Here is a 288,358-nt window from a genome sequence, read left to right as displayed (position 1 = left end):
AGATCAAGGAAGCTTTGGTTGCATAGAAATATCCAGTGAATTTTGGGACACACATGATCTGGTGAGCATTGCAGAAATGCCAGGCATAAGTAACACTCCGAGACAGAAAGTAAACTAAAGCGAACTGTGTGTTTACATTTTAAATTCTTGCGACTGTTTGGAGTAGAACATAAAGAGAAGAAAACAGAACAATATTGGAATATTGTTTAGAATGCACTCGTTAATTGCATCCAAATGAATATTAAAAATCTAGTTCGCATGTTAGAAAGAGACCGAATCTTCGATTTCTTAAAAAGACATGCTTAAAAATATATAATTAAATTAACACTATAACTTATGTATCATCAGTTTCTTTTATGCAAACATAAAAACAGAGAGTTTGAATGTAAATACACGAGCTTTTGGTATCAAAATGTGTTTTATTACTGTCGGTCAATAAAATTTTCCCTGAAATTTACTTGGGAGTAAAGTTTTTTTTTCACCCCATTAAGTAGAATATAAGAAAACGGGACCTTTGCTGGTCCAAAACATATGTTCCATTTGAGAAGTAAGGAAAGAGGTTGCTTGCATTTGACTGCAGATTAAATTAATTCCTATGTCCCATACAGCATCCATAAATCCATATGTGCCATACAGCATTTTAAATTCATTCCTATGTCCCATACAACATTTTAAATTCATTCCTATGTCCCATACAGCATCCATAAATCCATATGTCCCATACAGCATTTTAAATTCATTCCTATGTCCCATACAGCATTTTAAATTCATTTATATGTCCCATACAGCATTTTAAATTCATTCCTATGTCCCATACAGCATCCATAAATCCATATGTCCCATACAGCATTTTAAATTCATTCCTATGTCCCATACAGCATCCATAAATCCATATGTCCCATACAGCATTTTAAATTCATTCCTATGTCCCATACAGCACCCATAAATCCATATGTCCCATACAGCATCTATAAATCCATATGTGCCATACAGCATTTTAAATTCATTCCTATGTCCCATACAGCATTTTAAATTCATTCCTATGTCCCATACAGCATCCACAAATCCATATGTCCCATACAGCAATTTAAATTCATTCCTATGTCCCATACAACATCCATAAATCCATATGTCCCATACAGCATTTTAAATTCATTCCTATGTCCCATACAGCATCCATAAATCCATATGTCCCATACAGAATTTTAAATTCATTCCTATGTTCCATACAGCACCCATAAATCCATATGTCCCATACAGCATCCATAAATCCATATGTGCCATACAGCATTTTAAATTCATTCCTATGTCCCATACAGCATTTTAAATTCATTCCTATGTCCCATACAGCATTTTAAATTCATTCCTATGTCCCATACAGCATCCATAAATCCATGTCCCATACAGCATCCATAAATCCATATGTGCCATACAGCATTTTAAATTCATTCCTATGTCCCATACAGCATTTTAAATTCATTCCTATGTCCCATACAGCATCCATAAATCCATATGTGCCATACAGCATTTTAAATTCATTCCTATGTCCCATACAGCATTTTTAAAAATTCAAAGCTGAAACGTAAATCTATATTTGAACTACTGACAGACCGATTGTCCCATGCAGCATCTTTAAAAATTCAAAGCTAATCACCATAGCTGCAATGCAGCCAGACCGATGACGCAACTGCACAGTAGATATTTAGGCATATTCCCAGGTACCTACATGGGGATGGGTTGTACAATATCTTTCATAAAACGCCCAAAGTCTAATTCATTTTTTTAAATATACATTAATAAACTTTTAAACAATGTTTAAATAACAAGTGGATATGTCAAAAATACAAAACCAGCTAAATGTTTTCTTACGAGCCAAGTGAGAGAAAACAATAATTTGATACGGTGTAGGAACTATTTCTCGGCCTGACTGCCTCAATATTCCTACGCAGTATCAAAATCCTTCTTTCCAATCGCTCGTAAAAAACACGTATGTGGTTTTCTGTCTATGTATCGAGTGTAGCCAACGTCATAAGCAAGTCGATAAAGCTGTATCGGGTATAACGAACGTCATAAATGAATACAAGCCTGTATCGGGTTTAACTAACGTCATAAATGAATACATAAAGCTGTATCGGGTATAATGAACGTCATAAATTAATAATTCCAATTTGTATGAATTGACCGCGTTTTCTACAGTTTGCTTCGTTGTAAGCTGTCACGTGGTACTGATCTGTACATTTTTACACATCGATAAATTCTGTAGACTACTTTGGTTCCCTATTTCCAGGTCATTTAATGTGAAGTTTTATCTATGTCAACACCTTACACCATAACAACAACAAGCGACACCCACTCCTGTGATTTCCTAGCAAAATTTACAAACCCCAGGTTAAAATCGACTATTGAAGGTTAAAACAATGTAACTGCACAAATCTTCCTGCACTCCAACACTCACCCCTTTTTGCCGAAGAAGGCATATGGCAGGCTTTACGAGCCAATCTTCAGGAATTATTGCATTTTGCTTCGACAACATATTCCAGCAGCTGTTATTAAAGGTCAGGGTCATATGTCAAGCAAAGGATCTCACTAAAAATAGACACAATTTTGGTTTGTAAAGATCGAAATGCGTAGAAAATAACAACAACGGATGCAATAACAACACCTGCAACACGCAAACGCAATTTTAGAAACAAAGGAATAGCCTGGTTTAAATAGCATCAACCATTTTTTATATACTAAAATAATGATCATAAAAATATATGACTGGTATGACCCGCTATAACACTCTAACCTACATTACAGTATAAAGGATCGACGACTCTTGACTAGCGAAGATAGGTTTATGTATTCTGTAGCAGTTAAGAGGCTAATGAAAGAAAACTTCAGTCTACATAAAATTGAAGGTTATAGCCTGTATCGGGTATAGCGTGATCGGGTATAGCCTGTATCGGGTATAGCTGGTATCGGGTATAGCCTGATCGGGTAAAGCCTGTATCGGGTATAGCCTGTACCTGGTATAGCCTATATCGGGTAAAGCCTGTATAGGGTATAGCCTGTACCGGGTATAGCCTGTATCGGATAAAGCCTGTATCGGGTATAGCCTGTACCGGGTATAGCCTGTATCGGGTAAAACCTGTACCGGGTATAGCCTGTATCGGGTATAGCCGGTATCGGGTATAGCCTGATCGGGTAAAGCCTGTATCGGGTAAAGCCTGTACCGGGTATAGCCTGTACCGGATATAGCCTGTATCGGGTAAAGCCTGCACCGGGTATTGCCTGTATCGGGCATATCCTGTACCGGGTATAGCCTGTATCGGGTATAGCCTGTATCGGGCATATCCTGCACCGGGTATATCCTGTATAGGGTATAGCCCACATCATAAATAAGTACATAACATCCTCTTAAGCTATTTGTCTACGTCTATATTCTCCCTTTATAAATCTTGTTTTAGACTGTGGTATTGTCCTAACATCTTGGGTTATCAGCTTAAAACAACCAATGTATAAAAATAAGGATAATACAAATCTTAACTTGAGATGCTCACCCATCGAGTGCTTTTATTACAATAATTTTTTTTTTGTAGTTCTATTTGAGATGGAAGATTTTCTGACTCTTTTGAGGTGATGAGTATTTTATAGGAAAATCAGCCTGGTTTTAGAAAAGAATATTCCACTTTATAAAACATTTCTTACTCTTCGTGCATTTGTAGAAATTTTAAAAGCAAAAAAAAAAAAGAAGAATTATTTAACAATTGGACAAAACGCATTGTAATGACATATTGCTAATTAGAAATATGAATTATAAATATAATTAGAAATACGAATTATAGATGTAATTAGAAACATGAATTATAAATGTAATTAGAAATATGAATTATAAATATAATTAGAAATATGAATTATAAAATTAAGACGTGTATTTAAAAATAATCCGATTTATTTCCCATGCCATCTGTTTTTTTTTTTCGCTTTAAGATAATGATTTAGAAGAATTTTTGCCAGCAAAATGTTGTAATAGTGTGAATTGCAATGACAGGCACATGTTATATTTGATGATGTATTTAAAGGAACACGTTATACTTTATATTATATTTAAAGGTACATGTAATACTTTATGTTGTATTGAAGGTAAATGTTATACTTTATGTTGTATTTAAAGGTACCTGTTATACTTTCTGTTATATTAAAGGTAAATGTTATACTTTATGTTGTATTTAAAGGTACATGTTATACTTTCTGTTATATTGAAACGTACATGTTATACTTTCTGTTGTATTTAAAGGTACATGTTACACTTTATGTTATATTTAAAGGTACATGTTATACTTTCTGTTGTATTTAAAGGTACATGTTACACTTTATGTTGTATTTAAAGGTACATGTTATACTTTCTGTTGTATTTAAAGGTACATGTTACACTTTATGTTGTATTTAAAGGTACATGTTACACTTTATGTTGTATTTAAAGGTACATGTAATACTTTATGTTGTATTTAAAGGTACATGTTACACTTTATGTTATATTTAAAGGAACATGGTATACTTTATGTTATATTTAAAGGTACATGGTATATTTTATGTTATATTTAAAGGTACATGTAATACTTTATGTTGTATTTAAAAGTACATGTTATACTTTCTGTTGTATTTAAAGGTACATGTTACACTTTATGTTGTATTTAAAGGTACATGTTACACTTTATGTTGTATTTAAAGGTACATGTAATACTTTATGTTGTATTTAAAGGTACATGTTACACTTTATGTTATATTTAAAGGAACATGGTATACTTTATGTTATATTTAAAGGTACATGTTACACTTTATGTTGTATTTAAAGGTACATGTAATACTTTATGTTGTATTTAAAGGTACATGTAATACTTTATGTTGTATTTAAAGGTACATGTAATACTTTATGTTATATTTAAAGGTACATGTTATACTTTATGTTATATTTAAAGGTACATGGTATATTTTATGTTATATTTAAAGGTACATGTAATACTTTATGTTATATTTAAAGGTAAATGTTATACTTTCTGTTATATTTAAAGGTAAATGTTATACTTCATGTTTGTTTTTAAAGGTACATGTTATACTTTATGTTTGTTTTTAAAGGTACATGTTATACTTTATGTTATATTTAAACGTACATGTTATACCTTATGTTGTTTACGATAAATCAGTTTGCTCTTTTCTTTCTTTCTCTATTCGCTAATCAATCACCGTTCATAATTTGCTTACTATTCTACATGTAGAAAACTAGGATGCATTTTGCCAACTTCATTCGTTCAATTATCAAAATGAATTGACACTTGTTCTGGCAAAAATGCTCTTGTGTAACTGTTAAAAGGCATGGTTCCGTTTGCTTTCATGTATGTAATGGATGCAGAGAAGACATGCTTCCTTTTGCTGTCATGTATTTAATGGATGCAGAGAAACCATGCTTCCTTTTCCTTTCATGTATTTAATGGATGCAGAGAAACCATGCTTCCTTTTCCTTTCATGTATTTAATGGATGCAGAGAAACCATGCTTCCTTTTCCTTTCATGTATTTAATGGATGCAGAGAAACCATGCTTCCTTTTCCTTTCATGTATTTAATGGATGCAGAGAAGACATGCTTCCTTTTCTTTTCATGTATTTAATGGATGCAGAGATCACATGGTTCCTTTTGCTGTCATGTATTTAATGGATGCAGAGATAACATGGTTCCTTTTGGTTTCATGTATTTAATGGATGCAGATAAAACATAGTTCATTTTGCATTCATGTATTTAATAGATGCAGAGAAGACATGTTTCCCTTTGCTGTCATGTATTTAATGGATGCAAAGAAGACATGCTTCCCTTTGCTGTCATGTATTTAATGGATGCAGAGATAAAATGGTTCCGTTTGCTTTCATGCAACTAATGGATGCAGAAAAGACGGTTCCTCCTCACCCTTGTTTTTACTCTTCAGAGACACGTTATTTTTTTGGGAAAGAAAATAAAGATATTAATGATATTAATATAGATAGAAGTTAGGTCTAATATCACAATATGCTGACGACACAACGTAGTTTCAGCATGGATTTGAAAAGTTCTCAATAGTACAATGCTCACATTAAAATTCAATGCAAAGATTCCCAACATAAATTCTAAATTGGAAGAAAAAGAAATCTGGATAGGAAGGACGAAACACGGTAATCACTGCTTGTGTATCGTGTATCGACTGGGTGGATTACTCTTCCGCAGTATTAGGCATTATCTCGTGTACAGATTTAAGTCACAACCCAAAGGTTACAGGAAAAGTACGTGACTGCGACTGTGCCAAAAAAAAACAGCAAAAAGTTAATTATTTCCAACGTACAGTACAAAATAAAATGGTTCTTTTAATCGAGCGGTGCTAGTGGTAGGAGTGTACTAATAGAGTGGTAGGAGTGTACTAATGGAGTGGTGGGAGTGTGCTAAGGGAAGGGGGAATGAAACGTGTCTTTGAACTTTATTCTACTTTCAATAAGGCGAGTCATTAAGTGGTCACTATAAGTTATTCTGGAGAAGCACCGAATTCTGTAACGATTACGGCTTCATTATAGGTAAATGGAAATCTTAATCAATCTATCTCATTAAGATGAGGGCATGATTAATGGCATATTAACAACCCAGGCTTTGAGTTTACATTTGAGAATGTTATCTTGTATTGAAATATAAAATTGCATTATCAGTGGCCATTATTTACCACTAACAAATAATTCAACACCTCGTCGTCGCCTGTGTTCGTCGAACAATAAACAAGCCATACGAAAGTATGCTTGTATATATCTATGGATGGATGGTAGATGGATGCATGCATGGATGTCGCTTTATGGTGTGAAATATATATATATATATATATATATATATATATATATATATATATATATATATATATATATATATATATATATATATATATATATATGTGTGTGTGTGTGTGTGTGTGTGTGTGTGTGTGTCTAGCTAACTATATTGTTCTGGATCACAGTGCATGCAACATCGTGACATCTGGGTAAAAATTCAGTGTTCAAGTTGAACGACTGAGCTGAAACTTTGGCATAATGTTAAAATGGGACTCAGGGTCGCCAGCAGAAATATTTTTGTAAGGGGGAGGACATGTAGTGGTCAACTATTATGTTTTACAGATGTAGGCCAAAAGAGGTTTATAGGTGAAATACGGGAGGGGCGCACTTTGCGGGCATCCGTGCTGAGACTAACATACACATACACATTATCTATGATACTGTAACACTGTTGTCAGATGTAATCTTGGACTCAGTGACGTACCTAAAGTATTTGACCTCCGGGGCGGATCCTTCCTCTGGCACCCCCACAAATAATTTAAAATGTAAACACACTGAAAAAAAATATTGTTTGCAAGCAAATTTTTAAACAGTTCAGTGCTGTCAAAAGCAAATTTAAATTTTACCTTGGCGAATTTTTCATTTGGTTTGAAAAATTGTACTGGTATTTCAATTCTCCCGATGGCACTCTCCACCCCCTTCTGGATGTGACCTGGGGCAGACCGCACCCCTCGCACCCCCCCCCCTTAGTACACCACTGCTTGTACTAGATATACTAACAGTTCCAGTCTTGCCAGCTCAAACAGAGCGATAAACCAACCATACATGCGCGATACACCTTATTGCGCATAACACAGGTTTCCATACACATCACTAATGTTTACAGTAATATTTCTTAAACAATACAGTGTTTCCATTGCACGAAGTAGCCATAGTCCATTAAATTGGACTCCCATTATTATCCACAAGGAATACATGTAGCTAACATTCAAGCACATGTACGTTGTCAACCGTAAATTAGCATTGAAACTAAATCTACTGTAATTTGAGCGGATCGCTAGTCACAGGTTGACTGTTACTTATTGTGTGTAGTAAATGATGCGAGGGTAACTAATTGGTATATTTGACTGATGTCATACCGTTTGTTCAGTATTTGGGATTACTGTAAGGTTGTATGAAAGTGAGGCGTTATCTATCGTCGTCTGTTATTAGCATATTTGATTTTGACCGTGTTTCAATTCAAACATGGATTATTGGCTGATTATATGAAAGTGACGTGTGCTTAATATTCCACCTGACTACACTATGTGTACAGTCAACATTGGAGTTCGCGGACAAAATATTAGGTGGGTCAATTCTCTCTGTCTCTGTCTCTCTCCCCCCCCCCCCACTCTCTCTCTCTCTCATATTTTCGAACAAAGCATTTGGTCAATCCAGTCTTTCAGGTTTGAACAGTCGCGGCATTCGATCAATTCAAGTCAAACAAAACTACCAGATTTGTACACCTGAAAAGGGAAAATTAGAAAATAGAGATTGTTTATATCATCTTGTATACACCATTATCATAAGCTATAATCTAGATCAGATAACTTAAAGAATATTGTGATCTTGCCATCAACTAAACGAGACGATAGTTATGTTTGATACCGTGTTTAAGAGTGGGAGTTCATAACGGCCAAGGTCCGGGCTGGCTATCTCTTCGGCTTGTATTTTTATTTGTTCAGGTAAGGTAAGTTGTTGCTAAGCAACTTATGGCAGATAGAGGATAATGATAAATGTATGGAATCCTGTTAGGGCTAATCACTCCATCACACATTCGTGTAATATTCCAATGTGCAATGGAGCCATAGACCCTAGCTGGATTCCATGTAAATGGGCATTAGAAAAAGCTGGCTTGGTAGAATGGAGACTCTTATTTATTTTCTATATTAAAATATTATTTTAAGAACTGCAGCAAGTCTAGCTAAAATCCTAAACAAGATAAATAAAGACCTTCAGAGCGGAATTGTATCACATACACATATGAAAACATGCAGTGGAAAACGAGTAATTTGAAATTATCTCCTTTTGTATGTGAACGAAACGTTTGTTTTCTTGTTCTTGCTTTTATTTTATTTTCTTTTGAGAATTTCTCAGTAATTCTTTACGAGTAACACTATTTAATGCAATTAAGACCACAACCTTGCTTTATGAATCAAACGATAGGCAATAAGGATCATAGTCATGCTTTATGAATCAAACGATAGGCAGCGAGGATCCTAATCATACTTTATGAATCAAACGATAGGCAATGAGGATCAAAATCATGCTTTATGAATCAAACGATAGGCAACGACGATCATAATCATGCTTTGTGAATCAAACGATAGGCACTGAGGATCATAGTCATTCTTTATGAATCAAACGATAGGCAATGAGGATCATAGTCATTCTTTATGAATCAAACGATAGGCAATGGCGATCATAGTCATGCTTTATGAATCAAACGATAGGCAGTGAGGATCATAATCATGCTTTATGAATCAAACGATAGGCAATGAGGATCAAAATCATGCTTTATGAATCAAACGATAGGCAACGACGATCATAATCATGCTTTGTGAATCAAACGATAGGCAGTGAGGATCATAGTCATGCTTTATGAATCAAACGATAGGCAGTGAGGATCATAGTCATGCTTTATGAATCAAACGATAGGCAATGAGGATCATAGTCATGCTTTATGAATCAAACGATAGGCAATGAGGATCATAATTATGCTTTATGATTCAAACGAATGGCAATGAGGATCATAGTCATGCTTTATGAATCAAACGATAGGCAATGGCGATCATAGTCATGCTTTATGAATCAAACGATAGGCAACGACGGTCATAATCATGCTTTATGAATCAAACGATAGACAACGACGATCATAATCATGCTTTATGAATCAAACGATAGGCAATGAGGTTCAAAATCATGTTTTATGAATCAACCGATAGGCAATGGCGATCATAATTATGCTTTATGAATCAAACGATAGGCAAAGAGGATGATAATTATGCTTTTTTAAACAAACGATAGGCAGTGAGGATCATAATCATGATTTATGAATCGTCATGATAAACAATAAGGATTATAATTGTGCTTTAGCAATCACACGATAATTAATGGGGATCATAATCATGCCTTATCATCCTCACGATAAACAACGAGGATCATAATCATGCTTTATCAATTACACAATAGGCAACGAGGATCGTAATCGTGCCTTATCAATCGCACGATAACCAATGAGGATCATAATCAGATTTTATCAATCAAACGATAGACAATGAAGATCAGAGACAATGATGTTCAGAATCATGATTTATGAATTGCCACAATAGGCAATGATGATTATAATCGAGCTTTATGAATCACGCGATAGGCAAAGAGGATCATAATTATGCTTTATCAACCACACGATACACAATGGGGATCATAATCATGCTTTATGAATCACTCGATAGGCAGTGAGGATCATAATCGTGCTTTATAATACGATACGAAGTCAGGATCATAATCACGTTTTATCAGTCACACGATAAGTAATGAAAATCACAATCATATTATATCAATCACACGATATTTGAGGCAACGAGGATAATAACAATGCTTTGTCAATCACAGGCTGTTTGAGGCAATAAGGATCATAGTCCGAGTTTCCTCTGACCCTTGTCACCCCAATTTTGAGATTTGGATATGTATATTGGTGTGTAGGGTCAGGCTCAGCAAACTTGAACGACCTTTCATCGAGATATACCTGCATGAAATCGACAGGAATATGATTTATTTTCTCAAAAATCGTGAGCATTGCATTCGTCATGTCTTTAATCCGCTCACAGACCAGACGAAAGACCGTCGTTGCTGAAATTTGACCTGGATCTGGCCATTTGCATCCCAAGTCACATGACTATACAAATCTCGCAACCAACATGTCAATGACATCAGATGTCATATAGTCACGTGATATCGACAAATTTCCAAAGTTGTTGCACATAGAATTTGGACATTTTATTTAGAAGTCACTTAATGTTTGCAAATAAATATAATGCACACTTAATTCTCAACATATTGATTCTGAGAACAACGACCAGAAACATGTCGGTATCGCAGCAGGGAGGAGAAAACCATTTTCAAGAAGTACAGAGCACGTGTCAGCGATGTTTTTGTTGGTGTCACGTGACTACCACATTGACATGTGCTCTCTGCGTAATGAATCTGGTTTTCTTCAAATTGCTGCACCATTTACAGATTTTCGGCCGTTGTTTTCACAAAAATATTTTGAGAAAATTATGGGTTTTTTTTTCATTTGTCTTTATAAATTACGTGACTTTCATTTATATGTTCAATTTGTTTTCCTACAGCAACACTAGAAATTGTTTGTTCTTGATATAATGTGACTGTATGACCTCTGATGTCATTGACATGTAGGTTGCGAGATTTGTGTAGTCACGTGACTAGGAATGCAAATGGACAGATCCAGATCAAATTTCATCAACGATGTACTTTCGTCTCGGCAATGATAATCATAAACATGCTTTATAAGTAATACAATATTTAAGACAATTAATAACACAAGCAGTGTAGCAACAAAGGTGTAATGGCGATGAGTTCTTGAATATAAAAAAAACCACCACAAACAAAGGATTTTCTCTTTGCAAATGGCATTTGGTGTTTTACAGCACAGCAACAAAAGTAGATTATTTAGTGCCTTGGAAACCTTTAGTAAAGTTAATTAAGCAAAGGTCACATGATTTTAGCAGACACAGACTGATGTTATTGTAGGATTCAAACCATTCGGTCTCCAGTCCTGCACACTAAACGTTGAGCCTGATGTCTTGAGGTGCGATCCTGTTTCCACTAAGTGTTTTTAGCCATGCACAGGAGGGCGCATTAAACGTATTTTTTATTTCTGGGTTTCTCTCTTTGCAAAAGTTGTGTATATGGTTATTGCTGAGTTTACTTTGGGACTGTTTCGAAAATTGGCCGCTAAAAGACAACAGATATATCGGTATGAATGTTCCGCGAAATTGATTCACACATAGCACTCAATGACAGAACAATGTCCTGATATTCTTCAGCTTCTGAACGAAGCTACTCGATTTCTTTCTGAAGAAACCAAAAGGAGAGATCCTCCACTTTGTTCTGAACGGTTGATGGCTTCTAATACTTGCACGCTTTCTTATTGTATGCACGGTACACCTGATGATAACACCTAGAGTCAAAATGGCACATTATCAACAGATACCGATTCACAGTCTGGGGATAATTATTATGTACAACATTCCCAATCAGGAGGCTGTATAAGTATTTTGACAGGGAATCAAAGGATTTGCATGTTGAACATGCAACAGTAACGAAGACTTAATGCGTTGGAAACATCCTGACAAGCAATGCTCTATCCTTGCCCAGTTACCATCAAGGTGCCCTAATTATGCGAAGGAACTACAGCAAATTGCTATACTCGGTACAGATCATGCAAAGCCTGGGAAAACCATAGAAAGCAGGGTAGTCTGGTAAACAAATTAAAGAATAAGTTCATGAGAACATACATGTTTACAAAGATTTGATGGGGTCACTCAATTTATGGTCAACGATTAGGACTTATTTGTCTAATAAATGCTATGAATGTCAAAATAAGAACATCCTTTTAAAAGGCACGGAAATTGTAAACAATGCCAGAAATATCTATGCAATCTACCGTAACTTTTATTTAAATGTGGCACCATACATTTTGGCAAGGATGTTCATTTTGACCCTTTAACTTCTCAAAGTATGAAGGCTGTCGAGGACACTAAAAACACAGATGCAGCTTTAGAATTTAAGCAGGTTAACCGTGATAAAGATTATAAGGATAAAACACTACAGTATGGGATAAAACACTAAAGTATAGGGATAAAACAGTAACGTATAGGGATAAAACAGTAAAGTACAGGGTTAAAACACTACAGCATATGGATAAAACACTACAGTAAAGCGATAAAACACTTTCCTGACATCACTGAAGCACAAGGAATTCTGAATTTCAGAAAGAACAAAATGTTTGAGAAATCAATTGATACCCAGTTGGCTTCCATTTTTTAGAACATTTTTAACAAATATTTTGGAGCTTTTGGAAAAGTTCTTGGATGTCAGACTACTCTTTAAGGTTTACTTGAAGACTAGATGAAGATTATTGATGAAAAGAAATATAAATATGGAGTTCTGATGAAACAGTCAAACAGATCGGAACGTATATTAACCACCTACTGCAGTTCGATGTACAGGTAAAAACATTCTACAGCAGTTCGATGTACAGGTAAAAAAACATTCTACTGCAGTTCGATGTACAGGTAAAAACATTCTACTGCAGTTCGATGTACAGGTAAAAACATTCTTGTTAGGAAAGCTTGAGGACAACTGTTTTTAAAGGTATAGGTCAGAAATTAATAATACTCAACAAACTGTCAATCTTACAAAAATTTATCCATGCCACTTTTAATTTCTGACCCTTTGCTGGGCACTTTTGCATTGATAAGAACACAATTAAGCTTGGAAAAATGCAAGACTATGCTCTAATATTTGCATACGACGATTACACCAGCAGTTGCCATCAGTTCATACTTCAGATAAAAATGCCAACCCTAAAGGTACATACACTCTAGGTTATGGCTCCACACATCTTTAAAACTCTGAATAAGCGTGCTTTCAAATATTTTTGGGTGATTATATATATTTTAAACACAACACGTGGATATTCAAATATTTTAGATGTCGTAAGAATGCAATACCCATCAGTTGGCAAGAAATATTTCACATATGCTGCTGTCATTTTATGGAATGAATGAACACATCACTCTAGAGAGAACTAAGTGTTAATGTTTATAATTTTATCCTGGAATGTTAAGTTAAGTGTCCTACTGTTACACCAACCCCTTCTTATGTAGTGCTTAATTTGTATATGTGCATGCTTGTATTTAATTTAGACCACTCCGGTGGCCGAATTTGGCTAGAACGTCCGCCTTGGATGCAGGTTCGAGCCCCGGCCGAGTCATACCATAGACTTATAAAATTGTATTAACAGCTGTCTCGCTTGGTGCTCAACATTATGAGGTTAGTGTTAGGACGGGTCGGCCTGGTATCACGATGGGTGGGACATAATGCTACATGTCTGCAGCATGATGCCCCAGTGCTAGACGTCACTATAAATTGCCACATTGCAGACATCATAGCGATATGACTAAAATTGTTAAAGGTACGTTAAAAATCTAAATCACACAGACGCTGTAGTTAATTTAATTTATATTTCAAGTTTTCTAGAATTTTAAATGTTTGCCTTTCTTAGATTTGTGTTATTAGCCTCCTTCCAGTTTTAAACTGTGCCTTTTTGTTACCTAAACAATAAATTCACTTTTAATAGTGGCGCTTGTAAAATAACTTTGCTTCACTTGCTTACATTTTAAGTTATGTAAGTAAGAATCATCGAACGATGGGAAGCTACTGGCACTTTTCTCACGTACCCGTCATTTTGTAACCTGATTTTCATTTTCCTGTTAATCCAGTGTCTAAGTTACTGTAACTCGGAAAACTTTGTGTTATATATTGGTCCAGAGGATCATTTACACAATTGCTTTGCTTGCTAGTACCACCACAAGCGCAAATACTATTTCTACAATCGCCGTTGCTATTGTCGCCATCATCATGATCATCAACACTGACGCAGCCACCGCCACCACGGCTACCACTAGTGTACCCTCTGTACTATTTTTGTTGTCACTGCCATGCATTACATGAAGTTGCTATTTGCTACACTCGTTTTTATGTACAACCACTTTTCTTACAACTTTTGAAGCTATCCTATCGAGGCATCTGGTCGATTCTTTTTTCTTCTTATGATGATGAGGATGTTGCTCCACTAAAAAGCTGAACTCCTTTTCTTTTCCAGATAGACGAATATTAGCACTGAAAAACATGTGCTGCAGCAATTGGATGAAGTTCCGGTCTAGTCGGTTCCGGAAGTGCTTTATGTCCATCACAGTGATCTGTTTGCTAATGCTGGGAACCAGTAAGTGTCCGTCATGTCATAGCCTATGTTTAACCTTGTTGTATTTTCAATGTATCCCAGGAGCCATTGTGGCAAAGTGGTTAGCTTGCCAGACTAGCAACCAAACATGTGCAGGTCGAATCCTACCATGGGACCAACCTGGATGACAGAGGCTGGTTACAAAGAAAATTAAGAGTATACGCGAATAGATAGGGGTTGGGGTATTTTGTACAGGTTGAACACCCGCCATCTCCTTATCCATTTAAGTATACTCTTAATTTTCTTTGTAACAAACTCCTGTGGCCAGGGTCAGCTACGGTGGTGTGTCTTTGGGCAAGGGAACTTACTCCTACTTCCCTACTTGTTTTGTTGTGCCATAAAGCACCAAAGCAAGTTTACATATTGTTTCACCTGATGTGTATGCAAAATAGGACTCTATCTCATTGTAATAAAATTATATGCCAGACTGTGATAGTTTCTAGGTAAAAGATCAAATCATGAAAGCAAATGAGCGGTGCTTAGGGTAAGACTATGGACTCAGTTTTACAAGTCACAAAATTCTGCGTGAGGATTTTTTGTTCATTTTAAATCTTTTTCCTAGAATTCTGCTTGCCACTTTTGTCTGAGATTTGTTTTCCCGGAGCATTCTGCCTGTCATTTTTGTTCATTTACCTATCATTCTGCATGCCACTTTTTTCGTTTACTGAGCATTCTTTAGGCTACTATTGCCTTTTTCCGAGAATTCAGTGTGCGGTTTTTTTCTTTACCGATTATTATATGTGTCACTTATCTACATGCCGCGTTTCTTTTACTGAGAAATTTCCAATATTGTAATAACAATGTTGAAATGTTAATAAAAAATTAAAATGTGCGTTTAAGCAACATCTGGAAAGTGTGATAATGCAAACATGGTCATCATCACTCCCATAATATTCGGGGGCGTTTGGTTGGAATATAGCTGAGTACTCTAATCATCATCACACGTTGCGTCATTTACTAAAACAGCTTGTGAATAGTATGGTAAGAGTCCCGCTAATCACCACATGTTGCGTCATTTACTAAAACAGCTTGTGAATAGTATGGTAAGAGTCCCGCTAATCACCACACGTTGTGTCATTTACTAAAACAGCTTGTGAATAGTATGGTAAGAGTCCCACTAATCACCACACGTTGCATCATTTACTAAAACAGCTTGTGAATAGTATGGTAAGAGTCCCGCTAATCACCACACGTTGTGTCATTTACTAAAACAGCTTGTGAATAGGATGGTAAAGAAAGCATTAAACATTAACCATCGACGTTCTCATTTTTTGTACTTATTACATAAAACGGTGCAGAACTAGAGACATAAAAAGATGATGGATTTGCATGGATGAATGGATTTGCAGACTTATGATCATTAAATGGGTTTAGAAGGTCATTTGTCTTGAAGTTTTAAGTATCAAAGGGAATTTTGTCATATTTTTCTCACAGTAAATCGCAGAATCCACCCATCTATCCAGTGCCTATCTATAAATCAGTCAACCACAGAATCCACCCTTCCATCCATTGCATATCTATAAATCAGTCAACCACAGAATCCACCCATTCATTCATTCAGTGCCTATCTATAAATCAGTCAACCACAGAATCCATCCATCTATCTAGTGCCTATCTATAAATCAGTCAACCACAGAAACCATCCATCTATCCAGTGCCTATCTATAAATCAGTCAACCACAGAATCCACCCATCCATCCATTGCCTATCTATAAATCAGTCAACCACAGAATCCACCCATTGCTATCTATAAATCAGCCAACCACAGAATCCACCCATCCATCCATTAGCTATCAATAAATGTTTATTCTGCCAATTCAAGACAAAACTGCTTTTCTCCTGAAATTTATGATTTATTATTCTATTATGTGACTTGTACCAGTCAAAATACATGAATAAATTAAATATGACTTGTACTGTTCCAAAGACATTAATGAATTAAATATGACTCTGAAAATGCTCTGCAGTAGGAACTGAGATAAAACCTTAACTTGTACTGTAGTTATCTCATGCTGAAAGCCAGTATACTGATATCAAACTTTAATTTATACGGTGGTTATCTCATGCTGAAAGCTCATATACTGATATCAAACTTCAACTTGTACCGTAGTTATCTCATGCTGAAAGCCAATATACTGATATCAAACTTTAATGTATACGGTAGTTATCTCATTCTGAAACTCATATACTGATAACCATGATTGGCATTGACTGTTGCTCTGAAAGCATAAGGCCTACTACAAACTAGACTGCCACACACTCTGAAAGGCATAAGGCCTACCACAAAACTTGACTGCCACACGCTCCGAAAGGCATAAGGACTACCACAAAATTTGAAAGCCACACAATCTGAAAGGTATAGTGCCAACCACAAACTAGACTGCCACACACTCTGAAAGCATAAGGCCTACCACAAAATAGACTGCCACATACTCTGAAAAATGTAAGTCCTACCACAAATTAAACTGCCACACTCTGAAAGGCATAAGGCCTGCCACAAAACTTGACTGCCACACAGTCTGACAGGCATAAGGCCTACTACAAAACTTGACTGCCACTCTCTCCGAAAGGCATAAGGCCTACCACAAAACTTGACTGCCACACAGTCTGAGAGGCATAAGGCCTACTACAAAACTTGACTGCCACACACTCTGAAAGGCATTAGGTCTTCTCCAAAACTTGACTGTCACACATTCTGAAAGGCACAAGGCTTACCACAAGACTTGACTCTCACACACACAAGTACTGATGGTAATGTTTTGCTTTATTAGTTCTAATGCTTGTCCACCTACCTTGTGCCTACCTACTTTCCTACATCCGTACGATGTATATTTTTGATGAGGTCAAACAATTTAAATTGTAGGAGGGCTTGACAAATAAAAACCACAAACTTATCATAAGATTTGCTATTTCTGACTTAAAAGTCCTCTTGAAGACGCAATAAATGTTTTGGGCCCGGTTGCTTAACACCAAGCAGCTTCCTTAGCATGTTTTTTTCTCCTAATATGTCCACTGGTATCTGTCATAACTACAAAATTAAACTTCTGTCGATATTGCCACATGCCATCTATTACCTTCACAACATAAATTCTTTACTTTTTCTGTCCCTATTTCCACATGCCGTGTATTAATTTCACAACATAAATCCCTTACTTTTTCTGTCCCTTTTTCCATAAGGCATCTATTACCTTTACAACTTAAAGCCATTATGTTTTCTGTCCCTATTTCCATATGCCATCTGTTACCTTCACAACATAAATCCTTTACTTGTTCTGTCCCTATTTCCACATACCGTCTGTTATCTTCACAAAATAGTTTCTTTTCTTTTTCTGTCACTATTTTCTTTCCTTTCATTTTCAAATGTTGGTGTTGTATATTCTATAATATTTGTTTTTTATCTCCCTATTTCAACATGCCGTCTATTACCTTCACAAGATAAATCCTTTACTTTTTCTTTACAGCCATATGGACTACGCAGACAGGTAATTTTCCTCCTTTTCTACATTACAAGCGATGTGTAACATTCTTTTTCAGAATTATATTGTGGTGAGTGGAAGAAGCAAATGATATACAATTCTTTAATTTCTCTGAGTTTTGTTTTTGTAGCAATACGACCAGAAAAGCCATCCAATTCTTTACATTCTTAAATAGTAGAATTATAAGTAAAAGTCTTTGTTATTTTCATTCATAACGAGACTCATGAACGTGACCACTTTGGTTATATGTTGTACACAATTTGTTAACTTCGATTGATAAACTTTTAATTGGAAATTTAGCATAGGGATTAACAGTCCTTCAGGTAGACATGTTTTACATTTGACTCTGAAACGAGATTTGTGACATTAATGTGTTTCATTTTGTTTCAGTCTTTCAATATGAGAGAGTTAAATATCTAGATTCCTGTGATGCAGAGTTTGGAAAAACTTTAAAGGAAGACGAAGCAGTTGTTGCCAGATATTCAAAAGGAAATGTTGACCCCTACAAGGAATTTCTGCAGCTTGAGTACACTAAAACACGCATGTCCAACCGGACAGTTCCTGTTATTGGTACAGCTGCGTCAGCAAATCATTTTGAAGAATCAATGTATATGATGCGGAACGTGCAAAAGATGGTGTTGCCCTTTTCTAAGGATATGATTGTCCTATATTACGACTTGGGACTTACAGAAAAGCAACGCCTTGAGGTACGTTCTCGCTACAGTCGCGTTCTCGCTAAAGTCCCATGTTCTTGTTTCATAACGTTTCGTATTACAATGGATTTTCAAACATCTCATGTTTTAGACATATTTAATTAAACTGCATACAGTTCTAATTACCTTTGACAAGAAAAAATATCAAACAATAATATGTCCCCGTTAATTCAGGGATGATTGCTTATAGAGACCTCAGGAGTATACAAGAGAAAAATATCAAAAGACATTGATAGAACATTGCAGATAATAGTTGAATAAGTGATTATAGTTAGAGATGCTACAGCAAAGTGGTACCAGCTTTGTCAGTAAGTAGTGTTATTGAGTGTTTTGTCAATAAATAGTGTTATTGAGTGTTTTGTCAATAAATAGTGTTATTGAGTGTTTTGTCAATAAATAGTGTTATTGAGTGTTTTGTCAATAAATAGTGTTATTGAGTGTTTTGTCAATAAATAGTGTTATTGAGTGTTTTGTCAATAAATAGTGTTATTGAGTGTTTTGTCAATACATAGTGTTATTGAGTGTTTTGTCAATAAATAGTGTTATTGAGTGTTTTTTCAATAAGTATTGTTTCTGTGTGTTTTTTTCAATTAGTCATGTTTCTGTGTTTTTTTCCCAATACGTCGTGGTTCTTTGTTTTTTTTCAATAAGTAGTGTTTCTGGGTTTTTTGTCAATAAGTAGTGTTTCTGAGGGTTTATCAGTAAGTTGTGTCTTTGAATTTTTTTCTTTAAGTAGTGTTTCTGGGGGTTGGGTCAATAAAGTGTTTTTGAGTTTTTTCTTCAACAAATAGTGTTATTGAATGTTTAGTCAATAAGTAGTGTTTCTGGGAGTTTGTCAATAAGTAGTGTTTCTGGGAGTTTTGTCAATAAGTAGAGTTTATGAGGGTTTTCTCAGTAAGTAGTGTATATGAGGGTTTTGTCAGTGAGTAGTGTTTTTGAGTTATTTTTCATTAAGTGGTGTTCTTGAGGTTTTTATCAATAAGCAGTGTTTCTAAGGGTTTTGTCAATAAGTAGTGTTTCTGGGCTTTTTGTCAATAAGTTGAGTTTCTGTTATTATTTTTTTTTTGTCAATAAATCTTTCTGAGCATTTTTTCAATAGGTAGTGTTACTGAGGGTTTGTCAGTAAGTGGTAATTTTGAGGTTTTCATTCTCCATAAGTAGTGTTTCTGGGGTTTTTGTCAACAAGTAGTGTTTCTGAGAGTTTTTTCAAAAAGTAGTGTTTCTGAGTGTTTTGTAAATAAGTGGTGATTCTGCGGGTTTTGTCAATAAGTAGTGTTTCTGCAGGTTTTCTCAAAAAGTGGTGTTTATGTTTTTTCTCTCCCAGTAAGTAGTGTTTCTGAAAGGTTTGTCCATAATTAGTGTTTCTAAGGGTTTATCAATAAGTAGTGCTTCTGAGGGTTTTGTCAGTAGGTAGTGTTTCTGAGGGTTTGTCAATAAGTAGTGTTTCTGAGGGTTTGTCAATAAGTAGTGTTTCTGAGGGTTTGTCAATAAGTAGTGTTTCTGAGGGTTTGTCAATAAGTAGTGTTTCTGAGGGTTTGTCAATAAGTAGTGTTTCTGAGGGTTTGTCAATAAGTAGTGTTTCTGAGGGTTTGTCAATAAGTAGTGTTTCTGAGGGTTTGTCAATAAGTAGTGTTTCTGAGGGTTTGTCAATAAGTAGTGTTTCTGAGGGTTTGTCAATAAGTAGTGTTTCTGAATGTTTTGTTAATAAAAAGTTGTCTTTGAGGGTTTGTCAGTATGTAGTGTTTATTAGGGCTTTGTCAGTAAGAAGAGGTTTTAGAGTTTTATCGATGAATCGGGTTTTGTAGGGTTTAGTCAAGAAGTTGGTTTCTGAGGGGGGTGTCAATAAATAGGGTTTATGACAGAGTTGTCCAATACAACATGTTCATCTATCCGTCATCCAACATCCAACATAACATGTTCATCTATCAGTCATCCAACATAACATGTTCATCTATCAGTCATCCAGCATAACATGTTCATCTATCAGTCATCCAACATAACAATGATAACATGTTCATCTGTCAGTCATCCAGCACAACATGTTCTGTGAGATATCAGTGATCCACCTCAACATTTTCATCTATCAGTAATCCAACACAACATGTTCATCTATCAGTCATCCAACATAACATGTTCATCTATCAGTCGTCCAACACATGTTCATCTATCAGTTATCCAAGATAACATGTTCATCTATCAGTCATCCAGCTCAACATGTTCTGTGAGATATCAGTGATCCACCTCAACATTTTCATCTATCAGTCATCCAACACAACATGTTCATCTATCAGTCATCCAACACAACATGTTCATCTGTCAGTCATCCAACACAACACGTTCATCTATCCGTCATCCAACATAACAATGATAACATGTTCATCTATCCATCATCCAACATAACATGTTCATCTATCCGTCATCCAACACAACATGTTCATCTGTCAGTCATCCAACATAACATGTTCATCTATCTGTCATCCAACATAACATGTTCATCTATCCGTCATCCAACATAACATGTTCATCTATCAGTCATCCAACATAACAATGATAACATGGTCATCTGTCAGTCATCCAGCACAACATGTTCTGTGAGATATCAGTGATCCACCTCAACATTTTCATCTATCAGTCATCCAACACAACATGTTCATCTATCAGTCATCCAACATAACATGTTCATCTATCAGTCGTCCAACACATGTTCATCTATCAGTTATCCAAGATAACATGTTCATCTATCAGTCATCCAGCTCAACATGTTCTGTGAGATATCAGTGATCCACCTCAACATTTTCATCTATCAGTCATCCAACACAACATGTTCATCTATCAGTCATCCAACATAACATGTTCATCTATCAGTCATCCAACATAACATGTTCATCTATCAGTCATCCAACATAACATGTTCATCTATCAGTCATCCAACATAACATGTTCATCTATCAGTCGTCCAACACATGTTCATCTATCAGTCATCCAACACCTGTTCATCTATCATTCATCCAGCATAAAATGTTCATCTATCTGTCATCAAACTCAACATGTTCTGTGAGATATCAGTGGTCCATCACAACATGTTCATCTATTAGTCATCCAGCATAAAATGTTCATCTATCAGTCATCGAACATAACATGTTCATCTATCCGTCATCCAACACAACATGTTCATCTATCTGTCATCCATCACAACATGTTCATCTATCCGTCATCCAACATAACATGTTCATCTATCCGTCATCCAACACAACATGTTCATCTGTCAGTCATCCAACATAACATGTTCATCTATCCGTCATCCAACATAACATGTTCATCTATCCGTCATCCAACATAACATGTTCATCTATCCGTCATCCAACATAACATGTTCATCTATCAGTCATCCAAGAGAACATGTTCATCTATCAGTCATCCAACATAACATGTTCATCTCTCAGTCATCCAACATAACATGTTCATCTATCAGTCATCCAACATAACAATGATAACATGTTCATCTGTCAGTCATCCAGCTCAACATGTTCTGTGAGATATCAGTGATCCACCTCAACATTTTCATCTATCAGTCATCCAACACATGTTCATCTATCATTCATCCAGCATAAAATGTTCATCTATCCATCATCAAACTCAACATGTTCTGTGAGATATCAGTGGTCCATCACAACATGTTCATCTATTAGTCATCCAACATAACATGTTCATCTATCTGTCATCCAACACAACATGTTCATCTATCCATCATCCAACATAACATGTTCATCTGTCCGTCATCCAACATACCATGTTCATCTATTAGTCATCCAACATAACATGTTCATCTATTAGTCATCCAACATAACATGTTCATCTATCAGTCATCCAACACAACATGTTCATCTGTCCGTCATCCAACACAACATGTTCATCTATCTGTCATCCAACACAACATGTTCATCTATCATTCATCCAGCATAACATGTTCATCTATCCGTCATCAAACTCAACATGTTCTGTGAGATATCAGTGGTCCACCACAACATGTTCATCTATTAGTCATCCAACACAGCATGTTCTGTTAGATATCAGTGGTCTACCATAACATGTTTAGCTTTATGTTGTCCACCACATGTTATTAAAGGAGGGAATGGGTTGTAGATGAGTAGAACAAGTAATTTGATTAGCTGTTGGTCTTCTGACACAGCATGCTCTTCAAAATGTAATAGATGAGTAGAAAAAGTAGTTTATACTTGGTCAATGCTTTTGCAAACATTTTTTTACACAAAGAAAGGGAATGAGTTTTTATTTTTGTATGAAAGAAGCATCTTTTTTCTTTCTTTTTTAAGAGGAAGGTGGAATTTCCAATTATATGTCTCTTTTGCATCCTTATTTTAACTTTTAAAGATTGTTAAACACTCTAATTAACACTGTCACTAAATCAATAAAAACATTTAGTGTATTAATTTTGAATGACGGTTTTCATATATTTTTTTACTAACAAATGGCATGTCTGGGTTGAGGGGAAAAAGAACAGAGGTGGGGTCGAGGAGGAGGGGTGCAGGGACTAACCCTAACTGCCATTTGTCGGAAAACTTTATTATTAAACACGAAAAAATGTTAAACACTGTAGGGTTTGACAAATTTCAAACTCAGATGAAAGTCCATATGGTCAATCAAGCAAAAACCTGCTGTCCCTACTTTAATTTAGTATCCCAAAGAAAGGCAAGAATGCAATGTAACTTGAATATGGAAACTGTTATCTTTCAGGTTCTTAGTTATCCATCCACACAGCTTCGGACTTTCCCATTTGACAGATTTCCAGACCATGTGAAGGATTTATTCGGTTACACCTGGAAACCGTTGATTATACAGGTGAGTGGGTTTAAAACATCAAAATCTTACAACAATTCTCATTTTCCAACTTTAAAATAGTCAACCTAACAATCTGAAGGGGCTGGGGGTGGTATCCCTTGTTGTCACGTGACATTCAAACATGTGCACTTCCTTTCTGCTATTTTGATTCCCTAGCCATGCAAACCGGCACATAACAACATTATTCTTCCCAGAAAATTATGAAGTCACATCTCGTTTTATGCGTAAGGATATCCTAATACATCTTATTCTATTAGGCATGTCACCGCATGAGACTGAATTCATGACGTTTTGCTTTTTTCTTCAAATAAAACAACATTGAAATCAATAACAACAGCATGAACAAATGGATTCACAAACAAGTAGAAACATATAATGATTTTCAATGTTCATGGGCTGAAATCAATCATTTAGATATACTACAGCTTAAAAAGCCAATCAATAATATATAATTGTTTAATTTCTGAAAGCATTTCAAGAATAATCGGTTTTGACATCTGACACAAAGTCATATTCCATTAGGCACATGTTTCATTGTAATACACTGAAGATGTAACATATTTGAGCAGTTCTCACTTTCATGCATTACATCCTATTTCCATCAACACCACCACAAATACAGTATTTGACTTACTAATTAAAATTGGTTTTTCAGCTGTCTTTGGCACAAGCACTTGCTTTTGCCAAAAATATTTGTACAAAACAGTTTTGGCATAATACACATGCTATGAAATTTTAATTCTGTAACTGATATTGTATCCTGAAGATCATTGCCCAGAAATACTCATTCAAGATGACTATCTTTGGGACATCATAATTTTTTTTTTTTTTAACTCCATAATATTGTCCATTTGTCAGAAATAACCACATTCATATTTAATATCAGAATGCATGATTGTGCTGCAACTTTACTAATCCATCTTCGGAAATAAGCCAGGAAATTTCCACCTTTATTTTGTCTTTCATGCTATAGGGCAATTGTGTGTGTGTGTGTGTGTGTGTGTGTGTGCGTGTGTGTGATTAGGATTTTTAACGTAGCTTTAACAATGTTTCAGTCATATCGCTACGATGTCTGCAGTGTGGCAGTTTATAGTGATGTCTAGCACTGGGGCATCATGCCGCAGACATGTAGGATGATGTCCCATCCAGTCACATTATCCTGACACCAAGCCGACCAGTCCTAACACTAACCTCTTAGTGCTGAGCGCCTAGTGAGGTAGCTGTTAGAACCATTTTTGTAAGTCTTTGGTATGACTCAGCTGGGGTTCAAACCCACGACCTCCTGCTTCCTAGGAGGACGCTCTAGCCACTATAGGGCAATTCATTTCCTGTGTAATTCTGATGAAGTAAATATCCTTTTAAAGCATTAAATCAGATTTTTATCTTGAATATTGCGATTGTTGCTGTGACGTCATTGGGCATGGTCACGTGGGGGATTTCCTGATCTGGTTGATGACTAATTACGATGTTGTTGAAAGAATTATATCGCTCCTTTTGTATCATTCAAGCTGACTCCATACTTTGGTTTAAAGTCAATTAAACTGGTTCTGAAACTGAAGATGACGTTTAATTTGGAGACTTCGATGTTTCTCCAGATTAAAGTTTTTATAATAAAGATGAAATTGATATGTTTGAATCCTAAATTACGATCGAGTGTACTTTTGAACACACTTGTGTCTTTAATGGGAGATTTTAATTCCAGAACTCTTAAAGTCTGTAATTTTTTAATAAAGTTCCTTCTCGATTTTGGTGCCAATTACGTAAAGATTTTTTTAATGATACCGCGAAAATTCTTGATGAGTATAAATTGCCTACAAAACGAATAACACTAGATCAAGAAATTAATACCAGTGTGAAAATACTGATAGGAATATGTAAAAGAAAATAATAATCATCATAATTATCTGAATCAAATGTTGTTGACTATTCAGAAGTTTCTAGCAACTCTCTGAAATATAATTTCTGCACACATGAATTTGACCAACTTTTTCAGAGTTGATCACTTCTTGTTAATTTACTACTTTTAGTTTCTACCAAAAAACTAAGCAAATTTTACCTGTTTGTAACAAAACACTATCACAGAATCTGAGATGGCAAGAAAATAAGAAAGCAGATTTCATTAAAAATATTGATACCAGTAAACTAGAAGAGATATTAAAGAAAACTCTGAATGCACATAATCATATATAATCCATATATTAGAATCTTATACCTATCATCATTATTTAATGACACTGCTTCAAAATGTTAATAATAATAATAATAATAATAATAATAATAATGATAATAATTAAAACAGCAACAACAATAACATGGTTTGGAACTAAGTGCCAAAAAAGCACTCAGAAAATGTCACTGTGAAAGAAATATACATGAGAATAACCAAACAAATGAATAGGAAAAAAATTACCATCTTGATTTGCAATCATGTATAATCTTTAACGCCATTTAATTTTTGCATACAGCGAGTACTTTATTTGGCAACACATCTGCATCATATCTCATTCTCGTCTCATTCCTTTGTGGTTCTGCCAACCAGACCTCTGCATACGCTAATAGTGACATCATACAGAGTTTCTCTGATCATCCCTATCTGTGATGCTGACAAAGGAGTTTGGGAATCAAAATGGTGGCACAAAGTGCACGCGCGTTGCACTGTGGATATTTGCATACACAATCGTGATGTTTGTGAAAATTTTGGAAATTGAAAATGATGTTTAGTATGGTAAAAACATAGGTCACCAGAATATGACCCTTAAGCGGTAGCTGTCAGGGATTCACATAGGACAGTGGATATCTGATTTTAACCAGATTGCTATTACTAGCACTCAGAAAATATCACTGTTACTAGCAGTCTGGTTAAAATCGGATATCCACTGTCCTATGTGAAGACCTGACACCTACCACGTAAGGGTCATATTCTGGTGACCTATGTTTTTAACATAATCGCCAATTTTATCAGCCAGTCATATGAAGTCCTTAGTGTTTGGTAGACTGAACAGTATGGCTGAAGAGTATCAATGTGTGCCAAACAATTTGGTTCACTTTCAAATTTCTGAGAGCTGGATTTCCATTACCTAATTTAAAGGACACCATAACGTGACCCCTGAGCGGTAACTGTAAGATTTTCATGTAGGCCAGTGGAGATCTGAATTTAATCAGATTGGGGTTACTATATGTCATGTTTAAGATTGATATAGAGATAAAGGGAATTTAAGATGATATTAGGGATGGCTTAGAATCTAAAAGAGAAAAATATTCAAGAGAAATTACCTCGCAGCTAATAGCAAACCAAACTATTTGCCCTTGTATTAATTGAAATGTTACTGTGTAATGAGGTCATGAACACACAGACATTACAAATACTTTAACTGGTGTTACAACAGTTTCCTGATAGCAAAAAAAAATGTTTCCGAGAGTAAATATGATTTTGATATATCATAACTATTTTTTCCAGATGTGTTTTGGATCTAACTACCATTGAAGTTGAATTTAAGTATTGACTCATTTACTGCTAGCTTGAAATATGAATGTGTTGTGTGATGTGATTTGGATTTTTAACATAGCTTTAACAATTTTTCAGTCATTTCACTATGATGTCTGCATTGTGGCAGTTTATAGTGATGTCTAGCACTGGGGCATCAAGCCACAGACATGTAGCATGATGTCCCACCCAATCACATTATCCTGACACCGGGCCAACCAGTCCTAACACTAACCTCTTAATGCTGAGTGCCAAGCGAGGCAGCTGTTAGTACCATTTTTGTAAGTCTTTGGCATGACTTGGCCGGGGATCAAACCCATGATCTCCCGCATCCAAGGCAGACGCTCTAACCACTAGGCCACCGGAGCTGTACGAAATATGAATGTCTTTTGCCACTGAATATTACAAGCTTTCTTCTCTTCGTGTATTTATGTCTTTGTTGATGCCTTGTTTTTGGTTTATTTGTTCATTTGTTTGTATCATAAATTGTTGCTGTGTTTGCAAATCCAAATAAAAATTGTGGGTGTTTGATAATATTGAATAAAATTAGAATTACAAGTTTCAGAGAATAAAGCCTATACTTATTGACTTGATCATTCCCGAAATTAAATTGCCATGTACATTTTTACTGCCCAGTGTATAATCACTTGGTTGATTTATTTATTTATTTGTACTGAACACTGTTGAAACAGCTTGTTTGGTTAATGTCTTTATTTATTTCTATTGACCATTGTATATTTGGTTGGTTTATTCCTAAGTGTATGTAAGCCATCATAAAATAAGATACCCTCCCTGTTCCCTTTTCTTTTTAATGTACTGTGTTAGTTATCCTATTGTTATGGCATATCCTTTATGCATTGATGATGGATTCTAAGTATGTGAGCTGGTTGACATAGGATATGCTCTTCCCTTTCCCATATCATGTAAGTAAACCTGTGTTAGATTTTGTGTGTGTGTTTGTGACTGAGTTTTAACGTAGTTTTAGTCGTATTGCTACGATGTCTGCAATGTGGCAGTTTATAGTGATGTCTAGCACTGGGGCATCATGCCATGGACATGTAGCATGATGTCCCACCCAGTCACATTATCCTGACACCAAGCCGACCAGTCCTAACACTAACCTCTTAATGTTGAGCGCCATACGAGGCAACTGCTAGTCTTTGGTATGACTTGGCTGAGATTCAAATCACACACAATTGAACCACTTCCTTCTCTGTGTGTGATGGTGTGCTTTTGTGAAAGTCTCTTATCACCTCCATCTTAATTTGTAGTGGTTTGTTGGATTGTAAGTAATAAGTATATATGCTATTTCCTCCCTTAGTATATGTAGCCCAGTCTGGGACAGTGTTCTCTATGTTTCTTTAAAACAGGCATGTAATTCCTTGGTATACCAGTCTGCTGAAATGACCACTGACAGATCCCCTCAGTATTCTAAATAGGGCAGTATAATAATAATAATAATAAAAATAATAATAATAATAATAATAATATCCTTTGTTTATCTGGGATGACATAAATAGCTAATAGCTGGTTTACATTATGATCCTGCAGTTAAATTAAATATACAAAAGATATATGGCTGTGTAATTAGTCAAATCTTCAAGGTTAACATCAACTGCATGAAAGAAAACAGATACAAGAGAATATAAGTTATATGGGATAAACATAGCATATAAGTTATATGGGGTAAAAATAGCATATAAGTTATACGGGGTAAACATAGCATATAAATTATATGGGGTAAACATAGCATATAAGTTATATGGGGTAAAAATAGCATATAAGTTATACGGGGTAAACATAGCATATAAATTATATGGGGTAAACATAGCATATAAGTTATATGGGGTAAACATAGCATATAAGTTATACGGGGTAAACATAGCATATAAGTTATATGGAGTAAACATAGCATATAAATTATATGGGGTAAACATAGCATATAAGTTATATGGGGTAAACATAGCATATAAGTTATACGGGGTAAACATAGCATATAAGTTATATAGAGTAAACATAGCATATAAGTTATACAGGGTAAACATAGCATATAAGTTATATGGAGTAAACATAGGATATAAGTTATACTGGGTAAACAGCAATATAAGTTATATGGGGTAAACATAGCATATAAGTTATACTGGGTAAACAGCAATATAAGTTATACAGGGTAAACATAGCATATAAGTTATACTGGGTAAACAGCAATATAAGTTATATGGGGTAAACATAGCATATAAGTTATACTGGGTAAACAGCAATAGAAGTTATACGGGGTAAACATAGCATTAAAAGAGTATCAAATTAAACAAGATTGACATAGTTTTATAAGAGAATTCAAACTATATAGGGTTAAAAATATGTGATCAATTGTATGTATGTATGTGTATAAAATATAGACATAACCCCCTCCATTTGTATGCATGTTTATATTTCTGCCTGTATATGAAAAAGGACCACCTTCCTTTAAATGTGTGATGGTATGTGTTTCTGTATGATATATTATGATATGTGTGTCTATGTTTGAAAACAAATAGACTTCCTTCCTTTGTATGTATATGTATGATGGTATGTGGGTTTATGAATGGAAACAATAACAGAACCATCACTTTTACATTTGAATCTTTCCATATATAAATCAGATAATATTTCATTCCTTTGCATATGTGTGTTTGTATGTACAAAAACCAAATAATATACTTTCTGTTTGTATGTATGTTTGTAATGTTACATTCCCATTAGAGTCTGTAGTGTATGTTTGTAATGTTACATTCCCATTAGAGTCTGTAGTGTATGTTTGTAATGTTACATTCCCATTGGAGTCTGTAGTGTATGTTTGTAATGTTACATTCCCATTAGAGTCTGTAGTGAGTCCAAATGTAATATTAAGCTCCTATAAGAGTCTCTATAGGCCCCAACATCATGCTAAATTCCTATAACATGTATGTAGGCCCCAACATCATGCTAAATTCCTATAACATGTATGTAGGCCCCAACATCATGCTAAATTCCTATAACATGTATGTAGTCCCCAATGTCATGTTAAATTCCCATAACCTGTATGTAGGCCCCAACATCATGCTAAATTCCTATAACAGGTATGTAGTCCCCAATGTTATGTTAAATTCCTATAACCTGTATGTAGGCCCCAACATCATGCTAAATTCCTATAACATGTATGTAGTCCCCAATGTCATGTTAAATTCCCATAACCTGTGTGTAGTCCCCAATGTCATGTTAAATTCCCATAACCTGTATGTAGGCCCCAACATCATGCTAAATTCCTATAACATGTATGTAGTCCCCAATGTCATGTTAAATTCCAATAACCTGTGTGTAGTCCCCAATGTCATGTTAAATTCCCATAACCTGTATGTAGGCCCCAGCATCATGCTAAATTCTTATAACATGTATGTAGGCCCCAATGTCATGTTAAATTCCCATAACCTGTATGTAGGCCCCAACATCATGCTAAATTCCTATGACATGTATGTAGTCCCCAATGTCATGTTAAATTCCCATAACCTGTGTGTAGTCCCCAATGTCATGTTAAATTCCCATATACTGTATGTAGGCCCCAACATCATGCTAAATTCCTATAACACGTATGTAGTCCCCAATGTCATGTTAAATTCCAATAACCTGTGTGTAGTCCCCAATGTCATGTTAAATTCCCATAACCTGTATGTAGGCCCCAGCATCATGCTAAATTCTTATAACATGTATGTAGTCCCCAATGTCATGTTAAATTCCCATAACCTGTATGTAGGCCCCAACATCATGCTAAATTCCTATAACATGTATGTAGTCCCCAATGTCATGTTAAATTCCTATAACATGTGTGTAGTCCCGAATGTCATGTTAAATTCCCATAACCTGTATGTAGGCCCCAACATCATGCTAAATTCTTATAACATGTATGTAGGCCCCATGTCATGTTAAATTCCCATAACCTGTATGTAGGCCGCAACATCATGCTAAATTCCTATAACATGTATGTAGTCCCCAATGTCATGTTAAATTCCCATAACCTGTATGTAGGCCCCAACATCATGCTAAATTGTTATAACATGTATGTAGTCCCCAATGTCATGTTAAATTCCCATAACCTGTATGTAGTCCCCAACATCATGCTAAATTCCTATAATGTGTATGTAGTCCCCAATGTCATGTTAAATTCCTATAGCCTGTATACAGGCCCCAACATCATATTAAATTCCTATAACCTATATGTAGGCCCCATTGTCATGTTAAATTTCTATAACCTGTATGTAGGCCCCAATGTCATGTTAAATTCCCATAACCTGTATGTAGACCCCAATGTCATGTTAAATTCCCATAACCTGTATGTAGGCCCCAATGTCATGTTAAATTCCCATAACCTGTATGTAGGCCCCAATGTCATGTTAAATACCCAAATATCTGAATACTCACAACTCTCACCAACACCGCATTTACTTATTTGAAAGTGTTGAAGCTCAGAATCAGATGCTTAAGTCTTCTTTTTGCAGATTCTTCTAAATGAGTTCGGTTTTGTTATGTGGATTGATGCCTCAGTGAGATTCAGGACAAGTAACCTAGATGCGTTGTTTTCTGAAGCAAAAGAAACGGGTATAAAGGTGCGCCTTGGAGGATACCCCATAGCTATGCACACTGACCAAGACACTTTCGACTACCTCGAAGAGGCGCCATGTTTATTTCAGGACAGGATGGAGGTGGAAGCAAATTTTATGGTCTTTTTTAGGACACCATTTCTAATGACAAACATCATAAAACCTCTTGTGTCATGTGCCTTGTCTCATGGCTGTATGGTCACAAAGAACTCAGCATCTAAGTTGCGCAGCTGTAGTCGCCATTTGGAATACTTTGAATGTCATCGTTTTGACCAGTCTGTACTCAGCATCATTCTGACTAGGCTGTATCATAACAACATGAATATCATTAAACCACCACACGATATTATCTATCTGTGTAGGGCATTTGAAATTTCCTTTGCTCCAAAAATCATAAACCAATTGTTGGTTAAATTTGCTTACACATTTGTTAGTTCAGAATGTCATGACAAAGTTTGAATACTTGTGTTATCTCATGGTTTATGGCAGTATTATTTAGTCATTTGCTACCAAATAGTCTTCCCTTTTAACTGCTAACTCTGTAAAATTTCACATGGATACTTATTATCACTTCCAACCAGATTATATATACCCATATGCTCTGGGAACAGGTCATCAACTCATTCTTTGAAATGCACACAGGTCATTGACTTATTCTTTACAATGCACACAGGTCATTGACTCATTCTTTGCAATGCAGACAGGTTGTTGACTCAGTCTGCAATGCAAATAGGTCATTACTCATCCTTTGCAATACTTATTCTTGTCTAATTTTGAATGTTTCATCTGCTTGTATATATGCTGGGACCTCACTGATAGTTATAAGCATGTGCATATATGTTTAACATCACTTAACATTCAGTGTGCGTCAGATATAGATAACTTGTACCTAATCTAGTTGTCAGTCCAGAACATGTTGCTAAGGAAGCTGACTTCATATTTTGTTACACGATGTACATTTGATTCTAAAACGGGTACAAATCATGAATATATTGCTCTCAGTTTTTTAATGATGTTTATATTTACTCATTGACACTTTTCAATAGTTTTGGTGTTATTTTGATGTTTATAAAGTTTCCCTTTCAGTAATTTGGGTGTTATTTTGATGTTTATAACGTTTCCCTTTCAATGAGCTGTCCCACATTTTTAGGAGTCAAACCTCTGAGAAGTCGAGAGACAGAGGATGTCAAATGTTTTGTTAGTTTTCATCTGGTCAGGCTTTATTACACTTGCCCATGAGGCCCGCATTTTCAAGAATACAACTTCAGTACATTTGCATGGCAAATGAAAGATACATAGTTTTGACTATGTAATTACTTTTCACAGTGTTGGCAACTTACATCAGAAATAGTTATTTTATGTGTCTCATCCAGTGGCTGCCAATCAAATTTCACATTCTGTTGTTTATAATGTACATAATATTGAAACAAGAATGGATTTAATTGACCTAATTTTTCTGACATTCCGATTCTTTTGGCCTATCAGCGATCCTGTGACTGGCTCTCTAAAATGGAGGCTTCACAGAAGTGTCAAATTTTGTTAAAGAGGTGGAAATTGAGATGGTTTAAATTCTTTCATATGCAAGTTACCAAACATTTTTGTTGTGAAAAGTAGTTGCATAATATCTGCTACATCATTGTTTGGTATGACAGTGTATTAACGAGCTGCATTGTTGTTTGCTATGACATTGTATTAACGAGCTGCATCGTTGTTTGCTATGACATTGTATTAACGAGCTGCATCATTGTTTGGTATGACAGTGTATTAACAAGATGCATCGTTGTTTGGTATGACAGTGTATTAACAAGCTGCATCATTGTTTGGTATGACAGTGTATTAACAAGCTGCATCGTTGTTTGGTATGACAGTGTATTAACAAGCTGCATCATTGTTTGGTATGACAGTGTATTAACAAGCTGCATCATTGTTTGGTGTGACAGTGTATTAACAAGCTGCATCATTGTTTGGTATGACAGTGTATTAACAAGCTGCATCGTTGTTTGCTATGACAGTGTATTAACAAGCTGCATCGTTGTTTGGTATGACAGTGTATTAACAAGCTGCATCATTGTTTGGTATGACAGTGTATTAACAAGCTGCATCGTTGTTTGGTATGACAGTGTATTAACAAGCTGCATCATTGTTTGGTGTGACAGTGTATTAACAAGCTGCATCATTGTTTGGTGTGACAGTGTATTAACAAGCTGCATCATTGTTTGGTATGACAGTGTATTAACAAGCTGCATCATTGTTTGGTATGACAGTGTATTAACAAGCTGCATCATTGTTTGGTGTGACAGTGTATTAACGAGCTGCATCATTGTTTGGTGTGACAGTGTATTAACAAGCTGCATCGTTGTTTGGTATGACAGTGTATTAACAAGCTGCATCATTGTTTGGTATGACAGTGTATTAACAAGCTGCGTCATTGTTTGGTATGACAGTGTATTAACAAGCTGCGTCATTGTTTGGTATGACAGTGTATTAACAAGCTGCATCATTGTTTGGTGTGACAGTGTATTAACAAGCTGCATCATTGTTTGGTGTGACAGTGTATTAACAAGCTGCATCATTGTTTGGTGTGACAGTGTATTAACAAGCTGCGTCATTGTTTGGTATGACAGTGTATTAACAAGCTGCATCATTGTTTGGTGTGACAGTGTATTAACAAGCTGCATCATTGTTTGGTGTGACAGTGTATTAACAAGCTGCATCATTGTTTGGTGTGACAGTGTATTAACGAGCTGCATCATTGTTTGGTATGACAGTGTATTAACAAGCTGCATCGTTGTTTGGTATGACAGTGTATTAACAAGCTGCATCGTTGTTTGGTATGACAGTATTAACAAGCTGCATCGTTGTTTGGTATGACAGTGTATTAACAAGCTGCATCGTTGTTTGGTATGACAGTGTATTAACAAGCTGCATCGTTGTTTGGTATGACAGTGTATTAACAAGCTGCATCATTGTTTGGTATGACAGTGTATTAACAAGCTGCATCGTTGTTTGGTGTGACAGTGTATTAACAAGCTGCATCATTGTTTGGTATGACAGTATTAACAAGCTGCATCGTTGTTTGGTATGACAGTGTATTAACAAGCTGCATCGTTGTTTGGTATGACAGTGTATTAACAAGCTGCATCGTTGTTTGGTATGACAGTGTATTAACAAGCTGCATCATTGTTTGGTGTGACAGTGTATTAACAAGCTGCGTCATTGTTTGGTATGACAGTGTATTAACAAGCTGCATCATTGTTTGGTATGACAGTGTATTAACAAGCTGCATCGTTGTTTGGTATGACAGTGTATTAACAAGCTGCATCATTGTTTGGTATGACAGTATTAACAAGCTGCATCATTGTTTGGTATGACAGTGTATTAACAAGCTGCGTCATTGTTTGGTATGACAGTGTATTAACAAGCTGCATCATTGTTTGGTATGACAGTGTATTAACAAGCTGCATCATTGTTTGGTATGACAGTGTATTAACAAGCTGCATCATTGTTTGGCTTGACAGTGTATTAACGAGCTGCATCACTGTTTGGTATGACAGTGTATTAACGAGCTGCATCATTGTTTGGTATGACAGTGTATTAACGAGCTGCAAAGCCTTGAAAATACCACTGATCTGGGCCAAGCGGAACAGACCCGACAAAAAGCAACATTTTGCCATATTATCCATTAACTTCTTCCTTATCTAACTAATAATTATGTACAATAGGTCAATGAAGGGAAAATTTATCGACATTAAAATGCCTTGTAGAATACAGAATGGTATTGTTGTAAATGTGAATAATACCACTTAGAAATCTAGAACCATCTATGGAATTGCAATTTCTTGAGTGACAAACCTTGTCTCTTATTATATTTTCATCAAAGGGGCCATTTATAGGAATAGAATATTGTCATGGTTTTCACCAATGTTTGCACCAAACATGCCTCAGATGTGTGCATGTGTTCCAAGTTTACTGTTTTGAGTATAATGATGACAAGGACTACTAACTATTAAAACTCACTTGTCTCAGGGATGGGTGCCTGGAAAATCATTTTGATGCATCATCCATACTTGTCTTTGTATATGGCAGACTTTTAAAAGTGTTTATTTTAGTGATGTTTATATTTTGAAATGCTCTGTTGATCTAAGTTGTTAGAGCATCCACCATGGATGCAGGAGGTCATGGGTTCGAACCCCAGCTGAGTCATACCAGTGACTTATAAAAAGGGTACTAGCAACTGCCTCACTTTGCACTCAGTATTAAGTGGTTAATGTTAGGACTGGTTGGCCTATTGTCAGGATAATGTGACTGGGTGGGACATGATGATGCTTCAGTGCTAGACATCACTATAAACTGCCACATTGCACACATCATAGCGATATGGCTGGAATATTGTTAACAGTATCTTAAAAAAATACAAATCGCACACATGCACACACATATATATTTTCAAATACAGCATGGACTTTTGTCATTGATGTCTTGAACTTCATAAATTGTTACGTTCAGTCCTGTATTAATTGCACATAATTTGGTAAAGTTCTGTATACATTACATTTAAATTTATTCTGCTATTTATTGCATACAGTTAGGGTTTGTCCGGTATATATTGTATACAGTTAGGGTTTTTCTGGTATTTTTTGTATACAGTTAGGATTTGTCCAGTTTTATTGCATACAGTTAGGGTTTGTCCAGTATTTATTGCATACAGTTAGGGTTTGTCCAGTATTTATTGCATACGGTTAGGGTTTGTCCAGTATATATTGCATGCAGTAAGGATTTGTCTGGTATTTATTGCATATAGTTAGGATTTGTCCAGTATTTATTGAATACAGTTAGAGTTTGTCCAGTATTTATTGCATACAGTTAGGATTTGTCCAGTATTTATTGCATACAGTTAGGATTTGTCTGGTATTTATTGCATACAGTTAGGATTTGTCCAGTATTTATTGAATACAGTTAGGGTTTGTCCAGTATTTATTGCATACAGTTAGGATTTGTCCAGTATTTATTGCATACAGTTAGGGTTTGTCTGGTATTTATTGCATATAGTTAGGATTTGTCCAGTATTTATTGAATACAGTTAGGGTTTGTCCAGTATTTATTGCATACAGTTAGGATTTGTCCAGTATTTATTGTATACAGTTAGGGTTTGTCTGGTATTTATTGCATACAGTTAGGATTTGTCCAGTATTTATTGCATACAGTTAGGGTTTGTCTGGTATTCAATGATAACAGTTAGGATTTGTCCAGTATTTATTGCATACAGTTAGGGTTTGTCTGGTATTTATTGCATACAGTTAGGATTTGTCCAGTATTTATTGCATACAGTTAGGATTTGTCCAATATTTATTGCATACAGTTAGGATTTTTCCAGTATTTATTGCATACAGTTAGGATTTGTCCAGTATTTATTGCATACAGTTAGGCTTTGTCATGTGTTTATTAATTCCTACCATATTTAAGGAGGCAGTGTAACTGGTATTAGGAGTTATAACAGTGCCTTGCAAACAAATGATGTCACAGTGCTAATGATGTCACAGTGCTAATGATGTCACAGTGCTAATGTTGTGATGCTACGGTAATGGGCACAAACAGAAAAGTTTTTAAAAGTAGTAATAAAGAAAACTTTAAAAATGTTACAATTAATTAAAAATTTTCACATCCAGTAAAGGAATTTCTGCAAAGGAAGCTTTTATAAATATTGTTGTCGATCAAAACAAAATTATTGTTATTTTTGACAAATAGTAGCAAATATGTTTATAGTCAACACTGATGGCTGGTGTTTCTGCCCACCACTTGCATATTCAAATGACCATTCTTGTGACTTCATGTAGTAGTCTTTCATTTTTATGTATCAGTCTTCCATGCTGAACACAATCAGTACTGGCAATTTTATGTGCCAGTCTTCCATGCTGAACAGTCTATTGACATGCAAAGGAACTATGCATTAAAACACATATTGCAACTTAAAAGTATTGTAAGTGACACTGGAAGTAGTCATTAGTGTATCACATAAGTATCCATATCAGTACAGGTATAAACACATGTAAATACAAGGAGGTAATCATATCAGTACAGGTATAAACACATGTAAATACTAGGAGGTAATAATATCAGTACAGGTATAAACACATGTAAATACCAGGAGGTAATAATATCAGTACAGGTATAAACACATGTAAATACTAGGAGGTAATCATATCAGTACAGGTATAAACACATGTAAATACTAGGAGGTAATAATATCAGTACAGGTATAAACACATGTAAATACAAAGAGGTAATCATATCAGTACAGGTATAAACACATGTAAATACTAGGAGGTAATAATATCAGTACAGGTATAAACACATGTAAATACTACGAGGTAATCATATCAGTACAGGTATAAACACATGTAAATACTAGGAGGTAATCATATCAGTACAGGTATAAACACATGTAAATACCAGGAGGTAATAATATCAGTACAGGTATAAACACATGTAAATACTAGGAGGTAATCATATCAGCACAGGTATAAACACATGTAAATACTAGGAGGTAATAATATCAGTACAGGTATAAACACATGTAAATACAAAGAGGTAATCATATCAGTACAGGTATAAACACATGTAAATACCAGGAGGTAATAATATCAGTACAGGTATAAACACATGTAAATACTAGGAGGCAATCATATCAGTACAGGTATAAACACATGTAAATACCAGGAGGTAATAATATCAGTACAGGTATAAACACATGTAAATACTAGGAGGCAATCATATCAGTACAGGTATAAACACAGGTAAATACTAGGAGGTGGAGGTAATCATATCAGTACAAGTATAAATATATGTAAATGCTAGGAGGCAATCATATCAGTACAGGTATAAACACATGTAAATACCAGGAGGTAATAATATCAGTACAGGTATAAACACATGTAAATACTAGGAGGCAATCATATCAGTACAAGTATAAACACATGTAAATACTAGGAGGCAATCACATCAGTACAGGTATAAACACATGTAAATACTAGGAGGCAATCATATCATTACAGGTATAAACACATGTACATACTTGGAAGTAGCTAGCAGACATGCAGCCAGAAATACTAGGAAGCAAAAATGAAACTTAAGTAACCCATATACTTTCACAAGTTCCATTATCAAAGTATTTAAATATCCCCCTTACTTATCAATTGTATTTCTTCCGTTACATGCATGAGTCTCTTTTGCATGGTTCATCTCTGTCCATATCGATTTAAGCTACTGAATCCTTAAGATGAAAGAGGGAGAGAGAGAGTCAAGGATGTTAGAATGGAATCTCGAGTAAGGCAGCTCTTTCAGAGCAAAGGTAAGTATGAAATGAGTCATTTGGCAAGAAAATATGTGGGACATATCAAATGAGTCATTTGGCAAGAAAATATGTGGGACATCCCTGATTCGTCTGGTTGCCTAGTTTGCAGCACCCCTGCAACTAATCATTGCTATTTTTTTTCAAAATATTTCATCATATCTTAAACACTCGGCAATGTATTTTCCAGTTATATATTCAAACTTTTTACCTTATAGCTTCAATTTTATTTATTAGTTGTTTTTTATAGCAATATTTGTATTATTTCTGTAAATGACCCCTGAAAAATAGGCATTAATGGACATTGTGAGGTATTCCACCTTTCACCCATTGACATTTTAAGGTATTCCACCTCTCCAACCATGGACATTGTGAGGTATTCCAACTCCCCACCCATGGACATTGTAAGGTATTCCATCTTTCCACCGTGGGAACCTCTTACTTCAGAAGAGAAGTGGGTGAAGTACATATCTAATTTTGAAACCCACATGCTACCAGGGTGGAGATACAAATAACTACTTCAAATGCAAATTTACAACTTACTTTGGGTCTTTTTTTAATAATTGACATGATGAAACAACTGACATGATGTGACTTAATTGACATGATGTGGCTTAATTGACATGATGTGACTTAATTGACATGATGTGACATAATTTACATGATGTGACTTAAATGACATAATAAGATAGTGAAATCTTCCAGATGCTCAAATTCAGCCAACGTGGGTATGTGAGAAAGCTTGCCAGTAACTTCTCGTGGGTCAGTGGTTCTTTCCGGGGGTTTTCCCAGGTTCTTCCTCCACCATTATTACTGGCTGCCATGTATAGCCTATCGTGTGCTGAAAAATGGCGTTAAACCCTACAACAACCAGATGCTCAAACATTAATACAAATTACACTTTACAAAGCATCAGTGAAATCTTGAATTGGATTATATATGTATTGTCTTGAATTTGATTATGTATTCTCTTGAATTTAATTATGTATGTATTGTCTTGAACTGGATTATATATGTATTGTCTTGAATTTGATTATGTATTCTCTTGAATTTGATTATGTATGTATTGTCTTGAATTGGATTATATATGTATTGTCTTGAATTTGATTATGTATTCTCTTGAATTTGATCATGTATTCTCTTGAATTTGATTATGTATGTAATGTCTTGAATTGGATCATATATGTATTGTCTTGAATTTCATTATGTATTCTCTTGAATTTGATTATGTATGTATTGTCTTGAATTGGATTATATATGTATTGTCTTGAATTTGATCATGTATTCTCTTGAATTTAATTATGTATGTAATGTCTTGAATTGGATTATATATGTATTGTCTTGAATTGGATTATATATGTATTGTCTTGAATTTGATTATGTATGTATTGTCTTGAATTGAATTATTTATGTATTGTCTTGAATTTGATTATATATTGTCTTGAATTTGATTATTTATGTATTGTCTTAAATTGGATTATATATGTATAGCCAGTACTGTTTAGAAATACAATAAATCTAATAATGTCCAGGAAATTTGAAACATTCTTTAATGCTCAAACCTTTTATTCCAACTTTTATTTTATATTTTATTTTTTGTTATCAATATTGTTGGTGGTAATATAAATTAATGTATGTTATACATTGGAAACCTTTAAACTTTTTGAAGTAAATATAAGAGTCCTATTGTTTACAGATAATAAATACTCAATATTACTTGATATGTCAATGATTTGGATTGTCTTACCGTGATGCAATATGAACGATGTACCAGTGCTACTCATGTTCAGGGTTAAACATGCTGAAGACAAATAAAGAAATAGCCATCAGTTTTGAAGGCTGACATTTGTTCTTTCTCTCTTCCTTAAACTTAGTTGCAAACTTGATTTATGTTTCTCACCTTTGTCTGTCAGTTCAGCTTTAGCTTCACCATCCTGTTTCTACACCTTTGTCTGTCTGTTCAGCATTGACCTTTCTACTGGTGCCTGTTATTTCCAATCAGACTTTGAAAATGTGTTCTCTGATGGGAGCATAAAATTTTCAATATGCTCCATAGACAGTCAGGCCAAAGGTCAAGGCCATGCTTGTGCATTTCTCTGTCAAAGTAGATGTACTATACTGTGTTGATAAAAACGACATGGGCATGAGCTACAATAAGTATCTAACCCATGTCAATAAAATATAAAATGTAGGCCACAGTTACCATCCTTGGATGGAATAGTGTAGTACTCTCCTTGGATGGAAAAACATAGTAGAATCCTTGGATGGAATAGTGTAGTACAGTCCTTGGATGGAATAGTGTAGTACAGTCTTTGTATGGAATAGTGTAGTATGGTCCTCACATGGAATAGTGTAGAACAGTCCTTGGACGGAATAGTGTAGTACAGTCCTTGGATGGAATAGTGTAGTACAGTCCTTGGTTGGAATAGTGTAGTACAGCCCTTGAATGGAATAGTGTTGTACATTCCTTTGATGGAATAGTATAGTACCATCCATGGATGGAATAGTGTAGTACAGTCTTTGAATGGAATAGTGTAGTTCAGTCCTTAGAGTAGTGTAGTATAGTCCTTGGATGGAATACTGAAGTACAGTCCATAGATGGAATAGTGTAGTACAGTCCTTGTATGGAATAGTATAGTAAAGTCCTTGGATGGAATAGTGTAGTACAGTCCTTGAATGGAATAGTATATCACAATCCTTGGATGAAATAGTATAGTATGGTCCTTGTATGGAATAGTGTAGTAGAGTGCTTGGATGATATAGTGTAGTATAACCCTTGACTGGAATAGTGTAGTACCACCCTTCAATAGAATAGTGTAGTACAGTCCTTGGATAGAATAGTGTAGTTCAGTCCTTGAATGGAATAGTATATCACAATCCTTGGATGAAATAGTATAGTATGGTCCTTGTATGGAATAGTGTAGTAGAGTGCTTGGATGATATAGTGTAGTATAACCCTTGACTGGAATAGTGTTGTTGTTGTTGTTGTTGTTGTGGGGTTTAACGCCATTTTTCAGCATGATAGGCTATACATGGCGGCCAGTATTAATGGTGGAGGAAGAACCCGGAAAACCCCGGAAAGAACCACCGACCCACGAGAAGCTACTGGCAAGCTTTCTCACATGCCCACAAGGCTGAATCTTAGACTCAAACCGCCGCAGACAGAGGTGAGATGGCAGTGATCCGTAACGAAGAGCGCTTTAGACCACTCGGCCACTCGGGGCCCCGACTGGAATAGTGTAGTACAGTCCTTGGATAGAATAGTGTAGTACAGTCCTTGGATAGAATAGTGTAGTACAGTCCTTGAATGGAATAGTATATCACAATCCTTGGATGAAATAGTATAGTATGGTCCTTGTATGGAATAGTGTAGTACCACCCTTCAATGGAATAGTGTAGTACAGTCCTTGGATGGAAGTGTATTACTTTTGGTGGATAAAATAGTGTAGTACCCTCCTTGGATGGAATAGTGTAGTACCACCCTTCAATGGAATAGTGTAGTACAGTCCTTGGTTGGAAGTGTATTACTTTTGGTGGATAAAATAGTGTAGTACCCTCCTTGGATGGAATAGTGTAGTAGTGTCCTTGGATGGACAGGTGCAGTGCAGTCCTTGGATGGAATAGTGTAGTACCACCCTTCAGTGGAATAGTGTAGTACAGTCCTTGGTTGGAAGTGTATTACTTTTGGTGGATAAAATAGTGTAGTACCCTCCTTGGATGGAATAGTGTAGTAGTGTCCTTGGATGGACAGGTGCAGTGCAGTCCTTGGATGGAATAGTGTAGTACCACCCTTCAGTGGAATAGTGTAGTACAGTCCTTGGTTGGAAGTGTTGTACTGTCCTTGGATGGAATAGTATAGTACAGTCCTTCAATGGAATAGTGTAGTACCATTATTGGATGGCATAGTGTAGTACAGTCCTTAGATGTAATACTGTAGTACAGTTCTTGGATGGAATAGTGTAGTACAGTCCTTGGATGGAATAGTGTAGTACCATCCTTGGATGGGGTAGTGTAGTACAGTCCTTGGATGATTAGTGTTGTTTAGCTCTTGGTTGGAACAGTGTAGTACAGTCCTTGGTTGAAATTGAGTAGTACGGTCCTTTGTTGGAATAGTGTAGTTCAGTCCTTGGATGGAATAGTCTAGTACAGTCTTTGGATGTAATAGTGTAGTACAGTCCTTGGATGGAATAGTGTAGCACAGTCCTTGGAGTAGTGTAGTATAGTCCTTGGATGGAATACTGAAGTACAGTACTTGGAAGGAATGGTATAGTAATAGCCTTTGATTGGAATAGTGTAGTACTTATCAAGATACATCCCCCTCCCCACCAAGTTTCATGATTCTAGCAAGGATAACATGCATCAAGCAGGTGATAATGAGCTAATTTCCAAACCAGTCAAATATGAAATATTAGTCATAATGACCTTCTTTGGTTGCAAGGGTGTGGTGTACTAACAGTTGATTAATTTCATGATTCAAGTATCAATAGTACCTGAGAAAAGAACATAAAACACAAAATTTAACCAAAGTCAGTGATGCATAAAATGTGGGCTATAATGAACTAATACAGAGAGAGCCCTCAATATGTGTCATTATTCTAAATAGGTCAGTATTATAATAATAATAATAATAATAATAATAATGATAATTTATAATTATTATTATTATTATTATTTTTATTTTTATTATTATTATTATTATTATTATTATTATTATTATTCTGAATACAATTCAGTAGAAGTCCAGAATAAATCCAAAAACTGAAGGTGATGATGTGTCTGTGGTAGCTTATAGAGTGTTGAAGTACCAACAGTCTTTTATTGAATCCCAGTAATATAATTCCAGGTTTGAATTCACTATAAATTCCATTGAAAGTCTCTAAGAATTTTATCAGAACACTCTTTTATTTCCAGAGAAAATAATCATTTGTATTCAATAATTTGAATTTAAGAAATAAAATTTCCAGCCCAAAAATGAAATACTGGACACAACATACAATCTGAAAGTGCTAGAATTTAAAGAACGACTGAAAAAATCCTCTCGGTTATAAGATTATATAGTTCTCTACTTGATGTCAGGTCACAACTGTAAGAAGATAACCAGGTTGGATTTCGGACTTGCAACAGAACACTTTTGATGGTGATACAAATACATTGTTTAATGATGAATGACTTGAATGAGAAAAGAATTATGATTAATACGTGCATGTATAAAATCCAAATATTGGACAAATTAACATAATCCACATGAACCTAATAATGCAACAAATGAAAATACAAATAAATGACCTTATAAAGTACAAGGACAAGGGTGAATGATTCACAATAATTTCACATGATGAAAAAATAATGTTTTACTCAAATAGCAAAAATGAATTCACTCAAATAGTAAAAATGAGATATTTTACTCAAATAATACAATGATGAAAACAAAGGGACAGATATCATACAAAATATCTTTACAATCCCAAAACACTGGGTATTACAAACCACAAAATTAGTCCATGGCTAAAAGATTATGTGTATTGGGTTACAGACTCCCACACCAGCACACTTGGCTACAAGTCACACTGGTCAGTCAAGCAGTCAGTATTCCAGGTAGTCACTGACCACCATTCAATTCCTTGGTCAATCAGGCAATCAGCACCCACCAATTGGTCATCAATGCCCAATCACCTGCAACTCAACAGCAACACTCAGCTCTACAGCTGCTATGGTCAACTTCTATGGTTAGCTCTACAGCTAGTACCACATCAACTCCGATCAGCTGAAACTACATCTAACACCGTGTACTATGCATGACATGGGCATATATGATAAAACATAATGATGTTATATACAGTAAGCTATACAGATTACATTATCGCCACAATAATTACAAAGCAATAAACAGGTTTAGAAGCTAACCTACCACTGTGCAGTAACAATCCTATGGTACTAAACATTTCTTAAAAATGCAACCTTTTGTTGCTGATGTAAATCTCTTGCCAAGTCACAAACAAGAATATCAATATTTTCATTGTACTATGTAAGCCGAAACTATGTAGAAAATATGCAAAACTAAACATAGTAGTACAATAGTTGTAACTTATAATATACATAAGAAATTAATAACTCACATACCTCTGCAGCTGAAGATGTGCAAGTCCTTAAAGTAGACCACTCACTGACAAGACATTCCGTAATGTAAAGATTTAGCCTTACGGTGAGGTATTTATAACAGACAATGCCGCAATACATCATCTGTGCGCTGGAAGTTGGTTTTTCCCATCAAAAGCACTTCACACATGTGGCATAGGATGAACCAAACTCACTATTTTGAAATATTGTACAATATACATAAATCACCCTTGGGTATCGCTGTACACAAAATAAAGAAACCCGAGTACATCTATTTAATAAAAAAGGGATTTATACAATTCTGTGACAACAATTAGAATTATCTAAACAAAACTATTACCAATGGAAAAGAACCTTCTAGGATGATCCTGATAAAAATATTAGGTATTATTAGAAACCAGAACCTGGACTATGACAAATACACTAAGGAAATTCCAAAACCTAGACCTACACCCAAATAAACACATTTACTTCTATTAATAATAATTCTGATATTAAACCCATACAATAGCGAAAAATTTAGCTTTATGCTAAATTTGATATTTGAAAAGTTCACATGCCAGTACTTTATGTTAAATTTCATACTTGAAAACTTCACATGCCAGTACTTTATGTTAAATTTCATACTTGAAAACTTCACATGCTAGTACTTTATGTTAAATTTGATATTTGAAAACTTCACTTGCCAGTACTTTATGTTAAATTTGGTATTTGAAAACTTCACATGGCACTTCTTTATTTTAAATTTGGCATTTGAAAACTTCACATGGCACTTCTTTATGTTAAATTTTGTATTGGAAAACTTTACATGGCACTTCTTTATTTTAAATTTGGTATTTGAAAACTTCACATAGCAGTTTTTTATGTTAAATTTGGTCAATGGAGAATGTAGTTTTTTCATGTTTTAGCAGGTAACAATTTTGATCCTTCATCAGGTAAAAAACTATTAACAAATGTATTTTGTGTTCTACGAGTGAAGTATTAGCTTGCCAGATACATTAAAATTAATAGAAAGTAGACACATTTAACAAGGAGGCCAGTTATTGTGTATATAAACAGCTGCATGTTAGCACCAACATCCTTCCATTAATCAGTTGGAATAGAATATACTTCCATTAATCAATTGAAATAGAATATACTTCCATTAATCAATTGGAATAGAATATACTTCCATTAATTAATTGAGATAGAATATACTTCCATCAATCAATTGAAATAGAATATACTTCCATTAATCAACTGGAATAGAATATACTTCCATTAATCAATTGGAATAGAATATACTTCCATTAATCAATTGAAATAGAATATACTTCCATTAATTAATTGAAACAGAATATACTTCCATTAATTAATTGAAATAGAATATACTTCCATTAATCAATTGAAATAGAATATACTTCCATTAATCAATTGAAATAGAATATACTTCCATTAATTAATTGAAATAGAATATACTTTCATTAATCAATTGAAATAGAATATACTTCCATCAATCAATTGAAATAGAATATACTTCCATTAATTAATTGAAATAGAATATACTTCCATTAATCAATTGAAATAGAATATACTTCCATCAATCAATTGGAATAGAATATACTTCCATTAATTAATTGAAATAGAATATACTTCCATTAATTAATTGAAATAGAATATACTTCCATTAATCAATTGAAATAGAATATACTTCCATTAATCAATTGGAATAGTATATACTTCCATCAATCAATTGGAATACACATTTTACTGCAGTTTTTTAAGACCATTCTACAGCAGTAAAAGAAGTTAATAACAAGAAAATGTAGGAAAATGGCTTTAGTGTAGTGTTAGCCAGAGAAATCCAAAACAAATTTCAAAATACATACATGCCCAAATATATAATCATAAGGAAAAGTATCTCAGTGTGACTGTATCCAAATATATAATCATAAGGAAAGTATCTCAGTGTGACTGTATTCAAATATATAATCATAAGGGAAAGTATCTCAGTGTGACTGTATTCAAATATATAATCATAAGGGAAAGTATCTCAGTGTGACTGTATTCAAATATATAATCATAAGGGAAAGTATCTCAGTGTGACAGTATTCAAATATATAATCATAAGGGAAAGTATCTCAGTGTGACTGTATTCAAATATATAATCATAAGGGAAAGTATCTCAGAGTGACAGTATTAAAATATATAATCATAAGGAAAGTATCTCAGTGTGACTGTATTCAAATATATAATCATAAGGGAAAGTATCTTAGTGTGACTGTATTCAAATATATAATCATAAGGGAAAGTATCTCAGTGTGACTGTATTCAAATATATAATCATAAGGGAAAGTATCTCAGTGTAACTGTATTCTGTAGCAAATGAAAGTAAATAATCCACTGAACTGTGATTGTAGGTCACTGTGTCAAAAATATGAGAAAATGATGCTGTGCTACTCAAGCTACTGAATAATTTTGCCTGAGTCAAGCAATGAGTTTATTCATTTTAGTATTGCATTGGATGTTGCCACCATTAACATCCAATTATTGATGAATGAAGGAATCCTCTATGAAAATAGCTATAGGAAACATCTGCCTTGATGGAATTTGATTATAATAGGTAATTATTGGTTTTGGGGTTTGTTTTGGGACTTATGACATGTATCAATAGGACAATGGTTTTCTATAATGCTAATTGACCTGGTATATCAATAGGACAATGGCTATCTATAATGCAAAATGAACACTTGTATCAATAGGACAATGGCTTTCTGTAATGCTAATTGAACACATATATCAATAGGAAAATGGCTTTCTGTAATGCTAATTGAACACATGTATCAATAGGAAAATGGCTTTCTCTAATGTTAATTGAATATGTGTATCAATACAACAATGGCTATCTGTAATGCTAATTGAACACATGTATCATTTGGAAATGGCTTTCTGCAGTGCTAATTGAACACATGTATCAATAGGACAATCGTTTTCTATAATGCTAATTGAACACATGTATCATTAGGAAATGGCTATCTGTAATGCCAATTGAATATGTGTATCAATACGACAATGGCTATCTGTAATGCTAATTGAACACATGTATCAATAGGACAATGGATTTCTGTAATGCTAATTGAACATGTGTATCAACAGGACAATGGCTTTCTGTAATGCTAATTGAACATGTGTATCAATAGGACAATGGCTTTCTGTAGTGCTAATTGAACACATGTATCAATAGGAAAATGGCTTCCTCTAATGCTAACTGAACATGTGTATTAATAGGACAATGGCTATCTGTAATGCTAATTGAACACATATATCAATAGGACAATGACTATCTGTAATGCTAATTGAACATGTGTATCAATAGGACAATGACTATCTATAATGCTAATTGAACACATGTATCAATAGGACAATGACTATCTATAATGCTAATTGAACACATGTATCAATAGGACAATGACTATCTGCAATGCTAACTGAACATGTGTATAAACAGGACAATGGCTTTCTGAATTGCTACTTGAACATATGTATAAACAGGACAATAGCCATCTGTAATGCTAATTGAACATGTATATAAATAGGACAATGGCTATTTGTAATGCTAATTGAACATGTGTATCAATAGGACAATGACTTTCTGCAATGCTAATTGAATACTTGTATCAGCAGGAAAATGGCTTTCTGTAATGCTAATTGAATACTTGTATCTTCAGGACAATGGTTTTCTGTAATGCTAATTGAATATTTGTATCAACAGGACAATGGCTTTCTGTAATGCTAATTGAATACTTGTATAAACAGGAAAATGGCTTTCTGTAATGCTAAACGAATACTTGTATCAATAGGACAATGGCTTTCTGTAATGCTAATTCAATACTTGTATCAACAGGAAAATGGCTTTCTGCAATGCTAATTGAATACTTGTATAAACAGGAAAATGGCTTTCTGTAATGCTAAACGAATACTTGTATCAATAGGACAATGGCTTTCTGTAATGCTAATTCAATACTTGTATCAACAGGAAAATGGCTTTCTGCAATGCTAATTGAATACTTGTATAAACAGGAAAATGGCTTTCTGTAATGCTAAACGAATACTTGTATCAATAGGACAATGGCTTTCTGTAATGCTAATTCAATACTTGTATCAACAGGAAAATGGCTTTCTGCAATGCTAATTGACTACTTGTATCAAGAGGACAATGGCTTTCTGCAAAGTTAATTGAACACATGTATCAATAGGACAATGACTTTCTGCAACGCTAATTGAATACTTGTATCAACAGGACAATGGCTTTCTGCAAAGTTAATTGAACCCATGTATCAATAGGACAATGGCTATCTGTATTGCTAATTGAACACATGTATCATTAGGACAATGCCTATTTGTAATGCTAATTGAACACATGTATCAATAGGACAATGGCTTTCTGCAGTACTAATTGAACATGTGTATCAATAGGACAATGGCTCTTTGCAATGCTTATTGAACATGTGTAACAATAGGACAATGGTGATCTCTAATGCTAATTGAACATGTGTATCAACAGGACAATGGCTTTCTGTAATGCTAATTGAACATGTGTATCAATCGGGCAATGTCTTTCTGTAATGCTAATTGAATATGTGTAACAATAGGACAATAGCTTTCTATAATGCTAATTGAACAGATCTATCAATAGGACAATGGCGTTCTGCAAAGTTACTTCAACACATGTATCAATGGGACAATGGCTATCTGTAATGATAATTGAACATGTTATCAATAGGACAATGGCTTTCTGAAATGCTAATTGAACATGTGTATCAATAGGACAATGGCTATCAGTAATGCTAATTGAACACATGTATCATTAGGAAATGGCTTTTTGCAGTGCTAATTGAATATGTGTATCAATAGGACAATGGCTATCTGTAATGCTAATTGAACATGTGTATCAATAGAAAATGGCTTTCTGCAGTGCTAATTGAATATGTATATCAATAGGACAATGGCTTTCTGTAATGCTAATTGAACATATGTATCAATAGCACAATGGCTTTCTGTAATACTAATTGAACATGTGTATCAATAGGACAATGACTTTCTGGAATGCTAATTGAACATGTGTATCAATAGGACAATGGCTATCTGTGATGCTAATTGAACATATGTATCATTAGGAAATGGCTTTCTGCAGTGCTAATTGAACATGTGTATCGATAGGACAATGGCTATCTGTAATGCAATTTGAACAAATGTATCATTAGGAAATGGCTTTTTGTAATGCTAATTGAACACATGTATCAATAGGACAATGGTTTTCTGTAATGCAAATTGAACACATGTATCATTAGGAAATGGCTTTCTGCAGTGCTAATTGAACATGTGCATCATTAGAACAATGGCTTTCTGTAATGCTAATTGAACATGTGTTTCAATAGGAAATGGCTTTCTGCAGTGCTAATTGAAGATTTTTTTCAATAGGGTAATGGCTATCTGTAATGCTAATTGAACACATGTGTCAATAGGACAATGGCTTTCTATAATGCTGATTGAACATCTGTATCGATAGGACAATGGCTATCTGTAATGCTAATTGAACACATGTATCATTAGGAAATGGCTTTCTGCAGTGCTAATTGAACATGTGTATCAATAGGACAATGGCTATCTGTAATGGTAATTGAACACATGTATCAATAGGACAATGGCTATCTGTAATGCTAATTGACCTGGTATTTCAATAGGACAGTTACAATCTGTAATGCTAATTGTGCACATGTACCAATAGGAAAATGGCTTTCTGTAATGCTACCTGAACACAGGTACCAATAGGAAATTGGATATCTGTAATGCTAATTGAACACATGTATCAATAGGACAATGGCTTTTTGCAAAGTTAATTGAACACATGTATCAACAGGACAATGGCTTTTTGCAAAGTTAATTGAACACATGTATCAATAGGACAATGGCTTTCTGCAAAGTTAATTGAACACATGTATCAACAGGACAATGGCTTTTTGCAAAGTTAATTGAACACATGTATCAATAGGACAATGGCTTTCTGCAAAGTTAATTGAACACATGTATCAACAGGACAATGGCTTTCTGCAAAGTTAATTGAACACATGTATCAATAGGACAATGGCTTTCTGCAATGCTAATTGAATACTTGTATCAACAGGAAAATGGCTTTCTGCAAAGTTAATTGAACACATGTATCAATAGGACAATGGCTTTCTGCAATGCTAATTGAATACTTGTATCAACAGGAAAATGGCTTTCTGCAAAGTTAATTGAACACATGTATCAATAGGACAATGGCTTTCTGTAATGCTAATTGAATACTTGTATCAACAGGAAAATGGCTTTCTGCAAAGTTAATTGAACACATGTATCAATAGGACAATGATTTTCTGTAATGCTAATTGAATACATGTATCAACAGGAAAATGGCTTTCTTTGATGCTAATTGAATACTTTTATCAACAGGAAAATGGCTTTCTGCAATGCTAATTGAATACTTGTATCAATAGGACAATGGCTTTCTGCAAAGTTAATTGAACACATGTATAAACAGGACAATGGCTTTCTACAATGCTAATTGAATACATGTATCAATAGGACAATGTCTTTCTGCAAAGTTAATTGAACACATGTATCAATAGGACAATGACTTTCTGCAATGCTAATTGAATATTTGTATCAACAGGACAATGGCTTTCTGCAAAGTTAATTCAATACATCTATCAATAGGATGATGGCTTTCTGTAATGCTAATTGAACACATGTATCAATAGGACAATGGCTTTCTGTAATGCTAATTGAACACATGTATCAATAGGACAATGGCTTTCTGTAATGCTAATTGAATACTGGTATCAACAGGAAAATGGCTTTCTGCAATGCTAATTGAATACTTGTATCAACAGGAAAATGGCTTTCTGTAAAGTTAATTGAACACATGTATCAATAGGACAATGCTTTTCTGTAATGCTAATTGAATACTTGTATCAACAGGAAAATGGCCTTCTGCAATGCTAATTGAATGCTTGTATCAATAGGACAATGTCTTTCTGTAATGCTAATTGAATACTTTTATCAACTGGAAAATGGCTTTCTTTGATGCTAATTGAATACTTTTATCAACAGGAAAATTGCTTTCTGCAATTCTAATTGAATACTTGTATCAATAGGACAATGGCTTTCTGCAATTCTAACTGAATACTTGTATCAATAGGACAATGGCTTTCTGCAAAGTTATTTGAACACATGTATCAATAGGACAATGAGTTTCTGCAATGCTAATTGAATACTTGTATCAATAGGACAATAGCTTTCTGTGATACTATTTGAATACTTGTATCAACAGGAAAATGGTTTTCTGCAATGCTAATTGAATACTTGTATCAATATGACAATAGCTTTCTGTGATACTATTTGAATACTTGTATCAACAGGAAAATGGCTTTCTGTAATGCTAATTGAATACTTGTGTCAACAGGAAAAGGGCTTTCTTCAATGCTAATTAATACTCGTATCAACAGGACAATGGCTTTCTGCAAAGTTAATTGAACACATGTATCAATAGGACAATGGCTATCTGTAATGTTTATTGAACATGTGTATCAATAGGACAATGACTTTCTGCAATGCTAATTGAATGCTTGTATCAATAGGACAATGGCTTTCTGTGATGCTAATTGAATACTTGTATCAACAGGAAAATGGTTTTCTGCAATGCTAATTGAATACTTGTATCAATATGACAATGGCTTTCTGTAATGCTAATTGAATACTTGTATCAACAGGAAAATGGCTTTCTTCAATGCTAATTAATACTCGTATCAACAGGAAAATGGCTTTCTGCAAAGTTAATTGAACACATGTATCAATAGGACAATGGCTTTCTGCAAAGTTTTTTGAACACATGTATCAATTGGACAATGGCTATCTGTAATGCTAATTGAACATGTGTTTGAATAAGACAATGGCTTTCTGTAATGCTAATTGAATATGTGTATCAATAGGACAATGGGGTATCTGTAATGCTAACTGAACATGTGTATCAATAGGACAATGACTTTCTGTAATGCTAATTGAACATGTGTATGAATAAGACAATGGCTTTCTGTAATGATAATTGAACATGTGTATCAATAGGACAATGACTATCTGCAATGCTAATTGAACACATGTATCAATAGGACAATGGCTTTCTGTAATGCTAATTGAATATGTGTATCAATAGGACAATGGGGTATCTGTAATGCTAACTGAACATGTGTATCAATAGGACAATGACTTTCTGTAATGCTAACTGAACATGTGTATCAATAGGACAATGACTTTCTGTAATGCTAATTGAACATGTGTATGAATAAGACAATGGCTTTCTGTAATGATAATTGAACATGTGTATCAATAGGACAATGACTATCTGCAATGCTAATTGAACACATGTATCAATAGGACAATGGCTTTCTGTAATGCTAATTTAAGACATGTATCAATAGGACAATGGCTTTCTGTAGTGCTTATTGAACTTGTGTATGAATAAGACAATGGCTTTCTGTAATGCTAATTGAACACATGTATCAATAGGACAATGACTTTCTGCAATGCTAATTGAATGCTTGTATCAATAGGACAATGGCTTTCTGTGATGCTAATTGAATACTTGTATCAACAGGAAAATGGCTTTCTGCAATGCTAATTGAATGCTTGTATCAATAGGACAATGGCTTTCTGTGATGCTAATTGAATACTTGTATCAACAGGAAAATGGCTTTCTGCAATGCTAATTGAATGCTTGTATCAATAGGACAATGGCTTTCTGTAATGCTAATTGAATACTTGTATCAACAGGAAAATGGCTTTCTTCAATGCTAATTAATACTCGTATCAACAGGACAATGGCTTTCTGCAAAGTTAATTGAACACATGTATCAATAGGACAATGGCTTTTTGCAAAGTTAATTGAACACATGTATCAATTGGACAATGGCTATCTGTAATGCTAATTGAACATGTGTTTGAATAAGACAATGGCTTTCTGTAATGCTAATTGAACACATGTATCAATAGGACAATGGCTTTCTGTAATGCTAATTGAATATGTGTATCAATAGGACAATGGGGTATCTGTAATGCTAACTGAACATGTGTATCAATAGGACAATGACTTTCTGTAATGCTAATTGAACATGTGTATGAATAAGACAATGGCTTTCTGTAATGCTAATTGAACATGTGTATCAATAGGACAATGGCTTTCTGTAATGCTAATTTAAGACATGTATCAATAGGACAATGGCTTTCTGTAGTGCTTATTGAACTTGTGTATGAATAAGACAATGGCTTTCTGTAATGCTAATTGAATACTTTTATCAACAGGAAAATTGCTTTCTGCAATTCTAATTGAATACTTGTATCAATAGGACAATGGCTTTCTGCAATTCTAACTGAATACTTGTATCAATAGGACAATGGCTTTCTGCAAAGTTATTTGAACACATGTATCAATAGGACAATGACTTTCTGTAATGCTAATTGAACATGTGTATCAATAGGTCAATGGCTTTCTGTAATGCTAATTGAACACATGTATCAATAGGACAATGGCTTTCTGTAATGGTAATTGAATATGTGTATCAAGAGGACAATGGCTTTCTGTAATGCTAATTGAACATGTGTATCAATAGGACAATGGCTTTCTGTAATGCTAATTGAACATGTGTATCAATAAGACAATGGCTTTCTTTAATGCTAATTGAATACTTGTATTCATATCTCAGTGTTTTATGCTCTATACATTGAATCTCTTGTAAAACAGCAGAACATGTGTTATGGCAAAAGATTTGTTTAATTTACTGCCTTAATCATAATGCCAAGAATTATGAGTAGAAATTGCAATTTTCCTGGCATATTGGGAATTATGAGGAGAAATCAGATTTTTTCTGGACTATTTGGAATTATGAATAGAATTTCAGATTTCCCTGGGCTATTGGGAATTATAAGTAGAAGTTGGGATTTTAAACTGTTATGTTGGGAGTTATTACGTTTAAGTCTTTATGCCAAATCAAATTTAGTCAAACATTTGGTTGAATGGTTTTTGAGAAGTCATTTCAAGATTATTTTTTTTCTTCTTATTTGTTCACAATGGTTGCTGTCTTTTATGGTGAATTATCATCAAATGGTGATTGTGCCATGAAATGAAATTATTATTAAAATTACTTTAAAACTAATGAAACATAAAATATTCATTTTAATTTGACATCTGACTGTGTTCTTTGTATTCATCTGAAAATATCCATCTTAATTTGACATCTGTTTTTATTGTATTAATCTTTAAATATCCATCTTAATTTGACACCTGTGTTCATTGTAATAATCTTAAAATATCCATCTTAATTTGACACCTGACTGTGTTCTTTGTATTCATCTTAAAATATCCATCTTAATTTGACACCTGTGTTGTTTGCATTCTTCTTAAAATATCCGTCTTAATTTGACATCTGACTGTGTTATTTGTATTCTTCTCAAAATATCCATCTTAATTTGACACCTGTATTCATTATATTCATCTTAAAATATCCATCTTAATTTGACACCTGTATTCATTATATTCATCTTAAAATATCCATCTTAATTTGACACCTGTGCTCATTGTATTCATCTCAAAATATCCATCTTAATTTGACACCTGTGTTCATTATATTCATCTTAAAATATCCATCTTAATTTGACACCTGTGTTCATTGTATTCATCTCAAAATATCCATCTTAATTTGACACCTGATTGTGTTCTTTGTATTCATCTTATGCCTAACCTATAGGAATCTCAGTTTTACCAACCTAGTATTGCAATATCCATGACCTAGTATTGCATTATCCATTACCCAGTATTGCATTATCCATGACCTAGTATTGCATTATCCATTACCCAGTATTGCAATATCCATTACCCAGTATTGCATTATCCATGACCTAGTATTGCAATATCCATGACCTAGTATTGCAATATCCATTACCTAGTATTGCATTATCCATGACCCAGGATTGCATTATCCATGACATAGTACTCCATTATCCATAAACAAGTAATGCATTATCGATGATCTACTATTGCATGATCCATGAACCAGTAATACATTATCCATTACCCAGTATTGCAATATCCATTACCCAGTATTGCATTATCCATGACCTAGTATTGCAATATCCATGACCTAGTATTGCAATATCCATTACCCAGTATTGCATTATCCATGACCTAGATTGCATTATCCATGGCCTAGTATTGCAATATCCATTACCTAGTATTGCATTATCCATGACCCAGGATTGCATTATCCATGACATAGTACTCCATTATCCATAAACAAGTAATGCATTATCGATGATCTACTATTGCATGATCCATGAACCAGTAATACATTATCCATTACCCAGTATTGCAATATCCATTACCCAGTATTGCATTATCCATGACCTAGTATTGCAATATCCATGACCTAGTATTGCAATATCCATGACCTAGTATTGCATTATCCATTACCCAGTATTGCATTATCCATGACCCAGTATTGCATTATCCATTACCCAGTATTGCAATATCCATTACCCAGTATTGCATTATCCATGACCTAGTATTGCAATATCCATGACCTAGTATTGCATTATCCATTACCCAGTATTGCATTATCCATTAACGAGTATTGCAATATCCATTACCCAGTATTGCATTATCCATGACCTAGTATTGCAATATCCATGACCTAGTATTGCAATATCCATTACCTAGTATTGCATTATCCATGACCCAGGATTGCATTATCCATGACATAGTACTCCATTATCCATAAACAAGTAATGCATTATCGATGATCTAGTATTGCATGATCCATGAACCAGTAATACATTATCCATTACCCAGTATTGCAATATCCATTACCCAGTATTGCATTATCCATGACCTAGTATTGCAATATCCATGACCTAGTATTGCAATATCCATGACCTAGTATTGCATTATCCATTACCCAGTATTGCATTATCCATGACCTAGTACTGCATTATATATGACCTAGTACTGCATTAACGATGACCTAGTATTGCATTATCTATGACCCAGTATTGCATTATTCATGACATAGCATTCCATTATCCATAAGCCAGTAATTCATTATTGTGGATCTAGTATTGCATTATCCATAACCAGTAATGCATTATCCACTACCCAGTATTGCATCATCCATGACCTAGTATAGCAATATCCATGACCTAGTATTGCAATATCCATGACCTAGTATTGCATTATTCATTACCCAGTATTGCATCATCCATGACCTAGTATAGCAATATCCATGACCTAGTAATGCAACATCCATGACCCAGTATTGCAATATCCATGACCTAGTATTGCAATATCCATGACCTAGTATTGCAATATCCATGACCTAGTATTGCATTATTCATTACCCAGTATTGCATCATCCATGACCTAGTATAGCAATATCCATGACCTAGTATTGTAACATCCATGACCCAGTATTGCAATATCCATGACCTAGTATAGCAATATCCATGACCTAGTATTGCAACATCCATTACCCAGTATTGCATTATCCATGACCTAGTATTGCAATATCCATGACCTAGTATTGCAATATCCATGACCTAGTATTGCATTATCCATTACCCAGTATTGCATTATCCATGACCTAGTATTGCATTATCCATTACCCAGTATTGCAATATCCATTACCCAGTATTGCATTATCCATGACCTAGTATTGCAATATCCATTACCTAGCATTGCATTATCCATGACCCAGGATTGCATTATCCATGACATAGTACTCCATTATCCATAAACAAGTAATGCATTATCGATGATCTAGTATTGCATGATCCATGAACCAGTAATACATTATCCATTACCCAGTATTGCAATATCCATTACCCAGTATTGCATTATCCATGACCTAGTATTGCAATATCCATGACCTAGTATTGCAATATCCATTACCCAGTATTGCATTATCCATGACCTAGTATTGCAATATCCATGACCTAGTATTGCAATATTCATGACCTAGTATTGCATTATCCATTACCCAGTATTGTATTATCCATGACCTAGTATTGCATTATATATGACCTAGTACTGCATTATATATGACCTAGTATTGCATTATCTATGACCCAGGATTGCATTATTCATGACATAGCATTCCATTATCCATAAACCAGTAATGCATTATTGTGGATCTAGTATTGCATTATCCATAACCAGTAATGCATTATCCATTACCCAGTATTGCATCATCCATGACCTAGTATAGCAATATCCATGACCTAGTATTGCAACATCCATGACCCAGTATTGCAATATCCATGACCTAGTATTGCATTATCCATGACCTAATATTGCATTATCCATTACCCAGTATTGCATTATCCATGACCTAGTATTGCATTATTCATGACCTAGTATTGCATTATCCATAAGAAATTTGTGGCTGTGAACTAGGTCATGGATAATGCAGTCCAGTTCTATGTAGTATTCACAACAATAAAATATGGCTTTTACTGTAATGTCTCAGAACAGTAATGGATACTGATATATGAAAGTGATCTACATTTATAAACCAAAATCATTCTTCACAATAGTGTTTACAGTGGGTTTTTTTGTGTATGTATATTTATAAGGATTCCAATTCATCTCATTACATTAAGATCGGATTTGTTCTATTTATTTAACTCACTACATTAAGATCAGAGTTGTTCTATTTATTTAACTCACTACATTAAGATCAGATTCTATTTATTTAACTCACTACATTAAGATCAGATTTGTTCTATTTATTTAACTCACTACATTAAGATCGGATTTGTTCTATTTATTTAACTCACTACATTAAGATCGGATTTGTTCTATTTATTTAACTCACTACATTAAGATCAGATTTGTTCTATTTATTTAACTCACTACATTAAGATCAGATTTGTTCTATTTATTTAACTCACTACATTAAGATCAGATTTGTTCTATTTATTTAACTCACTACATTAAGATCGGATTTGTTCTATTTATTTAACTCACTACATTAAGATCGGATTTGTTCTATTTATTTAACTCACTACATTAAGATCAGATTTGTTCTATTTATTTAACTCACTACATTAAGATCGGATTTGTTCTATTTATTTAACTCACTACATTAAGATCAGATTTGTTCTATTTATTTAACTCACTACATTAAGATCAGATTTGTTCTATTTATTTAACTCACTACATTAAGATCAGATTTGTTCTATTTATTTAACTCACTACATTAAGATCAGATTTGTTCTATTTATTTAACTCACTACATTAAGATCAGATTTGTTCTATTTAACTCACTACATTAAGATCAGAGTTGTTCTATTTATTTAACTCACTACATTAAGATCAGAGTTGTTCTATTTATTTAACTCACTACATTAAGATCAGATTTGTTCATTACAGTAAGATCCAATACTGTTCTATTTACATAACTGATTACACTAAGGACTGATATTATTCTAATTTATATCATTTGTTACAGTAAAATCAGATATTGTTCTATTTATATCACTTATTACATTAAGATCAGATATTTCAAATTTTAAGGGGTAATCTTTTTATGTCTCTGTCAGATTCAATGACTGTAATTATTATTATTTATTGCAAGAAATATGTAGGAAACAAACATTTGGATCCAAATCAGAGAATCTCTGTTCTTGTGTTTGGCTAATGTACATAAAGTCCAATGGCAGGTTGTTTACTGTAGGAGAAACTTTGAAAATACAATGAACCCTACTATTAGACTGCCAATTATTACCTTTGTGCAATACATTGTATTGATGATTTGTGTAACAGTGTCAGTCCTGATTATCATTCCTTGTCACACTCCATTCAGAGAACACAGTCTCATGCCTTTTGTTCTAAACTCCTACAACAAATGATACTACTGAACTTTATAAAGCTGTCATCTACATTCTGCTGGAAATATGATAACATATCCTAAAGAAATAAACTTTGCCATTAATTTTCCATTGGAAGACTCTATCAGTCTATTGTGATTCATTCAATATATCTGACAAGAAAGTCAGCAGCTTCTCAGGATTCTCTAGAAATGAAATGTACACTACTCACACAAAGCAATTGTCAGGTGTTGATGATGATAATTACAGTATAAAGTACAACACAAACTCTGTAACTCTTTGTAATATAAAGCTTACATCAGAATGGCAGAACAAGTTGACCTCAAGATATAGTCAAGGAACTGATAACAAGCATAATGGTTTGATCTTCAAAATTCTGAATTCACCAGAAAACCTGCAGTCCTACAAAGTTACAGTGACTCTTTTTACTGACACTTTACTTATTCAGGGGACTTAACTCTAAAGAATGGACTGAAACTAATTTTCATATAGGTGCAGAACTTTATTCTGAAATAAGTTATCATGGAAACAATCAGAATATGTTGCATGCCAGTAGCACCCCAAACCAGTCTTTGCTAACGTCTAGTGAGTCTACTGTTCATTTAACAGAGGGCTATGCACAACTCTGTCCTACTGGGAATTCAGACACAGAAATAAGTGCTTTTACACCAATTAACTATGGTAAAATTCACCTAAGATCTTCCTCCCTTCAGGAACCAGAAACTGAAAACCACAGTGGTAAGGAAATTTCAGCTGAGCTAGCTAGAGAAAGTAATAATAATAAATTGTTTCCCAAGGACATGACAAAGGCTGATCACACTCAGTCAGATAAAGTTTCTGAACTGCGGGAAGTAATTAAAGGCAGTGAAAAAGACAACACAGCCGTAATGGGGCAAAACAAATTGCTACAACAAGAACTTGCCAAAATGACAGAAAAATCCAATAAACTGTCAAAGGAATGTGAGTCTTTAAAAACCAAATTTCAAGACTAAATTTATGAGTCTTAAAAAACAAATAAAACAATCAGATGTGACCTAAGTAAGACATCAAGCCATTGCCTTATTCTGGAAGAGGACAACACAAACATGAACGAAAAAGTAAAACAGTTATATAAAAGATAAAGATTCATTCCTGTCAGAAATTATGCAGCTTAAATATGGCTATGCTGCTTCCAACAGCATACATCCAGACATTTTATCAGCATGCATCCTGACATTTTAATAGCATGCATCCTGACATTTTAGTAGCATGCATCCTGACATTTTAACAACATGCATCCTGACATTTTAACAACATGCATCCTGACATTTTAGTAGCATGCATCCTGACATTTTAGCAGCATGCATCCAGACATTTTATCAGCATGCATCCTGACATTTTAGTAGCATGCATCCTGACATTTTAGTAGCATGCATACTGACATTTTATCAGCATGCATCCTGACATTTTAGTAGCATGCATCCTGACATTTTAGTAGCATGCATCCTGACATTTTAGTAGCATGCATCCTGACATTTTAGCAGCATGCATCCTGACATTTTAGTAGCATGCATCATGACATTTTAGTAGCATGCATCCTGACATTTTAGTGGCATGCATACTGACATTTTAGCAGCATGCATCATGACATTTTAGTAACATGCATCCTGACATTTTAGCAGCATGCATCCTGACATTTTAACAGCGGGCATCCTGACATTTTAGTAGCATGCATCATGACATTTTAGTAGTGAGCATCCTGACATTTTAGTAGCATGCATCCTGACATTTTAGTAGCATGCATCCTGACATTTTAGTGGCATGCATCATGACATTTTAGTAACATGCATCCTGACATTTTAGCAGCATGCATCCTGACATTTTAACAGCGGGCATCCTGACATTTTAGTAGCATGCATCATGACATTTTAGTAGTGAGCATCCTGACATTTTAGTAGCATGCATCATGACATTTTAGTAGCATGCATCCTGACATTTTAGCAGCATGCATCCTGACATTTTAACAGCAGGCATCCTGACATTTTAGTAGCATGCATCCTGACATTTTAGTAGCATGCATCCTGACATTTTAGCAGCATGCATCCTGACATTTTAGTAGCATGCATCCTGACATTTTAGTAGCATGCATCCTGACATTTTAGTAGCATGCATCCTGACATTTTAACAGCAGGCATCCTGACATTTTAGTAGCATGCATCCTGACATTTTAGTAGCATGCATCCTGACATTTTAGTAGCATGCGTCCTGACATTTTAGCAGCATGCATCCTGACATTTTAGTAGCATGCATCCTGACATTTTAACAGCAGGCATCCTGACATTTTAGTAGCATGCATCCTGACATTTTAGCAGCATGCATCCTGACATTTTAGTAGCATGCATCCTGACATTTTAACAGCATGCATCCTGACATTTTAGTAGCATGCATCCTGACATTTTAGTAGCATGCATCCTGACATTTTAACAGCGGGCATCCTGACATTTTAGTAGCATGCATCCTGACATTTTAGTAGCAGTGCTGGAAGACATTATAAATATGACAACATAAATTGTTAGTACTCTCGAAGAAAAATTAAACAAACATATCAGTGAAATAAACTGGCTTATGTAAATAAAAGAAAATGCCTGGAGAGAAAATAATAATTTCAAACCCACCCAGAATATAGGGTAAAACCCTAGAGTTCCTCAAGCTACAGTGGAAAACTCTCCACCACACAATGTCACAAATAGCAATAAAGTGTCTTCCTATCTTAGACATAACAGCTTTATATTTCATACTACAGTGGATTCTACCCAAGACAGAGAAGACAATTTCTTGCTTAGCACAGAGAGAAGACAAGAACCTGATAATTCTAGAAGAAAAAAAATATTCATAATTGGAACTTCCATTATTAAATATGTTAATGACAGAGGTCTGAAACCTTGGGTTTGAGTTAAGTGTTTACCTGGGTCAGAAACTGGTTATATATCTAATACCATGAGAACAATTAACCTTTCTCAATATGACACCATTATAATCAGTGTTGGTGGCAATGATGAAAGTAACAATGTTCATATTGACCAAACTGAACACATTTGGAAAACATCCTAAACAACATATACATGGAAAACCCTAACTGCTCAGTCTTTTTATGCAGTGCATGCCCAAGAATTGACACAGACATTCATGAGTTGAATGCTCTAATTGAACATCTATGTCAGGAGTGGAATCACAAAATGACAGACATTAAACATGGATTCGTGACCAAGTCTGGATTAGTTCTGGAACACTTAATGGCAAAAGACAAAATTCATCTGAATCAAATGGGTTTATCTCACTTTCGTAATGCAGTATATGAGATTTTCACAATAATAAAGGACAGCTATGATGCCTCTAAAAGGCACAGAAATATAGATCACAAACATAATTGGGACCATTCAAACTGTTCATTAGAAATCAAGATGTCTCCACTGCTTTCAGAATGAGGGCATAATGTGCAATCATGCAGACACACAAGCAAATTACAGTGCCATGACTGTCAACAATGTGGGCACAAGGCAAAACACTGTGAAATGTTCCAATCAAATATGCTGTTTTAGCAAAATGGCAATGAAGATGGGGCCATAAGTTAAAAAACAAAACACATTTTTTCCAGAAACTTCAAAACATCCTATAAGATCTATTAAACGTAATTCTTCTTGTGATGACAGAAAACAAACTACATATACCCCATTGAGTGATGATGGAATTACCTCTGATGCAATCCCATTAAGTGCCTACAGATACCCCACTGTGTGATGATGTCCATGGAATTACCTATGATGCAATCGCATTAAGTGCCTCCATCAACAAAAGTGACCATAATGTGTTAACTGCCATGGACATAACTGTTGAATGTGTTAATGTTTCAAAGACTCATTGAAAAATCTTTTGAAGAAAACAATTGATAGTCATGATTTGGGACATTGAAAATTTAGAGGAATACATGTATATGCATGGGTATTTTACCTTGACTATTACTCAGATAGTAAAAATATTAATTCAGATATTTCATCTCAAAATCAACAAAACATAGAATTCTCTCAAAATCAGTGGCTTCAGCAAAAAGGTCTCAAAATTTACCACCTGAACATCCCTTATCTTTTTCCAAAACTAGATGTAGTCAAATTACTTCTTCCAGGTAATAATTCAGTAATTGATATTTTTGCATTCAGTGAAACTATCTTACATGAATTTTTCATGATGATGAACTTAAAATTCCACTCTTCAGTTTTCAAAGAAAAGACATACATTTCCAAAAGGTGGTGAACTTCTTGTTTACCTCTGAACACTGACAATGGTATACCATATTTCAACATAAGTTGAAACTTTGTACATAGAAAACCAGGAAGTCTATTTAGTAAGCGACTTCAATTACAATTTGCTTTATGATGCCAATTAACCCTGAATTATCAACAGCTAGTTCATGTACCCACTAGGATAACAGAGGTATCTGAAACACTTATTGATCACATCTATACTATCAATGCTGACACTTCACCAATATTCCATGAGTGATCATTATTCTATATGCTGTACATGAAAAGTAAGTCAAAAATGTTAAACTTATCACAAATATATCAGGTATCGAATAATGAAAGGATTCAATTCACAAATATTCCTTAAAGAACTGAAAGATATCCCTTGGTCAGTAATTGAATCTTTTGATGACCTATCAGATGCTCTTGACCTCTGGATAAACATGTTTACTGACACGTTTAATACTCATGCTCATTTTAATTTTAAGACAGTCAAGCAACAAAATCAACCAAATTGGTCATATACTGAATGCTATTAAGACAAGGAATAGATTTCACAAATTAAAAGATACTGACAATTACCGATTATCAAGAAACACAGTCAAGTCACTATGGTAGATGCAAATGTAAATGGATTTTCAGGGTTTGTATGTGACTTTGAAGATGCTAATATATATGAACAATTAAATATAGAAATAGGATGTAAGAATGATAAAAATAGTATGGAGACAATCTCAGTGAGTACCCCATTGCATGATGACATACATATAATTGATATGAAACTAAATACAAAAGGTTTTAACATAGGTCACTTACATGTACAAGGTATAGTGGGAAAGATAGACCAGATTAAGTTAATGTTGTCTTCCAAGGAAAATAATATATATATTTTAGGACTCACTGAAACCAAATTAAATGCTAACCACAATAATAATCTATTTCACTGTCAAGGCTACAATAAACCATTATGTAGTGACAGAGAGACAGCAGGAGGGGGGTGTCTTGTTGTATGCATTAGGGAAGATGTAACTGTAAAAAGGCGACTTGACTTGGAGTCACATGAAATTGAGAGTATCTGGGTGGAAATTTTTCAAAATAATGCAAAATCTTTCCTAACTGGTTTCATTTATAGACCACCTTCCTCCAAAGCATTTTGGAATGATAACTTTTTGAAACAAATGGAAAATGTTCTAGCACAGGTGAAAGAAACATATATACTCGGAGATATAAATAAGGACCTTCTCAATACTCAAATAAGGAACAACTGGATGGAATTTATTGAATCATTAGGCCTAGACCAGCTGGTAAATGAGCCTACAAGTGTAACAGAAAAATTGAGCACTCTTATTGATCACATTTATACCAACCTACCAGACAATGTGGCTTATGTTAATGTACAGAATGTTGGTCTTAGTGACCACTATCCTACTTTTTTGACAAGAAAGGTTAAATGCAAGAAAAATAAGAAAAATACACATAAAATGATCACTTACAGATCGTTCAAAAATTTTAATGAAGAACAATTTCTCAGTGACCTATATAAAGTTCCATGGAATATGATCCAAAATTTGGATGACATAGATGAAGCCATGAGGGTGTGGACTGACTTATTCATGGATGTAGTATCTAAGCATGCACCACTGAAAGTACATCGAGTAAAGACTGAAATTCAACCTAATTGGCTTACTACTGAAATCCTAGATGCTATGAAAACATGAGACAAATTCAATGCTATGGAAAACCATGCACAATATAAAGTATGGAGAAATATAATAACAAGTATGATTAAAAAAGCTAAAAAAATACTTATTATCAATCATTGCTTGAAAACAAAAAGAGCAACACAAACTCCATTTGGAAAGTCTTCAATGAACTCACTGGAGGAACACAAAAAGATCAGACAAATAAAATTCACTCACTTCTGGTAAATGACACCATAGTCACTGATGAAACTGACATTGCAAATGTTTTCAATGATTTTTTCATCAACATTACCACAAAGTTAAAAGAACCAGTGATAGAAAAAAAACTTTAATGAACTGAAAAAGTTCTGCAGCAGCAAAATCTCTAAAGAGGTATGTTTCTCTATCCCACCAGTGTCAAAAAACTTTGTTAAAAAATGTCTCAGTGAACTTGATACCAAGAAAGCTACAGGACTTGATCAGATTGGTCCACGACTCATTAAATCTTCTGCCTTTGCTATTGTAGATAGCATAACATTCAAAATTAATTTAAGTATTGCAACCTCATCTGTCCCCAAAATATGGAAAACTGCAAAAGTAACTCCTATTCACAAATCTGGTTCTAAGGATGATGCTGATAACTACCGACCAATCTCAATACTACCAATCTTGTCAAAATTGATTGAAAAACATGTCCATGACTCATTCATGTCATATTTAACCAAACACTTGCTGTTACACCCTAATCAATCAGGCTTTAGACAGAACCATTCCTGTGAGACTGCCTTGATCTCCCTAACTGATAAATGGCTTCAAGCACTTGACCAAGGTAGAATAATAGGAACTGTATTTGTAAATTTCAAGAAAGCTTTTGACATGGTGGATCATGATATCTTTTTGAAGAAACAGAAAATCTACCAGTGTGATGAAACTTGTTAGATGGTTTACTTCGTACATAAATGAGAGAACACAACATGTTTATATAAATAATGTTCTGTCTGAACCTGAAACAATTAGATATAGAGTACCACAAGGCTCAATTCTAGGTCCATTACTATTCATTTTATTTATTAATGACCTATCACTTTTACTAAGAGACTCAATATCATCTACAGATCTCTATGCAGATGACACAACATTGTCAGACATCCAAAACACAAAGCATGAACTTCAAATTTCTTTACAGAATGCACTAAACAAACTGGAAAACTGGTGCACATGTAATGACATGGTGGTAAATACTAGTAAAACTAAAATATTACTTATCTCAACACGGCAAAGAAGGACAAATCTTGATAGTGATGAACTATGTCTGACATGGAAGGATACAAATCTGCAAATGGTCTGTCATGATAGACTACTTGGTGTTCTGGTAGATAATAACCTATCATGGACTGAACATATCAAACATATCAGTAAAAAAGTCAATTCAAGTTTATGGCCTCTCAGTAGGATAAGACATTTTCTCCCTGAAAGGCACAGAAAACTATTTTATAACAGTTACATACAACCCTATTTGGACTACTGTAACACAGTATGGGGTAATTCAAATGATAAAAACATAGCAAAGCTGACACATCTTCAAAAAAGAGCATTTGGGCTAATATCAATCCAGAAAGAGAGCAAGGAAAGTTTAGCTGGTAGGTTAAAAATATTACCTATTAAAGACCAAATCTGTTTGAGAAAAGCCAAACTAATGTACAGGATATCCCATAATAGTGCTCCTGAATATTTACAATCACTATTCCAGTATAGGCTACCTGGTAATACTCCCCACCTGCGATCCATGTCTACCAAACAGTATAAAATTCCCAAACCAAATAAGGAGTTATTTAAAAAAGTTTCCAATAATCTGGAACTCTGCTCTGGAATAGTATTCCAGTTGAGTTTAGAAATGCCCACTCTATTTCCTTCTTCCAAACCCAATATATCCAGTGGCTTCAGAGATGCAGCTTAAATAAATAAATTCCTTTGTATGAGGGCCTCAAGGTAGATTAGTTTTTAGCTAATTGTGTTACCCTCTTTAAATAAGGTCATTATTATTATTATTATTATTATTATTATTCAAAAGGAAAAGAAAACTTATTATTCCACTGAAATATCAAATAGTATTATTAAAAAAATGTTAGAAATCTCTGGAAAACCTTTAATGGTTTGAGGGGCATATCTGTCAGTAACCTGCCATTTACATGTATTAGTGATGAAAATTTTAAGCAAGAACCTCTTGAAACTGCAAATGCACTCAATGATTTCTTTGTGAATATAAATGAAAAACTTGTGGATTTCACAGCTCATGCAAAATTTATTGATGAATTAAATGAACACATTTCCTCAAAATGTAGCAAAGAAGAAACACAGTGCTTCCAAATCCCTAAAATAAGCCTTGAATTCATTTTAAATAAATTAGACCAACTTGAAGTCAGAACAGCTACAAGGCTAGATAATATAAGTGCTAAATTCCTAAAACTCTCATATCAATTTATTGCACCTTCAGTCTAAGTATTCCACATATATTTTTCCAAACAGGCTAAAGGTGGCCAAAGTAACTCCAGTACATAAGAAGGGAGATCTTTCTGACATGAATAACTAGAGACCTATATCAGTTTTATCATCACTTTCAAAGATATTAAAAAGACATGTTTGTAATGAATTTAGAAACTATCGGGAATCATTACATTCAGGCTTATGTGAAGGTCATTCATGCAAGACTACACTTACTAGTATGGTGAATGATAAACTGGTCAATCTTATGAAAAAAATCAACTGCCTTACTGAGACAGACTTGTCAGGGTTGGCAGGTCTGGGTAACCTTGTAGGCACAGTATTTCTTGACCTTTCAACGGCTTTTTGATGTTGTAAATCACATATCCCGCTGGAAAAGCTTAGCATATATCTTGTTAACCATGAAAGTTTAACTTGGTTTTGATCCTATCTTGAAGGCAGACAACAAGAAGTTTCTATTTTAAATAAACTTTTAAATAAGAAACTAATTAATTCAGGGTAAATTCCACAAGGATCAGTTTTTGGACCATTACTCTTTCTGCTGTATATCAAATGATTAAAAAACCACACTAAGCTATCTGCCACCAGCATGTTCACAAATGACATGACATTATATAACATTGGATCAACAAGGCCATGAGATTAACACTAAATTAAATAAAGACTTGGTAAAAGTAAAAAACTGGTCTGATGAGCACAATGGAATGAAGATAAATGCAGCCAGATCCAAAGCCATGAATATAGATAGTCAAGCAAGAGTAAAAACTGAGAAAAATGATTTCAAAGTAATCATGAAAGGAATAGATATACAACAGTCTGAAAATGAAAAACTACTTGGCATCATGATAGACAATATCTTGTGCTGGAAAATACAAGTTGTTAAGGTCATTAAAAAAGTTAATTCACTGCCTTATCTTTTGAACAGAGTAAAATCTTATCTCACTCAAGAACAGAGAAAGATATTCTACAATGCATACATCATGCCACACCTAGTGCAGAAATCAAGAAAGATCACTTAAATTTCAAAAAAGAGCAGCTAGAGTTATTCTTGAATCTGATTTAGATACACAATAAACAAATATTTTTAAAACCCTCAGGTACCTTCCATTTCAGTAGAGAACTCAGTTTCAAAAAGATTTACTAGTCATAAATCCTTACATGAATGTCTCCTGATTACCTTTAACATTAAATTTGTTGAAAACATACATATGTATGAACTAAGATCCGTCTCATACAACAAGTTATATTTACCTAAACCAAATTCAGAATTTTATAACAAGGGTTTAGCTTTTTCTAGAGCCAAACTATGGAATTCCATACCACCTTATATAAAGTCAGCTGACACATGCCAAGCTTTCAAAATCTACAGAAACAACAATTTGTATGATTTTGTTTGCCTAGTGGTTAGAGCGTCTGCCTCGGATGCGGGAGGTCGTGGGTTTGATCCCCGGCCAAGTCATACCAAAGACTTACAAAAATGGTACTAACAGCTGCCTCGCTTGGCACTCAGCATTAAGAGGTTAGTGTTAGGACTGGTCGGCCTGGTGTCAGGATAATATGACTGGGTGGGACATCATGCTATATGTCTGCGGCAAGATGCCCCAGTGCTAGACATCACTATAAACTGCCACACTGCAGATATTGTAGCAATATGACTGAAAAATTGTTAAAGCTAAGTTAAAAATCCAAATCACACACACACACACATGATTTTTTTTTAATTCAGTACTTCTACTTTTTACAACATTGTTATATCATGTACTCACCTATAATGTTTTACACATATTCGCTATAATTCTTTTTATGAATTCTGTAACTCATCCTTAAAGACTTGTGCATGTTTTATTGTAGCAATAGATCAATTGTCTAACAAACCCATGATGTAAAAATTGTGCATATATATATATATATATGTATGTATATATATATATATATATATATATATATATATATATATAAAATTGTAGAAGGCATCATGGAAGATTGGTCAGTAGATCAAATGAGCTTCTGTAAATAAAGTTAATAATAATATTAATAATAATAATAACAAAAATAATAATATTGTTACTATTATTATTACTATTTATATCACTCATTACATTAACATTACATACTGCTCTGTTCAGATTAATAAACTTTATTAATTTCCAAACGAGTTTCTATGTACTGTTACACTATTATTGGTTTGAATATCACTAGCCTCTTGTTACAAAGTCTGAAAATACACGATGAGTATATGTAAAGTGCTCTCAAATCAAATAAAAAAGAACACAGGTGTACACATAAAATTTCTTTATTAAATACATTTAAATTTATTAAATGGCATTTATAAAATCAAATCAATAACCAACTTCGTTATTTGAAAGATTCATGTCAACTTAAATTTCATGTTTGGATCCAAAATGAAAAGATTGTTTAATTAATAACTGTTGAAAAATATAAATAAAAATGTTTGAACAAAATTCTACTCATAAACACAATTTACTGCAGCCATTTAAAAGAATGGTGTAATTGTTCATATTTATGAAAGGAAAACACCATCAAATAATACATACTGTATATACTCGTGTATAAGCCAAATAATTAGGAAAAAAATAAAGGCCTGGAAGAGAAGGGGGGTTGGCTTATCCGTGGGCCAATGTATAAACTTTACAGTTTTTATGTTTTTTTGTTGACTACTGTAATGGCTGTAAATCTTGGGACAAGAAACAACAATTTATTCTGTATCTTAAGACATAGGCATGTAAAAAGAGTAACTTTCGTTGACCTGACAATTCTTAAACTGTTATAAAGTACTATGATCGATTTTGTTATTATTCTGCATGTGCATTTTTTCTGATTTCTCCAACATGAAGTTAAATAAAGGTAAATACAGACTTCATAATTCGCAGGCCAGTTGAGTTTACCAGGGAGACCATGCTGAATTATAATGTACAGTACTTACACAGCGCAAAGCACGCATAGTGTCACTTAAATCCTTACTTATTCCCATATTTATTAGTTGCAGATTTTGCTTTATTCATTGTTTTGACCAAATTGCATTCTTCCAGATAACATTTCAGCTAGTCCTTAATAGCTGTTTCATTTACGTTGACTCACGCGCTGACGAATGACTCATTTTCAATGATATAAGCAATCCTACAAATTGAGGTAATATTTTTAAAAAGGTATGTACGTTAATTGTAAAAGGCACATAACCATTATAATTTACATGTACACGAAGAATGGTAATAATGAAGACTAATATTCTCATATAGATCAACTAAGATCAGCATCAATCAATTTTAGTTTCGTGTTTTAGCTGAACAAACATCATAACTTTCCACACAATGGAAAGCTTGATGTCTCGGCATCTCCTATGTTGATAGTCCGTGAATTTGTCTTTCGTTTTGCGACAGCAGTGCAGGCCAGTTAATCATTAAAACCCTGGAAGTGGCTTGCGATAAGAGGGAGTTTTGACCGGTAACTATACCAGTACATTGATGTGTAATTGCCTTTTATTCCATAATATTAGCACGATTACCATAGTTTTGTAAAACGGGGTGTAAGGCATACCTATGAAATTTTTAAAAGCCAAGTAGGGAAACTGAGTAAAGAAAATAGAAATTGGGAACCTAAAATCAGGAGGTTTTTCATGGCATTTTTAAAGCCTTGTTTTCACAAAATATTGATCGTTCTTCCTGGCCCAACATGCATGAAATTCGCAAAAAGACTCGCTGTTCTTCCTGTGACGTGCTCTATTTTCCACCAGGACCTGCTCTATTTTCATATTCTGGTCAGCTGTGGTCAAACTGCACAATAGCTCAAGATTAGTCTTAAATAAACAAGCAGGAAATTCAGTGCGACTAATTAAAAGTTAATCCTTATCCAGGCAACTATTTTGTGAAAACGATTGGCCCTCCGTCGTAATTCAAGGAAACCACGTTCTACACTATTGTGTGTTATGCAAGCACCAACAATTGATTGGCAAATAAAGGATTCACAATTTTGTTGAACTAAAGGTACCAAAATAGCCAGCATCATGGTACTGTACATGTGGAGACTATTTTGCCCTTTTTGTATACCCAACCTTATTCCCTTATTGTCAACTTGTAAAGCATTTAGTATTGTTTACTAAAAAACATGTATTCTGAATTAGTTTTTTGAGGATACATGTTCTGCATGGTATGCATTTTCATTCCTTTTAATTTAACGGTGGTAATTAACATTGGTATATACAGTAAAAAAAAATGCCAGGTGTTCACTTGTGTAAGTTTCTTTCATGGGAATCGCGCTATAGCATATGGAGTTACAGCATTCATAGTGATCATTCTTGGGACTGAAATTACTTGTGGACGATTTTATTTTTGTGGGTTTTTTTTAATTATTATTGTAGAGGTAAAAAAAATCATTAATTTACTTCAATAATGTTTAAACTTAACATTCTATTTAGTGAAGAAGCAAATTCTTTATAGTAAAATAATTATTTCATCACAACAATAATTCACAGGTGATACAAAAAAACATGTAGGACTTTTCTTGTTTAGAAGAAATGAAAATCTAAGACATGATGTAACTTGGGAGTTCTCTGCAAAAAACTGGATGATATTATGAAAACAGGAGGTAGGCATGGAGCAACCCCGAAAATCTGGAATTTTTTATTCTTCCAGCTTGAAAATTGACTTGCATAGTGTAAAGTCGCTTACATCAAAGCAAACTACAGCTCAGCTTTTACGGTATTAGCATAATTTTTTAAGCATTATTTCTGAAACTTTATTATTATATTTTGGAGATATCATTAAAGTTTAGCGCAATGGTGCCCATGATTCGATTCCAAGGGATGTACTTAATTCAGCGCATAATCAAACCTACAATGTACATGTGGTGGCACCACCATGTAAATATGTTCAGTAGCCTAATTGTGAGCATTGAATTGAACCATATTGTTTGTTTGTTGTGTTGTCATACTGGGATTATGTTTTAATCAGTTAGGTATTTACAATTTCAAAGCAAAGTAAAAATGCAATTATCAGTACACTGATATAAAGTGTCCAATGCAATAATGCATAAACAAACAATAATCGAGTCAAAACGAGAGGTAGTGTTACAGTAACTCACGATTGCTAAATTCTTGTCATCATCTGATCAAATTATACACAAATTTAAATAAGGCAGAAACAATGGGAAAACAGAAAATTAAATAAATTACTTTTCAAACAAGTTTATACCATTTCTTTTTAGTAATCACACTTTGAGGGCCTCAAGGTAGATTAGTTTTTAGCTAATTGTGTTACCCTCTTTAAATAAGGTCATTATCATGCACTTGAGATAAGTGTAATATTTTATATATAAGTTTGCCTAAATAGATGCATTTAGAACTTACCTCGTACATCTTGAGATGTCTTGGAGTTGTAGGTTGGCTTATACGTGGGTCATGCACTTTTTAGCATTTATACCTGTTCAGTTTGGGGGTGGGCTTATACACAAATGGGCTTATATGCGAGTATATATGGTAACTACGAATCTCATACAACAAATTACATAAAAGACTTTTAATTACACAACTATTGCTGTATCATTTTACATAATTGTTATAAAAACCTTCAACATTTTTTCATACAAATACAAGATATATTAAAAATCCATTTTATTAAAACTAAATTTAATAAATAAATACAAATTCATTTGATACAGATCTTATTACTAATCTCTGCTCCCTTAATCCTTTACAAACATAATCGTAAAAAGCAAAAACAATACAATGGAACTAACTTATTAACAATAAATTCAATAAATTACAAAATAATACTTAAAATTTTAATATCTTAGGTCTTTGAGATGCTACATTATTCCAAACAACACTTCAACAATATTCTGTTAATACTCTTGATGAAAAAAACATACACAACAATAGGTGTTACTGTAAGTTATCTGGACAAAATTATAATATAAATAAGGATTGGTAACAGTGCATTTTATTTGGATAAGATTATTAACATAAATACATACTGACAGTAATATTGTATGTTATTTGGATATGATTATCTGTACAAAGTGTAACTCTTACATAAAGTAATATTTTTGAGTTCAGCAATTCAGCAGTTCAATAGTGTCAAACATAACAGTTCTATTCACTAATCTGAAAAAGAGGTAAAACAACAATGTCAATGCTTGTATCGTGAGATATTTGAAGTTCTGTGAAGGATCAAACCTGAAGGAGAAGAGCCACACCTCCAAGGATCCACTTGGATGGCTTCTCTTTGGTCTTGAGGTTAAAGGTCCAGACAAAGGTTGGGCCACGCTGCTTGGTCTTGTACACAGGGCATTCATAAATGTTCCGTACATCCTGTCGGTCTACCGGGATGGCCTTGATAAAGATTACTGGGACTGCTGGTGCAAGCTCCTTTAGCCTGGCCTCCGTGATCATGCCAGACTGCATGTCCCAGCGTGCTCCCTCCATGAACAGGCCATGGACATATGCACCTTCACGTGGTGGGCCTGCCATGTCCTCACGACTCTTCTTGGTCACATCACACTGTAGGCACATACGGTCCAGTGGCCACTCATTCTTTCTGGCCATTTGCTGCATGATAGCAGTGAGGAAGGACTGAGGATTGAAGAAACCAGCCAACCACACTGCAGCAGGGAGTTGGAAGTCAGAGGTCCATGTCTCAAGCTCTTTAATACGTTGAATAAGATCTGCATACCAGGCTGTCAGACCATATAAGGATGGGTAGGCTTTCTTTTCCCATGATGCTGGTACAACATCTAAGAACAGGGAATTACCAAGGTCCTCCATGTCTGCCGTAATAGTCAGTTCACCCTGAAAAAAGCCCCAAAACATTGGAAGAATTATTATTTCGTCTGACTAACCACAGCTATTATAAACGTAATCTTGATACAATTTTGCAATTTCTTGTTCAATGACCTTGACCTTTGATCTCTTGATCAAAGATTCACTAGGGAGCTGCAATGTGTGATGGGACCAGGTGTGTTTGCCCCACTGTAGACTTACCTATGAAGTCTGGTGAAAATTGGTTTCAAGAAAGTTGAGTTACAAAGCAAAAACCCCTAAAAAAGCAATGTAGGCACTCATGATTTTGACTTTTATTTCTTGGCCTCAAAATCAATAAGGAGTTGCCTCTGTCCAAGTGTAGTCCCCTTTTTTGAAGTCTGATAAAAATTTGGAAACTACTATTCATGCTGGAAAGAAAATCAGATTTTAAGCTCCAGTGATCTTGAACTTGAACCTGCTAATCTCAATACCAACAGGCTTCTGTTTCTACTAGTCCCAAAACCAACAGGCTTTTGCTTCTACCAGTAGGAACTTGAACCTATCAGTCCCAAAATCAACAGGCTTTTGCTTCTACTCATGGGAATTTTAATGTGCCAGTCCCAAATCAACAAGCTTCTGTTTCTACCTATGAGAATTTTAACGTGTCAGTCCCAAAACCAACAGGCTTTTGCTTCTACCAGTCAGAATTTGAACCTATCAGTCCCAAATCCAACAGGCTTTTGCTCTACCAGTAGGAATTTGAACCTATCAGTCCCAAAATCAACAGGCTTCTGTTTCTACCTATGGAAACATGAACCTGAACATGTGAGATATATATTTTGCCTTACTGGCACTGATTTGCTTTCATCCAAGTCAGACAAAGTATTTAGGTTTAAAACATTCACCCTGACATTCTTCTATAACAATATAGTCTCTGTAAATGCCTCAGATTTAAACCTGCAAAATGCAAGCAAAGTTGTCAACAGGTCTAAAATATTGTGGATCATTGCAAGAAATTTCCAAATTTGATTAAAGGCTTAGGGAAAACAAAATGGTTCTATAAGATAACTCTGAATAAAAATGCCAAACCTTATGCTATATTTACCCTATGAAAGGTCCCTATCCCTTATGCCATCTCTACCCTATGAAAGGTCCCTATCCCTCATGCCATATCTATCCTATGAAAGGTCCCTATCCCTTATGCCATATCTACCCTATGAAAGGTCCCTATCCCTTATGCCATATCTACCCTATGAAAGGTCCCTATCCCTTATGCCATATCTACCCTATGAAAGGTCCCTATCCCTTATGCCATATCTACCCTATGAAGGTCCCTATCCCTTTACTGGATAAAGTTCAATCCTGAGAATGTGCCAAAATGTCAGTTTTGGTGGAACGGTCTTAGTACTCAGCTAGAACACTTGGTAAAAATCTGCCAAAATTGCATTGATAACTCAAGAGCTGAACCAATGATACCTAATGAATTTCCATGTTGACCTTGGCGATGAGTCATTTCAGACTTGTTTCAACCGAATGATCAAACGTATCTCTTGGTGATATTGATTACTGATTATTTTTCACAATAATAGCAAAATTGTGAGGCACAGGTTCAAAAGGAATTGTCCATCAACTCAATCTTTGCATGACATGTTATAATAGAAGAACTGGTTACTGATAATGGTCTGCAATAGACATCTGCATCACTCAAATAATTTGCAAAAAATTATAGCATATTACATGTAACCAAAAATATCCACAGAGTAATTGTCTCACCAAAAGAGCTGTTCCACAATCCTTATATAGCTCTTTTGACATATCACACAACACCATTACCAAATGAATGCAGCCCTGCCAATTTACTGATGGGAAGAAAATGACAAACTACTTTGCCAAAGGCACCAGAAAACTTACAGCCAAAATGGCCAGATTTAGAAAAAAAACTTGAAGAAATCAGACAACTATCAAAAACAAATTTAATAGAGAAATTATGATTGTCAACATTGTGCCCAAAATATGAAAAAACTTCAGGTAGGGAATAAAGTTGGGATTAAAGATTATTTTTCTTCAGGCATTGTTAAATCTGAGGCATCTACACCTCATTCATACATGGTAGTAACTGACTAGAGAGAGATACAGTGTAATAGGAGAAATATAATTCCCTGCAATCACACTAACGGAGCCTCTCGGAGTATATCTTTCAAACCCGGATACTTTATCTAACTTCGATGAAAGCAAAGCAGTGCTAATCAGGAAAAATTAATCTTTCACAAGTTCAGGAAGATTGTCAAAACTACCTGAGAGACTGAACTTGTAAAAATCAAGCTGTGAATAGCTTGTTTAGAAATGCAGTAATCAGATCACATTTCATTTTAATGTTAACTTTCTCAGGAGGGGAGATGTAGAGTAAGCCTTAATCTAATTAGCTTTGAAACATCACTTGACAGTAAAAGTAATCAGATATTCCACACTGGATTAGAACTGATACACACTAACAGCTGGTTTATGTTATACATTCACTAGGGTTTATGTTCCATGGGAAAAATACTTTCAAATCAGCATTGTCTCCTCCTGTAAAGATGTCTTGTATTTAATAAATAGTATAGATCACCTTCTGGAGTTATTCTTCAATAGCAAATAACATTACACTCCCAAAATCAATAGGCTTTTGCTTCTACCCATTGGAATTTTATCCTGCCAGTCCCAAATCAACAGGCTTTTGCTTCTACCCATGGGAATTTTAACCTGCCAGTCCAAAATTAACAAGCTTCTGTTTTTACCCATGGGAACTGTAACCTGCCAGTCCCAAATCAAAAGGCTTTTTTTTCTACCAATAGGAATTTTAACCTATGAGTCCCAAAATCAGCAGGCTTCTGTTTCTACCCATGGGAACTTGTACCTGCCAGTCACAAAACAACAGGCTTTTGCTTCTACCCATGGGAAAGGCACACAAGTTTTGAGAAAAAAAGACTTCAGTAAACTTAAATAATGTTGCACAAATCACCTTGTCTACAGATGGACACTGCTTTTGCAATGGTCCCTCATACATTGAGTTCTGTCAGGAGGGTACAAAGAAGATAGGGTACTATGACAATTTTGTAATTATGCCTGAAGCCAAAAAGAAAGAAAGAAAATCAATGCAATATATTTTATCAAGGAAAAACAAACACAGATGTAATAAACTATATTGTGTTATTTCACTTTTTATGAATTTCGCATGTCCGATCAAATTTATTACCTTCAAGCCTAGATTTAATTCCTTGAGTGATCTTCTGATTTCATTAGTCAACATGTTCATGCGTTCACACTCCTGGAAGGCAACAACCACATATGGCGTTCTCTCTTCTGGTGGCACCTTGGCCATCAATTCCAGCATGTTGAACTCATCTGGAAGTTTTTCCACTATTTCATCCAGGATTGATTTGATCTAGGAATACATGAATAGTTTCTTTAAATGTGACATCAGATTGTTCATCTTTAACAAAATAATGAATGATAGCTTTATTCTGCAGTCAATTTCTGCTTTTAGGCAATACTGGTATTTAATTATTTTACTAAAAATTTCCAATTTTAGGCAATATTGGTATTTAATTATTCTACTAAAAGTTTCCAATTTTAGGCAATATTGTATTTAATTTTTCTATTGATGCAATTAATGCATTATAAATTGTTACATGATTTTATCATTTTTGGGTAAAGGAGTAATGAAATCAAGCCTGATAGAACTTAATATATCCATTTTATGTGAGGAGATGGAATGAGCTCAAGTTCTAGTCTAAACTCCTTAATCAAAATACTTTGATCAAATCCATGTCATGAAAAATTAGCATGAAAGGCAAAAGCTCTGAAATTAGGAAAATACCTAAAAATTCATGCCAAACCTGAAAATTCTATCCAAAGCCTTTCTCTGCCCATACAAAATATTTAGGCAGATTCTGCCTGGATTTTAGTGGATTCAGGGTGTGATTCACCTAAAAGCTCAAAATTTCAGACAGACTTTAGGTGGACTGGGAAGACAGCTAAGGTGACAGACTGAAACTGTCTAATAGTTAAGCATACTATTTCTCATATTCCTCCTAAAGGATAACTGTTAGATGGAAAATTTCTGATTGTCTAGTTCATTTTCTTCCTGTAGAGTTTGGACTTAGACTGATTTTAGCAGAAATGTCAGGCAGAAATTTGAACTTTATCAAAAAGAACTACAAGCACAAGTGAATCTTTGGACTTTGCGCATGCCATGCACCAAATTTTGGATTTGATCTGATGTTTACTCTGGAAAAAAAAATATGCTCAACAAAAATCACTCTAGTAAAAATATGACTGAAATTTCAGTGAAATCGCAGTGAAAATTTTGTGACATTCACTCAAATGTGCTTTTTTCACTAAAATTTTGCTATTTTGCCAACATTTCTGAAAATAAAACGATATTTTGTGATTATAATATCACTGACATTTCAATAGAAAATATCAACAAGATATAATAAAATTTATTTTTTTGTTTATTGTACAATTTGAATGATTTTCAGCAACATTTATATTTCCTGTTTCTGATTGCTGTAATTTTATTGTTCTTTTTTGGAACAATAACTTCTTTCCACATCTTTACTTGTAATGTTTCTTTATCACATTTTGTTGTTGTTGTTGTTGTAATTTTGTTGAACTTCATTGGGTTTAACTGCCCTCGAACAAGACTGTTTTCTTGTTTTCCATTTTAAAGCAGAATTTCACATTTTTCCTGACCTGAACCTGATTTTCCTCTATATGGACCCTTTTTTAATATCGTCACTGAAGCTGTTGTTTTTTTGTGGAAATTCTCTATCCAGTCCCATTCTGCAACGAGCTTTCTAATAAGTATTTGTTCCATATTTTATTTAACAGATGATTGCTGTAAAGAGCTTTCTGATTGGTCAAAAGTTTGATCTTGCCCAATGAATCTTCATGTACCGGAAACTGATGGAAATGAGCATGCTTGCCAAACATGGTAATTTTAATTTTCAAGTGGGATTTGAGTTTGAATAACCATTTGAAAAATGTGCAGCATTGAGAATATCTTGAATGCAAAATCAACGGGAATGTAATTGGTCAATCTGTATGAAAAATGAACGCCAGGATCAGTATTTTGCTTTTTTGCCATAAAGAGCTTCACAGTAGCAGCTAACATGCTAAATATGACATTGAATTGAACCAGGATGATTTAAAAGTTATATAACTCCAAAATGATTAACTGACAGAATTTAAAGAGGGACAACATATAGATCACTGGTAATAATTGTTCATATTGTTGCCAGACACCCATGTCTCTGAAAGACAGTCATATCTTTGTGAAATTTTCTTGGCCCACAAGTAGAATCATCCTTCAGTATTCTGAGTGGTATTATTGTTTATATTATCAAAATATTCTAGGTGTGTTAGAATTCATTGTAAAATAAGAGTACTCATATCATGATAAACGTTTATTACGGCTGCTTATGGAACAAGGACTAATTCAAGAGACCACGTCAGCATCATAGTTTGTACATTAATCAAAAATCAAGTCTGCAGTACAACTCCCATATCTCTTGGATGTCATATAATTACATCTATATAATTTTGTTTCATGTACACTGAAATATTATCCAAGTTAATAAAGTCATGTTTAATTCATATCCATTATTTATTTGAAACCTTTTGAAATGACTGAAAAATTACTGAAACTTCAGTAAAATACTATATGATGGTCAAAATTTTAGTGATATCTCACCAAAATTTTATTAAGCCCTCACAAAACATTCAATGAAATGTTAGAATCTCGCCAAAACTTCAGCAGAATTTCAGCAAAAGTTTTCATCAGAACTTTTGTGATATCTCTTAAATATTTTAGTGAGATCTCGCCAAAATTTCAATGAAAGTTTTTTCTCACCAAACTTTCAATGAAATGAAAAGACTTAAATGATGCCATCATGGATTAAGTTTTGTATGCAGGAAAGAACATGAGGACAAAACAAACATAAATCTTGTTTGATAATGTCTGTCAAAATAAAATTTGTTAAACACATTCAAAATTATTGTGAATGTTTATCATTGATTGCCAATAATGTCAAAGCATCATTAGGAAGTTTAATAGAAATCTGAAGCAGATTTTGTATTGGACGATTTTTATGTAGACATTTTAGACAACCTTTCTTAAGACAGAAACCTTAGGTGGATTTTTATTTCGGGTAGAAATTTCAGGCGGGATTTTCTTGAGGTAGAATTTTATTTCAGGCGGAAATCTTAGATGAATATTTTTGTTTAAGTGGAATCTTAGGACAACTAATTTGCATACTTTGCCTAAAATTCCGCCAGAAATCCACCAAAAGTCTGCTTGAAATTCGCCTGAGCTTCTTTAAGATTATGGCTAGGAAGACAACACTTAAGAAACCCATCTAAAATCTGCCTGGAAAAGTTTGTACAAAATTTTCAGGTGGATTTTCATTTCAGGTGGAAGTCTTGGATTCTTTTTATTTAATCAGAATATTAGGACAACTAATTTCCGTATTTCACCTAAACTTCCACCCTGAATCCACCTGAATTCCACTTGAAATTTGCCTAAGCTCCCTTAATATAAGCAGTTATGGCTTAGGCAGAAAGCGCTTAAAAAACCCTTCTGAAATCTGCCTTAAGTCTGCCTGGAAAATTTCATAGCGGTGGCCAATTAAGGAAATAATGGAACATGATGAATTTTCATGGTAGGAAAGATTACCTTTTCTTCTCTACTAACACCTGCGCCAGCCCCTGCACCACTGTCCCGTGGCTGCATTTCAAAAACAATTCTGAACAAACTGTCCGATGTTTTGGTTAGGAACTCAATCTCCGCATTGGGATGAAGTCCATACAGATATGGACTTTCAGGTGGTAACACTTCATCAATGTAATTATGGTATCCCTTGTAGTCTGAGTTTGGAGGGATGGGGAAGCCAGGTGCTAAATACAATTCTCCATCCAACTGAAATTCAACAACATGTCTTTTATTCCTCACACAACTATTTACTTTGAAAGTAACTGAGAAACAGGTTTTGATTTAGAAGATAAGCCTTCTAAAATGCGTGACAGTCCTTAAAAACCTACATGTTATACAGGGAAGATAGTTTTGCAGTTTGAGCTTGAAGTGTCAACAATGAATGAAATTACTGAATGAGAAAAAAATATGTATACAATTTTTTCATGATACAACTAACCAAAAAATTTAAAATATTAAATCTTAGTTTCTGTTCCCCTATCCAAAGTATAAATTTGTATAAATGTTCCCCCAACCAAAGTATGAATTTGATGTTTAAAGCAGAAAGCATGCTCCAATTTAAGATTTTTTTTTAAAGATCTGCAGAAAATCACAGGCAGGTTCACTGAATGAAGGCACAGATTTATTGTTGTTTACGAACTTCTTTATGATTAAAAACTCACCATATCTGGGTGCATGTACACTTCCAGGTAAGTCCTGCAGAGCTTTCTGTCCCAGTCATCTGTGATGTGGCCTCCATACATGATTTCCCCAAACAAATATCTCAGATCTTCCCATGGGACCTTGGCATTGGCCTCTAAGTAGTTGTATAAGACATTGACACTGATGGTCAGGTCCCCAGTGTTATAGGGATAGACTCTGTTCCAACCCTGGGCTCCAAACTTTCTCCTCTCGCACACAACGGCATGGAAATAGCACAGGGAAAACAGAATGCTCTTAAACTCAGCCTCTCTAGCACACATTTCTAGGGTTTCCTTTTAGTCGAAAAGAAATAAAGTATATGAATGTCAATCAATCAAAGAAATGAAGTATCTGAATGTCAACCAGTCAAAGTAATGAAGTATCTGAATGTCAACCAATCAAAGTAATGAAGTATCTGAATGTCAACCAAAGTAATGAAGTATCTGAATGTCAACCAACCAAAGTAATGAAGTATCTGAATGTCAACCAGTCAAAGTAATAAAGTATCTGAATGTCAACCAATCAAAGCAGACTAAATGAAGATGCAGATTAAGTTGTGTTATTGAGTTAAAACATAAAGATGAGAAATATATACAAGTGACTACTGTGAGGTCTTAACACAGAGTTTTATCAAAGAGGCCTGCAGGTAGTACAAATGCAACTATGACTCATGCACAGAGGGTTCTGATTGGTCAGTTACGCATGTAAAATGTTACCGATTATGTGTTATTATTCATATGAACACATTTACAACATAATAAAACATTGAAAACAATTGCTGGAAAGACTCTGCATAGAAGCATACATTTGGAAAGTTCATGTCAAATTTTTAATGAAAAAGAACAATAAGACAAATGAACAAAGAGATCTTCCATGAAATTCAAATTTTTTATGCAATTCCAATTTATAACAAAAATATATCAACATTCTGAATTCTTGGATTCTAGTCTCTGTTCAGTTTTATAAAATGACACTTCAGCTCTTAGATTTTTATAGTCTCTGCACAGTGTTATGAAATGACTCAACAGCTATCAGATTACTGTAATCTCTGTACAGTGTTATGAAATGACTCAACAGCTATCAGATTACTGTAGTCTCTGTACAGTGTTATGAAATGACTCAACAGCTATCAGATTATTGTAGTGTCTGTACAGTGTTATGAAATGACTCAACATCAGATTATTGTAGTCTCTGTACAGGTTGTTGAAAATTATATAAAGGTTTTTCTGATTACTGAAAAGATGTTCAGAGAAATATAAAACAAGAGTCCCTCGAAGGGAATGATGCTCTTCTGGGCTAAATTAATTTTCAGGAATTTATGATAAGACATTTTCTTTTTAACTGTCTAGTGTTGACACCATCTCTGATATTCTTCAGTGACAAGATTTTAAAATTAGTTGCTGTGGTACAAATGCTGGATGCCAGTTTGGTGCCATTTTCATTTAGGTCAAAGTAGATACTACTAGAAGCCTTTGGGTGAAAACCCCATATCATATGATGATTCAGGAGGAGTGATGAGAAAGAGATTGTTAAGATAGTGTTTGTGGCAGCAATATGTACAACTGGCACCATTTCTGTTTAAGACCTGATGGAAGCTCCGTTATAATGATCATCCATTTGAGGGGATTAGTGACCACAACATATTTAAAACAGTCTTTTAATGGAAGCCCATCTGAATGTATGACTGACACCATTTTCATTTAGGACCAACTGGATATCATAAAAAGTTTATAGGTGAAAACCCCATGTTGATACAGTCATCCATTTGGAGAGGAGTAGAAATAACAATATTTTTAATACATGACTTTATATTCAAGAGGAGTAGCAATAATACAATTTTCAAGATGGCTGCCATGGTGGCAATATTTGACATCAGACTGGCTCCATTTTCATTCAGGACCAACTCGGCATCATAGAAAGTCTTCTAGTAAACCCACAGGTCAATATGACTTTCTCTTCATGCATAGTTGTGATAACAAGAGTTTTAAGATGGCTGCCATACTGAATGTCGGATCAGCACCATTTTTATTTAGTACTTGCTAGACATCATAAAAGTGAAAAAGCCTATTTTGATATGATGTGGTGACCATATTGGATGTCAGATTGGCACCATTTAGACAGCACATATAGTCATTTAGTGAAAATCCCAAGTTGATATGACCGTATATTTAGGAGGAGTAGCAAATACAAGATTTTTAAGATGGCTGCCATGGTGGCCATACTGTATGTCAGATCTGGGACCAAATAGACTTCAAAAGGATTTTTTGTGAGAAATCCTGTATTGACATGACAAGACATTCACGAGGAGTACTTACAGTGAATTTCAAAATGGTTGCTTTGGTGGCCATATTATATATCCATTTAGGACCAACAAAGTCTTGGGATGAATGTGTGTGTAAAGCCATATTATATATCCATTTAGGACTAACAAGATCTTGGGATGAATGTGTGTGTAAAGTTTCAAGGCAAATCCTCCAAGAAGTTTAGGGGGAGTATGCATAACAAACTTGTACAAATGGATGGATGGATGGATGGATGTTTTTTATGTTGTCTTATCTTTGACTGGCTACTTAGAATTCATCTTGCCTAGGGAGCTCATTTGGTAGAGTGTCAGACTCCTAATCTATGGGTCATAGATTCGATACCCACCTGAGCCAGCATTTAGCAACCTCCAGAAAGACTGTTTTACTAATAGGGAAAATCCTACCACATGATGATGTGAATTACCTTAAAACTGGTAGTTGTTTATCACAAGTACATGCTTCTATTGAGGTATGGTAGCACATCCAAATGTACTTATATTGAAATGAGGTTCAGGTTTCAAAAGACACTTGCACTGAAACATGATAGAGGCTTCCAGATGTGCTTGCACTGAAACATGATAAAGGCTTCCAGATGTGCTTGCAATGAAACATGATAGAGGCTTCCAGATGTGCTTGCAAAGAAACATGATAGAGGCTTCCAGATGTGCTTGTTTCTGGGAGAGGTTTAACCACCTCAGACATCAAGGGCAACATCACCATTCTTTACTCACCTGGTTAAAATTGTCCAGTGCTTTGTGCAGATTGGCATACATTCCAGTAGGAGGTTCATTGGTAATCTTGATGGCTGCTTCCAGGATTCCCTGAGGAATAATGTGTGACTCAGGAGTTGGTGCAGGTTCAGCGCTAATATACACACGGTATGCTTCATGGCTGTCTGAACTGTACTGCTCAAGTTTCTTCTCAAGGGTTGGAAGCCATTTTGCCACCAAGTGAACATTCTGTCAAGAACAAAAACAACTGAAATTATTCATATGACAGAATCTGAGAGAAGGCTTAAAAGTGACACTTATTAATATCCATCTGTTTTTCCTGTAGTATCTTAAATGAGCTGCTAGTCTTTAAGATGTAATATTTACACATCCACTGTTAGAATGTTTCTCCTTGTAAACATGACATCTGAAAGTGATGTAATATGGAATACTGTCTGAAAATAACATGAACTCTTTACTATCAAAGTCAACTCAGGTGTATATTAACATGTCTGTCATGGTGTAATCAAGACTTATTAAGTTGTATTTTTGTATTTTTCTTTCTTTCATTTAAATGCAAAGATAAAAACTGGCTGTATCAATAAATAAACACATCCTTACCTGTAAGACAACCCAGTGTCCTTCTTTGGCAGCAAGATCCATTTTCTGTTCTGCCACCACCTCCTGCCCCTGGCCAAGGGACACATTATGGAAGTTGTTGTTGTCTTCCTTAAAACCAATCTTTTTCCCCAAGGCCTCCACATCTTTAAGGGGATCTACACCAGGTGACAGGATGAAAAAGATTGGAGTTGCTGGGCCAGATTCCTCATAGGACTTGGCAAATTCCACTGAACGACCCTCAACAAACTTTGTGCCCATTTTTTCTTCAATAAAGTTCCTATAACAGTATACACAAGACATGCTTTAAGGCTGTTATTTATTTTACAAAATAAACCATCCTTTCTACTCTTTCAGTTTTCATGATATTAAATAATCAAATTAAAGGTTATAGATAAATCATAGGCATATATGATAATAACAAACAGAACACAGCAGGAAATCCAGGTTTTTATTTAAAGGTTTAAAACTGCAGATAAATGACCTGATCATTTGCTTTCTAAGCTTGCATTTCTGAAAGAAATATTTCAGAAATATTTTTCAGAAATTTATCACAGACCTCTTAATCTAAAATATCTGCAGAGCCTTACATATAATTTCAAACAAGAAAACCCCTAGGGCAGTATGACCTGATTGCAGGGCCTTACATATAATTTCAAACTAGAAAAACCCTAAGGCAGTATGACCTGATTGCAAACTATGAAATATATGTAGCTTTGATGAAGATGTTACTAATGAGTGTAATACTGTTCATAACAAAATCAGTCATTAAGTAATATGAATCCATAAGCAACAGTGCCTGAAAAAAATAAGATAAACCCGAAGGTTGGAAAAAAGGTCATTGTGGCCTAATTTTCATTAAAATGTGCAGTGCTCTACATGACACATCTAAAAACCAACAGTACATGCAATAGTGTCTAGAAGACATAATCACAAACCCTATCTAAGGGAAATTAAGCTTAATTCCATGATAAACATTACTCAACCATCAAATACAAGCCATAGTGACCTAGTTTTTGCAGATGACTGTGGTACTCCTCATGGTGCAAACAACTATTAAGTTATATGACTCCTCAATCAACTCTACCTGAGAAAAAAAACTAAATGCAAAAGTTAACACAAATCATAGAACCAAGATATATAGGTTGCAGGGACCTAATTTTCACAGAAAAATGTAGTACTTTATATGACATATAAATAGCAATGTATGTGACTCTATAAGTGACAATGTCTAAGAAAATGAATTCAATGCAATGTTTATGCCAGATGGATGTCTGGATGGATGGATTTCCAGGCTGATATCATCATTCCATAATCCAGAATTACTTTACATATTTACCTAACAGCATATGTCATTCTGTCCGGTCTAAGGGCCCTCATCATACAAAGTTTCTGGAGGGATGACTTATTCTTCCATTCCTGGGGGAATTTTTCTTTCTCTGGACATTCACTTTCAACAAACTTCTTCCAGCGTTTGGCAGATCCTTCAATGTCCCTGTCAAGGTTGCGGAACTCCTCCATGGCTGCAAGTGCCTGCAAACCATTAAAAGATGAAATTGTTTTATATTCTCATTATGGAACAAGAAAAATGATACACATGAATCCTGTCAAAGTAAAAACTAAAAACATCATTTTCAATGATGGACAAAATTTTAAGTCTTGAATAATACAAATTACATTTTTATCACTGACAGCAAAATGTAATGTGTAAACATCCCTAAGCAATGCATATATCATAACTCCAAGTATAGAGGATGCCAAATCTTTCCAAGGATTCTTTGATAATACTTACATGATAATACCTATGTGATCAAAATACATCAGAAGTACAGCCAATAGTTCACATATCATGCTCTCCCAGCAACAAAAATTCTATTTTAAGGTTGTTGTTTCTTTGCAAAGGTGGAATTCAAATGAGTGATCTCCCCTGTGGAAAATGGTAAGATTCAGAATGAGTTGCATCCCTTTCTCCATGAGTTGGCCATGACTCCTAATACATGTGTAGCTTTTCTGTCACATGGGAGATACAGATTAGGGTTAGCACATGGTTTATACATGGATGAGATGTGACAAAGAAAGTCAGAATACTACTCATTAAGCACATGACACTGACAAGAAATTTAGAATACTACTCAGGGAGCACAGGACCTTGACAAGAAATATAGAATACTACTCACTGAGCACAGGACCTTGACAAGAAATTTAGAATACTACTCATTCAGCACATGACAATGACAAGAAATTTAGAAAACTACTTACTGAGCACAGGACCTTGACAAAGAAAGTTAGAATTCTACACATTAAGCACATGACCTTGACAATAAATTTAAAATACTACTCACTGAGCACAAGACCTTGACAAAGAAAGTTTGAATTCTACGCACTGAGCACATGACCTTGACAAGAAATTTAAAATACTAGTCACTGAGCACAGGACCCTGAAAAAGAAATGTAGAATAATACTCATTGACAAAGAAGTTTAGAATTCTACTCATTTAGTACCAGAAAGTGACAAAGAACTTTAGAATTCTATTCAATGAACATGTGACCTTGACAAAGAAATTTAGAATTCTACTCACTAAGCATATGACCTTGACAAAGAAATTTAGAATACTACTCATCTAGTAACCTGACCTGTTTTATACCATAGAGTACTTTAAGGATATGATCATTCAAAGGTACCTTGATGCCACCCCAACTGTTATTGTTCATAAAGTCCACAGGACTAGTGACATTTTGCTGTGCTGGGAATCTCAGTAAGAAGTCCAGTTCCACTGGATTGATGTCTTTGGCCATCAGCAGGATCTGTAAAACAAAGATAGAGCTTAAGCTTAATTTTGTGTATCTCATAATCAACTAACTTTCAGTACACAGGATTACCAAGATTAACCCAAGGCACAAGCACTTAATTAAAAAAAGTAATAAGATACTGCATATGAAGTTTAACAACCTGTCAATTGTTGAATAGTCCTCTATGCAGACACTAGCATACTGAATAGTCTGATATGCAAGCAGTAGCACACTGAATAGTCCTCTATGCAGGTGCTAACACATTGAATATTCCTCTATGCAGGCAAGTAGCACACTGAATAGTCCTCTATGCAAGCAGTAGCCCACTGGATAGTCCTATATGCAGGCACTATCACATTGAATACTCCTCTATGCAGGCACTAGCATGTTGAATAGTCCTATATGCAGGCACTAGCACATTGAATAGTCTTCTATGCAGGTAGTAGCACATTTTATAGTCCTCTATGCCATCACTATCACATTGAATAGTCCTCTATGCAGGCACTAGCATGTTGAATACTCCTCTATACAGGCAGTAGCACATTAAATAGTCCTATATGCCATCACTATCACATTGAATAGTGCTCTATGCAGGCACTAGCATGTTGATTAGTCCCCTGCAGACACTAGCACATTTAATTGTCCTCTATGCAGGCACTAGCAGAGCATGGTAGACTCTTGCTGGTCAAGGTATGCAGTATTGAACTAAATCTAATGTCATTTTTGATTTAATACCAAACATGGTGGCCAGTATAACTGGTGGAGAAAGGACCGGGAAAAATCCTGGCAAGAACCACCAACCCACGGGAAGCTACTGGTAGCTTTCTCACATGTCCACATTGGCCAAGCCTGAGACTTGAACCCATGCAGACAGAGGTGAGATGGCAGTAATTTGTAAAGACAAGTGCTTGAGACCACTCAGACACCTGGGGCCCCAAAATGTGGAAAAATCTTTATTTTATTCTTGGACTCACCATGACTGTGTTATTTGAACTTTAGACCCCACAATCTACAGGTTTCATAGATAACCTAAGTGCAAACAAATCAACACATTTATTTTTTTTAAAGAAATGTACTCTAGAACAAAATTTATTCTGAAAATGTCAATTTAATTTTGAGCCATAATAACTCTGACTTTGACCATTTTATTACAAACCAATAGGCTTCTCCCTTACCTGAAATGCAAGTCATTAACAAACTTTAGTTAGGTCTGTGGTGCAGAACTAATGTTATTGTGCGAGAAACCATTCTGCTTGCTTAGTCAAAGTGACCTTTACCATTGACCTTTTGACCCAATATCAATAGGTTTCTTTCTTACCCAAGTGCAACTCATTCACTAACTATAGCTTAGGGAGAATATGATTATTGTATAAAAGCCATTTGTCTTCATTCAGGCTCAGTAACCTTGACCTCAAACCTTTTGATCCCAAAATCCATTGGGTTTTTTCTTACCCCTATTGCAATCCATTCACTAAGTTTGGTAACTGTGGATTTTGGAGAATATGATTATTGTATAAAAGCCATTTGTCTTCATTCAGGCTCAGTAACCTTGACCTCAAACCTTTTGATCCCAAAATAATTAGGGTTCTTTCCTCAACTCAAACCCTCCACAAAATCTGGTAAATGCTGGTAGTGAATATCCTAAGTTAATGTACAGACAGACAGACAGACATCCTAAGTTACTGTACAGACAGACAGACAGTCATCCTAAGTTAATGTACAGAAGAAAAGTTAGTAACAGACAGACATCCTAACATAAATCTCCACCTTATCATAGGTGTTTCAGAACATAATGGGGACAATTTATAAAAATGTTTTAAAATGATTATTAACAGCAAACTTTTATCTGTATTTTTCTTAAACTTAAGAATCAATATTGACTCAATGGATAATCAGACACTTTTTAAATGGGCAGTTAATTTCTTTTCAAGAACCCACAAGGAATGCCGGATTTTTATAGAATATATTTGTTCCTCAAGCATATAGTCAAAATGGAAGTTACAAATGTGTTCCAACTAGGATAAAAAATAAGAGGTCAAAAGTATAAATAATAATAATAATAATAATAATAATAATAATAATAATAATGTTTTTATTTCATAAGGGTCAGCCAATTAATGTAAAATAACCCCCCTTTCCTTTGTGACCAATATTATACAAATCTGTTGATTTGTTCAATGATTATATTATACAAGATATGCAATAAACAATAACCAATGCAATTAATAGTAACCAATGCAATAAATAACAACCAATGGAATTAATAATAACCAATGAAATAAATAACAACCAATGGAATTAATAATAACCAATGCAATAAATAATAACCATTGCAATTAATAATAACCAATGAAATAAATAATAACCATTGCAATTAATAATAAACAATGAAATAAATAATAACCAATGCAATTAATAATAACCAATGCAATAAATAATAACCATTGCAATTAATAATAACCAATGCAATAAATAATAACCACTGCAATTAATAATAACCAATGCAATAAATAATAACCATTGCAATTAATAATAACCAATGCAATAAATAATAACCAATGCAATTAATAATAACCAATGCAATAAATAATAACCATTGCAATTAATAATAACCAATGAAATAAATAATAACCAATACAATTAATAATAACCAATGCAATAAATAATAACCATTGCAATTAATAATAACCAATGAAATAAATAATAACCAATACAATTAATAATAACCAATGCAATAAATAATAACCACTGCAATTAATAATAACCAATGCAATAAATAATAACCATTGCAATTAATAATAACCAATGAAATAAATAATAACCAATGCAATTAATAATAACCAATGCAATAAATAATAACCATTGCAATTAATAATAACCAATGAAATAAATAATAACCAATACAATTAATAATAACCAATGCAATAAATAATAACCATTGCAATTAATAATAACCAATGAAATAAATAATAACCAATACAATTAATAATAACCAATGCAGTAAATAATAACCAATGCAATTAATAATAACCAATGCAATAAATAATAACCAATGCAATAAATAATAACCATTGCAATAAATAATAACCAATGAAATAAATAATAACCAATTGCAATTGAGCTCAAATAATGTAATTAATATTTAAAAAACAGAAGGAAAAGCACAGAGTGGAGGAATACAACTATGGTATTGTGTATCTGATGATCACCTGTCATACAAATAAAACCATACCTGGAAGGAAAAGCACAGAGTGGAGGAATAAAACTATGGTATTATGTTTCTAATGATTACCTGTCATACAAATAAAACCATACCTGGAAGATCATTTGAGTCATAAATATAAGCTTGTCCTTCTCAAAAAGACCCCTTGTGGTGTAAACGAAGACAGAGTAGGTGATGCAGTCAATTAAGTTAAGGACCCTCTGTTTAACATCCTCTGCTGCCTCAGCTCTGTCTATGGCCTTTTCAAACACCACGCTGAATGCCTGCAGGATAATAAACCCAGAATGCTTTCAGTCTATTCTAAAAATAGCAACAAATGCCTTGTCAGAGACAACATTATGTTAATGATCTGCACCAACACGTTGATCACTGAAATTCCTGTACTCTCAGTAGATTTACATGATGATTGAAATTCCTATCCTCTCAGTAGATTTACATGATCATTGGAATTCCTATGCTCTCAGTAGATTTACATGATCATTGGAATTCCTATGCTCTCAGCAGATTTACATGATCAATGAGATTCCTATGCTCTAAATAGATTTACATGATCATTAAAATTCCTATGCTCTCAGTAGATGTACATGATCATTGGAATTCCTATGCTCTCAATAGATTTACATGATCATTGGAATTCCTATGCTCTCAAAAGATTTACATGATCATTGAAATTCCTATGCTGTCAGTAGATTTACATGATCATTGAAATTCCTGTACTCTCAATATATTTATGTGATCATTGGAATTCCTATGCTCTCAATAGATTTACATGACCATTAAAATTCCTATACTCTCAGTATATTTACATGATCATTGAAATTCCTATGCTCTCAATAGATTTACATGATCATTGGAATTCCTATGCTCTCCGTAGATTTACGTGATCATTGAAGTTCCTATGCTCTCAGTAGATTTACATGATCATTGAAATTCCTATGCTCTCAATAGATTCACATGATCATTGAAATTCCTATGCTCTCAATAGATTCACATGATCATTGAAATTCCTATGCTCTCAATAGATTCACATAATCATTGAAATTCCTATGCTCTCAATAGATTCACATAATCATTGAGACTCTAGTGCTCTCAGTAGATTCACATGATCATTGAAATTCCTATGCTCTCAATAGATTCACATAATCATTGAGACTCTAGTGCTCTCAGTAGATTCACATAGACTAACAGTTAATACAATCTTTGTGATAACTTGTAATCTGTATAATAAAAAAACATTCTGAGGGAACAAAATCCATAAGAAATTCAAAGGAATTTATATCGCACATACTCCTTGCTTGATACAGATATGTTGTCACTTTTAAATTACCTTGACATAGCATAAGGTCAGAGGGATGATAGGGGTACATAAATATGATATGGCAGAGCATCCTGAATATACTACAGTCCATGTGTGAAACCTATCCCTCCTATGGTTTGAGACTTATGACCACTCAGAAAAATTCAAATTTAGCAAAGACCTTCAAATGACCTTGACATTGCATGAAGTCAGAATGATGATAAAGGTGCATCAGTACCAATTGGCACAGCTTAATAATACATTCCAGGTATAGCTATTCCTCCCAGGGTTTGGGTTCTATGACCACACTGAAAAACATTATTTCCAAAAATAACCAACATGATCAAATGACCTTGACCCTTGCATGTGGATCAGATGGAGGGTATTCTCTAACTATGGCAACTATCCTCCCAGTATTTCTGACTTATGACCCTATAAAAAGAAAAATGCAAGTAGAGGGTGGGTGTGTTTAGAGCTGAAAGGCAAATGCTACCTAATTATATGGACCAAGTAGGAAAGCAATCCTCAAAATACAAAGGGAAGTCTCAACTATTTTCTTAATACTTGAAATAAAATAGTGCCAGTCAAACATGGGCAGATAACTAGTGGCAGTCAAACATGGGCAGATAACTAGCGGCAATAAATGCAACAGAATACTGAATAAACTATTCTTTTCAAATAGGCTACAGTGGAACTTCAGTCATCCATATGGAAATAGATTTAGACTGTCTTAGTTAATTTGAATAATCTAGACTGTATATATATCAGAAAAATCTGTGGAAAATATTGTTGGCTCAGTACAAACAAATATCTGAACAATGAAGATATGAATAATTAATGCCCTATTATAAATAGGAAATAGGTATTAAAGGAACATTCTGTATCCCTACCTTAAGTGAAAACTGGTATATTCGGTTGATTTTGTTCAGGTCATTGAGGATGAAGTATAGAAGAGATGCCCTGGCAGCTGCTGGTCTGTAGTGTTCTCGGGCTTGGTTGATCTCTACCTCTGTGGTCTTAGCTTCTGCTGACTTCACCTCAATCTCAGCAGCTGTCCTCTTTGTGGTCTCCAGGTTTTCCACAAGGGCGTAGTCACCCAAGAAGTTACCCTCTGCAGCTGATAAACGAGCCAGTAAATTGTCCTCCAGTTCCTTCAGGGTGATCTTGAACTCATTCTGCTTGCGGGTCAAGTCTGATTTTAGTTTCTCCAAGTCTGGTCTTTCTTTGCTGACCACAGCTGCAAGCAACTGGTCCTCTAAACCATCCCTGGTGACAGTGAAGTTAATCAGTGTGGTCTGAGCCTGCATTTCTGGTTTGTAGTGGGGATTGGCAAGCTTGGTCTGCAGAATCAAACGGAAGTCCATGTTATACTCCACTTCCTTGTCACCGATCTTGATGGCTCTGCCTTTTTTTATTGTGTTTCTCCCAAGAAGAGCATCCAGAACTGGATCAATGCTCTCTCCAATGTTTTCAATAAGAACTGTATCACCAGAGGAAACAGCTCTTTCAATGGCATCCAGGTAACCCTTTGATCCTAATCTGATAACCTTCAGGTTAGCCCCATGTCTAGTCTTGATCCACTTGACTCCCTGCAGTTGTGGGTCTATCATCAGAGGCCATCTTTCACAGTTTGTCAAGATGGTAGCATTTTCTGCAGACATCCGATCACTTGGCAGGTTTTCATTGCTCCAAGATGCTATGGTGGCATTGTCTGTGAGTAGAGTAAGAGGATCCAGACCTTCTGATACTGGGATGGGATTTTTTAAGGTGGACAAGAATGGCAACCAATATTTCTCCATCAGATCAACTCGATACTGCTTGGTAAAGCAACCAACATATGATACGAAAGCAGTAATCATCAACACATCTCCTGGGAGTGTCTTTTCCTGTTCACGGAAGGACTTGACAGACTCTGCCCAACGTACATTTTCAGAAGCAAGGCCCCCGACCAAGCGATTTGCCAGTTCAATAGTCTTCGCTGTCATATCAGCCTCCTCCTGGCACTTAAGTTTTTCTTGTGTTGCTTTTTCAAATTTCGCTGTCAATTCAGCCAAGTCTGCTTCAAGAGTAGCAATCTTGTTTCTGATGATTCTCAGTTTTTCTCGAGCTGCATCTAGCTCAGCATTAGCTGCAGCAAGTGCTTTTCTCTTCGGCTCAACTTCACAGAAGACTTCATAGTATTTGACAATGTTGATAACCCAGGATGCTAAACCTGCAGCTGCCAAAGATTTGCTACGGATGAACTCTGGATCAAATTCAGGGTCCTTAAGGTATGGTTCTACCGCTTTTAGACAGTTATCATGAATGTTGTCCTTGTCATAGTTTACAAGGCTGTCAAGGAAGACATCAACCTGAAGTAAATTAAGGACAAATTTAAATATGGGTATCAATGCACTTTTCAAACCTTTACCTACAGTCCACCAAATTTCTGCTTACCAAATATTAAAAGCTTTGATACACACGACTATATTTTATTTTATAAAAATTCAAGGCATTATTTAAAATTTCCAATGCACCAAAACCTTCTTACTAAAGTTAATAAGGCTGTCAAGAAAGACATCAACCTGTAGTAGAAAGACAGATTCATTTTGTAGTGCAAACGTTTTTGCATAAATTTCCAACAGTAATGCAAAATATTTGAAATGCTTACAATTCACTTTGATTTTTACAATCTTATGGCAAACAATTTCCAGTATTATGTAATGATGGAGAAGATGTTGAAATGTTTCAGTATTATGTAATGATGGAGATGTTGAAATGTTTCAGCATTATGTAATGTTGGAAAAGATGTTGAAATGTTTCAGTATTATGTAATGATGGAGAAGATGTTGAAATGTTTCAGTATTATGTAATGTTGGAAAAGATGTTGAAATGTTTCAGTATTATGTAATGTTGGAGATGTTGAAATGTTCCAGTATTATGTAATGATGGAGAAGATGTTGAAATGTTTCAGTATTATGTAATGTTGGAAAAGATGTTGAAATGTTTCAGTATTATGTAATGATGGAAAAGATGTCGAAATGTTCCAGTATTATGTAATGATGGAAAAGATGTTGAAATGTTCCAGTATTATGTAATGATGGAAAAGATGTTGAAATGTTCCAGTATTATGTAATGATGGAGAAGATGTTGAAATGTTTCAGTATTATGTAATGATGGAAAAGATGTTGAAATGTTCCAGTATTATGTAATGATGGAAAAGATGTTGAAATGTTCCAGTATTATGTAATGCTGGAGAAGATGTTGAAATGTTTCAGTATTATGTAATGTTGGAAAAGATGTTGAAATGTTTCAGTATTATGTAATGTTGGAAAAGATGTTGAAATGTTTCAGTATTATGTAATGATGGAGAAGATGTTGAAATGTTCCAGTATTATGTAATGTTGGAAAAGATGTTGAAATGTTCCAGTATTATGTAATGTTGGAAAAGATGTTGAAATGTTTCAGTATTATGTAATGTTGGAGATGTTGAAATGTTTCAGTATTATGTAATGTTGGAAAAGATGTTGAAATGTTCCAGTATTATGTAATGATGGAGAAGATGTTGAAATGTTCCAGTATTATGTAATGTTGGAAAAGATGTTGAAATGTTCCAGTATTATGTAATGTTAGAAAAGATGTTGAAATGTTTCAGTATTATGTAATGTTGGAAAAGATGTTGAAATGTTTCAGTATTATGTAATGTTGGAGATGTTAAAATGTTTCAGTATTATGTAATGATGGAGAAGATGTTGAAATGTTTCAGTATTATGTAATGTTGGAAAAGATGTTGAAATGTTTCAGTATTATGTAATGTTGGAAATGTTGAAATGTTTCAGTATTATGTAATGATGGAAAAGATGTTGAAATGTTTCAGCATTATGTAATGTTGGAAAAGATGTTGAAATGTTTCAGTATTATGTAATGTTGGAGATGTTGAAATGTTTCAGTATTATGTAATGTTGGAGATGTTGAAATGTTTCAGTATTATGTAATGATGGAAAAGATGTTGAAATGTTTCAGTATTATGTAATGTTGGAAAAGATGTTGAAATGTTTCAGTATTATGTAATGTTGGAAAAGATGTTGAAATGTTTCAGTATTATGTAATGATGGAGAAGATGTTGAAATGTTTCAGTTATAAAAGGATCTCACTACACTCTTAATGTTTTAAAAACAGTTCAGGAAGGATATCATTATACTTTTCCTCCTGACTGTCTGCAATATAAGATGACAGGCATTATCTTTTATTACTATTTCTGCCAAAAGTTTAAAAATGGGATAAAATGTTCATAAATGATTTTGTTATAGATGATAAATAAATAATACAAAAGTAATAACAATTTAGGCGAAACCACTTGTGGTATGAATAGGGGAAAACAACCTGGCAGTTACATTTCCTGCACCAAATCTAACTTGCTCTTTCCACTAATTTGTTACAAACTATATACAGTTTTATTTCCCTTATAAGTGGCTTGAGGTCATATGAAATGGAACTGGTCATGTGATGAATCAGTGAGTTGGTTCTGCATCAGTGAGTTGGTTCTGCATCAGTGAGTCAGTACTTGGACTTTATCAAATATTTTTAGTTTTTGTGATTATAGTAATTTTATGACAAAACTTTGATGCAAATTTGTAGTTACGCTAGGTATGAACTTCCTATATTGTTTAGAAAATTTTCTCGCCTTTGCTGTACACAAACTTCATTGATTTATTGAATCCAAGGAGCATTTAGCTCATAAGTCCTAAAGTTTCTCCAGTACTGATGCGACGGAATGCCATCATTTCCAAGGTGGAACAACCATGCAAGCTTGGTAGCTCTGTAGTGGTGTTAATGACATCATCAACTGCATGTGTCACATGACTGTACACTTTCATCTGAATTCTTATAAGACTGTGAGAAAAACAGAACACTAAGACAACAACAGTGGTGTCCAGATGACCAGATGCCTGAATGACATAGCCAGATGATGTCCATTAGGGATGCTATAGTGCTTTATTCCAGTAATGATGCAATTGATAATAAAGCAGGTGATGTTGATAATAAAGTAGATGATTTTGAGCATGGACTAAGCACACTGGTGACATTACAACCAAATTTGATTTTGAAAGCTGAAGGAAACTATATTTTGAAAGAGCTTTCTGAATCTGATAAGCTGCAAGAATGATGTGTGCAACTGACAGGAGGGCCCAGGTTTTTCAAGATAAATTATTTAACATTTTGTGTGAAAACCATTTAAGACCATAAAATTGCCAAAATTTAGGAGTACCTTGATATTTTGATCAAAAGTTATAAAACCCACCAAACAAACAGTTACAAAACAAAATCAATCTAAAAATCTGAATTGGCTGCTTAATGCTAATGTTCATGATAAGCTGCAATCCTTTGATGTATTGTGAAATGTCTCAGAAAAGGAAAGAATTTGTCAAAACTGATCTCCATTTCAGTTATTATATGGATCTCAAAATAACTTCAATAACTTCTGGAAATGAGTGCCTAAAGTGAAGAATATTGTAGATGCACAGCAGCTGAGGAATAAAGTGTTAGGAAAGTCTCATTTTTCTAACAGTGGAAGAAATACCAATTACAAAGGCATTCAAGCTGGAGCCCATAATTTTTAATTTATTTGAGATGGGGGGCCAGGTGTCAGCCCTATCAATGGTTATCAACAGGGGTCACAATACCTCAAAAAGAGGAGAAATCACAACAATGAAGAATGAATAAAAGAATGCAATAAAAAAAACAATGCCAAAATAACTACATGATTCCCATGTAATCTCAACAAATACATGATTCCAGTGTACTGGCAAAATAACTACACAATTCCCATGTCCTGCCAAAATAACTACATTATTCCCATGTAGTGCCAAATAAAACTACATGATTCCCATGCACTGCCAGATAACTACATGATTCCCATGTATTGCCAAATAATTACATGATTCCCATGTACTGCCAAAAAACTACATGATTCCCATGTACTGAAAAATAACTACATGATTCCCATATAGTGACAAATAACTACATGATTCTCATGTACTACCAAATAACTACATGATTCCCATGCACTGCCAAATAACTATATGATTCCCATGTATTGCCCAATAATTACATGATTCCCATTTACTGCCAAAAAACTACATGATTCCCATGTACTGAAAAATAACTACATGATTGCCATGTACTGCCAAATAACTACATGATTGCCATGTACTGAATTTATATGACATTAAATGCTCAATATTCTGTATCTTGTAGAGTTTTTACAGTAAGTGACTTAATAAAGGACACTCATTAATGATATACACTTCTTACAGTAAGTGACTAATAAAGGACACTCATTAATGATATACACTTCTTACAGTAAGTGACTAATAAAGGACACTCATTAATGATATACACTTCTTACAGTAAGTAACTAATAAAGGACACTCATCAATGATATACACTTCTTACAGTAAGTGACTTAATAAAGGACACTCATTAATGATATACACGTCTTACAGTGACTGACTTAATAAAGGTCACTCATTAATGATATACACTTCGTACAGTAAGTGACTAATAAAGAACACTCATTAATGATGTACACTTCTTACAGTAAGTGACTAATAAAGGACACTCATTAATGATATACATGTCTTACAGTGACTGACTTAATAAAAGTCACTCATTAATGATATACACTTCTTACAGTAAGTGACTAATAAAGGACACTCATTAATGATATACACTTCTTACAGTGACTTAACAAAGGACATTCATTAATGATATACACTTCTTACAGTGACTGACTTAATAAAAGTAACTCATTAATGATATTAGAGAGTTCTTACAGTGACAGGCTTAATAAAGGGAACTCATTAATGATATTGCAGAGTTACTGCAGCAACTGACTTAATAAAGGACACTCATTAATGATACTGTTGTAGAGTTATTACAGTGACTGGCTTAATAAAGGGAACTCATTAATGATATTGTCGTAGAGTTATTACAGTGACTGGCTTAATAAAGGACACTCATTAATGATAATGTTGTAGAGTTATTACACTGACTGGCTTAATAAAGGGAACTCGTTCATCATATTGTTGCTGTAAAGGCCATTATTTGATTGTTAATGAACAGTAGTAGATACCGTAATGATGACAAGAGATGATATGCAGCAGTCAGTATAGTTTATAAAGCTAATGTAATGATGACAAGAGATCCTGTGCATCAATCAGTAGTTTATAAAGATACTGTAATGATGACAAGAGATCCTGCATCAATCAGTATAGTTTATAAAGATAAAAAGTGAAAGTCTCATAGGTAACTAAACAATCAGACCTTCCTGCAGGATTATTTCTTTGATGTCTATGCAAGGTATTACCACACTTAGCTCCCTTTGCATGATATTACCAATGTGTTGAAAGTGCCATTGAAACAAACAAACTAACAAACTTTTCAAATTTTGAAATATATTTTCTTAATTAATATATACTGTGTACCCTATTTAATGATATACATTCAAGGCTTCCATAAATACACTAGAACAACTTTGAAGGAAACAATATGGATGTAAAATTTGTATACTGTAATGTCATCACATATCACAAAGAGTCTGTACACTGTAATGTCAATATCTGTCATGTAGGATCTGTAGACTATAATGTCAGCATATGTCAGGTAGAATCTGCAGGCTACAATGTCAACATGTCATGTAGAATCTGTACACTGTAATGTCAACACATGTCATGGAGAAACTGTACACTGTAATGTCAGCATATGTCATGTAGAATCTGTACACTGTAATGTCAACATGCTAGGTAGAATCTGCAGACTATAATGGCAATATGTGTCATGCTGACTCTGTACACTGTAATGTCAACATGCCATGTAAAATCTGTACACTTTAATGTTAACATATGTCATTTAGAATCTGCATACTGTAATGTCAACATCTGTCATGTAGAATCTGTACACTGTAATGTCAACATATCTCATGTAGAATCTGTAAACTATAATGTCAACATATGTCATTTAGAATCTGCATACTGTAATGTCAACATCTGTCATATAGAATCTGTACACTGTAATGTCAACATATGTCATTTAGAATCTGTACACTGTAATGTCAACATCTGTCATTTAGAATCTGTACACTGTAATGTCAACATCTGTCATATAGAATCTGTACACTGTAATGTCAACATATCTCATGTAGAATCTGTAAACTATAATGTCAACATATGTCATTTAGAATCTGCATACTGTAATGTCAACATCTGTCATATAGAATCTGTACACTGTAATGTCAACATATGTCATTTAGAATCTGTACACTGTAATGTCAACATCTGTCATATAGAATCTGTACACTGTAATGTCAACATCTGTCATGTAGAATCTGTACACTGTAATGTCAACATGTGTCATGTAGAATCTGTACACTGTAATGTCAACATATGTCATATAGAATCTGTACACTGTAATGTCAACATATCTCATGTAGAATCTGTAAACTATAATGTCAACATATGTCATTTAGAATCTGCATACTGTAATGTCAACATCTGTCATATAGAATCTGTACACTGTAATGTCAACATATGTCATTTAGAATCTGTACACTGTAATGTCAACATCTGTCATATAGAATCTGTACACTGTAATGTCAACATCTGTCATGTAGAATCTGTACACTGTAATGTCAACATGTGTCATGTAGAATCTGTACACTGTAATGTCAACATATGTCATATAGAATATGTACACTATAATGTCACCATATGTCATATAAAGTCTGTACACTGTAATGTCAACACCTGTCATGCAGAATCAGCAGACTAAAATGTCAACATATATCATATAGAATATGTTGAGAATAATGTCAAGATATGTCATGTAGATTCTGAACACTTTAATGTCAAGATATGTCATGTAGAATCTGTAGACTAAAATTTCAACATATGTCATTGCTAGGCCGGATAAAGTGGAGGTTAATAGAAAGAAAATGGGACTGAGGGATAAGAATGTGTAAAAAGTTGCAAATTTTGAAACTGGCACTTTACAATTATAAGATTATGATAGTGCTTTGTTGTCATTAATAGGTAATTTATAATAATATTAGGAGCAATTCTTCCACCATTGTAGGTTAAAAAGTATAAACAATGTGAATGGTTCTGTCTTCAAGTCCAGAATTAAACTAGATGAACTGTCCGTACCGTTGTGTTGTAAGTTTCAGCTGTTTCTTTAACTATGGATTGCCAATAGAATTTAAAAACAAAAAATAATTACAATTGAAAATAACATTCACACAAATTAATTGAATTAAAATATTTGATATTGTGTCAATGAAAAAATGTATCCTCATGAGTTTTACCTAAATAATAAGAGAGACAAAGAAAATGTATCACATAGGTCAAGAAAATGTATCAAATAGGCCAAGAAAATGTATCACATAGGTCAAGAAAATGTATCAAATAGGCCAAGAAAATGTATCACATAGGTCAAGAAAATGTATCACATAGGCCAAGAAAATGTATCACATAGGTCAAGAAAATGTATACATAGGTCAAGAAAATGTATCACATAGGTCAAGAATATGTGTCATAGAGGCCAATAAAATGTATCACAGCAGCAAAGAAAATGTATCACAAGCTTACTTTGCTCATCACAGTTGCTTTTGCTGCCTTCCAACTTCTGTCTTTGGCTACCTTTCCACCTGGTGCCAGGAGGCACATTACAGCAGCACACACATTGATTACAGCAGGAGGAGGAGAACCAAAGGATTTCAACTCTGTCAAGTTGTTCTGGAATTAAAACCATTTAATGCACATTAGAAGATTCAATTTCTATTGTTTATCTAAATCTGAGACAGGAATTAAAAGAAAACCTTTTGCAACTCTTTCAAAATTTAGAAGTGCTATATCTGTTGTTCAAAAATTTAAATAGAGTGCTTTATGTTTTTTTTTAAAAAGTTGCAAGCTAGAGAGCAAGCTGGCTATAAATAAATGTTTTTGTCTTGTACCTTACCTTATTAAGAGTATTCAGAGCTTCCACAGCGGCTTTCAGGGCTGGTTCTGCCTTGGCCAAATCTTGCTCACAATCTTTCTGCTTTTTGGATACTTCCTCATTGATCTTTGTCACTTTCTTTTCTTCTTCATCTGCTATCGCTTTTTCTTTAGACACCTTTTCTGTTTCCGCTCCAACGATTTGGATGAGTTTGTTGGCATCCTCATTTTTCTGGGCTAATTCTACTTCCTGGGCAGCTAGTTTAGCCTTCAGGTCATCAACCTGGCAAACAGAATGATGCCGATATGATGTCTTTAATCCTAAGTTAAATAACATTTTCTGTATACTGAATTTATATCCTAAAGGCAGGAATACAATTTGAATTTCTGTTTTTTTAACAAAAAACCATGTATGAGAGATGTCCCACATTTTTGTTCATTCATGCCCCAAAAAGTTCCAAATTCAGTGTTGCAATTTTAAGGTCAGAATCACAAGCTCCTGCAACTCTTGACCTCTATGTGCCCATTGGGCATCCTGCAACTCTTGACCTCTATGTGCCCAGTGGGCATCCTGCAACTCTTGACCTCTATGTGCCCAGTGGGCATCCTTTTTCATCAGAAAAAGAAAATAAATATGCCAACAATTTGTTTGCTAGTGCACATTCATGTCTGTATTTGATGATAGCAATGGAGTCCAAAGTAAGTTACACATGTAGTCCTAAATAAGTTATGCATATAGTCCAAAGTAAGTTACGCATGTAGTCCAAAGTAAGTTACACATGTAGTCCAAAGTAAGTTATGCATGTAGTCCAAAGTAAGTTACGCATGTAGTCCAAAGTAAGTTACACATGTAGTCCTAAATAAGTTATGCATGTAGTCCAAAGTAAGTTACGCATGTAGTCCAAAGTAAGTTACACATGTAGTCCAAAGTAAGTTACGCATGTAGTCCAAAGTAAGTTACACATGTAGTCCAAAGTAAGTTATGCATGTAGTCCAAAGTAAGTTACACATGTAGTCCAAAGTAAATTACACATGTAGTCCTAAATAAGTTATGCATGTAGTCCAAGGTAAGTTACACATGTAGTCCTAAATAAGTTATGCATGTAGTCCAAAGTAAGTTATGCATGTAGTCCAAAGTAAGTTACACATGTAGTCCTAAATAAGTTATGCATGTAGTCCAAGGTAAGTTACGCATGTAGTCCAAAGTAAGTTACACATGTAGTCCAAAGTAAGTTATGCATGTAGTCCAAAGTAAGTTACGCATGTAGTCCAAAGTAAGTTACACATGTAGTCCTAAATAAGTTATGCATGTAGTCCAAAGTAAGTTACGCATGTAGTCCAAAGTAAGTTACACATGTAGTCCAAAGTAAGTTATGCATGTAGTCCAAAGTAAGTTATGCATGCAGTCCTAAATAAGTTATGCATGTAGTCCAAAGTAAGTTATGCATGTAGTCCAAAGTAAGTTACACATGTAGTCCTAAATAAGTTATGCATGTAGTCCAAAGTAAGTTATACATGTAGTCCAAAGTTATGTATATAGTCCAAAGTAAGTTATGCATGTAGTCCAAAGTAAGTTATGCATGTAGTCCAAAGTAAGTTACACATGTAGTCCTAAATAAGTTACGCATGTAGTCCAAAGTAAGTTACACATGTAGTCCTAAAAGATATCAGGTAAACACATAGATTCTTTAAAAGGTGCCTAAAATAAAAGATAAATGTAAATAAAATAAACCCTTAGCTACACTTGTCCTATCAGCCACATGCTTTTACAAGATTTTCTCTAGTGGCACATCATCAAAAAAACTTTAACTGAGTTCACATCAAAAACTTCTGTCTCACAGGGATGATAAATGTGTCAGTGGATGCTAGCTGGGTATGCATTCTAGTCAAGGAATACATGGTTACGGTATGTGTGTCAGGAGGTATGCATAGTTATGGTGTGTGTACCAGCAGGTATGCATAGTTATGGTGCATGTACCAGCAAGTATGCATGGTTACAGTATGTGTGTCAGGAGGTACGCATGGTTATGGTGTGTGTACCAGCAGGTATGCAAAGTTATGGTGAGGTATGCATGGTTACAGAGTGTGTGCCAGGAGGTATGCATGGGTCAGGTGTGTGTGTCAGGGGGTATGCATTGGTCAGGTGTGTGTGTCAGGAGGTATGCATGGGCAGGTGTGCATCCCTTTTGTGAGTGGCACAATATCACAGCATCTCTGCAATTTTTTCTCAATGTATGGGGAGTTTTCTTTCCGCATATTTTATCAGATAGACACAGCATGACAATTTATATGGCATTTCATGTCACCATAAGGAACCGACCAATCAGAAATATGTGACTGCAGGGCAGTTTTGGCTGCTTTGTCTGCCCTTGTATTAGTTTTGGTATCAATGTGATTAGGCAGTCAACTCAACAGGATACTTTTTCTAGCTTTTATGAGCGATTTATGTTCAAAGATTTCAGTATGGCTTTAATTTCTCATTAAATATGAAGTCTTTATCCAGCATGGCTTTAATTTCTCAATAAATATGAAGTCTTTATCCAGGATGGCTTTAATTTCTCATTAAATATGAAGTCTTTATCCAGGATGGCTTTAATTTCTCATTAAATATGAAGTCTTTATCCAGCATGACTTTAATTTCTCATTCAATATGAAGTCTTTATCCAGTATGGCTTTAATTTCTCATTAAATATGAAGTCTTTATCCAGTATGGCTTTAATTTCTCATGAAATATGAAGTCTTTATCCAGCATGGCTTTACTTTCTCATTAAATATGAAGTCTTTATCCAGTATGTCTTTAATTTATCATTAAATATGAAGTATTTATCCAGCATGGCTTTAATTTCTCAATAAATATGAAGTCTTTATCCAGTATGGCTTTAATTTCTCATGAAATATGAAGTCTTTATCCTGCAAATGACTCAAGATGGTGCACTAAGGTTTTACACCTTGTCTCTATCTCTCTTTTAACCATCTATAAAATGGAAAATATGGTCACAACATGAAGATCTGTTTTAATTTAATTTCCTCAAAAAGATGACTGGATTGGTGGAGAACATTCTGTGATGGCAAAGATCAAATATAATGGCGGATTCGTAGCAGAAGAGTATAATAACCACAGTGACAATTTGGGGATAAAGAATTTTTTGCTGTATCCCAAGATTGAGTTTTTGCTGCTTCTGGGTAATTTCATATTCAATTGCTGAAAGATGGATGAAAATTGGTTTCTGAGTGAATAAGGTTTGCTATGTGGACCTAAAGACAATATCAATTTCAGCGTTAGATGGAGGAGAAGATAGTTTGAGTGATTTAATGAGTTATTTAATGAGAAGATAGAGTGATGGTTTATTTGCCTGAGATAAAGTGATGGTTTATTTGCCTCTATATATGAGATAAAGTGATGGTTTACTTGCCTCTACATATGAGTTAGATGGTTTATATGCCTTTGCATATGAGAGAGAGAGAGAGAGTGATGGTTTATTTGTCTCTACATACGAGATAAAGTGATGGTTTATTTGTCTCTACATATGAGATAGAGTGATGATTTTTTGCCTCTATATATGAGATAAAGTGATGGTTAATTTACCTCTACATATGAGATAGAGTGATGGTTTATTTGCCAATACACATGAGATAAAGTGATGGTTTATTGTCTCTACATATGAGATTGGGCAAGTATTATCGAATAAACATTTTTTACTATAAAAAATTGGTTTCTTCTTCAAAATATGTTACCCAATCATAATACCTAAGGAGACTAGGTCAGAGGTTGTGGGCGACACATGCTTTTACCCAAGAGAGACTATCTTCAGTCCCCTAAGGTATGTGATACAAGATAATCCAACTGAAAATAGACTCCACATGTCAGGGAGTGGCTTAAAATGAAAAAGAAAACATTCTCTAAAAAATCCAGTATATGTCATGAAGCCACATCTTTATGAAGCTGTTGAACAACCCAGAAAGGTAACCTTTTGCACCATGGGTAAAGGTTCCTCCCACTCAAACTTAGTCTTTTAGGATGAAAGACCTCTGAAAAGATTGGAGAAGTGCACTCAACTCTCCATCCCATGGCATCGACAATTACAGTTAGTAAACAGCTTTGCTTATATGTGGTGACTGTCCCAACACTGTGAGACAATATGCTTAGTAAATTCACTGGTGTAGGTTTAGTCCAGTATGTGGAACAGATGTCTTACTTTATTCAAAATGAAAGTGTCTGCTTTGATACATCTTCGTTCTCTCTTTGAAGTCAAAATGATCTCCCTCAATGCAAATGGCTTGGTTTTCCTGAATGCCACTTCAGAGATTACAATGTGTCATGTAGATGACCTTAAGATGAAATGTCCAGAATTGATAGGACTGGTCACTTATGAAATGTCCAGAATAGATAGGAATTATTACCAAAATCTGGTCACCTATGAACAGTAGCTTGTTCTTAGCAATGATAGGATTCATGAGTGATCCACATTTGTCTGAAATGCATGTAGATGGGTCCATTACTAGGAAATATATTTGCTGATTTTTCCTGCCAAACCAGGTAGGACTTGAATGAGAGGTTAACTGATTAAGCCCTTCAAATGATATATTGTTCAGCCATGTAAATATCCATCATTAATTCCACCTGGACATGGATACACTGTCATTGTCCAGGTGAATCTAAAATGAACAAAAGAGCAGATCGGTATTTGATTTGTCTGATATCCTCTCTACTACGATAACACAGTGATTGTGGAACAGCAGCTTTAATTGTGATTGGTGCTAACTATTTCTCATCGAAGAGCCATAAGAAGTTAGCTTTTGAGGTATGGATGTCCACATTGATCATGTGTGAACACTGAGATTATATTCCATGCCTTTGTATGCCTCTAAGGTGGATGGCCATCTCACTTGAGGGATTCTCCACCACTTACTGTCATTATTGTTATTCTTAAGTATATTTAACAACATCCAGATGTACATATTCAGTAACTTGAAAATAATTTGGGGGGGAGGGTTAATCCACGAGTAAATAGGCTTGTGGGGTTTGAGTGGCATCGTGTCGTACGCATGAGTCAGACAAAGCATTCCTAACTGTTTAGCAAAGACTTGCACTTGTGATTTATTTGTAGGGATTTTAAACATGACCACCTAATGAGCATTGTGACTGAGGGTGCGACGGGCTTTACTTTGTTGAAACGTATTTTGAGGAATGTAAATGATACTGGCATTACGATGATGTCCTTTGTGAGTAAACCACAGTTTAATTTCTTCTTCTTCTTCTCCGAATTAGTCATCGAAAATGATCAGATGGGTTTGACTAGGGTCGTCCTCACTAGGAATGCCTTCTACAAACACAATGGAATCGCCTTGACTTTTTCGCAAGAGGCTGTATGCCGATTGCCACTCTTTGTAACACCACACAATCCCTTGAGGTGGATGATCGATCAAAAGATGTTTATGTTCAATCAAAGGTTTGACAAATTCGGTTTTGCCTGAACCACTAGGTCCAGCAATCAACATGTAATAGGGATGGCAAAGATACAAGCCCCCCCCCCACCGATTTTGTCTAAGAGCATTAAAATTTCTCCAGCAGAAAGGTCATATGTAGAAGCAAATAAACCATCACTCTGTCTCAGGCAAACAAAAAAAATCACTCTATCTCATATGTAGAGACAAGTAAACCATCACTTTATCTCATATGTAGAGGCAAATAAACCATCACTCTATCTCCAGCAAATCAACCATCACTCTATCTCATATGTAGAGACAAATAAACCATCACTTTATCTCATATGTAGAGGCAAATAAACCATCACTTTGTCTCATATGTAGAGGCAAATAAGCCATCACTTTATCTCATATGTAGAGGCAATAAACCATCACTTTATCTCATATGTAGAGGTAAATAAACCATCACTCTATCTCATACATAGAGGTAAATTAACCATCACTTTATCTCATATGTAGAGGCAAAAATCATCACTCTATCTCATATGTAGAGGCAAATAAAACATCACTTTATCTCATATGTAGAGGCAGAAAACATCACTCTATCTCATATGTAGAGACAAATAAACCATCACTCTCTCATATGAAGAGACAAATAAACCATTACTCTATCTCATATGTAGAGGCAAATAAACCATCATTTTATCTCATATGTAGAAGCAAATAAACCATCACTCTATCTCCAGTAAATCAACCATCACTCTATCTCATATGTAGAGACAAATAAACCATCACTTTATCTCATATGTAGAGGCAAATAAACCATCACTCTATCTCATATGTAGAGGTAAATTAACCATCACTTTATCTCATATGTAGAGGCAAAACTCATCACTATATCTCATATGTAGAGGCAAATAAAACATCACTTTATCTCATATGTAGAGGCAGAAAACATCACTCTATCTCATATGTAGAGATAAATAAACCATCACTCTCTCTCTCTCTCTCTCTCATATGCAGAGGCAAATAAATCATTACTCTGTCTCATATGTAGAGGCAAATAAACCATCGTTTTATCTCATATGTAGAGGCAAGTAAACCTTCAATTTATCTCATATATAGAGGCAAATAAACCATCACTTTATCTCAGGCAAATAAACCATCACTTTATCTCATATGTAGAGGCAAATAAACCATCACTCTATTTCAGGCAAATAAACCATCACTCTATCGCATATGTAAAGGCAAACAAACCATCACTCTATCTTCTCATTAAATAACTCATTAAATCACTCAAACTATCTTCTCCTCCATTTAACACTGAAATTGATATTGTCTTTAGGCCCACATACCAAACCTTATTCACTCAGAAACCAATTTTCATCCATCTTTCAGCAATTGAATATGTTGTTACCCAGAAGCAGCAAAAACTCAATCTTGAGATAAAGCAAAAATTCTTTATCCCCAAATTGTCACTGTGGTTATTATACTCTTCTGCTACGAATCCCCCATTATATTTGATCTTTGCCATCACAGAATGTTCTCCACCAATCCAGTCATCTTTTTGAGGAAATTAAATTAAAACAGATCTTCATGTTGTGACCATATTTTCCATTTTATAGATGGTTAAAAGAGAGATAGAGACAATGTGTAAAACCTTAGTGCACCATCTTGAGTCATTTGCAGGATAAAGACTTCATATTTCATGAGAAATTAAAGCCATACTGGATAAATTCTTCATATTTGATGATAAATTAAATCCACACTGGATAAAGACTTCATATTTGATGATAAATTAAAGACATACTGGATAAAGACTTCATATTTGATGATAAATTAAAAGCCATACTGGATAAAGACTTCATATTCAATGATAAATTAAATCCATACTGGTTAAATACTTCATATTGAATGAGAAATTAAAGCCATACTGGATAAATTCTTCATATTTGATGATAAATTAAAGCCATGCTGGATAAAGACTTCATATTAAATGATAAATTAAAGCCATGCTGAAATCTTTGAACATAAATCGCTCATAATAGCTAGAAAAAGTATCCTGTTGAGTTGACTGCCTAATCACATTGATACCAAAACTAATACAAGGGCAGACAAAGCAGCCAAAACTGCCCTGCAGTCACATATTTCTGATTGGATGGTTCCTTATGCTGACATGAAATGCCATATAAATTGTCATGCTGTGTCTATCTGACAAAATATGTGGAAAGAAAACTCCACATACATTGAGAAACAATTGCAGAGATGCTGTGATATTGTGCCTCTCACAAAAAGGATGCACACCTGACCCATGCAAACCTCCTGACACACACACCTGACCCATGCAGACTGCCTGACACACTCACTGATTAACCTGGGAGATCTATATCATAACACTGATTACCTGGGAGAGCTGTATCATAACACTGATTACCTGGAAGATCTGGAGTCATAACACTGATTAACCTGGGAGATCTGTATCATAACACTGATTACCTGGAAGATCTGGAGTCATAACACTGATAACCTGGGAGATCTATAGTCATAACACTGATTATCTGGGAGATCTATAGTCATAACATTGATTACCTGGGAGATCTATAGTCATAACACTGATTAACCTGGGAGATCTGTATCATAACACTGATTACCTGGAAGATCTGGAGTCATAACACTGATTACCTGGGAGATCTATAGTCATAACACTGATTACATGGGAGATCTATAGTCATAACACTGATTACCTGGGAGATCTATAGTCATAACACTGATTACCTGGGAGATCTATAGTCATAACACTGATTACCTGGGAGATCTAGTCATAACACTGATTACCTGGGAGATCTATAGTCATAACACTGATTACCTGGGAGATCTGGAGTCATAACACTGATTACCTGGGAGATCTATAGTCATAACACTGATTACTCAGGAGATCTATAGTCATAACACAGATTATCTGGGAGATCTGGAGTCACAACACTGATTACCTGGGAGATCTAGTCATAACACTGATTACCTGGGAGATCTATAGTCATAATACTAATTACCTGGGAGATCTGGAGTCATAACACTGATTACCTGGGAGATCTAGAGTCATAACACTGATTACTCAGGAGATCTGGAGTCATAACACTGATTACCTGGGAGATCTGGAGTCATAACGCTGATTACCTGGGATATTTATAGTCATAACACTGATTACCTGGGAGATCTGGAGTCATAACACTGATTACCTGGGAGACCTAGAGTCATAACACTGATTACCTGGGAGATCTTGAGTCATAACTCTGATTACCTGGAAGATCTGGAGTCATAACACTGATTACCTGGAAGATCTATAGTCATAACACTAATTACCTGGGAGATCTGGAGTCATAACACTGATTACCTGGGAGATCTAGAGTCATAGCACTGATTACCTGGGAGATCTAGAGTCATAACACTGATTACCTGGGAGATCTATAGTCATAACACTGATTACCTGGGAGATCTAGAGTCATAACACTGATTACCTGGGAGATCTAGAGTCATAACACTGATTACCTGGGAGATCTGGAGTCATAACACTGATTACCTGGGAGATCTATAGTCATAACACTGATTACCTGGGAGATCTATAGTCATAACACTGATTAACCTGGGAGATCTGTATCATAACACTGATTACCTGGAAGATCTGGAGTCATAACACTGATTACCTGGGAGATCTATAGTCATAACACTGATTACCTGGAAGATCTGGAGTCATAACACTGATTACCTGGGAGATCTTGAGTCATAACTCTGATTACCTGGAAGATCTGGAGTCATAACACTGATTACCTGGAAGATCTATAGTCATAACACTAATTACCTGGGAGATCTGGAGTCATAACACTGATTACCTGGGAGATCTAGAGTCATAGCACTGATTACCTGGGAGATCTAGAGTCATAACACTAATTACCTGGGAGATCTATAGTCATAACACTGATTACCTGGGAGATCTAGAGTCATAACACTGATTACCTGGGAGATCTAGAGTCATAGCACTGATTACCTGGGAGATCTAGAGTCATAACACTGATTACCTGGGAGATCTGGAGTCATAACACTGATTACCTGGGAGATCTATAGTCATAACACTGATTACCTGGGAGATCTATAGTCATAACACTGATTAACCTGGGAGATCTGTATCATAACACTGATTACCTGGAAGATCTGGAGTCATAACACTGATTACCTGGGAGATCTATAGTCATAACACTGATTACCTGGAAGATCTGGAGTCATAACATTGATTACCTGGGAGATCTATAGTCATAACACTGATTACCTGGGAGATCTATAGTCATAACACTGATTACCTGGGAGATCTATAGTCATAACACTGATTACCTGGGAGATCTATAGTCATAACACTGATTACCTGGGAGATCTAGTCATAACACTGATTACCTGGGAGATCTATAGTCATAACACTGATTACCTGGGAGATCTGGAGTCATAACACTGATTACCTGGGAGATCTATAGTCATAACACTGATTACTCAGGAGATCTATAGTCATAACACTGATTACCTGGGAGATCTGGAGTCATAACACTGATTACCTGGGAGATCTATAGTCATAATACTAATTACCTGGGAGATCTGGAGTCATAACACTGATTACCTGGGAAATCTAGAGGCATAACACTGATTACTCAGGAGATCTGGAGTCATAACACTGAATACCTGGGAGATCTGGAGTCATAACACTGATTACCTGGGATATTTATAGTCATAACACTGATTACCTGAGAGATCTAGAGTCATAACACTGATTACCTGGGAGATCTAGAGTCATAACACTGATTACCTGGGAGATCTAGAGTCATAACACTGATTACCTGGAAGATCTGGAGTCATAACACTGATTACCTGGGAGATCTATAGTCATAACACTAATTACCTGGGAGATCTGGAGTCATAACACTGATTACCTGGGAGATCTAGAGTCATAGCACTGATTACCTGGCAGATCTATAGTCATAACACTGATTACCTGGGAGATCTAGAGTCATAACACTGATTACCTGGGAGATCTAGAGTCATAGCACTGATTACCTGGGAGATCTAGAGTCATAACACTGATTACCTGGGAGATCTAGAGTCATAACACTGATTACCTGGGAGATCTATAGTCATAACACTGATTACCTGAGAGATCTAGAGTCATAACACTGATTACCTGGGAGATCTAGAGTCATAACACTGATTACCTGGGAGGCTGTGCTCTTAAGCTTCTCAAGACCATTTTCCAGACGAAGAATCTTTGCCTGTAGGTCAGTGTTATTTTTGGTGAGGAGATTCTGATACAATGTAATCTGTTCCAAGAAAGACTTGGGTGTGGTGTAATTGTAGCGCCGCTCATTTTGCAGATAGAGAGTATTCATCTCATTCACAGACTTGTGAACGTTGGCCATAAATTTGGAGATTGACTCACGCAGCTCAGGCTGGAAAAAAGAAAATATTCTTGCAGGCAAGTCATACTTATCTGGACTAACATGTAAACAATCAATAACAAGAATACCATAAATGACACCACCAAAATCAAATAGGCCTCTGCCATACCTTAAGCGCAAGCACTTCACAAAAAAATAGTCAAAATACATGGTTTAGAACTAAAGACATTACAAGAAAAAACAATTTTCTACTGTTAATCACAGTGACCTTGACCTTTTTATCCCCAAATTAATAGACTTCTTCCTAACCCAAAGTCATACACAAATTTTTAGTGAAGTTGTAGAGTCAATACAAAAAATTGTTGTGGAAAACCATTTTTCTTCTTTCAGTCACATTTCCCTTGACCTTTCATCTTTTGATACCAAAAGATATAGCATTCTTCCTTGCCCCAAGTACAAGTCAGCTACAAAATTTGGCTCATGTTTGTTGTATTGAAATAATGTTATTGTCTGGAAACCATTTATCATTTTTGAGTGAGTGACCTTGACCTTTAACCTTTTGAACAAAATATAAATAGGCTTCTTCCTTACCTCATGTGTAAACCATACATAAAATTTAATCCAGGTACATTGTTTATAAGTTATGGTATTATGCAGAAACCATTTTTTTTTCTCTCAGTCAGTGGCCTTTACCTTCTGACAGCACTAAAATCAACAGGTTTCTTCCTCACCCAGAAAGTTTGGTAACTGTAGATAGTATAGAACTCAAGTTATTGTACAGAAAGCACTTATTTTTAGTCACAGTGACCTGTACTATTTACTCCCAAACTGATAGGTTTCTTCCTTACTGCAAGTACAAGCTATATGCAAAAGTGGTAACTGTAGCTGGGGCAGAATTCTAGTGGGAATGAAATGTGTTACAGACAGATGGATAGATCGATGAAATGTGTTACGGACAGATGGACAGATGGAATGAAATGTGTTACAGACAGATGGACAGATGGAATGAACTGTGTTACAGACAGATGGACAGATGGAATGAAATGTGTTACAGACAGATGGACAGATGGAGTGAAATGTGTTACAGACAGATGGACTAATATTCTCAGCTTATTGCCAGCAAATAAAAATAGGTCTCTAATAGCTGTTTTCAAGGTGCTGCTTACAGTATTTAGCATGAAATAGAAGGGATCTGCCGAGTCTGCCTTATATATGTTATAACTAGGTGCAAAGCTGAGGGCCTGAGCCTATATTGAAATAATGGATTCTTCCAAAAAATCTACCATCATTTTGTAAAGAAAGAAGATGAGCCTATCAAGATCAAGATTAGTAAAGGTGACAGGTAAGCATGGACTGACATTCCCAATAGCATAAGGTGACAGGTAAGCGTGGACTGATATTCCCAATAGCATATGGTAACAGGTAAGCATGGACTGATATTCCCAATAGCATAATGTGACAGGTAAGCATGGACTGATATTCCCAATAGCATAATGTGACAGGTAAGCATGGACTGATATTCCCAATAGCATACAGTAACAGGTAAGCATGGACTGATATTCCCAATAGCATACGGTGACAGGTAAGCATGGACTGATATTCCCAATAGCATACGGTAACAGGTAAGCATGGACTGATATTCCCAATAGCATAATGTGACAGGTAAGCATGGACTGATATTCCCAATAGCATACAGTAACAGGTAAGCATGGACTGATATTCCCAATAGCATACGGTGACAGGTAAGCATGGACTGATATTCCCAATAGCATACGGTAACAGGTAAGCATGGACTGATATTCCCAATAGCATAATGTGACAGGTAAGCATGGACTGATATTCCCAATAGCATACAGTAACAGGTAAGCATGGACTGATATTCCCAATAGCATACGGTGACAGGTAAGCATGGACTGATATTCCCAATAGCAAATGGTGACAGGTAAGCATGGACTGATATTCCCAATAGCATACAGTGACAGGTAAGCATGGACTGATATTCCCAATAGCATACGGTGACAGGTAAGCATGGACTGATATTCCTAATAGCATACGGTGACAGGTAAGCATGGACTGATATTCCCAATAGCAAATGGTGACAGGTAAGCATGGACTGATATTCCAAATAGTATACAGTGACAGGTAAGCATGTAGTAATATTCCAGATATACAATGAACTGAGTAAGGCTTAAAACTTAAAAGAAATGAAAGAAAAAAATGGATACATGAAGAAGTGTTCTATTTCTTCACCTCACGATCCCAACAAAGGGCAATCTGAAAGAGGTAATGACAGAAAGGCAAATATGGGATCATATACATTGCACACATTTTAAGCTCATGTTGATATGGCCATCTCTTTCATATCAAAATTTGTCCATATGTGTGTGTGTGTTTGTTTTGGATTTTTAGCACAGCTTCAACAATTTTTCAGTCGTATCGCAATGATGTCTGTAGTGTGGTAGTTTATAGTGATATTTAACAGTGGAGCATCATGCTGCAGATATGTAGCATGATGTCCCACCCAGACACATTACCCTGACACCAGGCCAACCAGTCCTAACTCTAACCTTCTAATGCTGAGTGCCAAGCGAGGCAGCTGTTAGTACCATCTTTACATGCCATTGGTATGACTCAGCCGGGCTTCGAACCTGCAACCTCCCACATCCATTCCCAGATGGGGTTAAATTTGGGTTTTTTAAGATGATAATTATAAAGTACCATAGATAAATGTTTTCAAGTCAAATCCAATGACAAACTGCATAGACCCATATTTACCATTGCATAATGCACTGGCAGATCTGGGTCTATGCAATTTGTTAGGACTAATCAGCAGAACAAGCAACATAGACCTTGGACTGCTGGCCAATTATACATACTTCAAAGGGGAAACCAAAATGGACAGTTGACTAGATTCATGGAAGTTAAACTTACAAATCAGTAGCCTTCATTGTACAAGGAGAAGCCCTTCATGCCAGGATGTTGTGTTTTTTTGACAGGACATTTAAATCATTTTCTATTTATGTTGCAGTGGCCATATTTTTTGGCAAATCCAGATGACATTTATAAATCTCGAAGCTCTTAATAAATTGTCAAATTAGAGAAGATGTAGACTTTCTATTTTAGGCAGTCAACATTTCTGATGGTGAATTGACTTAATTTGTATAAAACTGAAATACCAGTATGCAAGGATGCTTTTCCTTCAATTTGGTCAAATTCTGTTGAGCTGTTTTTAAAAGAAATTGTTTAAAGGTTTTTCTATCTTTAAGTAACAGTGGTCATATCTGGTGTCCGACTGGTTCAAAGCTCCAAATTCCTTCTGTCATATCTAGTGGCATCTACTGAACCAGTCTGAGAGACCTTGATGCCAGAATACTCCCCTTTAAAATCACGCGTAAACTTGTCACGTAAGTTGTCAATGACAGACAATGCATCAGTGACAAAGGAAAATATCATAAGCTCACTTTGCTATGAGAGCTAAAAACAAGAGAATGCAACTTTTATCCAATGCAAAAATGAACATTTTACTGTCAGCTGCTCGGAGTCCTCGAGGAACCTTGCTGATACTGAAATGAGAGCCTCCTCTGGCCATTCATGGAACCAGTCAATGCTGGTGCAGTTGGTCACAGCTGGGAATTTTCTGCTCCTCACTCGCAATGTTGAACCAACTGGGGAAAAGCACAATACAACCTAGAAATGGTAAAAGAGAGTTCAAAGTATTACATAATACAAGAAGGTAATACATGAGAAAGGTTTAATTCATTCAGCCCTAATCCCACCTATAGGTGTGATGAGGCTGTACCCTAATTCCAAGCTCTGTAGCGTCAAGGTCATCTGAGAGACACCAAAGTGGGTAGTTTTATGAAAAAGTAGATAGATGTAGCTCTACAATGATACCAAATAATCTGGACTTTCTACTCACATTACAAAATGCTGTAACATATTGTTTTAGACCCATTTTTTTACACCAAAATTTCAGCTTTAGGCCCTCTCCTCTCCCTTACCTATATCAATGATCTACCATTCAGGGGTCCCTCAAGGCTCAGCTTTAGGCCCTCTCCTCTCCCTTACCTATATCAATGATCTACCATTCAGAGGTCCCTCAAGGCTCAGCTTTAGGCCTTCTCCTCTCCCTTACCTATATCAATGATCTACCATTCAGGGGTCCCTCAAGGCTCAGCTTTAGGCCCTCTCCTCTCCCTTACCTATATCAATGATCTACCATTCAGGGGTCCCTCAAGGCTCAGCTTTAGGCCCTCTCCTCTCCCTTACCTATATCAATGATCTACCATTCAGAGGTCCCTCAAGGCTCAGTTTTAGGCCCTCTCCTCTCCCTTACCTATATCAATGATCTACCATTCAGAGGTCCCTCAAGGCTCAGTTTTAGGCCCTCTCCTCTCCCTTACCTATATCAATGATCTACCATTCAGAGGTCCCTCAAGGCTCAGCTTTAGGCCCTCTCCTCTCCCTTACCTATATCAATGATCTACCATTCAGAGGTCCCTCAAGGCTCAGCTTTAGGCCTCTCCTCTCCCTTACCTATATCAATGATTTACCATTCAGAGGTCCCTCAAGGCTCAGCTTTAGGCCCTCTCCTCTCCCTTACCTATATCAATGATCTACCATTCAGAGGTCCCTCAAGGCTCAGCCATTCAGAGGTCCCTCAAGGCTCAGCTTTAGGCCCTCTCCTCTCCCTTATCTATATCAATGATCTACCATTCAGAGGTCCCTCAAGGCTCAGCCATTCAGAGGTCCCTCAAGGCTCAGCTTTAGGCCCTCTCCTCTCCCTTACCTATATCAATGATCTACCATTCAGAGGTCCCTCAAGGCTCAGCCATTCAAAGGTCCCTCAAGGCTCAGCTTTAGGCCCTCTCCTCTTCCTTACCTATATCAATGATCTACCATTCAGAGGTCACTCAAGGCTCAGCTTTAGGCCCTCTCCTCTTCCTTACCTATATCAATGATCTACCATTCAGGGGTCCCTCAAGGCTCAGTTTTAGGCCATCTCCTCTTCCTTACCTATATCAATGATCTACCATTAAATAATGAATCCACAAATATAGATACATTTGCAGGAAAAGCAACCTTGTACACATCTAGTTCTGATACTGAAGTTATACAAGCAAGATTAAACTCAGACCTCATTAGAGTCCAAAACTGGGCACAACAACATACAAAGTTAATTAATGAAGGTAAATAAAATGTATGACTTTGGGGACATCACAAAAGGTACACAAGTCGGAGAACCCAGAACTATCTCTTGCAATAAATAATCATCGTTGAGAAATGACAAATATGAAAAGCTTGTAGGTGTGTCCGTATATAATAATTTATTATGGAATGACCATATTGATAAGCTTAGTAAAACACTGTCATCCAAAATTGCCCTACTCAGCAGAATCAAGAAATATTTACCTATGGAAATTTTGCAATCTATACTACAAGTCATATATTCTTCCAACAATGGATTATTGTTCTAACGTTTGGGAAAACTGCTAAATCTGAGCTTGACAGGATTTATAAACTTCGGAAACAAGCAGCACACATAATTTTAGATGCATCTATTGATCATCCCTCAAAAGCATTATTTACATAATAAACTCAAATGGTTCACAATATATGACAAAAGAGATTTTCAAAAGGCAGGTCTTTTATGTAAATGTCTACATGTAACTGCACCAGAGTATCTTCAGGACTTATTCAGGCCTTTTTCAACACAATACCAGTTGTGATCAACATAACATGGAAACCTTCTAGCACCAACGCAAGAACAGAACAATTTAAAAAGCTTCCAATACTCTGGTACCATTCTGTGGAACAAGCTTCCACTACATGTAAAATCTGCTGAAAATATTAGAGTATTTAAGAAGAGATAACATAAGCATGTATATGTTTCTAATAGATAATGGAATTTAGTATTTTAATATTAAACATGTTAAAATAAACAGTAATTATTACTATCCTCATATAATGTGCATTGTTATACTCTCCTTAAGATGGCCTCAAGGGAGAACAGTCCTTGACTAATGATTCACCCTCTATAAATAAAGCATTATTATTATTATTATTATCATTATTAAGGCAGACTGGTCTGAATGCACACAGACAGGTGAACCTTTGCATAAAGTAGGATAAGCTGGGGATTGGGAATAAGAAGTGGCTTGGAGATGAAAATGAAGGGTCCAATAAGCAAAAGAAAAAAAGAACTCTATTTTTTATCCTTCTGCACCTGCGCAAGCCAAATAGCCAATCAAAAACAATGTTTCTAGTACGTCAAGGCTCCCAGCTATACAAACATCTCTTGGAAGCAGATGTATTTGGATGTATTCAGAATTAACCGCCAAAGTGCATTTCCTACTCCCATTTCAGGCGAAAATGACAAAACTCTCCAGGGCCGAATGATTTAAGATGTTTAAAGAAGAAGCCAATTATTCACCCGAACTCTGCGACTGATCAGAGAAAGCTGGCTATTCACCCCCAGCTCTGTCATCCCCAGCACAGTAATGGATTACAGAAAGCCGGCTATTCACCCAAACTCTGTAATGGATCAGAGAAAACTGGCTATTCATAAAAAATCTGTAATGGATCAGAGAAAGACAGCTATTCACACCCAACTCTGTAGTGGATCAGAGAAAGCAAACTATTCACCCCAGCTCAGTAACGGATCAGAGAAAGCCAGCTATTCATTCCAGCTCAGTAATGGATCAGAGAAAGCCAGCTATTCACCTGAACACTGTAATGGATCAGAGAAAGCTGGCTATTCATAAAAAATCTGTAATGGATCAGAGAAAGCCAGCTATTCATCCCAACTCTGTAATGGATCAGAGAAAGCGAGCTATTCACCCCAACTCTGTAATGGATCAGAGAAAGCCAGCTATTCATCCCAACTCTGTAATGGATCAGAGAAAGCCGGCTATTCACCTGAACTCTGTAATGGATCAGTGAAAGCCAGCTATTCACCCAAACTCTGTAATGGATCAGAGAGTTTTTGATGTTTAAAGTAAAAGCCATCTATTAACACCCCAATTCTGTCAGCCCTATATACATGATGCAAGTCATTTTTTATAAACTTTAAGATACTTTTACACAATCATTTTTCTATGGAGGGTTTCATTTCATATTGCAATGCAAACTGTATGAAATATAAAAAATATTTATGTTGATAAACTAAAAACTATATCTTTATGCTGATAATAAATTAAAAGCTATATTTGTATGAATTAGTAATAAAAAAGTGACTACTAAGAAGATGCTGAATCATCATTTTTTGATTGGATAAAATAACAAGTATTCATTCTAATTAAAGTTAAAAAACTTTGATAAGATTACTCATATAATTCAATCTCAGTTCTATAATTGGTGATCTTAAATCACAGTAAAGTATTTTTAATGTCTGAATACACTTCAATGAAATAACAAACCTTGAGAAGCCTTCTGACTTTATCAATGAAGAAGGACCAGCAATTGTCTCTGCTATCTTCCATTCCAAGTCCTTTCACCTCGTTTCTGACTCCATTGATGATGTTATCTACCTCGTCATCTGGGAACAGGTCAGGGATTTCTCCTGAAGCCAATAAATCATTGATCAACACAAGGAATTTCTCATCAGAAACTTGGGCATCTGTCATTAGAAACATCATGCCAATACTTTTCAATCCAGTCTTTATATATAGATTGGCCAGGTCTGTTTTCAAATCTCCAATGGCATAGCCTTTCCTGAGTGTAATTTGGAAGACTTCTAAGCCACTAATGGAAGCTGAAAGGCGAGACAAGCTCTGTTTCCCACTGCCACCAACACCAATAAGAAGAGCATTTCCACGAGGAAATTCCAGGATTCTGTTGATTCTGCAGATATGCATCATTGCATCCTCAAAAAGTACCAGGTTCATTGCTGCATTCAGTTCATTGTAGTTGTCCAATGCTTCAACAAGAATCTTGTTCAGTGATGCCCAGCTATCTGTTGGCATATATTTGCTCTCACCAATTCCAGTAGCAAAATGACAATATATCAATGGCTTTACTGACAGGGCATTTTCATCTATGTCCTGAAATAGACATCATAAAACAAGCCTAGCAAAAACAATTGTACAAAATTTCTACAAAAGTTGCCCTCACTAATATAAAAACACTAGCACTGAATAAGCAAAAGCAATCTTCCCATTAAGCCTAATTGAAGGGATTACCTCCAATGATAAAACAAAGATAAAAAATTGTTTTTTTTGTATGTCCACATATTAAACTGTACATGTGTGTACTGATATTTCAGGCATGTAATCATTTTTTTCCAAAGAACAATGTGTCAAGCCCACTCTAGTGCCGGATGGAAATCTTAAACAAGCAGATCTTACAGAAAGGTACAGAGTCCCCCTCATGAATGGCCCCCTTGACCAGTGGCCACCCATTCTTTACAGCCAGAATCCTTTGGCACCAACAAGTTTGTGTTCAGAAGTACCCCTCAAGAAAGGCCACCCCTCTAACGCGACCAGCAGCCATCATATTAGTGCCCAAATGTAAAATGTACCCTCACAAGCAGCCACATTTTATTAATATTTGTCCAGAACCAATATTTAACCATGGTAAGGTAAGTAATCTGATTATCTTTCCTGATGTCTGTTTCTGGATGTCAGGTTTTTGTTACTGAAATAAGTGTTGGCTAAAGTATATGTACCACTAAGGTTATTATTATATCATTAACACCAACGTTTGCAAGAAATGGGGTCAGCAATGTTTTGATAGAGCTTAGGGCTTCATACGGTGGATTTTTTAAAATAATTAACAATTACGACCTGATGTAATTGTCATGATCATAATGTGGTCAGATAGAAATAGAGTCAGCATTGTTTCGATTGAGCTTTGGGCTTCGCACAGCGGATTTTTTTCTTTCTTTTAATTGATGAGTTCAACCAACATAATTGTCAAGATCACAGCATGGTCAGATAGGCTAAAAATAGATTTTGTGGATTAATACATACACACAGAAACAATTAACTTTGAACAAAATAGGGTACCAGACAAAGACGAAAAATCATGTGACAGTACATGCATCACTTTCTTTATAAAAAGGTTTTTCGTGTACAAACATTTGTCTGCAAAATTAAATGGAGTACTGTACAATTAGCAACATAGGAATAAATCATTACAAAACTTTAACATGTCATCATGTAAATGAAGAAATAATACTTTAGAAGAAAAAGTACTTGTTATTCAACATGATGACAATGGGAAGAGTTCACTTGCTGTAAGATTTTATGTTGGGGAAGACTCAAATAAACAAGATCGCAAAAGATAAGGAGAATATTCTGTCGCAGTGGGAAAATAGAGTAAATGGAAAGAGAATTAATTTAAATATGAAACGACATATTTACCAAGATTTAAATAATGTTTTTCAGTGGTTTCATAATGTGCATGCCAATAATATCCCACTCACATTTCACACCTAAAAATAAGAACTATTCATTTATGTTACCTTTAAATAACTGTTTTTAAGACAAGAAGAACAGTTTAATAATTAATACTATTTTTAAATAAAGATATTAGCTGCTTTAAGTTATATGTAGCTTTCCTACTATATACACATATACATACACATCTCACAAATAAAATCCCCTTCTGGAAAGGCCACCCATCTTATAAGGCCACTTTTTCGGTGCAAGGGGGTGGCTATATAAGAGGGGGACCACTGTATATCTAAACATGTACATTTTAAAAGAGTGAAACACATGTCAACATTGTCATCAGCATCATGGCTGTAGAAAAAAAACAATTACATCTGTAATATCAGTAAAATCAATAACACCTGTCATATCAGAAAAATCACAACACCTGTAATATCAGGAAAATCAATAACACCTATAACATAAGAAAAATGAATCAAGAAAAGCAATGAAGACACAATATATTGACGAATACAAGGACTAACCTCAAAGGACTTTTTGATGACATCCTTTGCAACTTTATCATAGCTATCCATGTCATCTTTGTCCACAAGTTTATCTTTGTATACTCTCTCAGATTCATGTATCCAAATTCGAACAAGTTCCACTGGTGACCTAATACACTCTGGCAAGGTAAACAACATGCCCTGTACAAAAGAAATAGCAAAAAAAAATTGGTTAAAAATTTGTAATTTTACTTTTTAGTTTTATTTTCAACTTCAATACTTGCATGTAAATTCAGCTAAATTACTACACAATTACCAAAGGTAATAACATTCCCTCAACCAGAACAGGGCAGGTCATGTGCTACGTAAGACTAAAAAAAGACCATGTTCCTATAGGATATTTAATGAGAACCAAACCTGACTATCATGTGATTGATACAAATCTACACAGAATGTATTCCCATTTCATCAAGTCATTATCAAGAATCAAGTAGTAAAAAAAAGGTTCTCTTGGTACATGTGCCCAAGTCAAGCAGGGGCAATAACTCTTATCCAACAGAAGTTGAAAACAGCATAAATATTACTCCAGGCAACCCATGCATGAACACTATACAGTTTGTATAAAAATACTGATACATACAGAAAGATGGAGGGATTTATTTATGGCTGGAAATGGATAACACAATTGGTCCAATTGATGGAATATGTAAATAAATTCTTAGTATCAGCCGTATTTAATTTTATAAATGAGATGTAGACATGCAAGTTAAATGTTTAGGAAAAGGTATACATAAAACTTGTACTAATACAAACCTGAAAAATATTTGAAAGGTCCCGAAGATTGAAGACATAGTGGAATTTGATGGCTGTAGGCAGGAATGAGGCAGTCACTTTAGTGTGTAGGGCCAGGGCACCATTTACCAAAGCTGTGACATACTTTTGCACCTGGCCACTGAAGTTGTTCATTGCCAAGTGCTGGGAAAGAATACTAGTGTAGATTGTAGTCAATGCCTCCAGTGTAGGGAAGTTCACAGCAAACACACAGAAGTGTCGCTGTAAAAACAAATGTATCCTTTTTGTAATCTAAGCAACAATTCTATAAAGTGTTGATAAACTTTAAAACTATAATGCTACATAAAAAAAGACTAACAGGACATAATGATGATTCTTAAGATATATGGCATATCTCTACAGCTTATAATGAAGATTCTGAAGATAGATGGCATATCTCTACAGAAGGAACATGATCATGGTACACTTGTTGCTTAAAATCATGTCTACCAATCTATCAAACCATTATCAATCTATCAAACCATTATCAATCTATCAAACCATTATCAATCTATCAAAACATTATTAATCTATCAAACCATTATCAATCTATCAAACCATCATCAATCTATCAAATCATTATCAATCTATCAAACCATTATCAATATATCAGATCATTATCAATATATCAAACCATTATCAATCTATCAAATCATTATCAATCTATCAAACCATTATCAATATATCAAATCATTATTAATCTATCAAATCATTATCAATCTATCAAACCATTATCAATATATCAAATCATTATCAATCTATCAAACCATCATCAATCTATCAAATCATTATCAATCTATCAAACCATTATCAATATATCAAATCATTATCAATATATTAAAATCATTATCAATCTATCAAATCATTATCAATCTATCAAACCATTATCAATCTATCAAATCATTATCAATATATTAAATCATTATCAATCTATCAAATCATTATCAATCTATCAAACCATTATCAATCTATCAAACCATTATCAATATATCAAACCATTATCAATATATCAAATCATTATCAATATATTAAATCATTATCAATCTATCAAATCATTATCAATATATCAAATCATTATCAATATATTAATATCATTATCAATCTATCAAACCATCATCAATCTATCAAATCATTATCAACCTATCAAACCATTATCAATATATCAAATCATTATCAATATATTAAATCATTATCAATCTATCAAATCATTATCAATAAATATCAAACCATTATCAATCTATCAAACCATTATCAATATATCAAATCATTATCAATATATCAAATCATTATCAATATATTAATATCATTATCAATCTATCAAACCATCATCAACCTATCAAACCATTATCAATCTATTAAACCATTATCAATATATCAAATCATTATCAATATATTAAATCATTATCAATCTATCAAATCATTATCAATCTATCAAATCATTATCAATCTATCAAACCATTATCAATCTATCAAACCATTATCAATATATCAAATCATTATCAATATATTAAATCATTATCAATCTATCAAATCATTATCAATAAATATCAAACCATTATCAATCTATCAAACCATTATCAATCTATCAAATCATTATCAATATATCAAACCATTATCAATCTATTAAACCATTATCAATCTATCAAATCATGAACATATAATATGCACAAAACAGCTACTGCAGCAATAATTTTAAACTCATTCTGCCATGTTTACATCACTAGTTCTTGTGAATAATACCTTTAAAATTTCTGTTCTTCCAACAAAATATTTCTTTTTAATCAAGATAAAACTCATTGAAATGATGCTAATTTATGGACTAAAGTTACTGTAAAAGTTGAGGTATATTTACCTGCAGGCGAGAGTCAATGGTGAAGCTACCAGCAGTTGGGTTCATGCAGGCAATATACTGAGTGTTGTGGATATCCTTGAGGGTCAGTTTGGACCGGTCATACCAGTGACCATGGTCAATATGCTGTCGGATCAGAGTGTGTGGTTGTACTGTGAAATATTTGTCCACCTGAAAAGGATTATTACTTGCTAATTATGCAAAAGCACATGGGTAATTAAACACAAAGTCCAAGTGGTATTGATATCACTTGCTTGCCTTACCTAATCTAATTGATATCACTTGCTTGCCTTACCTAGCCTAAATGATATGACTTGCTTGCCTTACCTAATCTGATATCACTTGCTTGCCTTACCTAGCCTAACTGATATTGCTTGCTTGCCTTACCTAACCTAAATGATATTGCTTGCTTACCTTACCTAATCTAACTGATATCACCTGCTTACCTTACCTAAGCTAACTGATATCACTTTGTTGCCTTACCTAACCTAACTGATATCACTTCATTGCTTTACCTATGGGTAATTAAACACAAAGTCCAAGTGGTACTGATATCACTTCATTGTCTTATCTAACCTAACTGATATCACTTGCTTGCCTTACCTAATCTAAATGATATCACCTGCTTGCCTTACCTAGCCTAACTGATATCACTTTGTTGCCTTACCTAACCTAACTGATATCACTTTGTTGCCTTACCTAAGCTAACTGATATCACTTCATTGCCTTACCTAATCTAACAGTTTATCACCTTACTCAGCTCATATGGAACTTACTTGCCTTACCAAAGCTAACTGATATCACTTACTAGGCTTACCTAATTTAACAGGTTATCATTTTACTTGGCAGGCTAATATAATATTGTAAGAATTTAATCCTATGTAATCACTTTAAAACCATGTCAATTGGACCACAGTCTGATCAACAGCCTATGTAGTTACTTTAAACCATGTCGATTGGACCACAGTCTGATAAACATCCTATGTAATCAATTTAAAACCATGTCAATTGGACCACAGTCTGATAAACATCCTATGGAGTCACTTTAAACCATGTCAACTGGACCACAGTCTGATAACATCCTATGTAATCACTTTAAGCCATGTTGATTGGACCACAGTCTGATAAACATCCTTTCCAAAGATAAAGACATATTAATAGGAATATATCAATCTCATGTAAGACTTCAATGCTACCAGTATCATCCAAAACTTCCATGATACCAATCTATTTAATAAGTTCCACTAAAAACATATCTGATGTAATAATATCTCTAGGGAGATACAAAGTTCAGCCAATTAGATGCAAGATCACCTCATTAATATACACAGCCAATTAGATGCAAGGTCACCACATTAACATTCACAACCAATTAGATACAAGGTCACCACATTAACATACACAACCAATTAGATGCAAGATCACCACATTAACATCCACAGCCAAGTAGATGCAAGATCACCTCATTAACATACACAGCCAATTAGATGCAACATCACCTCATTAACATACACAGCCAATTAGATGCAAGGTCACCTCATTAACATATACAACCAATTAGAACTATAGTCTTTAGGGTGATAATAGGCTCAACCAGAAAGAGTTCACTGAATTTGAACTTCAGTCTTTAGGGTGGTAATAGGCCCAACTAGACAGATTGAACTGAATTAGAACTATAGTCTCTAGGGTGGTAATAGGCTCAATTAGACAGACTGAACTGAATTAGAATTATAGTCGTTAGGGTGGTAATAGACTCAACCAGAAAGAGTGAACTGAATTAGAACTTAAGTCTTTAGGGTGGTAATAGACTCAACCAGAAAGAGTGAACTGAATTAGAACTATAGTTTTTAGGGTGGTAATATGCTCAACTAGACATATTGAACTAAATTAGAATTATAGTCTTCAGGGTGGTAATAGGCTCAACCAGAAAGAGTGAACTGAATTAGAACTATAGTCTTTAGAGTGGTAATAAGCCAACCAGACAGACTGAAGAGTACTTAATTAATTTGTGTTGATCTTGCTATTATCAAACATAACTCATCTGAGATCTTGGTCAGATAATCTCTCATGCCTAGTTTAATCAAACTTGGATCAGAAATATGGCCTCCAGAGTGGTCAAAAATGGGACATAAAGAGTTGCAAGTTAATCTGATGCAAGATTACGTAATGAGCTCTTGCTAATTATGAACTAATCCAAAATGTTGATGACATAAGTCTACATTTCAGGCTTGATCAAAATGACACCAGAACAATCACCTCAAGAGTGGTAACAAGCTACAACAATCACCTCAAGAGTGGTAACAAGCTACAACAATCACCTCAAGAATGGTAACAAGCTACAACAATCACCTCAAGAGTGGTAACAAGCTACAACAATCACCTCAAGAGTGGTAACAAGCTATAACAATCACCTCAAGAGTGGTAGCATGCTAGAACAATCACCTCAAGAGTGGTAACAAGCTACAATAATCACCTCAAGAGTGGTAACAAGCTACAACAATCACCTCAAGAGTGGTAACAAGCTATAACAATCACCTCAAGAGTGGTAGCATGCTAAAACAATCACCTCAAGAGTGGTAACAAGCTAAAACAATCACCTCAAGAGAGGAAGCATGCTAAAACAATCACCTCAAGAGTGGTAACAAGCTAAAACAATCACCTCAAGAGAGGTAGCATGCTAAAACAATCACCTCAAGAGTGGTAACAAGCTATAACAATCACCTCAAGGGTGGTAGCATGCTAAAACAATCACCTCAAGAGTGGTAGCATGCTAAAACAATCACCTCAAGAGTGGTAACAAGCTACAACAATCACCTCAAGAGTGGTAACAAACTACAACAATCACCTCAAGAGTGGTAGCATGCTAAAACAATCACCTCAAGAGTGGTAGCATGCTACAACAATCACCTCAAGAGTGTAACAAATTACAACAATCACCTCAAGAGTGGTAACAAGCTACAACAATCACCTCAAGAGTGGTAGCATGCTAAAACAATCACCTCAAGAGTGGTAACAAGCTACAACAATCACCTCAAGAGTGGTAACAAGCTACAACAACCACAAACAAGAGTGGTAGCAAGCTAAAACAATCACAAACAAGAGTGGTAGCAAGCTATAACAATCACCTCAAGAGTGGTAGCAAACTAAAACAATCACAAACAAGAGTGGTAACAAGCTACAACAATCACCTCAAGAGTGGTAACAAGCTACAACAATCACAAACAAGAGTGGTAGCAAGCTAAAACAATCACAAACAAGAGTGGTAGCAAGCTACAACAATCACCTCAAGAGTGGCAACAAGCTACAACAATCACCTCAAGAGTGGTAGCATGCTAAAACAATCACCTCAAGAGTGGTAGCATGCTAAAACAATCACCTCAAGAGTGGTAACAAGCTACAACAATCACCTCAAGAGTGGTAACAAACTACAAGAATCACCTCAAGAGTGGTAGCATGCTAAAACAATCACCTCAAGAGTGGTAGCATGCTACAACAATCACCTCAAGAGTGTAACAAATTACAACAATCACCTCAAGAGTGGTAACAAGCTACAACAATCACCTCAAGAGTGGTAGCATGCTACAACAATCACCTCAAGAGTGGTAACAAGCTACAACAATCACCTCAAGAGTGGTAGCATGCTAAAACAATCACCTCAAGAGTGGTAGCAAGCTACAACAATCACCTCAAGAGTGGTAGCATGCTAAAACAATCACAAACAAGAGTGGTAACAAGCTACAACAATCACCTCAAGAGTGGTAACAAGCTACAACAATCACAAACAAGAGTGGTAGCAAGCTAAAACAATCACAAACAAGAGTGGTAGCAAGCTATAACAATCACCTCAAGAGTGGTAGCAAACTAAAACAATCACAAACAAGAGTGGTAGCAAGCTATAACAATCACCTCAAGAGTGGTAGCAAACTAAAACAATCACAAACAAGAGTGGTAGCAAGCTATAACAATCACCTCAAGAGTGGCAACAAGCTACAACAATCACCTCAAGAGTGGTAACAAGCTAAAACAATCACAAACAAGAGTGGTAACAAGCTAAAACAATCACAAACAAGAGTGGTAACAAGCTAAAACAATCACAAACAAGAGTGGTAACAAGCTAAAACAATCACAAACAAGAGTGGTAGCATGCTACAACAATCACCTCAAGAGTGGTAACAAGCTAAAACAATCACAAACAAGAGTGGTAACAAGCTACAACAATCACCTTAAGAGTGGTAACAAGCTACAACAATCACAAACAAGAGTGGTAACAAGCTACAACAATCACCTCAAGAGTGGTAGCATGCTACAACAATCACCTCAAGAGTGTAACAAATTACAACAATCACCTCAAGAGTGGTAACAAGCTACAACAATCACCTCAAGAGTGGTAGCATGCTACAACAATCACCTCAAGAGAGGTAGCATGCTAAAACAATCACCTCAAGAGTGGTAACAAGCTACAACAATCACCTCAAGAGTGGTAACAAGCTACAACAATCACCTCAAGAGTGGTAGCATGCTACAACAATCACCTCAAGAGTGGTAGCAAACTACAACAATGACAAACAAGAGTGGTAGCAAACTACAACAATGACAAACAAGAGTGGTAGCAAGCTACAACAATGACAAACAAGAGTTGTAACAAGCTACAACAATGACAAACAAGAGTGGTAGCAAGCTACAACAATGACAAACAAGAGTGGTAACAAGCTAAAACAATCACAAACAAGAGTGGTAGCATGCTATAACAATCACCTCAAGAGTGGTAGCATGCTAAAACAATCACCTCAAGAGTGGTAGCATGCTACAACAATGACAAACAAGAGTGGTAGCATGCTACAACAATGACAAACAAGAGTGGTAGCATGCTACAACAATGACAAACAAGAGTACCTTACTAATGTTTATGTTGTCAACTAATCTGAGAACTTGATGATATAACTTATTTTCCAATTTTTACCCAAAACAAGGTAAAAAAATATGGCCTCCTGACCAGTCAATCTAATTTAAGATCACCACAGTAATACATGTGAATCTCATTCATTACTTAGCACATCAATGGTCTTGATGAGATAAGATAGCACATCAATGGTCTTGATGAGATAAGATAGCACATCAATGGTCTTGATGTGGTAAGATAGCACATCAATGACCTTGATGAGATAAGATAGCAAATCAATGGTCTTGATGAGATAAGATAGCACATCAATGGTCTTGATGAGACAAGCTTATATTCCTAATCAAAACAATCAGATCAGAAATATGGCCTTCAGAGTGATAAAAACAAATAACTGTTGGTGTGGAAATAATGTACAATGGATGACAAACTCTGGATCCAGGGCCATACAACAAGTTCACTTGACCCTATGGATAGTTGAGCTGAAGAAAAATATTTTGATACAAGTAGATGAGTACATGTTCAATGAAATATGTATTCTTGAATGTAATAACCCATTCCTGAATGTAATAACCCATTCTGAATGTAATAACTTATTCTTTAATGCAATAACCCATTCTTGAATGTAATAACCCATTCCTGAATGTAATAACATATTTCTGAATGTAATAACCTATTCTTTAATGCAATAACCCATTCTTGAATGTAATAAACTATTCCTGAATGTAATAACCTATTTCTAAATGTAATAACCTATTATTTAATGCAATAACCCATTCTTGAATGTAATAACCTATTTCTGAATGTAATAACCTATTCTTTAATGCAATAACCCATTCTTGAATGTAATAAACTATTCCTGAATGTAATAACCTATTCATAAATGTGATAACCTATTCATGAATATAATAACTATTCTTGAATGTAATAACTATTCCTGAAAATGTAATAACCACACAGAAAATATAAGGCAATTCACATATCTATCTAACTCTAGTAAAAATGACTCTGTAATAATAATTACTGACTAAACAAGAAACCTGGCACTAACTCTGTAAGATTTTAACCAAAGAAGTGAATTTATACAAACCTAATACACATAAAACTTCAAAAGTATAAAATGTTCTAAGGTGAATACTATTCTATCATAATTTCTAACACACCTCTGGCATGTTCATGTCATCCACAAAGTAAATAAGTTTGCGTGTTCCTGGTGGACCAAAGTTACGGCCAGCTTTCTTCTCCAGAGGTTTTTCCAGTACACGTTGCAGCATTTCTGAAGTGGTGTAGAAGTTGAAGGGGACATTGGCCACCATGTAGTCATCTGACAGGCTTTTCAATTTACCCTGCATTAATACTGTCTTTCCTGTTCCTGCATTGCCCACCAGCATTACAGGACGTCTCTTTTCCAGAAGCATGTTCAGAAACCATTTCACACGTGTAGTTTCTGAGGTATGGACCAGTGCAGCCTGAAAGATATTTAAGTTTAACATTATTAAGTCACATCCTGTCAGTTTCCTTCCAACAGCTGTAATTTCTTTTCAATAAAATGAATTAAGAGCTTTTAAAACTTTTCTTCACTCAGATTAAGACTGGCATCCAACTACCATGCTGCATAGTTTTGAAACTTTAACTACCACTATGCTCGCTTACAAGTTAAGTCAAACTTCAAACAACAAAGATCCTGATCTGCCACAACATGATGCACCTGCAGATCAGGGTCTATGCTGTTTATTCTACTGATTCTCCTAACAATCTACACAGATCCAAATCTACCAGCACATTATTTGATGGCAGATCTGGGTCAGAGCAGTTTGCAATTCGGGATCATCTTATAACCATGTATATACGGTATATCATCATACACGGATCATCTTATAACCATGTATATACGGATAATGCTAAAAGTTACAATGCTTTTAATTCAACAAATTAATAAAATAAAATGCAAACCTGCAGTGGAATTTCTGGATCTAATTCAAATTTCTCCACCATTCTTGTCCATGGTTCAAACTTGTGTGTTTCTGTATCGATGTAATAGTCAAATACAGTACCCTGGGTTGGGAACTTGATGACTTTGAATTCTGTTGTCCACCACTTGGTGAATTCAGCTCTGTAATCCACAAGCTACAAATAGACAGAAGAAGCTGCCAATAATAAGGTCACTGCAATGAATCATTCATAGACAATAATAAGGTCACTGTAATGAATCATTCATAGACAATGAAAGTTATTAGTGCATCATATTAGGGATTGACTCACTTGCATTGGAGAACCAAAGTTAGAAGATGATCATTCAGGGGCCATAACCCCTTTAAATGGAGAGTGTGGAAAGCCTAAGATTAAACTCCTTCGACAAAATAAAGCTGCATGCTAAATGCAGCTGAAATCCAACTCTCATATTCAAGTCATTTTGAGCAAGGTGGATAAGCAATCAGGGGTCATAACTCCTGCGAATGTGGGACACTGCAAATTAAGGTCATCAAAACATTAATCACTGTCTCTACCAAATCTGACTGAAATGCAACAGAACTATGATGTGAATACCAACGTAAAGAGGACAGGTAATCAGGGCCCATAACTCCTGTAAATAATGTTGTAAATAGCTCAATACCAAATTATTTTAAAGTTTCTAATTCAAGGTCTCATCAAATTAAAGCCACATTAAAAAATTTGTAGAAAACCAAATATTTTGGCAAAATTATCTTCCAGAAACCAAAGTCAGGAAGACAAACCATTGGGAACATATCTCATGGAAATGAAGTTGTGGAATGTTAGGAATCAATAAAAAAAAAACACCATGCCAAATTTGGCTGAAATCCTGTGGTCACGTGGTAAAGTTAAGCTTCAGGAGCTATCATTAGAAATCATATGGAACCATAAGACCTCTATAATTAGTAGCATTAGTCATATTGGACCATGTAGTGTTCTAGAAGCTGTGCTATATGGTAATACACACACACACACACACACACACACACACACACACACACACACACCACACTGAATCAGGAGTCCCAAGACCAGACATAATGCTGATATACAGGGAGCTAGAAGTGGGGCTGACAAGTGAGTCAGTTATAGTATGTATGCCATGGACTATACAGCTGTCTGTAGAAAAAGGACTTTTCCTCTCTCATTACAAAACTCTAACATTACAGACCATAACTTCTCTATAGTTAGGAACATGTAACAGGGACCATAACCCTATAAATGACAATAAAGTGCATTGGAAATCAAACTCATTGAAGGACTCATCAATATAATGCAGAAATAAACACTTCCCAGGAATTATATTTCATGGAAATTAAACTGTTGATGGATGGATAGACAGCTGGACAATTTGATTACATAGTACTAGGTGCTAGAGTGTTCACATTTCAGTAAATGCTCATTCTAAGTTAATCAAGTAAATCAAGGGCCATAACTCTGTTCATTATGATCAAAGTATTATCATAATCAAAGATCAGTTTTCAAATGTATTCAAATGTACGATCAGTTTTCAATTGATTCAAATGTACAAACATCAGTTTTCAAGTGTTTTCAAATGTATTATGACAGTTTTCATGTGTATTCAAAACTATGATCAGTTTTCACACGTATTCAAATGTATGAAAATGCAATTTTTGAGTTCATACTTTTACCAATATGCACATGACCCCTATTTTACACGAACAAATTAAAATAGGGATAGACTTATTGTACAGTATATGGGATTAAATTGTGTAAATAAAAACTGGAATGCTGTAATTTACATATTGAAATAAACTGATAATTTTAATTGGAGAAAATGAATTAAGTCTTTTTTGTCATTGCTTGCTGTTACCATAGAAAACACTGTTCTATAACTTTTTCTTTATGATGTTTTATATCAAAATATTTGTATACTGAACTGGACTATTTCTAATGGTCAGAAACCAACCCATGCAGGCAGATGTACAGTGTATACCTTATATATACCTAGTTATGCTGCATTACATTTCTGTAAAGTTACACATAGATGAACAAAAAAGAACCACAGTTGCTTGAACATTTCTTAGTTGGTTCTATGTATGCTGATATCATTATTTTAATTTAAAACACATTTTGTGAAAGCTTATTAAAGCATTTGAGTTATAAGCTAAAAAAAGGAAATTATCTAAATGTATATATCATAGTTGTTGCCATGGCAATGGATAAGTAAATGCACTCTATTCTTGTCAAAATATCAATAATTCACAAGTCTCATAAGTTTTATAAAGATATGATAATAATATGAGAATTATCATTTCTCTGAATACAACACAGCAATTAGATTGTAAATTTAATACCTATGCCAAACACAGCAATTAGATTGTAAATTTTAATACCTATGCCAAACACAGCAATTAGATTGTAAATTGTAATACCTATGCCAAACACAGCAATTAGATTGTAAATTTTAATACCTATGCCAAACACAGCAATTAGATTGTAAATTTAATACCTATGCCAAACACAGCAATTAGATTGTAAATTTAATACCTATGCCAAACACAGCAATAAGATTGTAAATTTAATACCTATGCCAAACACAGCAATTAGATTGTAAATTTTAATAGATTGTAAATTTTAATACCTATGTCAAACACAGCAATTAGATTGTAAATTTAATACCTATGCCAAACACAGCAATTAGATTGTAAATTTTAATAGATTGTAAATTTTAATACCTATGCCAAACACAGCAATTAGATTGTAAATTGTAATACCTATGCCAAACACAGCAATTAGATTGTAAATTGTAATACCTATGCCAAACACAGCAATTAGATTGTAAATTTTAATACCTATGCCAAACACAGCAATTAGATTGTAAATTTTAATACCTATGCCAAACAATCCTGAAGAAATCAGGCATACAGTTACATTGACAGGTCTTCTATCATTACCTATATTTTGTAAGGCACAAGGAGCAATTGTTTTGAAAGTTGGAATCAAAAAACATTTTCAGTATCACTTATCATATATATTACCCAATCTTTTGACAAACCTGATCTTGGAAAGTGACCCCACCGAAGGCCCAGACAATGGCAAAAACAAAATAGAGCTCATACAGCTCCTTGGGGCAATCAGGTGGTGTGTTTTCTGGAGTCAACAGGCACTCCAGCAGGTAACACAGGAACTGCACATGGGCAATGTCAGCAATTGGGGTGATCTTCTTGAATCTCAGGCGCATGGTGTCCAGACACATCGGGACGTATTTGTCAAAGAGAATCAATAAATTTGCTCTCTCTGACTGAACTTCTCGAGTGTCAATCCAGCTCTGCACATAACTGAAAATATACAATATTATTTTGTAAATATAATTCAGAATAATTATAATGTCTATAATTTTTTAAAAAATCTGAATTAAGTGTTTTCTGAAAATTAATTGGCAATTAAATATTTTTTGGTGGGCAGGTGGAAATAACATTCTGCAGGAATGGAAGTTTTTTGTCACTGCTCCAGAGGAAGAAGAACTATATATGACACAAAAATAATTATCAACACTGGGATAAATTTTGAATGTTAACATACAACAAGATATTGAAATGCTTAAATTTAAGAAAAATAATATTTCCAAGTGGCATTACCACCATATAACTTCTGGAACTACTTTCTTTTCATTATGATGAAATAAATCTGCCATTATGCTTGCTATTCAATCTGTGATTTCATATTTAGGCCTGAATCATATTTCTTCTGCTGCTGCTTCTTTTTTTTTTCTCTCTCTCTCTCTCTCTCTCTTCCATTGGGATGAAAAGATTCATAAAAATATGTCAAGACTGTAAACCCCATAGTGTACATTTACGTGATCCATGAAAAGGCACCATCAAGAAATGCTTAAAAATGAACTCTAAACAACCAAAAAGTAGGCTTCAAGTTATTTATAATTGTTTTCCACATGAGTGATGCAAATTATCACTAACTGAACTTACATGACCTGTTCCCATTTGATATTGTATCCCTCATACAGTATCAAATACCTGTTACTCTCTACAATAAATGAAACACATTTTTAAGAAAATCTCAATGAAATATCATAATACATTTTGTCCGTAGTGATTTGAACTATTGCTGCAATCGTAATCATATTTCTGAAAATGATGTAGAAATTGGGGACAGATGAGTGTGTATGCAAATTAAGAATTAAACTGAAACTGGGTGCAGCCAAACTAGACTGCAAGCATGTCATGCCACATATTTCATTTCTGAATGCATAAATAAAGAAAATAAGAACCAAAGTCCTTACAAATAACTCGTTATCATTAAATTCTAATGAAGTGAAAACATTTATTACTTGTGGCTTTGATATTTACTTGCATTTTTATATTTTAAAAAATGTGCATATCCTCTATGGATTTTTTTTCCTTGTATGCATTTAAAACCATAGGTATATTGTGTATTTTCCCCAATTAATATTAGCCATGCAGAAAATGCGTAAAAATAGTAAAAATAATGGAATTAGACAGTTTCTTCAAATGGACATGTTTGTAAAGAAAAGACCAATCGCAAATCATAGTTATAATTTCTTTTAAAGCCTTTACCTTTGAGGAAAGGGTGAGCATGGGGGTAATGATTTGAAAATGAAAGAATAGCATCACCATGTGAAAAGATTTATCTAATACTCTGATTGTTATTATATTCTATAAAAATTTTCTAATACTCTGATTGTTAAATATCTTTTATAAAAATAGACAATCATATATTATGCAACTAGAGTTATCTTTCTCTATTTCTGATTTCAAGAGAGTTGGACAAAAATGATACAATTCCTTTCATATTTGAAATTTAAAGTAGACATACTTGATTATTTAAAACTGTACTGTTTTCTATTTCTTTGATAATATATATTATATCTATTTACGGATTCCATCCCAGATCTCCAGGATTGATATAGAGGATTCCAGCTCTAGACACTGTTGCTGGTGTTGCAGTTCTCAGGTGACTGATTTCAAACAGAAGTCTCATAGATGGTGTCAGTGGGATTCTCTCATTACTGGCCAGTGTAAGTACTTTGTTGTCATCCATTACGGTGTTCAGGGATTCAATCCACATGGGATCAATGTCACCATCCAAGACAATCCATTTGGGTCCATCACCTGACATATTGGCTAAGTCTCTCATGATGACAGAGAACAAACCTGGAGAATTAAAAAAGTGTAAACTTGATCATGTTATAAATATAAATTTTCAAAATCAATGCACAATATTGAACTTCTTACAGCAAAAGAAAGAGCACGAAGAAAGGGAAATATTTGAAGAAAAGTACCATCTTTCCACTCCCTGGTAGATGGGTTGATTATTCCAAAGAGTTCATCATTTGTGACAGCCTTAGGATCCAGATCCACAGCTGTTGGCTTTTTGCCTTGGTTTTTGTAGGTTCTATTTAGTGTCCTCCATACACAGCTCTTCCCTGTTCCAGCATTGCCCAGTAAGAAAACAGAATGACGGACTTCAAACAACTCCATCAACTGTACAACCTGTACAAAGGAAATACAAATACTAGAACATAATTCCTGATTGGTGTTGAATGTCATTAATTTTTACAGTGTCTTTTGAATGTCATTAATTTTTACAGTGTCTTTTGAATGTCATTAATTTTTACAGTGTCTTTTGAATGTCATTAATTTTTACAGTGTCTGTTGAATGTCATTAATTTTTACAGTGTCTTCATTTCTATCAACAATGAAGCACATATTGACATGGCAGTATCATTTACGATGATAGAAGAATTAATAATGCAAGGCAAGAGATATATCCTGAATCCGTAATTTTATACACTTAATTTAGAATTTTTGTACCAAAATTTAATCAATATGTGCAATAAAAAGGTTGATAAAAATAATAACTGATACAATATTACCTTCAAAATGAAGTTGTCTTCGGGCTGCAGCTTCTGGTCTAGTGTAGCCTGCCGAATTAGCTTTTCAAATTCTAAGTCTCTCTTCCTTGGCACATCCAGTGCAGGGAACAAGTCTCCAATCAGTCCCATAAAGACAGGGGTGTCATCAGCCACAATCTTGGGAGTGTTGAAATCTCTCAAAGCCCTCATCAATACCTACAACAGTAAGACAAGAGGATCATGGGATTGCTCACCTTGCTCAAATTGGAATAGTAACTAAATGCAAACACAGTTGGCTAAAAAGATTTCAGTCCGAAGGAAGCTTTCTGAAGAATTTCTTTCAATGTTCTAGATTGCATATATTATGAAAACAATTGTTTCAAAGTCATTTTAGATTTTTTGTATCTTCATTCTGGTGACTTCATTTTTCAAAATACTGAAAGGTCTTTTATGCAGGTATGCTTTCTGCAAAATTCATTCTAATTCTGTGGAATGTTATTTTTAAATAAAGTTGTTTAAATCCTTTTAATATTTAGTAATCATGGCCATACTGATAGCAACGTTATAAATGGAGAGGTTGTGGAAAGATACATAGGGTTTATAAACAGAAAGACAGATGGGGTTTATAAATGAAAAGACACATGGGGTTTATAAATGGAAAGACATGGGGTTTCTAAAACAGAGAGACAAATAAGGTTTATAAAATGGAAAGACAAATGGGGTTTATAAACAGAAAGACTCATGGGGTTTATAAAATGGAAAGACACATGAGGTTTATAAAATAGATAGACACATAGGGTTTATAAACAGAAACTCACTTGGGGTTTATAAAACAGAAAGACACATGGGGCTTTATAAATGGAAAGACACATAGGGTTTATAAATGGAAAGACATGGGGTTTCTAAAACAGAGAGACACATGAGGTTTATAAAATGGAAAGACAAATTTGGTCTTTGAATGGAAAGAAACATGGGGTTTATAAAATGGATAGATGCATGGGGTTTATAAAAAGAAAGACACATGGGGTTTATAAACAAAAAGGTTCATGGGGTTTATAAACAGACAGACACATGGGGTTTATAAACAGAAAGACACATGGGGTTTATAAACAGAAATACACATGGGGTTTATAAAACAGAAAGCAAATGGGGTTTATAAACAGAAAAACACATAGGGTTTAAAAAACAGAAAGACACACTGGGTTTATAAATGGAAAGACAAATTGGGTTTATACAATGGAAAGACATGTTTAGAAATTAAAATCTGTTATGAGCTTGAGTGAGATATATTAGAAGATAACAATTAAAACTCATCAAACAAATAACAAGAATTCCTCGTCTGAGAACATTTATCCTGGCCCTTGCCTGTTTGGACCATAACCCTGAAGCTTGTGCCTCTTGGGTAGGTTAATGAGGATAAGAACTGTCCCACACACAAAACCCAGTCTGTGTTACCCTCTTGGGTAGGTTAATAAAGAAAAGGACTGTCCCACACACAAAACCCAGTCTGTGTTATTTTTTCATTCCAATTAAGTACTTACATCATTATTGTGGATCTGTAATGATTTCAAACTATGACCAAAGGGCTAAATCCCCTGGATGGGGGGGGGGGGGTCAGGGGAATGCCAAAGTCAGTTACAAATATAAATCTGTCATTTCATGCCCAGTAAGTGTGTGTGTATATATATATATATATATATATATATATATATATATATATATATATATATATATATATATATATATATATATATATATATATGTATACTGGGAGGGGATATGACTTTATAAAAGAATGTGATCTAGATAATAAAATGTTAACTCTTTATTTTAAAGACCATATTTTCAATTGTTATCTTTTCATTTATATACTTTTATCATTATTATTATTATTATTATTACTAATCATTACCTTTTAATTTATAACTTTTACAGATTTTAGCTTCTTGGCCAATTTTTATTTTGTGGGACATGTTGATGCTTATTTGAAATGATTGATTTGTTGCAATCTTTTAATCTTAACATTATCGAAACATAACTTTTAAGGAGCACTAATAAGACAGTACTGTGCTGACATGCCATAAAACCTGTTATTTACATAGAAAAGTCTCCATGACAATATCAGCTCAAGTCTCTGGTTGATGAGTGGGAGCTCAGTAACTTTTGTGTTTTGACCCAGACGCACAACCACCATCCCCCCCATATTATAAAATTTGTATACTTTACCACAGTACCCTGACACATTCAACATAGGATGGGATTATGATAAGTGTAAATGTGGCTTTATAAACCAAACTTAAACACAAACATGCAAGATATGAAAGTTTGGAATTCTCTGTTATGAGTAACTCATTTCTGAAAGACAACCCTTTAAATTCAAAGCTCAAAAGCTGTTGTTGATCAACTGACACCATGATCTGTGACAACAATACCTGATCCTCAGGCCTGGTGGGATCTCCTCTCTTCAGGGAACCTGCCACCACCAGCACAGACTTAATGGCACGCAGACCCCAGTCATAGTGATCCTGAAACACAAATTCCCTGAATTATGATCTGCTGCTGACACTATAAATGCTCAGAGTTATCTGGATCACTATATCAAAAATGGAGAAGCAACTTTGTTCACGATATTGTAGCTGGTCACAAAAGATACATATCAGTGCTAATAAAGAAATGTAAGAGAATTTAAAACACAGTGCAAATAGGAACATTTAAAATTTATCATGAGCAAAAGATTATATTTTTTCCTCACAAATAAAATGAATTTAAAACTGCTCAACAAAAGATAATAAATTGTGGATATTTTCTTTTTCTCCACTGATACTTGATGTATTTCATTATGTGTTACAAACAAAATTTAAACAAGATGAAAATATTGTACTTGTAACACAAAATGAAATATAGTCACACAAGATGAAATATATTGTACTTGTCATACAAGATAAAATATATTGTACTTGTCACACAAGATGAAATATATTGTACTTGTACCACAAGATGAAATATACTGTACTTGTCAAACAAGATAAAATATACTGTACTTGTCACACAAAATAAAATATACTGTACTTGTCACACAAGATAAAATATGTTGTACTTGTCACACAAGATAAAATATATTGTACTTGTACCACAAGATGAAATATACTCTACTTGTCACACAAGATAAAATATACTGTACTTGTCGCACAAGATGAAATATATTGTACTTGTCACAAAAGATTAAATATATTGTACTTGTACAAGATGAAATATTTTGTACTTTTCACACAAGATGAAATATATTTTACTTGTACCACAAGATGAAATATATTGTATTTGTCACACAAGATGAAATATATTGTATTTGTCATACAAGATGAAATATATTGTACCACAAGATTTTGTGTGTACCAATATGGTTCATGAATCAGCATTATATGATAAAATCATACTCTCACACTTCAACCAATGTAACTCATGAATCAGGATTAGAAGATTACACTCTCACACTTTAATCAATGTGACTCATGATTCAGGATTAGAAGATTACACTCTCACACTTTAATCAATGTAACTCATGAATCAGGATTAGAAGATTACACTCTCACACTTTAATCAATGTGACTCATGATTCAGGATTAGAAGATTACACTCTCACACTTTAATCAATGTGACTCATGATTCAGGATTAGAAGATTACACTCTCACACTTTAATCAATGTAACTCATGATTCAGGATTAGAAGATTACACTCTCACACTTTAATCAATGTAACTCATGAATCAGGATTAGAAGATTACACTCTCACACTTTAATCAATGTAACTCATGAATCAGGATTAGAAGATTACACTCTCACACTTCAACCAATATCAACTTTCATTGACAGGTTTACAAAGATAGCATTGATTTAAAAGAACTGTAAGTTTTGGGATTACCTGATCTCTTGCAATAAATTACAATTGTAAAATGTTACAAATTTTTAGACTGTAACCATAATATTAAGTCAGAATAAGCAAGATGACACTGGCATTTTGATAATGTTAATACTGTACTGTACTGCAAGGGAGTATGACACTGGCATTTTGATAATGTTAATATTGTACTCTACTACAAGGGAAATGACACTGGCATTTTGATAATGTTAATATTGAAATGCACTGCAAAGGAGTAAGATGTTGCCATTTTGATAATGTTAATATTGAACTGTACTGCAAGGGAGTATGATGCTGCCATTTTGATAATGTTAATATTGTACTCTACTGCAAGGGAGTATGCCACTGGCATTTTGATAATGTTAACATTGTACTCTATTGCAAGGGAGTATGACACTGGCATTTTGATAATGTTAACACTGTACTGTACTGCAAAGGAATATGCCACTGGCATTTTGATAATGTTAACAATGCAATGTACTGCAAGGGAGTATGACACTGGCATTTTGATAATGTTAATGTTGTAATGTACTGCAAGGGAGTATGACACTGGCATTTTGATAATGTTAATATTGTACTGTATTGCAAGGGAGTATGACACTGGTATTTTGATAATGTTAACAATGTAATATACAGCAAGGGAGTATGACACTGGCATTTGATAATGTTAATATTGTAATGTACTGCAAGGGAGTATGCCACTGGCATTTTGATAATGTTAATATTGTACTGTATTACAAGGGAGTATGACACTGGTATTTTGATAATGTTAACAATGTAATATACAGCAAGGGAGTATGACACTGGCATTTGATAATGTTAATATTGTAATGTACTGCAAGGGAGTATGCCACTGGCATTTTGATAATGTTAATATTGTACTGTATTGCAAGGGAGTATGACACTGGCATTTTGACATTGTTAACAATGTAATGTACTGCAAGGGAGTATGACGCTGGTATTTTGATAGTGTTAACAATGTAATGTACTGCAAGGGAGTATACCACTGGCATTTTGATAATGTTAACAATGTAATATACAGCAAGGGAGTATGACACTGGCATTTTGATAATGTTAATATTGAACTGCACTGCAAGGGAGTATGACACTGGCATTTGATAATGTTAATATTGTAATGTACTGCAAGTGAGTATGACACTGGTATTTTGATAGTGTTAATATTGTACTGTATTGCAAGGGAGTATGACAATGGTATTTTGATAATGTTAGCAATGTAATATACAGTCAGGGAGTATGATACTGGTATTTTGATAATGTTAACAATGTAATATACAGCAAGGGAGTATGACACTGGCATTTTGATAATGTTAATATTGTACGGTATTGCAAGGGAGTATGACACTCGTATTTTGATAGTGTTAATATTGTAATATACTGCAAGGGAGTATGACACTGGTATTTTGATAATGTTAATATTGTACTGTATTGCAAGGGAGTATGACACTGGTATTTTGATAATGTTAATATTGTACTGTATTGCAAGGGAGTATGACACTGGTATTTGATAATGTTAATATTGTAATGTACTTACTGCAAGGGAGTATGCCACTGGCATTTTGATAGTGTTAATATTGTACGGTATTGCAAGGGAGTATGACACTCGTATTTTGATAGTGTTAATATTGTAATATACTGCAAGGGAGTATGACACTGGTATTCTGATAGTGTTAATATTGTACTGTATTGAAAGGGAGTATGACACTGGTATTTTGATAATGTTAATATTGTACTGTATTGCAAGGGAGTATGACACTGGTATTTGATAATGTTAATATTGTAATGTACTTACTGCAAGGGAGTATGCCACTGGCATTTTGATAGTGTTAATATTGTACGGTATTGCAAGGGAGTATGACACTCGTATTTTGATAGTGTTAATATTGTAATATACTGCAAGGGAGTATGACACTGGTATTCTGATAGTGTTAATATTGTACTGTATTGAAAGGGAGTATGACACTGGCATTTTGATAGTGTTAATATTGTACGGTATTGCAAGGGAGTATGACACTCGTATTTTGATAGTGTTAATATTGTAATATACTGCAAGGGAGTATGACACTGGTATTCTGATAGTGTTAATATTGTAATGTACTGCAAGGGAGTATGACACTGGTATTTTGATAATGTTAATATTGTACTGTATTGCAAGGGAGTATGACACTGGTATTTTGATAATTTTAATGTTCTAATTTATTGCAAGGGAGTATGACACTGGTATTTTGATAGTGTTAATATTGTACGGTATTGCAAGGGAGTATGACACTCATATTTTGATAGTGTTAATATTGTAATGTACAGCAAAGGAGTACAACAACATGTAAAGGAGTCAAATATTTTATGCAAAAAAAAGTTTTCATAACTAGAAGATAATACAAATTTTATTTATTGCTTGAAATTGCAGAATGCTTGTTTTCCTTCTGGAACATACATTCAAGCATTGCACAGTATGATGGGATGTGTACTGTTTCACACTTGAGAACTGAAGGATAAATTTTTTACATGCCAAAATGTTATGACTGAAAAAATATATAAAGATTTTCACCAATAATTTCCTATATATCAGTTTTGTGTCTTCAAATAAAATGGATTGTCAAAAATGCAGAGAATTTTTGTTTACATCATTTCCACAGGTAAAAAATCCCCACTGGCTTATTAGTGGCAATCAAATCATTACCCAAGTTTAAGTGTCATTTCAAAATTCTCCCTTCACAATGCACTCACACAAGACTTTGCACCTGGGAAGTTTAATCACATGGCTTGAACAAATAATAGAATATAACCAAGGACTAGACAAAGAATGTGTGAATCAAACACAGAATTGTGGATCAAACATAGAATTGTGGATCAAACATAGAATTGTGGATCAAACCTGCTTGGATAGAAGTTCTTTACATAGGCTGTACAGAGTAATAAACTTTCTGGCCAACAGCCGGGCATCCAAGAAACCCTCAGCCACCAACATGATTTCACAAATCAGCTCAAAGTCTGGTACAACCATAGCACATGGCCTGAAAGCAAAAGAGTCAGGAAAATGATTACAATTCATGATTCAAGAGTTTAACAGCTTTTTTTCTAAGGAACATGATACCATATTTAAACCAATGATTAAAGTCAGAATGATTTTCTGAATTTCATTTAAGTGTGCAAATGGACTTAAGACCAACCAATACTTAAGGCTTTCAGTACAGATAGTTGACAAATAAGAAATACACATATTTTAGGAATTGTTTTTCTCTGAAATTAAAAATATGGAGGTAATGACTGAAAACAGTGATTGTAGTTTCTTTATGGAAAGACCATTATAATATTCAATCATTGTCAGCAGGTTTGAAAAGATAATATCCTCATTGTCAGCAGTTTTTAAAGTAGTCAGGTCATGTTTTCGTTGTCACCTGTTTTTAAAGTAGTTAGGTCAAATGTAGTTAGGTCATATTCTCATAGTCAGCAGTTTTCAAAGTAGTCAGGTCATGTTTTCATTGTCAGCAGTTTTCAAAGTAGTTAGGTCATGTTTTCATTGTCAGCAGCTTTCAAAGTAGTTAGGTCACATTTTCATTGTCAGCAGTTTTCAAAGTAGTTAGGTCATGTTTTCATTGTCAGCAGTTTTCAAAGTAGTCAGGTCATGTTTTCATTGTCAGCAGTTTTCAAAGTAGTCAGGTCATGTTTTCATTGTCAGCCGTTTCCAAAGTAGTTAGGTCATGTTTTCATTGTCAGCAGTTTTCAAAGTAGTTAGGTCACGTTTTCATTGTCAGCAGTTTTCAAAGTAGTCAGGTCATGTTTTCATTGTCAGCAGTTTCCAAAGTAGTCAGGTCATGTTTCCATTGTCAGCAGTTTTCAAAGTAGTCAGGTCATGTTTTCATTGTCAGCAGTTTCCAAAGTAGTCAGGTCATGTTTTCATTGTCAGCAGTTTTCAAAGTAGTCAGGTCATGTTTTCATTGTCAGCAGTTTTCAAAGTAGTCAGGTCATGTTTTCATTGTCAGCAGTTTCCAAAGTAGTCAGGTCATGTTTCCATTGTCAGCAGTTTCCAAAGTAGTTAGGTCATGTTTTCATTGTCAGCAGTTTTCAAAGTAGTCAGGTCATGTTTTCATTGTCAGCAGTTTCCAAAGTAGTCAGGTCATGTTTTCATTGTCAGCAGTTTCCAAAGTAGTCAGGTCATGTTTTCATTGTCAGCAGTTTTCAAAGTAGTCAGGTCATGTTTTCATTGTCAGCCGTTTCCAAAGTAGTTAGGTCATGTTTTCATTGTCAGCAGTTTTCAAAGTAGTTAGGTCACGTTTTCATTGTCAGCAGTTTTCAAAGTAGTCAGGTCATGTTTTCATTGTCAGCAGTTTCCAAAGTAGTCAGGTCATGTTTTCATTGTCAGCAGTTTTCAAAGTAGTCAGGTCATGTTTTCATTGTCAGCAGTTTCCAAAGTAGTCAGGTCATGTTTCCATTGTCAGCAGTTTCCAAAGTAGTTAGGTCATGTTTCCATTGTCAGCAGTTTTCAAAGTAGTCAGGTCATGTTTTCATTGTCAGCAGTTTCCAAAGTAGTCAGGTCATGTTTTCATTGTCAGCAGTTTCCAAAGTAGTCAGGTCATGTTTTCATTGTCAGCAGTTTTCAAAGTAGTCAGGTCATGTTTTCATTGTCAGCAGTTTCCAAAGTAGTTAGGTCATATTCTCATTGTCAGCAGTTTTCAAAGTAGTCAAACATGATCATGGTTTCAGTTTTGTACGGGTACATTTACTAATACGATTTTCTTAAAATGTTTTTACACAAGAATTACCTATTGCTAAATGGGAATGGGAATACTGATGACTGATAGAAAAAGCTACTGCCACTCCCCCTTACCAGAGTCTAGGTGATACCAAAGCTACTGTCATACCCCCTTACCAGAGTCTAGGTGATACCAAAGCTACTGCCACTCCCCCTTACCAGAGTCTAGGTGATACCAAAGCTACTGCCACTCCCCCTTACCAGAGTCTAGGTGATACCAAAGCTACTGCCACTCCCCTTTAAAAGAGTCAAGAAATATGACATTAGGTTATTATTCTCCCATGGACTTGCATTCATCACTGACCTGAACAATGCCTTCAAGTTTTCTGGCAACTCAGTACGACCAGCATAACCTGGGTTCATGGTGATGAAGAGACCAACAGTGAATTTAAGTTTTATTGTTTCTCCCAAGAAATTGAAAGAGGTTTTCTTTGCTTTGATGGCATCCTGGATTGTTTTGACCTGAACAGCAACAACAGACAACACCTCAACAGCAATACGGTTGAACTCATCAAAGCATCCCCATGCTCCAGACTGGGCAAGACCCTTGTAGATGTTGCCAATGGACTGGAAAATAAGTTAAAGGTTTGGAGTGATCTGCATTACCTGAATTGTAAATATACATAATTTAAAAAACTCAGATTTAGAAACCTTTACCTGGCCAAAGTTATATGCACCTAAAATTAACATCAACAGATATTAATTTCACGTTGAATGGGACGTAAAATTACACATAAATTATCTGATTATAGGCATTAAACATTTGCCAAAAAATTTCAAAATATATCAAGCTAAGTGCAAATACTCTCAGAATGTGATCAAATTACTGTTTTTATTTATAATTATTGTACTAACATGATAGATTCATGTGTTTAAAAAACTTAAATAACTTTAGCATGATGGATGAAACAATGGACAATTATATGGATGGTATAATGTGAAAAATTAAAGATTGCCTTCCGGATGATACAGCTGTGTTACTCACCTTGTAGTCCATCTGTTCGGAGCAGTTGAAGACATACACCATGATACCAAGGGCTCGTCCCAGATCTTTTGTTGTTTCTGTCTTGCCTGTCCCTGCAGGTCCTGCTGGGGCACCACTCATAATCAAGTGGAGTGACTGAGTCAGGGTGATGTAACATCTAAAATATAACAATAACTAAAGCATATGCTGGCTAGAAAAGTTGTATTTTTTAGGATAAGTATAACGTTCATCACTGTACCTTAGACACAAACAAATTTCTGTTTTCTCATAAGGACATACAGTAAGGGGTTGATATTTTTAAACTACACCAGCTGAAAGTGTCGTGAATTCTATATAAATGTATGTCTCTCTTTTACTGACAATTGACAATGTTTAATTTTGGTGGTCTTTAGATTTTCATCAAACATACACCTCCCTCATTTTAGCACGCCTGGATTTTAGCACCTCCCTCATATTAGCACATCTGGATAACCTGCTTATGTGGAGGAAAATATGGATCCAATTTTTTCTTCTAGAAAGTAAAAAGAAGAAAAAAGACCCTAATTGCTGAAATTGAATAAAACACAATCAAAACTGGTAGAAGAAACCTTGATATATAAACCATTTTATCACTGAAAACAGCAGTTAGTTTCAGAGGAATTTTGAATCAAAATCATGAAATTTGCAACTTTTAATAAATTATAGATTTTGTTGAATTTTCTTTGAAAACAAAAACAAAGCTTCTGTAAATAACAATGTATATATACATCATTAAATAAAAATTTTAACGACTACTGGTGTCAACACTTTAAGAAATAAGTACCAATTAAATAAGTCTTATCAAATGACATTTATTTTCCAATTTTAATATTTAATTTTTGTTCAGTGTAACTATAATACACCTCTCCCTTGATAATTCACGCTCAATGACGTCTACTAACAGACTATAATACACCTCTCCCTTGATAATTCACTCTCAATGGCATCTACAAACATAGACTATAATACACCTCTCCCTCGATAATTCACTCTCAATGGCATCTACAGTATATTATACTAGGGACATTTGGTCAGTATATTACAATAGGGACATTTCATGTCAGTATATTATAATAGGGACATTTTATATCAGTATATTATAATAGGAACATTTCATGTCAGTATATTATAATAGGGACATTTTATATCAGTATATTATAATAGGGACATTTTATATCAGTATATTATAATAGGGACATTTTATATCAGTATATTATAATAGGGACATTTTATATCAGTATATTATAATAGGGACATTTTATATCAGTATATTGTAATAATGACATTTGGTCAGTATATTATAATAGGGACATTTCATGTCAGTATATTATAATAGGAACATTTGGTCAGTATATTATAATAGGAACATTTGGTCAGTATATTATAATAGGGACAATTTCATATCACTATATTGTAATAGGGACATTAGGTCAGTATATTATAATAGGGACATTTCATATCAGTATATTATAATAGGGACATTTGGTCAATATATTATAACAGGGACATTTGGTCAGTATATTATAATAGGGACATTTAGTCAATATATTATAATAGGGACATTTGGTCAATATGTTATAATAGGGACATTTGGTCAGTATATTATAATAGGGCATTTGGTCAGTATATTATAATAGGGACATTTAGTCAGTATATTATAATAGGGACATTTGGTCAGTATATTATAATAGGGACATTTCATATCAGTATATTATAATAGGAACATTTGGTCAGTATATTATAATAGGGACATTTCATATCAGTATATTATAATAGGGACATTTGGTCAATATATTATAACAGGGACATTTGGTCAGTATATTATAAAAGGGACATTTGGTCAATATATTATAATAGGGACATTTGGTGAATATATTATAATAGGGACATTTGGTCAGTATATTATAATAGGGCATTTGGTCAGTATATTATAATAGGGACATTTGGTCAGTATATTATAATAGGGACATTTGGTCAGTATATTATAATAGGGACACTTCATATCAGTATATTATAATAGGGACATTTGGTCAATATATTATAACAGGGACATTTGGTCAGTATATTATAATAGGGACATTTGGTCAGTATATTATAATAGGGACACTTCATATCAGTATATTATAATAGGGACATTTGGTCAGTATATTATAATAGGGACATTTCATATCAGTATATTATAATAGGGACATTTGGTCAGTATATTTTAATAGGGACATTTCATATCAGTATATTATAATAGGGACATTTGGTCTATCTTTTCTGATCAGCTGTTATATAGCATGGATTTATGGACTATTTCAGACCAGCTGTGTTATAGTGGGGATATAACAGTACAGACTGTTTTATCAATGTGACAAACCAAATTTCAAACAACACTATCAAATCAGAAAATAATAAAGTTATTCCTTAAATAAAACAAATTACACTTATGCTGCTAATAAAATTCATAACTGTTATCTCTTAAATAAAACACACTACTGTTATCTCTTAACCAAAGTAAAGTTACCAACTAAACCAACATAGCAAGTTACTCCCTAAATCAAGCATAGAATAGTTATTCCCTGAATCAAACAGAAAACTGTTACCCCCTAAAATTGTTACCCCATAAAATAATACAGTACAAGTACTGCCTAAATAAAACATGTTATAGTTATTCCCTGAATCAAACAGAAAAATGTTACCCCCTAAAATAATACAGTACATTAATTCCTAAATAAAACATGATTCCATAAGTAAATCTGGAAAACTTTCAATGGCTCGTACAATTGGCTACTGTACCCTTAATTTTCAACTCCAATCAACCCAGACCTCCCAACCAATCCTGACCTCCCAATCAATCCTGACCTGCCAATCAATCCAGACCTCCCAATCAATCCAGACCTTCCAATCAATCCTGACCTCCCAATCAATCCTGCCCTTCCAATCAATCCAGACCTCACAATCAATCCTGACCACCCAATCAATCCAGACCTCCCAATAAATCCAGACCTCCCAATCAATCCTGATCTCCCAATCAATCCAGAACTCCCAATCAATCCTGACCTCCCAATCAATCCAGACCTCCCAATCGATCCTGACCTCCCAATCAATCCAGACCTCCCAATCAATCCTGACCTCTCAATCAATCCTGACCTCCCAATCAATCCAGACCTCCCAATCAATCCTGACTGCCCAATCAATCCAGACCTCCCAATCAATTCTGACAGCCCAATCAATCCAAATCTCCCAATCAATCCTGACCTCCCAATCAATCCAGACCTCCCAATCAATCCAGACCTCCCAACCAATCCAGACCTTTCAATCAATCCTGACCTCCCAATCAATCCAGACCTCCCAATAAATCCCGACCTCCCAATCAATCCTGAGCTCCCAATCAATCCAGAGCTCCCAATCAATCCAGACCTCCCAATCAATCCTGACCGCCCAATCAATCCAGACCTCCCAATCAATCCTGACCTCCCAATCAATCCAGACCTCAAAACCAATCCAGACCTTTCAATCAATCCTGACCTCCCAATCAATCCAGACCTCCCAATCAATCCTGACCTCATAATCAATCCAGACCTCCCAATCAATCCAGACCTCCCAATCAATCCTGATCTCCCAATCAATCCAGACCTCCCAATCAATCCTGACCTCCCAACCAATCCAGACCTCCCAATCAATCCAGACCTCCCAATCAATCCTGACCTTCCAATCAATCCTGACCTCCCAAATAATCCTGACCTCCCAATCAATCCTAACCTCCCAAATCAATTATGACTTCCCAGTCGCAATCAATCCTGACCTCCCAATCAATCCTGACCTCCCAATCATTGCATTCATCAAAATTTTCTGAATTTGGGGAACTTTTGTACTGCATCTGATGACAATTAACTCTTGCAACTATAAATTTACAAAACTGGGTAAACAGCTAACAAAAAGTAGCTAGATGACACTGTGACTATTATAGTATGCCTTTTGCAACATGCATAATAAAATCAGTAAAAAAATATCTATAATGGATTTTGACATTTATTTCATATTTATGTTTTACTTATTTCATAATTTTACTTGTTTTATATTTTTTTATATACTTATTTCATATTTATTTTGTATATTTATGATGACCACAAACTATATCCTACCTATCTGTCAGTGGCGTGATGACGAGACGAGGGGTGTTGCCCAGGTATTCATGGGAGTAGCGAAACTGGGCATCACAGATGTTGGCAAAACAATCTTTTTCATTGTCATCCCATCTGTGACGCAGCTGAGATAGCCATGTAAAGGCCTGAGAGCTGTCTACTTTCATGGTGATTAATTTGTTGACGACATCTCGAGCGTGTACATCGATGGTACAGATGGTCATGATCTTCTGGCGGTCGCCCTTGGAAAGGTCTCCAATCAACATGGAAATAAGAGCATTGAGTTGGTTGACCTGAAGAGGAGGATATAAAAAATCAAAATTTCTGTTAATAGATGCCTGCTCAAGCTGAAAAACAATTTTTAACCTATTACCAATTTTGGGGATTAGAAAGCAACATAAATGACAATGATTTTTTTTTTTAAATATGGAGAGTGTAATGTCTGCAGTAGCGCTTTACGGCATGGAGAGTGTAATGTCTGTAGTAGTGCTTTAAGAGTGTAATGTCTGTAGTAGCACTTTACGGCATGGAGAGTGTAATATCTGTAGCAGCGCTTTATGGCATGGAGAGTGTAATGTCTGTAGTAGCGCTTTATGGCATGGAGAGTGTAATGTCTGTAGTAGCGCTTTATGGCATGGAGAGTGTAATGTCTGTAGTAGCGCTTTATGGCATGGAGAGTGTACTGTCTGTAGTAGTGCTTTATGGCATGGAGAGTGTAATGTCTGTAGTAGTGCTTTATGGCATGGAGAGTGTAATGTCTGTAGTAGCGCTTTATGGCATGGAGAGTGTAATGTCTGTAGTAGCGCTTTATGGCATGGAGAGTGTAATGTCTGTAGTAGCGCTTTATGGCATGGAGAGTGTAATGTCTATAGTAGCGCTTTATGGCATGGAGAGTGTAATGTCTGTAGTAGCGCTTTATGGCATGGAGAGTGTACTGTCTGTAGTAGTGCTTTATGGCATGGAGAGTGTAATGTCTGTAGTAGCGCTTTATGGCATGGAGAGTGTAATCTCTAGTAGTGCTTTATGGCATGGAGAGTGTAATGTCTGTAGTAGCGCTTTATGGCATGGAGAGTGTAATGTCTGTAGTAGCACTTTATGGCATGGAGAGTGTAATGTCTGTAGTTGCGCTTTATGGCATGGAGAGTGTAATGTCTGTAGTAGTGCTTTATGGCATGGACAGTGTAATGTCTGTAGTAGAGCTTTAAGAGTGTAATGTCTGTAGTTGCGCTTTATGGCATGGAGAGTGTAATATCTGTAGTAGCGCTTTATGGCATGGAGAGTGTACTGTCTTTAGTAGCACTTTATGGCATGGAGAGTGTAATGTCTGTAGTAGCGCTTTATGGCATGGAGAGTGTAATGTCTGTAGTAGCGCTTTAAGAGTGTAATGTCTGTAGTAGCGCTTTATGGCATGGAGAGTGTACTGTCTGTAGTAGTACTTTATGGCATGGAGAGTGTAATGTCTGTAGTAGTGCTTTATGGCATGGACAGTGTAATGTCTGTAGTAGAGCTTTAAGAGTGTAATGTCTGTAGTAGCACTTTATGGCATGGAGAGTGTAATATCTGTAGTAGCGCTTTATGGCATGGAGAGTGTAATGTCTGTAGTAGCACTTTATGGCATGGAGAGTGTAATGTCTGTAGTAGCACTTTATGGCATGGAGAGTGTAATGTCTGTAGTAGCGCTTTATGGCATGGAGAGTGTACTGTCTGTAGTAGCGCTTTATGGCATGGAGAGTGTACTGTCTTTAGTAGCACTTTATGGCATGGAGAGTGTAATGTCTGTAGTAGCGCTTTATGGCATGGAGAGTGTAATGTCTGTAGTAGCGCTTTAAGAGTGTAATGTCTGTAGTAGCGCTTTATGGCATGGAGAGTGTACTGTCTGTAGTAGTACTTTATGGCATGGAGAGTGTAATGTCTGTAGTAGTGCTTTATGGCATGGAGAGTGTAATGTCTGTAGTAGCGCTTTATGGCATGGAGAGTGTACTGTCTGTAGTAGAGCTTTATGGCATGGAGAGTGTAATGTCTGTAGTAGCACTTTAAGAGTGTAATGTCTGTAGTAGCGCTTTATGGCATGGAGAGTGTACTGTCTGTAGTAGCGCTTTATGGCATGGAAAGTGTACTGTCTGTAGTAGCGCTTTATGGCATGGAGAGTGTACTGTCTGTAGTAGCACTTTATGGCATGGAGAGTGTAATGTCTGTAGTAGTACTTTATGGCATGGATAGTGTAATGTCTGTAGTAGTGCTTTATGGCATGGACAGTGTAATGTCTGTAGTAGAGCTTTAAGAGTGTAATGTCCGTAGTAGCGCTTTATGGCATGGAGAGTGTAATGTCTGTAGTAGCGCTTTATGGCATGGAGAGTGTAATGTCTGTAGTAGCACTTTATGGCATGGAGAGTGTAATGTCTGTAGTAGCGCTTTATGGCATGGAGAGTGTAATGTCTGTAGTAGCGCTTTATGGCATGGAGAGTGTAATATCTGTAGTAGCACTTTATGGCATGGAGAGTGTAATGTCTTTAGTAGCACTTTATGGCACCTTAGCACAACAATGGTTATATGATGCCAACTAAAGGTAAATGTTTGAAAAATTTAAAACATTCTAGGAAGATAAACCCTTCCAAATATATTTAAACATCAATTACATGAAAAAATATCAAATGTAACTATGTTTAAATTCTGTAAAATGTATGCAAAATAAAAAATAAAGGTAACACATATCAAATATGTAAAAGATATGGTCAAAACATTAATGTTAAATCAATCACATTCTCTTTTTAAAAAAAACATTATCTTTCGATGTCACATCATCATGCATTTTCTTCAGGCAGCTGACATTTAAATACTTCTGCTTTAAAAAACAGAAGTCGACACACTTGACAGAAATGTGTTCCAATGTCAATGGACACTGGCATGGCACATGTTCTGGCCAAGGTTCAGCCTTCAGAGGACATGCACAAGTCAAATACCAATTTTTTTCTTGTAAATTATGTTTCTTCAAGAATACTTACTCAATCATAATACCCTAGGAGAATTACTACTACCTCAAAAATCCCTCCCTCCCTGAAAATACTTTGAGCTACAAGTTATCTGCTCACCTAGGTGGCAGTTGGGCAGAGTTATCTCCTCTTAGTATAGGATTGGCACCAAATCCCATTAATATCTCAGTTAGGACTGGAGCATAAGATACTCTCTATATGGATGTAACTGCTGGGAGGCTGGGAGGGTTTATGTGTATTATGATAGGGTATATATTTTACCAGAAAAAATTGGTTTCTTCTTTAAATACATTACCCAATCATAACACCTTAGAAAAATATGTAAGAGATGAGGGAGATACATCCCCTTACCTGGAGAGACTATCTCTGTTCCTGTAAGGTACAAGACAGCTTCTAGATAACCCAACTAGAAAAGACCAGGGGCAGTTCAAAAATGAAAATATTTCCCCTCCCACAAATCCAAATGAAGTCATGAAGGCACATCTGTATGAAGCTGTCAAATGATTAGGAAGGATCAGAGATCTCTGACAAGAATTGGAGAGGTGTATTGAGACCTCCATCCCATGAGAGGTGTATTGAGACCTCCATCCCATGAAGATAGAGAACAGTTTCACTCATGCAGAGATTGTCCAAAGTTCATGAGCCATTATGCAGAGCAAATTCATGGTGTGGGTTTAGCCCAAAGTTCATGAGCCATTATGCAGAGCAAATTCATGGTGTCGGTTTAGTCCAAAGTTCAATGGAGCCATTATGCAGAGCAAATTCATGGTGTGGGTTTAATCCAAAGTTCATGAGCCATTATGCAGAGCAAATTCATGGTGTGGGTTTAGTCCATTTTTAAGTTCATGAGCCATTATGCAGAGCAAATTCATGGTGTGGGTTTAGTCCAAAGTTCATGAGCCATTATGCAGAGCAAATTCATGGTGTCAGTTTAGTCCAAAGTTGATGAGCCATTATGTAGAGCAAATTCATCCTGGCCAAAAGCTTAGTAGTGACACAGAATGTGATACCAAATACCCAGGAAATTTGTTGGGTAACTCATGACATCACTCATCCAATTAGGATCTAATAATCATGAGGAAATGCCAGTATCATCATTTACAGATTAAGGTAGTGAATTAGACATCTCCTCTCTTGAAAACTGAGGCCCCAAGATCAACATCATATGCTGGAAGTGAGGGTGTTGATATAAGTTGTATGTCTTTCATAGGACATGCGTATCAGCACTATACAATCAGACTGACCTAGTAGAGTGCCAGTACAGGCTGGGTATTATGCACAGGAAGTGTCTATTCACAAAGAGCATTGCAGCACTATGCAACTCCTGGAACTAGACAAGCTGGTGGCTGATACTCTAGATCTTATAATAATAATAATAATAATAATAATAATAATAATAATAATAATAATGCTTTATTTATAGAGGGTGACTCATTAGTCAAGCACTATTCTCCCTTGAGGCCTTCTTAACACATCAGCCCCTGGTGAGGAGTTTACATGGCAGGAAGTAGTAGCCTACTGCCAAGCTCTGTAGCGTCAAGGTCATGTATGATACACTTAAGTGGGTGGTATTATATAGAAAGGTAGACAGATGTAGCTCTACAATGATACCAAATAATCTGGAATTTCAAATTGCACTACAAAATACAGAGGGAAAAACCTAATTTTTTGGACCTGATTATTTTTCATCGAAAATTTGCCCGTGGTCAGAATCCAATTTTGTGTCCAGATTTTATACTTTTTGATCTCAGGTCTAGGGCAGACTGGTATGAACTGCAAACAGACAAATGAACTTTTGCAAAAAGTTGGATAAGATGGGCATTTGGAATAAAGAGTGGTCTCGATATGAAAATAATGGGTCCATTAAGCAAAAAAAAAAAAAAAAAAAAAAGAACTCCAACTTTTACCCTTCTGCTCATGTGCAAGCCAAATAGCCAATGAAAAATGATGTTTCTAACACAACTAGGCATTATGTATTATGTTATTGGAAAATCACCTGGAAGTTGATGTTTTAGGATGTATTCAGAAATAGCTTTAAAGATGGGTTTCCTACTCGAATTTCAGACAAAAATGACAAAAAGCTCCAGCGGTTACTGTGTTAAGGAGTATAACAATGCACATTGTATGAAGAGAGCAATATTTACTGTTTAACATGTTTAGTATTAAAATACTATATTCCATTATCTATTAGAAAAACATACATGCTCATGATATCTTTTCTTAAATACTCTACTATTTTCAGCAGATTTTACATGTAGTGGAAGCTTATTCCACAGAACTGTACCAGAGTATTGAAAACTCTTCTTAAATTGCTCTGTTCTTGGTTTTGGTATTAGAAGGTTTCCATGTGATATTGATCTCACTGGTATTGTGTTGAAAAAGGCCTGAATAAGTCCTGAAGATACTCTGGTGCAGTTCAATGTAGACATTTATATAAAAGAACTGTTTTTTGAAAATCTCTTCTGTTATATATTGTGAACCATTTGAGTTTATTATGTAAATAATGCTTTTGAGGGATGATCAATAGATGCATCTAAAATTATGCATGCTGCTCATTTCTGAAGTTTATAAATCCTGTCAAGCTCAGATTTAGCACAGTTTCCCTATACATTTGAACAATAATCCATTGTTGGAAGATTATATGACTTGTAGTACAGATTTCAAGTTTCCATAGGTAAATATTTCTTGATTCTGCTTAGTAGGGCAATTTTGGATGACTGTTTTACAAAGCTTAAATTTTGGATGACAGTGTTTTACAAAGCTTAAATTTTGGATGACAGTGTTTGGACAACAGTGTTTACAAAGAGTTTTCTATAGCCCACTACAGGCTTTTATACACATATAAATCAAAACTATAGCCAGAACTATTGTGAAGCTGCATAGGCATTGAAAATACATAAATACTATATATTTAGTGATGGCAAAGTAATAAGTGTAAAGGCAGAACTTTCAGAGTAGGAAAGAAAATTGGAAATATAAATGGATATACATCCTGTTTTGAAGACTATGCCAACTTGTAAGCATAGAGGTTCCAGAAACTTAGTAGAGGATTTTTGCAAGGCGGAGAGTGTGGATGTAGTAACTGAGATATTCATGGGATTTAACACCAACCCCTATACCAAGGGGAAATCACTCTGCCCAAACACCACCTAGGTGGGCAGATACCTGAGCTTCTTTTAACTAAAAGTGTTTTCTGGGAGGGCTGGATTTGCGAGGTAATAGTAGTTCTCCTATTATTATTGGAAAGCATTTAAAGAACTGTGTGTCTGATATGTGACTGGCACATTAACACCTCATCTATACAATTTGTGACTGGCACATTAACACCTCATCTATACAATTTGTTCTTTATGAGGGATGCCACTCTCCAATAATGAATTTGATTTTTGTTTGGAGAGTTTTCAATCCATGTCTTTGTCTAAATATGAACATACTGATAAACCTTTTGATTTTTACCAATTCATGACATACATGAAAATAATGGATTGAACAAAAAGGAAATGTGATAGCAAACCAGTCATATTAAGTTTGTGCTTAGAAATACAAAGAAACAATGTCATTTTCAGTCTGTGTTTAGGAATACAAAAACATATCGTGATAGCAAACCAGTCATATTCAGTCTGTGTTTAGGAATACAAAAACATATCGTGATAGCAAACCAGTCATATTCAGTCTATGTTTAGGAATACAAAAACATATCGTGATAGCAAACCAGTCATATTCAGTCTGTGTTTAGGAATACAAAAACATATCGTGATAGCAAACCAGTCATATTCAGTCTGTGTTTAGGAATACAAAAACATATCGTGATAGCAAACCAGTCATATTCAGTCTGTGTTTAGGAATACAAAAACATATCGTGATAGCAAACCAGTCATATTCAGTCTATGTTTAGGAATACAAAAACATATCGTGATAGCAAACCAGTCATATTCAGTCTATGTTTAGGAATACAAAAACATATCGTGATAGCAAACCAGTCATATTCAGTCTATGTTTAGGAATACAAAAACATACTGTGATAGCAAACCAGTCATATTCAGTCTGTGTTTAGGAATACAAAAACATATCGTGATAGCAAACTAGTCATATTCAGTCTATGTTTAGGAATACAAAAACATATCGTGATAGCAAACCAGTCATATTCAGTCTATGTTTAGGAATACAAAAACATACTGTGATAGCAAACCAGTCATATTCAGTCTATGTTTAGGAATACAAAAACATACTGTGATAGCAAACAGTCATATTCAGTCTATGTTTAGGAATACAAAAACATATTGTGATAGCAAACCAGTCATATTCAGTCTGTGTTTAGGAATACAAAAACATACTGTGATAGCAAACCAGTCATATTCAGTCTGTGTTTAGGAATACAAAAACATACTGTGATAGCAAACCAGTCATATTCAGTCTATGTTTAGGAATACAAAAACATACTGTGATAGCAAACCAGTCATATTCAGTCTGTGTTTAGGAATACAAAAACATATCGTGATAGCAAACCAGTCATATTCAGTCTATGTTTAGGAATACAAAAACATATCGTGATAGCAAACCAGTCATATTCAGTCTATGTTTAGGAATACAAAAACATATCGTGATAGCAAACCAGTCATATTCAGTCTATGTTTAGGAATACAAAAACATATTGTGATAGCAAACCAGTCATATTCCGTCTATGTTTAGGAATACAAAAACATACTGTGATAGCAAACCAGTCATATTCAGTCTGTGTTTAGGAATACAAAAACATACTGTGATAGCAAACCAGTCATATTCAGTCTATGTTTAGGAATACAAAAACATATCGTGATAGCAAACCAGTCATATTCAGTCTATGTTTAGGAATACAAAAACATACGGTGATAGCAAACCAGTCATATTCAGTCTGTGTTTAGGAATACAAAAACATATCGTGATAGCAAACCAGTCATATTCAGTCTATGTTTAGGAATACAAAAACATATCGTGATAGCAAACTAGTCATATTCAGTCTATGTTTAGGAATACAAAAACATACTGTGATAGCAAACCAGTCATATTCAGTCTGTGTTTAGGAATACAAAAACATACTGTGATAGCAAACCAGTCATATTCAGTCTGTGTTTAGGAATACAAAAACATACTGTGATAGCAAACCAGTCATATTCAGTCTATGTTTAGGAATACAAAAACATATCGTGATAGCAAACCAGTCATATTCAGTCTGTGTTTAGGAATACAAAAACATACTGTGATAGCAAACCAGTCATATTCAGTCTGTGTTTAGGAATACAAAAACATACTGTGATAGCAAACCAGTCATATTCAGTCTGTGTTTAGGAATACAAAAACATACTGTGATAGCAAACCAGTCATATTCAGTCTATGTTTAGGAATACAAAAACATACTGTGATAGCAAACCAGTCATATTCAGTCTATGTTTAGGAATACAAAAACATACTGTGATAGCAAACCAGTCATATTCAGTCTATGTTTAGGAATACAAAAACATACTGTGATAGCAAACCAGTCATATTCAGTCTATGTTTAGGAATACAAAAACATACTATCATAGCAAACCAGTCATATTCAGTCTATGTTTAGGAATACAAAAACATACTGTGATAGCAAACCAGTCATATTCAGTCTATGTTTAGGAATACAAAAACATATTGTGATAACAAACCAGTCATATTCAGTCTGTGTTTAGGAATACAAAAACATATCGTGATAGCAAACGAGTCATATTCAGTCTATGTTTAGGAATACAAAAACATATCGTGATAGCAAACCAGTCATATTCAGTCTATGTTTAGGAATACAAAAACATACTGTGATAGCAAACCAGTCATATTCAGTCTGTGTTTAGGAATACAAAAACATATCGTGATAGCAAACCAGTCATATTCAGTCTGTGTTTAGGAATACAAAAACATACTGTGATAGCAAACCAGTCATATTCAGTCTATGTTTAGGAATACAAAAACATATCGTGATAGCAAACCAGTCATATTCAGTCTGTGTTTAGGAATACAAAAACATATTGTGATAGCAAACCAGTCATATTCAGTCTGTGTTTAGGAATACAAAAACATCGTGATAGCAAACCAGTCATATTCAGTCTGTGTTTAGGAATACAAAAACATATTGTGATAGCAAACCAGTCATATTCAGTCTGTGTTTAGGAATACAAAAACATATTGTGATAGCAAACCAGTCATATTCAGTCTGTGTTTAGGAATACAAAAACATCGTGATAGCAAACCAGTCATATTCAGTCTGTGTTTAGGAATACAAAAACATATTGTGATAGCAAACCAGTCATATTCAGTCTGTGTTTAGGAATACAAAAACATATTGTGATAGCAAACCAGTCATATTCAGTCTGTGTTTAGGAATACAAAAACATATTGTGATAGCAAACCAGTCATATTCAGTCTATGTTTAGGAATACAAAAACATACTGTGATAGCAAACCAGTCATATTCAGTCTGTGTTTAGGAATACAAAAACATATCGTGATAGCAAACCAGTCATATTCAGTCTGTGTTTAGGAATACAAAAACATACTGTGATAGCAAACCAGTCATATTCAGTCTAGCAAACCAGTCATATTCAGTCTGTGTTTAGGAATACAAAAACATACTGTGATAGCAAACCAGTCATATTCAAAATAAATATGGTCTAGTGTATGAACACTTCATGTACATACTTGTTTCTTAAAGTAGTCTTTCAGTGCATTTTCATAGCCTTCCTCCAGTCTGCCAAATGCTATGTTCACCTCGGTGGTCCACCAGATTTGTGTGCCACACAGAGCCACTTGGGCTGGGAAATCAAAGATCCACTGGTCCCTGGGTTTCTCCTCATATGATGCAACAGCATCAGTCATCTGGTAGCGTACAGTGCTGCACTGGGCATCCAGAAGTCTGTTTAGCCAGACTTCAACCTATAGAAATAAATATTAAAGGTAGCATACAGAAGTCTGTTTAGCCAGACTTCAACCTATAGAAATAAATATTAAAGGTAGCATACAGAAGTCTGTTTAGCCAGACTTCAACCTATAGAAATAAATATTAAAGGTAGCATACAGTACTTTCTGCATTGGGCATCCAGAAGTAATTGTAACCAGACTTCCACCTATCGAAATGTTAAAGGTTACACAGTACAGGTATACATGATGGAATTTTGTAGTACCCTTCTGTACTTCCTTAGATATATATACATATATATATATATATATATATATATATATATATATATATATATATATATATATATATGAAAGGCAGATGAATACAGGCAAGCAGACAGACAGAAACAGATTAGCAGAGACAGAGGCACATAGGCAGACAAACAGACAGACTGACACAAAAAAGTGAAGATACAATGAAAGAGAATGACAGATGAACAATAAAACTGACCTGTCCTGACAAATCACACTTCTTGTCCAGGTCCACATATTCATCATCTTTGCTGAACATGCCAAGAGCAACTTTGGTGTCATTTTCACTGCTATCCTTTTCAAACTTCAACTTGGCCATGCTGTCAAACAGTTTGGTCAAATGACGAGCCACCTATTAGTTAGCAAAGGAATATCATGGTAGAGTTTACAGTTGTCACACATGTATATATATATATATATATATATATATATATATATATATATATATATATATATATATATATATATATATATATATATATATATATATATATAATTAACCCATGTAAATATATTTATATTATTCAGGCATTAATTAATTAAAAGTTATTAAAACTATACAAATGTAGGTCTGAGTACAATATTTTTAAGGTGTTGCACATCTTCAGGGCCAGTTTTCTCTAAAGTTCTATAAGCTGTCTAAAGTTCATATATTAAAATAGTTTGGCTATGATATGAAGAATGAATGTAAATTTTGAAACCTTAGTACATACATAAATACACACACACACACACACATATACATACATACATACATACATAAATAAATACATACATGCATACATATGGAAATCATGTTTTTCACTTTAAGCAGGCTTTAGATATAATTCTGGTACATGTTTTTCTGTATGTTTAGCATACGAACATACTTAATGTTTGTCCTGTTTAATATACATGACAGCATGTGTATTTAGCATACCCTATATACTTGCTTATAAGTCAAGCATTTTATCTGAAAATTTAATCCATGCAGAGAAAATGTCATCTTATATGAGTGACATACAAAAAAATTGATAACCTAGGGGCAATGTTGGGAACTAAATGTTGGCGGCAGGACGCAAAAATACTGTAAATTAAAATATATTTACGTTTCTAGGTCGCTATTCCCATTCGCAAATGTGTATACGTCATGTACCATATTTATCCATTTTGTGATGATACTCATTACAGATTACTTGTATATGTGTATGAAATGTACCGTATTTATCCATTTTGTGATGATACTCATTACAGATTACTTGTATATGTGTATGAAATGTACCGTATTTATCCATTTTGTGATGATACTCATTACAGATTACTTGTATATGTGTATGAAATGTACCGTATTTATCCATTTTGTGATGATACTCATTACAGATTACTTGTATATGTGTATGAAATGTACCGTATTTATCCATTTTGTGATGATACTCATTACAGATTACTTGTATATGTGTATGAAATGTACCGTATTTATCCATTTTGTGATGATACTCATTACAGATTACTTGTATATGTGTATATCATGTACCGTACTTATCCATTTTGTGATGATACTCATTACAGATTACTTGCATTTGCGTATGAAATGTACCGTATTTATCCATTTTGTGATGATACTCATTACAGATTACTTGCATTTGTGTACGAAATGTATCGTATTTATCCATTTTGTGATGATACTCATTACAGATTAGTTGTATTTGTGTACGAAATGTACCGTACTTATCCATTTTGTGATGATACTCATTACAGATTACTTGTATATGTGTATATCATGTACCGTACTTATCCATTTTGTGATGATACTCATTACAGATTACTTGTATATGTGTATGAAATGTACCTTATTTATCCATTTTGTGATGATAATCATTATAAATTACTTGTATATGTGTATGAAATGTACCTTATTTATCAAAATTTTGTGATGATACTCATTACAGATTACTTGTATATGTGTATGAAATGTACCATATTTATCCATTTTGTGATGATACTCATTACAGATTACTTGTATATGTGTATGAAATGTACCATATTTATCCATTTTGTGATGATAATCATTATAAATTACTTGTATATGTGTATGAAATGTACCATATTTATCCATTTTGTGATGATAATCATTATAAATTACTTGTATATGTGTATGAAATGTACCTTATTTATCCATTTTGTGATGATACTCATTACAGATTACTTGTATATGTGTATATCATGTACCGTACTTATCCATTTTGTGATGATACTCATTACAGATTACTTGTATATGTGTATGAAATGTACCTTATTTATCCATTTTGTGATGATACTCATTACAGATTACTTGTATATGTGTATATCATGTACCGTACTTATCCATTTTGTGATGATACTCATTACAGATTACTTGTATATGTGTATGAAATGTACCTTATTTATCAATTTTGTGATGATACTCATTACAGATTACTTGTATATGTGTATGAAATGTACCATTTTTATCCATTTTGTGATGATACTCATTACAGATTACTTGTATATGTGTATGAAATGTACCATATTTATCAAAATTTTGTGATGATACTCATTACAGATTACTTGTATATGTGTATGAAATGTACCTTATTTATCCATTTTGTGATGATACTCATTACAGATTACTTGTATATGTGTATGAAATGTACCATATTTATCAAAATTTTGTGATGATACTCATTACAGATTACTTGTATATGTGTATGAAATGTACCATTTTTATCCATTTTGTGATGATACTCATTACAGATTACTTGTATATGTGTATATCATTTATCCATTTTGTGATGATACTCATTACAGATTACTTGTATATGTGTATGAAATGTACCATATTTATCAAAATTTTGTGATGATACTCATTACAGATTACTTGTATATGTGTATGAAATGTACCATTTTTATCCATTTTGTGATGATACTCATTACAGATTACTTGCATTTGTGTATGAAATGTACCGTATTTATCCATCTTGTGATGATACTTATTATAGATTACTTGTATATGTGTATGAAATGTACCTTATTTATCCATTTTGTGATGATACTCATTACAGATTACTTGTATATGTGTATATCATTTATCCATTTTGTGATGATACTCATTACAGATTACTTGTATATGTGTATGAAATGTACCATATTTATCAAAATTTTGTGATGATACTCATTACAGATTACTTGTATATGTGTATGAAATGTACCTTATTTATCCATTTTGTGATGATAATCATTATAAATTACTTGTATATGTGTATGAAATGTACCTTATTTATCAAAATTTTGTGATGATACTCATTACAGATTACTTGTATATGTGTATATCATGTACCGCATTTATCCATTTTGTGATGATAATCATTATAAATTACTTGTATATGTGTATGAAATGTACCATATTTATCAAAATTTTGTGATGATACTCATTACAGATTACTTGTATATGTGTATGAAATGTACCATATTTATCCATTTTGTGATGATACTCATTACAGATTACTTGTATATGTGTATATCATTTATCCATTTTGTGATGATACTCATTACAGATTACTTGTATATGTGTATGAAATGTACCATATTTATCAAAATTTTGTGATGATACTCATTACAGATTACTTGTATATGTGTATGAAATGTACCATTTTTATCCATTTTGTGATGATACTCATTACAGATTACTTGCATTTGTGTATGAAATGTACCGTATTTATCCATCTTGTGATGATACTTATTATAGATTACTTGTATATGTGTATGAAATGTACCTTATTTATCCATTTTGTGATGATACTCATTACAGATTACTTGTATATGTGTATGAAATGTACCATATTTATCAAAATTTTGTGATGATACTCATTACAGATTACTTGTATATGTGTATGAAATGTACCTTATTTATCCATTTTGTGATGATAATCATTATAAATTACTTGTATATGTGTATGAAATGTACCTTATTTATCAAAATTTTGTGATGATACTCATTACAGATTACTTGTATATGTGTATATCATGTACCGCATTTATCCATTTTGTGATGATAATCATTATAAATTACTTGTATATGTGTATGAAATGTACCATTTTTATCCATTTTGTGATGATACTCATTACAGATTACTTGTATATGTGTATGAAATGTACCATATTTATCAAAATTTTGTGATGATACTCATTACAGATTACTTGTATATGTGTATGAAATGTACCTTATTTATCCATTTTGTGATGATACTCATTACAGATTACTTGTATATGTGTATGAAATGTACCATATTTATCAAAATTTTGTGATGATACTCATTACAGATTACTTGTATATGTGTATGAAATGTACCATTTTTATCCATTTTGTGATGATACTCATTACAGATTACTTGTATATGTGTATGAAATGTACCATATTTATCCATTTTGTGATGATACTCATTACAGATTACTTGTATATGTGTATATCATTTATCCATTTTGTGATGATACTCATTACAGATTACTTGTATATGTGTATGAAATGTACCATATTTATCAAAATTTTGTGATGATACTCATTACAGATTACTTGTATATGTGTATGAAATGTACCATTTTTATCCATTTTGTGATGATACTCATTACAGATTACTTGCATTTGTGTATGAAATGTACCGTATTTATCCATCTTGTGATGATACTTATTATAGATTACTTGTATATGTGTATGAAATGTACCTTATTTATCCATTTTGTGATGATACTCATTACAGATTACTTGTATATGTGTATGAAATGTACCATATTTATCAAAATTTTGTGATGATACTCATTACAGATTACTTGTATATGTGTATGAAATGTACCTTATTTATCCATTTTGTGATGATAATCATTATAAATTACTTGTATATGTGTATGAAATGTACCTTATTTATCAAAATTTTGTGATGATACTCATTACAGATTACTTGTATATGTGTATATCATGTACCGCATTTATCCATTTTGTGATGATAATCATTATAAATTACTTGTATATGTGTATGAAATGTACCATATTTATCAAAATTTTGTGATGATACTCATTACAGATTACTTGTATATGTGTATGAAATGTACCGTACTTATCCATTTTGTGATGATACTCATTACAGATTACTTGTATATGTGTATGAAATGTACCTTATTTATCCATTTTGTGATGATAATCATTATAAATTACTTGTATATGTGTATGAAATGTACCATATTTATCAAAATTTTGTGATGATACTCATTACAGATTACTTGTATATGTGTATGAAATGTACCATATTTATCCATTTTGTGATGATACTCATTACAGATTACTTGTATATGTGTATATCATTTATCCATTTTGTGATGATACTCATTACAGATTACTTGTATATGTGTATGAAATGTACCATATTTATCAAAATTTTGTGATGATACTCATTACAGATTACTTGTATATGTGTATGAAATGTACCATTTTTATCCATTTTGTGATGATACTCATTACAGATTACTTGCATTTGTGTATGAAATGTACCGTATTTATCCATCTTGTGATGATACTTATTATAGATTACTTGTATATGTGTATGAAATGTACCTTATTTATCCATTTTGTGATGATACTCATTACAGATTACTTGTATATGTGTATATCATTTATCCATTTTGTGATGATACTCATTACAGATTACTTGTATATGTGTATGAAATGTACCTTATTTATCCATTTTGTGATGATAATCATTATAAATTACTTGTATATGTGTATGAAATGTACCTTATTTATCAAAATTTTGTGATGATACTCATTACAGATTACTTGTATATGTGTATATCATGTACCGCATTTATCCATTTTGTGATGATAATCATTATAAATTACTTGTATATGTGTATGAAATGTACCATATTTATCCATTTTGTGATGATACTCATTACAGATTACTTGTATATGTGTATGAAATGTACCGTATTTATCCATTTTGTGATGATACTCATTACAGATTACTTGTATATGTGTATGAAATGTACCGTATTTATCCATTTTGTGATGATACTCATTACAGATTACTTGTATATGTGTATGAAATGTACCATATTTATCAAAATTTTGTGATGATACTCATTACAGATTACTTGTATATGTGTATGAAATGTACCTTATTTATCCATTTTGTGATGATAATCATTATAAATTACTTGTATATGTGTATGAAATGTACCTTATTTATCAAAATTTTGTGATGATACTCATTACAGATTACTTGTATATGTGTATATCATGTACCGCATTTATCCATTTTGTGATGATAATCATTATAAATTACTTGTATATGTGTATGAAATGTACCATATTTATCAAAATTTTGTGATGATACTCATTACAGATTACTTGTATATGTGTATGAAATGTACCATATTTATAAAAATGTTGTGATGATACTCATTACAGATTACTTGTATATGTGTATGAAATGTACCATATTTATCAAAATTTTGTGATGATACTCATTACAGATTACTTGTATATGTGTATGAAATGTACCTTATTTATCCATTTTGTGATGATACTCATTACAGATTACTTGTATATGTGTATGAAATGTACCATATTTATCCATTTTGTGATGATACTCATTACAGATTATTTGTATGTACAGTTTTAGGATTTTAATACTGTGACAATATTAATGCTAAGTTTAAATATTATCCGCTACAAAGTGAAGTGACCATCAATGATGTTTACAGTGGGTATTAACTAGCATTGATGTTTACAGTGGGTATTAACTAGCATTGATGTTTACAGTGGGTATTAACTAGCATTGCTTTTATTTTCATGCAAGTCCTAACCACTTGGATTTGTATCAATATTTGCATTTTACTGTATAAACACTTTGTTTGATGCAATGTGTTCTTGTTATGGATTTTAACACCATTTCTCAGCACATTATAAGATACGCATCATTCACAGCCACCAGTATAACTCTTTGAGGAAGAACCCAGTAAGAACCATGACCACCAGTATAACTCTTTGAGGAAGAACCCAGTAAGAACCATGGCCACCAGTATAACTCTTTGAGGAAGAACCCAGTAAGAATCATGGCCACCAGTATAATTCTTTGAGGAAGAACCCAGTAAAAACATGGCTGCCAGTATAACTCTTTGAGGAAGAACCCAGTAAGAACCATGGCCACCAGTATAACTCTTTGAGGAAGAACCCAATAAGAACCATGGCCACCAGTATAGCTCCTTGAGGAAGAACCCAGTAAGAACCATGGCCCATGGGAAGCTAATGGTAAGCCTTCTCAAAAATCCACATTGGCTAAGCTAGAGATTAAAACCCACATGGACAGAGATGACAGTGATCAGTAAAGGTGAGTGTTTTAGCCCCTCAGCAACCTGGGGCACCATGTGATAGAATAAAACTTTTGATTTCAGTTTTATTTTCCTTTTCCAAAAGTTAGATTGTTAATTCCCAAGTTTTCTGCCTATGCACATGACCAAATAATAAAGTGGCTTGTGATGGCAGCACCCACTTGTTTTCACGCTGAAAATCATTTTGATGGAACCCCAGATTTAGTATATGTATTTGTTATAAACCTTATAGTGAATGTTTGGCCTTAATCTCTTTTTGCTTTATTTTCCTACCTTACAACCCTTCAAGCCATGGGTTTGATACTTGTTCAGTGCCAATGGTTATTTGAACTTCAAGTGATCTTGCCACATAATTGACAGTGTGTTCAGTTGCAGCCTTTCATACAATGTGTGATCAGTCTTTCATACAATGTGTGATCAAAGTCTTACTTACTGAGATTTCATACAATGTGTGATCAGTCTTTACTTACTGAGATTTCATACAATGCGTGATCAGTCTTTCATACAATGTGTGATCAAAGTCTTACTTACTGAGATTTCATACAATGTGTGATGAGTCTTACAAAGATTTCATACAATGTGTGATCAAAATCTTACTTACTGTGATTTCATACAATGTATGATCAGTCTTTACTTACTGAGATTTCAAACAATGTGTGATCAAAGTCTTACCAAAATTTCATACAATGTGTGATCAAAGTCTTGCTTACTGAGATTCCATACAATGTGTGATCAAAGTCTTACTGAGATTTCATACAATGTATGATCAGTCTTTACTTACTGAGATTTCAAACAATGTGTGATCAAAGTCTTTACTTACTGAGATTTCATGCAATGTGTGATCAAAGTCTTTACTTACTGAGATTTCATGCAATGTGTGATCAAAGTCTTACTTACTGAAATTTTATGCAATGTGTGATCAGTTTTACTGAGATTTCATACAATGTATGATCAGTCTTTACTTACTGAGATTTCATGCAATGTGTGATCAAAGTCTTTACTTACTGAGATTTCATGCAATGTGTGATCAAAGTCTTTACTTACTGAGATTTCATGCAATGTGTGATCAAAGTCTTTACTTACTGAGATTTCATGCAATGTGTGATCAAAGTCTTACTTACTGAAATTTTATGCAATGTGTGATCAGTTTTACTGAGATTTCATAAAATGTATGATCAGTCTTTACTTACTGAGATTTCATGCAATGTGTGATCAAAGTCTTTACTTACTGAGATTTCATGCAATGTGTGATCAAAGTCTTACTTACTGAGATTTCATGCAATGTGTGATCAGTTTTACTGAGATTTCATACAATGTATGATCAGTCTTTACTTACTGAGATTTCATACAATGTGTGATCAAAGTCTTTACTTACTGAGATTTCATGCAATGTGTGATCAAAATCTTACTTACTGAGATTTCATACAATGTGTGATCAAAGTCTTACTGAGATTTCATATAATGTGTGATCAAAGTCTTACTGAGATTTCATACAATGTATGATCAGTCTTTACTTACTGAGATTTCATACAATGTGTGATCGAAGTCTTACCGAGATTTCATACAATGTGTGATCAAAGTCTTGCTTACTGAGATTCCATACAATGTGTGATCAAAGTCTTACTTACTGAGATTTCATACAATGTGTGATCAAAGTCTTACTGAGATTTCATACAATGTATGATCAGTCTTTACTTACTGAGATTTCATGCAATGTGTGATCAAAGTCTTTACTTACTGAGATTTCATACAATGTGTGATCAAAGTCTTACTTACTGAGATTTCATGCAATGTGTCATCAGTTTTACTGAGATTTCATACAATGTGTGATCGAAGTCTTACTGAGATTTCATGCAATGTGTGATCAAAGTCTTTACTTACTGAGATTTCATGCAATGTGTGATCAAAGTCTTTACTTACTGAGATTTCATACAATGTGTGATCAAAGTCTTACTTACTGAGATTTCATGCAATGTGTGATCAGTTTTACTGAGATTTCATACAATGTGTGATCAAAGTCTTACTGAGATTTCATGCAATGTGTGATCAAAGTCTTTGCTTACTGAGATTTCATGCAATGTGTGATCAAAGTCTTTACTTACTACGATTTTATACAATGTGATCAAAGTCTTACTGAGATTTCATGCGCTGTGTGATCAGTTTTACTGAGATTTCATACAATGTGTGATCAAAGTCTTTACTTACTGAGATTTCATGCAATGTGTGAACAAAGTCTTTACTTACTACGATTTCATACAATGTGTGATCAAAGTCTTACTTACTGAAATTTCATGCAATGTGTGATCAGTTTTACTGAGATTTTATACAATGTGTGATCAAAGTCTTACTGAGATTTCATGCAATGTGTGATCAAAGTCTTTGCTTACTGAGATTTCATGCAATGTGTGATCAAAGTCTTTACTTACTATGATTTCATACAATGTGTGATCAAAGTCTTACTTACTGAGATTTCATGCGATGTGTGATCAGTTTTACTGAGATTTCATACAATGTGTGATCAAAGTCTTACAGAGATTTCATACAATGTGTGATAAGTCTTACTGAGATTTCATACAATGTGTGATCAAAGTCTTACTTAGTGAGATTCCATACAATGTGTGATCAAAGTCTTACTGAGATTCCATTACAATGTGTGATCAAAGTCTTACTTACTGAGATTTCATACAATGTGTGATCCTGTTACAGATCACTGCCATCTCACCTCTGTCTGCATGAGTTCGAGTCTCAGCCTCGGCTAACATTGGTACGTGAGAAAGCCTGCCAGTAGCTTATTTTGGGTCGGTGGTTCTTCCCTGGGTTTTCCAGGGTTCTTCCTCCACCAATTATACTGGCCGCCATGTATAGCCTATCTTGTGCTGAAAAATGGCGTTAAACCCTACAACAACAAAAACAACTACAATGTGTGATCTAAGTCTTACTGAGACCGAGCTCTAAATAAGCACTTGTATATGACAGTGAAGCCAAGGAAATGGTGTGATACTTACAATGACTAGACCACTATGAATTACTAGATGACGATGCAGGATTTCAGAACTTTATCAGACAACGAAGATGAAGTCTTGGACTTTGTACCAGATGACATTAGATAATGGCATTTATAGAATACTGTGTTTTAAAAAATGTGGACTAAACTTTCATTGTAAAAAGCGTGGAATTAACTGGATATTGTGAACTGGATCAATTAACACCTTGCTTTTTGGATATTGTGAATCGTATCATTGTAAACTAATTTATATACCAGTATGTGACCTATTAGTGAATTCAAGGATTCATCATATAAATAGACTTAAAATGTCAAGCATTATGGATTTAAATGGATTTAACTATGACAAAATGTAAGTTGTCAATTTATTTGTGATATGTTACACTCAATTGTATTTATATTTTATTTTACATTGGTTCTGTCATTATTTTTCAAAGCTATCTACCTATCTATCCAGTTTTTGGCTTGTTTATTGTTCCAAAATGAAACTCCGACTCACTGAGAGCAAGTCACCCCTTCAGACAGATCTGATTTGCAAAATACCCCCCAACTTGAAGGAGGGTCAAAGAGAAATTGGCTTTTTGTAGGCCTAACAAGAGGGATGGGGTGGGTCAACTTGTAGCCAAATCCACTTATAAGCAAGTATATATGGTATATGTTACATTACATGTCGAGCCTTGGACTCGAAACCACGCAGACAGAGGTGAGATGGCAGTGATCCGGAACGGTGAGCACTTTAGACCACTTGGGTACATGGGAAAGCCTGCCAGTAGTTTCTCATGGGTCGGTGGTTCTTCCCTGGGTTTTCCAGGGTTCTTCCTCCACCAGTTATACTGGCTGCCACGTATAGCCTATCTAGTGCAGAAAAATGGCGTTAAACCCTACAACAACATTACATGTCTAATATATGTGGTACTCAACATACATTATACAGATCTAGTAACATATATATAATGTATACAAATCAAACATGTTTCAAACACATAGCTACTTCTTATTTGTCAAAGTCTTACAACAGATGGGTTGTTTCCATTGGAGAGGATATCCAGCAAATCTGCAGAGGACACAAAGTAGAAACGTGGGAAGGCCAGTCGCTTTGTCTCCAGATATTCAGCAAGGGCTTTCTCACACAGAGTCAGGTGATCCTGGATGGCTTCCAGTTTCTCATACAGTTTAGGCACACTCGTGGCTTCAACTACATTTTTGGTTTTCTCCACAACTGATACTAGTTCCTAATGAAAAAAGAATCAATCTATATTTAACAGTTAAAACGTTCAGATAAATGAAATTTAATTTTTAACAACTGTAGTTGTATCTAAATCTGTAGGTAATGGTAACTAATTTTGGAAAACTAAATAAAATCTATTATAATTACAATAAAACATGCTTAGAATGAACAAGAATGCAATACATTTACAGTCAGTACAAAATGAATCTGCCATACTTGATGAAATGTAATATAAATATAATAGGAAAGGGATATAACAAAGTAACTATGCAGGCCGATAATGGTTCAAGTTTATATACATATGACAGATGCAGGCCGATAATGGTTCAAGTTTATATACATATGACAGATGCAGGCCGATAATGGTTCAAGTTTATATACATATGACAGATGCAGGCCAATAATGGTTCAAGTTTATATACATATGACAGATGCAGGCCAATAATGGTTCAAGTTTATATACATATGACAGATGCAGGCCGATAATGGTTCAAGTTTATATACATATGACAGAAAGCAAGGCATTACATGATTAATTAAATTATTAATTTATTACTAATATATCACATATATTTGAAGAAATTGGTATTTGACTGGATGTATATTATTGAAAGATACCTCTACTGGTCACAACATAAAGTTAAGAATACAATCAAAATATGGTGTGTTTTTTCGGAAGAAATAATTACTTTTAAAACTGACCTATAATGGTTTCCAATTTAGTGACCTTTGACCGTTGCATTTTGTTGGTATTTCACATACATTTCAGTATCATCGCATCATTGTATGTATTAAGTGATTCATCATTTCCCATCATATATGTTTTCTGCTTTCAAGTCAAGAATGTTCAAAGAAGAGAACTATTCCTTTCATTTGTAATGAAATGGAAACACATTTACAAGTCATTTGATTTCTGTTTCAAGAGTGTTCAAGGAAGAAAAGTCTTCCTTACCTATCTGGTTTTAATGAAAAGTACCCTTAAACAAAAGTAGACCATGAAAAACAAAAGGCATTAAATTTAATTAAATTTAATTTACAATAAATAAAAATTTGACTGCTATAAATGTAATAGTATATCTGTAAAGTCAGCAAACTTTATTTATTATTTCATTTCATTCAAATAAAAATGATATAGGTACAGCCATACGTAAATGGTGGTTGTTATGTCTGCCTGTAAAGGACCAACGCTACAGCTTGCAAGGTGTGTGAATCAGTATGAAACTTGATATCAAGCAAAATGTTTTTTGAAATGGAAATTAAGCAGCAAACTGAATAAAATTGATTTTCAAATCAATTCATGAATAAAATCATCATTATGTATTTCAAATTTCTCCTTTTTCTTCAAAAAGCATTCCTCATTTCTTTTGTGTCCATTCCATTTAATCAGAGACGCTCCCAGGATTTTATCATAGGGGATAGTTTCCAGAGCAAAACAGAGAGGAAATGGCCATAATTAAGTGTTTAAATAGCACTTCAATATCCATCTCTCTTTCATCCCGCTCCACTCTGAAAAACCCCTACTGAAATCAAAATCTTTAAAAGAAGTTGTCTCTAACTTTATAAGCATCAACTCATTAAGGTCGGGAGATTTTAGACATTTTCACCTGAAATGGGAATAGAAAATGCATTTTGATGGTTACTTCTGAATACATCTAAATACATCTGCTTCTCAGAGATTTTCATTTAGCCAGATATCTAGTTGTGTTAAAAACATAATTTTGATATTGGCTATTTTGCAGACATGGGGGTACAAGTTGGAGTTCTTACTTTTTTTAGTTTCCTGGACCCATCATTCTCATGTCCTGACCACTTTTTACTCCATATCTTAAACTTATCCAACTATTTGCAAATGTTCACCTGTCAGTGTGCAGTTCAGACCAGTCTGCCTTACATCTCAGGTCAAAAGTTTAAAATCTTAACACAAAATCTGGTTCTGACAAGTTGTGAATTTTGGGTCTAAAAAAATTGGGTCTCAAAAATTACATTTTTCCCCTGGTGTATTTTGTAATGCTAGTAGAACGTACAGATTATTTGGTATCATTATAGAGCTTCATCTGAATACATTTCTATAATACCACCCACTTTGGCACGTCTGAAATGGCCTAGATGCTACAGCGCTCTGAAGTAGGGTACAATGTATACGTATGACGTACAGAGGTTGACGAATTAATCTGTCCTCATCTGTATATGAAAACTGTTTTGTATTCGGAGAAAGTTCATTAATGCTGTATTAGGATTTAAAGTCCATAATGCTGCATTAGGATTTAAAGTCCATTAATGCTGCATTAGGATTTAAAGTCCATTAATGCTGCATTAGGATTTAAAGTCCATAATGCTGTATTAGGATTTAAAGTCCATTAATGCTGTATTAGGATTTAAAGTTCATTAATGCTGTATTAGGATTTAAAATCCATAATACTGTATTAGGATTTAAAGTCTATAATGTGTATTAGGATTTAAAGTCCATAATGCTGTATTAGGATTTAAAGTCCATAATGCTGTATTAGGATTTAAAGTCCATTAATGCTGTATTAGGATTTAAAGTCCATAATGCTGTATTAGGATTTAAAGTCTATAATGTGTATTAGGATTTAAAGTCCATAATGCTGTATTAGGATTTAAAGTCCATAATGCTGTATTAGGATTTAAAGTTCATTAATGCTGTATTAGGATTTAAAATCCATAATGCTGTATTAGGATTTAAAGTCTATAATGTGTATTAGGATTTAAAGTCCATAATGCTGTATTAGGATTTAAAGTCCATTAATGCTGTATTAGGATTTAAAGTCCATAATGCTGTATTAGGATTTAAAGTCCATTAATGGCCCTTAGTCTACTTGATCATCTTTACTTATTAATTTCATTTTTAGATTCTCATGTTTTAGATTTATCATAACCTTGATGCTAGGATTATTTGGTTTTGTTGCACATGATCCCAAATTGTCTGAGAAAAGAAATGAAAAGTGCACTTAGCTTTCAAATTGTCCATATTTTAATCTGTTTTGTTTGTAAACTGCCTTTTCTAAATTTGATTTTTAAATACCACTTTAATGAGGGTTGACTGGCATGCTGTCTGTTTCTGTCCATCCAGCATGTACATAAAACTTATATTTAACACCATTTTTGGGTTCCAGATCACTCACTGGTATCTCCATTAACACTTTCCCAGCGCCAGCAATCTCATATACTTCCTAACTTCAATACTAAACTGCCTCCAATAATCTGATACACTTTCTAACTTTAATTCTAAACTGAAATTCTAAACTGATATACTTCTACCTTTAATACTAAACTGCCTTCATCATTATGAACAGTCAGTATTTGCTGAATGAAATTGTCATATAAAGATGAACCATGTTGGGAATCAACCATTTTGGGTATTCTAGATAGCCCTTATTATAAATGTGCATTTGTAAAACTTCCTTGATGCAAGGTACACACTACAGAAGAATGCTCATTATGGGGCCCAATGTGTCAATCAAATTTAGTTTAACAGCCATTCATGTCATGCTGAAGAAACAAGATGTAAACTTTTATGAAGGGAGACATGTCATGACATGTGCTACAATATTTCAACCAGTTTTATTTATATGGCAACAAGAACTTTAAGGGCGAACAGCTATATAAACTTGTATACTGCACCGAGTACATTTTCATATGCATGACCTGGAACTGTTCTGCACTGAGTACATTTTCATATGCATGACCTGGAACTATTTCGCACTGAGTACATTTTCATATGCATCACCTGGAACTATTTTGCACTGAGTACATTTTCATATGCATGACCTGGAACTATTTTGCACTGAGTACATTTTCATATGCATGACCCGGAACTATTTCGCACTGAGTACATTTTCATATGCATGACCTGGAACTATTTTGTGGGAATTCTTGCACATCATCTCTTTCATAGGGTGCAAATAAATTTGTAGAAATTTTGCATGAATTATATCATCACATGCCGTGGGAGCATCTATGTTGAATTCTGTTTCAATTTCAATGATACAATTACCCATTTTAGTAAGAAAATATATAAATTAATCAATTATAAACATGTAAATTATTAAATCAAAGATGAACTACAATACCTGTAACAGACTAGAAAGCAAATAACCTTAATGACAAGAAGCATTTTTAAGACAAATCCTTTAACCAGTCAGGTTATCTCCCCTAAATCAAAGTACTAAGGTGGCGCTCTACAGTTTCGTATTTTGCATAGGGTTAGAATTTTAAGGAAAAAGAATTTCCCATGATTTCTTCACTGGTTATACAGGCTATATAATAAAGACTTTGTATATCTTAGGTGCTGTTAAAAGAACTTTTAATTCCCTTTATTTTGATATATGATTGATGGGTGTACTATGGGTTCTAGAGTATACAGCTTGGGCTCACTTAAGATGTGCTCCTTTAAAAAAACTGCTAGCTCCGCATGGTCATTTTCACTTCCTGGACTTCAGAGGTAAATTGTAGAAAAAAGAGCTGATAACTTTTTTTACTTTTCAGATATTTTGTACTTGGTTCATTGCACTTTCAGTAAATGCTATTGTCTACTTCAGCAAAATTCGTTTTCCCTATTTTAATAATTGCTAAAGTTAGTGTACTTTTGATTAATTCTGGTTAATTTGTCAAGCACAGGGGAGCATCCATTTTGTTCTACCGTGTGCTTAGATCATGTACAATTTCCACAAGTACAGTATCCAAAGAAATGTCAGCCACATTACATAAAAGTAACATAGAGGTATGCCAACATTATCTCCATTGTGCATCTTTCAAATGCAAACAACTTCACCTTACCTACGTCACTCTCTCAGAAGTTCAAACTAATTGGTGAGCGCCACCTAACACGTGCATGTGGATAAAATGTTATCTTTCTTCTAACATATCCAATACTAATCTGAACCTCTGTTATAAAATATATAACTCTAGTCCTTCACTGGAATTCTAAATTATCCAATACCAGTCTTAACCATTGTTTTAATCTATCCAGTACTTCTAATTTGTCATTCACTAAGTTTACTGTTGTGTAATAAAGTATTGTACATAACTTAGTGACTTCTAATTTTCTAGTTACACTGAACAAATTATAAACTTATGTAAACTGAATTAAATTTTAGAAATAAACATGGAATTGGTTGTCTCTATATATAGGAAATATGAAGATATTTCTACTGTCAAAATATCATGAGATAGTTTTTAAATGTTTTTAATGCATAATGTGTATTGTGTACAGACCACTGATCTCACATGTGTTCTGTCATTACATGTTTTTCCTTGCTACTTAACCCTTTACCTCATGTAAGCATCTTTGGACGCCTCTACATATTCGCATGGAAGCGCCTTTTGATGTCGGCTGTAAACATCAGCCATTTTATGCCGGTTTTTGTAGCGCCACCTTCAGGGAAAACCACTGTCAGATCACGTTGTCACTGTTTATGCACTGGTTGATATCTGCTATTTAAAGTAACTGGGTCGTAATCTCCACTCTCCAAAATGGTGGTCGTGGATTTCATTCAGTACTTACGAAGTTTTCACGATTAGAATCACAACTATGAAAAATTCAACAACCATGTAAAGGCTCTGATATTGATGTAGGCAGCAATTAGTTTTTATAAATTATCAAATTCAGATGACTTAGTGATGTAGACGCAGACAAAAAACTTGTAAATTTCGAGGATGAGAAATGGCATCCACAGTTGGTCACGCAGCCTCACTGACATGACGGTGAATGAGTTCTCTCAAGATTGTAAAGCAAAATAAAAATTTCTTCTGTGATAAATAATTACACAGTTATAACAATCAGACTTTGCTCTTAAATTTTTCCACATATAATAGATGTGTACCAAAAATGTAAAATGGTTAAAATTGCTGTTAAACGTAACATAAACTACATTGCTTAACAGTTCATAGGCAGGCCTATGCATATGGGGTCGACTAGATAAAACAGCTGTTCTATTTATAGCACACTGCACTTTATAATTATGCTCTATGAGGTAAAGGGTTAAATTGCAGGATTGCTGAATTTATTCCTATATTGTACAGCAGAACATGATAATTATAAATCTACAGATTTCATGAACTCTAAATAATTCCCTAATATAATGTCATTTAAAACAAAATGTTTAAGTGTTTGTATTATTCAATGTTGAACAATAAAATTTGATTTGGTGATCATGTACTAAAATTCTCAAGGTAACTGCTAATGTTAATATAAGTGATGAGAAAAAGAACACGATAAATTTGTCATAGCACAATGAAGTGGTGATAGGCTATAAAATGAGAAAAATAAGGCAATAATTTTGTCACACGAGAGTAAAGTGATGACAGACTGTAAAACTGAAAAAAGAGAAAACTAAGGCAATAATTTTGTCACAAGAGAGTAAAGCAATGACAGACTGTAAAACTGTACAAAGAGACGGGCACTTGAAATACTACAGGAAAAATTGTAATCACATATAGCCATGAAGCTCTGACATCCTGTCTTCTGTCCAAATTTTAGACAAGGTCTATTTCTAAATGGTAGAATATTTATCAGGTAGTTTCAAAAGCCCTGACACCAAATTAAAAGCATAACTGCAAACCTTGGTACCAAATTAAAAGTATAAATGCAAACTTTGACAAAATGAGAACTCAGTTATTTTGAGTAGGTTAATTAATTAATTAGAAATTTCAGTACAAACTGGTGCCACTTGCACAAATCACTATGAGTAATTTTCTGCAAGGTATTATGGGTATGACTGGTATAAGGTTATAATTTGCACAAATGTTCAATGATAAAAGAAAGAAGAGAACAAGTTAAATTATATCAATGTACCAGTTTTACCTAAAATCTCTTGCAGAAAATAACCACAATAACAAAAAAATGGTTTATTTTTACATTAACTTCTGTCTTCTAACTGAAATTTCTGTACTTCCTCAAAACAACTAAGCTCTTGTGCTTTCAAATATTGTAGTTATCACTATTAAATTGGTAAATGTTTGTTTCTTTGCAGAAAAAGTGGAAGGGTACATCTATTCCTTTTTACTATAATAGACTCAAACAAAAGAAAAAGATGGGCCATTCCTGGTTCATTTCTGAATATTATGCTTACAAGGCTAGATAAAGGCAGTTATACATTCTAAGTTGTTATATTTAGTATTTCCTTCACTTGCAAAATATTAGGAAGAGATTTTGAAAACATGTGCAATACCTTAAAGTCATTATCAATTCCATCAAATCTCTTAGAATCCTCTGGCAACTGGTTTCTGATATCCTCAGAACCAATAAAGATGCTTTCCAGATGAGACCAGGTCCGCTGGACCTCCATCCAGATCTGAATAACCTGATCCGCTGTCGACAGCTTCTTCTGCCATGAGGACACTTCAGTCAAGAAGTGGGCAATGTACTTAGATGTCAGCATGTTTTGGAGTTGCACCTACAGCAACAAAAACAAGTCACTATACTTATTATTTTAATACATTTTGATTCAGGATGATATTTCAGTGAATGGAGGCAATGCGCTGTATACACTCACTGATAAGACAAGCCCAACTGCAAACTGCACAGACTCAAACCTACTGATGAGTAATGTGCTGGCAGATCTAGGTCTGTGCAGTTTGTTAGGAGTAATAATTAGACAAAGATCAGGATCTTGCAGTTGGACTTGACTTTTAAGGCTGTATATACCATACTTACTTCCATGTCAGAATTTGATGCATCTTAATGACATATCCCCCCCCACTTATGCTAGGACTACTACCGAAAGTATGCCAACATCCTGCACCCTCAATTTATACACTAAACATGCTAATACCCTATGATTTAGCACTGTCAATTTATACACTACACATGCTAATACCCTATGATTTAGCACTGTCAATTTATACACTAAACATGCTAATACCCTATGATTTAGCACTGTCAATTTATACACTACACATGCTAATACCCTATGATTTAGCACTGTCAATTTATACACTACACATGCTAATACCCTATGATTTAGCACTGTCAATTTATACACTACACATGCTAATACCCTATGATTTAGCACTGTCAATTTATACACTACACATGCTAATACCCTATGATTTAGCACTGTCAATTTATACACTACACATGCTAATACCCTATGATTTAGCACTGTCAATTTATACACTAAACATGCTAATACCCTATGATTTAGCACTGTCAATTTATACACTAAACATGCTAATACCCTATGATTTAGCACTGTCAATTTATACACTACACATGCTAATACCCTATGATTTAGCACTGTCAATTTATACACTACACATGCTAATACCCTATGATTTAGCACTGTCAATTTATACACTACACATGCCAATACCCTATGATTTAGCACTGTCAATGTATACACAACACGTGCTGATGTCCTATGATTTAGCACTGTCTTGTTTATACACTACTAATGCTAAAGTACAAGTCATACAGATCATGCATGCACATTTACTCATCTAAAATTAACTATATATTTGTGTTTTACAATTGAATACAAAAGATTATTCAATCCTGATTACTAAATGATCTGCACCATAACTGTCATCAAGAAACTTCCAGACAAAAGTTATTGAATGCTATGGACTTCGACAATGAAGTCCATGTACTAAACTGGGTCAAAAAAGGAGCATGTCATCATCATAATACAGGGTAGTAAAAATATGTCAACATGCAAGGCTTTCATTGTGACATCATAAAACACAACATTCAATCTGGATTGTCATGGATCACACCTTTAGGTTGATCTCCTCCAACCACACAGTTTAGCACTAATTTTGACACATGTACTTCTCATCCAACCACATAGTTTAGCACTAATTTTGACACATGTACTTCTCATCCAACCACATAGTTTAGCACTAATTTTGACACATGTACTTCTCATCCAACCACACAATTTAGCACTAATTATGACACATGTACTTCTCACCAACCACACAGTTTAGCACTAATTATGACACATTTACTTCTCACCAACCACACAATTTAGCACTAATTTTGACACGTACTTATCCAACCACACAGTTTAGGACTAATCATGACACATGTACTTCTCATCCAACCACACAGTTTAGCACTAATTATGACACATGTACTTCTCATCCAACCACACAGTTTAGCACTAATTTTGACACATGTACTTCTCACCAACCACACAGTTTAGCACTAATTTTGACACATGTACTTCTCATCCAACCACATAGTTTAACACTAATTTTGAGACATGTACTTCTCATCCAACCACACAGTTTAGCACTAATTATGACACATGTACTTCTCATCCAACCACACAGTTTAGCACTAATTTTGACACATGTACTTCTCACCAACCACATAGTTTAGCACTAATTTTGACACATTTACTTCTCACCAACCACACAGTTTAGCACTAATTATGACACATGTACTTCTCATCCAACCATACAGTTTATCACTAATTTTGACACATGTACTTCTCATCCAACCACACAGTTTAGCACTAATTATGACACATGTACTTCTCATCCAACCACACAGTTTAGCACTAATTATGACACATGTACTTCTCACCAACCACACAGCTTAGCACTAATTATGACACATGTACTTCTCATCCAACCACACAGTTTAGCACTAGTTATGACACATGTACTTCTCACCAACCACACAGTTTAGCACTAATTTTGACACATGTACTTCTCACCAACCACACAGTTTAGGACTAATTATGACACATGTACTTCTCATCCAACCACACAGTTTAGCACTAATTATGACACATGTACTTCTCATCCAACCACACAGTTTAGCACTAATTTTGACACATGTACTTCTCACCAACCACATAGTTTAGCACTAATTATGACACATGTACTTCTCATCCAACCACACAGTTTAGCACTAATTATGACACATGTACTTCTCACCAACCACACAGTTTAGCACTAATTTTGACACATGTACTTCTCATCCAACCACACAGTTTAGCACTAATTATGACACATGTACTTCTCATCCAACCACACAGTTTAGCACTAATTATGACACATGTACTTCTCACCAACCACACAGTTTAGCACTAATTATGACACATGTACTTCTCACCAACCACACAGTTTAACACTAATTATGACACATGTACTTCTCACCAACCACACAGTTTAGCACTAATTTTGACACATGTACTTCTCACCAACCACATAGTTTAGCACTAATTTTGACACATGTACTTCTCACCAACCACACAGTTTAGCACTAATTATGACACATGTACTTCTCACCAACCACACAGTTTAGCACTAATTATGACACATGTACTTCTCACCAACCACACAGTTTAGCACTAATTTTGACACATGTACTTGTCACCAACCACATAGTTTAGCACTAATTTTGACACATGTACTTCTCACCAACCACACAGTTTAGGACTAATTATGACACATGTACTTCTCATCCAACCATACAGTTTATCACTAATTTTGACACATGTACTTCTCATCCAACCACACAGTTTAGCACTAATTATGACACATGTACTTCTCATCCAACCACATAGTTTAGCACTAATTATGACACATGTACTTCTCACCAACCACATAGTTTAGCACTAATTTTGACACATGTACTTCTCATCCAACCACACAGTTTAGCACTAATTATGACACGTACTTATCCAACCACACAGTTTAGCACTAATTATGACACATGTACTTCTCACCAACCACACAGTTTAGGACTAATTATGACACATGTACTTCTCATCCAACCACACAGTTTAGCACTAATTATGACACATGTACTTCTCATCCAACCACACAGTTTAGCACTAATTTTGACACATGTACTTCTCACCAACCACATAGTTTAGCACTAATTTTGACACATGTACTTCTCACCAACCACACAATTTAGCACTAATTATGACACATGTACTTCTCATCCAACCACACAGTTTAGCACTAATTATGACACATGTACTTCTCACCAACCACACAATTTAGCACTAATTATGACACATGTACTTCTCATCCAACCACATAGTTTAGCACTAATTTTGACACATGTACTTCTCACCAACCACACAGTTTAGCACTAATTATGACACATGTACTTCTCACCAACCACACAGTTTAACACTAATTATGACACATGTACTTCTCACCAACCACACAGTTTAGCACTAATTTTGACACATGTACTTCTCACCAACCACATAGTTTAGCACTAATTTTGACACATGTACTTCTCACCAACCACACAGTTTAGCACTAATTATGACACATGTACTTCTCACCAACCACACAGTTTAGCACTAATTATGACACATGTACTTCTCACCAACCACACAGTTTAGCACTAATTTTGACACATGTACTTGTCACCAACCACATAGTTTAGCACTAATTTTGACACATGTACTTCTCACCAACCACACAGTTTAGCACTAATTATGACACATGTACTTCTCACCAACCACACAGTTTAGCACTAATTATGACACATGTACTTCTCACCAACCACACAGTTTAACAGTTTAGCACTAATGATGACATGTACTTCTCACCCAACCACACAGTTTAGGACTAATTATGACACATGTACTTCTCATCCAACCACACAGTTTAGCACTAATTTTGACACATGTACTTCTCACCAACCACACAGTTTAGCACTAATTATGACACATGTACTTCTCACCAACCACACAGTTTAGGACTAATTATGACACATGTACTTCTCACCAACCACACAGTTTAGCACTAATTATGACACATGTACTTCTCACCAACCACACAGTTTAGCACTAATTATGACACATGTACTTCTCACCAACCACACAGTTTAGCACTAATTTTGACACATGTACTTCTCATCCAACCACACAGTTTAGCACTAATTATGACACATGTACTTCTCACCAACCACACAGTTTAGCACTAATTTTGACACATGTACTTCTCACCAACCACACAGCTTAGCACTAATTATGACACATGTACTTCTCATCCAACCACACAGTTTAGCACTAATTTTGACACATGTACTTCTCACCAACCACACAGTTTAGCACTAATTTTGACACATGTGCTTCTCATCCAACCACACAGTTTAGCACTAATTTTGACACATGTACTTCTCACCAACCACACAGTTTAGCACTAATTATGACACATGTACTTCTCAGGTCATGTAAATAATAACCTTCCAAAGAAATATGGATGTATGAATATCCAGATAAAGTGAAAAATTGCCTTTAAAGATATGAAGAATAAAAATACTAAAAAATGAATTAATCAGTACTGAATGCTTACATGACTGGTATGACTTTTACTATAGTACTATAATTTTGCACTGTCAGTGTATCTACTATATAAGCCAGTACCCTATGATTTGATTTGTGTACTGATCAAACATGCCAACTATTATGACAGTGAAAGTGGAACTGTTGGTCATTCAAAGTTTGAGATTGGATTTGTAAAGTGAGAGATTGGGTTTGTAAAGTGGGAGTGTATCACATTCTTGAACCCAACCATTATGATCTATTATCACTTGTAACATATTTTAAAAGGTTTTCTTTTTCAGAAACCAATAATGTTATTCCTCTGTGTGTGTGTCTTTCAAAAATGTGTTAGTAAATGACAAACTGTATTTTCAGTGATCTGCACAATGGAAGAAAACACAAAACGATTAATATTTAAGAATGAAAATTAGCTTGTATTTTTCATTATACGCAATTTCCTCTAGATAAAAGCTTACTAATAATACTGAAAACAACATTACAGTCTTACTAATTTTTACCAAATATAATAAAGCTTAAATGTCTACTTATGACTTGTCACTACATTGTAATTTTTCATTGCACAAAACAAGTTTTCTTCACTTGCTTGGAAATATTTGGTCAAACTTCAAAGCAATCACACTGTGCATTCATTTTGACACTGAGGATCAATATTGATGATCCAAGTAAAGTACTATCTGCCCCAAAGTAATATGTTCACACACACAACCCCCACCCCTAAAGTAATAAGTTCATGCACACAACCCCAACCCCCAAAGTAATATATTCATGAACACAACCCCCACCCCGAAAAAAAACACTCTCAGTCCTATACTTTTTTATCATTGTTGCTAGGTGTGTCATGCAATCAGCATTTATGGACCCCAACTACTGTCTTATAATGGAGGAGAGCTCTCCTAAATTTGTTCTAGTTTACTATCTTTCCCCAAAGTAATTACTATTGACGATCCAAGCAAAATACTATCTGTCCCAAAGTAATACATTCAGGCATTAATATTGATGATCAAAGTAAAGACAATGGATTGCTGAAGAAAGTCATAAAAGTTGTAATTTTTGAAAATCTAGTCAAAGACATACACAGCTATTAAAAACCCATCTATCAAATATCAGCACAAAGAAATGTAGGACAATAACTGAATGACTTTTTGTTCAGTTACTTGCCTGGTTGTCTTCAAGAGTTTCAATCAACTCTTCACTTGTTTTCAACAAGGTGATGCCAGTCCTTGGATGGGGTTCATGTTCAAACTCCATGGTTGCCCAAGTGACGTTCAACTCCTTCAGGACCTTTTCCATGCTCATTTCCTTGACGGCTTTATCAACAATGTTTTTGACCTCATCCTCAAAGTTGTGAAGATTGAGAGATAGAAGATCTGACAGTGTAGTGTTCTCATCCATGACAAAATGTACCTGTCATCAGAATCGTATATATTTAAATGAGATTTCAAAAAATGGTGAAATATTTGAAGTAAATTTTTGAATACATGCAAAATATCTGACAATTATATTTATGCTCTTCTCAAATTAAAACATACTACATTCTACCAATCCTATTTCATACTGTGCAATAACTAAAACACCTATATCATTTTATGGACAACTAAAACACTTATGATCATTTAATGGCAATTAAAACACCTTTGATCATCTTATGGGCAACTAATACACCAACGATAATTTTATGGGCAACTAAAACACCAATGATAATTTTATGGGCAACTAAAACACTTTTGATCATTTTGGGGGTAACTAGAGTACTTCCATGACTTGCATGGCAGATTACTAAGTAGAGTACTTCCATGACTTGCATGGCAGATTACTAAGTAGAGTACTTCCATGGCAGATTATTAACTAGAGCATTTCCATGACTTGCATTGCAGATTATTAACTAGAGTACTTCCATGACTACCAAGGCAGATTATTAACTAGAGTACTTCCATGACTACCAAGGCAGATTACTAACTAGAGTACTTTTATGACTTCAATGGCAGATTATTAACTAGAGTACTTCCATGGCAGATTATTAACTAGAGTGTTTCGGTGACCTCCATGGCAGATTATTATGTAAAGTACATCCATGACTTCCAAGGCAGAATATTAAGTAGAGTACTTCCATGACTTCCATTAAATTTGGCATTTGATGTTACAGTGACCGTTATTGTTAAAATAGTCATTTTATGGTACACATCTCTGACTATTAAAATTGACATTTTACAGTAAATGTCTCTGTTAAAAATGATATTTTATAGTACTTGTCTCTTAAAACTGACATTTTCTGTACATGTCTCTGTTAAAAATGACATTCTATGGCACACGTCTCTGTTAAAATTGACATTTTATGGTACATGTCTTTGACTGTTAGCTCACATAACAGTATACTTATATGTGCTAAGTAAATGGCCCTATAACCAATAACTTTATAAAGCACAAAGGAAAAGAAAAAAACATTATAAAGTTTTAGTTCTTTTCAGCACTAATATTCTCAAATTGATCTAATCTGCAAATGGTGAAATGATGTGTTCTGTATTGCTAAACAGTACTATTTACAATAATCAATGGGTTTATCACTAGTCAAAATAATGAGCGCATAATCCATGGGTTTATCACAAGACAAGATAATGGGTACATAATCCATGGATTTATCACAAGATAATAGGCACATAACCATGGGTTTTTCAAAAGACAAGAAAATGGGCACATAATCCATGGATTTATTACAAGACAAAATAATGGTCACATAATCCACGGGTTTTTTCACAAATCAGAATAATGGTCACATAATCCATGGGTTTATCACAAGTCAAAAAAATGGTCACATAATCCGTGGGTTTATCACAAGACAAGATAATGGGCACAAAAGAGATTTATGCCATAGCTGGATTAAAGGGTGTACCAATGACCCAATATTATAGTTCTGAGAAATCCATGATTAGAAAAGACATCATTAATCTTTGTTAGAATGTTTTCAGTTAAAAATGTACAAATAACATGCATACTCCCCTTCACATAGATATTACACCAGCATGAAAATAGTGTGTGTGTGTGTGTGTGATTAGGATTTTTAATGTAGCTTTAACAATTTTTCAGTCATATCACTATGATGTCTGCAGTGTGGCAGTTTATAGTGATGTCTAGCACTGGGGCATCATGCCGCAGACATGTAGCATGATGTCCGACCCAGTCACATTATCCTGACACCAGGCCTACCAGTCCTAACACTAACCTCTTAACGCTGAGCACCTGGCGAGGCAGCCATTATTACCATTTTTTGTAAGTCTTTGGTATGACTCGGCTGGGGATTGAACCCACAACCTCATGCTTCTGAGGTGGATGCTCTAACCACAAGGTCACTGGAGCGGTATGTAAAATAGTACATGTCATTATAATACCAGCATGTAAAATAGTACATCATTGTGCTATCCACATGTAAAATAGTACATGTCATAATAACATGGGAATATAAAACAGTACATGTCATTATAATGCCAGCATGTAAAACAGTACATGTCATTATAATGCCAGCATGTAAAACAGTACATGTCATTATAATACCAGCATGTAAAACAGTACATGTCATTATAATGCCAGCATGTAAAATAGTACATGTCATTATAATACCAGCATGTAAAACAGTACATGTAATTATAATACCAGCATGTAAAATAGTATGTCATTATAATACCAGCATGTAAAATAGTACATGTCATTATAATGCCAGCATGTAAAATAGTATGACATTATAATACCAGCATGTAAAATAGTACATATCATTATAATGCCAGCATGTAAAATAGTATGTCATTATAATACCAGCATGTAAAATAGTATACGACAATATAATACCAGCATGTAAAATAGTATGTCATTATAATACCAGCTTGTAAAATAATACATGTTATTATAATGCCAGCATGTAAAATAGTATGTCATTATAATACCAGCATGTAAAATAGTATATGACAATATAATACCAGCATGTAAAATAGTATATGACAATATAATACCAGCATGTAAAATAGTATACGACAATATAATACCAGCATGTAAAATAGTATACGACAATATAATACCAGCATGTAAAATAGTATACGACAATATAATACCAGCATGAAAAATAGCACATGTGATAGTAATTATATCCTCAAAATTTCAGTAAATGCACCAACCTTTGTAGCAGCCATGAGCTGCTGCCAATGTCTGTCTCGGATGGCAGGGTTCTGCAGTTCACTAACAGCCCTAAGTGAGGTCAGCATATTTTTGACTGTGCTTTCAACTCCATTGTAAGCATCCCATGCTCTCATTTCTTTGTCCAAACCTCTGACATCCTTGGCAAACTTCTTGCAGTCCATGTCCATCTGTTCTACATTGATTTCCTTCCATGGTGTTGTTTTCCAGTCATCAATGCTACTGCGGACCATGAAGACATAGTCCCACAGGGTCTTGAGAAGCTTTATCTCCTTTCGACACTGCTTTAGTTGTTTGAAGTCAGGCACACTCACTTCAAAAAGGCTGGCAGACTCTAACAAGGCTTGCATGCTCTTCTCCATAGAGAGAATTTCTTCATGGTACTAAAGACAAATTTCAGGTAAAAGACACTTAATAGTTTTATTTAACATATCAAGAAGAAATTGTATCTCACCATACTGTATGTTAGTAAGACTGATAAGCTTAAAAAATGTTTTACTTCAAAACATCTAGAATTGACTACCACAACCTTAATTCTGAATATACAAGCCATTTTCAATCCTAGTTTCCCTTCATCTACTTAAAAATTTCGCCAGCATTGGTCTGAATCTTTTTTTGCTAATTAGGACACCAGCAAACCATGTTGTATCCATAAAATCATACAGTCCATCTGTCTGTCAAACAGTCTATCAGTCTGTTGTACAGTCTGTCTTTCATACCATCCATATCATACCATCTGCCTGTCTATCATAGTCTATCTGTCTGTCATACAGTCTATCAGTCATTTAATCTGTTAAACAGTCTATCTGTCTGTCATAGTCTATCTGTCATACAGTCTCTCTGTCTGTCATAGCCTATATATGTCATACAGTCCATCTCTGTCATACAGTCTATCTATCTGTCATAGTCTATCATACAGTCATTCAATCTGTTTATAGACTATATATCTGTCAGTCTATCTGTCTGTCATACAGTCTACCTGTCTGTCATGCAGTCTATCAATATATCATACAGTCTATGTCTGTCATACAGTCTGTCTGTCAGTCTATATACGTCATACAATATGTCTGTCATAGTCTATCTATCTGTCATAGTCTACCTGTCTGTCATGCAGTCTATTGCTATATCATACAGTCTGTCACACAATCTATATATCTATCATACAGTCTGTCATACAGTTTATCTATCATACAGTCTGTCTGTCATATAGTTTATCTCTCATACATCCTGTCTGTCATACAGTCTATCATACAGTCTGTCTGTCATACAGTTTATCTATCATACAGTCTGTCTGTCATACAGTCTATCTATCATACAGTCTGTCTATCATACAGTCTGTCGTTCATACAGTCTATCTATCATACAGTCTGTCATTCATACAGTCTATCATACAATCTATCATTTCGGCTAATGTGGGTATGTGAGAAAGCTTGCCAGTAGCTTCTCTTGGGTCGGTGGTTCTTTCCGGGGTGTTCCTGGGTTCTTCCTCCACCATTAATACTGGCCGCCATGCATAGCCTATCGTGTGCTGAAAAATGGCGTTAAACCCCACAACAACAACAACAATCTATCATACAGTCTAATTATCATACAGTCTGCCTATCATACAGTCTGTCATACAGTCTATCATCTTGCTTTCTCTTTATTAGACATACGTCTTCAGAAAATGATGTTAAAGCTCTTAAAGCTACAAATCTCGTCACAAAACACAAACTTATCCAAGCATAAAACTCATCAGAAAACAAACTTGTCCATGGACAAATCCCATCATAAAACAAACTTGTCCAATGAAAACATTGTTATTATCATGAGGGCTGTGTGTGTTCTGCATGTATGTCTGTGAGAATTATTTTGCCATGCGTTATCACCATGTTTACTAAGGGATTTAGTAACAAATATAATTATTTTAAGTCATCAAACAAGTATAATTTAATTTTTAACATCAAGCAATGTGAACAATGTCCTGTATGAGCAAAAATCTTTAATTTATGACCAAAATCATTGTGCGCAAATCAACGTTGTTATTTAAATGAACTGTTGCAAAGGAATACCTGCTGTATCCAATATACAGGGGCATGCCCTAGGACACCGTTAACAGACTCATGGCCAGACCATATACCATGATTAGCAGACTCAAGGGTATGCAAGATGCCATTGTTAATAGACTCAAGGCCATGCATAAGCCATTTTTGACAGACTCAAGGCCATGCCATAAGCCATTGTTGACAGACTCAAGGCCATGAAATAGGCCATTGTTGACAGGCTCAAGGTCATGCCATAGGCCAATGTTAACAGACTTAAGGCCATGTCATTGGCCACTGTTAAAAAGCTCAAAACCATGTCATTGGCAATTGTTAACAGACTCAAGGCCATGCACTAAGCCATTGTTAACAGACGCAGGGGCATGCAATATGCCATTGTTAATAGACTCAAAACCATGCCATAAGCCATTGTTAACAGACTAAAAGCCATGCCATAGGTTACTGTTAACAGACTCAATGCCATGCCATAGGCCATTGTGTTGACAGACTCAAGGCCATGCATAGGCCACTTTTAATAGACTCAAGGAATGCCTTTGGCAATTGTTAGCAGACTCAAGGCCATGCCATATGCCATTGTTAACAGACTCAATGCGATGACAGCTGCAATTGTTAACAGACTCAGGGATATGCAATATGCTATTGATAACAGACTAAGGCCATGCCATAAGTCACTGTTACCAGATTCAGGGGCATGCAATATGCCATTTATAATAGCATCAAGGCCATGCCATAGGCCATTGTTAACAGACTCAAGGCCATGAAACAGGCCATTGTTAGCCAACTCAAGGCCATGCCATATGCCATTGTTAACAGACTCAAGGCCATGCCAGCTGCAATTGTTAACAGACTCAGGGGTATGCAATAAGCCATTGTTAACAGACCCAAGGCCATGCAATATGCCATAGTTAACAGACTCAAGGCCATGCCATTACCAACTGTTAACAGATGCAAGACCATGCCATATGTCATTGTTAACAGACTCATGGCCATGCCACAGGCCATTGTTAACAGACTCAATACCATATCATATGCCATTGTTAACAGACTCAAGGCCATGTCATAGGCCATTGTTGATTCAAGACTATGCCATAAGTCATTGTTAATAGACTCAAGGCCATGTCATAGGCCATTGTTAATTCAAGACTATGCCATAAGCCATTGTTAATAGACTCAAGGCCATGCCACATGCTATTGTTCATTCAAGACTATGCCATAAGCCATTGTAAATAGACTCAAGGCCATGTCATAGGCCATTGTTCATTCAAGACTATGCCATAAGCCATTGTAAATAGACTCAAGGCCATGTCATAGGCCATTGTTCATTCAATACTGTCATATGCCATTAGACTCAAGGCCATGTCATAATCTGTCAAATGGCCTTTCAATAGGCAGTTTGCTGTCTAATTTAAACTAAGAAAACCATACCTTGTCAAGGTACTCGTAAGGTTTTTCACAGTCATATCTGAAGGGTAGGATCTGCCTGAACTTTTCTCGGAACTTGTGCTGCTCAACATCAAATGTGGCACTCTTTCTGCGGACATTGGCAACTTCTGTAGCTTGCAGAGGTGCCACTTGTTGTTTGACAGTAATAGCAATTTTCTTGGTGTTGTTCCATTGTTCTGGCAGCTCCTGAAGCTGTAAGTGAACCTCATCTGGCATCTCCTGCTCATAGGTTTTAAGAAGTTCAATAGTCTGCTTCAAGGGCTCAAACATCTCATCTGTGGTTGCCTGTCTGTCCTTGACAGCAAACAGATTACCCATGCATTCCACCAAACCATCATAGTCACCCTCTTGTACTGGCTTTGTCAGCCCAGCATCTGTCACCTTGATGAACTCAGCAAGTTCCTTCAAGCTAAAGAACCATAAGCAGAAAAAGTTACTAGTCTATTGGATATATTGGAAATGTCTGAAAACAGACCAACCTACCATGCCGTTAATTTAACCATGACATTTGTATGTATTTAGGTTTTAAAGAAATGAGAAATGCAAACAATTATTTTTCTACAAGTTTATCATTCAATATTCTAAGGTCAAATATCAGTGTGAAAGATTATTTTTAGCAATTCAGTAACTTAGAGTGATAACCCTTGTAACTATTCCTACCATGTGACTTTATATTTTTTGTCATTCCTCATATGTTATCAACTTATCAACCAAACTGTCCTTTATAAGATTTGTACCTGTTGGTGATATATGTCATCAACATACCAACCAAACTATCCTTTATAAAGGTTTTACCTGTTGGTGACATATGTCATCAACATATCAACCAAACTATCGTTTATAACGTTTGTACCTGTTGGTGACATGGTCAATCAGATGCTGTTTAAACATAAGGCTCCATTTCTTGATGATGTTCAGGAGAGCTTGTTTAAATGGCTTGGCATCAATCCGGAACCAGTTCTCAAAGACCACAACAGGCTCAATGTTCTCAGCAGCCTCATAGATTTTCTCATATGTGTCAATCTGAAGGAAAAATCTCATAGTGAAAATGAGGGTGGATAGAATTGATATAACCTCATTTTCTCATACGTGTCAATCTGAATATAAATATAAATATTTTCATCATATGCTTAATAATAATGCAAACATTCCTCTTAAGACACAAGTCTGACAAAGTCCATTAAGCAATAAATGATTGTACATGTGTAAGTAAACTGATATCTCTGTTAAGAACCATGTCATTAAATCTATTCAGATTCAAGTCATAACATGTTAAGAGTCAAGACATAAGATCTGTTAAGAGTCAAGACATAAGACCTGTTAAGAGTCAAGACACAAGATCAGTTAAGAGTCAAGTCATAAGGTCTGTTAAGAGTCAAGACATAAGATCTGTTAAGAGTCAAGACATAAGATCAGTTAAGAGTCAAGTCATAAGGTCTGTTAAGAGTCAAGACATAAGATCTGTTAAGGGTCAAGACATAAGATCTGTTAAGAGTCAAGACATAAGATCTGTTAAGAGTCAAGACATAAGACCTGTTAAGAGTCAAGACACAAGATCAGTTAAGAGTCAAGTCATAAGGTCTGTTAAGAGTCAAGACATAAGATCTGTTAAGTCAAGACATAAGACCTGTTAAGAGTCAAGTCATAAGGTCTGTTAAGAGTCAAGACATAAGATCTGTTAAGAGTCAAGACATAAGATCTGTTAAGAGTCAAGTCATAAGGTCTGTTAAGGGTCAAGACATAAGACCTGTTAAGAGTCAAGACATAAGATCTGTTAAGAGTCAAGACATAAGACCTGTTAAGAGTCAAGACACAAGATCAGTTAAGAGTCAAGTCATAAGGTCTGTTAAGAGTCAAGACATAAGATCTATTAAGAGTCAAGACATAAGATCTGTTAAGAGTCAAGTCATAAGGTCTGTTAAGAGTCAAGACATAAGATCTGTTAAGAGTCAAGACATAAGATCTATTAAGAGTCAAGACATAAGATCTGTTAAGAGTCAAGTCATAAGGTCTGTTAAGAGTCAAGACATAAGATCTGTTAAGAGTCAAGACATAAGACCTGTTTGAGTCAAGACACAAGATCAGTTAAGAGTCAAGTCATAAGGTCTGTTAAGAGTCAAGACATAAGATCTGTTAAGTCAAGACATAAGACCTGTTAAGAGTCAAGTCATAAGGTCTGTTAAGAGTCAAGACATAAGATCTATTAAGAGTCATCATAAGATCTTTTAAGCGTCAAGTCATAAGATCCGTTAAGAGTCAAGACATAAGATCTGTTAGAGTCAAGACTTAAGACCTGGTATAAGCTTAATAATGATTTCTCATCTTTAGATAACTTTTACTCTTCTAAACATAGCACCAGAAATGTTATTTGCACCGTATTCTGGACCCATTATCCAAACTGTCAGTTCCATTAACTGTTTTAAAATGATATCCTTTGATATTCATTTCTGCACTCTGTATACTGTATTTTCCTATACAAAACCTGTTCCTTGATTTGGTTGAATGTCAGTTGGAACTTTAGAAAAATACTGACATTCTTACAACCAATAGATAAGTTTAAAAGAAAACTAGGGCCAAGAAATCCTATGCAAATGTTTTTCTAGAAAACATCTATGCCAATACTGCCTCTAGTTTCTGATTAACAAAATAAGAGATGGCAATAAAAATGATCACAACAAGAATTCAATGTAAGTCTAGGGCATAATGATGATTATGTTCACCTAATCCAAACCAAAACGTTTTCATAGGCTAGTATATTTTCACATCATAAGCCCACGTTTTGAATAGGAAAAAAGGAAAGGAGTCCACCCTCTAATTTTGAGATGGCATCCCATACATTCTCTATGTTTGGCTGGTAGGTTGATATTATAATAGTTGCTAGGTCTCTGATGCCCCACAGGCCATATTCCAGAATATTCCAAATCCCTAACAATTCTCAATGTGTAAGAAAAGTATGGCACTGTGACCTAATTGCCACAGGCCATCTTCTGAATCCTTAACAAAGGTACTTGAGTTAGAAGACTATGGCATTGTGACCTACTCTTCATCAGTTTGAACATTAATCCTAAAATGCATGTCCATCTGTCCTTATTATCTTTAATGATTCTGCTGGCAACTATGTCCAACACAATAACCTAACCTAATCAGCACAACATACAAAGTAGGTCACTACTGCCATTAGTATGATGCACACCTGCAAGATGAATGGTTGCATTGAGTTGAAAGGCTGTTATTTTCTTGTGCAAGGGTAACAACACTATTAATACATGATGGAGTTGAATGGCTGTTATTTTCTTGTGGCAGGGAGGTAACACACTATTAATACATCATCGAATTGAATGGCTGTTATTTTCTCGTGGGGGGAGGTAACAACACTATTAATACATCATCGAGTTGAATGGCTGTTATTTTCTCATGGGGGGAGGTAACAACACTATTAATACATCATCGAGTTGAATGGCTGATATTTTCTCATGGGGGGAGGTAACAACACTATTAATACATCATTGACTTGAATGGCTGTTATTTTCTTGTGGGGGGGTAACAACACTATTAATACATGATGGAGTTGAATAGCTGTTATTCTCTTGTGGCGGGGAGGTAACACACTATTAATACATCATCAACTTGAATGGCTGTTATTTTCTTGGTGGGGGGGGCAACACTATTAATACATCATCAACTTGAATGGCTGTTATTTTCTTGTGGGGGGAGGTAACAACACTATTATGTTGTTATCGACTTGAACGGCTGTTATATTCTTGGGGGGCAGATAACACTATTAATACATTATCGACTTGAATGGCTGTTATGTTCTTGTGGGGGATGGTAGCAACACCATTAATACATCACTGAGTTGAATGGCTGTTATTTTTTTTGGGGGGGTAACAGCACTATTAATACATCATTGAACATATCATGCACAGGAAATGAAATGAAATCCAACAAATTTAACAATGTGTTAAAAAATTAAAAAATGGTGGTAATGTCCTGAAAATCTAATTAGATCATCTACACATGCATATAAATAGCCATGCCAAATTACATCTGTCTACTGTATAATGTTTTGGCAATTTTCATTAGCACATAAATTGTATTGAAAGAGAGGAAAGTAACTACATTTTAAAACTGTTATGCAAAAATGTCAAAAGCAATTATAATTTAATAAATGATTTTTTAAACAACCTGACCCCATGCCTGACTCAATTTTTTCACAAAGAAAGACCACTTCTGAAAGGAAATTTGAGAAGATGAGGGGACCATGAGAGAGTTTGAAAGGCCCTGGGCATAGGGCTAATCAGGTTTTTTTAAAACAGCACTGCCAATCTGAGAATTTATTTTTTCTCCTATAAATGTTCCGAGTGGAAATATGAGTCACTTTAAAGTTGTATGACTTTAAACTTAATCCATTGGTTCATTTTTGGAAGGGTGTTTAGGGTCCTAGAAATGAGGCAAAGTTCCTGAGAAAGTTATTAGTAATACTTCTGTGCAATCATCACTGACCTGTTCTTTGAACTGTTTGAGAGTAGGTGGGTTTTCTGGCACACCATCTTCTGCATGAGCTTCGATCTCTTCAGTGGTCAGGACATGGCCATATAACAGGAACTGTCGCATGAACTCCTGGCGGTCATCCACCCACAGGTATGCATAATTGTCAAATGAATTCTTAAACTCTTTGCCTTTGTTCATGATGTTCTGCATACGGTCCATCAACTCCTGTCGCATCTTTGACAGTTCATCCATATCCTCAAGGTCTGGCTGGTAGTGTTCTTGCCCACTATGCTTTGCCAGACGTGGGATCAGTGAGGCCTGCTTATAGATGTCACCCACTAGGCCATCCACCATATCATAGAACCCATCAGCTGAACCATACTTTAAAGAGGGGATGAAGGTCATTTTAGGGGAACGCAATGTGGCCTTGAAAGAGGAACGTAGCTCCAATACGGCCTTGAAGAGAGCATCTGGGTTGTTCTTGGAATCAGTGTTGTCCAAGAGGAACTTCAGGCTGCAATGGATGGTATCAAAGAACCCATCCACAACACTCTCATCCACGTAATCCACATATGCCTTCCAGATGTCAGAGTTGGCATCAGCCTTGAATAGGCTAAGGTTGTCCTGGAAATAGTTATGAGACAATTATCACTGCCATGCCTAAGTTGATATAAATTTTCATTGAATTCAGCTTCAACTTCTTTTTAATATATGACATGGGCATATCAAAGAAGCACAATGCCCCGAATCACCCAGGAAAAGTTAGGATATGTTGCCACTAAAACATCAAAGGTGAATCATGAACATTTTTTAATAAGTTGCCATATCTATACATGTATTATCAGGTGTTACAAAGTCTACAAGTATGTAACATGGTATTAAAGTGACACCAGAAAGGAATATGTATTTACAGGGTTTAGAGGCACATCAGTACAACCCTAACAAAACAGTTCTGAATGTGTTTTGGTATCCCTCAAAAGAGTGTCATAAAAACAAAGATAAAGGTGAAAAATGTGTTAATTCATATTATAATATGTCCAATTATTTCTCCATTAACTTTACATTCTCAGGATTGTTCAGTATTTTTCCATACTGCACTGTTTCAGATTGCATGACATGTGTGCCTAAAAATAGTATATATTAGGAAATACATTGATTGTAAACAAACAATGTACATTCATGTAGCAGACACTTTATCTTTCGAGTTTTTCAATTTTAGCTGTTTTGTCCATTTGAAAGCAAAGATGATAAAAACTAAATAAGCTGCTTTGTCCATTTGAAAGTAGAGATGATAAAAACTAAATAAGCTGTTTTGTCCATTTGAAAGTAGAGATGATAAAAACTAAATAAGCTGTTTTGTCCATTTGAAAGCAGAGATGATAAAAACTAAATAAACTGTTTAGTCCATCTGAAAGTAGAGATGATAAAAACTAAATAAGCTGTTTTGTCCATTTGAAAGCAGAGATGATAATGTCAATGATGTGGATGAGCTGATTGAGTCAAAAATGAAACTTTCAACAAGCGAATGAATGTGATATTGCAGTAATTTAAAATACCATTCTGATCATTTAAACAGTTATTTAAAAGAAATATTCATAGAATGGTTCAGACTATGACCAGTGATCTCTTGGGTCTATAAAGTAGCACAGAAAAGAATACTGAATGCAAAAGCTATCGCATATCTATCAGAGACAAACCATTTTACTAGTCAGTCAAAACAATAAATTAGAGAAAAAAAATGCAACTGAACATTTTGGTAGGAAACTAAGAGCAAATAAGCCATGACAATGAAAGGTATTATTTTCACTGGACTGTCACACAAAAGCTGCTTTGCAATTTTACCCCTTTAACTATTTTGATACAATGTTTGGCTAGTGATAGAATACATACACTGTATGATACAGGTCATAGATGGGGTCCCTTCACAGCGAGCAGATAAGTGGCAGGGCATAAACATGTCTTCTTGAGCCAGTATTTAAGAATGGTAATACATATACTTACATTTATGAGTCTTGAATTTCCTCAATGTGTACTTTCTTAGTTAATTCTGCAAACATGAATGACATGACCCAGATACACACCAAAACTATACTGTAATTTCAACCACATTTCCAACTGAAATCACAATCTCCTTACAGCACTGAACTGACCCAATAAATCAAGTCCATCATAAGCAGAAAAGCAGAATTGAGTTATATCAACAGAAAAACATAATCCATTCATTCCAGACCAACTGCACAAGTCTTTTCAATGTGCATTCATTCAAAATATGACTCTAAATTTAAATTTTAGGTGGACCAAAACGAGAATGATTTTTAAACTAATGTCAAGCATGTGATATTCAAAGGTCACTGGGTGGTGATGTGTGATCATTAATATTGTTGCAGTGTATTGATGAATCTATGGTTATGTATTTATTTTGAAATACAGCATAAATTGAATTACTTTGTTTCTTGGAGTGTATTCCTTTATTATTAAGCATTAGGTAGGAAAACAAAATGAGTATATAATAAAAAGGTTATAAATGTGTATGGGAAAATATGAATTTGTTTTTTTGGAATAATACTGCACTCCCAAGGTTGTTTTTCACCACAGTGCAAAAATGGTTGCCTCTAGTAGTGACCTCTTAAGGAATTTACAGTAACATAAATGTCTTATTTACTATCAATGCAGGTATAGCAAAAATGAATATAAACAGAACATAATACTGCACATCAAGTGTTACCATAAGAAGTGCTTGAATCTTCTCTCCAATGGCCTTGATCTCACCATAGCGCTTGTTGAGGCGATCCTCCCTGTCATCCATTTGGAGGAGTGTCTCATTCTTCTCCTCCTTCCTGACAAACAATGGAGATTTGCTCCATGTAGCCATTAGATTCTTGATCTCCTCCACGCTGTTCTTGGATTTCTGGACTCGGGATTCCAGATCAATCACCTGGTCCCTCGTCTTCTCAATGTATTCCCAAATTCCTGCATAACAAAAAACATTTCACTCTGAGCCTCAGAAAATGCAGCTGTAAGGTTAGTCTGTCAAGTATATTAACTAATTTTTTGGCAAGTAGTTCTACAGCTGTAGGGTTAGTTTGTCAAGTAAAGAACCTAATTTCTCTGCAAGTAGCCCTGCAGCTGTAAAGTAGCCCTACAGCTGTAAAGAATAAATGTGACACACAGCACTATTTTTATACTTTTTCTTCCAAAATTTAAAAATCACTTTTCAATTATGTGGTATTATCTAAAAAATCCGAAATTATTGTTAACTCAGCTATGCTGTTGTAGCTACAACAGGAATGCACAGAGAAGACCTATCAAAAGCTACATGGTTGCAATTGAGTGCATTCTCACACATACATACCCCCTGCATTCTAGTGAGTAAATCCTCACACATACATACCCCCTGCATTCTAGTGAGTAAATCCTCACACATACATACCCCCTGCATTCTAGTGAGTAAATCCTCACACATACATACCCCCTGCATTCTAGTGAGTAAATCCTCAGATATACATACTGTCAGTTTTCCAGGTAAGTTCTCACTGTACAAAATGTCAATGTTCCAGGTAAGTTCTCACATATACATACTCTAAAAGTTCCAGAAATAGAAGTTCTCACATACCCTCAGTGTTCCAGTTGAGTGAATTTTCTGCCTTCTCCAGCTGTACATCCAGATCCTGCAGCTGTCCTTCAATCAGTGGGAACTCCACTTCAATCACTGTTGTCCTCACCTTGTTGTACAGGTTCACAGTCAGGTCCATGTTGGTGATGTACTTCCAAAGTGTGTCATTTTTCTCATAAATTTTGCTGGCACTGGCAGGAACATCTTCAGTTCCACGGATCTCCAGGTATTTCACCTCCCTTAGCACAGCCACCAGCTGGGGGTCAAAGTTCACTGACAGAAGCTTAGTTTCAGGGTTCCTGTTCAGCAGAGGCTGGTTCAGGTTGAATGAGCAGGCTTCATCAACACCAGCAATCCACTGCTTGTAGATCTGCTCGTCCCATCTGGAAAAACATAAAATAATATTGATGTGAATGAGACAGTATCAAGAGAGTTCATTTCATATGACATCCAGGCATTTGGATCACTTACATTGACTCTGTGTTAGCTTTAAATCTCAGCAAAGTGGCTCAGATGAGAAAACCTAGTTCTCACATTAGTGTCTAGGTTCTGCTCGATACAAAACACTAGGGGTGAAACGATACACCTGTAATGCATATCAATATGATTCATGATACACAGCCTGCGATATGATACATATTGATACACATATGATCATGATGGTTTTTCTATCTTTGGAAGGTAGGTGGCACCCATTCATGTATGTTGACATTCTGGTCCTATTTCCAGACAACAGATAGAAATATAGTTATGATATATTTATAGGCAATTCTCATTGATGAAAAGATAACAACAATACTTTCAAACAGACTACTTGTTGGTTGAATGTTAGGCCATTTAATGGTGGCTACTTTTAACTCCCTTTGTTTTGTACAATATGAATGATCCGAAAACATCTTAACAATTTCGTGTCTCTGTTAAATTTGAGAGACATTGCGATGTTATCTTCAAAACAGAAAGAATAATGCAATTTCCTCATGCAAAGAAAATTTCATCTAGATCAAACCGGCATGGGAATAAGGTTGAATACCAACAAAATCTATCACATTTTCCTTCCTGCATAAGATGCAGAAGACTGCTGCAGCCACATGTACATGTATTTGTTAGTGACAAAGGAAAACTTTTGACTACACCCAGTCCTATTCAACAATTTTTTTGTTTTAACTTAAACAAGGTGATAAACTTGAGCAGTTTGAAATCTGCCCCATTGCTCATTCTATGCTAATTTTATCTTTCCATCAGCAAATTCATTCACTGGTTAAATATCTCTGCATAAAAAAGAGAAATTCCAAATTTGTTTCCCATACACAAGTTAAGGAGAGAAGATGAGAGGATTTTATCTTAAGGAAGACCTCCTCCTTCGTCAAAGAAAAAAGGAGGGGGAGGAAATAATAATAATGACCTTATTTAAAGAGGGTAACACAATTAGCTAAAAACTAATCTACCCTGAGGCCCTCATACAAAGGAATTCTTTTATTTTAGCTGCATCTCTGAAGCCACTGGATATATTGGGTTTGGAAGAAGGAAATAGAGTGGGCATTTCTAATCTCAACTGGAATACTATTCCAGAGCAGAGTTCCAGAGTATTGGAAACTTTTTTTAAATAACTCCTTATTTGGTTTGGGAATTTTATACTGTTTGGTAGACATGGATCGCAGGTGGGGAGTATTACCAGGTAGCCTATACTGGAATAGTGATTGTAAATATTCAGGAGCACTATTATGAGATATCCTGTACATTAATTTGGCTTTTCTCAAATAGATTCGGTCTTTTATAGGTAATATTTTTAACTTACCAGCTAAATTTTCCTTGCTTTCTTTCTGGACTGATATTAGCCCAAATGCTCTTTTTTGAAGATGTGTCAGCTTTGCTATGTTTTTATCATTTGAATTACCTCATACTGTACTACAGTAGTCCAAATAGGGTTGTATGTAACTGTTATAAAATAGTTTTCTGTGCCTTTCAGGGAGAAAATGTCTTATCCTACTGAGAAGCCATAAACTTGAATTGACTTTTTTACTGATATGTTTGATATGTTCAGTCTATGATAGGTTATTATCTACCAGAACACCAAGTAGTCTATCATGACAGACCATTTGCAAATTTTTATCCTTCCATGTCAGACATAGTTCATCACTATCAAGATTTGTCCTTCTTTTCCATGTTGAGATAAGTAATATTTTAGTTTTACCAGTATTTACCACCATGCCATTGCATGTGCACCAGTTTTCCAGTTTGTTTCGGGCATTCTGTAAAGAAATTTCGAGTTCATGCATTGTGTTTTGGATGTCTGACAATGTTGTGTCATCTGCATAGAGATCTGTAGATGATATTGAGTCTCTTAGTAAAAGTCGTAGGTTATTAATAAATAAAATGAATAGTAATGGACCTAGAATTGAGCCTCGTGGTTACCTCTATATCTAATTGTTTCAGGTTCAGACAGAACATTATTTATGTAAACATGTTGTGTTCTCTCACTTAAGTAAGAAGTAAACCATCTAATTGTTCTTTCATCACATTGGTAGATTTTCAGTTTCCTCAAAAGGATTTCATGAGCCACCATGTCAAAAGCTTAAATAAATGGTCATAAGTCAATATTTATCTAAACTTCAATATCTGTCTCTCTTTCTTCCTGCCCCACTTTCTTAAAGCTCTACTGAAATCAACATCTTTGACAGATGTCACCTCCAGTTGTATAAGCATTAACCTGTTAATTATTTCTGAGCATACTCCTTTTCTTTGTATCAATATTGTTCTGTGCTTCTTTCTTAAGGGGCATATACATAGCTAGCTTTGTCAGCTTGAATATGTTGGGAAACTGATCTTTGTGACTGTTTTGTGCAATTTTCCAGAGATATTTAGTCCAGCAATGCTGTATAAGGGTATTTAGTCCATCAATCTGTATAAAGGTATTTAGTCCATAATGCTGTATAAGGGTATATAATCCATTAATGCTGTATAAGGGTATTTAGTCCAGCAATGCTGTATAAGGGTATTTAGTCCAACAATGCTGTATAAGGGTATTTAGTCCATAATGCTGTATAAGGGTATTTAGTGCATAATGCTGCATATGGGTATTTAGTCCATAATGCTGTATAAGGGTATTTAGTAAATGCTGTATATGGGTATTTAGTCCATAATGCTGTATAAGGGTATTTAGTCCATAATGCTGTATATGGGTATTTAGTCCATAATGCTGTATAAGGGTATCTAGTCCATAATGCTGTATAAGGGTATTTAATCCAGCAATGCTGTATAAGGGTATTTAGTCCATAATGCTGTATACAGGTATTTAGTCCATAATGCTGAATATGGATATTTAGTCCATAATGCTGTATAAGGGTATTTAGTCCATAATGCTGTATAAGGGTATTTAGTCCGTAATGCTGTATACAGGTATTTAGTCCATAATGCTGTATACGGGAATTTAGTCCATAATGCTGTATAAGGGTATTTAGTCCATAATGCTGTATAAGGGTATTTAGTCCATCAATGCTTGTGCAGATGGAGGTATTAAAATAAAAATCTTTTTTTCTTAATTTCATTTTGTTTATCTTATTTAATCAATTTATCATAATCATGATATGGATATATGTATATAGTTTTGTAGTATATCATCCACAGGGCAAAACTGATTAATTAAAAAAATGAAAATTGCATTATACTTTTAAATTATCTGTACTTTAATTAGGTTCAGTATTTTGCCCTTTGTACATTTAATTTCAAAATACTACTGAAAGGTCCATGCCATCTATTTTTTTGTCCATCCAGCATGTACATCTGACTCATATTTAACACCATATCAGGCTCAAAATCACTCACTGGTATCTCCATTAACACTTTCCCAGCTCCAATCATATGAAATCACTATCATCAGCAAGTATTTTCTGAACCAAATTGTAATGAACCATGCTGCAATAATTCAGAAACTCTAAGATTTTCTCAAGTGGTACACCATATGGTTTCTTCATGCAGTTCATATCAAAATGTTGGATGCTCGAAGTTTGTGGAGTTTTTTATTTTGCAAATTTTGCTAAGGATGCTGAACAAGCTGATTTATACAATACTTAAGTCAGTAAATGGAATCTTCCATTTAGAAATGGAACTTTGTTTCATCTGCCCATTCATTACCTTTATACCAATGTGACTGTAGGACAGGTTTATCTGCCCATTCATTACCTTTATACCAATGTGACTGTAGGACAGGTTTATCTGCCCATTCATTACCTTTATACCAATGTGACTGTAGGAATGTTTCATCTGCCCATTCATTACCTTTATAGCAATGTGACTGTAGGACAGGTTTATCTGCCCATTCATTACCTTTATACCAATGACTGACTAGGAAAACAATGACACTTCATGCATTCTTTCAGCACATCATGTTTCTGGCTGTCAGATTCAAGAATTTTGAAGGATTTCAATATGGAAAGGGAGGGAATTAAAAAAGACAAACTTGGATTTTTTCATTATTATGATGTAGTTCAAAGCTATTAGTGTGGTTGTAATTTTCGCAGTATGATGAGGTATAATTTAAGTAAATAAACTCACATGCCATGAAGTATAATGTAAATAAATTCACATGCCAAGAGGTATAATGTAAATAAACTCACATGCCAAGAAGTTGTTGTTGTTGTTGTTGTTGTTGTGGGGTTTAATGCCATATTTCAGCACACGATAGGCTATGCATGGCGGCCAGTATTAATGGTGGAGGAAGAACCCGGGAAAACCCCGGGAAGAACCACCCACCCACGAGAAGCTACTGGCGAGCTTTCTCACATACCCACGTTAGCCAAATCCTAGACTCGAACCCACGCATACAGAGGTGAGATGGCAGTGATCCGTAACGGAGAGCGCTTTAGACCACTCGGGGTCCCCATGCCAAGAAGTATAATGTAAATAAACTCACATGCCAAGAAGTACAATGTAAATGAACTCACATGCCAAGAAGTATAATGTAAATAAACTCACATGCCAAGAGGTACAATGTAAATAAACTCACATGCCAAGAAGTACAATGTAAATAAACTCACATGCCAAGAGGTGTAATGTAAATAAACTCACATGCCAAGAGGTGTAATGTAAATAAACTCGCAGGCCAAGAAGTATAATGTAAATAAACTCACATGCCAAGAAGTACAATGTAAATAAACTCACATGCCAAGAGGTGTAATGTAAATAAACTCACATGCCAAGAGGTGTAATGTAAATAAACTCGCAGGCCAAGAAGTATAATGTAAATAAACTCACATGCCAAGAGGTACAATGTAAATAAACTCACATGCCAAGAAGTACAATGTAAATAAACTCACATGCCAAGAGGTGTAATGTAAATAAACTCACATGCCAAGAAGTACAATGTAAATAAACTCACATGCCAAGAGGTACAATGTAAATAAACTCACATGCCAAGAGGTATAATGCAAATAAATGAACTTACATGCTAAGCAGACGAAGCATTTGCTCATGCTTGGTGAAAACTTCCTTGGCATCATCGGTCTTCATCACACTGAAATATTGATCAATTATTGATCTGTTAATGATCCATATCATTTCAAATAACATACTACTTCTACATTTTGACATACCTTTAAATAAGTATGTATCACAAAGAAAAAGGCTGACCTGGGGTTCAGTCTGAAATACATATTAAAATGAGAAAAATGATGGACCATTAATGTATATTGCTATAGAAAATTAATTTGGTTAATTAACTGGCCAGTGGACCATTGATTGACTGCCATCTCCTGCCATGATAAGCTGTTTCCTGTAATAACAAGAACAAGAGAGAAAGAGATAGAGAGAAAGAGAGAGAGAGTCTGTGAAACTGGCCATGAACTTTGAGAGCTACAGAGCCTTTCTTCAAGATGGAGGACACAAATAACTAACAATTACAAACACAGAATCATAAATAAAATACATGTACTTATTTACATGCTGTTGTGTTACTGGAGCCAAAATAAAAGAATGTAACCCATATATATCCTACAACGGACAGAAAACTGCTTTTGGAACTATTTACATTTTGAAAATCAGGTATTTCAATTTGGTCTATTGCTTTTAACATGCAAGAAAAAATATTAAAACTGAGTTTTCTTTAAATATAGATTTTGTTTACTAAACTTAGAGTTCTGTGTACAATACACAGAAAGAATAACACAGGTCTGTGTACAATACACAGGAAGAATAACAAAGGTCTGTGTACAATACATAGAAAGAATAATACAGGTCTGTGTACAATACACAAAGAATAACACAGGTCTGTGTACAATACACAAAGAATAACACAGGTCTGTGTACAATACACAAAGAATAACACAGGTCTGTGTACAATACATAGAAAGAATAACAAAGGTCTGTGTACAATACACAAAGAATAACACAGGTCTGCCAGAAAAATAAATTAAACCCTTCCTAGGTTGAGTAACAAAACTGACAAACTGCGCACAGAAAACTTATTAAAGTCATCATTGGAAGTCTGCATATTAAACGTATCATGTCAGATTTGTGAATTATAAAACTGTGTTATTATAGATAGAGCATGCTACCATTACTGTCAAAAGATTTATCACACAGCTGTAAAAATACAATTCTTCCATTTTCCTTTCTAATGCAATAAAGATAAAACTATAATGTGTACTGTGATGACTGAGTCAGCATCTGTCAAAAGACAGTACACTGAGTTTCAAATTTCATTTCATTGAAAAACAAAAGGAAAATTGATGCTAATATTTACATATAACTATTGCTTTGTATTATCATAACAAAGTCAGTTGTATAATTCTTACTGACAGCTCATTTGAATTGCATTTCCAATAGTGCATTCAAACTGTATCTTGGAGTTTCAGGGTCTGTACAATTCTTACTGATCTATTGTGTATGATTTCGACTACTGATTTATGAACATACGGATGTTCTAGATGTTTGTAGTTGGACATTGGGATGGCCAGTCTCTCTCTTAGTTCTTGTGTCCACTTCAGGCTCCCTGTGACCTTAGGCATGTTCTTGTGGATGGGGATTTCACCCTCGGCCTCCTTGATCTTCAGCTGTTCGTCATAGACCTCCTTGACTGTGTCCAGTTCCTTGTGCATCATCTGCACAATGACAGGGTACTTCTCCTCAAAGTCTTTCTTAATTAGGGGTCGATCAAGCAGGTTCCCCATAATGTCCAGTAGCTGTCAATATATATTTATATCTATACACAAGTATTACTTAAAGATAATAGGAAAACCAAATAAGCTAATTATTCCTGGGAACATTCCTATATAAAAACTACTATGGTTTTCCATTACAAATCTTCACACTCTTTATTACATTTAAACACCTGACACTCACCCCCAACTATGACAGTAGAGTAATAATTCAGCTCATCCCACCCCCAACTATTACCCTAGAGTAATAATTAAGTTCACTCCACCCCCAACACAGACCCTAGAGTAATAAGCAAGCTCACTCCAACCCCAACAATGACCCTGGTGTAATAATTAAGCTCACTCCACCTCTTAACTGTGATCCTAGGGTAATAATTATATTTTACATTTGTCTTCCTTCAATGACCCTGGTGTAATAATTAAGATCACTCCAGCCCTTAACTATGATCCTAGGGTAATAATATTTTACATGTTATGTGTCTTCCTTCAATGATGGCAAGTAAACTGTTTGGTCCAAATTTGTCACTGTCAGTACCTGACATCTTTTGTACATTTGATCTCTAACCCCTCTTTCCAGTATCCGAGAAAAGGAAACAAAAATCTAAATCATTACTAAACTTAGGTGAAAAAGTGCAATATACAGTGTTAACCCACTATAACACACCAGTTGGGTCCATAGAAGCTGGCCATGTTATAGATCAAACCATGTAATAACCAACCAAATCAGTTACAGATCAAACCGTGTTATAACCAACCAAATCAGCTGATAAAATGATGCATTTACCTAAAATATGCCAGGCGGGGAGTGAGTGGGTAATAAAAGTGGGTGCAAAAATATGCTTTTGATTAAATGAAGACAAAAAACTAGTCTGAAAAACACTTGTATATTGACAACTTAGATTTGTATAGTACAATCTGTAATTTGTAAAGTACTGTACTTGTATATAATAAATCCATGAATTCGCATATAGATCACATGTTATAAATTTCATGAATGACTCAACACATCCCGTAAGAAAAAACAAATACTATGTATGAATAAAAAATGGTAGTCCTCGTTTTGATCTATATGTCCTTTAACAATTCACCAAATTTGTTGCCAGTAGCACATGGCTAAAGCTGTTTAGCATTGCTACATGTACATGTTCTTAATTGACCTAGATTGTGGTCAGCTGGAGACAGCAACCTCTTGCCAAGGCTAGGGAATAAGGCTATTGAGAGGGAAATGAAAACTTGAAAAACTTAAAAAAGTTTAACAAACATCTTTGTAAGATAGCCCATCTTCAGCTAACTTGACGTCCACATGTATATGATTTCAAAAGACTGGAAATTTAATTGCATTTTATGCCGCTGTTGGTAGTTAACATAATCATTTTTTTTCTGCAAAAGTGAAACTTTCGTGGTAAAACAAATGTCTTCCATTCATTTTGGAAAATGCAACATTCTTTCGGATTCCATTGTTTTTATTTAACTTTGGTGCTGACTTCCTTTGATGAGAGGTTATTTGTTTTACTGAAGATTGTAGTTGGCTTTCTTTGAATAAATGTGCATGTCTTATTGAAGTTGCCAGAAAAGAACAGCTTTGGAGGACCAAACATGTCTGTTTCTTACTGTGGCAGCAAAATGAAATAACTCTAGAACATTGACCCAGACTTAAATTTTCTTTTCATTTGCTTAGTATTTATAGAGAAGGATTGGTACTTCAAAGGTGATCAATTTTCTTTGAAGTTTCAGCAGAATTATTTTTTTCTGGGTTCATTTAAAAAACAAAAGGAATCAGCCATCATTTGGTCGATTGTAGTGGTTTTTTTCCTGCTTTCATAAGTTGGTCAATTGTGGCTAGTCCTGGTATCATATACGGATGAACAAGTAGATATCAGGTTTGTTTTGGGTTTTTGTTTGGTTGTTTTGGGTTTCTTTGGTTACAGTTCTTGTGTCAGAGTGATGTTATCTTCCATATGTGTGTCAATTTTTTATTAAAAAAATGGCTAACAGGCCATGAATACACAGGTGTTCTGTTCTGACAGGGATTACTACAGAAAAAAATATGTGTTATAAAGGATTTAATTTCATGAGTGAAAAGAAGAGGAATTTTACTTACCATCCAGATACAGAGATCAGTCAAAATAAATATATGAATTACTAACTAGCAGACGATAATATTTCATCCAAAATGAGATAGTGACTCATCCTGTTGATCTCTGCTATAAAAAAAAAAATGCAGAAATCTTATAAGCATACAGTTCTCAGGTCACCAGTAGGAAAATAAATTGCAATTTGCGACATTGGTGAAGCCCAGCATGATACCTGAATAAACTTTTTACATGTTATTTTTCGTACTTTTAAGAAGAAAAACTTTTTCTGTGTACGAGATAAAAACATGTATATGAAATTGCAGGAGCCATGCCATGATCATCTTATGTTAGAATTCTCTCTTCCACAAAAATGATAATACACTTTTTGCACATAACTTTTCATGCTTTTAAAAAACAAAGTTTTGTGTATCTAACAAGTATATGTATATGAAATTTTGGTAGCCAAGCCACATGTTATAACAATGCGTGCTATAGTGGGGTTACACTGTACAAAAGTGAAAATAAGAAAGAACTTGTGCTGGCACATTATGCACAAAACATCTCAATTTTACTTTATCATGGCTTGGTTCTGAACATTTGGTAGGCATTAAGGCCTTTGGTTCTGAACATTTGGTAGGTATTAAGGACTTTGGTTCCGAACATTTGATAGGTATTAAGGACTGGTTCTGAACATTTGGTTAGGTATCACAGACTTTGGTTCTGAACATTTGGTAGGTATTAAGGACTAGTTCTGAACATTTGATAGGTATTAAGGACTAGTTCTGAACATTTGGTAGGTATTAAGGACTAGTTCTGAACATTTGGTAGGTATTAAGGACTAGTTCTGAACATTTGGTAGGTATTAAGGACTAGTTCTGAACATTTGGTAGGTATTAAGGACTAGTTCTGAACATTTGATAGGTATTAAGGACTAGTTCTGAACATTTGGTAGGTATTAAGGACTAGTTCTGAACATTTGGTAGGTATTAAGGACTAGTTCTGAACATTTGGTAGGTATTAAGGACTAGTTCTGAACATTTGGTAGGTATTAAGGACTAGTTCTGAACATTTGGTAGGTATTAAGGACTAGTTCTGAACATTTGATAGGTATTGAACATTTGGTAGGTATTAAGGACTAGTTCTGAACATTTGATAGGTATTAAGGACTAGTTCTGAACATTTGGTAGGTATTAAGGACTAGTTCTGAACATTTGGTAGGTATTAAGGACTAGTTCTGAACATTTGGTAGGTATTAAGGACTAGTTCTGAACATTTGATAGGTATTGAACATTTGGTAGGTATTAAGGACTAGTTCTGAACATTTGGTAGGTATTAAGGACTAGTTCTGAACATTTGGTAGGTATTAAGGACTAGTTCTGAACATTTGGTAGGTATTAAGGACTAGTTCTGAACATTTGATAGGTATTAAGGACTAGTTCTGAACATTTGGTAGGTATTAAGGACTAGTTCTGAACATTTGGTAGGTATTAAGGACTAGTTCTGAACATTTGGTAGGTATTAAGGACTAGTTCTGAACATTTGGTAGGTATTAAGGACTAGTTCTGAACATTTGGTAGGTATTAAGGAGTAAAATACAGTTATAGTATCCAGCCTTTGTTTTATCTCTATTCCACAAAATGTAATCTTTCAATAAAAAATTAACATCTTTAAAAAGCTGTCTGTGATTAAGAAATTGCAAATTCACAACCCATTTGAATTGTTATCAGTTATGCCAACAAAGATCAAGAAAACTGCAGAATTTAAATTCAAGTTCTGTTTTGAGGATCTTTGTATATATGGGGCCTGCTGACTACTGTACAGCCCTCTGACAAGAACATTTCCAAAAATAAAGAAAAGAAAAACAGTCTAGTAGTGGAATGGTTGAATATTTTCTTTACCAATGAGCTTAAAAACACATATCATTTTAACCCTTTACCTCATAGAGCATAGTGACAAAGTGCAGCGCGCTATAAATAGAAAACCTGCATGTTACCTAGTCGACAGCATACGCATAGGCCTGCCTGTGAACTGTTAAGCAATGTAGTGTATGTTACGTTTAACAGCAGTTTTAACCATTGTACATTTTTGGTACACATCTATTATATGTGGAAAAATGTAAGAGTAAAGTCCAATTGTTATAGCTGTGTAATTATTTTTCAGGGTAAATTTTTTTTTATGTTCTTTAAAATCAAGAGAGAACTTGTTCACCGTCATGTCAGTGAGGACACGTGACCAACCATAGCTGCCTATTCCAATACTTGAAATTTACAAGGTTTTCGTGTGTGTCTACGTCACGAAATCATCTGAATTTGATAATTTATAAAAACTAATTGCTGCCTACATCAATATCAGAGCCTTTACCTAAGTTATTGAATCTTTCATAGTTGTGATTCTAATTGTGAAAACTTCGTACGTACTGAATGAAATCCGTGACCGCCATTTTGGAGATTGGAGATTATGACCCAGTTACTTTAAATAGCAGATATTGACCACGTGATCTGACATAATTTTCATTCGCAGAAATGAATGTAGTATCTAATAGGGGGGTTTTCCCCAAAGGTGGCGCTATGAAAACCAGCTCAAAATGGCTGATGTTTACAGCAGGCGTCAAAAGGTGCTTCCATGCAAACCTTGTAGAGGCATCAAAAGTCACTTCCATGTGAATGGAGTAGAGGCATCCAAAGACGCTTGCATGAGGTAAAGGGTTAAACAAAGTTAAAACTGACCTTGTAAGCAGACTCCAAACCCGAACAGTCATCGAAGGCCTGGCAGGCAATGGTAGCTAGGCGTCTATCAAAGTCTTTGACACTCTCTAGGAAATGCTTGTAGTTGTTGACAAATCTCTGAAAGAAAGTACAGTAAAACAGAAGCATGTAACTATTACACATATGACATTTATACAGAAAATTTGCCAGGGGGAAATCTAAATGGCCATTGTGACAAGGTGATAGCTATGAAAAGTTGACAATTAGGACAGGTTTAACTGTACTTGAAACAGAAATCTGAAAGAAAATCCGACAGGGAAAAACAATATAAGTAGATATCAAGATTTGATTCATACAGTATATATGTGTCCAGTAAGAAGAAGATATCAAGACTTGATGCAAACAGTATAAGCAGATATCAAGATTTGATTCATGCAGTATATGTGTCCAGTAAGAAGTAGAAATCAAAACTTGATGCATGTTGTTCATCCGTCGAGTCAACGCAAACCACTTTAGTCATTTGAGGGTTGGAGGTCGGGTTCTGTTCAGTGAGTGTGCAGGTGGCTGATGAGGCCAATCCTTGCACAGAATGTACATTTGTATAAGGGACAAGGGATGAGTGGGACATCTCCAGGAGGGTTGATGGCACACGCTTTTCTGGCTTGCCTCTTCAGCTCTGCTGCTGCTGTCCTGCTAGATTCACACAACCTGGAGCCTTTGTTCATGGAGGAATGCTGAGTAATTTGATCGCTTGTTGTATGCTCCCAGGAATCAGGGTTGATGTTGAACGCTTTCATTGCAGCTTTCAGATTATCTTTGAAGCGTTTCCTCTGACGTCCGTGGGATTGCTGTCCTTTCTGTAGCTCGCCATAGAAGAGTATCTTAGGCAGCCAGTGGGACTGCATCAGGATGGTGTGGATGCTGGGTAGGCCTGCTAGGGTGAGCACTTCCGTGTCTGGAACCTTGTCCTGCCACTTGATGTTAAGGATTTTCCTGTGACTAATGTGGTGTGAAAGTGGTTCAGCTTTCTGGCGTGGCATTGATACACCGTCCACATTTCGCATGCTTAATGTAGTGTAGGGAGTACAACTGCCCTGTAGACATTTAGTTGAGCTCTGTGACACTGTGCTGCCAAGGTAGGTGAAGCAGTTCACTATGTTGAGTTTTAGGCCGTTGATGGTGATGTTGGGATCAACATAGGGCTTTCCAGGGGCCAGCTGATGCAGGACTTCAGTCTTCTTGGTACTGATGGTGAGACCAAAGCTTGTGCAGGAGCTGAAGAACTTGTCAATGCTGCATTGCAGGTCGGCTTCTGAGCCAGCATTGAGGGCGCAGTCATCAGCAAATAAGAATTCCCTGATAGTGTCTGTCATATCCTTGGTTTTCACTTGAAGCCTCCTGGTGTTGAACAGTTTTCCATCTGTATGGTACCAGATGCTGACTCCAACATTTCAAAAAGCATTAATCAACATGGCGCTGAACAATAGACTGAACAGTGTTGGTGCCAGAACACAACCGTACTTGACACCATTGGTTAATGCGAATGGCTCAGATGTCTCTCCATTATCCTGGACCCGTGCCTGCATGCTGTCATTGAGGAAATGCTGCACCATAGATATAGAATTTTCTTGAGCATCCACACCTGGCCATTACCTTCCATAATCCTTCTCTGCTGATAGTATCGAAGGCCTTTGTCAAGTCAACATAGATGGAGAAGAGGTCGGCATTTTGATCTTGACATTTCTCTTGTAGCTGCCTTGAAGCAAACACCATGTCGATGATCGATGATGTTCAGAATCCACACTGGCTTTCTGGCCTGGTCAAGATGTATAGTGAGGCAGTTGAGAAGGATTCTGGCAAGTATCTTTCCTGCAATTGAGAGCAGTGGTTGTTGAAGTCCTAGCAGTTCCCTTTGTGCTTATACAGGTGGATTATGGAAGTGTCTTTGAATTCCTGGGGGATAGTCTCTTGCTGCCACATCAGTAAAATCAGTTGGTGGAGCCTTACTATCAGGGATGTGACCCCTTCCTTGTAGACTTCAGCTGGGATTGAGTCTGAACAGAGGCTTTGCCACTGAAGAGCAGACCTATTACTTCTGTGTCTCGAGCAAGGTTGGTGGGGCATCCAGTGCTTTATTGATGGGTAATTGGGAGAGACAACTGAAGGCTTCATCGTTGATGGTTGTATCACGATTCAGGATGCTGCCAAAGCGTTCAGCCCAGTATTAAGACTTGATGCATACAGTATAAGTAGATATCAAGACTTGATGCTTACAGTATATATGTGTCGAATAAGTAGATATCAAGACTTGATGCATACAGTATAAGTAAATATCAAAACTTAATTCTTACAGTATATATATGTTCAGTAATAAGTAGATATCAAGACTTGATGCTTGCAGTATATATGTGTTGAATAAGTAGATATCAAGACTTGATGCATACAGTATAAGTAGATATCAAGACTTGATGCATACAGTATAAGTAGATATCAAGACTTGATGCTTGCAGTATAGGCAGACATCAAGACTTGAGTCTTACAGTATATATGTGTCAAATAAGAAGTAGATATCAAGACTTGATGCTTACAGTATCCTTGAGATCTGTGCAATCATACGTGGCTTCAGTGAAAACCTTGTATTGCTCCATGAATTCCTCATGGAGACTGAGTATCTGCTGACTCAGCACTTTCCCTTTAAATCCTCCAATTTCCACTTTCTCCAGTTTCATGAACTCCATGGCTGTATCCATCAGATTCTAAAAACAATTTATCAGAAACTCAGTATTTTTCAACATGTTTCTATTATAAAACATATGTAAATACCAGAGACAGCAAAGACAGACAATCCCATTAGTTTATTATTTCCTAATCAGTAATTCATTAAAATTGTGAGTTGTTAATGTCAAAATCAAAGAATCATTTGAAGTAAATGATGCCAAAATTGTGTGATTAAAAAATAGGAGCAAAACATTTTATACCTCTGGCTTGATTCAATTTTCAATGACATCTGCGAAATTGTATTATCCAGTAAGTATAATTTACTTAACAGACTGAAGACATTTTACACGACTCTAGTGTACTAATCCTGTTATTGCTCTAAAAATTGGGTCAGATTATGATTACCTCAATTTTAATGATGTCATACTGTATCCATGACAACAACAAAAAGTAGGGACACAGAGGACTTGATCCCAAATACCATAGTTTCATTAGTTACTATTCAGTAAAGTACACACTTTTCCTGGGGTGTAACTATAAGTAGGACTAGGAAGGGAACACCCATATCATCACTGGATATGTTGTTACACTTTTTTTAAAAACAATCTAGCCAACTGTAGCACAATTCCTATGTCACACCTGTATGAAATAATCCATCCAAACTTTAGTAGGATTTCTATGTCACACATGTATAAAATAATCCAGCTGAACTGTAGCAGGATTCCTATGTCACACCTATATGAAATATTCCAGCTGAACTGAAACAGGATTGCTATTAGAATTTACTAAGAAAGTGGTTTCATGAAAAAATTTAGTGCAGCTAAATTGTATACCAAAACATTTTTGACCAGAACAAAATTCTTGATGGAAGAAAATTATTTCACTCCAAAACTTTGTGTCTTCTTTAATACATACATCAGAAGAACAGTACATCCCCATATGAATAGTACATCCTCATATGAATAGTACATCCCCATAAGAATAGTACATCCCCATACTATTGAATTCGTTCTACTTCTGGTCTTCTAACATTGATACAGCAGCTCTGAATCAAGTGTGAGATCTGGGCTATAATTAGCACAGATTGGTGAATGGATGCTGTCCCATTAGAAAAAAGTTGCTTACTCTTGCAAATCTAATGGAAGCAGAGCTTCATCATGAAACTACTGAGTGACCTGGAGAGGTTGTCTATTTCACTGCTGATATAAGTACTGACAGGTGATATAAGTACTGACAGGTTAAAATGACTCCACTGGGATAATATATATCCTGGAGAAAGTCATATCAGAACCAGACCTCAAGACATGACAGGTGTCAATTAGGGAACAGTTTCATTTGAATGTCATGACGACTGTCCTAACCTTATGAGACAATATGTGTAAGAAGCTTGTCTGGTTTGGTTTAATTCCTTGTAGGTTGAATGGATAACCCAACAGACCTAGATATGGAAGAGTCTGTAGGTTGAATGGATAACCCAACAGACCTAGATATGGAAGAGTCTGTAGGTTGAATGGATAACCCAACAGACCTAGATATGGAAGAGTCTGTAGGTTGAATGGATAACCCAACAGACCTAGATATGGAAGAGTCTGTAGGTTGAATGGATAACCCAACAGACCTAGAAATGGAAGAGTCTGTAGGTTGAATGGATAACCCAACAGACCTAGATATGGAAGAGTCTGTAGGTTGAATGGATAACCCAACAGACCTAGATATGGAAGAGTCTGTAGGTTGAATGGATAACCCAACAGACCTAGATATGGAAGAGTCTGTAGGTTGAATGGATAACCCAACAGACCTAGATATGGAAGAGTCTGTAGGTTGAATGGATAACCCAATAGACCTTGATATGGAAGAGTCTGAGAGTAAGAGCATCACTTCCTTCTATAAATGGTAAGAACAAAAAGATCTCCCTCTTCTGACTGGCTAAGTACTGACAATGTCACTGATTGGCTAAGTACTAACAAGGTATATCTTGCACTGATTGGCTAAGTATAACAAGGTCACTGATTGGCTAAGTACTGACAATGTCACTGATTGGCTAAGTACTGACAATGTCACTGATTGGCTAAGTACTGACAAGGTATGACTTGCACTGATTGGCTAAGTACTGACAAGATCACTGATTGGCTAAGTACTGACAAGGTATGACTTGCACTGATTGGCTAAGTATAACAAGGTCACTGATTGGCTAAGTACTGACAATGTCACTGATTGGCTAAGTACTGACAAGGTATGACTTGCACTGATTGGCTAAGTACTGACAAGTTATGACTTGCACTGATTGGCTAAGTACTGACAAGGTTGGCTAAGCACTGACAAGGTATGACTTGCACTGATTTGCTAAGTACTGACAAGGTCACTGACTGGCTAAGTACTGACAAGGTATGACTTGCACTGATTTGCTAAGTACTGACAAGGTATTGCTGGCACTGATTGGCTAAATACTGACAAGGTATGATTTGTACTGATTGACTAAGCACTGACAAAGTATGACTTGCACTGATTGGCTAAGTACTGACAATGTCACTGACTGGCTAAATACTGACAAGGTATGACTTGCACTGATTGGCTAAGTACTCACTGACTGGCTAAGCAATGACAAGGTATGACTTGCACTGATTGGCTAAGTACTGACAAGGTCATTGGCTAAGCACTGATAAGGTATGACTTGCACTAATTAGCTAAGTACTGATAAGTTATGACTTGCACTGACTGGCTAAGTACTGACAAGGTATTGCTGACACTGACTGGCTAAATACTGACAAAGTATGACTTGCACTGATTGGCTAAGCACTGACAAGGTATGACTTGCACTGATTGGCTAAGTACTCATTGACTGGCTAAGCACTGACAAGGTATGACTTGCACTGATTGGCTAAGTACTGACAAGGTATTGCTGACACTTACTGGCTAAATACTGATATGGTATGACTTGCACTGATTGGCTAAGCACTGACAAGGTATGACTTGCACTGATTCACTAAGTACTGACAAGGTCATTGGCTAAGCACTGTCATGGTATGACTTGCACTGATTGGCTAAGTACTGACAAGGTCACTAACTGGCTAAGTACTGATAAGGTATGACTTGCACTAATTAGTTAAGTACTGACAAGGTATGACTTGCACTGATTGGGTAGTACTGACAATGTATTTCTGGCACTGATTGGCTCAATACTGACATAGTATGACTTGCACTGATTTTGCCTGTGTGAAAGTGAAGATAATTCAGCAAGATTCCAGACAGTGGTTTCAAGGGTCAGTGAGCAATAGGCTGTGTGCACTCAACTATGAATAGCATGCATCAATGATAGGGTGTTCTGTACCATGTGTTCTAAAATTAACCAGGTCAGAGAAAGTAAAAAAATTCACAAAATGTTCAAACAATTATAAAATAATATATGCCACCTGTTCAGGAATGAATAATAATCCCAAAAATCCAAATCCCCTGGATGGATGGTTCAAATATAATGCAAACTGGGTCTGAATTGAGGGAGGGTGTCTGATACAATGTTGTTGTAAAACAAATCTTAAAAACTGTATTATATAAGTAGAATTGTTATTAAGTGATGTTATACTACCTCAATAGTCTCTATTCTCTCCTGGAACTTGTCATAACGGGCAAAAACCAATTTGTGGGCAAACTCCCACTCTCTGACATTCTGTCCCTCTTTGAAGTATTCTTTTAGTTTTCCCCTGTGCTCAAAGTAGGCATCCTTGAAAGCTCTCAGGACAGCATTGGTTTTCCTTACTTTGATGATGGTCTCCTCGACCTCTCCCTTGAAGATCTCATGTGGTTCAATGAAATTTCCAGCCTGAGAAAGAAAAAAAAATGCAACATAAAGACAAGTGGACAACAGGTATGTACTGTGTCTGTGCCCATACCCTTCACATGCATATGGGTGAATTCAGTAACTTATATAGCTTTCACATGCATATGCGTGAACTCATAATAATTTCATCTGAAATATAACTATATAACTTTCAGAATTATAGACATTGCAGTAATTCCTTGTGCATGCATCATAATTACAATGGTATATTTGTATCATAATTACAGTGGTATATATGCATCATAATTACAATGGTATATTTGCATCATAATTACAATAGTATATATGCATCATAATTACAATGGTATATATGCATCATAATTACAATGGTATTTTTGCATACTTCATAATTACAATGATATATTGCATACCTCATAATTGCAATGGTATATCTGCATCATAATTACAATGGTATATTTGTATCATACTTACAACGGTATATTTGCATCATAATTACAATGGTATATATACATCATAATTACAGTGGTATATATGCATCATAATTCCTGTGGTATATATGCATCATAATTACAATGGTATATATGCATCATAATTACAATGGTATATTTGCATCATAATTACAATGGTATATATGCAACATAATTACAATGGCATATATGCAACATAATTACAACGGTATATATGCATCATAATTACAATGGCATATATGAATCATAATTACAATGGTATATATGCATCATAATTACAATGGCATATATGAATCATAATTACAATGGTATATATGCAACATAATTACAATGGTATATATGTATCATAATTACAATGGTATATATGCATCATAATTACAATGTTATTTTTGCATACTTCATAATTGCAATGATATATTTGCATACCTCATAATTGCAATGGTATATCTGCATCATAATTACAATGGTATATATGCATCATAATTACAATGGTATATACATATCATAATTACAATGGTATATTTGCATCATAATTACAATGGTATATTTGCATCATAATTACAATGGTATATTTGCATCATAATTACAATGGTAAATATGTAACATAATTACAATGGTATATATGCATCATAATTACAATGATATTTTTGCATACCTCAACATATCAATTTGCAAAACCTGTTCAAAAAATATTGTAGACACTAAACTCAAACACAAGATCAACCTGTCCTCATTAAAGGAGTTACTTGCCATGCAAATATATGATTGTAATTATAAGGTATGCAAGTATACCATTGTAATTATGAGGTATGCAAATATATCATTGTAATTATGAGGTATGCAAATATACTTTTGTAATTATGAGGTATGCAAATATACTGTTCTAATTATGAGGTATGCAAATATACTGTTGTAATTATGAGGTATGCAAATATACCACTGTAATTATGAGGTATGCAAATATACCACTGTAATTATGAGGTATGCAAATATACTTTTGTAATTGTGAGGTATGCAAATATACTGTTGTAATTATGAGGCATGCAAATATACCACTGTAATTATGAGGTATGCAGATATGCCACTGTAATTATGAGGTATGCAAATATACTGTTGTAATCATAAGGTATGCAAATATACTGTTGTAATTATGAGGTATGCAAATATACGATTGTAATTATGAGGTATGCAAATATGCCACTGTAATTATGAGGTACGCAAATATACTGTTGTAATCATGAGGTATGCAAATATACTGTTGTAATTATGAGGTATGCAAATAAACGATTGTAATTATGAGGTATGCAAATATTCCACTGTAATTATGAGGTATGCAGATATACTTTTGTAATTATGAGGTAAGCAAGTATACCATTGCAATTATGAGGTATGCAAAATTTCAAGCACCGGTTATTATTTCATTTGTAGAAAGGATTAAAGTCAGCAGGATACAGTAATCTTGTGTGGATGATAACATTAGGTGAAATTATTTTATAATTTAGTTTAATATTGCACTAATTTAAAACTACTACTACTATTACTAATAATAATATTAATTAAAAAAATAATAACAATACTGGTATTCAGTGCATGATATTTGTTCAGAAACCAAGTTTGAAAGATGAATCTTTATACAGAGGCCACCTGTGTGCAAAGGCCAGTTTGTTTTCCCATGGGTATCCGCAATTGACATGTTCAACTGTGTTTATGTATTTGTTCAAGGTATGAAGATAGCCATAATCGACAGGTTTGATTGTGTGTATGTATTTGTTCTAGGTATGAAGGTAGCTGCTATTGACAGATTTGAATGTGCTCTAGGTATGAAGGTGGCTGCTATTGGCAGGTTTGAGTGTGTATGTCTTTGTTCTAGGTATGAAATATCCCATCTGTAAAAAAACAAATCATTCTTAATTGCAAGTATTAGATGGTACATGTTGTACACTGGCGTTCACCTTCAATAAGGGTACCTTTCATACATTGGAGTTCACCTTCAATTAGGGTACCTGTTGTACATTGGAGTTCACCTTCAATTAGGGTACCTGTTGTACATTGGAATTCACCTTCAATTAGAGTACCTGTTGTACATTGGAGTTCACCTTTAATTAGGGTGTGTATTACATACAATGACAATATTAATAACGAACCTTCCAAGGGTGTGAACCACTCTGGTGGCCTAAGTGGTAAAAGCATCTGTTTCTGATGTGGGAGGTAATGGGTTCAAACCCCAGCAGTCATACCAAAGACTTCTGAAAATGGTGCCCATAGCTGCCTCACTAGGTGCTGAGCATTAAGAGGTTAGCCATAGGACTGGTTGGCCTGGTGTCAAGATAACATGACTGGGTGGGAGATGAGGTCACGTCTGCAGCATGAAGCCCCAGTCCTAGACATCACTATAAATTGACACACTGCAGACATTGCAGAAATGCGACTCAAATTTAAAAAGCTACATTTAAAAAATATCTGATCCCAATCCAAGGGTGTCTATTACATGTAGTTATTATCACTTCATGACATAATATTAATAACGCATAGTCTAACCCCTGATTATGAGGCATTCATAATCAATTTAAGTATTGCAACCTCATCTGTCCCCAAAATATGGAAAACTGAAAAAGTAACTCCCATTCACAACTTTGGTTCTAAGGATGATGCTGATAACTACCGACCAAACTCAATACTACCAGACTTGTCAAAATTGATTGAAAAACATGTCCATGACTCATTCATGTCATATTTAACCAAACACTTGCTGTTACACCCTAATCAGACAGGCTTTAGACAGAAACATTCATGTGAGACTGCCTTGATCTCCCTAACTGATAAACGGCTTCAAGCACTTGACCAAGGTAGAATAATAGGAACTGTATTTGTAGATTTCAGGAAAGCTTTTGACATTGTAGACAATGAAATCCTTTTAAAGAAACTGAAAATTTACAAATGTGATGAAAGAACAATTAGATGGTTTACATACTTAAGTGAGAGAACACAACATGTTTATATAAATAATGTTCTGTCTGAACCTGGAACAATTAGATATAGAGTACCACAAGGCTCATTTCTGGGTCCATTGCTATTTATTTTATTTATTAATGACCTACCACTTTTACTAAGAGACTCAATATCATCTACAGATCTCTATGCAGATGACACAACATTGTCAGATATTCAAAACACAAAACATGAACTCAAAATTTCTTTACAGAATGCCCTAAATAAACTGGACAACTGGTGCACATGCAATGGCATGGTGGTAAATACTATAAAACTAAAATATTACTTATCACAACATGGCAAAAAAGGACAAAATCTTGATAGTGATGAACTATGCCTGACATGGAAAGATAAAAATCTGCAAATGGTCTGTCATGATAGACTACTTGGTGTTCTGGTAGATAATAACCTCTGAACATATCAAACATATCAGTAAAAAAGTCAATTCAAATTTATGGCTTCTCAGTAGGATAGACATTTTCTCCCTGAAAGGCACAGAAAACTATTTTATAACAGTTACATACAACCCTATTTAGACTACTGTAACACAGTATGGGGTAATTCAAATGATAAAAACATAGCAAAGCTGACACATCTTCAAAAAAGAGCATTTGGGCTAATATCAGTCCAGAAAGAAAGCAAGGAAAATTTAGCTGGTAAGTTAAAAATATTACCTATAAAAGACCGAATCTATTTGAGAAAAGCCAAATTAATGTACAGGATATCTCATAATAGTGCTCCTGAATATTTACAATCACTATTCCAGTATAAGCTACCTAATAATACTCGCCACCTGCAATCCATGTCTATCAAACAGTATAAAATTCCCAAACCAAATACCGAATTATTTTTAAAAAGTTTCCAATACTCTGGAACTTTGCTCTCGAATAGTATTCCAATTGAGATTAGAAATGCCAACTCTATTTCCTTCTTCCAAACCCAATATATCCAGTGGCTTCAGAGATGCAGCTAAAATAATAGGTTCACTGAGAGTAACTAACCCATACAATTAAATTGCACCTTCCTGTCTGCCTATACATACATATACACTGTCAGAAACAATGAAGCTCCAATGATAATAGATGGTCGATTCATTGCATCCCAATTCCAGAATCCTGAATTCCTTACATTTTTTGCAAAAACTTTAACTATAAACATTAGTTCTCATGAATTAATTACCTATATTTTGTTTCCTCCTCAACCATTTCTTCATTCTTCATGTACATACTGTCAATTAATTGGGAAACTCTGTTCAATTATGCAAGTCTCTCATAATAGTACTTTTATCCATAGATGTATCCAGGTAAAGAATGCCTATTTAATTTTTTCCTCAAAAAAAGGAAATTTTAAAGTAAATTTATGTTTCTCCAAGAATGCATACCTGATCACATCAACATTAGGGACATAAACCTGCTATAAGCCCAAATCCAACACTACTAAAAAGACAAAAATTAGTCTTTTCTAATTCCTGTAGACAAATGGCAATAACTCTTGCCAATGATCTCCCTTTGCCTCCACCAGGTTGTCAGTAGTTTGTAAGCTGTACAGTATGCTCATGAGGATTCTAGCAGAGTATTTTGGAATGAATTTAAATAATGTAAACAGGTATGTATTCTTGGAGAAACATAATTTATCTAAACATTAGCTTTCTCCTTCTACTTTCTCAATCACATTAATGAATAGGTTATAGGTGTGAAGAATAGGTAATAGGTGTGAAGAATAGGTAATAGGTGTGAAGAATAGGTAATAGGTGGGAATGCTAAACATCTGACCTATATGATCATCTATTCTCCTAATCTGATAAGCAACACTGGGTCACATGATCTGCTACTCAAATATATGATCACTGAATTCTTCTTTCTGAAAAAATTCACAGGCAAATTTAACAAATCTAATAGGGTAAATTGACATTAAATTGAGTCTGGCAGTCATTACTGCTACCGGATCCAGCAGGTTCAAAGTTTATCCGTGAAGCTAAATCTCTGAGAAGGTTGACTCTGCATACCAGTATTATCTCTCAGATTAATTTTGAACATGAGGATTACATAGAAAGAGTCTTTTGTGCTTGCCATGACTTGCCTCTGTGCTTTGAGTAGTGCTTGAGGTCACAACAGAGTCTTGCATGGCCGCTCCTCTCACTCTATGGAAGAGAGGATGCATATGATGACTCTGATGGTAACAAAGCCTGTCAAGAGGACCACTGAACCATTTGATCTGATCTGAAGATAGTTTGGGGGAATGGAAAGGGCATGTAACCCTGCATGCTAAAGCTAATGATATCAAGAAACAGGTTTTATCAGGACCGCATCTTCACCAAATTTGCAGGTTAAAGTACCAGAGAGATTCATTTTGTAAACAGGGTCAATAATTTTGGTCAATTCAGGTCAAAACAACTGGGAGATAATTATTATGACTGATATCATCATAATGTCAAAGTTCAATATCATAGAGTGGTGGTAATTGGGGCCAAATATTTCTCCTCATAGAGCCATCACTGCCATAATGTCAAAGTTCAATATCATAGAGTGGTGGTAATTGGGGCTAAATATTTCTCCTCATAGAGCCATCACTGCCATAATGTCAAAGTTCAATATCATAGAGTGGTGGTAATTGGGGCCAAATATTTCTCCTCATAGAGCCATCACTGCCATAATGTCAAAGTGTGTTCAATATCATAGAGTGGTGGTAATTGGGGCCAAATATTTCTCCTCATAGACCCAGAGAAAAATATTGGCCAGTTTAGGGATTGGACATTCAAAGAGATGGTCTCTGTATCAGTCCCTAAAAACTACTTTTCCCTTGTAAGACTTCTTGATATTGAAATTTACTACACAATGTAAGTTATATATTCTTTCCCTTTCAAGGCTGTCCAGTCCAGACAAGAGCTAAGAGTGGAGAATAAGACAGTCTGGGCAAGAAAAGAACACCTATAACTGTGGTTGTTTCAGACAATTTGGGTTGGCTGGAGTCTTCCTAATCAGATCTATTGCTTGATCAAGTAAATTGGTGACCCAGAACTCTTCCCATCTGAACAAAGCTATCAGAATCATTCTGCGTATTATTTTTGGTACCAAGACCATGGGAGGTTAGTTGAAGGCTCCCAACTGATTGACAATGCATCCATGGCCCAAGCTTCTGGGTCCAGAACTGGAGAGACAAAGGTGGGCAACTTGTATTTCCACCTTGCCACAAAAAATTAATGAAGAGACAACTCTAATCTGCAGAAAGACTAACTGATGGCAACAAATTATGTATGAATGATTTGACCCTTTCTGGATAGAGTGCCACCAGGACGTTGCATCTGCCAGGAATGTGTCTTTTTTGTTCACTGATATCAAGCTGGTCTCATCTACTGCAAAATAAGAATACACAGTTCTTTGATTGGAGATGCCACTTTAGGAGGTAGATCACGACTATAGCATTGCTCCAAAATAATTAGGACAGATGTTGCCAAGAACTGAACTTTTTAGAAGTGAAAGGCATTGATGATGTCGTCTTCATTCAACAAGGCTGGTGTTTAGAGACTGATGACAGTCTTCATTTGACAAGACTGATGTTTAGTGGCTGATTCATTCAGCAAGACTGATGTTTAGAGGCTGATGACAGTCTTCATTTGACAAGACTGATGTTTAGAGGCTGACGACAGTCTTCATTTGACAAGACTGATGTTTAGAGGCTGACAACAGTCTTCATTCAACAAGACTGAGCTTTAGAGACTGACAACAGTCTTCATTTGACAAGACTGAGGTTAAGAGACTGACAACAGTCTTCATTCAACAAGACTGAGGTTTAGAGACTGACGACAATCATCATTCAACAAGACTGAGGTTTAGAGACTGATGACAGTCTTCATTCAACAAGACTGAGGTTTAGAGACTACTGGCATCAGTATAAACTGTTATTTCTGCTTGAGGTTTCTCCAGAGGAATCCACTGTGAGTCAACCTGGGTTGACATAGGAATGATTGTACCTCATACATCATCCAGACATTTTCATCAAGGGGACTTAGAAATGGGCACTAGTGAGCTTGAAAGGTCATCTGTAATGGTTGCATAAAAAACATCCAAGTCTGCTGAAACATTTAATAGTCCTAGGAACTGCAAGAACTCTCTCATTAAAATCCAAGTCCTATTGGAACTGGACTTGACGAGTTCAACAATCCAGACCAAGCAGATGTGAGTGAATTGTACCAGATTAAGGTTGGTGAGAAACTCCATATGCAGATGGACAAAACAATGGGATGGATGAAAACTGCATTTTTCTTGGTTCACAAAAGATACTGAAATGATTCAAAAAATGATACATCATTTCTGCACTTGACAAAAATAAAACTTACTATGTTAAATATGCTGCCATTACTGTAGATGAAGTGGACTGGAACAGGGCAATAACCCAGTAGCTGTTGTTTAGGCCAAAGGGTAGAATTTGACACTGAGAAACCATGTCATGGTAAGCAAAACAGATAAATTTCCATGATGCAGGCTGGGGATTTGATGGGACTTGACATGACATGTCTTCATGCGACTGGATGTAAAGATGTGTCAGTCAGAACAAGAATGTCTACATACTCATTGATTCTAAAGGAGAAATTATTGATATCACCATCTCCATTGTCACTTTCAGTGGCACAAGATAATGGCAGAGTCAGTTCAGGTCAATGATTAGCCTCATGTTGCCTTTGAGAAAAAAGCCTATGATAAAACCTGGGAGATCGCAGTTTTGCACAAGCTCCACCCTGTTTGTCAATGAGTTGTAGAAAAGTGTCCTCCCAACCTGACTACATCAATGAAAATGGGAGAGCAGGAGAGAGGAGGATGTTGGAAAAATGAAATCTGAAGCCCCTCCTAAATTACCAGGATTACTAATTCATTCTGAGGTAATACGCTGATCCAATGAGAATTACAGGATTCTTGTGCCAAATGGTAAGCTGTCTGTGGGTGTTGGTTTCTAGCCTCCCCTGTAAAGTAAAGTTGCCTTCTAAATTGGCAGATAAGCCATGAACATATGGTAAGCTGTGTCTGCCAGATGAATATGACATGCCAGAAAAGCCAACTAGTTTGCTGGGAGTATGGTCAGTTACTGGTGGGGCAGAAGGTGGTCTGGCAATCAGGCCAAGGGTGTAACTAAAATCCTCATCAAAATATGGGTATGTCAGTGGAACAAATGGATCTGACACTAAGATCCCCATAGCTGTATGGAGATGGAGCTGTAATCATGGCTGGCTATATGGACCTATCAATAAAGTCCCCAAACTGAGAAAGACAGGATGGCTGGATGACTGAGTTGGCTGTAGATGATGAATTTATATTGAAAGACAGGATGGCTGGATGACTGAGTTGGCTCTAGATGATGAATTTATACTGAAAGACAGGATGGCTGGATGACTGAGTCAGCTCTAGATGATGAATTTATACTGAAAGACAGATCAAACAGATTTGGAAAAATCCTTATATGCCCAGACTTAAAAGACCGTAGGATATGCGCAGACATGCAGATGAACTTACACCCAATGGGTTAAGACACTTAAAATGGGTTGAGATGCTTGTCCTAAAACCTGTAGAAACAAGAGATGGAGACAAGGGTAAAATTTGTCCTGAACTTGAGAACTCCATCATCATCTCCAGACAATGCATTGGATGGTGGTAGATTGCAAAACCTCAACATTTTGTTCCCCCATTTCCACTGAAGTAATCATAGCTGATGGTTGTAAATGTCACACTTTAGATTGAGGGGGGCCAGCAATGTCCCCCAACAAGGTTTGCAAGAGATGCTGACTTAGGATGTATGCTTAAGAAATTGATGTTATCTTTAAGAGATTTGTTTCTTCAATAAATCAGCCAAAGGCATACCCTGGTTTCTCTTTTAATGGCTGCAATTTATCATTTTCAATGCAAGAGAACCTCATGAAATACACTTCATGTCAGTAAGGTGATTTTAAACCAAGTGCTTAGCATCTCTAGAAACTACTGGAATATGGACCTGAACTCACCTGGTTCATCTCTAGAAACTATATAGACCTGGACTCACCTGGTTCATGATCAAGTTGCAGATCTCTTGGAGAAGGACAATGATTCTGCCTGGTGTGTTGTAGTACTCTGAGTTGACCCACAGTAAACAAACAGCATGGATCATTGGTCTCAGCAGCTTGATGCTTTCATCAAACTCTGCCTGCTCAAAGTCCTCAAAATGGTGGCGCAATGGTTTCAGGAACATATTGATGTCCTGTGCCTCTTTCAAAGCTGTCAATAGATAGTGGCAAATAATTCTAGTTTCATAAAACAAAATAATTGTAAACTAACAACATAATTTTTTAATACATATTCTTTGCACTATGCAGAGTATTTGCAGACCTGCCACCTTGGGTGGAATGATAATTAGGATGGCAAAGGAAAAAAACAGTGTTTATGACCATATATTTACAAAACTTTACAAAGGAAATGACATCTCCACTATCTTATGCTATTTACCTAATGTGAAAACATATGCTACAGTCATGCCATGAAAATCTATAAATTTCCCATAATCTGTTTTTAACCACTGATTGCATTATGTATTATGTAACTGGGGTCCATAACCACTGATTGCATTATGTACTATGTAACTAGGGTCCATAACCACTGATTGCATTATGTACTATGTAACTGGGGTCCATAACCACTGATTGCATTATGTACTATGTAACTAGGGTCCATAACCACTGATTGCATTATGTATTATGTAACTGGGGTCCATAACCACTGATTGCATTATGTATTATGTAACTTGGGTCCATAACCACTGATTGCATTATGTACTATGTAACTGGGGTCCATAACCACTGATTGCATTATGTACTATGTAACTGGGGTCCATAACCACTGATTGCATTATGTATTATGTAACTGGGGTCCATAACCACTGATTGCATAATGTACTATGTAACTAGGGTCCATAACCACTGATTGCATTATGTACTATGTAACTGGGGTCCATAACCACTGATTGCATTATGTACTATGTAACTAGGGTCCATAACCACTGACTGCATTATGTACTATGTAACTAGGGTCCATAACCACTGACTGCATTATGTATTATGTAACTGTGGTCCATAACCACTGATTGCATTATGTACTATGTAACTAGGGTCCATAGCCACTGATTGCATTATGTATTATGTAACTGGGGTCCATAACCACTGATTGCATTATGTATTATGTAACTGGGGTCTGTAACCACTGACTGCATTATGTACTGTGTAACTAGGGTCCTTAACCACTGATTGCATTATGTACTATGTAACTAGGGTCCATAACTGCTGATTGCATTATGTATTATGTAACTGGGGTCTGTAACTGCTGACTGTACTATGTACCAGGTAAATGGGGTCCATAACCACTGATTGCATTATGTACTATGTAACTAGGGTCCATAACCACTGATTGCATTATGTACTATGTAACTAGGGTCCATAACTGCTGATTGCATTATGTATTATGTAACTGGGGTCTGTAACTGCTGACTGTACTATGTACCAGGTAACTGGGGTCCATAACCACTGACTGCACTATGTACTATGTAACTGGGGTCTGTAACTGCTGACTGTACTATGTACCAGGTAACTAATACCGATTAAATAACTGCATGTACAAATTCAAGATATTGAAACTTGGAGCTGTTTTCTTCAGTTCATAATCATCATCTGCTTGGCAGGTCTGCATCTCAAGATATTCATTAGAAAAATGGAATATTTTGTATTTTGTTATAAGGCAACTAGGGTTCATACTTGCAGACCACATTATGTACCACGCAACTGGGGTTCATACTTGCAGACGCCACTATGTACCAGGCAACCAGGGTTCATACTTGCAGACCACATTATGTACCAGGCAACTGGGTTACATACTGCAGACAAAATTATGTACCAGGCAACTGGGGTTCTTACTTGCAGACCACATCATGTACCAGGCAACTGGGGTTCATACTTGCAGACCACATTATGTACCAGGCAACTAGGGTTCCTACTTGCAGACCACATTATGTACCAGGCAGCAAGGGTTCATACTTGCAAACCACATTATGTTCCAGGCAACTGGGGTTCATACTTGCAGACCACATAATGTACCAGGCAACTGGGATTCATACTTGCAGACCACATTATATACCAGGCAACTAGGGTTCATACTTGCAGACCACATCATGTACCAGGCAACTGGGGTTCATACTTGCAGACCACATCATGTACCAGACAACTGGGGTTCATACTTGCAGACCACACTATGTACCAGGCAATTAGGGTTCCTACTTGCAGACCACATTATGTACCAGGCAACAAGGATTCATACTTGCAAACCATATTATGTACCAGGCAACTGGGGTTCATACTTGCAGACCACATTATGCACCAGGCAACTGGGGTTCATACTTGCAGACCACATTATGTACCAGGCAACTTGGTCTATAACTGGTGTCTGCATTATGTACCTGGCATATTAATTGCCAAATGTGTAACTTTGAGACCTGCCTATATATTAGGTATGTGTTTATTTCCACATTTGAAATTAACTATGGCATATGTAGTGGTACTGATGTGTAAAGAGCATGTTATGGACACACAGCTCTGAAGCTGTCAGTAATACTGATGTGTGATCAGTTACAGACACACAGCTCAATAAGCTGTCAGTAATACTGATGTGTGACCAGTGTGTTATAGATACACAGCTCAATAAGCTGTCAGTAATACTGATGTGTGATCAGTGTGTTATGGACACACAGCTCAATAAGCTGTCTGCAATACTGATGTGTGATCAGTGTGTTACAGACACACAGCTCAATAAGCTGTCAGCAATACTGATGTGTCATCAGTGTATTGGACACACAGCTCAATAAGATGTCAGCAATACTGATGTGTGATCAGTGTGTTATGGACACACAGCTCAATAAGCTGTCAGCAATACTGATGTGTGATCAGAGTGGTATGGACACAGCTCAATAAGCCATCAGTTGTTGCTGTCATTGTTGTTGTTATGGGTGTAACTGACCTGTGATCAGTGTGTTATGGACACACAGCTCAATAAGCTGTCAGCAATACTGATGTGTGATCAGTGTTAGGGACATACAGATCAATAAACCGACCAGGCATATCCGATTGGCACTTACATCAATTTCAGGTTTCCAATAGCCTGTTATCAAACAGCCATGTACAACACCAACATGTAGAATGTGTGACAAGTTTTACCTTATTGCTTCATCAGACTCCATATCTATATATGGCTTTACCTTCGACAACATCCCTGAAAATCTGCTTGAAGGTGAAGAAATAGCTGCTGTCTGTAGTCTCCAACAGCTCTGCCATTCTCCGTACTCGGGGGTCTCTCATCTGTCACAAAAAAATCTACAAGTTACAGTACGGTATAAGGTTACAGTACAATGTCAGGTTACAGGTTACAGTACAATGTAAGGTAACAGTACAGTGTAAGGTGACTATACAATGTAAGGTTACAGTACAATGTAAGGTGACTCTACAATGTAAGGTTGAAGATCAGGCCTTGTATTCAACCTTTGTACTGTTCATTTTCTTTTGAAAAATACACAAGTTAAAAAATGTCTTAAATTCCAAAATTAAATGTTCACTTTAACAATGTTGGTTTATTTAACATTTTACCTAAACAAATTATGCAAATATGCCTAATTCTGCCTTAAATTTTACTGTGATTTTTAATCAATGTTTTAGAAATGTGCAGTTCTGTCTTAAAATTTACTGTGATTTTTAATCAATGTTTTAGAAATGTGCAGTTCTGTCTTAAAATTTACTGTGATTTTTAATCAATGTTCTAGAAATGTGCAGTTCTGTCTTAAAATTTACTGTGATTTTTAATCAGTTTTAGAAATGTGCCATTCTGCCTTAAATTTTACTGTGATTTTTAATCAATGTTTTTGAAATGTGCAGTTCTGCCTTACATTTTACTGTGATTTTTAATCAATGTTTTAGAAATGTCTGCCTTAATTTTACTGCCATTCTAATCAATGTTTTAGAAATGTGCAGCTATGCCTTAAATTTTACTGCAATCCTAATCAATGTTTTAGATATGTACAGATCTGCCTTAAATTTTACTGTGATTCTAATCATTGTTTTAGATATGTACAGATCTGCCTTAAATTTTACTGTGATTCTAATCAGTGCTTTAGACTTTAAAGACATAAGTCAGTAACCACATAGCTATTAATTATCTATCGCAACTGTTACCTGCTCATAGATACACTCAAGGTTGGTGGACTTGTTTTTCCAGAACTCCAGCTCCACAAAGGGGGTGGGGTGTAGCCCCTCCAAAAGAGGCTGGGAGGAGTCCTGTTTGAGAACATCACTAATCTGATGAACCCACTCAATTACAACTGACTCTACAGAGTGGATCACAGCTCGGTCAAGAGTTTCAGACCTAATAAAAGAATGGTTTATACAGTCTAATGCCACTAATCCAATGAAGACAAATCAATTTCCATTAAAAATCAAATGAACGGATTACATCCTGAAAAACCTATATAAACAATGTTTCTATCATGGTGTCATACAAATGTGTTCCGAATAACCAAAATAAAAATGTTACAATTATAGTTACATATAAATGCATCCTGAATAATGTATATAAACAATGGACCTATCGTGGTACCATGTAAATGCATCCTGACTAACATATATAAACAATGGTCCTATCATGGTACCATGTAAATGCATCCTGACTAACATATATAAACAATGGTCCTACCATGGTACCATGTAAATGCATCCTAACATATATGAACAATGGTTCTATCATGGTACCATGTAAATGCATCCTGAATAACATATATAAACAATGGTCCTATCATGGTACCATGTAAATGCATCCTGACTAATATATATATATAAACAACGATCCTATCATGGTACCATATAAATGCATCCTGAATAACATATATAAACAATATTACTATTATGGTACTATATATATGATAAGATCAGAGCTATCAGTCATGCTTTTGTACAAACACTTGGGGGTAGGTGTATGTGATCTTAAAAAGAAGCAAGAGGAAAGGTTACAGGGACCATCTAAGGGCTGCAGTTTTTATAGCTTTGATAGTTAAGCACCAGTCTTGAGTGATGGTGGTCCTGGTTTCAAGCCCCAGCTCAAGCAGATATTTTCCTCCCATGTGACACTTACCTCAAGGCTCAAACAGGTCAAAAAATAATAAAACTCAAACCTGAACTTCCAGTAAATCTTAAGTTCTTCATACATTGTACCAGGCCTGCTTTGAATCCATTAAGTTCTTGAAATGTTAATGAACCAAAATGAAATTCACAAACTGTGACATAATGGGATGTGATAGATGGGTAAATACTACACCCACCATAATAAATAATGGTACAGGCATTACAATAAATCCAGAGAATAAATAAGCAGAAAATTTTCTCACTTTTCATCATCCATTTCCATGATCTTCTCAGTCCCGATGGGGAGGGGGAGAAGTGTCTTGCCCTTGGCAAGACCTGACACAACATGGACATTTCCACTCAGGCCATGAACATGCCTTGTAACATCTTTGGATACAACACTTGGCCAATGTTCGTGATTCTTCTCGTTGGACAGCAGCGGTACAAGAATCTGCAATGCAAAATGTAGGTGAATGTATTCTGAATTATATAAACCAACTTCTATTTTCAGTTTTGTAGCTATGATGTTCTCCTCGAATTAATTTATATTTAGAATTGTCAACTGGTTACATGTAATTACTGACTTTTATTTGGTAGTTTTACCTCATTTGCATTACATAGTAATTCAATATAAAGCAAACAAGCAATCTTTCATCATTGAACAGTTTTTCTGACCATTCTTGGATTTATTTGCATCTTGTTCCTCAAATATTACTTAATCTGCAAAACAAAATAGAAGGAAAAACGTTGGCACCTTGTTATAAAAACGTCATTCCATCACCACATTTTGAGACGCCTAAATGTGTCATTCTATCACTGCATTTTGAGATGCCTAAATGTGTCGTTCCATCACTGCATTTTGAGATGCCTAAATGCAATTTTGAGATGCCTAATTGTGTCATTCCATCAATGCATTTTGAGATGCCTAATGCCATTTTGAGGTACCTAAATGTGTCATTCCATCACTGCATTTTGAGATGCCTAATGCCATTTTGAGGTACCTAAATGTGTCATTCCATAAGGGGTTACACTAGTGGTAGATTTAAGCTAAAGTCATCACCCTTGTATATGAAATCATCTTCAAAATAAGAGCAAACCTAGTGACTTCATTTTGCCATAAATCAGTGCTATCCTCTTTAATTTTCCAAACTGATAACACTGGTCAACAGTGAAATCATTACTGACTTGAAAAGGCCCTAATCTGTAGTATTTTGGTGTGCCGAACACGAATATAACCGTGAAAAATTTGTATTGGCTCTCGTTTTGAAGATATTCATATACCTCATTTTCTATGTTTCACTGTGTAAATTTCTCCAGTAGGACTGCAGCAACATCCGGAATAATGATGTAACATTGCATAATACCATCATGCTCACATCATCCACAGTTGATTGCATCATTTTCTGATGCAATGCAATACTAATGCCATGCGGCTGCTGAAGTAAGTTGACGTCAGCAGTGTACTATACATGTGTAGGCCTATTATACTAATGCCAGGCGGCTGCTGAAGCTGACGTAAGCAGTGTACTATATAAAGCCCAATCAGATAGGTTCAGCATTTAAAATATTTTAGACGTTGTGCGAGACAGTTCAAGCTACTGTTACATAAAACTTATTATTTTATCCATTTACGTACAATAAAGAACAGTAATGCCTCGAAAGTGTGTTAATACCGCGGACAATTTTTGCTATATTTGTGGGGAAGTGACATTTGCCAACCAGAAGAAAAGTATCAATTCTCAAGTGAAGAAGGCATATCATCTTTACTTCGGATGCAAGGTTGGTGACCAAGACAAGCCTTGGGCTCCGCATATATGCTGTGCTACATGTACAACACAGCTTTCACAGTGGTTGAATTGCAAAAGGTCATCAATGCCTTTTGCAGTCCCAGTGGTGTGGAGAGAGCCAAGCAACCACCTAAATGACTGTTACTTCTGCTTGGTTCCTCCTCTTTCCGGCGGAATAACGAAGCGAAAGAAGTCGAGAATAGTCTACCCAAACATTCCGTCTGCATTGAGACCAGTTCCACATGGTGAGGGACTTCCTATTCCAGAACCTCCAGCAGAATATTCTCTTGATTCATCTGACGAAGACAAAGGTGAGTCGACCTGTTCTTCTCCTGGTCCATCAGCATGCAGTGATCCAGATTTTCACTGTGGTGCATCATCAACCCCACACAGAATAACACAGGAAGAACTAAATGACCTGATTCGTGATTTGGACTTATCAAAGAACAAGGCAGAATTGCTAGGATCAAGACTCCAACAATGGAATCTTCTAGAAGAAGATGTCACAATTACTGCATATCGAAAGCGCCACCAGCAATTGGAGCCTTTCTTCAGAAAGGAAAGTAATCTGATATTCTGTTCCGATATTGAGGGCCTCATGAATGCTTTAAAAATCACTCATGACCCACAAGAATGGAGACTATTTGTGGACTCTTCGAAACTGAGTCTCAAGGCTGTGCTTTTGCACAATGGAAACATTCTTCCATCTATTCCAGTAGCGTATGCTGTCCACATGAAAGAGACATACGATAACTTAAGGCAGCTACTGAATTCCATTGAGTATAACAAGTACAGCTGGCAACTCTGTGGTGATTTGAAGGTAGTTGCCCTTTTAATGGGACTGCAGCAAGGATATACAAAATACATGTGTTTCTTATGCGAGTGGGATAGCCGAGCAAGGGAAATGCACTACATGAGGAAGGAATGGACTCACAGGCAGAATGTAGCCATTGGAGAGAAGAATATCCAACACCCAGCTCTGGTTGAGGCTCAGAAAATCTTGCTACCACCCCTTCACATCAAACTAGGTTTGATGAAGAACTTCGTGAAAGCCATTGACCGGACTTTGCCAGCATTCCGATACCTGCATGAAAAATTCCCTCGACTCAGCGAAGCAAAGATTAAAGAGGGAGTTTTTGTGGGTCCTCAGATTCGAGAGCTTTTCAAAGATGACCGGTTCAACAACTTGCTGGAAGGTGACGCGAAACAAGCATGGAATGCTTTTCGCCTAGTTTCTACAAACTTCCTCGGAAATGTTAGGGCAGAAAACTATAAGGAACTAGTAGAAGACATGTTGATGAAGTATAAGAAACTTGGCTGCAATATGTCTCTAAAGATTCACTTCCTTCATTCCCATTTGGATTTCTTTCCTAGCAACTGTGGTATTGTTAGTGATGAACACGGCGAACGTTTTCATCAAGATATCGCAACAATGGAACAAAGATACCAGGGAAAATGGTCCACTACAATGCTGGCTGACTACTGCAGGACACTCCTCAGAGATGCTCCCGAACAGCTGTACAAGAGACAGGCGAAGAAATCTAAGATGTAGTCAATGACTTGATTTTTTATAGGTAGGCTATTACAGTTGACCTTTTACTATTGGAATGCATTTCGTTATGTAAACATTAATTTCTTGCAGATTACAAAAAAACTAGAGCCAATTTTGCAATTTGACTGTCATATTCGTGTTCAGCACATAAAAATTGATAAGAATTGACTAATTTTATTTCAGTAACATGACTTCTGTAAAAATTTGTTGTCCAGTGTAATCCCACTGATAATCTGTTCAAAGTCATAAATCTTGCATATTTTTAATTAATTACGGCGATGTCAACAGATCGCTGGATTAGGATTTCATTCCTCTCTTCTCCTAAGAGTTTGGAGTCTGTATCCATTTTCTAAGAGCTTCAGCCTCAGCCTTGGGAGTTCCAATTTCATCATGCCTTCTTGTAGGAGTTTTATTTTTCATTTATTAATTTTAATTTATGATTGACAGATAAAATCGGTAGGCAGAGTAACATAATGCATCAATGAAGAACAGAGGATCTCACAAACTGAATGGACAAAATAGTTTGAAAGAAGATTTAAGTTTTTTTAACTGATATACGTACGTTAAAAATATTCTTTGCTATGAGAACTCGTCACAGTAATGGATATTTTGCAAGTATTAAATTTGATATTCTAGTTATTTCCCTTTGTATAACAAGAACTTTATCTACCCAAGTTATTTTCCTTACTAAGTCAAACATACTGTACAACTGTATTCACACAAGCTATTTTCCTTACTAAGTCAAAACATACTGTACAACTGTATTCACACAAGCTATTTTCCTTACTAAGTCAAACATACTGTACAACTGTATTCACACAAGTTATTTTCCTTACTAAGTCAAACATACTGTACAAATGATTTCACACTAGTTATTTTCCTTACTAAGTCAGACATACTGTACAACTGTATTCACACAAGTTATTTTCCTTACTATGTCAGATATACTGTACAAATGTATTCACACAAGTTATTTTCCTCAGTCAGACATACTGTACAACTGTATTCACACAAGTTATTTTCCTTACTAAGTCAGACATATTGTGTAACTTTAAGAAAACTCTCAACAAAAGTTTTACTGATGTAGGAAAATTAACAGCATATTTCTTATAAGTAACACGAAATTTAGATGAAATTTACGTCTGTGTTTCACAGTATTATAATATGTAAAGTCTCTGTTAAATAATATCTTACAATCACAACAAAAGACATTTGTTTTGGATATAAGTGTTTTAATGTAATAAAATCTTACAATCACAAGTAAGACAATAAAAACTTACAATCACAAGTGAGACAATAATAAAATCTTACAGTCACATGTAAGGCTTTTGCTTCCGATATAAGCATGCAGAGGTTCCTTATACAACTAGATGTATACCACCCACACACTTAACATGTTAATATCCTATACAAGCACTTAACATCAATATACCATGCAAACACTTAACGTCAATATACCATGCAAACACTTAACATATCAAAAAGCAGTATTATCAGTCAAGTAGAATCGGTAAAAATTCTTTCAAGTTCTCATGTGTACTTAGGGTACTTGCTGTAATACAAATTTCCTCCCAACGTAAACGTTTTGTCACATGACCCCTCACAGCATGGTGTACTCATTATACATGATGTAATAGAAATATCACCCACCCACCCCCATTACATGTTTAGTCACATGAGCCCTAACAAGTGTGGACTCAATATATATGCTGTAATACAAAGGATCCCCACCAACATTTCTCCTCACATGGCCTCTGACCACGTCTATTCAACATACATACTGTAACACGAAGGACCCCAACTCACATGTGTGATCACATGACAATTTCACCATACTCCCCTTAACCAGCTGACCATTCAAGTGAGACATCGGCCAGTTCATTTATGTATAAATTAAGTCACAATGGCTTAATGTTTGTTAATGCTAGCCTACTGGATAAATTGGCAACACGAAGTCAGGTCTATCTAGCATGTAAACAGAAGACGGGTTGATTACGAACAAATCAATAGATGCATCTTTGAAAATTACTCTATAATTAATGGAAATTTTATCCATAGCATAAAACCAATATGGACAGGTAAAATATCTTGTGTCGCACACCTACACTAACCAACCATCTCCAGCTTGTTTTTGTTAATTAGAGTAAAGTACTAAGTTCTCTCTCCAAAGTTTGTTCATAACAGACATAATTCATTCAACAATTACTGTCGGTTCTATGTTGTACTTAATTTGTAACTATATGTACATGCAGTCAAATGGGATGTATCTCAGGAAAATTTGACACTAGGCCATGGATATCCTTGACAGCCCTAAAGGCCAAGGTACATTTATAAGGACTAGTTTCTAGGCCATGGATATTCTTGACAGCCCTAAAGGCCAAGGTACATTTATAACGACTAGTTTCTAGGCCATGGATATCCTTGACAGCCCTAAAGGCCAAGGTACATTTATAACGACTAGTTTCTAGGCCATGGATATCCTTGACAGCCCTAAAGGCAAAGGTACATTTATAACGACTAGTTTCTAGGCCATGGATATCCTTGACAGCCCTAAAGGCCAAGGTACATTTATAACGACTAGTTTCTAGGCCATGGATATCCTTGACAGCCCTGAAGGCCAAGGTACATTTATAACGACTAGTTTCTAGGCCATGGATATCCTTGACAGCCCTAAAGGCCAAGGTACATTTATAACAACTAGTTTCTAGGTCATGGATAATTTTGACAGCCCTACAGGCCAAGGTACATTTATAATGACTAGTTTTTATACCATGGATATCCTTGACAGCCCTAATGGCCAAGGTACATTTATAACAACTAGTTTCTAGGCCATGGATATCCTTGACAGCCCTAAAGGCCAAGGTACATTTATAACGACTAGTTTCTACGCCATGGATATCCTTGACAGCCCTAATGGCCAAGGTACACTTATAATGACTAGTTTCTAGGCCATGGATATCCTTGACAGCCCTAATGGCCAAGGTACATTTATAAGGACTAGTTTTTAAGCCATGGATATCCTTGACAGCCCTAAAGGCCAAGGTACATTTATAACGACTAGTTTCTAGGCCATAAATATCCTTGACAGCCCTAAAAGCCAAGGTACATTTATAACGACTAGTTTCTAGGCCATGAATATCCCTGACAGCCCTAATGGCCAAGGTACATTTATTAGGACTAGTTTTTAGGCCATAGATATCCTTGACAGCCCTAATGGCCAAGGTACATTTATAATGTCTAGTTTCTAGGCCATGGAAATCCTTGACAGCCCTAATGGCCAAGGTACATTTATAACAACTACTTTCTAGGCCATAAATATCCTTGACAGCCCTAAAAGCCAAGGTACATTTATAACGACTAGTTTCTAGGCCATGAATATCCCTGACAGCCCTAATGGCCAAGGTACATTTATAAGGACTAGTTTTTAGGACATGGATATCCTTGACAGCCATAAAGGCCAAGGTACATTTATAAGGACTAGTTTCTAGGCCATGGATATCCTTGACAGCCCTGAAGGCCAAGGTACATTTATTAGGACTAGTTTCTAGGCCATGGATATCCTTGACAGCCCTAATGGCCAAGGTACATTTATAACGACTAGTTTCTAGGCCATGAATATCCCTGACAGCCCTAATGGCCAAGGTACATTTATAACGACTAGTTTCTAGGCCATGGATATCCTTGACAGCCCTGAAGGCCAATGTACATTTATAAGGACTATTTTCTAGGCCATGGATATCCTTGACAGCCCTAATGGCCAATGTACATTTATAAGGACTAGTTTCTACCCCATGGATATCCTTGAGAGCCCTAAAGGCCAAGGTACATTTATAACGACTAGTTTCTAGGCCATGGATATCCTTGACAGCCCTAATGACCAAGGTACATTTATAACGACTAGTTCGTGTATTTCTTCCAAGAAAAATTGCTTTTCAAGCATGAAGCTAATAAATGGTATCTAACTGACTTCTCTCCATTTTCAAATAAATTTGCTCTTAAGAAGGTATCACTTTGCCATTGATTATTCCAAAATAAACCCTGACCTTTGCTGCCATCCTTACAAGTGGCATGATCATCATCCAAAAAAATCCCGTCTTCTATTATCATCCTTTCCAGTGGCACGATCATCATCCAAGATAAACATTGACTTCTATTGCCATCCTTACTAGTGGCATGATCATCATCCAAAATAAACCCCGACTTATATTGTCATCCTTACTAGTGGCATGACGTCCATTGCCATCCTTACTAGTGGAATGACTTATATTGTCATCCTTAAATGCTGGCATAATCATCATTCAAGATAAACCCCGACATATTACCACCCTTAATAGTGGCATGACTTCTATTGTCATCTTAATTAGTGGCATATATTTTATTGTCATTCTTACTAGTGGCATTATGTCTATTGCCATCCTTACTAGTGGTATGACTTATATTGCCATCCTTACTAGTGGCATGACTTCTTTTGCCATCTCTACTGGTCGCATGATAAAGTTTCTATAACAGGCTCCGATTCATAAATCGGAAACAGACTGTGCACTTCAGTTCAACTAAACTTAACTTCCGACTTGTTTAAATCTAAACTAAACAAGTCAGAATGGTGAACCCGTGACAATGCAAATAACTATCATGGTATTTTGAACTAAACTGTATTTCAAACAATTATCACAGCCCACTATACCCGGTTTCCATTTTAACAAATTCATCATCGGATGTTGGCGATCCTGTTTTTTATTTATTTATTGGAAATACAAGTGATCTACGTTTCCTCGAGTTCAAAACAAAATCTGACAAGGAACTCCACATTTATCTTCAGCATCTTAACTGGCTGATTCATTATAAATTAAGTTCTCTATACCAGATGTATAAAACTTATTCGCTGAGCATATATGCTGGAAAATCCACAAATCTTTATATTATCAAATGCATTCATTTTTCCAAACTACTTTTCCGTCTTATGTAATTTAAAGTCAAGCGCCAAGACTTCAAACTTGAGTGAAGCATTGGCCAGTCATTGGACCTTCTCCGTATGAAGCCGATGCTGTTGTTGGGGTTTTATGCCCTTTTTAAGCATACGATAATCACTATATGGATGCCAGTGTAACTCTGAGCGCTTTAGACTACTCGGCCACCGAGGGACCCGCTGTGAAATGCTGACACTTCGTTTTTTTAAAAATAATTAAATGATTAAACGCTCATTATTTCTATACTTCATCCTCGGAATTATATTGTATTGCATTAAACATTGGATACCTAGCTTTATTGTTCCTAAATGACACAATGACGGGTGAACTCAACATAAAATGACACAATGACGGGTGAACTCAACATAAACAACGACAGAATTATACTCCTGCGAAATGATGACGTTGCCACGAAAGATACGCTGACGTGGGTAACGCTGCGGCACGAAAGTACTTTGACGACGGTGACGCTGGGGGTAGTAAATTACATATACGACAAGACCGTCGCAGTAAGACAACACACCGATGTGGGTGACTATGATAAATCAGACCCCATAATCTGTGTTGATATTAATGTACAAATCATACATCAGTATCAATACAGATTTGAGGGTCTGATTTATCGGACTTGGCGACAATGTATTGGAAACTCAGTTCAACAAAATCAAACCCGATTACGACAAACACTTAATTGCATTTAGGCGAACACGTCGCGATCTCAACAACGTAGACAACTTTGTGTAGTATATTTTTTAAAAAAAAACACCAAAAAAAAAAAAACACATCCTAAGTACACCTACGGCATAAAATCCCGAGCCGAGATTACTACCGAGCTAATCGAAAATGTATAAACACCCTGGACACAGCGGAGACCGAGCTGAATACAGCCAAAAAATATTGAATTAATTCATTCAGTTGTGGTGCTGTTGAGCCCTGAGAAAAGACATCGATGGATTAAAGGTGCCGGATCTCTCGCAGGTAGTTATATTTGGAACAGTCACGTTGACAAAGCATAACCACGTTTTGTTCTATACAACATCGCGAATGTTATCTAATCTGTAACTCGGTAACGTTTCCGGTCCGAGTCAGTAAATGTAGCTAAAGTACCTAGTTCGTGTCACACGAAGTATTTCAAACGAATTAGGTCGTTTTAGCTAAATTTAATGACGCTGACCCAAAAAATCTTACTGAGTTAAGATATGATCAGATTCGCGATGCTGTGATGAAACACGGCTGCTCGACGCGAGCTTGATGTTGAGAAAACTAATAACCTAAAGGACAAAATCATACAGAGTGACAAAAATACCTTAGATTACCCCCATGACCCGTTCTGACATAGGACCCTCTCTATCATCTTATATATTATTTTTTCTCAACATCGAGCTCGCGTCCAGCACTTGTGCCACGAATCAAAATTAACATACGCGCCTTCCTGCTATGAGGCGCCGTAGCGGATAAAAGCTGGTCCAATGAGAAATTTGAAGTTGAAATTTTTTAATGACGTATGTCGAGAAATCCAAAATCATGTGTTCGATCAAATTGCATGTCCTTAAAGTTCCATTTTTCTAGATCGAGATTTCAGATTGTATATGTTGAATTATACAGTGGCGGTTTAAAGTTCTATTTTCTATGTTGACGTTTTACAGTGCATATTTTGAATTGCACAGCGGTGGTTGAAATTTCAATATCATATGTCGAGAATCCCAAATTCACACATTGAATGTAACTGTTTGTGATGAAGTTCCTTTTCATATGGCGAGTATTTAGATTTAATCTGTTGAATTTCACAGCAACGAGAAGCAACCTCCTTTTTTAAAAAAAATAACGCGGTCCATTCACGAGAGCGACCTCTTGCGAAGAAATTCATAGTAATTCTCGACCTGTGAATGGTAACTTTCAAACTTTAAATGCATGAAATGTAATGACGCCTCATAACTGAATACACGATTGAAGCATCTTAATTCTCGATATTATTTTGAATTGTTAAAGTGGACATTGTGTAATGTTACTTTTAAACAACAACACATCATTTCACCATATGAAAACAGCAATTGTGACAAGCACAATAAAACGTCCAACCACCGCTGTGTAATTCAACAGATACAATCTAAAAACTCAACATACGAAAATGAACTTTCAGCACAATCAATGTAATTCAACATGTTAATTTGAAACTCTAGACATATGACATTAAAATGTCAACAACCGCCGTGTAATTCAGAAGATTCAATATCAATACTCGACATTGGACATCGAATTTTCAACATAAACTCTTTTGACCCAATACGTAAATTAGGAATTCTTGACCTGTGACATTAAAATTTCATCTACCGCCGTGTAATTCAAACGACACAATCTAACACCTCGACATAGAAAATATAACTTTCAACCACTACTGTTTAATTCAACAGATACAATCTAAAATCTCGACCTAGAAAATGGGACTTTAAGCACAAGCATTTTTGATAAAACACGTGAAATTGGAATTCTGGACATATGACATTCAAATTTCAACGGCAACATTCTGATTGGACCAGTTTTTGTCCGCTACGGCGCCTCATATTCATGCGGCAAAGACACAAACGCCAATGGTATTATTTCAGCCGCCTATAGTATAGCCGCAGCAGCCACGATTGGACTTGGTGTCAACGGGATAGCTACCGAAGCAACCATCGTCACTGCAATCAATGCTATATTCGATCATTTCTGGTGCCGTACCCGTCTGCGGATAAAGTAAATATCAGCACGAATTCACGCTTTATGCGAAAACTAATACAAACCATTAGCGCGGATGAATTAATTATCGCCATGGCCGAGATAGACAATTTTAACACGCTGAAATATCAGATCAAAATGTCCTATACATCGTCGCAGTGATTAATTTCAGCGATAAATATTTACCAAACTAAACTGCACATTATTGGTAGTGCGCAAGTATAACATAGTCAGTTGCAGACTATTTGTTAACTTGATTTATTATGTTTTAAAATTATTTTTGGGTGGATCTTTTTTCCATATCTAACACATCGTCGACCAGATGATTTGTTTGGCCAGATAATTCGTGACGCATTCTTCATGCTTGTCTTTCAGTTCGAATGTGGTATTAACCATTTCGACCGCGGCCAGCTCTTGAAAATTGCTGATACCGACGCCGTCCTTCATTTCGCTTTTAGTAGTGCCGTGACGGCGCAGCTTTGACAAGTTCAAACACGCGCACGATCGGCAATAACACTTTCACTACAATATTACTCGGTCATGTATCTATAGAGTAAATACGTATCTCATTCTACTGAAACCACATGAAGACATTTTAAGCGCTGTTTATTTCCGTGATGTCCGTTTAACTGTCTTCATGCCATTCTTGAACAATCTTTAATTCCGACGTTGAACAATCTTTAATTCCGACGTAATGGCACATTCCATTTTTTGTATTTATTTGGATCGTCACCATGAAATTATTCATAATATGTTAACTCTCTCTCTCTCTCTCTCTCTCTCTCTCTGATGTAAAATGGTTCCACTATGTTTTATTAAAAACACTGATAGGTCGAATTCATTTCCAAATTGCCAAGTATCTATTTTCACCTGACATCTATCAAACTGAGGACTGTATCTATACAAATACATTTTGATTACATCTGACTACGTTCTTTGGCGTATTTAAAATTGATTCCACATCATATAACAAAGTATTAACCGCAATATCTATGTTAACAATCAATGAACAACGTCAGTTCTGTCGAAATTCTCACTATCACTTATTTCGTGTTTTTTGAAGTATTTTAAAGAGGGGTTCTGTCACAATATTCATTTCATCTTTCTTTACTGTTTATGAGATGAATTGTTCGTGGTAAATAATTTTTACACTCAGTTTGTTCGTCCTCATGTTTGTTGTTTCAAATCATGTTGCATTTTTTTTTTACAGAACCACATTGTCCACTTTTGTACAGATGACCTTTAAATATAATTTAGTGTCATTGAAAACTTCATACCTATCTTGATTGTTACCAAAGTCCAATTTGTACCCATTGGTATTTCTTTTCATTGAACATCTAAGTCGTTTCAATGTCTCTTTATTCATTCTTGATCATTTTTTCCTACTTCGAAGACATATTAAACGGAGTTGTAGTGTTTTTCCTTTGAATTATCTTTGCTTGGTTTGCAAGGGGAGGGGCGCTTTTATATTGGGGGCGTATTGGCATATCAAATATTTATTCTATTCTGATTTATTCAACTAGACTTATTTCCGTATAGTTGTTGCTATTTTGTTGTACCAAAGTATATGTATGTATATCTATCTATCTATCTATCTACCTATATATATATATATATATATATATATATATATATATATATATATATATATATATATATATATATATATATATATATATATATATATATATAGTAACACCCCGTTTGTTACATCGAAAAGACCAGAGTTCAGGACGTAAGTATAATTTTTATTAAATAATAAATGCGATATAGAACATGCTTTTCAATCTCGCATAGTGACTTTACATAAACACAGTGTCTGTCACAACACTATCAACTTCTGATAACATAGAGCAGACGTGTTTGTCCAAATGCCAAAAGACAACGTTATAAAACACCATATTTTGGTGAAATTAATTATATTATTAAATTCCTGTGTTGATTAACAGCTAAATGTATTATCTTGACCGTAACACACTGTATCATAGCTGCGTGATCTCATTGGAAAACTAATTGTAGTCTGTAACACATTGTATCATAGCTGCGTGATCTCAGTGGAAAACTAATTGTAGTCTGTAACACATTGTATCATAGTTGCGTGATCTCAGTGGAAAACTAATTGTAGTCTGTAACACATTGTATCATAGCTGCGTGATCTCAATGGAAAACTAATTGTAGTGCTATTGTGCTTCAGCATTTTGGTGGGAGATAGCAGGGGCTTTATAAATAATTACAATATAATAATTATAAGGCATTTAAAGTCATATGATAAATTTACTTTAAATTTCTCATAACAATCTGATTCAGTTTGGGGATTTTAAAGTGCTAAAGTTAATATCGGTTATGTAAAAATATATAGTTTCTGGTTTTAGAATACATGGTCGAAACTCTTTTCTACTTTTTTTTGTGGAGGGTACTCTCTTCCTGTTTGATCTTTTCAGACCAAATATGGAGGCCCTCCTGCCCTGCATGTTAATGGTTGCTATCTTGTATGTGTTGTTATAATTGTTTTCTTCTATATTATATTTTTTTAAATAAATTTTTTATATAAAATTAACTGAATTTTTTCTTTCTTTCTCATTCTAAATATTCATCTGTGTCAAACCAGCATTCTTCTATCATTCTCTGTTCTTCTTCTTTTAGTCGTCTTCTTTTTTCTCTCCTCCTTTCTCTGTTTGCTCAGTAGTACAGGACAGTACAGTGCCGCCTAAGCAAGCAAGTTGAGAAGTACAGTCTTCGTTAGAATGACACGTACCAAGCAAACTAAACAGCGATTGGGATGCCCCCACCAGACCGGTGCTTAGTCCGTGAATACGTGTGACAGTTTTAAGACTGGGGGGAGGGGGTATAAATATAAGCTACTGTTATATGAGCGGGAATCAAATATCTATCAGCAGTCAAATGAATCGGACAATAGTTACCATTTATTGTGTACCGAGTGTCATCATTTTATCGGCAGAAACCACGAGCATGTCTCAACCGGCTGAGCCCAGGAAAAGGTTACGTATTCAACATTATTTTACAAGTAAAATTAATAAATTAAATCATTTGATAATTTTTTACATATAGGTGACGCTCTACAGTTTCGCAATTTTCGCGGCGGGGGGGGGGGGCGAAGGTTTTTAAATAAAAAAAAGTTCCCCGGTTTTCCTCAAAAGTTATTCCGGCTATTTACAAAAGACTATAAACTAGGTAATATTAAAAGAACTTTCAATTCCCTTTGTTTTGGAGTACGATTGATTGGTGTAATGCTGATTATATTGTATAGAGTTTTTTCTCATTTCAGGTGTGCATCTATCAAAACAATGCTAGCTCCGCGTGGTTATTGTCACTTCTGGATTTCAGACGTTGTTGTTGTGGTGTTTAACGCCATTTTTCAGCACACGATAGGCTATGCATGGCGGCCAGTATTAATGGTGGAGGAAGAACCCAGGAAAACCCCGGGAAGAACCACCGACCCACGAGAAGCTACTGGCAAGCTTTCTTACATACCCACATTGGCCGAATCCTAGACTCGAACCAACGCAGACAGAGGTGAGATGGCAGTGATCCGTAACGGAGAACGCTTTAGATCACTCGGCCACTCGGGGCCCCCGGATTTCAGACGTAAATCGTCAAGAAAAAAGAGCCGATAACTTTTTTTTTCACATTTCCGGTATTGCCTGTTCATTCATGTTCCCAATTTTAAAAACTGCTAAAGAAAGTGTACTTTGCTGATTTTTCTCGAGCACATGCGAGAAGTCATTTTGATTAGCTGTGTGGTTAAATCATGTACAGTATCTATAAATACAATATCCAAATAAATTTCAACCACATAACATAAAAGTAACATAGAGTTATGCCAACATTCTCTCCACAGTGCATGTTGCAAATGCAAACCACATCACCTTACACCAGTCACTCTTACAAGTTCATATTATATGTAGAGGGAACCCATAATAAGTGAAGTTGCTATATACATTTCGTAACTTTTTACTTTTTGTTATTTGAGTTTTTTCGTATCTATATATAAAAACAATGCGCTGGACTATGATAATGATAGTACTGCTGTCCAAATGGCCAGGTTCCGGTGCCTTAAATTTTTATAGAAATACTATCTTGACTTGGCTGTAAACATGTATTTTCTGTTTATATTGTTTTTGCATCTGACATTTATGCGTGCATTTGTTTTAAAAAGCAAAATAATCTGCTAATAGTCGGTAGAAAATATTCGGACACGAATTTAATTATTTGTTGATTATTTAAAAGAAAAAAAAATAAAGCATATTTTATGCTGAAAATAAAAATATTTCAATGTTAGAAGCAGGAGGACATGTCAATAACCTGTTCATCGGTATAAATTCATTCCGACAAAGGTTATAAATGACGGATATTGGAAATGAAGAGGTAATTGTCGATAGCGAACGTCTTCAATAGTAAATTTGATGCTTCATTTATGTGGACAAGGTATATGCACAATAACTTGCTGGGACTGGGAATCGATCTTTGATAAATATGGGCAAATAGATTACTCATTCTCAAAGAGCAATATAGCACAAAATAAATATCTTCAGGCAACAATACTCCCGATGGGCGATGTTTCGACTTGAATGCTGGTTAGTTGGGCGATGTATTGCATCTGCCTATGTTTTGTACTCAAGACCCTATCAATTTAAGACGGCCTAACGGTAATCAAAGAAACCAATAATAAAAGGTTTACAGGTGAGAACAAATAACGTAATAATATATACAAAGTGTATACAAATATTAGCTTACTCTAATCGTGTTTACAGGTGAGGACAATAACGTAATAATACATACAAAATGTATATATATATATATATATAAATGTTAGCTTCCTCCAATCAAGACTCGACAAATGTGAAGTTTAGTGTCTTAGGTATGTTTCCGTACCCTTATTACTTGGCTTAAAATGCACATGTTGATTTGTATATTACAAAATTTATTTCTGTTTCTAAGGTCTCATGAATTAAATTCAAGTAAAATGTTCACTGCTGTGTGATCTATACGAGCCAAATAATAATCAAAAGACAATGTTAAGGGCCCATTTAACGAAAGAGCTTTTATAATTTACAGACAGTATAAACTGCTATACACATCGAGGGGTTTATAATTTACAGACAGTAAAAAATGCTATACACATCGAGGGGTTTATAATTTACTGACATAAAATGCTATACACATCGAGGGGTTTATAATTTACTGACAGTATAAAATGCTATACACATCGAGGGGTTTATCATCATCCAACAACCTCTTCAATTCGTCTGCACAATGTAAATGGATAGCTCTCACATAAATCAATAAAAGCGCAGTTAGCATTTATCTTGATATTGATCATCAGACTTTTATATGCTTAAATCAAACATTAAACGGCGGTGTCTCGTACACACATGCACTATATCACACCCTACAGTATATACTGTATTCTGTGTTCAAGATGACTGGCTGATTGCGCATGTCAGGTGAGGTAACACCGAGTTATCGGATGAACCGAGGATTTCGTAACTCCAATCCGAGTCTGGTTTTAGACGAACTCCTCTGAGATCCCATCGTGGTACGCAAATCTGGTTTTAGCTCAACTTTTCTGAGACCCCATCATGAGATGCGCTTGCGTGACAAGATCTTCAGACTAGCTTATAATGGGAGTTTTGTTTTTAATTCAACATAGATAACAAAGTAAAATCATAATCTAAGGCTATTACTAATACAGTGTGTAATACTCTGAGCTTCAATGCACTTACTGTTGCTTTTCATAATTGTTATTGGCTATAATAATAATAATAATAATAATAATAATAAAATAAAAGTATATGCTTCCGCTAAAAGGATCGGACAGGACTAAAAGGATCGGACAGTACAAAAAGAGATTGAAGTTGACGCTAAAAGGGTCGGACAGGACTAAAAGGATCGGACAGTACGCTAAAGAAATCGAAGATGACGCTACAAGGATCGGAAAGTACGCTAAAGAGATCGAAGTTGACGCTAAAAGGATCGGACAGGACTAAAAGGCTAGGACACAACACTAACAGGATCAGACATTACACTAAAGGGATCGAAGATGACGCTACAAGGATCGAATAGTTCATTAAAAGGATCGGAGAGGATACAAAAGGATGGGACAGTACACTAAAAGTATCGGACAGTACACTAAAAAGTATGCTAAATGCGGTTTACGTATCCTCCGTTAATGTGACATGACCATAAATTACGAATTGTCTTAAAACAGAATAACAGTCTTTTCTCTCGAAGAGGTTAGTAATTACCAAAGACATGGAAACGCAAACATGTAAAAGGTTCAGCGAGCGAGTGGGTGTGGGGTGGGTGGGTATCCTTACAAGCAACAGTATATTTCAATACATAAATATTAATAACACATTAAGCATAATCAATCACTGTAGGCTCTTCTTTTTTTAGAGAGAATTCTAGAAAAATCTGCCACTGTTATTGGATTTTAAATGATTCAAATACCAAATAGAAAATACAAGTCTGAAGACTAAATTACGTGCCAAATAATAAATATACTAAATAGAAAATACAAGTCTGAAGACTCAAGTACGTGCCAAATAATTAATATACTAAATAGAAAATACAAGTCTGAAGACCCAAATACATGCCAGATAATTAATATACTAAATAGAAAGTAGTAATTTGAAGACTCGAAATAATTTAGCTTCATCTTACAGTTACAAAACATTATAAATAACGCTTCAGTCTACCTGATCGTTAAGTTTCAAATCTACCTTCCACTTACAAAACATTAGGAATAACGCTTCAGTCTACCAGATCGTTAAGTTTCAAATCTACCTTCCACTATGTTCCGTTATCTAAGACACTGTCATGTAAGACGGACAGGTACAACCTACTTCAGACAAATAAGGTATACTTTGTTGTGTTTTCACTGATCCTGGTTATATGCAATCGGTCATATTAATCGTTTTATAAACTGACGTTTCATGTAATTGTTGCTTCAGGTTCAGGACTGAATTGCTATTTCACTTCCAGAATGTTGTAAAAAAAAATATAAACAGCAGATAATCTATTAGCTAAGGCTATCAACTCATTAATTATTATTATTATTATTATTATCATTATTATTATTATTATTATTATAAACGCTGATCTATATGGAACCAATTACATTGTGGAGATGATATCTGTATAAGTACTGTTTTCTTTTGTTGTCGATCCCGTTTTGACGGAACCTCCATATAGCAATCACTTTGGCATTTGTGTGCGTGTCCGTCCGTCCGTCCACGCCTACATGATTTGACATTGGTGTGCGTGTCCGTCCGTCCACATCCATGATTTGACATTTGTGTGCGTGTCCGTCCATCCGTCCACACCCATGATTTGACATTTGTGTGCGTGTCCGTCCATCCGTCCACAACCACAATTTGGCATTTGTGTGCGTGTCTGTCCATCCGTCCACAACCACGATTTGGCATTTGTGTGCGTGTCCGTCCATCCATCCACACCCACGATTAATCGCAATATTGCCTCTTTATAGAAGCCTTAATAAAAGCTTGGATAGACTAAATGAGACACTTGTTTCGTTTAAACTGCTTTATAAAACTTTAAACTTTTAATACAAATTTCTGTTTTCTGATTTGAGGATTCAAATTTAAAAGCAATAAATCAAACTAAATTTATTGTGTAAATTAACTGCAGTTAGCTGTTGATGTAACTCAACGAAAACAGAAAGTAATACATTCTTAACAATATTTTACTTTGGCGACTATGAAGCTCTCTTACCTCGTCGACGAATGCTGAGAGTTGGTCGAGAGGGGAGTAAGAAAGGTCGCCGTACAAGAGGATATTCCTCAGATTTGTGTCCTTTTGGATCGGATCTTTGGACTTCTTCACGAAATAAACTGTTTTACCCTTAGGGTTGGAAGGCCATGTAAACTGGGTAGTCAGGCCACCTGCAGGGTTGCTGCAAATTATCAACGTGTTTATTTCTGGTTTCTCAAAAAAGTCCATAAACATCTGTCGAGTTTCATCCACACCGTACATCTTCATCCACTTGTCCGGCTTCAATTTCATGGTCTTCATGGTATAGTCCGCCATGAACTCCACCCGAGAATCACCTATTTCGAGTTCTGCCGCCATGACTGATTTACCTCCTTCCCTACTATTCTTTCCTATATGAATTTAATACAAAATATACCGGTGTATTGATACAAAAATGTCATGGAATGTGAGAAGAACCTCCATTATGAACAGAACTAAAACATGCCATTTGACCGACCCGCTCGATCTCACTGTTTGAGAGCCCATACACACCGAACGGTTCACCTTAGCCGAATCACGTTATTGGCAACTAATAGCGTCGTGATTCGCTTGTCGATATCCAGGTACAACAAGTAACTATGTGCTTAAGCACGATGGAAAATGAAAACTCCGGTCTAGAAGTCAAGAGGGATTACATTCTTTGTGCTAAATCCTCACAACTTGACTCAACATGATGTAAATTGTACAGTATAAGCAATAGGATTATGAAATAAAATTATATTATACAAACAACTTTCAATATGTCAACGTAGATTTTAGGCTTTCTTTTATAATGTCCATGTCTTTTTCACAATCCGGTTTCAAAGAGAGATGAATACTTTACGCCTCGTACACCGGATAATTCCCTTCTCGACGAGCAAAGGTCAAATATGACGAATATTTATCCATAACGGCATTTCCTTCCATAGCTGCATGTTGAATTTCTTATTTTCCTTGCATTCAAATTTTAATTTTTATGTGATACCTCGTACTAGCAACTACACTAAAGCTTTTGAATAATAATGAATGTATTCACTATACAAGCCTGAATATCTCTTTATGTGTAAATATATATATTTTATTCCTTAGAGATGAATGGAGATTTTGTAGCTTTTTTTTTTTTTTTTTTTTGTGTGGTTATTTTTGTTGGGGTTTTTTTTTGTGCAAAATTTTACACTGAAATAAATAATTATTTTAAAACGTATGTACTATATATTTTATTAGACCAATATGACAAAATGTGAAATCAAAATACATGTATGTCCAAATTCCACACAAATATTAACCATAGTGTTGCTGTTCTCACAAGAAATATCTCATTTTCGGATTTTCCTCAAATTTGGTCACCGTGGAAACACAGATGCTTCTACAGTCTTTTCCATATTTGATGTGAAAACAATCTGCGCATGCGTGTTTGTACACGAGTGCTATTAATAACCAAAACTTGTATCATTTGACAAAAGACTATTTTTACAAGAGAAGGTGACCTATCCATGGTGAGTTTTATTTCCGAGGTTTGATTAACATTGTCGAGTTCTCAGTCACTGGGTAGAGGATACTACATGTTTTGTTTGTTTTTTTTATGAGGTATATTATGCACGATAAAGTTACAACATTGCACCTTTTCACATATTTAAATTACATTCCTTTAATATCTTTATATTTGATCACATGCTTAAGAAAAACTTGCAGTAACAAGATATTCTGTGATGAATAAATAGGTCGTACTGTTGTATCCCACATTGTAATGTTAAGATCTCGTCTCCCTCGTGCGATCGCGCCTGCCATGTGTTGACGAGATAGGTGGCGCTCTTCAGTTTCGTATTTTGCATTATATAGATATATTTTGGATTAAAGTCGCGTGCACCATTTGGTATGTGCGACTGGCTAGTTTGTACACGTTTGTGTACTTTTTGATTTTTGCGTTTAACGGCTATTAAGACAATGCCTCCCAAACAAGCAATCGAAAGCAAGGCACCAAAATGGACTCCTACCACTACGGAGGCTGCAACCTTATTTTTCATTTATATCAAATCCATGCCAAGTTACCTATCTATCGGGCAGTCCCTACCATAATGCCAAACATGTGAGAGTCACATCCGAATCAAATATTCCTGAGTTGTGAATTTACCTATTGTAGAGTTATATAATTTTCGTGTACTATGCGTACTTTTATTTTTTCAAAACATTTAACCAATTGATCTGGCTTGCAGTAGCCATAACATTTGTGTGATCTCCATTAGTGTCACATTTCGTAAGTTATTTCACAGCATGCCAATCTGTATCTTTTCAGGGCCAGAGTTTTCGCCTAAAAGGCTTTCGGGGGTCAAAATGAAAGCCAAATATTATAGGCAATCTTTGGAGCCCTAAAAAGGGCTGTTTTTTAATACTGAAAGGTGCCACGCCGCTCGTCCACCCTCACGATTTGTTCCGTAGTCCTTTTTTCTTGTTTGATGATATCAGGGAATGCGTATCCATGATGTGTAGCGATGTAAGAGGCAGCTTCTGTCACTTGGCTGAGGGGGTATCCAGAGAGGACACGGAGGACTCTGGTCCCAAATGCCCATTGATATGGTCTTGGCTGAAAAGTGTCCAGGAACCGGAATGCGACATATTGTACTGCTCTGATGAACTGACCTGCAATTTTGATGTCATGTAGTGGCAGGTCTAGCCCCATTTCAGTGTACTTCTCGACTAGGGGATCAAAATTCTCCTCTCTTTCTTCTGCTACCTCCGTTGCCCACTCTTTAACCGCTGAGACTTGTTCTCTTTCTTCAGTTGAAGTCGCTGTTTCTAAATCAGCTGCTAGGACGTCGGCCATTGTGGTGGTTTGCTTTTCAGGTTCGATTGCCTGGGATATCGGAAAGGGAGCGTTACCTCTTCCAATCTCCGCTAACATATCCGATATCCGTGATATTACTTGCCCTACAGCTAAGTTTGGTTCCTGGGCCCTTTGTTCCAGTACCACACTTTTCGGCGTGGGTTCTGTATTCAGGACTGTCGGCTGCAGGCAAGTTGTGTTTGTTGATCTCGTTGTGGTGGGGCTGCTAACATACTGGGTCTGCTTAATTTGCTCCCGCTGTTGTTGCATTTTTTCTTTTACCGCCACGTCGAGTTCTAGGCCTAATTTTTTCTCCTCCTTTTCTTCCCAAATCAATAAGAGCGTAGTTCTTTTGTGTTGTGCTCTTAAGCTCCAGCCGGAGGCTATCGTTAGACCAAGTCCTTTGATTGCGCTCAACGCCTGGTTAGGGATTAGTATCTCCGCCGCTCGTTCCATTATTACGTGTTGCTTCTTCTGTGTTCGCTGCAGACTGAGGGAGGGTATTTTGCATTAGAATTTTAAAGAAAAAGAATTTCCTCGGGTTTCCTCACTCGTTATACTGACTATTTAAAAAAAGACCTTGTATATCTTAGGCAGTGCCGGATTAAGCCCTGTGTAGGCCCTTAAGCAGTCGAAATCTTGGGGCCCCCTCGCAAATTATCTCCTAATATGTTTTACCAATATTATTTTGATCCGTTGTCGCGTGTCCCCTAGGGTGGTGCCTACTCTGCCTATTTGGTAATCCGGCACTGATCTTAGGTATTATTCAAAGAACCTTTAATTTCATTTATTTTAGTGTATGATTGATGGGTGTAATATAGGTTATAGAGCATACAACTTGGCCTTGCTCCAGATGTGCACCTTTCAAAAATCTGCTAGCTCCACTTGGTCATTTTCACTTCCTGGACTTCAGAGGTAAATTGTAATTTTTTTTAAAAGCCGATATTGTTTTTTTACATTTTATATATTTGGTAATTCATCCATTGCACTTTCAGAAGCTGGTATTGTCTAGTTGGGAAAATTAAATTTCCCTATTTTAATTGGTGCTAAAGATAGTATACTTTATACTAATTCAGGCTGACTTTTTTAGCACAAGGGAAAAGCCATTACAGTTAGCAGTGTGCTTAGATCATGTACAATTTCCATAAGTACAATATCCAAAGAAATGTCAGCCACATTACATCAAAGTAGAGGTATGCCAACATTATCTCCACTGTGCATGTTTCAAATGCAAACAACTTCACCATACATACGTCACTCTCTCAAAAGTACATAATAACTTGTAAGCCGCGCCCCGCCCCCCCCCCCCCCACGGCTCCAGTTGTAGAAATAACTGAGTTGTGGTCCAATAGATTGAGGGTTTTTTCTTTTGATTTCTCGGTTTTTAAAACAAAAGAAATTTCAGGCTAACAAAATGTTTTGATGTTTCTGTATATTGCAGCGCCGACATACATCCGAGGCATAACTGTGTTTCGCAGAAATAGCCAAGGCTGTTCCGAATGCATTCTTGGGGTAGAGGGGTAGAGAAGCTATACTTTATTGGGGTAGCGGTGAAGTAGGGTGGGTGAGACTATTACGATAACCATATAAATGAACATTGATGACAGAAGTATACACTTAATCATTTCCTTGGCGCATGCGCTAGGAAGGATCTATTTTATACACGAATAGAACAGGCTAGAGGCTCACGGACGGAGCGTTTTCACAAACCCAGCTCATCTTGGAATGCATAGATCCCAGCCAACTGGTACACATTCGAATCGTCCACCTCGACTTTCTCAGATTATCGTACCGTGTACACGAAATAAAAATTAACTGCGTCTAAGTCGACAATGATCAATACCTGGGGTACGGTGATATTATACCATAATATACCGGTTTTTAGTTCATACAGTGTTTGCACTCAATGTCAGAAAGAAAAACTTCGATAGCTATTTTGCAAACCTTCTACATAGACCTGAACTTTGGACTAGATGCTTGCTCACCGCTAAAATCAAAGAAAATCTAACCCATGACTCGACTGGGTATGCCACACCAGTAGACGTTCAACATTTTCGGAATGTCAGCGATTATGATCGGTATAAATCTGGTCGGATGAAAATTAAATCTCTTCTGAAGAGAAAATAAAGAAAGTCAGTCAGTCAGTCAGTCATACCTACCTACATACATAATAATAATAATAATAATAATAATGGGGACTTTGTATAGCGCCTAATCTTTAGAAGCTCTAAGCGCTTTACAACATTAGACAACACCTATAAGATAAGAAACATAATAATATTATTACAAAAACAAACAACATGAAATTAGAAAAACATTAAAAAAAATAAAAAGTAAAGAAAAAACATGCTGAGAATCTTTCAGGTAGGAAACATTATTAGGTCTTTAAGTTTGTCCTTGCAGTCGAAATAAGTGAGCTTTGAGAGCCCTCTTGAATGTGATCACTGTGTCTTTGTGTCTAAGTTCAGTGGGCAATTCATTCCACGTTGCTGGACCCTGGTATGCAAAAGAACGCTGTCCATATGACTTTATTTTCATAGTGGGAATAATGAGTATACGATTGTCAGAAGAGGAACGTAAGTATCTTGCTGGTGTGTACACATGGGTGAGGTCAGATAGGTATGTTGGACTAGAGTCCGACAGTGAAATGTAGCACAGAGAACACATTTTGTGTTTGATTCTGGATCGAATGGATAGCCAGTGTAGGGTACAGAGCAGCGGGGAGGTGTGCTCTGATCGTGGTACTCTAAGTATGATCCGAGCAGCTGTGTTTTGAACTTTTTGAAGTTTCTGGAGTAGATATTGAGATGAACCAGACAGAACTGAGTTACAATAGTCCAGTCTTGAAAGTACTAATGAACGCACAAGTGTTTTAGTGGCATCAACTGAAAGATATTTGCGAATTGAGCTGATGCGTCTCAGCTCAAGATATGCAGCCTTGCATATGTTCATGACATGTTGGTGCAATGTGTCAGTATTGTCCAGAGTAACACCTAGGTTTCGTACTGATTGTGTGAATTAATGTTGGTGTTGCTGATATTTATTGTTTGAGGTAAAGGATGTGAATGAGAAAGTCTTTGTGTTGTGATCAGAATGGCCTCAGTTTTATCATCATTCATCTGCAGCTTGTTACAAGTCATCCATGATTTCACATCAGAAATGCACCTCTCTACACCTTGGATGGTAGCATCAATTTCAGTTGGGTGGCTAGATTTGTATATTTGGGTGTCATCAGCGTACAGTTGGTGAGACACTGGATGATGATCTATGACACTTGAGAGCAGCTGAGTATATAGAATGAAGAGAACACGTCCAAGAACAGACCCCCATGGAATACCACAACATAGATCAACTGGGCTGGAGTGTATTCCATTTGCAGACACAATTTGTGTCCTGTTGACCAAGTAGGACCTGAACCACAGTAAGGCTGTATCATGAATGCCAAATACATGCTGGAGACGGTGAAGTAATATATCATGGTCTATTGTGTCAAATGCTGCAGACAAATCAAGGAGGGTGAGGACTGTAATCTTTCAGCTGTCCAAAGCAGAGAGAATGTCATTAACTACTTTTAGAAGAGTAGTTTCAGTACTGTGGCAAGGGCAATGTGCAGATTGTACATTACTAAAAAGACTGTTTGAATTCAGATGAGATACAAGCTGGGATAGAACAACCTTTTCTAAGGTTTTTTTTATATGAATGGGAGATTAGAAACTGGGTGGTAGTTCTTTAACTCGTTATGGTCTAGTGTTGGTTTCTTTAGCAGAGGTTTTACAATGGCAGTTTTGAAAAATGATGGGAATTCCCCGGATGAGAGAGAGGTATTAATAACATCAGTTAGTGAAGACAATACTGGATCTAAGCATTCAAGCAGCAGTGATGTTGGAATTGGATCAAGTTCACATGACTTTGGTGCACTCTTCATCAGGATTGTATGTACAAAATCCATAGAGACAGGTTCAAATGCTGCCAATGGTTGCTGCCCAAATTCTGTATTCCAACTGTATGGTGACAACGAGTCAGTTGAAATTGTGGTGTCAAGTTTATCTCTAATGGTTTGTACTTTGTCACGGAAGAAATTTGCAAATATGTCCAGAAGGTCAACTGGAGAGAAGGTAGTTGGAAGTGGTGTAGATTTGTTCCTTGACATTAGCTTGTTAGTAATCTCGAAGACCTCTTTGCAACTGGAACTTTCCATGATCTTAGTAGTGTAGTGGGCTGATTTCGCTGCATGGACTATATCTGTGACATTCTTCTTAGCGTCTTCATAGATTTGCTTATGAATAGTGAGTCTGGTGGAAAGCCAAAGCCTCTCAGCTTTACGGCGGTCTCTTTTAGCAGTGCGAAGCTGGTCCTTAACACTGCTATACCACGGAGAAAACTTTTGAATTGATACTCTGCACTTGGTAGCTGGGGCATGTTTGTCGAGCAATGAACGCAGGCAGTTACTGAGTTGTTCTGCTGTAGGAGGTAAGCAAGTTGTTAGGTTTGCTTGGATGTCATGCGTTAATTTGGTTCTATTTATCATACCGAGGTTTCTCTTAGTAGCGGATAAAGGTGGAGGGTTAGGGACTAATACATCAAGATGGCATATAATGCAGAGGTGATCTGATGCAAGTTCATGGGATACCAGGGAGGACCATAGAATGTTATTATCAGGTCTATGAAGAATCCAGTGTAAAATGTGACCATGTTTATGGGTGGGTTGGTTTACTGACTGTTTGAGGTTGAAAACATTAATGGAATCTAGGAGTTTTGATGTGTTTGGGTTTCCAGGACAGTCAAAGTGAAAGTTGAAATCTCCAAGAATAATCAGGTTGCCACCTATCGAATTTCCATAGTCCAGGAGATTCGGAAACTGTTCCAAAAAGAGAGAGTCAGCCAGCTTGTTTGTTCTACTAGGAGGAGGGCGGTATATGCAGAAAAAATGGACTGACCTTTGCTCCAGTGTGAGTGTGGTTTGGACTAGTTCAAACGATGTATGGTCGAAAATGAATGTTGTGGTATAGTTAAGATGTTTTATCATGGAGTTTTTTGGGATGACAGCAATTCCACCTCCGCGAGAATTACGGGGGAACGACTTGATGGAGTAGCCAGTGGGTGGTAGATCCCCACACTTGGGCTCATCGCCTGATGTTTTTAGCCATGTTTCTGTCACGAAAAATATGTCAACATTTTGGTCGTTGATAAAATTAACTATTTCTGTGCGCTTTTCAGGCGGTCCTACTGACTGGGCGTTGAATAATGCAATGCGCAGAGGTATTTATTGGATAGTTGACACAAAGGTTGACGAATTAATTGGGATTTGAATTAGGTTATCTAAATTAACGGTCGAAATGTTTTTAAATGGTTGTGCCGAAATAAGGGAGATAACTGGAATTCTTCTTCCTTTTCTACGCCGGCCAGCTTTGAAACAACGTTTCTTTTTTCGCTTCTGTTTACATTTATGTAATAATGAATGTAGTCCCAGTTCGTTTAGTCTAGAGCACAGTGTAGTGTGGAGAGCCAAGGAGTGAACATTTAAAGCAATTAATGAGGGTCCATCGTAGCATAAACGGGTTGACTGGCGAGTATCACGTGATGGCGGTTTGTTCAAAAACAGTTGAGCAAGGCAGCTGATAAAAAGTCTAATTATTCTCGTTTCCAAAACAAGGAGATGAAGAAACACATACGAATTTAACAGCCAATACATAATGAACACAATAACGAAGATGAAAGCAGGCAACAAGCACAAATATCATTAAAACGGCACTAAAAAACGGAACAGCTGCTTCAAGCCGGTTAAGCGATAGCGGCCATCTTGTCACATACATACACCTTTTGACCTGGGACGTGTTCGGTGAGGCTAAAAGTTCAAATATTCATGAGAATATCGCCTTTAGCAGGGAAAAAAGATTATGAATTAATTCAAAAAATATTAAATACGCAGTAATAATAATGATTCCATGTTTTATGAAAATATCAGAATATCTCTGTAAAAATATTCTTCATGTATATCATGTAGTTACAAGCTGTACTAAGTGCTCTCTCTCTCTCTCTCTCATTGTTTTTATTCTAAGGGAACAAAAGGAATGTCAGAGAAGAGAAAAGGGATACATTATTTAATCGTAAATGTTTGGCCGTTTAATATGGGTTGTACAAGATCCTGTTTCCTACAGACCGATCGTCCAAAAATAGCCAGGCTGTACAAAGTTCTGTTTCCTACAGATAGCCCGGCTGTACAAAATATTGCTTCCTACAGATAGATAGCCAGGCTGTACAAAGTGTTGTTTCCTACATATAGATATCCAGGCTCTACAAAGCATTGTTTCCTACAGATAGATAGCCTGGCTGTACAAAGTATGGTTTGCTACACATAGATAGCTAGGCTGTACACATTGTAACCTACTTATAGATAGCCAGGCTGTACAAAGTACTGTTTCCTACATATATATAGCAGGCTGTACAAAGTTATGTTTCTTACAGGCAGATAGCCAGGCTGTACATATTATTGATTCCTACAGATAGATAGCCAAGCTGTACAAAGTAATGTTTCCTACAGATATGTAGCAGGCTGTACAAAGTTATGTTACCTACAGATAGATAGCAAGGCTGTACGAATTAATGGTTCCTACAGATAGATAGCCTGGCTGTACAAAATATTGTTTCCTAAAGATAGATAGCCAGGCTGTACAAAGTATATTTTATTTATTCCTACAGATAGATAGCCAGGCTGTACAAAGTATATTTCCTACAGATCGATAGACAGGCTGTACAAAGTTCTGTTTCCTACAGATCGATAGCCAGGCTGGACAAAGTTCTGCTTCCTACAGATAGATAGCCAGGCTGTACAACGTACTGTTTCCTACATATAGATAGGCGGGCTGTACAAAGTACTGTTTCCTACAGCTATATAGCCAGGCTGTACAAAGTGTTGTTTCCTACAGATAGTTAGCCAGGCTGTACAAAGTGTTGTTTTCTACAGATAGCTAGCCAGGCTGTACAAAGTTCTGTGGAATCGTCGACGGGAGTATCATCGTTCATCCTCAAGTAATTGGGAGTAAATCTCGAATACTTTTTTGTGTACTAATGGCAGTGTGATAAAGCCACACCAGCGATATAAAAAAAATCGCACAGTGATAAAATCGCACTGTCTTACAACAGTTGGCCACTGTCTCACCATAATCTTTTTAATCCATAACCTGTTACCAACTTCCGCAGGAGATAGAGTCAATGCGTTCACCTTCTTCTCAAAATCCTGTAAAATCTTTTGAGTTCCCTAGTGATGGAATCACGAGAACACAGACCCACAGTCTGTGTAGGTTCACAACGTGCTGCTGACTCACGTGTATAGTGTTATTTTCTTTCAGACAGACCCACAGGCCTGCGTGATGTCGGCATGGATAAGCCCATATGTCGATAAAAAAATTTAATGAGTGTAGGTGAAGGCGGTGACTTGATTGGGTAATATGACTCCAAACACGCTTCGTGTGGTCGAAATGGAATCGTCACCGTGGGTTTGTCTCTACTTGTGGTTTTGATGCAGAGAGCGCTGAGAGTGCGATTGACATCATCGCGAAGTCTGAGTATAGTGCTGCCATATGACTTAAGATCAGGATGGATTTGGATCAGGTTATGAAATCGACGCAGACGGTGAATCTCCTGGGATAAAAATATTTTCCATCAAGCGTTTGATCTTTATTAAGCTTTTCCAAATACGTTGTGACCGGACTCCGGTCGTTTTGAGATACTCTTCTATCTCTTTAGCTTGATCAGTTTGCAGACTCTAGTCAGCGTGTCTCGCGCGGCCTTGCTCTGACCCTCTCGCTGTTCCTCGACAGCCGTCAGTTCTTCCAGGAACTTGGTTTGTTGAGCAGCACCGATTTCCTGCTTTTTGGGTAATGCCTCTGTGACGGGTTTGAGAAACTCCTGGGCAACATCACGCTGAAACACCTGCTGATCCACTTTATCCTCGATGTCTTTTTAACGTAACACCGCCCGTTGCTCGACAAATTTTCTGAGCACGTCCTTCATTGTGCACTCAAGTTTAATCAGGCTCCGTGGATGAAAAGTTACACTGACGTCAATACATCGCAACGAACCAAAGTTAACACGGACTTCGACAAAGATTTCATCAAACTGATGAACAAGAGCGTTTTCGGAAAGACCATCGAAAACAAAAACAATAAAAAGGCCGAAAAATTGAAATCGTTAACGACGTGAGACGATATGATAAACTTTTTTCATCGGATGCCTTCATGAACATAAAAATCTTTGACGAAGAGTTAGTCGAGATGGAGCTTAAGCTGGATAAACCCATTTACGTTGGAGACGCTGTACTCGATCTTTCTCAAGTGCTCATTTACGTTGGAGACGCTGTACTCGATCTTTCTCAAGTGCTCATTTACGTTGGAGACGCTGTACTCGATCTTTCTCAAGTGCTCATTTACGTTGGAGACGCTGTACTCGATGTACGGATATCGAGCTTGTTTGCTCATGGCGGATACCGAGAATACTTTGACCTCAGTGATTATCCGAAGGATAACCCGTTTTACTGTGCAGACAATACAAAGGTTCTTGGAAAGTTCAAGGATGAAAATTGGTTTCATAGTGATCTCATAGTCGAATTCATCGCACTAAGATCAAAGTGTACTGTTTCATAACAAACAAAGGCGAGTGAGTGATATCCACGAAAAAGTGGCAAACCCCCCAAACTTTTTCTGCAACTGAGTAACCCCACCACAAAAAGTGGTCCTTAACCCCCACTCTAACATACTTCTCAGGTGAGCAGAGCTTAAGGTGTAGGGAACATTGTATTCATAAATAAACAACATAACTGGCTATAATTGGTGCATTATGTAAGAGTTGTAGTTTCTGTCAGGCTTAACAATATTGAGTCTCTTAGCAACATGTGAGATTGTGTGAATTCATATCTACATCGTATTTTGTATTTTTTATGATTTTAAAAAAATGTTATACACATCATTGAATATTCATCTATTGTAACTGGCAACTCGTAACCCTGTTTAGTTCATGCAGAGTTTTTTCTCTTAAATGCAGTGTACCTGGTTCTGTCCTTGTCAAATTTACAATCTAACATTGTTCTCTATGACAGTGTCTGACGCACATGCTGAGGTAGGATAGAAAGTACATTTATATATTTATTTCATAAAACATTAGCATTGAGGTCTATGGAAAAACAATTCGTGCTATGATGCCTACAACATTAACATATATGAACTAAACATAAACTTCTGCAACTTCAGAATGTTTACCGCATTCAGTTCCAATCGCCATTTCTTAAATCTTTCAGAGGGTCGTTATTTTTGGATTGTTGAAAATGATTTCCGGGGGCTTATGGTCACTGTTTGGCTTAAATATATGACCAAACAGGAACAGATGGAAGTGCTCACAACTCCAGACTATTGCTTCACGTTCTGTCTGTGAATACCACTTTTCCACATCTGAAAGTGTTCTACTGGCGTAGGTAATAACCTTTCCATTTGAATTAATAATGTGCCTGGACAGAGCGTAGTTGCATCTACAATTAATTGCGTTTACTCATTAGGATCGAAATACGCTATTATTGCGTTATTTGTTAAATCCTGTTTGACTTTTTCAAACGCTTTATCGTGTTTTTCAGTCCATTCCCATGGTTGATTTTGTTTGGTTAAGGCTCGAAGAGGCTCATTGATCGTTGAACAATTTGGGATAAATCGTTATCATGCCTAGAAAACTCTGTACTTCTGATATGTTTGATGGAATGCAGCGGGCAAAGTACAAACTAAATTACATTATATCCATTTCAAATAAGGAAGATAACTATATCCATAATTTCATCACTACATGTACTGCATTTCTCTTGTTGATCTTACACATACTTAGTATGATAGTATGATAGTGTGCATTTCCTTTTTGACGATTCATAAACCCATGTGTGTGGAACTCAAAACAATATTCGTTAAAAAATTACCCGGAAATCAGATCAAAATTCAACGCTGAGATCAGTTTTCAACGACTGTGAAAATCAAAATTCAACGCTGAGATCAGTTTTCAACGACTGTGAAAATCAAAATTCCACATTAAGAACTGACCCTGGGTCTTCTTCCAACGTTAAAAGCAGACCCGGCGGGAACAGTATTCAACGGGGTAAAAATTTAATAATACGCCGCCACATCTCTGGCATGCCCACGTTCGTTCCTGACCGCTTAAAACCTTAGTAACATGTACGTATATGCACGCGTGTATGTATGTATGCATGTATATATGTATGTATGCATTGGCGTCACTGGGGGGTGGGGTGGTGCGGACCGCACCGGATGTCACTATCAGAGGGGGTGACACTAAAATGACTGTCTATACAATTTTTGAATTTCTGTACAGAAAGGAGGTTCATGGGGTGACACCTTGAGTTACCGCACTGGGTGACACCAACCCTAGCAACGCTACTGTATGTATGTATGTATGTATGTTTCGCTGCACGTCAGCATGATATTCGATATTTTGTGCCCATCAATTTAGGAATAAGTTTAGCATATACTTATCAAAATGGAGTTGATTTAAAACATGAAATGTACGTTATAAAACCTGGTTGGAATGGAAAATGTGTGATGTTTTAAGAAGTTAGCTAAGCAATGTTGATGTCTCCCTGGTAGTTAACTGTCTGTATGCCATAATGCCGACAAGGCAAATTAAGCAACCATGCTGTTCAACAAAACTTACCGTAATTAGTGTATTCATTATTGATTTGTAAGCCAGAGAACTTAACTCAGAGATAACGCATTGTGTACTGAGACAACTCGATTTAAGAAAAGGAATGTAGTAAGTAGCGTTATTAACCGAGTTAAGAATGACCGTCGCTATGTGCCAGTGAATGCGCATGTACATTAAAATCTGTACTGCATTAAAATCTGTATTTCATTAAAATCTGTATTGCAATAAAATCTGTATTGCATTAAAATCTGTATTGCATTGACAGACAAATTAACCAGGAGGAACACGTGTCTGTCACTTTGCCCAATCTCCGTTTTATGATCAAATTCTTGTTGTTTTTAGATAACGCTACAGCTGTATAATACGGTATTTTCAGTGGCCTAACACGAAAATCAGCCCCTCTCCCCGACAAAATTTACGTCTGGGTCCCCCTTCCAATAAAAAATAAGCTGTTTGACTGGAAATTTGCCCCCCCCCCCCCCGTCCCCGCCCCAGTTGTGAGTATGCTTGGGCGGTTGAAACGCTATTGAATGTTTTAAAGCAAATGAGATACTGAAACCGGTCTAGTAGTTGACAGTTGTCACTAAGAAACAACTGTGCTTTACTGACAAAATACTCAAATACGTCCTACTGTTTAGAAAGGTTGTGTGTACTTTCAAGTGTAGGGTGTAAGTGGAAGGTCAACAATAATTACACATTGCATAACCGTTTGTACTTGAAATCGGTGTGGTAATGAAACTAACGGCGTCAAGGAAGTATGTTCAGAACACAACAACAGCACGAGCGAAAACCGTTTGTTGCTATCAAATAAACTTTATAGCTAGAAATATGATACCAGTAGCACTGGGCTCAAAATATGGAATAAATTACTAAAAACATCTACCTACCTTTAGAAAAAGACGTATTTGAACAAAAACCACAGGTGGTAATCACCTTTGAGGATAAAATTATTATAGATTATATAGATCTAATTGGAAGACTTTTCATGAATATTTGTGGATTAGATAGATCTGAATCTAAGACGTTACATGAATTTTTGTGGATTATATAGATCTAAATGTAAGACGTTAAATGAATATTTGTGGATTAGATAGATCTGAATGTAAAACGTTACGTGAATATGTGTGGATTAGATAGATCTAAATGTAAGACGTTACACGAATATTTGTGGATTAGATAGATCTAAATGTAAGACGTTAGATGAATATTTGTGGACACATTTACCAGTAACCAAACTGACAAGGGAAACAGTCCATTCTTCTTCCGCTGAATCGACATTTCATTATTACCAAGAAATTATCATAATATTTACACACACCCGGACCCTACATCAACTAGCGCCCAAGCCACAGGACACAGGACACTCGTATAAAGACATTGCTGCTTGCCAACACTAGGTTGTCTTCATTATTGTTGATGTCCCGCCTATCCCGTCCGACGTGTTAGCTCTTTTATTAGGAAGAAACAGCGGGTATTATTTATTAAAAATGCCTAAGAAAATGTGAAAACTATGAAAAAAATGTCTTTATTTAAAATAGAACGGGATAATTTATCTTCAGTTGGCAGTGTCCATATCCATTATCTTAGGATGTCATGAATCATCAAATCCACTTTGGTCTGAGTCCAAAATTCACCCACCCACCCAGCCAGGTAGCAAACAGGGTAGAGCAGCTTAGACAAAATTCCGAGAGCCTTCAACGGTCAGGATGGTTACAGTCGAAGAGAAGAACGTTTTGTAATTCATCGAGCCTACTAGAGACATGTTTTAGGGCCCACAAATCATGTTGCCCCCCCCCCCCCCCAGGTTGATGTAAGTCTATCAAGTGTCGATATACGACATTGTGTGTTCGTACAGAGAAATTATATCCAGTAATTTGTTACGAGATATCTACCCACTTACTTTATCAATACCTTCTCCATATTATGCGTAATTTATTATTCAGGACATGGACAATAATGAAAATATATTTTGCTTGATCTATGTTGCACGTGCAATTTAATCTGACAAGCTTAATCAATTTTCGATAAGATAACCTTAAGTCAAAAAGACGCCTGTCTAATGCCTTGACCCGGATGTAAATCGATTTAGATTGGTGGGACAGAGAGTCCTATACAGAAAAAAGCAAATACGATCCCACCTTTCATTGTGTGTATTAGTTCAATGTAGCTTAGACTATCGCTGTGTATTCTTTTATTTGCATATGTAATATGATTGTATGAAAGAATCACCACGAATACATCTATAGTAAAACAGCTATTTGGAATCTTTGTAATATTCTAACAAAAATGTTATGCTGGAATACCTCCACTGGTGGTATTGAAAAGCCTTTCGTGTAAGAATTATACAAATAAAAATAAGATAAAAGGGGTTTTCTTTCTTCACAGTTGTTAGCGTTCTATGGTTACCACTGTACTCTGTTTGGAAGCCATGCTACCGTGACAAGCTGTGTATTAAATTCGGGTTTGCATTTTAATCGACCAGAGAAACGATGTACACACAGGTATGTTGCGTATGGCATCAATAAGTTGTGGAAAAATTGCAAACAAGTTTATAACGTTTAATTTTATTGGCGACTAAATGGGTGATGGGAGTAGATACTCAGCACAAAAAGGGGTGACTGACTCTTATTTCTTTTTATTTCATCCTACATGATTATTCTGTCTATTATGATCCATCAATTATAGCTTTCCCATAGTCATGTTCCTTATGGTTTTATACAAAGGATGAAATGAATCTGTCACTGTTGACACGCAAGGAATATTAAAATTTATTGAATTAAATGATTCTGTTTAAGGAAAACCCATTTAAGTGGCATTTTTCTTTCATATTAACAGTTTAAATGCTTGTATATAAACATGTAAAGTGTAATGAAGCATATTCCAATGCAGGAAAAGAAAATGAAATCTTAACCAAGTCACGTCATTACATGTTGATGATCCAATTTCTTCACTATTTGTTGAAATACTCTCACCAATGTAGAGCTGACGCTAAAGAAACGTTATAGCTAGGTATACGTATTTAGGAAACATGGTTTTTATCAGATTTGGTGTATAATGTGGAAATGATCAAAAACCGAGAGCACGTTAGAGCGAAATCCCCTCAAAATCAAAATTTGTATTTCATCTCGATTGTTTACGTCTTTAATATCATCATTTTGACCAGTAAATCGAAAGTCTCTGTTCTGACAATTTTTCCGTTCAAAATCTCAATTGTATAAAACAAAAACTCACTTAAAACATGGAAACGCATTGTAGCTATGAAATTCCATCAACTGTTATCAGTTATGGTCCAGAAATAGCCAGTGGTCAAGCGTTAAGCTAAACACACACCTGACAAACGATGGACCTTACTATTCATGGTTAGCAAATATCATGGCATCGTCGCAAATCCACGTATTTTTTTAGTTTTGCCGAAGGAGACAAAAAGATTTAAACAAAAAAGAAGGTAAGCTTGTTCATTCAATGTTAAAAAGGGGAAATTTTAATAATTTGTTTTGCACTTTTAAACACTGACACACATGTTCTCTCATAATTACATCCTCTCTCGGTATGTTAAAGGTTGTTCGCTTGTCAGAACTAATTTTAAGATTCGCTGTAAGTTACTTCGTAGTAAACTAGTGCATTTAGTAGTGCGTTATGTTAGAATTTACACATGCTTGAATTGTGAATGTGGAAACATGGTTGAAGTATGTAAGATTAGTTACTATGGACGTGTGTATATATCAGAGCATGGATAATTGAATAGTTTCGTACTTTGTATGAGTTGTAAGATAATGCGTCTGATTATTGTGATATTGTTTAGTATAACGGGATTAGGAATATGTACTGATGTGACGCAATTTATTGATGTATGTATAAGAAGTAATTGATACCGTGCTGTATTATGACGTTTGTTTTGCCATACAAGAACGTATGGGTATCTCGATGTGAACGAATGCGTGACCGAAGAAATTTAATAGCCGTTATCTGATGATAGTCTCTGTGTAGGTGAGATGAGACGGCTAATGGAAAATATTGTACCGTCCTTTGCATTTTCACGTGAAGCTTTTGGGGGACAGAGAACGTACGGTTCCATTGGGTCCCAAGTCTTCAAGAGTTGGAGACGGAATTGAGACTGTAGCCGAGACAGTCGAAGTCGAAAGAAGTGTAGTCGTGGGGAAGAAAGTGGGGGAGGAGAAGGAATTTTGGAGAAAGACCGGTGAGGAAGAGGAGAAGAAATTGGGAGAAATAAGAGAGAGAAAGGATACAACAGATGAATATAAATACAAGGACATGCGGAGATCAATCTCACACTGCCATCAGGTGATGCAATAGGCTTATTAAAGGGTTGAGCAGTAGGAGTGTAATTGGAAATTTGAGGCATTGTTTTATTGAATTGTTATTAAATTGTTATTCATTGAATTTCAACCCTTTTTTGGTTGGTATATTTAACCATCTGTCTGCATTGCTGACTGGAGGCTCAGAGCTTTACATCTATCTTTCACTAAATTTAACTTTCAATAAAATAGAGTCTGGGTGGGACTTTTGTAATAGTTTACATAAATATTGGGAGTACCCCACCCCAACCATATTGTTATTCACAAGGACTAATACAAGCGATTAGCTGATTTTTGTTTAATATGTATAGTACAATGTATGCTTACGTAATTTTGATATAGTAAAACGTGTACCTGATATTGCCGTAATTCCAGTTTATCGTGTACCTGATATCAATGTAATTCCAATTGACCATGTACCTGATATCAATATAATTTAGATTTACCATGTAAATGATATCGACTAACTATGAATCTATTTATGATAGTAATTGACATTAAAAGTTTGACTTCAAAATTCGTAAGAGGAATGACAAAGGTTGAGTGATTGATCGAACTATTATTTAAACAAACAGTATGCCCCAGAAGTGTCAGTAATATTGGATTGTACAGAGGCATCGGCCTTCGTTAGGTTATATCGATTCAGAGTCGACAAACATAAAAGGGAGTTCCCATGGGATTTTTATATTGAATCGGACAGGTGCGATGGATCTATAACTGCAAGTAGAATCTCAACTAGCAGACGACTTCTTGCAGGTTTTAAACCGGACAAAACACGCGTTGAAGCAGAAGTAAAACGGGTCAAAGTGACGTCATACTTTCCCAGTATTGTAAAACTGAATACAAGTGAATACTATGAGACGACTTGCATACAATTGATTCCTACAAATACTTATTTTCACACGGTTTAAGTTGTATTGCAAAGATGTATTATGAGAATAATGTGACATGTTATTTTCATATGATTTTAAAATTATAGCCTAACGATCATTTTTATCTCGAGCTTTAAAAACATTCTTAAGGACAAATCATGCATGGAAAGTGAAAGGACATTGCGAGGTGTGGAGTCTGAGAGGACAGTTAAAGGACAGGCCCCCCCCCCATTAAGTTGTATTGGTCAGACTATGGCATTTCTGCCAGTAAATGACTCATCATGTAAACGGTGCGCATCTCTGTATTCTGATGGCGAAAGCGATTTTCAATAAAATAAAAACATTTTTAAGGGAATAAATTCTAGCCGTTCTATGTTTAACCTGAAGAGGAAATGTGACAACGGACTGTAAATTTGGCTATTATGAAAGGAGTAGAAAAATAGGAGGAAAAGAATTTTGGACATATTCTTGTGTCTGAGGACAACTGTTTACCACAGCTGGAATGTCGGGCCACGCTTTATTTCAAGGTAAGAAAATGACCTTTTCTTTTAATGTTAAAATATAGGTCTTTGTGTGTCATGCGCACAAGGCCTGTAACTCATGTTACAATATACACACACGACCTGCAATTCATGTCACAATATACACACACGACCTGTAACTCATGGTACAATATACACACGTGACCTGTAATTCATATTATAATATACACACACTACCTGCAATTCATGTTACAATATAGTTTCTTGTACTATCTTACACAAAGTTATATCGAGAAACCCGAGCATAAACTTTTGCACATTTGGAAAGAATCCATCCTGAACCTTCTCGTGTGTAACCATTAAACGTCTCGAGGATATTTGCAAATCCTTTGTTGATTTTATCCGTTATGGTCTCGTGTCTTTGCCGTTTATGATCACAAATGCATCACTGTGGTTGAGGAAGCCCGCGGCATAGTAAAGTTTGCACCAAGAAAAATGTCCTTGAATCCACAAATGGCAAAACAACGTTGATATGTTTACCGGACATATGTTCGAAAGAATTTTTGTAACAACTTCGCCTGGTTTATATGCGTGTGGGATTATTGCAAGGTAATCTTCGAGATCACCAACACGCTTGTGCAACTTGAATTCGAGCACTTGCACTCGATGAGTATGCGCAACACAATAATAGCTGAAGTACGACGACAGTCTTGTTCATTAGAGACCATCCATGCAATTTCGGCACGGGTGGTCTGTGATGGAATTTTAATACGTAATCGCGCTGCTTTTGTACCAAGCTGCCTCACGGTCGGGCTTGTCCGGGGGAAGACCTAATATTGCAAGTACATATGCCTTTCATGTACCTCATTGTATCCTTATTCCACGGTATCGCGCGAATTGTTTCAACTGATTTAGGATACAAGTGGGCATACTCTTTTAATAACAGCATCATATAATTGCTTATTGGGCATTTAACTTTTATAGTATCATTTTCACTTCACCTGGATCAGGAATAGCTATCGCTTTGATCCTGGATATTCTGTCTTCTGTATCTTTTTCATCGACTGCATTCAGACTGTCAAGTCTTCGCCAGCGCGCGATAATAGTCACGTACAGATCCACGTGATTGGAATAGCTGATTACGCTACTTAACTCCAGTGACTCGCTGAAATGTTAAAGTCGAGCGCCTGTGCTGACATGTAATGCAAGCGCGTGTTATTTATGCGCGCGCGTGTATATATATATATATATATATATATATATATATATATATATATATATATATATATATATATATATATATATATATATATATATATATGAATGACATAGCTCAACCACCGCTCATCATTCCAGTTAAAATAACTGAAATAAAAATAAACATAAACGTTGACATGTTATGACTGCTCAGGTTGTCTGAGTGGTTAAAGCGTCCTTCTCGGATGCGGGTGGTCGCAAGTTCGAACCCCAACTGAGTCTTATCAAATACTCATAAAAATTTCGCACAGTTTTAAGATATTAATGTTATGACTGCTCTGCCTGTTGTCAGGATAATGTGACTGGATGGGACATAAAGCTACATGTCTGCGTCATGATGTCGTAGTGCTAGATATCAATATAAACTGCTAAACCACAGACTTCGTAGCAATATGACTAAAATTAAATGCCCCCCCCCCCCCGAAACAAACACAAACACGCACTGTTAATCATATTTCAATATGGCGATGCTAATGACTATACAAATGGAAGTTATCATTAGCTTAGTAGCATTGTAGGTAAACAGACATGGCGGATAGAAACATATTGATAAAAGTGCTTGAATTTTTGCATACACCGGAAAAGTTATTACAAGACAAAAGACCATCGGACAAGGCAGATAACTCGACAAATATAATACCCAAGGAGATTTGTAAAATTTAGAAACTACCAACACCATTAAAAAGTTAAGCATGCTATTTTTGTAATTTTGAAAGTATCATCTATTGGATGTGTACAGCATGGCAAGCTGAGCTTGAACACTGGAGACCAGCTGTCCATGAGATACAACCTTTATGGAAGATCCATAAAAAAGCCACACACTCCAGCAGGGTTTCATTTGTATGGCAAATGAATCCACGAGAAATAGTAAACAATAACACAGAGAAAAATATGGTATTAAATTATTTTACGACGCATTAGGTAAGATTGCATAGCAAGTGTATATAAATAACAAAGCCCGACAAAATGTACCGCCTATGTTTGTTCACAGTGGAAGATAAACAAAACTTTAATGTAACAAACATGGGGAGAAATAACAGAATAAATGTAAACGACGATGACTATTAAGCAGGCAAATATAAATGTCGAGCACAAAACGAAATTAGGTTAAATATACGTAATAATGCCATTGTTATTTCTGAAATGTCCGGTCATGACAGCTATCTGTTTAATAAATCAATTCTTAAAATGATCCAGATGAAGGGGTATAAGGCATACCTAACAAAGACGAAAATGTCATTTATTTAGCAACCATTTAATAAATTAACGTGCTCCAAATTATAAAACAGATGACTAAAATTCGGAGTTAACAGACACAGAGAAGCTTAGGAATATCCAGGGAAAATATTTCGGGGAAGACATTTACCTGTACGAATACATGTGATGATTGAAAGAAACAGTTATACCACCAGTAAAATAGCTTATATCTGCTCTGAATAATTTAATGACACTTTATACCACCAGTAAAATAGCTTATATCTGCTCTGAATAATTTAATGACACTTTATACTACCAGTAGGAATTTTTTTTTTTATTATTGCTGAATGATATAATTAAACAGGTTTACACCATTAGAAATGCTTCAGTCACTAGTGAGCAATTCTAACGTTATCAGATGACAATTGTCAGTATGTATCCAGTGTCATGGTAGATTCTAGCGTTGAAACACTTGGTGATTTATATGACAACTGGGTAAAGAAAGATAAATTGATGCTGTGTGATCTTTTGAGGATTCGTGATTGTCCATTATAAAAGGTGCAAATACCATCTGCCCATTATTACAGTGCACTAGGGATAACTTGTAATGCATGTGTAAAGATGAAAAACGTGGAGCTTTTAACAGATTACATGTTTCGATTGTTTGAGAGTGGAATACATGGTGACATTTTTCATGATGCCACACAGATACACTAAAGCAAAACATGAACACTACTTGGATAAAGATGGACATAAAAGTCTACAATGAATACGAATGGACATTGTCAAGGTCAGTCACTAAAGCAAAACGTGAACACTGCTTGGATACAGATGGACATAAAAGTCTACAATGAATACGAATGGATAAAGTCAAGGTCATACGCTAAGCACCAACATACCAACAATATTTTATTGGAAGACGATGACATGATAGATTTCGGAAAGGACACAAAAATATGGACAACTAGTAAACTATTATATAACACAACCATTTCAAGGTCTGCCCTTTAGCTCCATGGAAGTTAATTCGAGACGAAAATGATTTAACTCCATTTCAAAAGATGATAATAATGGATTACACTGGTACGAAACCGACTGTACCAAATGCATTGTATATATCGAAGGCAAGGTCAAATACATCATTAACAGAAGAAATCTTCACATAGTTAGGTTTCAAACTACAAAGGTATATTGAAACAGATGTTAATGACTGATACACTCGTTCACTGTGCAGGTATACTGAAACAGATATTGACCACTGATGAACTCATTCATTATCTATGCATTGTGTATATATGTTGAAACGGATGTTGACGACTGATGTACTCATTAATTGTGTGTATATGTTGAAAAAGATGTTGACGACTGATGAACTCATTAATTGTGTATGTATTTTGAAACAGATAATGACGATTGATGTACTCATTCACTGTGTATGTTGAAACAGATGTTGACGACTGATGTGCTCATTCACTGTGTGTGTATGTTGAAACATATGTTGATGACTAATGTACTCATTCACTGTGTTTGTATGTGAAACAGATGTTGACGACTGGTGTACTCATTCACTGTGTATGTATGTTAATGTTGAAGACTGATGTACTCATTCACTGTGTATGTATGTTGGAACATGCTGACGACTGATGTACTCATTCACTGTGTATGTATGTTGGAACATGTTGACGACTGATATACTCATTCACTGTGTGTGTATGTTGGAACATGTTGACGACCGATGTACTCATTCACTGTGTGTGTATGTTGAAACAGATGTTGACGACTGATGTACTCATTCACTGTGTGTGTATGTTGAAACATGTTGACGATTGGTGTACTCATTCACTGTGTATGTATGTTGAAACAGATGTTGATGACTAATGTGCTTATGCATTGTGTATGAATGTTGAAACAGATGTTAACTACTGATGTACTCATTCACTGTGTATGTATGTTGAAACATGTTGACGACTGGTGTACTCATTCACTGTGTATGTATGTTGAAACAGATGTTGATGACTAATGTGCTCATGCATTGTGTATGTATGCTGAAACAGATGTTGATGACTAATGTGCTCAAGCATTGTGTATGTATGGTGAAACATGTTGATGACTAATGTGCTCATGCATTTTGTATGTATGTTGAAATATAATGACGACTGGTGTACTCATTCACTGTGTATGTATGTTAAACAGATGTTGTTGACTAATGTGCTCATGCATTGTGTATGTATGTTGAAACAGATGTTGACGACTGATGTACTCATTCACTGTGTGTGTATGTTGAAACATGTTGACGACTGTGTGCTTATTCACTGTGTATGTATGTTGAAACAGATGTTGATGACTGATGTGCTCATGCATTGTGTATGTATTTTGAAACGTGTTGATGACAAATGTGCTCATGCATTGTTAATGTATGTTGAAACAGATGTTAACTATTGATGTACTCATTCACTGTGTGTGTATATTGAAACAGATGTTGACGACTGGTGCATTCATTCACTGTGTATGTATGTTGAAACATGTTTTCAAATGATGAACTCAATGACTGTGTATGTATGTTAAAACAGATCTTGACGACTGATGTACTCATTTACTGTGTATGTATGTTGAAACAGATGTTGACGACTAATGTGCTCATGCATTGTGTATGTATGTTGAAACATGTTGACGACTAATGTGCTCATGCATTGTGTATGTATGTTGAAACATGTTGATGACTAATGTGCTCTTGCATTGTGTATGTATGTTGAAACAGATGTTGACGACTAATGTACTCATTCACTGTGTGTGTATATTGAAACAGATGTTGACGACTGATGTACTCATTCACTGTGCATGTATGTTGAAACATGTTGATGACTAATGTGCTCATGCATTGTGTATGTATGTTGAAATAGATGTTGATGACTTACTCATGCATTGTGTATGTATGTTGACAACGATGTTGACGACTGTTGTACTCATTCACTGTTTATGTTGAAACATGTTGACGACTGGTGTACTCATTCACTGTGTGTGTTGTATGTTGAAACATATGTTGACGACTGATGTACTCATTCACTGTGTATGTATGTTGAAACTGATGTTGATGACTTACTCGTTCATTGTGTATGTATGTTGAACCAGAAAACATTTGCAATGACATGAAACTTAATTATAAACGTCAAATGGACAACACATTTGGCATCCTACAAATGAATACGACACGTCCCTTAACTTTTCAAGAATGATTTAAATGATATCCCACAATGAACACAAGAGTCCGTTGACTTCTTGAGAATTATTTAAATGGTATATATATTGAAGAGTTTTGCGAGTTTAGGTCAAAATGTTATTGTTATGAAAAAGATATTTTGTATCATGACCTTCTTCTCATTTCTTGCTATGAGAAGGAATTACTCATCAGTTAGGAAATGTCTTTGCCCATGGAGAGAGAGAGAGAGAGACAGAGAGAGAGAGAGAGAGACAGAGAGACAGAGAGACAGAGAGAGAGACAGACAAGGAAGGAAGAGTTACGGTCTCTCTTGAAAAAGGTGTCACTCATAACGGTGTAGATACGGTTACATCTGGGGAATTTGGCAAGCGGAGGTACGGGATGCTGTAACGACACAAGCCTCTTTGACTTTCTGACGAAAGAACTCTTTATTGAAATACTCAACATATAAAATTACATTCGAATATCAATCTACATAAGTTTAAATTACTGATATAAGAGATACATATAAAACTACGATATTCCTTCACTCACCAACATCATACATTGTATAATTTCTGCTCTTTAGAATATAATACAGATAATTAAATATCAAATAAATTCACCATAGCTAAATAATCTAAAATTCAATATTTCAGACTAATACCGTAATTGAAATATATTTTACTGAATTTAATCTAAAATGTCAACATATTAAACTCTATTATTTAAAGAGTATTTTATTTCTAAATTAACTATTACTGAGTATGAAGTTGGTAGAGAACGTTGCTTTTTAATATAATCAATAATATAATTACAAATCAATATAAGTTCTTCAAATAATTAAACTTTCCAATACATTATATTAAAGAATAGTAAAGAAATATTAAAATAATCCAATGTTGCAACGTACTGATGTTAGATTAACATCTTAACACTAAAAATCCTTATACTATATGAAAAATTGTACATAGATGACATAGATGACAATCTTACCTTTAACGACACAAGCCTCTTTGAGTTTCTGACGAGTGAACTGGCGTGTCCGTGGATTGGCGCTTTTTATATCAGTTTCTTAGGACATGGCCAAATATGGAGATAGGTCTAATTATCGTGTTCGCCAGGCTTCTTAGTTTCTTACAGACTATCACCTGGGTCTATGTACGTCATTAGACAGACAATTCTACCACGTCAGCGCGTAGAGCTTACGGCTTAGTTAGGAATTTTAGGCTTCCGCAATGCGGTAACTTACACAACTTAGCGAGTTTAGTTTTTGCTAACTTATGATTCAAGGGAAATGTATAGAGAGTTTTGCCTTTGCTCATAAGGGTGCAATCTTTGTAATACCGAAATAAATGGATTTAATCTTAATATATTTTAATAGAAAATTACTTTCAATATAATTTAATCAAAAATTACTTTTAATACAATTTAGAGAAAATTTCAATCTTATTACTATTACTAAAATATTCTGTCCTAATATTATGTATTCAGTACTGGTAAAAACGAAACGATTGGTTTACTGGAACAAAAAATAATTTTGAAACTGAATATGTACCTAAGCTATTTAATCAATCAGAAGCAAATTTACATGGAAATGAATTTACACAGATCTTACAAGGATGACAAGTTTGCAGTTAATAAAGTATCAGTGTATGTGCGATGAAAAGCGCTTTTTCTTTGTTGAAAACATAAATATATTACTTGTTGAACATTTAAAGACTTTACAGCCATTTTCTTTAAGTGTGATAAGGTCTTTGTAGAGAGCAGAGCCAGTGTCAGACTCTGAATGCATTAGAAACTTTTTAATTTTGAGATCTACGACTTCTTTATTCATTCAATATGGATTAATGTTTTCCTCAAACTTAGTCTCTATTTGATGTTGGTCCTTGCAATAATACACATCAAAGAAATGCGGATTCACAAAAATCATTTGTAGCAGAGTTATATTTTTGTGCAATCACCAATACATATATATCAAAATGTATTCCTCTAAGAACTTGTTTGGCTTGGTTAGTTGCCAAAATATCTACAGTCATCAAACTTCAGCAAAGCATTTGTACCTTTATAAACATCAACCGATGTTATTTATTTAAAGCAAATTCTGGGTTCCCCTTTCATCCACGAGAAAGAACATTTTATATTGCAGTCTTGTTGAATAGAAAAGTTTGGAACATGGTAACGTTGTAATCAAAACAGTTCTTGCGTTTAGCCTCGATTATATTGTATTTGCAATGAATGGTTTTCCAAAATTATGAATTCAGGGGACTATGATGCTGTGCAATTCCTTTGTGTACACTGGACAATACCTCAAGCATAATATTCTTATTATTTTCAATGTTTACCTGAACAAGTGAAACCGAAAAGATATACATTTTATGAGATAAACATATTCATTTCCCTTAATCATCCATAATGCCTTCTTTGTTCTAACCAAACCAGGTAACCAGGTAACCAGGTAACCAAGTAACCAAACCACTCCTTTTATATTACGAAGATGTTGTGCCCATTCAACTAGAAAATATTATCACTTCCATTAGAAGTGGTGATATGTTATGAAGATATTGTACCCATTCAAATAGAAAAAGTTAAGTTTTTACGTAAGCTTGTAGTTACACTAACACGAATGTAATTAAGTTAGTTTTTTTTTACATAAGATTGTAATCACACTAACACCCATGTACCGAAGCTAGATTTTTACATAAGCTTGTAAGCACACTAACACCCATGTATCGAAGCTAGATTTTTACATAAGCTTGTAAGCACACTAACACTCATGTACCGAGGCTAGATTTTCACATAAGCTCGTAACCACACTAACACCCATGTATCGAAGCTAGATTTTTACATAAGCTTGTAAGCACACTAACACCCATGTACCGAGGCTAGATTTTTACATAAGCTCGTAACCACACTAACACCCATGTACCGAAGCTAGATTTTTACATAAGCTTGTAAGCACAGGAACACCAATTATATTAGCTTGATTTTTACATAAGCCTGATGGCACAGGAACACCAATTATATTAGCTTGATTTTTGCTTAAGCTTGTAAGCACAGGAGCACCAATTATATTTGCTTGATTTTTACATAAGCTTGTGAACACAGTAACACCCATAATAAATGTAGTGAATATGTATTCGCATTGTACATTCTTTTCAGAAGGCATGTAGAAATCATTCCCAATTATCTGTCCTGATTTTTCAAATGTATTTTATTTCCTTGGTAATGTACGTGTCTAGATGCATCGCATTGAGTAGGTGTATCTAGAATAAGAGCTTCAGTGTGATCGTACTGATTTACCAGATCTTGGGGTTTTGTTAAACCTTTCATGCAAGTAGTTCAGTGTCTTTACTTTGTTTTCATTGAATTCTGTAATTTGTCCTTGTAACTTTTCTATGGCATTTGTATGTTCATTTTGTTGTTTTCTCCACTATATGTGGATCAATTAATTTTAACGGATAATTGCTTCCTACAAATGCAAGACCTGTATCTGTTGCTCTTCCAATAATTGTTCTCTGCCATTGTTACGTCTCCTAAAGTGCTTGGAGGACTGCCATGGCGGTCACATTAAAAATCTTGTTATCGCTTCTCCTGCTGAATGGTTAGTTAAATCAGAGATCTTGTGTTGTCTATTTTGGTCCTAGATGAAAATAGCGCCGATCAAATATACAATACGGCAGTCATCTTAAAACTTTTTTTTTATCTCATTACTCATACATGGAAAGTCATATCGACATGGGGTCTTCACCAGAAGACCTTTTATGGCTCAAAAAAAGTCGTATTGACCTGGGTTCTTCACCAGAATACGTTTTATGGCTTAACAAAGTCATATCGACCTGGGGTCTTCGCCAGAAGACCTTTATGACTCAACAAAATACTGCCTTTGGTGTTTAGTTGCTAATACATGAAGATGATACAACTCCGACACCGAGTAAATGAAACTGGAGTAGTCAATTAATGCTACTAAAGTTGATAATCCCTCACTCAAAACCACGAAACTAGTTCAGAAACCTGTTACTCATGCGTGCTAAAGCAACAACATACAGGCATAATTTACAGAGGAAATTCCAGACATCTATTACTCAAGCCACAATTCAGAAACTAAAATTACCAGCATTTTTGTTCCATGACCAGAAGAGAAAGGCAAACTGCCAGTTAATTCAACACATTAATGTATCAGATCACACACACACACACACACACACACACACACACGCACTCACAAACATAGAATCTACTTACAATGAATGTCATGCGCCATGAACGAAACCCATAACAATCTCACCAAATGCACAACTACAATCATTCCAAGCTACCTTCACTATCTCACCAAATGCACAACTACAATCACTCCTCACTACCCTAGCAATCTCACCAAATGCACAACAACAATCACTCCACGTCACCCTAACAATCTCAACAAATGCACAACTACAATCACTCCACACTACCTTCACAATCTCATCAAATTCACAACACCAGTCACTCCATGTTACCCTAGCAATCTCACCAAATGCACAACAACAATCACTCCACGGTACCCTAAAAATTTCAAAAAATGCACAACTACAATCACTCCACACTACCTTCACAATCTCACCAAATTCACAACTACATTCTCTCTACACTACCATAACAATCTCACCAAATGCTTAACTACAATCGCTCCACACTACCCTAACAATCGCAACAGATGCACAACTAGAATCACTCCACGCCATCACAATAGACACACAACAAAGAAATGGATGCACTTCACAACAGTTACAATCACACCGCCCCACGAATCCAGATACCGACTCGTCCATCTATCATGAACAACAGTTACAATCACACCGCCCCACGAATCCAGATACCGACTCGTCCATCTATAACTATCACGAGCAACAGTTACCTTGTGAGGCCGAATCAACACGTATCCAGTGTTAAGTATAGTTAATTTGTATTTGTTTGGATTTTTTCTCCATGATTGTATGTTGTGATACAGAATTTGAGCGGCAACCATTAGCAGCATTTGGATCTGTCTCTATGGATTTCGTACGTATTATCCTGATGAAGAGTGCACCAAAGTCATGTGAACTTGATCCAATTCCAACATCACTGCTGCTTGAGTGCTTAGATCCAGTATTGCCTTCACTAACTGATGTTATTAATACCTCTCTCTCATCCGGGAAATTCCCATCATTTTTCAAAACTGCCATTGTAAAGCCTCTGCTGAATAAACCAACACTAGACCATAACGAGTTAAAGAACTACCGCCCAGTTTCTAATCTCCGATTCATATCAAAAATCTTAGAAAAGGTTGTTCTATCCCAGCTTGTATCTGATCTGAATTCAAACCGTCTTTTTAGCAATGTACAATCTGCATATCGCCCTTGCCACAGTACTGAAACTACTCTTCTAAAAGTAGTTAATGACATTCTCACTGCGTTAGATAGCGGAAAGATTACAGTCCTCACCCTCCTTGATTTGTCTGCAGCATTTGACACAATAGACCATGATATATTACTTCACCGTCTCCAGCATGTATTTGGCATTCATGATAAATCCTTACTGCGGTTCAAGTCCTACTTGGTCAACAGGACACAAATTGTATCTGCAAATGGAATACACTCCAGCCCAGTTGATCTATGTTGTGGTGTTCCACAGGGGTGTCTTTTTGGACCTGTTCTCTTCATTCTATACACTCAGTCGCTCTCAAGTGTCATAGATCATAATTCAGTGTCTCACCAAATGTAAGCTGATGACACCCAAATATACAAATCTAGCCACCCAACTGAAGTTGATGCTACCATCCAAGGTGTAGAGAGGTGCATTTCTGATGTGAAATCATGGATGACATGTAACAAGCTGCAGATGAATGATGATAAAACTGAGGCCATTCTGATCACAACACAAAAGCTTTCTCATTCACATCCTTTACCTCAAACAATACATATCAGCAACACCAACATTAAATTCACACGATCAGTACGAAACCTAGGTGTTACTCTGGACAGTACTCTCACATTGCACGAACATGTCATGAACATATGCAAGGCTGCATATATTGAGTTGAGACGCATCAGCTCAATTCGCAAATATCTTTCAGTTGATGCCACTAAAACACTTGTGTGTTCATTAGTACTTTCAAGACTGGACTATTGTAACTCGATTCTGTCTGGTTCGTCTCAGTATCTGCTCCAGTAACTTCAAAAAGTTCAAAACACAGCTGCTCGGATCATACTTAGAGTACCACGATCAGAGCACACCTCCCCGCTGCTCTGTACCCTTCACTGGCTATCCATTCGATCCAGAATCAAACACAAAATTTGTTCTCTGTGATATCTTTCACTGTCGGACTCTAGTCCAGCATACCTATCTGACCTCACCCATGTGTACACACCAGCAAGATACTTACGCCCCTCTTCGGGGGCCCCGAGTGTCCGAGTGGTCTAAAGCGCTCTCCGTTACGGATCACTGCCATCTCACCTCTGTCTGCGCCGGTTCGAGTCTCGGATTCAGCCAATGTGGGTATGTGAGAAAGCTTGCCAGTAGCTTCTCGTGGGTCGGTGGTTCTTTCCGGGGTTTTCTCGGGCTTTCCTCCACCATTAATACTGGCCGCCATGTATAGCCTATCGTGTGCTGAAAAATGGCGTTAAACCCCACTTCAACAACAACGCTCCTCCTATGACAATCGTATACTCATTATTCCCACTATGAAAACAAAGTCATACGGAAAGCGTTCTTTTGCATACCAGGCCCAGCAACGTGGAATGAATTGCCCACTGAACTTAGACACAAAGACACAGTGATTCCATGCAAGAGGGCTCTCAAAACTCACTTATTTCGACTGCAAGAACAAACTTAAAGACCTAATAATGTTTCCTACCTTAAATATTATCAGCATGTTTTTTTTGTTTTCTAATTTCATAGTGTTTGTTTTTGTAATCATATCATTATATGTTTTTTATCTTATAGGTGTGGTCTAATTCTGTAAAGCGCTTAGAGCTTCTAAAGATTAGGTGCTATACAAAGTCCTCATTATTATTATTATTATTATTATTATTATTATTATGTTGTGTATAATTGTATTTCGACTTGGCCTTGTCAAAAATCAAGTTCACTGTGTATATTGATTTTGTTTTTATTTTTAGGCACACATAATACATAGTTAATATTTCTCTAGGAGTGTGGGTAAATAATGATAGTTATCTGTTGAATTTTTGCAAAACTTGTTGGTTTTCACTCTTTGCTGTTGCTTAGTTTAAGACGAAAAGGTCGTAATACCAAGGAAATCAAACTGCAGCAAATCCTATACCTGCTCCAAGTCCTGGTAAATAACGCTAAGAACTACTACGAACGCTAAGATACACTAAGAGCTAAGGAAGCGCCACAAAGTAATCAAAGCTCTTATTAAAGAAAATGCAATGAAATGGTGTTGTTTTTTTAAAAATTATTTTTATGTATAAACAAAACAAACAAAACAAAACAATTTTTTGCATCATGATACCAAGTCTGAAACATCAAGAAGGACAACTCTTTATATGCAACGTACTAAGACTGCAAGAATTATTGTTCATGATCGTTGAAAATTTTATCAGCGCCGTTATTACTGTTGTGTGTGTGTGTTTGTGATTTGGATTTTTAACTTAGCTTTAACAATTGTTCAGTCATATCTTTACAATGGCTACAGTGTAGCAGTTTATAGCGATGCCTAGCACTGGGGTATCATGCCGCAGACATGCAGCATGATGTCCCACCCAGTCACAGTATACTGACACCAGGCCAAACAGTCCTAACATT

The 288,358-nt window shown here is 35.3% G+C and overlaps 2 protein-coding genes across 2 annotated transcripts; one reads left to right on the top strand and one right to left on the bottom strand.

Annotated features, from left to right (window-relative positions):
- The first annotated feature begins 7,858 nt into the window (after window positions 1-7,858).
- Window positions 7,859-33,722, top strand: LOC149806257 (uncharacterized). Its single transcript, XM_089937592.1, has 6 exons — window positions 7,859-8,167; window positions 14,773-14,892; window positions 18,372-18,392; window positions 18,777-19,093; window positions 23,852-23,956; window positions 31,952-33,722. Exons 2-6 carry the CDS (start codon window positions 14,799-14,801, stop codon window positions 32,510-32,512), a joined length of 1,098 nt encoding a protein of 365 aa, XP_089793718.1. The 5' UTR covers window positions 7,859-8,167; window positions 14,773-14,798; the 3' UTR covers window positions 32,513-33,722.
- Window positions 33,723-71,208: 37,486 nt separating this feature from the next.
- On the bottom strand, window positions 71,209-256,236 carry LOC149806256 (dynein beta chain, ciliary-like). The gene is made up of 50 exons (XM_089951202.1): window positions 255,720-256,236; window positions 237,207-237,394; window positions 236,002-236,191; window positions 235,035-235,134; window positions 231,804-232,015; window positions 222,106-222,339; window positions 218,393-218,560; window positions 215,826-215,942; window positions 210,783-211,048; window positions 209,314-209,382; window positions 203,874-204,256; window positions 202,986-203,230; window positions 200,273-200,884; window positions 196,623-196,792; window positions 195,752-196,178; window positions 192,266-192,667; window positions 189,264-189,509; window positions 183,009-183,233; window positions 175,604-175,822; window positions 164,409-164,561; window positions 163,700-163,933; window positions 154,012-154,304; window positions 149,864-150,020; window positions 149,183-149,445; window positions 147,001-147,139; window positions 142,624-142,716; window positions 140,213-140,407; window positions 139,619-139,829; window positions 139,214-139,490; window positions 137,357-137,639; window positions 134,299-134,472; window positions 133,509-133,814; window positions 127,452-127,619; window positions 125,582-125,821; window positions 124,808-124,969; window positions 122,310-122,933; window positions 118,417-118,578; window positions 114,709-114,942; window positions 104,055-104,315; window positions 103,685-103,831; window positions 94,952-96,412; window positions 92,857-93,027; window positions 89,434-89,556; window positions 88,091-88,284; window positions 86,755-87,031; window positions 86,155-86,382; window positions 83,102-83,413; window positions 82,404-82,646; window positions 78,921-79,109; window positions 71,209-75,733 (listed from the first exon to the last, which is right to left on the bottom strand). Exons 1-50 carry the CDS (start codon window positions 256,074-256,076, stop codon window positions 75,116-75,118), a joined length of 13,422 nt encoding a protein of 4,473 aa, XP_089807328.1. The 5' UTR covers window positions 256,077-256,236; the 3' UTR covers window positions 71,209-75,115.
- Between the last annotated feature and the right edge of the window lie 32,122 nt (window positions 256,237-288,358).

Source organism: Sinohyriopsis cumingii, chromosome 2, assembly GCF_028554795.1.
Source record: "Sinohyriopsis cumingii isolate HCF-2022 chromosome 2, ASM2855479v2, whole genome shotgun sequence".
Lineage (NCBI taxonomy): Eukaryota > Metazoa > Mollusca > Bivalvia > Unionida > Unionidae > Sinohyriopsis > Sinohyriopsis cumingii.
The sequence above is the reverse complement of the archived record's forward strand: the minus strand, read 5'-3'. Positions and strand labels throughout refer to the sequence as shown.

Bases quoted from the DNA above. Each gene is read 5' to 3' on its own strand.
- LOC149806257 (XM_089937592.1), top strand. From the start codon at position 14,799: ATGTGCTGCAGCAATTGGATGAAGTTCCGGTCTAGTCGGTTCCGGAAG. The intron at 18,393-18,776 runs GTAATTTTCCTC...ATTTTGTTTCAG, and splicing joins CATATGGACTACGCAGACAG to TCTTTCAATATGAGAGAGTT. The intron at 19,094-23,851 runs GTACGTTCTCGC...GTTATCTTTCAG, and splicing joins CAGAAAAGCAACGCCTTGAG to GTTCTTAGTTATCCATCCAC.
- LOC149806256 (XM_089951202.1), bottom strand. From the start codon at position 256,076: ATGGCGGCAGAACTCGAAATAGGTGATTCTCGGGTGGAGTTCATGGCG. The intron at 127,620-133,508 runs GTGTGTTAGAAA...AATCCTTTTCAG, and splicing joins ATGACATGAACATGCCAGAG to GTGGACAAATATTTCACAGT. The intron at 79,110-82,403 runs GTAATCTTTCCT...ATGTATTCCTAG, and splicing joins GTGTTAGTAGAGAAGAAAAG to ATCAAATCAATCCTGGATGA.